At 33.5% G+C, this 287,254-nt stretch overlaps 2 protein-coding genes and 1 non-coding gene across 3 annotated transcripts in view; 2 read left to right on the forward strand and 1 right to left on the reverse strand.

The window, feature by feature from the left end:
* Positions 1 to 13,861: 13,861 nt before the first annotated feature.
* LOC149412416 (uncharacterized) lies at positions 13,862 to 172,878 on the reverse strand. Its single transcript, XM_089646016.1, has 11 exons — positions 172,723 to 172,878; positions 128,684 to 129,510; positions 36,180 to 36,349; positions 32,867 to 33,024; positions 32,182 to 32,357; positions 30,359 to 30,530; positions 29,708 to 29,939; positions 27,346 to 27,584; positions 25,424 to 26,603; positions 23,856 to 23,980; positions 13,862 to 19,073 (listed from the first exon to the last, which is right to left on the reverse strand). The coding sequence occupies exons 2-11, from the start codon at positions 129,499 to 129,501 to the stop codon at positions 18,954 to 18,956; spliced, it is 3,390 nt and encodes a 1,129-aa protein (XP_089502142.1). The 5' UTR covers positions 129,502 to 129,510; positions 172,723 to 172,878; the 3' UTR covers positions 13,862 to 18,953.
* On the forward strand, positions 43,586 to 43,658 carry TRNAS-AGA (transfer RNA serine (anticodon AGA)). The gene has a single exon. It is a non-coding gene; the product is annotated as a tRNA-Ser (tRNA).
* An 11,800-nt stretch (positions 172,879 to 184,678) lies between the features above and the next one.
* Best2 (bestrophin 2) overlaps positions 184,679 to 287,254 on the forward strand; it is a 146,297-nt gene continuing 43,721 nt past the window's right edge. The window contains exons 1-3 of the mRNA XM_089646100.1: positions 184,679 to 185,056; positions 241,794 to 241,904; positions 251,457 to 251,628. Of these exons, the coding sequence (XP_089502226.1) occupies positions 184,986 to 185,056; positions 241,794 to 241,904; positions 251,457 to 251,628 (354 nt within the window). The 5' untranslated portion in view covers positions 184,679 to 184,985. The remainder of the gene's footprint in view (positions 185,057 to 241,793; positions 241,905 to 251,456; positions 251,629 to 287,254) is intronic.

Raw genomic sequence — 287,254 nt, forward strand, 5'->3', positions numbered from 1 at the left:
TGCAGGTATACATTTGAATTATTACGTTATGTTAACATATGTTTTGGATATATTTTATAAAAGAATATCATTGACTTAATATAATTTAATTGTAGTTGAAATATCCCGAAAACTGTAAATAACTTTGGAAGACATTGATTTTGTGACAACATACACACATCATAATATTATGGGTGTTTGTATAATTCGTAACCGTAATGCACTTATTCCAAATTAGTTAGGCAAAAACATGTTTCACAATTGTAAATACAATCATGTCACTATCTCGCGCATGCCTTTATAAAATCTGTACTGAAAGTATCTACACAATATCACCTACTTGTCACATCCGAATAGTTACCCTCGAATAGTCACCAATCACCACCCGTTTGTGCACAGATTAACAGAGTCCTTTGTCTTTGTCCTTTATTCCTCTCCTCGGTATCTATCAATTAACTAAGCACCCCTTTCTCTGACATACGTTTCTATGCTGCTGGTATTCCAACTTTACTTAGTACTGGAACTGGGTACTGGCTTCCGTAGGAAGGCCTTGACCAAATGCATTACTGTCCTGATCCAACCGAATCAAAGCAGTAGGAAATGTAGGCATGCTCCATAAAACTTTCAATTAATCGCTGGACTGACTCGAGAACAAGATACACCTCGTTTCCAAAATGTTTAGATGGCAATCCGCTATCAATGACAGAGCTCCCTGTGCTTAAATTACTTAAATGTCTGTGTACGTTTCGAAAAAAAGGTATCCTATCCTCAGTATTCTAATTTGCATTATATGAATTCGCATTCATTGTCATTTTAAATATATGTATGTACGCATGTATGTATATATATATATATACACATATATATGTATGTATATATATATATGTATAATATAGCTAGGATATTAGTCATGATGGAAGTGGTCGACAGGTGGACTGTACTTGTACTGTTCCTTGTTTTATACGTCTGACTCCCCCGCGCTCGCCGCCTGCCGCAGCGCCACTCCCCGCCACCCGGTCTCCCGCACACCGAAACTCAGTCTACCTAGAGCGACCTCTTCCGTGTGACAAACACGAAATTCTAAACTGATATTTAATATAAATGAAGCATAAAATGTAAGAAAATATGCATAGGTCAATAAATATTATGTGAAATATTTTAGATAGGCATACGTAGAAGAAACAAATATATTACTATCCTAAAATAAATATAATATACACACACAGACACACATATTATAATTATTATGTATTCATACTTATGTGCGTATAAATAATGATTCAATTTAGATCATTACTTATATAGACATAAATATAATGATTAGTGTCCTAGTGGCTAGGTAAATGTAAATCATTTTAAAGAGACCATTGCTTGTGTGGTGGTGTTCTGGATCGAAAAATTATTTATTTCATAATAATTTTGTTTTTGTTAGGAGAATGAAGAATGAAACAAAAAAACATAAAAAGAACATTGTCAAATTACACCGCGAGTCTAAATTTAAACGGAATTAATAAACGTCACTACACACCCAGCATCTTTGGGCAAGACAATTTTTGCGGGGTGAGAGGGGACTACACTTCTTTGAGATTTTAAAAACTATCGGTATACACAAATACATTCAAACGTGCCCTCTTTAAAATGATTTGACTGAACCTATTCATATATTGAGAAATTGTAAGACATTTTTCTGAAAAATTATCCTAGAAAAAAGAACTCAAATGATTTTTAAAAAAACTTCATATTGATTCCTAACTTTGCTAAAAATTGTTGATTTCCTTAAGGTCCTAGTCTCAAAACATGAAGTAGGTGCTTGAGAAGGAAATGTGAATGCATGCAAGGTGATTGATTGATTCCAACCACCACAGTGCAGGGAAGATGGCACTCCTGGGACTAGTCTAGAGTACAAGCACTCCACACCAATAGAGGCCTAACCCCCTCCTGCCGTGGTTTCCTTTCCATTCTATTCCCAACCAAATCTTAAGGCTGTTCTCAGCATATTGCTCAACACGAGTCTACCTGATTCCTCTTTATTATTGCCTGTGTTTGTGATACCTAAATATAAATATCATTGATTGCCATTCATAATGGGAGATTTGTGTCTGAAATAAGATTATGATGGCATTTTTTTGTACGGCAAAATAAAGAGAACAGATAAGACCGATATATATTATTGTAACTCGTAAATAGATTTATCGAGTTCCAAATGAATTTGGTACTAGAAAAAAATTGAAGTATGTTAATTTAGGCTCTATAAATAAATATTTAAAAAAATAAACAGAATAACAGTTTAATTATATAAGAAACCATAGAGAGCAATATTAAATTACTTAAAAGCACTTTTAATATTACGGAATGGTCAATAGTAATAATTTAATTTCCTTTACTAGACCATATCTCATCCTAAAGCTTCCACTGTCTCAACTGTCTGAGAAGCATCCTCCGCACCCGAATCGCAACTTAATATAAAATTCTCTTAACTGACTAATGGCACTGCATCAGGCATTTCTACTCATTTCATGGGGATTCGAAAGCTGACCATACCTCATCTTTAAGTTTCCACTATCTCCACTGTCTGAGAAGTATCCTCCGCACCTGAATCGCAACTAAATATAAAATTCTCTTAACCGACTAATGGCACTGCATTCGACTTTTCCACTCCTTTTACGGGGATTTAAAATCTGACTATATCTCATCCATAAGCTTCCACTCTCTAAGAAGCACACTGCCGCGGTAAGTAAAAAACACAGTGTCTTCGTTTACTCTCAAGACATTATGTTTTTACTTATCGCAGCAACATACCCGCTTCAGAATTGTAACTTAATATAACATTCTCCTAACCTACTGGTTCTCTACTTCTTTCACACATCTTCGAATGCCGACCTTATCTCATCCTTAAGCTTCCACTATCTCAGAAGCATCACCCGCGCCCGAATCGTTACTTAATATAACATCCTTGTAACTGGCTAACGTCACTGCATTCGACTGCTCTACTTCTTTCACATGGATTCGAAAGCCGATCTTATCTCATCCTTAAGCTTTCACTGTCTCAGAAGCACACGAATTGCAACTTAACATCCTTTTAACTGGCTAACGGCACTGCATTCGGCTTCTCTACTCCTTTCGATGGGATTCGAAAGCTGTCTATAAGCTGACGTTGTTGAAGAGCACCTTTGGATATTCTTACATAAAATGGTGTACGTTATATACCCACTATATCTACTGAGAGGAATTGAACCTCTAGAATTAATATTTAACAGCAATTAAAGTTCAGTCATTTGTTCCCCAATGTTCAATCAATAATAATTGAGAAGTCACATAAAATAAATTAGATAATGCAATTGCGATAATATGTTATTCTAGGAAACGTTTATTCCATGTTTCATATATTATAAATAACAATGTGGAAAAGTGCTCAAGTGTCAATTCATTATTGCTTATACAGAAAGATTAGTAATAAATTTTTTAAACGGTGCTTATATTCATAATGGAAGATATGAAAAAGCAAAAATGTATTTGCTCCCAGCAGCAAACTCTCAGCCGGCACGCTCTCATACCGTTGTAGTCCTCACTTCTTCACATTAACTAAACCCACACTTCCCATGTTATTCAAACCTCGCACTATCGTTACATAATATTTTATTTTATGGGCAAATTCCTAAAGAATCAAAAACCAGCTAAAAACCAATTTCCTAAGGCTTGGTGCAAATCGTTATTAGGAATATTGTCTGTGTTTGAAGTTAGCCCCAGTAAGTTATGCCGGTCAATATCCTAATTGCACAAGTGCAGATACTGTGGAAGTATATATGTATTATGTAGTTACCCTCTTTCTGTAGAATGAGTACAGTCATCAGTCGTGCTGTGCGGTTAATAAACTTGTTATAATACTTACAAGGAGAATCTACTCAAATTAAGTGTCACAAACAAACAATAACATTCTATAGAAAAGTAGGAAGCTAGAAATAGCATTTCGTGTAACATTAACCTAAACCATTCTTTCTTTTTTCGATCTTGTTTTTGAAATCTGTACACTTTGATATTCACTTTATTAAGTATGTCTTCTGATGTAACTTAGAAACCGTAATTTTAAATAATATGTCATTGTCAATTGGATAGAGTGACATTATTAGTAATTAGTTTGTTTAAATATATGAGTTAATCATTTATGTCACTATAATATTGTACAAATTTTAACACCAGAAACATCTCTCCGATGTTGAAACTTTATATTCTAAATGATCAATAATGGTCAGAGTCATAAATGTTAGAAATAATATGCTAAGAAAAGTTGCGGGCTGCTTGACCTACTTGGATTCAAATAAAATATGCCTTCTTGTTCACCTAACGACTAACAGAAAACAAATCACATTTTTTTATAAAATAAAATTATACAGGAATCTTTTGTCAGTGAACATACTTATATTATTATGATTATGTTAAATGTTTGCTAGAATACAAACCAGACAAAATACAAGACACTTTTTTTAAATGTAAATATAATATAGAGCTGGGAATATAAAATAAGTGAAGAAATCAGTACTGTGCACCATTCAGTGGTAAGTTTATTTGTTTAGCTGCCAGCATTCCGACACTACTGGACTCGACGTGGATGGATAAAGTGGGTGGCTTCATGTTGGTATAAGGATGGCGCGGCGTAAGGAGAGATAAGAACAGAACTAACATGTACTCATCTTATTAGCGTTATATCCTTTCTTAGAGTTTCTCCGATTCTTCCAAGATATTATATATGTATAGCATGTTAAGAATTAAGGCACAACAACTCAAACACAGACATGTTTAATGACATTTGTAATGGTGGTTCAAGTGGGACAAGATCAATGGGTGCTTATTGATAACACATTTAAATATTCTAAATTCATCTAGCATTACAACAAGCATACCAGTGACACTATGACAATTGTAATTAATGTTATAAAATAATATGAGATGAAACAATTCATTAAAAACTATAGGAACATGATAAAATAATAAGAGTTAAAATATACCATATTACATAATACTTCTGGTCTTTTATTTGCCCACCTATTTGACATCACATTGAATCGCACAAAATTGAAGAACTGAATCTGGAAAATAATAAAAACCACTTTATTATTACCTACATATTTTATTTTACATAATATGTGAATTTTGTCAGTTACGTATCTCTTGACAAAGGAGTTATTAATGTATAAAAAATATTAGAATAATTTAATAAATATAATTAAATTTTTAATTTATAAATATATGGCTAAATCCAATCCAAGCAACGTTTTGATTCATAACTTTAATCTTTAAATATACTGATACTGATATAATAATATTATAATTAATGATTTTTGAAGCTCATCAATCTCCATGATGAGTGCTTTACCATTAATAATATTTGTTTACATACCAAGTGGCATGTTTGTCAGGACGACTGGAAAATTGTTCCATCTTCTTCCTGAATTTCGAATATGGCTAATTTTATGGATTTACAAAATATCTCGGCTTCTTTTATCATGCTGATATCCAAATCTTTGAATCCAACCATATTCCAAATATTTTCTTTCTGAGAACTAAAATTAGTGGCCAATTGAGCCATGTTGTAGGCTAGTTGTGGATTGGACTCAATTTTGAAGTTTTAAGATTAAGGACGGGTTGTTTCGGAGAATTTGAACAATTCATCAAATTTCAACGTTCATTTTCAAGTTCTGTTTTTATTTCAGTTATGTCAAGCAACTAGCCTATAATGATATAATAACAGAACTGGAATAGGACTTTCACAGAACCCGAACAGAAATACAGCAATAATTTCTGCTACAGAAATAATTTCCCATTGCTTATCCTGCTTTTTCAATTGGTGTAATACCTCACAAGGGTGTCCCTATCTGCACAATGCAAAGACAGAGCAACTATACCGCAACCCGGTTGTTGGGCAGGCAAGGAAAGGGAATATTTTTACTAAAAAAATAAATGATTATCACATGGGACATAAATAGATTTGGCAAGTGGTCTACGGAGCCAGAGGCGGATTTGCAGTCTTGGCCGCCCTAGGCCCTAAGGCCCCAGACCATGTAGCCGCCCCTTTCTCAGTAAGGTACCCATCATATTGACCAGGAGTATCCAAACTTTTCAGTAAGTTCCTAGGGTCAAAACCGTTTTAATTTTCCTGCCATTATCATTCATGGTTCATGGGGTGAGATTTGTCCAGGTCTTGGCGGCGGATACGTCTGCCCACCTGCTGCGTGGCGGGCCGGATCGAGAGAGACTGGGTGAGGGAGGCCTTTTGACCTTTCCAGCCGGACTATCTTGACCCATCGCCTTGCACCGCAGTTGGAGGGATGTATTCATACGTATGTCACTCCTGGACACACTAATCCCCAGATTCCTACCCACCCCTCATACATTTTCCTTTTCAGAACTTCTTATCTTGTCACGATTGGCCGCCCCTAATATCTGGCCGCCCTAGGCCCGGGCTTACATAGGCCTAAGGGCAAATCCGCCTCTGTACGGAGCAAAAAAGTTTGGGAACCTCTGCTCTAGATATTTCGGGCTTTTTGTAGGGGGATATTTTGTCATCACCTTAGCCACAGACGACCACAGATAAAACGGTCGTACTGGCCAGACAGGTAAATATATCATAGACCATATATAAACCACTCATATAGATAGTGAAATATCAAGGACATTTAAAACAAATTCCGACCATAGACAATATATCTGCACTCAGCGAATATCGTTCATTCATTAGCCCAAAATAATAATATTTTAAAAATAAAAATATCGGAATGCAGAAAAAGGAACATGAAAAACCAATTGCTATGCACATATTCAAATATATTTTTTTTTATTTTCAAAAAGACAATGGATAGTAAATCAAAACAGGGTCAGTACAACCGATGTATTGAGTATTGATTTATCATTGAAGTAGAAGATAATACTAATAAATCTAAACAAAACATGAAACAGAACAAGTCACAGAAAAATAAAAAGTAACAGTCTCAACTGGGAATCGAACCCAGGATTTCTGTCTTACTGCGACAACTTAATAGAATTTAATTTGACCCTGTACAAAAATACAAGAATATGTTGAAAAGAAGGTGTTGAAAGATATTTATTATGATGTTGAGTATGTAATAAAAAAAAAATAGACGCAGGGCCGGCCCTATGCGGGCGCAATTGAAGCAGTCCGCTCCGGGCGCCGAATTTCCGAATAATTTTAATAATAATATCAACTTGTCTGTTTTGTAAATAAAATATATTCATATTCGTAATATAAATATAATAATATATGGTTTTTTATAAAACTATTAAATAAACAACATATTATTATATTCATATTACGAATATTATTTTACTAATATTTTATTTATTATTTATAATTTTATAAACTTCGGTATATTTTAGCAATAAAACTTGTTAAAAAAAATAATTATTCAAGAGCAAATCAAAATCTAGACAGCTGACATTTAATGATGTTTAAGCGCTTGTTATGTCAGCGAATTTTCTCAAAATGTCAAAATGTCTTCATTTTTTTGTCTCTAGAGGGCGGTAGTTGTACAACTTACAGTTGTAGTTGTTCGGAAACTCGTGGTATAACTTGTGAATGAATCTATCTTTCATTTAAATTCAATTTTGGGTTATGACTTTTTTTATTTGAGCTTTCGTTTTCGAGAAAATCGAAGGTGGATTTTTTTTGGTAAATTTCAAGATTTTATATTTGATAGAATATCTATACATATTAATAACATCATTAATAATATTGACCTCGAGAAATAAAAGAAAATTTATGTTTTTATTTATATATTTGTTAAATTACTGTGTTACATGTCGTCGCATTAATTCGTAGAATGCGTAACTCCCAAATGTAAAATTTTACAGAAGGCACAAAAAACCTCGTAGTGAAAAAAAAATGAAAGACGGCTTATTCTTTTTATTTATGTTTCGAACATATAATATATTTGGAAATTTATTTTCAATCATTAAACTTTTGTAAGTTAAGGCTTTCTATTTCAAATCGGAGTTAGGAAGTTTACATAAAAACCGAGAATGGAGATACGCATTTTACAAAAGATACATACTTTTCTGCGAACAGTTTTATGAACAACCTAGCGGAAAATTTGGGAGATAGGAATTTTACATTTACAAAATAAAACACAACAATGTATGTGTATGTCGAGACAGTCTATTTAGATGCATTTTAATGATTTTAATGATGCGGAAGGTTATCGTTAAAGGAGTGGTAATCCTTTTCTAATGTCTGTTTTAAGTCTTGTAAATGCGGGTACTTTTCCTTCCTTAAGGGATTAAATCTGACTCTCAAGTGAAATCTTCAAACTCTGGAGATCATTACAGATTCGGCGACGGTTTTGTGCTGGGTGAGATCTACACTGACCGGGAGTAGTCGTGTCAGAGCTTATCGTTAAGTGACGCTTGGAGTTGATGAAGGAGATTGTAGAAGAATTTGATCTGACATTGTCGATCACCCTTGTTGTCCTGTAGAAATAAAACTGATGTACTTACTAGGATTTGCAAGACCCGGGCAAAGAGTAACCATGACAGGAAACGTTGTGAAAGAGACTCCTCAGAGTGTGAAGATAGGTGGGAGAGACTAGAAAGTGGAACTGGTGAGCAAACATGTGCTTTAAGCGTAGAAACTCTTCATGCTCAGCATCACTTTGGAGTAAAGTGAACGCTTCATCTTGCCCGGCTGGTCGATCCCGAGGCGAGAAGAAAGGACGTCGATAGATGCGTGCGTTCCTGCGTACAATGCAGGACAATTGACCCTCCACCATCATCTTATTAATTAAAAAAGCTTTTTTTTGTCTGTTTAATCTAAAGATAAAAATAAAAAACCGTAATAAACTTGTTTACTCCTTATATTAATACCCCTTACCATGTAAGGTCGGAACGGTGAAAAACTTGACTTGTTATCACTTAAAAGGCCGATTTTATCAAACCAACAATGATCTGGCGTGAGATGGTAATTTTTGGTTTTATCACCAAACGCGCCATATGAAAATACGTTCACTCTCACAATTTAGTCAGAGGGCGTAAAGACAATGAATTCTCACACACACTTGCAAAAAGAGCGCGCCAGTCAACATCACAACGTTCGTGATATCCGTTAGGAACAGGAATGCATATTGAATGTTGTATTTTACGCGTTTCAGAGAATTTGACACTTAAAAAAAATACATTGCGACAAATTTACATGAAAAAAGAGAATTTGTGAGTACATACTTACTGTTTTTGTAGCTTCCTTATATTATTTCAATGCTTCAAGTGAGTTGGTATTCAACTTTTAGACCCATTAATGAAACATTTTGATGGCATTTCCGAAATATATAAACCGTCAAACACGGAGCGAATAGTTTCACCGCCGTTAACGGGAGATTCTATCCCAGAATAAGTAAAAAAACTGGGAAATGTGTCGAAAATTTGGTGCAAGATGAAGTATTTATTTAATTGTTAATATCCACAGATATTAACAATATTTTCCCTTTACACACGAGTTTTAGACTCTTGTAAAGGTAAACATGTTAATTTTTATTGAAATATGTTCTTACTATGTAAATTTAAACATTATACTGTATTTTATAAAATAAATAAAAATATTAAAAAAAAAAAAAAAAAATCATAACGATAATAAGAGGCAGTACTTAGATGTGCGTATTATATACATATTTTAAATTAAAAATATTGTATAAAATCGTTATTAATGCGATAATCATAGATCGAAGTTTTAAAAGTTGGTTGTATGGTGTATCAATGTTTTTATCTTTTATGGTTGAATGTCTACACCAACTACAAAAAAAAAATTCGAAGACTGAAAAATAATAGTAAATTAATTTGTAACAAAAAATATGAAGTCTGAGAATGACGTACTAAAGGTATTATTAAGCCGTTTTCCAGCAAATCACCATTCTGCATTATAACCAACTCTTAATACAGGTTAGGAAATAAAATTCTTTGGTTATTTTAAATACATCCTTTAATCAACTTTGATGACATTACGAAATAGTTATTTGAAGAAATAGCAGCATGTTTTAATAACAGAAGATTCATATTCTGTTAATGAACTTTACACAGAAATAACATTAAAGCTTGCCACATAAAATAACTATCAATTAATACAACATATGTAAGTAATAAGTCTTTTTTTCCTTTAATAATCAAATAATCTTAAATAATCGATTTACTGAGTACATTATTACATTTACAATAAAATATTAATGTTTCTAAATGCACATGCACTTTTAAATATCTCTTTCGAGATGCCAATTTATTTTTTAGACTTAAAAAAATTACTTTATCAATATTTTCATGTAAGCAATACTTGTTAGCATAACTTAGTTGTAAAAAACATTAAAACCTATTTTATAACACACCCAGTCCAATGGAATGGTAAAAACAGTGAATATTAATTAGGATTTAGTTTAAAAATATGTCATACATTTTAAAGATGGCATAATTTTGTATATATTTTTTAGATGTTTTTTATACAAATAAGTAGGTAACAAAATTATAGACTAAAGATTTATTCATAAAAAAACAATGTTTTGTTTTTACAATGGTTTAAACTGAGATCATCAGGTATTTGAGTAATTTAACTAATATAAAAGATTTGAACATACACAAAAATTAGTATGAAAAAATATTATAAAAAGAATTACGTAATAATAAACAACGAAACAGCTCTTCATCCGGGAAGCCTGAGAAAACATTGCAGTTTTTAGTTAAGGGTAGTTTACACCCACTTGTGTAGAAGTTCAAGGGAAGTTTATCAGTGGCGGTCTGTGACTTTTTCAGTGATCTAGAGTGACAATAATTAACATAATTAATTTCATATTTTTCAATCTTACCACTCTGCTCACTTAAAAGTCATGGTCCGCTACTGCAATTTATTCTCATTAATGTAATAGTTAGTTAGTTACACTGCCACGATTCTTTTTTGCCTATTAAAAAGTGGGCTCAATTCTTACTTGATTTTCTCAATTATTTCGAGACACATTCCTGAGAAGAATAGGTGCAAGTTATGGAAATGTTAAATTTCAGAGGAAAAATCAACTTTAGGTCCTTAGATGTCTTAAAAATTAAGAATGCACATAGCATAGTATTATAAAGTGGTTAAATGATAAAACAACACAATGACAATGCAACCCAGCTTTAAAGTGATATAAAGTCATAAAAAGCGATGAAAAAAACTTACCTACAAACCTAACCTAAGTAACCCATTTAACATTTTGTTTCATCACTTTTCATGACTACATAACTTTTTAAAGGTGGGTTATCTGGTCACCTTATATAGTATTTTTGTATGTTGGTTGTTTGCTAGACCAAATGGGACAAAAACTAATGTTGTTCATAGAAAAAGGACAATCCCTAAAATTACAAACATATTTAGTGGTTCAATGTAGTGCCTGTTTTTTCGCTCTGAAAAGGACATTCAGTATTCCAGGAGAAAGGGTTTTCAATTTTTCCACACAACTTTCAAGTTTTGTAAATAATCATCAATTTCATGGTTACAATTTGGATTAGTCTTTTAAAAAAATAGTAACATTATTTAAATAATTCAATGTCATCCATCAAAAAATAATATCAATTAGGAATTTTTGTGTTATGATTCTGCAAGTATTGCTTGGTATGTTTACTGACATTGGCATGTCAAATGTCATATTTTGGTTTTTTGTTATTATTGGCAGACCAACTGACAGTATAAATGCGTTCATGCAGTCCTACTATAAAAGATTGGCGAACATTCTATAGAGGCTGTCAACTGAGCACGGCTCTAAAAAAGATTTTTTTTTTTTTTTCATCTTTTCATGGGGCATGCGCAATACACAAATAAAAAGTTCTATAGATTATAGTCTTTATAGTTATCATATCTTAAGTCTCGCGGAATCATTTTATGCGGGCCTCCCCACCCATGAAAACGCGTCCATCAACTGTCTCGCAAAGTACGATGAAAATATAATAACTACCTTTAAAAAATCCAAACAAATCCTCCGTAAACTTTAAATCCACACATATTGCAGCCATGTTACCTTCCAAAAATATTTTACAAAAACAACCAAAATTAAATTAAAATATCCTACAACCAATATTTAAAATCATGATGAAAGAGAAAGGGGCCTTTTTGGCCGGGAGTTCTGCATGCCAATATTTCATAAGTCATAAGTCTTTATAGTAGAACTGTATGAATGCATTCTAACTGTCCGATAAACTGTGATGCGTTATGTGCTACCTGTAAGTAAATTAATTTAAAAAGTTCCAAAATGCCCTTGTGTGCGATGAGAAAGTGTTTTAATTTCTTGGCAAACACTAGTAAAAGCCAAGGAATAACATTTCATGTTTAAATACAAACATATTTTCGATTATTATAAATAATATAGCAGTTTCCCTTCCTTACTTTTTTTATTAAATCGCTTATAAAGGCCAGTACAAGGATTGCATTATTCATGCTGTAGATGCCAAATTCGAAAACTAATGTTGTTGTGGTGTAAGCGGTACTTGGTGTAGAAATAATTTGTTGGGTACCACTTCTACCAGTTCTGATGAGATTCTTTAAGATGAAAAACTTCCACAAAGTTGTGGAATGATAACAAGGTCCACTAAGTAAAAAATTAATTCGCACCCCCTTTTTGAGCCAAGTACATAAATTATAACAAAAAAGCAATGACAACCTGTAAGTAACTTTAATTTTTGCTTGAAGAATAATTTGGTACTAGAAAAGTTGTTTCACTTTAAAATTACATTGTATGGATAATTGGCAAACCATTCCTACCTACCTGTCTACTGTTAGATATCCAGCCAGATCACCAACATTGTACTATAAATAAAATATTATAGATGCTAGCTTTAAAGATACAGTTTTATACTAAACTTAAAATATATTCAGCAGACACATTAGTTTTGACAAAACTTGAACAACTTTCATTGAGACAATCGGGAGATAACATAATTCATACATATTAACATTTACACATTCAGACGAGCTAAGTCAGAATGTTACAACAATATAAATAGATAAGTACATATTAAAGTCTTATGCAAAAGTTGATAAGTGTACTTAGTGTTACATACATAAGATCCTTCATAAAAAACTATTTAGCGAGACATTATCATTACCATATCTTGCCCATTTTAAGAGAAAATACATTTTTACTATAATGTTCATTTTATTGTTATTTAATACAGTTTAATGGCCCTTTTAAATCACTTTCCGTGCATTAATGATATATGTCACAATATGTATCATTAATGCACGAAATATTTTATACCTTGTTAAAAGAGATATATCATTAATGCACTTCATTATTTGAACATAGATCACTAATGAGGGCGAAATGTCAGTTATTAAAATTGTATTCTTCATTGGTATGTTTCGGAGACTATGAATTATTAATAAGCAGGTCATTCGAGAGTCAAAGCATACTTTCGAAATGCTTGCATACTGGAAATGGTTCAGTAGGTATTGTATTTACTTGTATTATTGTATATGTCAAAATTAATATGTAGGAACTTATATACAAAACTGTAAGTCAGAGGAAAATAGTTTGTAGATGATCCTAGCTACACAAAACTCATTAACACATTACTTATTAAGTCAGTGTTTACATAATATTTGGTACAGAAAAATTTGTAATTCAATGGTGGTGGCTATGGAAAAAGTTTTTAAAAACACAAGCATAACTACTATGAACAAGTTTATTCATGATACAGTGGTACCTCGACATACGAGTTTAATTCGTTACGCAAACTTTCTCGAATCTTGAATTACTCGTATATTGATGCAGATTTCCCCATACAAAACAATTAGACTACCATTAATCTGTTCCAACCCCCAAAATGTCACCCCAGTTATTTTTGTTACGTGGTTTTGAATAATAAAAACGTATTTATAAATGACAAATATTTATTGTACAAAAACAAAAAAGAGAATGTAAATAAATAAATTATATATCCTTACTGGTCTTTGCCTTTTTCGCTACATTTTTCTCGCTTTCACCTGTAGGCCGTTTAGAAAAAAACATGTCCAAGGAGGTTTGTTTCTTCCTCCCTCTCAGAATGTTCCGGAAACTCGTATCTCGAATTTCGCTCGTAACTAAAAGCGAAAAATCACTCGCTCGCCGACTCGTATCTCGAAAAACTCGTATGTTGGGGCACTCGTATGTCGAGGTACCACTGTATTATTATTTACCCACTCGAGCGAATTTTGGCATATTATGGCAAGTTTTCTTAACATCTTGAACGATTGCTTGCCACAATGTGCCCAATTTATCTACCTTTATTGAACTAAATAAAGAATAAATCGAGATTAATTTTAATGATAATTGAAGACAGTGATTGTATCTTTTTAATGTAATGACAGTTAATTGTGGTAATGTATTAAATATCCTAATTTAGCGCATTCAATTTCGACAGTCCGTGAACCAAAATTCTATAAGATATTTTTTCAAACAAAACTTTTGAACGGCTGAAAGAGTAAAAATTGATTTTCTAACATATATTTGGATCTGTGATTATAAATCAGGCCGTAGACAACACAGAAAAACAAAGAAATGGAAAATATCCAATTTTGACTCGAATATGTACCTCACACTGCAATCTCAAAGGAACTTATGCCCAGAATGTGCGCGTTTATAAAGTTTACGATTTCTTTATATATCTTAAAAATATGGGATGAATGAAAAATATAGGTGGATTCATTGGCTATATATGTAGCATTATAAACAATTTATGTCTCTATATTAAAATTCAAGGAATGAATATTTTTATGTGGCCGGGAAAGTGCAAAATTGAACGTTCAGAAACCACGGTTGCACAACTTGTTTTTCAATTATTAACGCAATCACTTGAGTGGATAATACTACTTACAGGTCCCAACCGAAGGGAATAAGAATCCAAAAACTCAACATAGGCCGGCAAAATACAATCATACTTCATTATATACATAATGTATTTCTATCAGTTGACGGATTCTCAAGACCGTGACTATAATATATGTATCTGAAGACTAATCACATAATAATATATTTAATAATTTAAATATCAATACATTTTAAAGCAAGCAAACTTATACTCAAACAAAAATAAGTAATGAATATGCATTATTCAAAAAAGAGAAAATCATTAAATAAACTAATAGCTTTGATGAGGTAATCAAATGATAATCACATTATATGAGCAGGTCACATGATAGTAAAATTATTAGAGGTACACTATTATCCCTGTACAATGAATTAAGAAAGATGGATATGTACATAATATAATAGAATATACAGAGATGTGCAAAATGGGTACCCAAAACCATTTGAAATGCAAAATGGAAATGGGTCAAAACTTTTCCATTTGAAAATGCAAAATGGTTTTTAGAAAAGCATTTCAAATGCAAAATGCAAAATACCTATTTTCAAAATGCATTAAAAATGCAAAATGGTTTCTCAGGTCAAACAATTAAAATAATTATAGAATTTTTAAACAATTTTGTCATTTAATAATGGATATCAATGTAGAACAAACATATTACATGATGGTAAATCCAAAAACACCACGACTACAGATTATGAAACCACAAAAAATTTTCGGGGTATCTACTAATGTTGCCAACGTAAAAACATAGAAACTGCTATCTAACATTTAATATTACAGCGTCGGCTATGTTCAGTATTTGAATCAGTATTTTTTGTAATGGTATCACTCAATTGCTAGGGCTCCTACCAGGGAGCAACTTGACAAATGTAAATTATCTCTCATAGCGAGGTTGAGGACTGACTGATATTTGGGGCTTAGGAAAAAAAGATGAGTGGAGAAAGTAGGAAGAATGTTGCAAAAAAGCATTTGAAATGGAAAATGCATTGAGAAAAGCATTTAAAATGCAAAATGCAAAATGGTTTTTAAAAAAGCATTTAAAATGCAAAATGGAAAATACCCATTTTGCATTTTGCATTTCCATTTGAAATGGATTTATTTGAAATAAAGCACATCTCTGAGAATATATAATAATATCGTTGGTTAAGAGCGACAAGTAACTAACATTTTCTCCAAAGTGAGTTTTTAACAATCAAGGGTTCTTTACAATATCCTGTATCGTGAAACCATTTGAAAAAAATGGTGAATGAATGACATGGATATGGTATAGAACACTTGATGATGAAAAATTCTATTTGGCAAAAATGTTGTCACTTCGTCACTCTTAACTCTTGGAGTGCCAACGCTAAATATTTTAACCTTCTGCCAGCTGATTTTATTTTCCTATTAACCTATTTGTTTTTTGCAAAATTATGTTTTTGTAAATTGCACCATCTTATGAGATAAGGTGTTCATATATTTGTAAAAATAGTATTTATAATCTACAGTAAGTAGTTTCCCAAAAATAGAGAAATGATTTTTTTAATTGATTATATGGATACAGCGGTACTCAAGAGGTTAACCGACGATACAATGTTTGAATAATAGGTGAGTGGCATTATATAAATTTAATGATGCAACTTTTAAGCTTATAATATATACACATTACAACATTACAAAACCCATTGAGTAAAATACATTTTTTTAAATACCCATTGAATGCACATTTTCTTTTCACTAACTCAATTCCGAGACAATTTATTGTTAAAAAGTTTAATAGATCATTTTATAAATCAAAGTTTTATTGATGTTTAAGAAAGTTTAAAACAAAAACAAAAGAATATTACAAAAGTTTAACAACATTAAAAACTATCAATTATTACAGTAAACTGTCAAATGAGTCACTTGCATGAATTTACAATTGGATTAAAAATTGAGGGAATAGATTTTTCTGCTGAGAATATAAAAATCCTACAATAATGTTTTTTCTTTATATCAAAAAAATTAAAAAGTCGGTTACCCGCCCCGAGTATTGATTATTACCCACCAGGCGATAGCCCATCTTTAAAAGGATTACGCATTTTTTTTTAAAAGCTGTAGTTCTTAAGACAATTAAAACATTTGAAAGAGTACGTCATTGAAACCATTCTGAATAGAAATAAAAATCATGCAAGTGGCCCATTATGGAAAAACGATTCAACGCATTTCATACAACATTTCACAAAGTCAGAAGGCACACATTTGTACCTTTTACAATTTATGAAATTAAAATTGCAAGGAATTAATAAGTAAATATGCATGTATTGAATAGATTGATTTATGTCTTTTTGATAGTACGTTTGAAGTTATTCATCCTTGGTAAGTAAAAACACAGTTTTTTACTTGAGAGGTTCAAGGAAGGTACTGTATATTTACTTACCACAGCAGCATTACTGATATAGTGGCAACTTCGATTTGTGCTAAGCGGTACTAGTATTTGATTAACTGATGAAATTTCAGAACATGGTATTCTTTCAATTAGAACCCCAACAAAGCAATATCACCAATCAATCAGCAAGCATCAAAAGAGATAACTTCCCATTGTGTCAGTTTAAATAAAATACACCGTGTAGTTAGCTGCCATTCACAATAGAATTCAGATAAAATTTGAATATTTTTCAAAGGAGACAAAAATAAAAGACGCTTTGGCAGGTAGTAGGTATGTACTAGATTCATGTGTCACATTCAGCACCATGTATCCACCACCACTTTAAGACTAGGAAGATTCTGAGAACGTTCCACACTATTTTAACTCTCTCAGAAATAACACATACATTTCACTTCTTTCAAAACTAAAAAAATATGAAAAAAACAATTAATATATATAATTTATATTAATATTAGAGTAATATCGCCAGTTCGACATTTCAGAATAAATCTAAAAGTAATGTCAATTTGTACTCCTCTCGGGTAAAGGATAAGATCTAAACATTATTCAACCATGAGAACAAATACTGAAGACGTGGTTTAGGTACCACTTATTAAAATACATTTCGATCTTAAGACGATGCCATACGTAGTAATGCAAAATCATGTGTTTTTGGTTTGAAATTTGGTCGCCTAGAAATGTTTCAGATGCTTTAATTAAATACTGCGAGTAGAATACATCTTGGCCTTTGAAATAATCGAGTATTTTTTAGACAAGTCTTTTTATAAGCCCAGAAAAAAATAATGTAAAGGCCTATGAAAACTGCTTTAAAGTTCAAAATCTCCTACTTACGAACCCATTTTCGGTTATGATTTTATTGTATAATGTGGCAAATTAAGTTATTTATAAAATGATCGAAAAAAAATTAAATATTTATGCCTGAACATCCACAAAATAAAATAAAAGGCACTTTTGGGCCATGTTTTTTTCTTGCATAAATCAAAACAGGCGGATGGTGTTAAGCAGGAATTTAAACCTTATCGCCACTTACTAAGGGTTCTTATTGATAGCGGCTCAATTTAAAATATTACACGACGTAGTGCATCGCCTTAAGATAAATCATAAATTTACTAAGTATAAATTATTCAAGTCTCATTAGCACGTCAATTTGAGTAGTGACATACTAAATACAAATAATATGTAATATAAATTATAACAATGATCAATTAATTCTTACACTTAAAAAATTATGTCTCTTAGGATATAACATAGAATGCAAACAATCCGATTTTAATTTGAGTTTGAGGTCTTTATCAGTAGGAACAGATGGAATATCTGATTTGGTGCAATAATTCAATCATTCGGGCATCGACATTAAGTCTACTCCAGAAGTTGCATTACATTAGTCAGTTTACCCATTATCAAAAAATATATTTTTTTAATTTCAACAGCAGCTGTCTTAAAAACAGTTTTGAAATATCATTTGATGTTAGTCGCAGGTAATGTATTGTAACTCTCCGTAATTAAGGAATGATTTTTCCACCATCTTATTAAGGCATATTTACTATGGTCCAAATTCAATAGAAAGATAAAGCAATGTATTTATAAATCTATGAATATATTGCACAGTATTATATATTACTTAATAATATTGTAGGTCGGTTTCGAGTTAATACTTTTAAAAAGTTGTAAGTGTAATCAGATCAGCAGTGGGCTGTTAGTAGTTGGGTTACTAGTTGTCTAAGCATGGCGCAGGAGAGGGCTCGTCGTCCGTGGGGGATCCATCACTCAGCCGGTTCCGGTGGTCCAACTGGATGGACTCTAGCAGTTCCTTGTGTGCCTGGTGCTCCATCTGGAAACATACATTCACTATTTAATAACTGTACATACAATCACTAACTATAGAGATGCAGTGCGGAAATTAATTACATGTATAAGATTATGTAAATAAACTGGTGTAAACTTAAGAGTGGGTTATAGGGCAGAATGGTGATTTGCTGGAAAACGGCTCTCTAAAACGGCTTAATACTACCTTTCGTATGTCATTCTCAGACTTCATATTCTTTGTTACCAATTAATGGACTATTATTTTTCAGTCTGCCTATTTTTTTTTGTAGTTGTTGTAGGCATTCGACCATAAGAAATAAAAACATTGATACACCATACAACCCACTTTTAAAACTTGGATCTATGATTATCGCGTTAATAACGGCTTTACACAATATTTTTAATTTAAAATATGTATATAATACACACATCTGTAGAAGTACGGCCTCTTATTATCGTTATGCTATCTGTGGATATTAACAATTAAATAAATACTTCATCTTGCACCAAATTTTCGACACATTTCACAGTTTTTTACTTATTCCGGGATGGAAGCCCCCGGTGATGGCGGTGAAACTATAGGCTCCCTGTTTTACGGCGTATATATTTCGAAAATGCCATGAAAATGTTTCATTAATGGGTCTAAAAGTAGAATACCGACTCACTTAAAGAATTGCAATAATCTAAGGAAGCTACAAAAACAGTAAGTACTCACAAATTCTCTTTTTTCATGTAAATTTGACGAATTGTATTTTTTCAAGTGTCATATTTTTTAAAAGGCGTAAAATACAACATTTAATATACGTTCCTTTTCCTAACGGTTAGCACTAACGTCATGTTGTTTACTGGCGGCATCTTTATGCAAGTGTGTGTGAGAGATTTCATTGTCTTTACGCGCTCTGACTAAGTGGGAGAGTGAATGTTTTTTCATAGGGCACGTTTGGTAACTAAACCAAAAATTACCATCTCACGCCAGATCATTTGTTGGTTCGGTAAAATTGGACGTTTTAAGTGAAAACAAGTCAAGTTTTTCACTGTTCCTACCTTACATGGTAAGGGGTATTAATATAAGGAGTGTTAACACGTTGAACGCCATTGTGGAAATGAAGAAACATTACCATTTTAAATTTGAAAAAAAAATACTCAGATGGCATCGGCGACCATCAAAACGTATTCCTTTTTTTTTTTTACCAAAATTTTCCATGAAAATCAAGAAAATTAACTGCGGTCACCGCTGACCGTCATGGCACTATGGGAGAAAAATGACGATTTTCGTTATGAGGAGTAAACAAGTTTATTACCGTTTTTTATTTTTATCTTTAGATTAAGCAGATAAAAAAATCTTTTTAAGGAAATTAACAATACCATCGCTTTTCTGCGTATAAACACGTAACCATTCACACATTGTCAAATCAAAGATATTCTATCTATGTGTTGTGTTGTAAAGTTCCAAACAATAATATTATTTTTCTCTTTGTAGATCAATATTATGATTTATCCATGGCAGCCGGAAAAAATACTCCAAACAAGGTATGCTTCAAGTAACAAATAAATGAAAAAAGATTATTGTTTAGTTATACTAAATAACACAGAATAATTTAACAAATATATAAATAAAAAAATAAAATTTCTTTTATTTCTCGAGGTCAATTTATTAATGATGTTATTAATATGTATAGATATTCTATCAAATATAAAATTAAGAAATTTACCAAATAAATCCACATTCGATTTTCTCGAAAACGAAAGCTCAAATAAAAAAAGTCATAACCCAAAATTGACAATAAATGAAAGGTTATTCACAAGTTATCCCTTTATAGGACAACTTTTTTTTAAACGATACGCCCTTAATGGTTTTATTTATGTATTCTATATTCATTTTGATGAACAGAAAAAAACTTTTTTTTGCTTAGCTTTTTTGAAATTTTCGATTTTCCAGCGGGTTTTTTTCTGACCGGTGTCCATTTAAAAAAAATGATGTAAAATTATTGTTTTCATTACAAAACGACAGGTTGGTAAGGAAAAATGTACTTTTATTTATTTGCGTTACAGGGGAATAACTGCTTTGATAATTTTATAGAGAAACTGACCAGGACGCGATTTTCGTAAATTTACTCAACATGTGCGAACTTCGGGCGGTTGGTTCGATTCAAGACCTCTGTGCGTTACCAAAGAATGATTACAACCCAAGGGCTTATAACTTGTAAACATAAAGAAATATAAACCTTAATGTTGCAGGTCTCAAAACTATCCGTTTTTAGCTTATGACCTATAAAGGGTTTTACCGTTTATACCACGAGTTTCCGAACACCGTGTAAAACAAACTATATGTATCGGAAATGTTCCTCAACACTAATGACAACAGCAAGTGAATGATGAAACATTTATAAAAAATGTCAAATTAAATGCTTTACCAAAATAGTAGGTTCTGCAAATAAGTCATACCTTTTTACTAAGTTGTTTGTTTTACTTAACCTTTTAAATGCCAGTAGGTAGAAGTGTAGCTGTGCACAGCAGGCCGTGAATTTTTAATCAAAATAAATCATTTTTAAATCTTATTTTTATAAATTAAAAACATTACACCTTGAAAGGATATTTAAATAACTTACCAAATTTATTCAATATTCGACGTTTTTGCTTCCCTTCACTTAGATAAACATATTTAAAAAAATACAGGACATATGTTTGATACAGAGGCTCAAAGAAGAGCGAGAAAACTCGCTATTTTTCTATGGCTGGCAGCAGGCCCAGCTGGGCACGGCCAAGAATGCGAGATATCTCGCTCTTGGCACAGAAGCGGTTAATATTTCACATTCGGATTATACGTTCATTGCTTTGCGACAAACGCACATGTGACGTTATATTTTAACAAGTTCATTAATGTACAACTACCGCCCTCTAGTGACAAAAAAATGAAGACATTTTTGACAGTTTGCGAAATTTCGCTATCGTATAACAAGCGCTTAAGCGAATGTTAATGCCCAGCGAAATTTCTCAACTGTCAAAATGTTATTTGTTGCTAGATAGAGGTAATATTGCATTAATGAACTTATGAAAATAGAACATCAAACATACGTTCATCAAGTGTTACTATAGCAATGAATGTATAGAATTGGAAATCGGAAATATTAAGTAAAACAAATAACTTAGTAAAAAAGTATGACATATTTGCAGAACCTACTATTTTAGTTAGATTTTTAATTGGATTGAACAACTAATTTAGGGCGGCTATCTTAGAAGGCCTTCCCTCCAGGCCGAAATAATTTTAGCCTCTCGACAAAATGTTTATTTTTTCATAAATTATAGTACCTATGCATTGCCATTAAAAAATAAAATAATTTTTTTTTATATTAAAAAATAAATTTGTACCAGTGGAATGCAGATGGGTCTCTGGGGAACATGCAGGCATTCTAATTTGTACCAACCAGTAGAATGCAGATTTGTCTCTTGAGAACATGCAAGCATTCTAATATTTGTATTAACCATTGAAATACAGATGGGTCTCTGTAGAACATGCAACCATTCAAATATTTTCTTTTTTAGAATAATTTGCAATGCGATTTTAACCTTAATGTTTCGAAAAATGTATGAAAAAAAAAATGAAGGCTAATAAAACTTTAGATTTCACTTTTGATTTTTATGAATGGCAACTCTTTGAAGGCTTTAACCGCTTAATGCTTTTGAACGAATCACGCTCGTGCCCTATATGGGTTTCAATTTCTGCTAGCCGAGTGACGCTCGCCGGTTTCGACTCGCAGCGATCTATTTTTAGCAAACACGAGTAAGGCTCGTCAAAGTTAGCGATGTATTTTACGCAATTTGAATTTACCTGCAGATTACGTCAGAGATCGGTTGTGTTTTTGAGCTGCTTATTTCGTTTTTACTAAATTGTTTTCATAGTTTCGTGTATGTATGAATGCATCGTTTTATTAAACCTGATTTTTTTTTAAACACTTTTTATAAAAACACCCTAGCATTAAGTGGTTAAAATATTTTTCTGTTTTATGCTATGGCCTTCAACAGGTTAACCCTTTGCAACCGGCAAAAATTTTTCAAATTGTGATGGGCCACATTGTTAAAGCTCTTAGTTATGATCCCATACGGCTGGGCGACTTACTGGTTGAAACATGTGCGCTTGAAGGTACCCTATATAAGCAGCTCCCGCACGTTCAATCGACACCGGTTCCGTTCACAAAAACATATTTATTTTCTGTCTTCAAACACAAACTCACGCTCATGTGAAGCCGGTTGTAAAGGGATATATAATACAACACAAAAAGTAATGTTATTTACACTACATCAATACATTCAGGACAAGTTCGCACAACAATTAATTCAGTTGCTTGGTTCAATTTCATTCAAAATACTTTGAATGGTATGGGTTAAAGCAGAAATTTGAAAGGTACTTCTTGATATAATTTTGCACACTTACACGCATAATATTACTAAAACAGAAACTATATGTACTGCATATTATGTACTACTATGTGCGAATAATCAACATTGAAATTTGATGAATTGTTGAAATTCTGTAAAACAACCCATCCTTAGTTGAAAGAAAATGCATAATTTTGAAATTATTCATAACATGTAATTTCCGAATTTATTATTTAATTATTATTTATTAAGTTGATTTTGCAACAAGCGGATTAAGATTAGTTGATCGCGAAAACCTTTTCTTATAATCTTTCTTTTTCTTTGAGGATCAGCTGATGTTCATGAAAAGTCATACTGTATGTCTAGTTATAAGTAAATACAATAACTATAACAATGCCTAAACAAAAACAAACAAAAAAAAGAAACTTACAATAATGTCAGTGATTGTGGTTTGTGGCATGTTTTCAAACTGGGTGAGTTCGTGTACTGTTCCATCGATCAGCGTAATACTGGACTCCAGGGCTGCCAGCGAGCGCGGCACCAGTGTGTCCAAATCTGGAAAAATTAAAATAATGTTTGAAATGAAACACTGAGGTTGGATTGTTTCAAACTCTCGTCATATTATTTTATGACCATTAAATCGACGATCAAGCCATTTTGAATGCGCGACGAGCATAAAAACATGACCGTTATGCTTGACAGCTGATTACAATTTGATCAAAAGATCTGACGATTTGATGTTCATCAAATGTGATGAGTCTGAAACACACCAACCTGGGTCATTCCTTCATTCTTCCCTTGTCAAAATTATTCATTCAACATTCAAGCATAAAGATTGTTCCTTGGCAAGACTAGAAGCAGTTCCACTTAACCTACTACAGTTACGCATGTACATGTGCTACGCACATATGTATGTGCTAATAAAATATGGCTCCAGCACTAGGCTTTCGATTTAGCGGCTGTATGTGGCAAATTTAGCAGGTAAGTGAACCAAAAAATAGTTTGAATCATGAGTTCAAATATTCTTATTTGTTTAGTTACATGAAACAATTTGAAAACAATGATGATGTTACAATATGGTAGTAAGTGTGTGAGCGGCGCTGGGGTGACGCATGATTTTTTGTTACGCCTCACTGTTCATAATATTGCATCATCCTGCATCGAATTGATGCATCCTGCATCGAATTATTTATTTAATATAATTCAGAAAAATTAATTAACCTTTTAAGATAAGAAAAGAATAAATATGAACCCCAAGAAATAAGAGAGTTGCAGCAGCTAAAATGAGTCATAATTGTTAAAAGGAGTGTTTCGTAAGAGTGATATTTTATGTATCAAGAATGTAGTGAATAGGTTAACCACTTCACAATATACAGTTAAAATCACATCATAATTTTATTGTTTTATCACATGAGTTTGATGCTCTCATTTTATTGTTTTCTTTATGTGTTTGATGCTCTCATAACGTGAAATGCACATCTGACATCACATTAGGGAAATCAGTACTAGAATTCTTTGCGTAAATTTGTGTTTTGCAAATTTAAATGCATCACCCACTCCATGGGATAAACTGGAAGGAGGAATTACACTGAAACTAACTGATGTAATAATGAAATATCCATTAAAATATTTATATCAGACAATTTTATAAGCAAAAAAACTTAACGGCCTCCGTGGTAGAGAGGTAAGGATCTCGACTAGCAAGCTGGAGGTCGCAGGTTCAAACCCCGGCATGTTCGTGAAGAGTGGAAGATATTCTCAGTAAGACCACCATTTAGAATTGAAACGTTGCTTGAAATAGCCTTGGATATGTTTGGTGACAGGATCTGAATAGCCAGATTGGTAGGGGAAGTACCCCACCTTCCTCATATATCTCCAACACCTTCAGCCTCACAACATACCACAATTGGGAATGCCATAGTCTCACTGGCTCCAAACGGTTGGGAGCAGTTGGGACTCTTGTGCGGTTTCACATTAAAAAAAAACAAACAAAATTACCTGAATTGGGATCACTCAGCTGTTGAATGTAACAATCCAATCCTTGTTGTGATTGTCTGTCTCGCTGTGTTTTGGTGGGTGCAGAATCAGATTCTGAAGACATGCTAGTTCCCGCTGCAGAACTAGATTGCATTCTGCGTTTGGGGATTGTGTCAAACTCGGTCTCTGCGTTATGTGACCTTTTCAGTTGACCCAAATTGCCCACATAAGATGTAGATTCCAGAGTTTCTGCCAGACAAAAGGTGTGGTCCGCTGGGTCTAAAACATTCAAACTACTCAATAACACATTTGCACTAGACATAGCCTCTGGCTTCATATCGCTGTCTATCAACAAATCCTCACAATCTACTGTTTGCAGATTGTCTTTATCAATTATATTGCCTGTGTTCGGGACAAATATATCCATACCATATACTGAATTGACATAACTATTCAAATCCGGAATCATTTCGGTGATGGCTTTCTCGGAGGTTTGTGCATTTAGTGTCATCATAGGGGTTTGTAACATAATTTCTAAAGTTCTTTGGTTGGGAGCGGGAGGTAAAGTGAAACTTTCTGTGTTTATGTAAATTTGTGGAAAAGTTGGCTTCACATCAGGTGAAAAGGTGTGATACACTTTTGGGCTGGATGTCGGAAGACGTGCATCTTCCACAGATAGTTTTACAGAATTTTCAACTGAATTGACGGCTGTTGTCTGTGGAGATTCTTTATTTACATTTGGGCAATTTTTGTTCAAAATTGTTTCCTTGAGACTGTCGTCACTAGCTAATAAATTTCTTTCTATCAAACTCTCCTTATTAATAATTATTTCTTCTTTCATGACAATTCTTTTTTCAGGTTTAGTTGGAAAGAGTAGTTTGTTTTTGTGTTCCATTAAAATGTTGCGTGAAGCTTTCAGAGCTATCAGTTCGGAAGGAGTGTACATGGATTCGGGTTTGAATCCCGGCTTTACGATGGACCCGCTGTCACTGCCCTTCATCTTGATGGCTTGGCTGATGACAGAGACGCTCTTGGCGATGGAGGACTTGATGGTGCAGGGCTTGGGGGGGATGATGGAGAGGGGTGAGGAAGGGTCGGGGCTGGCAGGGAAGCGCTGGCTGCTAGGCGAGGGGAGGTTGGTGATCAGGTGCATGATGACCTGCTCCAGTTTCTGGGGGTCTTCTACCGTAGATTCACCGCTCTGAAACATGCAAGTAAATAATGAAGATTCCGTATTCCTACCGACATATAACATATTTTAAGTTTCGAGTTGTTAAAAAAATTATGTCTTAATGTCAAATTAATGTCTGAAAATTGTAAAAAACACATCTGGTTCTGTTATTTAACACGAAACAATTTAGTGTTTCTTTAAATGCTACAGATTAACCTTTGGTACGCTGAGATTCTGCGACCGAATACTCTGTAGAGTGCCAGGGTATGTTTTTTGCATGCGGCCCGATGTGCTTCGACTGAGTCTATTTTTGTAAATCTTACTTCTTTTTTACAAAATAATGTTTGTTATAAATTTTAATTTTATATATATATATATAATAGCTTCTTATGTTGAAGAATAGATTTTTTCTCCCTCTTTTTATATAAATAAATAAATCTAAAGATATATGTATTTTGTTTACTTTTGTTATATTTCATAAAGTTAAATAAGTGTCCTTCATACTTATCTATAAAGATAATGACATAAAGAATACCGTTGCAAGTTCGATGCCGCTTCCACAATGGCCGCGCACTTGTTCACAGATAAAATAAATATGTTGCCAAGTCAAAAGGACAGAATAGAATAGTCCTTGCCAAGCGAATAAAATATATTTTAGCATGCTAGGAGCATTTTTTAAGATATAAAATTACACAACAAAAAGCATGTTTTTACCTTACATTCAACAGATAAAATTTTTATTCCAGATAAATATAATGCGTGTTGCACTTACGCTTCCGTATGGGAAGTTTTCATCGATCCCATTGAATATGACGGAGTATTTCTCCTTCATTTTTTCAATCAATTCTCGTCCTTTCTCTTCTGGTATACGACTATTCATACAGACGAAGCTCTGCACGGCATTATCTGAACTGATCTCGAGGTAACCTGTTGTCCTCAAGTATATAAACTCTCCTGTTCGAGACATGAGACGATAGCATGACTCTCCATACTGCTTGCTTCTGTCGTACACTGTGGGAAAAATATAAACATCACATGAACAAACAAAAAAATAGCTGAATGCTAAATGTTTTTGTATGAGCGATCAAAAGTTGAGACACAATTTCACATTGCTATGTTGAAGAAATATGCACTACTACCTTTATAGCGGATATAATAAAAATACTTTGATCGCGGTCCATAAGAAATATTGCAATATTCATAATAGTATTAAGCAATAGGTTTAAAGTGTGTTCCTTATGGAGCGCAATGATGTTGAAAATTTTATAAAGTTTTCCAAACTTCAGCACATTTGATGACGATCAGCATCATCAAGGTCTTGGACAATTATGGCTTTTGATCAAATCGTGATCAGCTGACAAACATAACCGTTATTCTCGACAGCCGGTCAGAATTTGAGAATAGGTTTTCAAGGAGACAATTCAAACATGAAAAATAAAAAATGGCATTGACAGTCAATATAATGGTCATTAAATGTGATAGAGTTTGTAACATTCAAAAACTAAGATGCAGCAAATTGAATTCGCAGAATATTAAACAAAATCGCACGGATATAGTAAAGAATAGCAAGAAGAAAGTACGCAATAATAAACATTTGATCGCTTCACTTATTCATTAAATAATGTTCATTAATGGTGGACATTCACAAACTGCCATCATTAAAGGTAAACTGACATTATTTTAGTAAAAAACGCATGGAAAGCTGTGATGTGAATGACCCACCATAATCTCTACGGACTGATTGTTTAACATAATTTGGAAATTCCTAAACGTTCTGTGAAAGTCCCATTCAAGTACTGTTATTATATCATTATGAGCCAGTTGCTTTGCAGAACTTAAGAAATAACAGAACTTTCAAAGAACTTCAAACATAACTTAGAGATTAGAAGAATTGTTCAAATTCTGTGAGACAACCCGTACTAAGAGAATGAGTTTTTGAGAAAAAAGTATTCAAAAGAGTGGTATTTTCTAACCTCAAAAATTCCCATTTAAAAAAATTGTATCCATAGTATGTATTACAAAAAGTCAAACATTGTCCAAAAAATACATTAATAATTTCAAAATAACCGAATTAAGCAGATTACATATTAATAATAAAAAAAATATTTCATATTTTTATTAATAATTATTAGATTCCTACAAACATCGCCGTACGGTGTACGTCCGTATTCCATTACGCATATTTTTTTATGGACGTAAACGGTACCGCCATAATCTCCAAAAAGTTAAGCACTTTCCATGTTGAATGCCACTCTGTCTCATTTACTTTGAGGTGTTTTAAATTTCATCATATTTCACTTGTTTGCTGCAATAATGATACATACAATTGAAAACTAACAATTTTTCAGGAAACAAGTTTGAACATTTTTAATTATTCTAATAATATTGTGGAGCAATACTGACAATTACTGCTGTCTAGCGGCATCTTTTGGTAGTTCAGGTACTTTGTTCTATTAGTAAAAAGTATAAGCGGAAATGGTTAGTTTTGACCAAATAAGTCAGATATTGATATTTTTATGTATGATTTATGTCATTATTGCAGCAAACAAGCGATCAAATCGATAATCAGCGCCACATGAAACTTTTGAAAATGTTAAAAATTATTTTTTTAAACATTATTTTCTCATCAAATTGTCAGCATGAAAATGTTTTTATGGTTTTTAGCTGTTTGACATTTGGTCAAAAGGCTGAAAACCGCCGAAAATAAGATTTTAACTGGGATCATTCAAATCTTAAAAGTTCAAAATTGCACTGATTGACTATTTGATGGTCATCAAATGGAGTTACAAACACTCTAACATTATATTATATATATATATATGTGTTTGTAAAACGATAGGCCTTGCAAATCAATAAACAGTATTGACATATGTTATTTAATCATAATAAAAGTCAAGCAGACATTCAACATATTATGGTGCGTATACTCATGAGAAAATTTGCACAAGACGAGTCACGAAATCTGGGAAATGAATGAAGCAAATGGTGCGAAACGCCACTTGCGGTTACTTCTTTCCATTCCGATAATTCATGGCTCGGCTTGCGCAAATTTTCTCATGCGTACACGCAGCATTACAGAAGCAGTAGATTATTGTGGTATTTGATAAAATTAGTATATTGAAGTAGTTACTGACTTTGCCGAAGGGCAATTATCACGAATCGCACATCCTCTTTGTGCATGAACGTGAAGGCGGAGACGCCAGATATTTCAGAAGTCAGGTAGCCAGCCACCACGGAGATTCTTTGGTCGCACTGGACTATCCTGCCGTCGATTAGGTGGCGCGTGCGGTACTCCTGCTTGCTGGCCTCTATCAGCCGCTCCGACAAGTAGGTCTGTTTCACTATGTGGATCATGCCAATGAAAACCTGTAAGAGTCAATGCCAACAGTCCTAATTATATAAACCATGTATGACGTGCGCTGCTCATCATATGCAGAAGTCAAAAGAGCCGCACAAGACAGGGAAGAATGGAAGAGGAGAGTAGATAAAATTGCTGTAAACCAATCCCAGGATTGAAACCGGAGAGAGAGAGAGTATGACCATAATACTAATGTGCACATCCGGAAAAAATGCAAGGCTGATGTAAACATAATGAAAAAGATTAAAAAAGGGACGGCTAGATGGTTTGGAGATGTAGAGCGAATGAACAGAGAAAGAAGTGCCGGGAGAATATAAGATGAGTTAATTATAAAAATATTGGAAATCTTAAAAAAAAAATGCAAAGTATTAAAAAACACATAATATTATGTACTATTCAGTATTTAAAGGGGATTAAGGAGTATTACCACATCGTTGCCACTAGGTGAGATGGCTTCATCCCCCCTTGCACGGTGCCGCCGGACAATCTGGCCGGTGCCGGCGCCGCTCGCATTGGCGCGGTCGGCAAATCTCAGCGAGCCGTTGAATCGGCAGACCTCGTATTGGGGCGTCTCGGAACGTTGAACAGCCCGGGCCAATCTGAAAACATCATACTAGACTATTAATACATATCTAGTATCAATAAATAATGCTCAGAATTAATCTATCCATTCTGGAAGTTCTAGATATTCAAAATAGGCTGTCAACTGTTTGTCCACTCGAACCTAGAGAAGTTCGCAGTCACTGGCGAAGTGTTTGGCAGGAGAAGCAGAGGCATCACTTTCAATTTTTAAAATTGAAACATGAGGGGAAATATGTCAAACTCATGTAAATATGTAAACATGATATGTAAGGACAAAATGAATTTTGCTATTATTTCTGAAACCATCAGAATTTTAGTTCCCATTAAATCCATCAGAAGTACTCTATGATGAGGCCACACGGCTAAGCAATTCTCAGTATGCTGCCACCACAACAGTGTTAGTATTGCCCTTTATTCGTATGAGATGTAGCTGAATTTGGTTTACGATTCACTTAGCTTTACTAAAGGTAAGTTTTTAGTAATATGTCTGCATGTATGACATGGTCACGTAAAGGAACACGAGCCTAAGGGCTCAGGGCTCGGGGCTCAGGGCTTGGGGCTATCACGGGCCTGCTCAGACGGTCTAGTGGGAACCAACTCTGTGGGAATCGTCCCCGATACAATGGCAGCGGTAGCGATCAACCACTGCCAACCTTCTGTAAAAACGGGACACACTCACTACTTCTACATCTCTCTGCTCTGCCCGCTCTACTACGCTCAACTTCTGCCTCTACTCGCCCTGTTTCTCTTGTGACTCTCGACTCACCCTGGACCACAGACTACACTATCACCCTTTGGACCAGACCCGGCAGCGTCAAATGAAAGGAGCCTTTCGAGCAAATCAGACCAGCTCTACAGCGGCAACAGAAGCTACACGTTCTTGCTTCACATGTGGTGGAAGGAGCGACATCTGCGGTCTCCGTGGATCGGGACCTTCGGTCTACTTTAGAGGTCTTGTGTGTCTCACCCTGTGTGGCACTTAACTCACGGTTTTAATTTTTATTGCCTACATTTTTGGACCCTTAGGGACAAAATAAATTGGCAAGTTATGGTAATGATTTGTATTCTCGGTTGAAGTCAGGAGCATCTTGGCTAAAATGTATGTCATGTGGCAATTGGGCTTATACGTTTTGCGCTAGTATGCCTAAAAAACATTTTATTTGCGAATTGTGCACGTAGATAATTTTTAAGACGGTCATTTTGTCCATATTTGGGGCACATCATATTATACAAAACATTGTCAGTAACATGTATTTTGTCGATTTAACAAAAAAAAAAATATATATGTATGGTTTTAAAAATAATAAAAAAATAATTTAAGATAAAATTTATTTCTCAAAAATCTTTTTTGAGTACCAAATTGTATATTTGAACAATTGTACCAAAAAAAAAATTACATGTATGTTTTTAAACGTAATAACTTTTTTTTAAAGATGTAACAAAAAAGGAAAATCTTTTTTGAGTACCAAATGTACATAAAAAAAAGCAGCAGTTAGCGGTGTTTTTTTACAATAAAAGGGAAAATTAAACTATACAACTTATTATACAAAAAAAAGATTTTGTACACGGTTTAATTTAACAGATGTTGCCGGCGTAAGGACAATAACATGCACAATTTGAACCTTTTTAAGAAACTTTTGTAAAACGATATTATCTCGGTGAACATACCGAACTTGAAAGTGTCTGGGCTTTTCATTTGCCGTGAAGACGTTGGAGTCCATGTCGGTGATGAGCAGCTGTCCATTGGGTCCCATGGGCGTGGCATGTGGCATCAGGTTTGCTTTCAGCTTCTCCAGGTCCTCCGGATGGCACAGGTTCAGGATATTCATTCCAAGGAGATCGGTCTAAAGCACACATTACCCTTGGTTAAAATGAATTGACAGAATGATTAAATCTATATGAAGGGAAAAACTGTTTGTGGCCTACAGCTTAACCCTTCTAAAATCCCCTTAAATCCCTCGAGATTGAGAATTTAGAAATTTGTCACCGTTAAAGAGGTGGTTTTTCGATGAACCAAATTTAAAATGCCAAAACAAATTCTCCGAAAGGATAGGCCCCCTGCAGCCATTCCCATTTAGTATGTAATATTTTCTCACAGCAAAAACAAACATTATTTGTAAAATGAACAAATTGTAATAATTCACCACTTTGCAAGGGCCATGAGCCTAATTTTATTTGCCCAGTACTATACTCTGCATAGGTAATAGTGTTATATAACCAAAAGTTTTATTTCTCTTTAGACAATGTTATTTGATTTCTTCCTACTATCATCATAATAAGCGAAAAATAATGGAGGGCAAGACATAGGGGAGCCCGTGATGCCTGACCAACTAACAAATCAAAAAGTAGTTACCTGGAGGTGGCCAAGGTAGTGCTCCACATTAGCAGAGATGACGATGATGATCCCGCGGCAGGTGGTGGTCAGCAGACAGCCGCCCATCATGTCGATGAAAGCTTCCGCCAGCTTGGGCTTCATGTTCAAGTGGCAAGGGGACATGGAATTTCCAAAAACTGAAAGTAAAAGATTACACATGTACATGTGGTCCGGAAATTAGTGGTACTGCATGGTAGAATCTACATCATATATTAGACTTTTTTCAACCTTTTTTTCGGCAAACTAAAAGGTTAAAAAACTGGAAATTGAAGCCAGGTCTATGCTAGGACGCATTTAAAAAATATCTGATTGTTTGAACTTCGGACTTACAACTTCAGACTTCCAACTTCGGACTCGATTTGCTCAAAATGGAAACTCAAATTCAAAAATGTTATCCCACAAAATTAACCCAAAATGTGATGTAGATTTACTAGTTCTGCCTTATCGCTAGTTTCCAGATCCATGTACAAGGATTAAGCCTAAATGGAATATTATACTGACTCATTAGCTGGTAGTTACAAAAAATTAGGTTGTTGTAAATTATTTCAGTTGGCAAAGTTAAAATTCACATTCTGATTGTTATGCTTAAGATAAGTTCCTGCTGCACCCAATTTGAACTCAAACAGAAATGCCGTTGCTTGTTTCTTCTTAGTTCAACAGCTTCATCCACACTTAACGTGGCTAGCTAATAAGCCTTTCCCAACTAGCATATAATAAATAGTTTAGCAGTCAAAAGGGCAAAATAAAGTATATGAAATCAATAGTGACTATATTAATATATTCGAACCTCCAATTAATTTTCAACTATTTACTAAGTTATTTGTTACTTGGGTATATATATTCCCAAGCTATATGTGAACGAAGCTATAGATTTCAAAAGTTAGACTAACAAAAATTCATTTTATAATGAAAAAATCGAAATTGTTTACTTCGCAACTTAATACATAATAATAAAATATCAGGTAGATACAACTTGAATTCATAAAAATTATTCTCTCTTTTACCAGAAAAAAGAATAAGCAAATATTTTATATATTGCTGACTATTTTCATTAGAATCATCAAGACAATATAAATAATAAACTTAAATCAAGTACGAGTAGTCAAATAATTAACATTTTAACCATTTTTTTAAGCCCGTATTGCTATTTGCCAAAAGCAGCTAAAGTTAGAAAAGTAGAGCATGTACTACAAAAACAAGAATATTAGTGTATGTATTACATATGTGAAAAAACTAAAGGAACGCTATCGCTTTGTTCAGTCCTGGATAAAAATATAGGGGACAAACGGAGTGTTTGAGTCCCAAACATTCACCATTGCGACAATAATAATAGCGCCACCGAGTGCTGGTTTCCAGACAAAAATTCTTCTTGAAGGTAGATAATGGTATTGGCATGCCACCGTCACATCGGTTGCAAATCGTGCTGCTCCTTTTCACTTTACCTTATCTAGACTTTATACAACCTTGCATATTGTGATCCCTTACAATAAATTAAATGGTTACTAATCTAAGTATACGAAGTTGTTAAATGAATTTATTAATTTTTTTAAAGTTGACTGGTGAAACTGTGACTTAATATTATTAAATAAGATCCTCTGTCCTAATCCGCTTAATTAATTGAGATCCACGTATCTTAGTGAACAACTTGCCGTCAGTTACTTTCTATTTTATACAAACAGGTAATATTCAACACTAACTTTTTAAAAATAATATGTTAGCAGTATTTTTTAATAAAACATTATTTGATAATGTCAGCCTCACTGGGTGTGCTTACAAGTGCTCAGCCCCCCATTTTACATTTTTTTTATATTTGAATAAAATGGAATGTATTGAAATTAAGTTAGATTAAATAAATACTAACAAATAAAATAAAATAAAACAAATTGAAACAAAATAAAATGATAAAGGCAGTGATTAAAAAATATTCAATATGCATGTAACTATTGAGTGCTGTTGTGAATATATATGTTTTCAAAATTTATAATATTTTGTTCTTAATCCATATGTTAATTTTTTTTGTGAAATGATTTTTGCTTCCCTCATTTTTGTGTTGAGCGTAAGATTGTTGAATGCTTTTATTGCCTGGTATTTATGGTGTCTTTGTCCAAAGCTTGTGCTTATCGATGGAGTTTTTATGTTTTGTGTGTACGCTTGTCTAACTTGTCCCCATAACCCCTCAGGCTAATTTGTTCAGTTTTGCGAACAAACAGCTATTGCATGTAGAGTCATTTTATTAGCTTTTGGGAACAGCTCATATGGTTTCATAGAAATCATTGTGTCTTCCGTAAAATATGTATATACATGTTGCACCGGGGGATTTTACGATTAATCCGTTGGCCACGCCATAATGTGGCCACAACGTGTGTGTGCGGGAACAAGCTCCTATAGTGGCACATACTACACTGGCCAACGTGAAAACACCCAATGATTCCAACGGAGGTTGGCAAAACGTGTTGTGTTCAAAGTTCCATAATATTGAATAAGTATAAAGTTACATAATATGCCCTGATGATGGGCACCGTAACGCTGTTCGAAACGTTAGCTAAATAAGGAGGAAGCGCAACACGGCATAGTAACCTAAAATTATTAATGGAATGGACTGTTCTCTTCCATGTCTAAGCCTAGATGTCTAAACTGAAAACTTTTAGTAGCCTTTCACAATGGTTTCTGAAGAAGAATTTGGTAAGACAATGATGATTTTAAAGGAAGTATTTGAATACATATTTCATTCTGCACGACCTACTGCAAAACAACTTAAATGAAGTATATCAATGGACAAAGAATTGGCATCCAAAACTCATCATTGAAAAATGCACTCTCCTATATATTGGAAAAACTAACCCTAAGCTTGCATACAAACATGGAACACCTTTCAAAGCAGTGACGTTAGGACAAGACCTAGGAGTTACCATATCAGAAGACTTGGAGTGGGAACCTCATATTGCTGAGATTGTTAAAAGTGCAAATTCGATAACATATTTAATCAGGAAAGCCTTATATGTAAAAAAACATTTGGGCGACCTCTCCTGCAATATGCTTTCCAAATATGGAGTCCGTATTTTGCAAAACAAACTGTTATTATCAAATTAAAGTTGACTTAGGTTGTGTAGGTATCTATTTGTTGATATAGTAACCAGTTATTTTTTATTGTTCAAGAAAAGACAGAAAAGAGAAAAAATATATAATTGGACTCGACCACCAACGACACAAAGCTCGCCAGCTTGTTGATGGACCCGTTCAGCATAAGTACAAATAGAGACAGTGGAAAGATTAGTTTGTTTGATTGGCTCACCATGCTCTTTTCGCAGGTCGTGCGCTGTCAACCGCAGCACGCCGGTCTTGTCGATCTTGCGCGAGGACTCGGCCACCAGCGGTACAAGGCTCGCCAGCTCGTTGATGGACCCGTTCAGCTTATCCCTGCGCTGCTTCTCCGCTTTATTGCGGGCGTCTCGCGGGTTATCCCTGGAAATAAACAAAAATACCAATTAGTACCTTCACTATTATACTGCATTTATTTCTTAGGCATATTAAAAAAATGGCTTTACTAATAACAAATAATATGAAAAAAATTATGGCTTTAAAAAACATATATTCATACAGATCAACAAACGCTGATTCTGAGTTAATAAATTTTATTATTTATAATTACAAGGAGAATTAATAAATCGTCCTTTAAAATGATTAAAGCTGTGAGACCCTCAAACGCCCTGTGATTGGTCGGCGAGTTCTGACAACTGAAACCGCTACATCACGGGTTGACCAGCTGCGTGCATTATAGACCAGTGTAATTCATCGTAATATTCCGGTAGTCCCAATTTTTTAATATGTTTTATAGACTGGTCCCGTGATGTAAAATCCAAGTTGTCGACCTTGAATCACCTGTGTTAACGCCGCCATCTTGAAAAACCAGCCGAAATCGTGCCATAATCTAGTTTTTCACAAATACCTCGTTTTCAATGAAAATTACGGCTAAATTAATTTAGTAAAACATAAATTTGGTTGTGTACCAAATAATTACAATAAAAATATTTCCGCTTGTTTCAATCTACTTATTTATAATTAATTGTTATTTTTTAACTGACTATGTCCAATTACAACACAGTACAATCATATTAAACAAAGTTAATACAAGAAAAAATTAACAATATATGATAAAAAGAAAGGAGTGTAAGGAGAATATACGATGCAAAATGTGAATGGTAGCAGAAGTCAGGGACGCCCGAGGAAGACATGGCATGACCAAGTAAATCAGATACTTGAGGCCATGTCAAGAGTCAGAATAATAGAAGACTATGTATGAGACGATGTATGAATGTGAATGAGGCAAGGAGTGTGTGCCAAGACCGAGTTGTTTGGCGGTCTGTCCTTTCTGCCAACCCCTGCGGGGAAACGGCGTGATAGCTAATTACAAATTAATCACAGATATGACAAAAATAAGGCACAAAAAAGATAATGTCAAGTCAAGACAAGATTTTTATTTATTTTTTAATTCATGACTTCTGCCACATCAATACAAAATATTACTTGTGTACTGACAAAAATCATAAAAATACAAATCATTTAAAAAAAAAAACATAATTAAAGTTTTGTAATTCGCATTTAGAAAAACATTAATCTTAGTGTGCATGAAAAAATTAAACCGCAACCTTATTCTTGTTTTTCTATTTAATTTCTTTACGGGGCTCTAAAGAAAAACCTCAAGGTATTTTTTTGTGAATATTCAACATTCAAAAATATTTCGTGAAACATGCGGAAGAACGGACGGAAAAAGGTCATGTTTTAATAAAAATATACATTTATTTTTGTTAAAAGATGTGTGTTTATAAAAAAATACACTTCACCTTAACCAAATAAAACTTTACTTGCACACGCCAAGATTTTAACCCGCGACCTCTGGATTCGTAATCGAGAGCCTCATCCTTCAGAAGCGCATACTTTTATGTGAAACATCTTCTGTTTCTCCTAGGGTGGTAAAGACTCTTGCGTAGAAAGCGCTGCAAGACGGGACGACGATCTTGCACCTTCATTCGGCCTGCCTCTTGACCAGTGGTGGCTTGTGACTTTTGGATGTATTAGAGACTAATATTAAAAAAATACATTATAGATGTCGATGTAACCGAAAACGTTTTATTTCGAAAATTTGTAGTTTTCTATTAAGATTTTCAGGAAAACTAAAATTTCCTTAATTTTTTTTACAAAAAACCAAATTTAGAAAAAAAATCGTTTAGGATAGGCAACATCAATAATGTCGATTTCTTTCAACTTAGCACTTTATTCCGCTTAAATATCACGAGCCGCCCTGCTCGTGACTCGTCGGCTCTTTCCGCCCTACCGCCAAAACTCTGTGCTGTAAATTTTTTTCCATTCTCACGAAAATTGTCAACGGATCTATTATAAATGATGATGAATTTTTAATTTGTAATATATTTCTTTGTATATATTTTATTATCAAAAATATTAAGACCTTTACTTTCATTTTTATTTCTTTCCTTTAATAACAATCTATATCGATGTTTCACATCTGACAGGGGTCTCGCCGTGAAGGCCATTTTTTTTTCATCGACAGACGGATTTTCAAACCAATATTGTTTACGTAAAATAAATTTATTGAAATGTACACACGAGCTGTACATAACAAAGCGGCAGTCAGTGTCCAGAAGTCAGAACCAATTGTTTGATAAACAACGAAAGACGCTTTAATTAAAACCAGTATGATAGTAACTTGATCTACAACGGCAAAATAAACAATTTGTGAAAATTTGATTAAACTACGGTTTATACAAATTTTGTGACATTGTCGATAGTTTTTTTCAAACCTATTACGTCACTAACTTGTTTGTTGTGAGGATCGGCTTTTGTTTAGAAACGTGTATAGACGTTGTTTGTCATGAATAAACCAATAATTTTGATTTTAAAACGTTGTGGACATCGCCGGGTTCGTTTTAAATCTAATATAATTTGATATCAAACAATAACATATATCTGCTGTTTTGTATGTATGTGAAATAATAAAAAAATAAACTGTCTATGAATATAAACGTAATAGATGGCTTTGCTAAAACTTATAAGAAAAAAATGTCTAGTTCAGTGTTTTTTAGCCAAGATTTGATGTAGTTTTTAAAAGATTGAACGTTTACACACGTTGCCCTTTTAAAGGTTGTCCATAAAGAATTATACATTTTTGGAGCAATAAAACTAATATGCCTTTGGGCCAACATGGTTTTGCAGTGAGGCACAGCATATTCACAAGCTTTGGCTGGCACGATTTGAGTTTTTAATAAAGTGTAAATTATAATGGTTAATTTAATTGGTTTATTTTTTTAATTTTAAAAATTCGTTTTTATAATAAAACTTATATGTTGAGAATCAGCGTTCGCTGTATGTATATTTTTGTTCGTTGAATACATATTTTTTAATCCATAATATTTTTCAATGGAGTTTCTTATGGATCCTAATGGTTCCTCCTACTACGAGCTGTATCTACTATCGGAATAATCAATATTATGGTACCTACCAGCCTGAAGAAAGTTTGAAAAAAGAATTGTCATTGAGATTTGGACAAATTGTATAATTCCTTTTTTGAAATATTAAAAAAAAATGTTAAGCAAAATATTTATGGTTTATAATTAAAATAGGTGGGTATTTAAGTACCTACTACAAATCTCAGGGGAAATCATGGTTATGATTTACTAAACAAGAGAAAATTAGTAACATACTGCTAATGAGAGATTTGTCATAATTTATCTTTCTGTTGCGAGCGTCGTTTTTGAGAAACTGAGAGATGGTTACAAGGTAGCAATGAATGATATGCCTGTACCGGTTTCCTCGAATAATCATGTTATTGTTCGAAAAATAAAATAAACTAATACTAAGGCTTAAATAATATTGAGGCGGTCTTCTGCGGAATATCAAAATATGTCGACAAAATTTTTCTAAGGAAATCTCCTGATTTTATTTTAGGCTCTCTTCGTGGAGTTGTTTTTCTTGCTTCCGTAGCTCTAAGGCCTGTCGTTCAAAGGAAAATGTGTATTGTTTTATTTGACACGGAACGGTTTTATTTCCAAACGTTTATCGATGATCGGAATATTTACGAAAATCTGTAGCACGAAAATGACGCGAATTCATAAATCCAGCAAGCATCTGTATCTAGGAACAAGTAGTACCACAGTAACTACTATCTAATTCTCTGTCGTCCGAGTGCCTGAACTAAGGTCAATCTTATCTTACTTCTGGTGAAAGTAATTAAACGTGTTCAACTATCTTAAATATTTTTTTGAACAGATGATAATTTGCCTGTCAGGGGTCTAGAAGCCGAAAGGTCGTATACGAATTAGCGTTATCAGTTTTCTTTCACATCGATATGAATTATACTACTACCGGTTGATTATCTTAGTGTGGAAATCGCACAAGAGTCCCAACTGCTTCTAACTTGCTGTCCGGAGCCAGTGGGAATGTGGAATCTGAAATTGGATGGGAAGGTTGAAGTGAGTGAAGAAGGGAAGGGGATGGGGAAGAGGAAGGTTGGTAAGTAGCTGGATATTCAGATCTGATTACTAAATATGGCTAAAGCCATTTAAAAACAACTTTTCGATTCGATACTGAAAGTATCTGCCAATCTGGAGCATGCCGCAAGCATACTATTTTAAATGGATAAATTGCAAAAAAACACAGACTAACCAAATAAAATTTACTTGCGTACGCCGAGATTTGAACCCGCGACCTCCGGATTCGTAGCCAAGGATAATATCAACTCAACCAAGGAGGCCGTAAAATTATATGATAATAACAATAATTGACTATAATACTTTTCAACACGACTGGTTAAGCTCGGAAGGATAACCTAATATTATGATAAATATGTATGCATATTTTCACTCCCGTTGATGAATTTTTTTAATGCGTCTCTATGTTGATCATCGCAAAAGTTGGGTAAACCTCACCTGCATGCCGAGCTGTGATTAAAGTAAATCAATTTAATTTAAAAAATTTACATTGCTCGAGCGATAAGATCGATATTAAAAGCATTAAGTAGATTTTGGGTTCACCCATACCAAGAAACTATATGAGAATGATGTAAAATTGCCTTTTTTAAACCAAAATTATAGGCTTAACCCTTTCTTACACATGTCGGTAAATCATAATTATAGAAACATAAATATTTTCACACCTCCGGAACAAATTTAGCATTCAGATCATGCTCAGACAACAATTCCGCTGAAACGAGTAGTGGATGCGTGTGCTACTGGCGTAGCGTGCTACCAGCACTGTCAGTAGCATGCAACTAACGTCGAACTTAATCGTTATCGACGCGTCGCGTTGTGCGCGCACAATAGCAAAATACTCACGAACGTGTATGCTACGCGCGCAAAACTCGAATCACTTCTAAGTATCTTCCGTGTACGAATGGACTTAAATTTACTAAAAAAACTTGTACCTGGGTACATCATATCAGTGTTGGAAACAATACATAGTCGCGTTTTAAATTTCAAATAGTAACAAGCGCTTTACCTACCAAAGATTAAAACAAGTTCGTTTGTAATTATTCAGGAAGATATTTTGTATCTTAATGGATTCGAATTGAAAATTGTTTTTTTTACCCGTTTGTGATGTTTGGAATACTAACACGCATGTATTTATCTATTTGGTTTAGTCAAAGGTCAACATAAATTCCAGAGCTTATCACCATTGACTCACGAGTGGCTAAGTTATTTATGCCAAGACGCCAGAAATCCCACCTGAGATACATTGAACACTATGTCAGTGAATATGCGTGTTCGGAATGATAAAAATAATGTTTAAAAAATTCAAACATTTTCAACGTACATACTGAAAAGTGTAGCCAAAATTCCACTTACCGGCACATAAAGTGGTTTAGTAAATTTTTATTTTTTATTTAACGGCAATATAAAGTACAGTAAAAAAGATACAATATTAAGTAAAATAAAGATATAAAGTGATGTAGTTTGTTCTCAGTCCTCCTCACTAGGTATTCCTGTTCCGAGGCGGACTGTAGGTTGTTGTATGTGTGTTGATCATGAATTCCTCATCTTCCTATTTGTTGGTTCCCACAACATATAAAATAAATTAAGCAAAAAGTATTTATGTTTGTTGTCTGTAGGTTGCGTTGGGTTACTTCATAATTTTAATAATTTCCTCATCTTCATGTTAAGTTAGCGATAATTTGATTTTTGAAACTTTTCTATATCAATGGTGTTTTTAATTTCAATAGGAAGGGCATTATATAATTTTATAGCATGGAAATAGTGGTTTTTCTGGTCGAAAGATGTATTTAATTTTGGAATGTTCAGTAGATTTGAGGATTTCGTCCTTGTAGTGTAGGTGTGTTGTTCGGCAATGTACTCATATTTTTCTTTAAAATTGAGTAGTGCATTTTTTGAGTACAATTTAATAATGCTGAACACGTTAAATTTTTTTAAATTTTCTTTTGATGGAGTCCTTATGGGTACTTTCAGGATTATTTTTATTATTACTTTTTCTGTTTTAACGAGCTGCTTCATGTGAAGGTTTGAGGCAGATCCCCATCCAATAATGCCATATTCTATGCGTGATTGGCAAAGAGCATAGTAGACTTTATATAGATCATTTTTATTTAGTATATTGCGTACGTTTCTAAAGTAGTACATGAGCTTTGTAAATTTCTTTGTAATGCTATTTATGTGAGTGTCCCATCGAAGATTTTCCGTTAATACTTCAAAAAACCATGGCTCCTAAATATGATATGGAACAAGAAACATAATGGGGAATTAGCACAAGGGTAGAATTTTGCTGAAACATTAATTTGACAAGTCGGAGTTCAGAGAATCTTCAGGAAAGAGAGCATTATTAGCAAACCAAGACTAGAATAAGTGCTAATCAAAAAAGCATATGTTGAACACTTAAATACATAATTTATTCATTAGCATTTTGCGTGACACTACAAAGTAATCAAAAAGCTATTTCACTTCAAACCTAGAACATCAACAAAAAAATTATATATTGAAACAAAACTATTAAAATTAAAAAAATTATATGAATATAATACATGTCTCCTTATTTACAAAATAAATAATAAACTCATACATACAAATACAGAACTCATTAAAACGTCCCAAGTACACATACACTTTACACGGCAACACGATAAAATACATTTAAACACCATAAACACTCATTATGGCAAGCAATCCATTGGTTACGAGGGAAGCAACATATATAATTGCCTCCCAGACGAAATTAAAAATGAAAAAAGTATAGGTACATTTAAAAAAAAATTATTCAGTTTTATGCTCAATCAACAAAATAATGAAAGTGAATAATATCGGTGTGTAATATATATGTTATTTCTAGTTAAATAAGTGAAAATGTAATTTTCTTTTATCTAGAATAAAAAATAAAAAAAACTTATATTTTTATCGCAGTATTCATAAAAAAGAATTAATGATGGGGAAGATTTGGTTCTGAATACGTATACATATTGTTCTAAACAATATTTGTTAGTTATTTTTTTTTTTTGGTAAACTAATGTTTTTAAGACAAGATTTTTTATGCATAGCACAAAGGGTAACAATTATTTTACAAGCAATAATTATTCGCCTGAAACACTCATCCACATTGAAAAATCTCCTGATAAATGTAACAAGCAGTAATTGTTGAATGAAACACTAGTATATATTGAATAATTTCGCGGGTAAGAGATAAGCCGCCATAGCTCAGTGGTCAGAGCTGTCGACCAGAAATCGAAGGGACACGGGTTCGAGTCCCGTTGGCGTCATGTATCTTTTATCAGGAGATTTTTCAATGTGAATGAGTGTTTCAGGCGAATAATTATTGCTTGTAAAATAATATTTGTTAGTCTGAAACACCCACATAAATTGAAAAAAACTTCCAAGGAAAAATAAATACCGCCGACGTGGATCGTACCGGCGATCGTTTACAATAAGCTTACGTAGCATAGTGGCTAGTGCACCCGACCGGCAATCGGAAGGCTGCAGGTTCGATTTCCGTCAGCGGCATTTATTTTTTCTCGTAAGATTTTATTTATATGGATGTTTCAGGCTAATAATTTGTCATTCTTTGTGCTTTGCATAAAAACAAAAATTAAAAAAAAAATATGCATATAGTTGTGATCCTTAATGGGTTGATATACAATTATCGGACAACAATGCCTTTTCCGCCATTTAAGACATTGAGTTTATATACGGAAAAAACGGTATTTTGTTGAAACGATAATAGCATTAATTATGTTGTTTTTTTTTACTTTTTTTATTATTTAATAAATGTTTACATGTTACATTTTTTGTAATTTTTTTAGACTACCATACTAGGCTAATGCCCGTGTTGTGGTAGTTATACATGAAATAATAATAACAATGACATAAAAGAACGAAAAAATACTATTTTATAGAAACATAAGTATGTAAGTATGAATCATACATGAAGTAATAATAAAAATATTAGAAATGTAATTCGAGAGTTGAATACGTTTTCAATGTAGCCGAACTATTATTTAGAGAACCCATCTAAAATAAATATTTTACCACGTGCAAATTGTGATCTTTGGGACAGAACGTTTACAATTTTTTTACAAAAAAAAACATTGAGGAACATTTCTGAAGAAAAAATCAACAATAAAAATAAATATTAGAGTTTATTAATAACTTTGCTTGGATTTATTTTCTTATTAACATTTCCTTTACACAGTGACTTAACTCTGTAACTCTTATTTAAATTTTTATTTTATTTTTTTAATGTTATATAACCCTGTCCGTACAGAATAAATACTATATCGCCACCCGGTTGGTCAACGTTGTTAAAGGAAGGGCTTTAGGAAGGGATTTATTAATAGGGGTCTTGAAAAAGTCGGAACTGTACGAAGGAGGAAAACAGATGCCGGTAGCTACATAGTTCCACATGCGAGCTGACTTACACAAAAACGAGTCGAGAATCTAACTGATCTCATGAAGTCTTTATCCACTGTGAACAGTTGTTAGATTCGTGTCGAATTTCACGTACGTGTGCACAGGGGATCAACGCAGCTAGCTCTTCCGAAAAGGCTCCATTGAAATACCTGCAGAACAGACTCAGAATGCCCATATTGCGTCTCTGCATTGAGATGGCGATTCGTCTATTGAGGAAGAATTGTCAACAGAATCCAACAGAATCAAGTAGGTTTATCAGGTATTTTGGGGCTCCAGCCAAATGTTGCTCTAAAATTGGATACCTACACAATACATAATTTTAATTAAATAAGAAGATAATAATAACAAATCTAAATAAAACATGAAAATGAACAAGACACAGAAAATAAAAATATACCGTTAACGACTAGGAATCGAAATTGAAATATGAAATCGACAAATATGACGTTTAATAATTAGGTCCCAATCATAGACTAGTATAAATACATCAATGATCCAAATAGTAGAGTGATTAAGACGCTGTCCTTGTGAGACAAGAGATCCTAGGTTCGATTCCAAGTTGTGACCGTTATTTTTTTTCTGTGTCTTATTCTGTATCATGTTTCGTTTATATTTTTTTGGTATTATCTTCTTCTTCAATGATATATTACATTAATGGGTATAACCTTCCAAAAAAGTTTAAAAAAAAGTTGTTCCTGAACTTAATTATGTTTACCTGTAAAAAATGGTTGTTGTTATTATTATTATTATGATATTTCAGTCTTATTTATTTAATTCGTCAATGATTTTCTTGAACAATAATAAAACAGGAAAACGATGGTTCACCTTGAATACATAAAATTCATTCATTTTACAATAAAAAGTTCATAATAAAACGTAGCTAGTAATTAGAGAAAGTAATTAAAAGGCTCTCATGCCAAGGGCATTATTGGGAGCCTGAAAGTAAGGATCAAAGTTTACTCTGCAAATTGAAGAATGCAATCAACTAACAATACTGATATTATTCACAACATGACTAGTAAGGTATTTTTCAAAATAAACAATAATAATTAAAGGATTTGCAATGGAATGAAATTGTGAAGATTGAAAATGCTTGTTAAAGGTTTATGAATATTCTTGAAATACCTAACTAGTATTCAACTAGCATTCCTAAATTGCGTCTGTGCACTAGGCGAAAAACTTTAGTGTTCAAAGACCCCGTAGTAAGCGTGAACGGAGAAAATATTTAATAAAACACGACTCGTTTGAAATAAAGCAAATATCTCTCGACAAATGCTTTAGTTGCATTTAAATGATACACTGTGAATTTTTCATGCCTATAACATATTAAATAACAGAACAAACCCTGTTTTAAATGATTTTCGGAGTTTACTTTGCGGTTTTTTTTTATATCGAGGGAAATTCATCTAATTATCGTTTCGGCGTAACAAATGTATAGATATTATCTTTAAAATTAACTTTTTTGAAGTGAAACTTCTTTACGCGCGTTATGCATTTTCGAGGACCGGAGTAAAACCGACTCATGACCGTCACGAAAAACCGTGATCATTTCGCTATAGTAGCCTAGCTAATATTATATACCTAGTTTAGGTCACTCTCCAAACTCAGCTTCGCGGTCTAGAGGCAGAGCGCCCGACTGTCGTCGTGAAGAACCGAGGTTCGATCCCCGCTTTAACTATTTTTTTTTCTTTTTGTGATTTTTTTAATACGTGGAAAAGTGATAAAATGGTCTCGTGCTGCGACTTTGTCAGGCATACATATTAGAAGATATCTACATGATTTGTAATAATGTAGTAAAAAATTATATAAATTTGTTAATTTTAACCGAGAGTCTCCCGAAATGTCTAAATCCATTTAGTGAGACTCTAGACCGGCAGGTGTTCACTCGAGTAATTGGCTAGAAGTAACGGTCGGTACCTATTTGATATTTTGGTCGAAATATAGCTTACAAATCGAGCCGGTAGAGTCGCTCGGTATTTTGATTAATTATTTTTATTTTGAATCATTAAAATTACTAATTAAGGCCGATAACGCGACTAATTACCCTCGCAGACGTGCGTGACAAGTTTTTTTATTAAAAAACACAGCCGTAAGTGAGTTTTTCAAAATTTAGAAATGTTTTTCAAATAGACTCCATACGGGTATGAGACTGTTAAAACACGATAGATCTTTTCCAAAACGGACAAATATGTATACGGAAATATTTTTAAAAACGACAGATATGACTTCACACTGCCGATATATTTTCGATTCGACCCTATATAAAGCGTTAACGAGACGTTATGTGATATTATTCATTTGCCGTGTTTGAAAACGAAAATTGGCGCGGGACAAGTCAATTGAGGAGTACACGTTGTATACGTGGTTCTCGTCGCGCGAGATACCTCTCCTCACGGTCTAGAGGCAGAGCGTTCGACACTTGTTATGCAGGACCCGGGTTCTGATCCCATATTTTTATAACTTTTATTTTTTTTTATCACATGTTACTTATAAATATGTCAATATTAGGAATCTAGCTAAACTTTCATTTGTTAACAACACGCCTATAAATAAATGTATGCTTTTTAAAACTATAATGTACAGCATTCTGAATAATAATAATATGAAATGAAAAGAGAGAGAGAAGAATACTAAAAGTTTCACTTCCGTCGTGCGTAGGCTTGCCACACACTGTATTTTTTTGTAACATTAAAATTTAAAGAGTTAACGAGAAAATTGTTGTACATCGGTAGAAATTGGGTTCGCGGGGACTTAACAATGGATTTTCAATCTGACGTACCGTTCTCTTTGCACTCACTTTTTTACGTAGATTTTTTTACTTTACTTTACCTTTTTACGCCTTACTTTACTTTTTTATTTCAATGCTAATTTTTCCAAGTCCATCTATATCCACTATAATGTATTCAAATTTTTTCTTTGTTGTTGTTGTTGTATTATGACGATTTATTTAATTCCACTCTTATGTTTGCATCGCACGTCTCATGTATGTTAGCTAGCAATAAAAGTATTATTATGTAAATTTTAACACACTAATTTAATTAATACTTGTTTTATGTAAAGGTCTGATGGGCGTAAATACTTCAAAAGGTTTTGCGGTATTGCGCTGCGACATTTAAACATTTCGAAATAAAATAGCATCAATCTTGAAGGAACTCCACGCAATGGGTCCTTAAAGTCACTGAAAGCCCTACAGGCTATCAAGAGAGAAGCAGACATTTCAGAAATATTGGAGAATACTTTAAAAAATAAGACATTCGAAGGGAAAGACGGGTAGGAGAGTGCAAAAAATGGGGCACATAATAGAGGAAATACGATGCTTTAGGAAAAATTTTCAATAAGATATGAGATTATATGAATACATTGAGAATGTAAAATACAGTTACGAAAGTGGAAAAAATAATGTAAAATCAAGTTAATAAAAAAAAAACCGCTATCGTGCAGAAAAAAGAAATAGAAAAAACATAGGTAGAACAACACCATAAAAGTGGTTTAGACACCAGCACGATATCGCTAAGATAATAAGAGATATATAAGAGAATGGCAAAACTTAAATGGAGCTTAAATTAAAACCGAACTGACCACGTAAATGAGATTAATTTTGTTATATGTATAATCCCGGTAAACTCGAGATCGAGGGAGAAGAGGATTAGCAAGAACCATGTCACAGATGGGAGCTGTGATCTAATAACTTGAAGGAGACTTAAATAATGGCACGTCCTGATAACAAGCATAAGATATGTATTCAGCAATCGGTGGTGTAGGGTTAAATAATGATAATAATATACCTAGATACTAGACACTAATAACTATTAATATTTTAATGTTATAAAAATATATGTTTGTATTTTTGAATTATTTATTTTTATTTGAATTTTAACTATATTTTTATTATTACCTCTGCTTAATTTACCTACGGGTAAAAACAGGGGCCAATTATTAAACAATGTTATGCCAATAAGTGTTTTGCCATTTGTGTAAGAAATATCAAATTCAACAATCAACGTAAAAACGCCCAAGGGCCAGGGCTCATAATATGAAAAGCGCAAAGCATAAAGCGGGACAGAAATTTTGAAAATAAGTAGATAAAATAAATAAGATCGACCTGGCTTGGAATGATTCAGTAATCAATTATTATCAATCAGTATTTTGTCTCGTAGGTCGTTGTACTTCCGAGATATAATCACGTCATATGTAGATTGTCCAATGTGTCGATATAATCTCCGATGAATTTGTACCTTGAGATAACCCTTCTTCTTTTCTGGGCGTTTGCTTTTATGAAACTACATTAAATCCAAAGATTCGAAAATGTATGATTAGTTTTCTTCCAGTGAGTTCTTCACTCAATCTAATCACATGTATGGTATTCAAAAACATTGTTTTGCAAACTCTGATGTTCACATCATCCTTTCTTAAGTAATATGCCATCAAAAGTTAAAAATAGTTAATAGGTACCTAATAAGATAGTCAGTGGCTGAGTTGGCATCGCATTTGGGTCCCACCCAGGCGTAGTGTGTTCAATTCATGGGCTGGCTAAGTCCTCCATCACAAAACAAGCAACATTTTCCGCTTACTGTGATGGTAGTAGAAGAATTTCAAATATTTTCGGGTTATTCGTAACCAGGGAATGTTTGTCTTTCTTTAAAGAAAAAAATATATAATTCGCTGTAAAAATATATTATATATTTGTACTGCGTCCTTGAGGTGATTTTTCACAAAGACGACGAAATCATCCAAATATTATTATTATTGTTATTAAAGACATCTACGAGATTCGTCACAATATTTCCGTATAACACTGAATCTATTCAGGTAACATTTTCAACAAGGCATACCATGATAAAAAATCGGTCTACAATTCTATTCACAAAAAGTTTTAAATATTTTTTCCTAGTTTGTAATAGAAGTACATCCGAGGACACCTTTTCCTGTACGTTTGCACATTATTATTCTTGTTCTTTCACGTATAAGTTGAGACGGGTTTTTTCTTGTGTTAACAGCGATAAAATACACCTTTTAAGCAAGGTAACAATTTGTTGTCAGAGCTGCGAAAAATTGATGGAGTTATCAATTTTGCATAAACGTTTTGAGAGTTTGTCAAATTTTCTTAACACGTTTTCGTGAATTATTGAAATAAGTTGAAGTTGCATAATTCGAACAGGACATGCGCAAAGACTATGCGAACAAACTGTCATTTTATCATTAAGTTATTTTTGAAAAAAATGGAGTTATCAAATTTGCACTTTAAGTCATCGATAATACATTCAATCTCAAATCATATCCGAAATAAATGTTAGCTATGCGTACCGAAGCACAACAGAGGCCTGCCTCTAGGAAGGCAGCTTGTTTGTACATTATATTAAAAATGTTTTGTACGACAGTCGTAAAGCCATTTTATAAGGTCTGTCAAATGAAGCAATCAAAAGAACAACACCCCAAACGGGCAGCGCCCATAAATGGACATAAAAAACATTTTAATACACGTGTGTATGTTTTACATGTATTATTATATGTGTGTGCTACGACGGGAACTATATACATAAAAAATGTACATATATAAGTATACATAGTATATGCCCAAAGAAGCGAAACCAGCAGTCAACAACGGAGCGCGCTGCTACCTACCCTGATGTATGGCAGTGAACCATGCAACTGGCAGAGGAAGGATGAAATGAATGCTGTACAAATGAGATTCAAATCACGTGTACTTGATACGCAAATAATGCAAGACTGATGTAAGCGTAATAAGTAAGATTAGGCTTCAAACACATTTTTTACGACTTACATGTTAGAGTGGAAAGTTCATTTGGTTTGGTACAAGAAGGCGAAGATTGAAATTGAGGGGTCGAAGTATAATATTTTAAAAAATGCATTGGTTTTTCCAAATACGGCGTGGAAGATACTATATTACCAGGCATCAAGAATCACCAGATGTAGAGCTAATGTGAAGCTACAATAATTAGAGGCGCTACTGCGTACTAATATCCCGTCGAAACTTGGTCCACTATTAGAACGCGATGAGCGGTGCGCGTAGACCGGATTGGGTAGTTTTAATTTGAGCGTTGGGAGAATTTCATGTCTCATAATAATAATATTACACTTATATAGTGCAGTTTTGTATTATTTCACTTCAAGCGAACAAAAAAATAACACAGGACACGACAATAATAACTAACATGACTAAAATATAAGAAAAAAATAATAATGTACTTGCGATTATAAGAGAAACAACAATAGTTATAGCACAGGACAAAACAAGAACATTAAAACTAAAACAGGAAGCAGTTTATGCTCAGAAATGAGAACATTCTGAGCAGACATTTAACTTAAAAAGGTACAATAAGAAGGAAACCGAAACTAAGCAATTACCGGAGCTTGAGAATACGACTTATTATAAAACATTGAAAAAAAAGTTAAGATTTACGAAAGGTAGGATTTTTCAATTCTAGAGATTAGTACTGAGGGAAAAGAGCGATAATTTGTCCTAGAAATTTCGATTATACGATTACAAAGATCTAGATCTACTGACCTTAGAGTAAGCTGTTTATCGCTTAAGTTTTGTTGGACACATAGTTCCGATGTATGGGCTGGCGCCATTCCTTGCAATGCTTTGAAGGTCATTTACCTTAATTAACCAACCAGATCTTGAACTCTATTCTTTCAGGGCATCGAAACCAGTGAAGGCGATCCCTTAGAAGTGTCCCTCATCTAAATATAACACATCAATGGTCGGGAGCCGATATGGTGTGCTCCGCTGCATTCAAACAGTAAAAGTCCCCCAACGCCGAAAGATTCCGACCCTCCCGACCACCCCCTGGACAGTGGGTCCAATAGACCTGGACAGTGTTACGAGATGCGTGGTTTTTACCATGATTTCGTTGATTTTGGGCCATTTAGACCTCCACCATGACTTAAAAAAACAAGTTTCTTAAGAAACAACGTTTTTTAACGATTACCAATAATATGTTATTTTTAGTAAGATAGATTTTTTAGCATGGGTCGCTTGGAAAAGATCCCGAATTCAGGGAAGTAGTTCTTGAACTTCAGTACAGTATAAGTTCACAGGGTATCTTTATCTAATTATAATCATACGTGTCAATAAATAATATTTATTAAATAAAATGAACATTATTTCACGTAACTTTAATTAGGCAATATAAAAAATTATTACGCTATGGGAGAACCTTGTTTCCGTCATCAACGTATCAGAAAAACATTTTTTTACTAATATTTACTTATGTTTAATAATATAACCATTAAATTTAAAACGGAGTTATAATGAATAAACTTGTGGGCAATACATTTTTTTAAATGTTTTTTATTTGCATAGCATGTCTCTTTCTCAAAATAATTATTTTTTAATTATTCTAAGGTAAATTATAAACCGAAGATTTTAAATAAAGCTTTAAAGATAATTTAATGTACGGATGTTTCCTCATTTAAATTTTCTCAACAAAATGTTTATATAAAACGTGTTTTTTATCCTCAAAACAGGCTTTCTTACACGTGATCACTGGCGGTTCGTGGTCAGTTTCACTAAGGGTCCAGGAATACCAAGAAAATATATTATATTTGTATAACTATTTCATCAAATTTTACGGATTTCTTATATATGTCGACAAACTGGAGAAAGCGCAACACAATATTGCATTAGGGACTTAGACTAAATTAAATTAAACTAATTAATGCAAAATCTGTTTTACTCGTAGATTTACAAATACTATTAAAAGCAAACGGTTACAGAAATGCAGGAACAAGAAAATTAAAAATTTCAAAAATTAACTACTAAAGAAAAATGGGCGGTAATGGCTCGGCCAATCTCGGTGACACTCCAATTCCGGAGGTCACGTGGCGTGAAACATTATCTATCGCGGCGCACAAAGATCATCTTGTTTTGGCTTAGATCATAAGATTTCAATGTCAGTGTTGTTTAGTTTTTTTTTTGTATGAAGTATTTTGTGCTGCTTCTATAAAGCACAGCATGGGAATATCGGGTTGTTCTTTGACCGTATTTTTCAATAGGCCTCTTGCATCCCATTTTTTTATTTTATTTTCCGGTTTAGGCAAATATTCTAAGACATTCTGTATTTTTTTTTTTTTTTTAATCGTATTTTTGAAACCATGGCGATTTTTTGAAAATTTTAATCCGAAAAATCGGACCATTTTTTCATAAACCGGAAAGACGGAACATAATTTATGGGTGCGAAAACAAAATAATTACATAGCCCAAAAACATTTAAAAAAAAAACGACGCATTTCACACGAATGGCAGAGGAGAATAACGAGGCATACCAAAAATATTACATCTCATAAATATTTTTTTCCTTGAACCTTCTTATTGATCATTAATCCTTATTAATTTATTTAAAGTTTTATTCCAGCAGTACTGGGAGGATATTGCAATCTCAGTCTGCCATATTAAATGAGATGACATATAATATAAATATACTTATACACAATATTATAGGATTGATGAATATATACGATTATAATGTTCAGTCACTTAATCCAAATATTTTACAATAAAACCTAATGTACATAAAATTAAATGAATTAAAGGGGAAGGTTTATCAACAATATGAAATATATAAACAAGTATAAAGAAGGTTCTCATAAAATATATTTAGTTGGTCGAAGTACCTATATATTCTATATGTACCAAGGTTGGTTTTTGTTTTTGCAATGAGACTATTTTTAACAGCTGCACATTCTAGTTATATAACATATAACTTGATATTGTACCTCTTGTTTGATACTATCCAAATGTTGCGATTTAAATTATTCTTGTACTCATAAACTCATAATAATATATTATTAAATTTGATTTTGTTAAAATCAGGACCATCACCATTATACTTCTAAGACAGCCGCCACGGAAGGATAATCTGTGCGATTTTCACATCATAACATCTGTCACTTCTGAATAATATCTGTCATGTCAAAACGAAGTACTTCCAATTCTAACGCTGCGTTTTGTTACTGTTTTGTTATTTAATTAAACATGGATTCGTGTAGTAACCGTAGGATCCGAGATCGTAAAAATAATTATAAATATTGTATGGTTCCTTTGTGCCCAAATACTTCGGCGACTACTAAGGAAAAAAGATTTTTCGTTGTACCGCGAATTTCAGCAATTAGAAAACAATGGTGTATTGCAATTCATAGGTCCAGTCAATTGGGTGAACTGTCAAATAAAACCGTACGATATGTCTGTGAAGATCATTTTAATGTAAGTATATTTTTTACAATATTATTGTTTGAACACAATATTTAAAAAATACATATTTTTCTTTGTTGCATGCTTCACGAATAGTTTGCTGTACAGTACAGTAGGTTGAGTAGGTGGGTCTATTACCTAGTGACAACAAGCCTACACACATTACAATATTGTTACACTTTTGCAGGCTATTCTCAAATGAAGATACTTATTATATTTGCATTGTTAAGTTTGTATTGAATAAATACAATGTCTCTTGATAAGTTGTATTTTTATTTTCAGTTAAGCGTGGATGCTCGGAAATGGCCCCAACATCTAAGTAAAAGGGTGCTTTTAAAAAAAGGAACCATTCCTCATAAATTTGAATGTCAAATTGGAGCTGATGGGCGAGATCTACTCAATGTGGTGGATCAGCATCCAAGCTCATCTAAAGGCGGTGAAGTGTTTGTTGCAAGTCTCGAGCCAATGTCTCCTTGCCTGTCTGATGTGGATGAGTCTGTGCCACAACAGATCATCAATCAACCTCAAGACTACGTTGAACTGGAAGTGTCGTTTCCTCTCGAGAAGCCTCAATGCTCTGGACTCCAAATACTTCAACAACATGTGGATGGACCACAAGATACATCAAGCTCCGAAGAAAACTTTCACATGTTGATAGTTGAGAACGCAACTGATTCGAAAGCCATTCAATGCAATTTGAAAAAGAAATTCAAAAGTAAATTGACAAATACAGGAAAAGAACACAGTAGGGGTCCAATCGAGTGTTTAACTACTCGTGACGTAAGTACTTCTCCTGTGAAGCATAATAAAAATACCAAGAATGTACAACTAAAGCATGTCACTCTTCAGCCAGACAGTTCTGCCTCGGAATCGGCATCTGGTTCAGAATACTCCCAACAAGCTACGTCAGATTCGTACGTTGATAGTAGTTCAAATAGTGATTTCAAAAGTCTGTCATTGAAATTAACTCTGCAGCATATTGAAAACAAACCAAAGCTGTATTTAGGAATCCTTAAAGATTTTTATTGGATTGTTAAAACCCTAGCACTCCTTGAAAATATAAACATTTTAAATGTTTTAATCGTTTTAAAAAAAATTAAATTAAACTCTAGTTTCAGCATTTTAGGTGATGAATTTGGCCTTTCTGAGGCTCAAGCTTCAAGAATCTTTAAGCAAAGTTTACCGAAGTTATCTCGTCATCTTGCAGAACTGGTATTTTGGCCTAAGTCAGAAGCAATAGAAGCCTTACTACCAATTCCATTCAGAGCAAGATACAAACATGTCGTATCAATCATAGACTGTTTTGAAATTCAGATAGAGAAGCCATCAAATCCACTGCAGCAGGCACTAACTTGGTCAGAATATAAAAAATGCAATACACTCAAGTACCTAATATCAATCACTCCTGATGGCTTTATTAACTTCATTTCAAAGGGCTTTGGTGGACGTACTACAGATATGATGATTGTGGAAAAGTGCGGCTTCTTGGACAACTTGTCTGAAGGCATGTCGGTAATGGCAGATAGAGGTTTTAAGCAACTAGCTACTATTTTAGAAGGCAAACATTGTCAACTTGTGCGTCCACCAAGTGTTGTTACAGGTGTAAATAGCACTAAAAGAGAGGTGAAGTTATCCAAGCAAATAGCAGCCCTGCGTATACACGTTGAACGTGTAATAAGCCGGCTCAGAGAGTATAATATTCTAAAGCCACATTCTTGTATAGACTTCCATTTGACTCAACAAGTTGACCATATTGTTATGATTGCATGTGGACTCATAAATCTACAAAAACCAATAATTTGATCATATTAGTCTTATTAATATTATTAGTCTTTTAGTGTTTTGTGCTCTACGCTAATGTTTAGTTTAAAATGTTATGTGCGCTTCATTATCATATAAACTTTAACTTGAATATAAATATTCATAATATGTACCAGTGTAATTTTGTTTATCCTTCATGTAATGTATATAGAATAAGTCTAAAGTGTATAATATTATGTAATTATAGCGCCAGTATGTGTTTTTTATAAAAACATATGTTGGAGCTTTTACTTAGAGTTTATAGGCAATGAAGCCACCAAAAGGGATAATATCAAATACTGTAGAATAATTTATGTATAACACCTTCAACTTCTTACATTTACCATACATTCTGATTATGCTATACTAGCGCCTCCTAGCCCCGTGACTTCTGTGGGTTGGTTTTTTTTAATGCATGTTATTTGAAATGTTTTCTTTATTTTACGTTAATAAATTATATAAGTCGAAAATAAAATATTTAGTAACCTACATACGACCTTACTGTTCTTATGCTCACACGTAAAAAGAATATTAAAGCCCGCCATTAGGTTTGTATTGTCCCGAAGAAATGCAACATGCTACACTAGCGCCATCTAGCGGCCAGCGTTACCAGTCAGTGCAAGTACTGACTATAATAATGCTTCCAATATTTTACTGAGAGTGGATTGATTGCTATTCATTCATTACGCCTTACTTTTACATCAAGTTTATATAAATACAGTTGTGTTGTAGCAAAGTGATCATGTTCCACTTTTTAATACATTTCTATTTGTGTTAGAATTTCCACTTTGTAATCATTTTCTTACTTCCAATAATAAATACAAAAAAAATCTATGCGATAATACAATAACATGTGTACGTATTATCAAATAAATACTAGGTATAAATGTAAAAATATGTCTTATGTAAACTTTTTGTTTTTGTTTTTCTGTCACTTTATACAAATACATATTATACTATGGTGGATGGGATGAAAATAATATGATGCTATTGTACATAATCAATATAATCATGTATTATTATGAATAAAGAAGCGAGTGTAGTGCAGTAAATACGTGATTTATTTCAAATAATGTATACCTATACATTTTTTTTAAGTACAGGAAATATAGCTCTGGACCAAAACAGCATGGCTTTATTAATAGCTTCGACACAGAATTCTTCATCGTAATCGATGTGGAAAACATTTATTTTGCCAGATGATTCAAAGTTGGGTTCAGCAACACAAAACACTCCCTTGAATTTGTTCAGTACAAACATTTGTATTTGCATTTGTGCATAATACTTTCTGGCAACAACACCCTCAAAAAAGTAATTTTTCATTGTACTATGTTTGACTGGACACTTGACCTCAACAATATAATCATCAGTGACTGCATCCGGGGAGCCACCGATAATTGGTAATTTGCAACTGATTTTGAAACCACATTCTTTATATTTGTGTCCCAGTTGGTTTGCTAGTACCTTTAACACCAAAGGTTCTAAAAGCCGACCTCGTTGCATAGCCTTTGTGTCTGGAATCTTGGCTGCCCCTAAGATGACTTCAGTCAATGTTCCATCCAATGTTTTGCAGTTAGCTGCCTCGTATAGTTTGGATGCAGTAATTCTGCCATATCGCATTTCGTACCATAACGGGCAGTTAGCCTGCTTTCTTGTTAATGAAAAAACTTCCTCGAAGATATTTGGAGGAATATTTAGATCACATGTAATAAAATTGATGAAATCTGTAGCACTTGTATTGTGCAGGTTTCGTGTTTTCTTAAAAGCAGAAATCATCCTGTGCATGGACAAACAGTCAGTGGGCTTCGGATCCATGTAAAGTTGAGTCAGTTGGCATCGAAGCCCCTCCTTAAGACTCCTTTGGAGTACTGCTGCCAGGAAATCTCCATTACCTTTTTCCACGCTTTTTACTGCGTTCTTGCCAACTTGGGATGCCAGAATGAACTTTTGGGAGGTTCCGACACACGATAACTTTGATTTTCTCCAATAACAGTCGACAGATGTCGACGCTGGTTCTTCACTTCTCCTATGGAGCCATGTTAGAAATGCCAGTGCATGTTTACAGCCACCTGAAAGCAAAATGTTCCAAATATAAATTATTTGTCAACAGGTAGCTGGCAGAGACCCTCGCAATGATTCTGTGTTTGTTACATCACACAAGAGTTTGCTCTTCCCCACATCTCCATAGGGTAGAAGAGTGTAGAGGTTAGAGGAGAGAAACATATTTTACAATATAGCGACATACAGTTCAACTAACCTCTAGAAGCTGCACAGTCTTGACATTCTAAGACTTGTATTTCATCTTCCATCTCATCACACAAAAGTACAACAGAGTATGCTTTTTGGCGGACACGGTGCTCGGGGGTTATTTTTGCTTTCACTGTGCAGATAGGACCTTCTCTTTTTACCTGCACATACCCGATAGCATTATCACCATAACTTTCACGTGCAGACCTTTAAAATATATAATAATAACACGTTGAAAACAAAAGACAGTTGCATATAACTGAATGTTAACAATTGTCTTAATAATAATAATTGATGGAAACATAATATATAAGTACATATTAAATGTTGTCAAAATATATAACATAATATTCGTATATTAGAAGATACAGAAAAAATACTAACCTTTTTGTTTTGACATTTCTAATTTCGCTTCCAATGAAATTCATATTATTACTTAGAAAAGTAGCCATCATAAATGAATCTATGTTCGGCAAATTGTCAGACTGACCCTGAACAAAACCTACTTCAATCATTTCCAAATAATATATGCTTAATTTCTCAACAAAGTTAGCGGACTACAATACAAACAGCCAAACCCCAAACAAGTGTCAATATTCAAATTCACAAGTCGCCGGAAATCAAGGTGTTGCCATATAAAAAAAATAATCAGTGTGGAATTTTACAAAAATTAATTCAATAATATTGGAGACGGAACATTTTCAAGTGGTGACGTCACAAGCCAAAAATAACAGATTTATTTATTTTATTTAAAAAAAACTATACATTTCAAAATTTTTTGAGTAACATTTTCGTAATCTTAGTAGAGAAATCTATCCACTCATTTTTTTCCAAGTCATTAGAAAATCCTTGCAAGTGGCCTATTGCGGAAATTGTAAAGTCAGAATTTTGAAGGCGCTGTTTATAATGTGCTAATATAATTATAATGAACGTTTGTCTCATTTCATGTTTTTAATGAGGGGTTACTGCATAAACGTACTTCAGAGAAAACCGCTACTTCCCCTGAACATTGTTTTTCATTTTGGGATATGGCATCATTGGGCCCAGACGCCTGGTTCTCCTTGACCTCTAGACGGCAGACACCCAGACATTCTGATGTTCCTTACTTTAAGCCAGCGCAGCCTGAGCAGGCTCGCTTGGCGCAACAGCAATTTTCCGCAAAGTAATTTACTGTCTCTTTATTACGACACTTAAAAAGATATCCAGAGATTTTAGCACTTTGTTAATATAACGCGTATAGAGCTGAGCATCGGCTGTTTTGTTGTCTTCCTGTAATAAACTAATATTTACTAGGAATGCTAATAACTCTCATACGTCATATTATTATGACATTCCATCATACTTTGTAGCTAATTGTGCCGAAACACTCGCAAAACCTCTCTGCATTATACATAATATATAATAAATCAATGAACGAAGGCACGGTACCTGAAATATAGAAAAGAGCCTATGTAACACCAATCCACAAAAATGGCGTAAAAAATAATGTTAAAAATTCAGTAAATTAATGGAATATTCAGTAAATTAATGGAAAAAAAATATTTACAAATATCTAAGTCCACAACTCAATCACATCATAACAACAAAGCAACATGGTTGGACAAAAGGCAGAAATGTGGAAAGTAATCTCGTTCTTCTTACTGAATTCAACGTCGATCACACGAGCAACCGCACTCAAGTAGATATCATATATACAGACTTTGCCAAAGCATTTGATAAAATTAATCAAAAATTATTACTAAGAAAACTTTGGTCATTAGGTATACGTGGTAATTTATTTCGTTGGTTTACATCTTATATTTTTTTTATTTTTTTTATAGTGAATACCTCACAAGAGTCCCAACTGCTCCCGTCTGGAGCCAGTGAGACTATGGCATCCCCAATTGGGGGATGTTGTGAGGCTGAAGGTAAGTGGGGAAGGGAAAGAGGAAGGTGGGGAAGTACCTGGCTATTCAGATCTAGTCACTAAACACGGCTAAAGCCATTTGGAGCAACGTTTCAATTCTGAATGGTGGTCTTACACCAGGGCGATACTGGTAGTATCTTCCACTCTGGAACGTGCCGCAAATATACTATATATTATTTTAATTAATTAATTGTGAAATAACACAAATCAATCAAATAAAATTTATTTGCGCACGCCGGGTTCGAACCCGCGACCTTCGGAATGGCAGTCCAATGCGTTACCACTGGACTATGCCGGCCGTCGAACAGGCATACTCAACAGATCACAGGCAGTAGCATAAAAGGCTTTGAATCAGATTTCAATGAAATTACCTCTGGGTTCCAACAGGGTTCTCTTCTCGGACCATTGTTTTACATTTTATATATTAACGATTTGATCAATGTTGTAAAATACTCTGAAATAGAACTATTTTCATGTGTATTCCACAAGACCATTTACCAGTGTGTCCATTTACAATACACATGTAACATTAACTACATATAGATGATACGAAACAATGAAATAAAAAAGAATAGAAATAACAAGTTATATATAGTGATTTTTGGCATTGACATGCCTCTTGAATTCTTCAAGGCTACTATTAAAAATATCGAGTCTTGGAGGCGTTGTTTAACAGCGCCATACCTCGTGTCATGCTATGCCGAGCCAGTACGGCCGTTCTGTCACGTGGGATACATAGCAGATCATGGTGCCGTCCCTGGCTGTAGTTGTTCGGTACGAACAACTTATAGCATTCCAGAAGGTATGGGCTATCTATTAAATTATTAAGAATTTTGTACGCCGTTACTGCAAGGGCCCCAATCCTCCTCGAGTGGAGACTTTGGTAGCGCGATTCGGCAAGCAAATGTTCGTGATGCATGAATCGCGGGTACTCTCCGTGCATTCTCAAATACATGTATCTCAAAAACTTTTTTTGAATCTGTTCTAATTTTACAATGTATTTTTGTTGGTATGGGGCCGATCCAGCAGAGGCGTATTCAATTTTAGACCTTATAATGCAGTTGTACAAAGTCATTATTGCCTCGGGATTGGAAATTTCGGAAATTTAGAAATTTGAAAATTTTCTGATGATGCTAAGCTATACGAGTCAAGAAAAAGTCTAACGATTGTGTCAATTTACAACATGATTTAAACAATATATCCACCTATTGCCAACAAAATGAACTATATCTAAATGTTTTTTTTGTTGTTTGTTTTTGGGGTGTTATGCCGTGTTAACACCCCAAAACAAACAACAAAAATGCTTTTGGCCGTGAAAATCTAAAAACTTACTTATATCTAAATGTTTCAAAATGTCATCACATTGTCTTTTCGAGAAATAAAAATAAAATATTATTTAATTATTCTTTAAACAACAACATTGACACAGTCTCAGATATTCGTGATCTCGGAATAACCCTTGATAGTAAACTACAATATAATCTTCATATGCATCAAATCACAAATAAAGCTGCTAAAATGTTAGGCTTCATCATAAGAAACACAAAACTTTTTAATAGCATCGATATCATTAAGCAACTCTACTTTGCCTATGTACGAAGTCATTTGGAGTTTGCATCAGTTTTTTGGTCTCCATTTTACAAAATCAACAGAAACAAAATCGAAGCAATCCAAAATAAATTACTAAAATATCATGTTACAAGTCATTTGTAAGATTTAATAATTATGCAGAGGCAGCTTCATACTTTAAAATGGATTCACTGAGTATACGGAGGCATCGTAAGGATGCACTATTTCTGTATAAAGTAGTTAACAAAAATATTCAATGCCCAGAGTTGCTAAACAAGATTCCATTCAATGTACCTGCGCGTTCAACACGCTCTTGTGTCCTGTTCAGAGTTGATGAAAGCAAAACGAACTCTAAGCAGAATTCTTGCCTGAACAGACTATGCAATAATTACAATAGCGTATTATACAAGGTTGATATTTTCAGTTGCGAACTTACCAAATACAAGAGGTCTATAAAAGAATATTTCTCTGATGGTTTGTGAATAATGTTTATTTCTCTGTAATGATTTGATTTATACCTACAACCTCTCTCCATGGCTATAAATGTATTGTTTTGTTTTGTATATTTTTTTTAAATTCATATTCCTTTCTCACAAATTTAAATGATTTATTCACAGACATATGTCTATGGATTTATTCCATTTTATGCTGTCTCAGTTAAAGTCACAAGGAAGAAATTTATAATTGATTTTATTTTACTATATAATACTTATGTACAAACTGATTAAATGTAAACTGTCGATTTCCCGAAAATGAATAAATAAATAAAAAATATATAGAATTCATCATTCGAACGTTTTTTATCTCATTTTATTATACTTTTTAAATGAATCTTAGCATGTATAAAACTTTATTTATTTTATTGATACATGATTTAGAGAGTACATGTGGTTTTTTGTGATATTTCACCTTGGCAGTATAAATGAGATCAGAAAGTGGTCCAGAATATCAACTCAAGTTGAGATCTTGTTTTATTTGTATAAGTCTAAATGATATTTGTTTGTCACCAAGCTAGTAAAGAAAATGACTTCTAGCGCAGCCGGTGCACACGGGATTACGTTCTCATCAATAATGGCCTCATGGGTCAACCCTACATTGGCGCGCAGAGAGCAAGTTGCATTCAACTCTTTCAAGATGGCGCAAAATGTTTTTATGGTAGGCGATTTAGAGCTTTCGTTTATATTGTCAAATAACAAATTATTCACCTAAAATATATAATAGTCTCCTAGGATTATATCTACCTTTCGAGTAAGTGAGAATCGCGAGATGTAGCTTACATGGCCAGATATATCAAAGCTTACACCTACTGGCACATACGTAAGTTATGATTTGTGACATAAATAAAAGTTGATATGTTTACGTGCACTCCGCATGTTGATATGTTACATTTGAGTGTGCGACCGCTGTAGGGTTGAAATTGAAACTGATAACTCCGTAATCCACTGAACTCTTTTCCACTTCACTAACGATACCACAATTATTTTATTCAAAATAATACATACTTACCTATATAATCATTCAAATTTGATGGCCACATGACATAATGTTACATAATATTGAGCTGCTGTATAAAAAGCTACAGTGGTTTCAACATATCAACTACCAGTGTACAATTATATAGCAATTTCAAAGTATGAAGTCGAAAATATATTTATATTTTGCTGATGCACAGTGCTCAGTGTTAATGGCCAATAGTTTTCAGCCGATATGTTTTAATCATTATTCGGTTATTTTAATTCGATAAGGACGGGTCTTTCGGAGAATTTGAAAAATTCTTCAAATTTAAACGTTTATTTTCAAGCTCTGTTATTACATCTTTATATGCTAATTGCTTGACAGAACTTGAAAAAATCTTTCACAGACTTTGAGAATTAATTTTTAAATTTGAATAATCGTTCAAATATAATCGCTTAGGACGGGTTGTTTCGGAGAATCTGAACAATTCATCAAATTTCAACGTTCATTTTCAAGTTCCATGAAAGATTTTTTCAAGTTCTGTTTTTATTTCAGTTTTGTCAAGCAACTAGCCTATAATGATATAATAACAGAACTTGAATTGGACTTTCACAGATCCCAGAAATGAACGTTGAAATTTGATGAATTGTTCAAATACTCCGAAACAACCCGTCCTTAATGTCTCCGTCTGACGGTGATTTAAAAGGCACTGATTAATTAAGAGCTCTTAAGAGTGTCTTTTGTTTTTTGACTAAAATTTTTATGATTAAAATTAAATACAACGCTGCCATAAATTATTATAAGCACTTTGTAATAATGAATAGTGTTTACTTATATATCTTTATATCGTAATTTAAGTAAAATATAACCTTAAGAGCGCTATAAGAAGCTATGAAACATTAATTACGTACTTTAATCACGTACGTTGAAATTGTAACATGAAAACTGGTATTTACACATTTGCATACTTGCGTTGAATGCTAACCTATGAAGAAAAACATTACGTAAGTTTTCGCGAGAAGGAGTTTTAAAACCAATGTCTTGTTTACAGGTTTGAATAAGTTTAGTTTTAAAATTTATGTCACAATCAGTGTAAACAAAAACGAGCGCTACGCATGATTCAAAATTCAATCGGGTGGTTTGGTTTTAAGAATTTAAATCGTGGGTACACTGGCAAACAATCTGTTCTAACTAATTATGAGCTATTTTGAGAAAATAAGTCTCGTACCAACTTAAACTTTTTTTCCTCAAATTCAATTGCAGTTTGTACTGGTATAAAAATTAATATAATAGTTTATTTAGGAATATCTATTTACTAAATACATTAAAAAGTTCTGAAAAAAAAACCTGTATAAGTGCTTTTTGTTTGTTAGGTTGGTACATGTTTCAAATTGACTGCTTCATTTTCTTTTCAAAGCACGACATATTTACATTTAAGGGGAAATCAGCTAAAATTTTATTTTTAGTTGTTTGAATTATTGTTTGATTAAATTTTTGAGTACCTACTTAACAAATAATTCATGTTAACATTTCAAAATAATTATGAAAAGCTTTGAACATGATTTAACATTTTATCAAATTAAAAAAAAATACAATAAACCTTATGTGTAGTTTACAGAAGTCATAGAAACGCCTACAACCAAACATAATAAGTTTTCTGCCAAAAATAATTTTGAGCAGATTCATAATCATAGACCTAATATATATATTTCAAATAGATTTTACGTATTGTCCATTACCTATATAAATATTCAATTTGATTCATCGAAATATAAAGTTATTTGAAGTTGGTAAAGATTTAACGTTAAATTTATTTATTAAATTACAGAAATTAAGTTAAAGCCTAAAGAACTTTATAATTCTGCCTTATTAAATCGAGAATACAAATTTGATACTTAACGTTTTTGTCGGTGTACCCACGAAATAATGCTTTTGTAATACCTAACTACTCGAATTGGGTACTCAATCATTTTGGTTAAACTATGTGGTAAAAAGACAACAGCGAGAGCCCGCCACTTCCACTTCAATTCACTTCCGCCACTTGTACTTAGGTGTCCAGTGTTGTCCACAGTCACAGTGGAGGTATTATACGCTATATGCGAATAGATTTTGATGTTAATACCGCACAAGAGTCCCAACTGCTCCCAACCGTTAGGAGCCAGTGAAACTATTGTGAATATGGTAGTGGGGAGGAGGAGATGCGAAATAGGAAGGTGGGGGAGTACCCGGCTAGTCAGATCTGGTCACCAAACACGGCTAAAGCAATTTCAAGCAACTTAATTAATAAATTCGATTCTTAATGTGTGTCTTACATAAGACATATATTTTATTATACTGATATTATCTTCCACTCTGGAACGTGCCGCAAGTATACTACGATTATAAATTATTTTATATATGATAAAACAAGGTTTGTCTGTATGAGCGGTGTGAGGTGTGTTCAAAAAAGGTTTCAAAGAATTAATATTACTGTAATGCGGGTACCGGCGATTTTTTAGAAACACAAAAGTTAGTGAATCGAAATGCGAGGTAATCTACTTTACCGACGCAAAGACAAGTTAGTGTCAAATGAAAAAAGTTGGAGATAAATCGGAAACATTGACTTTGTTAAAAACCCAAAAAAATTATATATTCTGAAAGCTCGATAGTTATCAATTTCATTGTCATTATTTTTATTTATTTTATGGCATTTGAACGACCCCAATTAAACTTCAATTCTCTCCCCATTTTTAGATCAAATTATGGTCTTTTGGGAAGAAGGAAAGAGAAAACGGTTACAATAGTTTTGTGGATTTTAGGATAACCGTTTAAAAAAATGTTTAACTAGGCCGGCAATCCGCGCGAAATGATTCCAATTGAGCACAATATGATTGCAAAGAAACGCTTTCTCGTTAAACGCTTCCACCTTATACGCTTATCAATGCTCTGCCCGTAAACCAATGTAAAGAAAAACTTAATTAAACGCTTTCTCACTAACCACTGGATTGCTTTTGGTAATATAAATGCGCCAATTTAAATGCCTCCGATTGCTTTATTGAAAAAAATTGCAAATTATCTCGTGATCTCAAAGCCTGGAAAAATGAAACCAACGGTAAAATACAGGTTAACTCATTGGCTATATAACATCATAACAAGTTTGTATGACTCCATGTAAAAATTCTATGTTATTTTTTTTTTTAATTTTGGCGAAAAATTAAAAAAATGATCGTCTGGATATCTCGAGCAATCGAGGCAAAATTATTTATTTCGCGTGGTCGCTCCAGTGGCTAAATGGTTATCCGCCCGTCCTCTATTAGCCGCCCGAAAACCGTTCAAAGAAACGCTTCCACCCGCCTGCGATTGGCCGCTCATAAATCGATGCAAAGAAACGGTGATTTATTAAACGCTTTTTCGTCAAACTAATAAAATGTGACCAATAATCATTATCTCTCCGAAAAGGGTTCAATCAATTAAGTTATAAAAAATTACCACAGTGGAAACGAAAAAGCTATTAGTTTGTTCCGCACAACCTTGAGAATAATGGATACACAAGAACAATACATGCTTTTAGAATTATTACTAGTAAGTGAGATCATTCGGGATGATTCATTTTTAATATGTACTTACCTACTTGCAGTCATAGGGAATATTATTGTTTGATATAATATTTCAGTATTTTGTGAAGATTTTTTTACTAACGCGAACTCCGTATTATAATGTTATTGTCATTCTTATTAGTAAAAATCTCAAGAGTGCTGTGTCACGTGTTAAGTATTATCAGAGCCTTGGAGGTTGGCGCCCGGAGTAAACTGCTCCAATTTCGTCCGCACAGGACCGCCACTGAATCAACTGTATCACATTTGAAGAAAAATACTTCATTGCATACTTGTCTTTGTTCATTTCTAAAACTTCCGGTCGGAAAAAAGGTTTTGTTTCCGGTAGCAAGACAAACCATGCAAACCGTCGATTAACAGGTATAGGGGTGGGTGCAATAAGAGGTGTTATTTTATGTACTTAATCCACAATAATTATTTTCAACCTGACCTAACTTAAATTCGGCAGATAGACTCGATATACGAAATAAATCTTGGTACCGTCTAATCAGGATTTGGTTTAAGTGGTAGCGCGGTTTACTCATTTTAGTCAGTTCCTGGGGAGGAGGGTTCAATCCTCAGTCAAACAAAAAAAAAACATTTTTAAAGTTCATATCAGTTAAGAGCCAGTCCCTGGGGAGGATGGTTTGATAAAACTTTTTGCATTAATTTATTATTTAAAAAAAATACTTCGATTAGCAACGTTAACAAATTACAAATAGTCATAAATCAACAATGTAAAATTACACATCCAATGTAGCTGATTAATCGATGTGAAATTTTATTTAATTGGTATCCTTATTTTTATTGCTGATATTATAATCACATAGATTGTGTAAACATGCTAACTACCTGGGAGGTCATTTTAAATAATTACAATAGGTTTACTAATTTATTACCTTTTATTTTACAAGTTACAAAATATTGTGCCAGACAGAGAGAGACACACAAGTATTGTAAAGAAGACCGGAGGTAACGCTCCACCGAGGGTCCATGGTCCTGTGGTCAGCACGTCTGTTACAAATATCACGTTTAATAGTGTATTTTTTATTATCTTTCTTTTCAATGAAGCTGTGATATTTTAAATCCTTTTACAAATTATTTAAATGATCTTCCGGAATGATAAACCAAGTCACAATTGGAATGCGCAACCAACAAAAACATTACCTGAAAATCCACTATCATCAATAGAAAATATTGAAAAATTTTATGCCATACCTTCCACATCTAAAGAAGTCAAACCTTTTAAAGAACAATTTGTATCACATGTTGGAAATGACCCAATTCAGTATTCCGAGTCTTCTACTTATACTACCAAAAATCATTCCCTTAACCCGTTGAAGAAGATTACAATTTTAGAAGACCGAATAATTAAAACAGCTAATTCAGATTTTCTGTGTTCTGTAAAGGTCAAACAATCATTTGAAGAGCTTATGCTGAGATCTATACAAAAAAACAAACCTGCTAAAGTAAAAAAGACGAAAGTTGCACACGGTGCGGAGGTCATACCATATGATGATGTCGTAGAGCGTTTAAAAATAAACTAAATGATTCGAAGAAGAAAAATAGTTCAAGCAAGAAGTCTAACCTAGCCTGGCGTCCGAAACATCTGTCAGCGAATCTGATTGGAAGTCTAGTTCTGAAGATGAATGCGACTATTTCCAAAATCTATTAATGGAAGACGTGGAAGACAATACAAATAACGTACCTTTAGACTTTAGATGATGTTCTGTCTATTGACATTAATGGCATTTTGCAAGAACTGGATGTACAACCAAATTTAAACGTTGAGACAAAAGTTGGTGACTGGATACTTACCAAATTTATAGCGAAGAAAAGCCTCAAACATTATATAGGAAATATTATAAAAAAATATGAATATAAGAAGACAGTCAAATATGTACGAAGGGTTTCACATTTAACCAGAGAAAATCGTAACGTATTTTCATTCCCGAAAGTTGATGATGTATCCGATATTTATAACGCAGATATTATATCTGTTTTGCCAAACCCCTTAACTGGGAGAAGAGGAGAATTTTTTTTCAAAATGTCCTTTAATGGTTTTAATATTCAATAAGGGATTTTGTATGAGATAAATTCTTACCTGTAAAAGAAATGTTATTTTTTAATTTTTTATCATTTTAATGTCGGAAACAACAGGTTCCGCAAAGGCGTTATTATTTCCATATATTGTGTAATTTTTAAAAAATCTAGTAACCAAAATATTAGTTCCTATAAAAACATATTAAGTTCAGTTATTAGTAGTAAATATATATTTTTATAATAAAATTGTTAGTAAATATTGTGAAAAATAATACTAATACATTAAAAAAAAGTTTTTTTTCGTTGCCCCATCACTAGTCATAAAATGTTGCACTTACCCCAATCTGCCAAATAATGTTTGATTTATGATGTATATTCCACTATATTCAATATTTTTAAATGGCGAAATTGTGTGTTTAGTGCGTTTGATTGGATTTGCAATTAAACATTTTTATTCGTTTAGCCAAAAATCAAAATATTGAGGTTAGATCCACTTACCCCGCCTCCGGGGTAAGTGGATCTATCAAGACCTTTTTTTTGAATACATAAAAATCTAATAAAAACAGCAGATTAACTTCTTGCGATAAAACAATTTGATTAAGGAATAGTTAATATTCCTTGTGTAAAAATTTGAATGCGATGGGATAATGCTGTGACGTATGGGATTACTTTAAACTTCATCTATTCATTTTATACAGTGCTCTTACCCCAACTCACCTTATATTAATTATTTTTTTATTTATTTTATATACATAAGTACACACTTGCCACAAGTTACACATCACTACTTATCACTTATCACTTCTTTTATTTTATTATGTATATTAATTAAAAATGACAGCTTCAAAAGTAACATCTACCGAAATATGTCTATATGGCGGTCATCAAATTTTTTATGGATGGTGACCAAATTCCTAATAATATTAATAATACGTCCGATTCCAGTAAAATATTCTGAATATCAACAACTCTGTCCGTTAGAGGCGCTAGTATAGCATATTGACTTAGACATTCCTTTCAATGGCTTTCAGTTTGTATTTTTTATCAATATTGTTAAAAAATGTACCAAAAAGTAGGTTTTGGGTATCCAGTTTATGGATATAATAATTAAAAACAACTAAAACGCTCCCAAGACGTTTTTCAAGATGCCAAAAAACGTTGACAGGTTGGTTGGTCAAATATAAAACGAGTTCTTTAAATACTAAGGTTTATTCAGCAAAACTGTGATTATTCCACGTAGCATTCTGTGTTAATGTTGAAGTAATAAATCATCCTCAATGTTGATGACCATAACACTTTTTTAATAATATATAATAAATATACAGGGTTTTCCAATAAGAGGTGTTATTTTGAATAGCCCGATATTTTGGTAGATGTTACTTTTGAAGCTGTCATTTTTTGACATTTGACAAGTAGAAACTACGCCATCAATAAAAATGGAACGATACACGCTTCAACAACGCATTGAAATTATTAAAATTCGCTTGAGTGAATCAAAAGCAAATCATCTTGAGTGATGAGGCCCATTTCCACCTCAGTGGCTTCGTCAACAAGCGAAATTGTCGCATCTGGGGCTCGGAAAACCCAAGAGTTATTGTTGAAAAGCCTCTCTATCCTCAACGTGTGACTGTTTGGTGCGATTTATGGTCCAGCGGAGTCATTGGACCTTACTTTTCCGAAAATGAGGCTGGAGCAACAGTTACGGTGAATGGATTCCGCTATCGAGAGATGATTAATGATTTTTTATGGCCGGAATTAGATGGTATTGATCTGGACAGCGTTTACTTTCAACAAGACGGCGCTACGTGGCACACAAGCAACGAAACTATTGATCTTTTACGATTGAATATCAAAATAACAATAATAATAAAAATAAATTTTAAAAATGCTTAGAGTATTATCTTTCAAATGTGGACTACATGACCATCTTAGATCATACGACGCACGTCGTGAATACTTTAAGATTAATACACTTAAAATAAGAAGGCAATTTTGACTGACCTAATATGTTTGCATAAAATTATCCACGGCCATCTTGATACCTCATTATGTCTTAGCAATATTGAAATAAATGTCCCCAATTCCGATTGTTTAAGACACCATAGCATTTTTCACCTGCATATTTTGAAAAATAATATCGCCTATTTTAGCCCTCTGACCCAAATGTGTCGACTGTATAATAAGATTGAGTTTGCTGAAGTAGATATTTTTGTTGATAATTTGTATGGATTCAGAAAAAAAAATTGCTATTGTTAAATAATATGTTGCACTGATTATATTATGTATTTACTTGCGTCTCTTACTTTTCTGTAATATTTGTATTTCATATATATTTTTAATATTGAATTTTTATTTTCATTTAGGTATATGAAAATTAATGTGTCTTTGTATGTGTATTTGTATGTTAACTGAGTTTTTACAACTGGATTGTTTTCACGCAAGTGAGATCGTCTGTAAAAACCCAGTATAAATAAATAAATAAAATAAATAAAACAAATAAAATAAATAAAATATATAAAATAAATTAAATAAATAAAATAAATATAATACTAACCGGATTTTCGGCATATTATGCCGAATTTGCAAAACGTCTAAAGTGATCACACCCAAAAATATACCATTTTTGACTCTAATATTATTGAAATCTTTTTATAAAATTTCTCACAATTATATAATTAGGTATTTTTTACATTTCTAAGCCATCAAAAGCACAGTTGACAGCCGCTTTGATATTTTTTTTTAATGTATGAGAAAAAAGCCGTAAGGTAGTATGTGGGTTATATAATTTAGATTGTTCGATTTCTTTCATTTATTAACGTAAAATAAATAATATATTTCACATAAAATGTATAAAATAAAACCAAGGCGCACAACTCATATAACTCGCCACTATAATGCTCTAGTGCAGGGGTCTCCAAACTACGGCCCGCGGGCCGTATCCGGCCCGCCAGTGTCTTCCATCCGGCCCGCGACATCTTATGACCAGTGTTATCAAGGACCCGCGACAGCTAATGGCTAAGACCTTGCTCAGAAGGGGTGAAAACTCCGCGAATTTTTTCGTGCGAATAAATAAATATGCTCGTTGGCGAGGTACTTGGCATCAATACATTGCGTCCACAAGTATCGCGCGAATATATCAAGAGGATTTTTTTGAAAAATCTTTATTTGATTCGCAATGATATCAAGGTCTGAGAAACGAGTATCAAAAATTATCTTCAAAGTTACGTTATCTAAAGCTATATTTTCATCCCTGAAAATTCTATTGTCTACCCCCCCCCCCCCTCTCTAGGACAGAAAATATGGGTGTCTAGAAATTAAAACGGTTTTGGCCCTCCGAACTCACTGGAGTAGTCAATGTGGCCCTCCGGCTGAAAAGTTTGGAGACCCCTGCTCTAGTGTAACAGGCTGCCAACAGAATGTATAGGAAATGTCAGACTAAAGTCAGAAGCCTAGACCAACCTCACACCATGAACCCGGGCACCCCTGCTAAGTTGCAAAACGTAACGAACTACGTGGGATGACCTATGGCAGGAGTGTTGGTTACCCAACAAATAGTTTCCGGGGCGGCGATACCCATACCCGCTTTGCAAATTTAATCACAACATTAGCGTCTAGTATTAAATGTTACTAAAGTTACGTCTATATATGAGTATTATTAAGTGTGTACAACATACTATGTATACTAATTAGTATTTGATTATTATTAGTCGTGGTTGATATCTGTGCAGGGTTCGGGGTGCCAGCCCGCAAGCCCGCCAGCCCAGCGCCAGCCCAGCGCCAGCCCGCTGGCCCTTGAGCCCGCCTCGGGGTAATAATAGAATATCTAGGGGTCGCCTTTCAGGCTTCTTCGTGCGGATTCGCTAGGCAAGTCGGGACATGCGACTTCCTAGAACCCACCCACCGCTAAGGTTTTGAGGAAAGAGCTGAGACGTTACCGGAGCTTGAACCACGCTATAAACAAGCAATATTTTCGTGGCCTATTTCAGCATATCGCTCGATATACATTCCCATTGGTAGTGTATGGCGAGCGATATGCTTAAATAGGCCAAGCCATGGTGCGCATTGTGAGGCTGGAAGTAGTGGGGAGGGGAAGGAGATGTGAAAGAGGAAGGTGGGGGAGTATCTAACCATTCAGATCTGGTCATCAAACACGGCTAAAGCGATTTCAAGCAACATTTCAATTCTGAATGGTAATCTTACACCAGGGCGATACCACTAAAGGAATAAAAAACTTTTACTGTAAAAAACGGTTTAAACGGTTCCAACTCAACACACCTTTAAAAAGTGATATTAAGTCATTAAAATCAATGAAACACGTAAACCTGACCTGCATAACCTATTTATTACATGGATATATGGCATTTGTTTCACCACTTTTCAATACTGTATATCACATTTTTAAGGTTTGTTGAATTGTCATTTTGATGTGTTAACCGAACACTTATCAAAGTATGTTAAATAATGGGAGTAATACTAAGCACTCGAAGCATTATGTAACAAATTATTAATTTATCAGGATTCGGGTATTAGGTATAAATTATTGTAGATTTCCTAATAAGTCTTCTACGACTACATTTCCAGGCACATTAGCAAACTTTAAAAACATTAAACATCATAAAACCACATTTTCATTCAATTCAATATTACGTAAATCGTCTCAAGAACCAGTAAAAAGCTTCATTAAAACATAATTTCAGCTATTGAAAAAGTATATTTTATTCTGCTAGCAATAAAATCAAAAAATCTATTTTCTAACTATAAGATAATTTTTTTAACGTCAGTGGATTTTACCACGCATAAAGAGCAGGGTCAAAACATAAATGTTAAATGGTTATTTGAATGTTAGTCATTTGTAGGTAATTCGTGTGAATGTCTTTACAGCAGGAGAATTATTGATAGTAGAAAAGTGGGAATGCTTTGTGAAACATACCAACGCAGATGCTCCGAAGTACAACCGGTTGAGAGCTTTAAGCACCTGTTGCTTTGGCTTAGATTCTGAACTAGTTCTTGGTTAACTGGGAGTTGGCGCCATCCTATGGTCCTGATATAGGTGTCTTTTGGTTTGAAAACACGGTCATTGTTATGATCCTAGAACCAAGACAAAGTATTGACTAGATATTGACTGAACGTGAAGACTAGGTGATCCGTTGATCCTAGGAATAATCAATGTATTGACTAGATATTGACTGAACATGAAGATTAGGTGATCAGTTGATCCTAGGACCATGACAATGTATTGACTAGATATTGACTGAACGTGAAGACTAGGTGATCCGTTGATCCTAGGACCATTACAATGTATTGACTAGATATTGACTGAACATGAAGATTAGGTGATCAGTTGATCCTAGGACCATGACAATGTATTGACTAGATATTGACTGAACATGAAGATTAGGTGATCAGTTGATCCTAGGACCATGACAATGTATTGACTAGATATTGACTGAACGTGAAGACTAGGTGATCCGTTGATGCTAGGACCATTACAATGTATTGACTAGATATTGACTGAACATGAAGATTAGGTGATCAGTTGATCCTAGGACCATGACAATGTATTGACTAGATCAGGGCTTCCCAAACTTTTTTCAACTGTGACGCCCTTGGGAAGTTGCCATATTTTTGCCACCCCCCCCCCCCCGGTGACTAAAAATCTAAGCCCCCCGCCGCTCATTTGTACCAAGCGTAGTATTTTGAAGCCCCCCCCCCCTGAACGGGTCACGTAGTATGGGTACGTTACCTAATAATAAATTGTCAGAAAAACTCCAAATAGTATCTAATTTTTTTATTTGAAAATAAAGAACACAACATAAAAACAAAAATGGAAGCAAACAAAAAAGATAAAAAAAGCAATTTTTTTTCTTTGTTATTAATGAGAAGAATGTGCTTGCTTTTCTGAGCATAGTTTCTCAAAACGAGGTTGAAGTTTCGAAATCGCCACTCTAGTCTCTGCCTCTAAATTTATTTTTGATCTGTACTTATTCTTTATTACTGCAACTGCAGAGAAACCTGTCTCACACAAGTATGATGTCGCAAACGGTAATAAAACCCTTAACGCTGCAGTGCTGATGGAACGATATTCTCGCTATAAAGATTGCCTCACGACGCCCCTGGGATGATCCCGCGGCGCCCCGGGGCGTCGCGACTCACAGTTAGGGAAGCCCTGGACTAGATATTGACTGAACGTGAAGACTAGGTGGTCCGTTGATCCTAAGACCAAGAAAAATTATTGCAGTCGGAACGTAAAGACTAGGTAATGATCCTAGGACCAAGACAAAGTATTGTAGTTGGAACGTGGAGACTAGATAAATCATATTTATTACCCTTTTATTATAACTAATTAATTTAATTATTATTTAATTATTTAATCTAATTCTACCTTATTTGCACTATAGAAACTTACGTACTTGTATCTCTTGTTTACTTACTTACTTACTCTCTAATGTCATTTCACAATCAAATGCCACATATATTTGTAATTCTTTTTTTTAAATATTTCTACGATTTTAACTGTGACATGTTATCATTGTTTATGTTATATTTATACCGTTGATATTAAATAAATAACAATACCAGGACTCTGGTGGTTTATCAGAATTCCCCTATTCCGAGACTCGGAAATAAATATTCTGATCTGTATTTTATTATTTTTTTTTTCATTTACTTTGTATATTTTCTTAAATTGATCTAATTTTTAAGTATTAACAATGGTTCTGTGATACAAACAACTTGTAAAAAATAATTTAAAAGGCCATTAGGACGTGTAATAAATGAATAAAAATGAAATATTTCTCTGAAATCATAAGATTTGTAAGTAGGTACCTACTTAATTATAAACCGTGGATATTATGTAACGTAAGATGTTTTATTTCAAATATGGAATTATAATATTTGTCCCAAGAAATTTAACAATCAAATGATTTTTTTCCCAAACTTTTTTTAGGCCAGTAGGTATCATAAAATTGATTATTCCGATTTAATACCAGCTACTAGTAGGAACCAAGATCATGCAAAAAAAGGTAGTAAGTCCAACACGGCTGCCATCTTGAATCGGAACCGAAACATAACAAACAAATATAAAGAGAGATGAAATGCTAAATGGTCAACAGTCAATAATATGTAGTCACCTCCTTTGGGTGTTGAACATTTTGTTCGGTAAAACAACTAAATAAACAACCCAGATTAAATAATGTACTTTAGGAATTTATTTCAAGGACACACGCTGCGAGCTGCATGCAAGGAATGCTAAACAAACCAATCATTGCTAATCTCAAAACTTGTCGTACATAAATATTAAATTCCGACACAAAAAACGCATTTTACGATGTTGTATTTTTTATATACATAATTCATTATATTTAATAGTAGTTTGGAAAATATTCTTTTTTTTAATAATAATCATTACCTCACAATATGTCGAAGTTGAAAAAAAATCTATAACTCTAAGATCATAAAAACATGTTTTTTTTGGTGACCTATATTTTCTAATTTAAAACACAAATAAATAAAACATCACATATACGTACTAGATATTTGTTATACCTTTTGATAATGCCTTCAGAGGGCGAAACAGCTGTCACGCGTAATAATAATTACACAGCAGAACTTGTTTAAAAATAAACTGTTTTTATAAACCCAAAAACAATATTATTGAATATATAAAAAATAAAAAAAATAAAATGAAGTTCTACAAATTAAACTTATTAACAATAAATATACCATTTGATTAAAAAAAAAATATAATAATATTAATATCAGTTTGGTTAAGTATTTTGATATCAAATCCAAATGTTAGAGTTGTATGAAGAAGTCGGCGCTCTGTCTGGGTGTACGAAGTTAATTGTAAAAAGTGATGGATCCTAAGACAATGGCATCACTGTAGTGAAGGAAAATTGATACCGTATACCTACTTAAATAAATATTCAGGGCCTTTCGCTGGGCACGACAATAGCATCAATCGTCTAACCCAGTGCTCCGCAACCTTTTCTCACCTACGACACACCAAATTTCTTCCTAGAATCCCGCGGCACACCAAAAGCTAAAATTTATAGATTTCAAATTGATACACAAATTTTACAATAATTTCTTCTTTTTTATTTGCAAAATATACATACATACATATAACTATAACATATTTATTTATACGCAATCTTAATAATTATTATAAAATAATAATAAATTAACGAGCGATAAATTGTTAAATTAACCTGCGCTTGTTTCAATGAACACAAAAGTTTTAAATTATCGAAGGAAGCAAACACTTTGTGGCTTGACATTATTACACAAATGAAAGAATATCTTTGTTTTAAACCACTTTATTAAATTATATTAGTACTGTCCTGATGAAGGTTGAGTTCAACCAAAACCGGTCGACGTATATAAATTTAATAAAGTGGTTTTAAACAAAGATATTCTTTCATATGGTACAAAAGTTTTATATTCGGCTCGATTTTTGACAGCGCAACCCGAAGTTCTTGGTTAAGACCTTTTAAGCATGACGGTTTATAATTTTTAAGTAATACAAGCGTTGAAAAACTTTGCTCACATAAATATGTCGTTGAAAATGGAAGTAGTGTTAAGAATGCTTTGACGGAAATGTGAGGATATTCTTTTTTAACGTAAATCCAGAAAACATCTAATTGATCTTCGGAGAAGTGAAGTCTTAATGTCATGTCATTATTTAAATCTGTAAATTCCACCCGTAGAATTTATTGCATTGGTTGCAAAAGGATTTCGAATCCAATTTTATTGTTCCGTATTAATGGAATAAAAATACTAACCAAATTTCTGCTGAAGCATACTTAAATGTTGTTGCGCCAGATTCACAGTTAATTGTTTGTTTTCAATTGTACTATGGTTGATCCTTTGGTACATTTCCAAACATCCTTTTTGCAACTCTTTCTGCCAAAGTTCGTTATTAAGTTCATTCAAATGCTCGAATATATCAGCCATGTATGCAAGTTTGGCTATCCAGTAATTATCATCGAGGTGCTGATATAGTTAGGGCATATTTTGATTTTAAAAAAACTCACACACCTCGTGACGAAGCTCAAACAATCTAGCCAAAACTTTACCTCGGGATAGCCAACGAATTTCAGTATTAAACAATAAGGATTCATATTCGGCTCCCATTTTTGCACAGAGTATTCCAAAGATTCGCGAGTTTAGGGCTCTTGATTTAATTATGTTTACGATTTTAATGCATTCATTCATCGTGTTCAAAAGTTCCTCCGGTAAATTTTTGACCATCAATGCTTCTCGATGTGTGCAGCAGTGGGTAAATTGTAACGTTGGATTTTTTTTTGTTTTACACAAGAGACAAAACCCTTTTTACTACCCGTCATTGGCGCAGCGCCATCCGTGCAAACAGCAATGCAATTGCTCCATTTAATATTTAATATTTTAAAAAAATCACCGGCTACTTGAAAAAATTCTTCACCGGTAGTTCGCTCTGGAACCTCCTTACAAAGTAAATATTGTTCTTTAATAAAGTCCTCGTCAACGAAAAGTACAATAGCTATCAACTGTGCTTTATGTTTAATATCGGTTGTTTCGTTGATCTGAAGCGCAAATTTTTCAGCCAATAACAGTTTTCTAATCAATGTTTCTAATATATTGTGAATATGTCTTTAACAGTATCTGCAGACAATGAAATATAGACAATATTATGAAAAATATTTTGTCATTGTGTATTAAATACATAATTAAATATTGTAAAATGTCAAATACATTGAATTTGACCGCGGCACACTTGTGTCCGGCTCACGACACACCGGTTGCGGAGCACTGGTATAACCAACCGGCCTTGCCGTAATCAACATAATATAATTTACTTTCTAGAGTGCATCTCTCTGGTGAAAAATCAGCATTCAATATCGAGACATTATTTTAGCTGTGTTTTATGACCAGATTCGAATAGCCAGGTGCTGCCTCAATTTCCCTTTTCCTTATTTCCTTCCCTTACAACAAGCCCCAATTATTGGGGGGAACCATTACACCACTGGCTCTGGGTGACTGGAACTCTTTTACAATAACTTTTACAGACAAACTCATGTCAATCGTTAATGTAATCGCATCGCTACAGTTAAAAAGATTTCAGCCAAACATAGCACAACATCTATATATATATATATTATGTTTCGCAACGTAAACTTTTTATTTCATAAGTACTGTGGTATGCGTAATAATAAAATTGTACAACACCATTGAGTATAAAACGTTATAATTAATTAAATGCAATAATAATTTTAAAAAAAGAAAAACAACAACAGCAAAAGGCAACATTGAATAGTTTCGAGAGGCACCTTATGGCAAGATGATAGGTCAGATAGGTCGTAAAAAGTTTTTATATTTTATTGTAATATTCAAAGGTTAATTAAATTCAATAATAATCTTTAAAAAAGAAAAACAACAACAGCAAAAGGCAACATAGAATAGTTTCGAGAGGCACCTTATGGCAAGATGATAGGTCAGATAGGTCGTAAAATGTTTTTATATTTTATTGTAATATTCAAAGGTCACGAGCCGCCACTGCTTACCAGTTTTTTTATAGATTTAATAACTCGAGATAATAATTGAGCTGGCATATAAACAGTTTTTTAATGTTGTTTTTTTTTAATTTAAAAAAAAAATACAGTTGAAGAATAAATTAAACAATATATAATTAAATATGATTTAAGATTTTTACGGCCAAAAGTATTTTTGTTATTTGTTTTTGGGGTATTATGCCGTGTTGCGCTAACTCCTTCTTTAGCCAACGTTATAATTTAACAACGTTAATAACACATCTGCCCTGATGATGGACACTGCAATGCTGTCCGAAACGTTGGCTAAAGAAGGAGTTAGCGCAACACGGCATAATACCCCAAAAACAAATAACAAAAATATATAATTAGTTAGTACCCAAATAAAATTAGAAATTCACCACGCTATTCATACTTAAGGTATAATCAAATAAATGAAAATCATGGTAAATCATACTTTTTAGCTGCTGCAGATGATTGAATTTTTCTTTTTTAATTTTCATCAGCTCCGAATAAATTGGATTTAACTGATTATATGGATATCAATCGACTTTTTTATCAAACCTCTTTTCTAAAATTGTCCAGTCGTCAAAGTAATTTAGTTTGAAAAATATTTATCCCCACTATTCTCATACCTAAAGGCTTTCACATTAGTGACGATCGGGTCACCTACTATCGATCAGGGACGAATATACCTTAAAAATTGCACTGCAGGTCTTAAAAAAAAATATGCCGAAGATGTTCAACTTCATAAGGTTTCAGTGTAATTCGAGTTGATTTGCAGGCATCTGTGTAGCGGGCAGGATAGAACCTGCGTTCACTGAACGAAGACATGCTGTCGCACTCCAACTGGGTGTGTTCACATTATAAGATCTTTTGTATTACTGTAATTTATTTTTATATGGCTAGACAATGTAGTGTTTCTGTTCTGATAAGTGCATCCATCGCTAAACGCCAAAGCGGCAAATAATACTAGTTTAATAAACTAGTTGGCTGTAATGCCTCCTTCTGCATCTCAAATATACGAGTATAAATTTATTACGAACTCGTATGTTCCGTGTGTTTAAAATCATAATTTTATAGACTGACCATTGAATTTTCATGTCATTAACTGTAAACTGAATAACTTACGTACCTTTTTACGGCAAAAATTATCATTAGTTAACACATATCACTGCAATTTGACTGCCAAAACGGGATTTTAATAGGGTATTGATAGCCGCTGCTACCATGCCAACGATTCTGTTGACTAACTGAGACTCGCGAGGTTTTAATTCCTATTCTCAACGACAATTATTTACGAACTTTTAAACAGACGAATTCCTCGTCTTACGAGCTTTTAATAGGATTTAAAATAATCATTTTTAATATTTTTTTGTAGAAAAAACTTCAACTTAGCCAAAATTTAGACTTACGAAGTAGTAAGGCGACGACGTATTTGCTTTCCAATTAACAAACAGCAGAAAGGTAACAACATCCATCCGTAATGGAATGGAATTTATAAATAAAATATACAAATAGAAATTTAAATACAAACCAACATATTATTATTATTTACAATTTATTGGAAAAGCTATTAAATTTTTTAATAGTTATATAGTTAGCGTAATAAATATTTAAAGGTAGAAGAAGGGCAAAAAAGGGTTACATGTAAATAAAATAACTACATATACCTAGTTAAAAGTTAAAGGACACTCCGTGCTCTAGGCGATATTACCAGACTCAACTGACATTTTAAATTTGTCATTTTAAATCGAATTCTAGACGTATCGACTATTTTCCACAAAAAGTTTAAATTGATTTCAAAGATTGTCATTTCATCTAGTAGTCCAAATTTAAATTTTGAAATAAATGTGTTTTTTTACTATAACAAAGTTATATCGATGGTCGTTGCGCAGATTTGTTAAATTTTCAAACGAATTGTTGTATTGTACAACACATATTTCAAATCTTGTAATCACGGTGTGTTTTTTCGAGAAGTTTAAATATATGTACTCTAAGGACGGGTTGTTTCGGAGAATTTGAACAATTCATCAAATTTCAACGGTCATTTCCAAGTTCGGTGAAAGATTTTTTCAAGATCTGTTTTTATTTTAGTTCTGTCAAGTAACTAGTCTATAATGATATTTTTTTATTTTTTTTTTATTTTAAAAGAAGAACATTCCCGGGGTACGAACAACCTGACAATATTTGAAAATCTCCTACTACCACCACAGAAAGCTGAAAATGTTGCTTGTGTTGTGATGGAGGACTTAGCCGGCCGAGGAATTGAACACACTACGCCTGAGTGGGACCCAAGCGCGATGTCAACTCGGCCACCGACCGGATATAATAACAGAACTTGAATAGGACTTTCACAGAACCCGAAAATGAACGTTGAAATTTGATGAATTGTTCAAATTCTTCGAAACAACCCGTCCTAAGATACTTACAGTTGAATTGCCCCATTGTCATTTACATTTCGGGTTGGGAGTATTGACGTTTATCTGAGTAATATATTGTTTTTAAAAGGGGCATTCTTCTTTACAATTTACATCATCTTTATAAATTTGTAATGTTACACGACAGAAGTATAATGTACGAGGCGTATACAGAAAGTAAGTGTACTGAATTTTTGTAGCTTACATTTTTTTTTATTGAAACATAAAAATTACATGGTTACCGTAGTACATATGTAAGCTATTTTTCGACATAGTCGCCATTCCTCTCAATGCAGGTGGTGAAGCGGGGTAACAACTTTTTGATGCCTTCCTCGAAGTAGTTTCCCGCCAACCCCTTCGTCCACTTCTCCACCTCCCCCTTTACCTCCTCGTCGGTTGAAAACCTTTTTCCACCCATGTACAGCTTCAGGGAGGTAAAGAGATAAAAATCTGAAGGTGCTAGGTCAGGGGAATGCGCGGGGTGGTTTAAGACATCCCATTTAAACGAAGCAAGCAATTCCTTCGTTGCGTTGGCCGTGTGTGGTCTGGCATTGTCGTGCAGCAGGCTTACTCCCTTTGTCAGAATGCCTCTCCTCTTGTTTTGAATCGCCTTCCGCAATTTTTTTAGGGTCTCACAGTATCTTGCAGAGTTGATGGTCTCCCCTTGAGGCAGATATTCAATCAAAATTATGCCTTGACAGTCCCAAAACACGGATGCCATAATTTTCTTGGCTGAAATTGTGGTTTTGAAATTTTTGGCGGAGGGTGAAGAGGTGAGAACCATTTTTAAACTCACGATACTACTTGTACATACTCGTACAATTCATAGCTTTATCACCATATGCAGTTTTCACCCAATTATAAACCTTAAACGGAGGTTTTCCCTTCCAAACGAGATAACGGATGACGCCGCGTATTTCGCACTTGGCGGGAGTTTGGATTGACATTTTTCACGAAACGTGTTGTCGCGTCGACACTTCTCAACGTACTGACCTTGAACCGGTCTCGTTGCGGAGGGGAAGAGTCAGGCTACACGTAAATGTAGCCAACATGTCGAAAATAAAATTCATTCGGTCGTGAAAGCCTCAGTACACTTACTTTCTGGATACGCCTCGTATTTAGTTTTCTGACTTTTAATTATTTAAACAGAAGTTATGATGAATATGTATATGGTGTAGATAATATTGTTTTTACATTTTTCTTTGTGCTATATAAAGCGGTTGTGTGTGTATTTTTATAAGTTCTACCCCATCCTATAATGCCATACTGTAATAGTGATTGGTTTTATGGCGTATGTCATTCTGAGTAAATCTTTATTTAGTATGTGTCTTAGACATCTAAAGATGTATGTTAGATTCCTCACTCTGTATTTGAGTATGTTTATGTGTGTGGACCATTTGAGGCATTGATCTACTGTAATGCCTATAATAATAATATTTGGATGATTTGTATAGCGCCGTTTTTGTGCAATATCACCTCAAGGGCGCTGTGTATGTATTTTATGTCGGTTTTGATTTCTATTACTAAACACAAGTTATTGCAGTTATGTTGTTGTGTATTTGTCCTAGAGTGAATTTTATTATTTGTATTCTTTAGGTGTTTCTTGTATTTTTTTATGTTAAATGGTGTATAATAAGTTAATTTATAGTTATATTAAACCATTTTTTAAAATTTGTTCATATCTGCGTTAACCATGTTGTTGACTTCCGCCCAAGTTTTAGCTTTTACTGGCGATACTGTGTCGTTTGCGTATGAAATAAGTTTTCCATAATTAGATACATTAAATACATCTTTAACATATTGTCTATGGATCGTTCCTCAACGAGTTACTCTTCATACCGCTCAAGCAAAATATATGTTTTATAGTTTAAATATAACATGTTTTAAATAAAATGTAATATCATAAAGTGCGCGATCTCAAACTATAAATAACACAATAATAATAAATTAAAAACACTTTCATAAATCGTATTATCCAGTGATATTTAAATTCCAGATAGTGACAGTTACTAAATTCAAACATACCCACAATACTAAATCAACATGTCGCTCGAAGAACTTAACCAAAAATTCGTGGTAACGATGAATGAATTTGAAAATCGGCTCGATAAAGTCAACAAAAAACCCGGCAACCCGAATTGTGAGCTCACAAGTCTCCGTGGAGACTTCAATGCATTTAAATTGAAAATTACATCGGAGATGACGGCTCTTCAAGAGAGTATTGCGCAACTTGAGCTTCGTGTGGATGCCATCGACGCTGCTTCTAGAAAAAATCTGTTACTTCTACATGGCGTGAAAGAAGATGGACCAGAAGACACGAGATCCCTTGTGACTGCGGGGTTGACCGGCCTAGGGTGCCACGAAGACGCCATCAGGGGTATCGTCTCCACCAGAAGACTTGGTAGCATGAAACCAAATAAGAATCGACCCATTCTTATTGAATTCCAGCGCCAAATCGACCGTCGATCTGTATGGGAGAGGAAGAAAGGGCTGAAAAACTCCTCTCGTCTACTAACTGAATCCCTAACAAAAACACGACAAAAACTCTTTTCCTCTGCACGTTCAATCTTTTCAAACAACAAGTGTTGGACCAGCGACGGCACAATTGTGGTTCTGCTCCCTGATGGCAGCAAGCACGCCATCAGTACCCAAAAGCAGCTGGATGTCGCTGCCGCCCTTGTGACCAAACTATCAGCCAGCACCAGCACCAGCACCAGCACCAACACCGGCTCCAGCGCCAGCACCAACACCAGCACCAGCACCAGCTCATCCAACACCTCATCCATCACACCCGGTCCCCATCCTCAACACGATGGCTCCAAGTCTATTGGCCTGCGCCCCAGAACAAATACTAAAAAATAAGTGTATAAAAAAAATATGTTTATATTCGCAAAGCATTTATTTCTACCAATGAGTTGCTTTCATGCATTATTATCTATTTGGCTAATTAATGGCTAATTGGAAATAATTTTCTCCCAAGGAAATAATAATAAATTGTGTTGGGTAGGCAGATAATTAATTTTATTGCAAAATAACTTATCCAAATGCTACTTCCATAACCACATTAAGTCATTGAGGTATGTATAACCCATTGTAATTAATAACAACTAATTATATTGCATTTGGGTGGGTATTTCGATACTAGGAATTTGGCCTGCTTATTATTCTTATTTCGATAAAATTTTCTTAAACTCATTATATTTTATTATTTATTATCCTGTTTCTTCTATAACACGGGTATTTATCCCTTATGTTCTACACAATCCTATAGTATCAATTGTATATTATTATGCACTTGTGGCCATAATCTATTTACTTACCTCTTTATTATTTACTGTGCGCAATAATTAGAGACACATACCTATATTAATATATCAACAAAATAGTAGTGACTGCACCCACAGACGTGAACTATAGTTCGCGGCGTCTCGGTACCTACATTTCATTTGTAATTTATAATATGATATGAAGATTTTCATTCATATTGTGATGTTATAAATTGAATGCAAATCTATCTTTGTACTCTTTTTAACGCACGTGTACAGTTTTTATTGATACATTTAGCATTAAAATTAAGATTGCCTCTATCTGCTGTGACTTCTTTTTATGATTTGAAGTTTTATATATACCTATACCATTATATATTTTTAAACATATTGTCGCCTCCAATTAACTTCATATATACCTTTGTAATTTGTAATTGCTTTGAAAAATTTATATAGGTATGTGACGTATTGAACACTGCACATACCTACTAGAAATATTATTATATTTCACTATCCATAGAAATAAAAAATAATTTAAAAAATATGTTCATATATAAATGTATATGTACGTATCTCTTACCTGTTTATTATTTACTCAGCGCAACAGAGACACAAAACATATATTAATTTACGTACTTTTATAAATAAGTGAACTCCACCGCGAACTATACACACAAACTTTTAACTTAGCGTCTCGGTACCTACATTTCGTTTACAATATGATATTATGAAGATTTACATTCGTATTGTGATATTATTATGTGAATGTAAGTCTTTCTACTCTATTTTTCATATTATGATGTTATTATATAAATGTAAGTCTATCTTTCAACTCTATTTTACGCACGTAAACAGTTTTTATTGATAAATTTAGTTTGCCTTTATCTGCTCTAACTTTTTTTTTTTTTGATTTGAAGTTTTATATATACCTGTACCATTATAAATTTTTTAATCATATTGTCACCTTCTATTAACTTCATAGATGTCGTTGTAATTTGTAATTGATTTGAAAAAAAAGTATGTAGGTATATGACGTATTGAACTTTGCGTATATTAAAAATATTATAATATTTCACCAATGATTAAAAAATATATAAACATATGTGTGTATGTGTATGTATATGTATAATATTTACGTGTATTTCACAAGTAACTCACGACTAACATATACCAACAATTCACTTAGGTATCTATGATGTAATTTTAGACATGTTTATATATCCTATATATCTTATAAATTAATATTTTGTTTATGCTAAAAATATTTCTTTTAACATACAACCGTACTATTAAGATCATCGCGCACTTCTTGCATTTTTATTTTTATTTAACCTTCCGTTGAATATAGTAATTTATATGTTTTCTTTTTTTAATTAGTTTTTTCTATTTCCTTATATTTTGTTATCTTCTTATATTGTTTATAATCATATGTTTTGTAATTCTATAATTCGTCGTGTAATCGACGTATTATTTATCCACAACCTTACACCATTCCCCCATTCCACTCTCACTCCCCCCCTCTTTCCTAACATGCTCTCCGTACTTGCTGCTCACATTTATATTTCACTATTTCACCAGTTTAGTATAACATCATGCGTGTCCTTCATAAAACTCTGCATTTATTATTTGTTTTTTTATCTCTTATCTTTACCAAAATTATTTACACTTATAGAAAAACTTACATAATTCACGATGATTACTATTATGTATCAAAACTGTAGAGGACTACGCACTAAAACAGACATATTTCACAATAATATTTTATTGAATGACGATTGTTACATATTCGGTATTTCTGAAACTTGGCTAATTAATTCTATTTTAGATCCGGAACTGGCACCAACAGAATTTTACAGCGTTTTCAGACGGGATAGATCAAATAACATTACAATTAATAGCATAAACAACCAAGAAGATTCTCGTCGAGGTGGTGGAGTGATGATCATAACACATAACAATCTTAACGCTTACCCTCGCGAAGAATTGGTCTGCAATGCTGAATGTATCTGGGTAACTATTCCCCCTTCTAACTATACCTCCAAACGTACTATCCATGTAGCCTGTGTTTATCTCCCACAGGGACAAGGGTATGAAACTGCACTCAATTCATTCCTTTGCTTACTTGCTAACGTAAAAGATCAACATCCCGATGACATTTTACTTGTAATTGGAGATTTTAATATGCCCACCGTAACATGGAATATACATAACAATGATTTACACTTGACACCTGAAAACTTGAACACAATTAGTTCCTCACTTGCTGACACAATCCATTATTCTGAATTAAAACAATATAATTACATAAAAAATGCAAATAACAGAATCCTGGATTTAGTTATCTGTAATGAGGAATGCCAAGTATATCGTGCATGCGATCCTCTTGTCAACGAAGACTCGCACCACCCATCACTCAAAATTATGCTAAAAATCGATATACTTCCTATTATTCACGCCCCACCTAAAGAAATTTATCAGTTTACAAAAGCCAATTACGAGCTAATCAACCAACATCTGTCAATGACAGACTGGTCATTTACTCAGGAAAATTCGGATATTGACGTAGTAGTCGATTCTTTCTACAACATTTTAAACAGTACCATCAACCAGTTTGTCCCTAAACGTATCATCAAAAAGAGAAAATTTCCAAACTGGTATTCAGCTTCTCTAATTAAAATCATTAAAGATAAACAAAAACTCCATCAAAATTGGAAATCCAATAATAATCCAGTAGACTACATAGAGTTTTCAATCAAACGTACCCAACAAAAAAAACTTACAGAAGCATTGCTTTATTCAGTACATAAATTCAGTTGAATCTAATATTCTTATAAATAATAAACAACTTTGGAACTATGCTAAAAGCAAAAGTAAAACAAATGGCATCCCACAAATCATGCACCTTAAAGATGAGTCAGGCACCGGTGCTCAACAAGTGTGTCAACTTTTCTCTAAACACTTTCAGTCCACCTACGTTAATGATAAGGACACGAATGATCCCAGTATAGTCGATAGTTTTACCTATATGAATAATCATAACCCGATTGGGAACGTACAAATAAACAATTTTTTGATCAATAAATACCTGAAGAATTTAGACATTAGTAAGGGTGCTGGCAGTGATGGTATATCGCCATACTTTATCTCAAAATGTGCAAAAAATCTTTCATACCCCCTAACTAATATATTTAGAATGTCACTAAAAGCAGGAAAATTTCCTACAAAGTTTAAAGAAGCAACTATAATCCCTATTCATAAAACAGGTTCTAAAAGCAACATTGTAAACTACCGCCCAATCTCAATTCTAACTGTATTTAGTAAACTCTTTGAAAAAATTGTCTACGATCAAATTTATACAACAATTGTTCGCAACATACAAAACCAACAACACGGATTTCTACAAAAAAGATCGGTACTAACAAATTTGGTAAATTTCACGGAATATTTAACGAGCAATATGGACAATAGAAACCAAGTAGATGTAATCTACACTGATTACTCTAAGGCCTTCGATAAAGTAAACCATTTCATTTTAATTAAAAAATTAAGTCAAATAGGCATCCATGGTGATTTACTTCGGTGGCTCACTTCATACCTTCGGTGCAGACTTCAATGTGTATCAGTTGCGGGAACTAAGTCCAGTTTCTTTTCCGTGCCCTCCGGTGTACCTCAAGGTTCTCATTTAGGGCCATTATTATTTAATGTGTATATTTATGATATTCACAAATGTTTTTTACATGCCAATTACCTAGCATATGCAGACGATAAAAAAATCTACTTAGTTATCAAATCAATCGAAGATTGCATTAAACTTCAAGAGGATCTCAATCGTCTTTTTAACTACTGTGAATCAAATAAACTTGTAGTAAATACCTCAAAGTGCAATAAATTATCATTTACACGTAACAAAAATAAAATTTCCTTTGATTATACATTAAACGGGACACAAATCAAAGAAGTAGATTCTATCAGAGACCTTGGGGTAATACTGGATGTGAAATTAAACTTCATTCAACACACTGATGCAATCATCAACAAAGCCAACAAAATGCTAGGATTTATAATACGTTTAACGAAACCTTTCCGCAACCTTAAGACTCTATATTCCCTTTACACAGCGTTCATCCGTCCCCACCTAGAACACTGCACACCGATCTGGACTCCTTTTTACCAAGCCCACATTGAAAGAATCGAAAGAATTCAAAAAAAATTTTTTAAACACATTAATTATAAACAAAACTTACATTTCTCAAATTACGCCGATTCTATTAATTACCACAAATTCAACTCACTTCATACACGACGTTTGGTTTTTGACCAAATTTTATTATTTAAAATTCTTAACAATGGCCTCGACTCACCAGAGCTAATGAATTTAATAAATATTCATATTCCAACAAGATCAACACGGCAATCCCATTTGTTTCATTTACCTACATGTAGAACTAACTTTAGAAAAAATTCACCAATTCCACGTATATGTGCCCAATATAATACTAAATTTCAAAACATAGATATTTTTAGCAATACACTTCACAAATATCGAATAGAAGTAACTCGTACGATCGAAAATTAATACTATAGTATGGAATGTATCCAGAGCATCTCCTATCCTCATCCTAAATTCCTATTCCTCCCCTCCTCACCTAAAATATATATAAATATATATATATATTTTTTTTTTATGCTATAAAACTCCATCTCCAATCAATATTAATATAGGAGACTTTTTTGGCTTGACTGTTTTTAACATGTATATATTTATATTTGTATTTTATGTATAAGCTGTTTGTCTCTTACCTTTACCGATAAATAAATAAAATAAATAAATAATATTATAAATAGCAAAAGGCCTAATACTGTACCTTGAGGTATTGAGAATTCACTATATTCAGAGTCATTAACTTGATCAATTAATTTAACTTATTTAAGTCTTTTACTTAGGTAACTAATTATTCTTGCCAAGACTTTTCCATTTAATGCAATGGATTTAAATTTATTTATAATTTTTTTGTGTGATATACTATCTAAGTATCTATAAGTCTATAAATATGCCTAGACAATTTTCTTTAGAATCTCTTGCGGTATATAGGCAATTCGTAGCGTCTCACAAGCACTGTAGACGATATCGTCTAGAGTCTAGACGATAGCGTCTAGAGCGCTTGTGTTTTTTTAAGTCAAATTGATTGGAATTTTTTTTTCTAAAATTGCCCAGATCTGTTTTTTTACAAATTTTTCATACATCTTTGCTATACATGATAACTAGCTGAAGTGTACCCGGCGTTGCTGGGGGTTATGCTTAGGACTTTTCTGTAAGCCTTTTTTAAGATATACAATCCCGTAATACATTATTTTGTTGTGTCTCATAAGGTTTAGCCAGCGTTTCATCCTTGTTTATGCAATATTTCATGTTGTCTCTCCTGCCCAGTGAGGAAATTTCGGTTTGTTATTAATCTGTAGGCATCGCATTGCTGTGTGTCCGTATTTTATGGTAACACTGCATTAGTGGATTACAGTCTTCCACTTTAATTTGATACAATGCGAGGTCTGATATAAATTCTTCTTGTTTGTAATTTTCTCCAATTTCTTTAAATATATGATATTGTCTTAAATATATGATATGTCTGTTATTTTAAATCTTCGTCGTGTATCCCTTCAATATGACTTTTTATTTCATTTTTTTACTGACGACTTTTTCTTTTTTAAGTTTTATTATGAGTTCCGTTTTTATTTGTTTTTCTCATATTACTGATTCCAATGCCAAGTTTGGATATTTTAATATTCTCGGATATAGTTTCTTGAATGTCTTTGTCGTTGTATGTTTTTATGATAATCGGGTATAATGCCGGTGGATACGGTTTAAACAGTACATACGCTTGCGCTTATGTTTTGTCATAATGATTAATGGTTATTATATCAACCAATTTTTGAAAATAAATTTCACATTTGGTTAGGTCTTATAGTTCTATTATTTTGTATTGGAGTTTCAAACTTTCACTCATTATTAACTCTTTAAGTTTTAATAAGTTATATTCTAAACTTTGTTTTATTTTCGAGTCTTTATATGATTTTAATAATATCAATGGATTCTGCGATGTATATTGTTCGCCCACCCGTCCAGGGCCACGATTCTCGACAAAGTCCCGACCCGGTCGTTGTTCGAGTGGAATGATTTTTTACGTTTGGCGTATGTAAGTATGTACCTTCGACGACATTCAAAAATAAGACCGACGACCAATGTATGTACTTTCGACGGCAATTGCGAGCGGCCTGGATTGGAGAATCGATACCCAGGGAGTGATTTATTATAGGTAAGTTTTTTATTGGGAAAAAGAAAACTGTAAATCGATTGCACCGTAACAATGATACTGGTGAAATATATTATCTAGTAAACGTACTTTTGAGAATTTTAGTTCAAATAAAATCATTAAAATAAATCCGAGCAAATTTTTTGTGATGAAAATCTTTCACTTTGTCCATTTTTTTATAGACTTCTTCAAGTATTTGTATAATTTGCTTTATTTTTTAATAAGTCCAGTAAATATAGCATAAAAAACCGCAATTCCTTGCAAAAAGGTCGGGTAGTTTTGAATTGTTGATATATTGCATAATACAATTGTCAACCCTGAATTATTGTCGCTCATAAAATTGAATGTGCCAGCCAGAAACACAAGGTCAGTATTACCGTTTTATTTATTTATTTATTTAAGGATAAAACACAGATACAGACAGTAATTAAAAGATAATTTTGTAAAACAATAACTGTGAATTTGCCTGCATCTTAACTATTTCTCACAGATTGACTGGTAGATAATAATTTTAAATATTTTTTTACATGTAAATAAAGAAAAAGTATAAAAGAAAATTTTTTTGTGTATAGATAATGCTCAGTGTCAAATAAAAGTGTACAAATATTTTTTATACAAGTTTAGAGATAAATCATAAAAAAGTACTTAAAGAGTATTGTGGTAATAGGTACTACGACCAGGGCGCAGTTCAATATATCACTACATAATTCAAAACTTGGGAAATATGTATTCGCACACAGATGTATGGAATATGTCACTGATACAATATAAACATGAAATAATCAAATCATTGATCTATGATTCAAGTACTTACTTAAGAAGTTTTTTGTTAAATTTATCAAACTACATCGGAAAATTTACTACCATATATCTACCTATATCTTAGCAATTTTTATTTTTTATTTATTTCTATATAATATTTACAGTGTTCACACAATTATTTATATTTGTAAATGATATATTTCAAACTTATAACTATAATATGTTGTGTGTAAGGTAGGTTTGAGAAGGTGAAACTGTATGTGAGTAATATTGTATGTTTCGTGAACACCTCACTAGGAGAACCTGTGCTGAGGTGTTTACGTGGTTTTGTATAGGTGTGACAAGTATTTATGTGTTGTAGAAGAAAGTTTTTATTTTTTATAAGCTTTAATAAATTAAATGTTTGATTCATAGAAGTATTATAAAACATTATAATCTGTAGTATTATTTAGTTATACAAAAAATTCTATTAACTATTAGTACATAGACGGTATCCTCTGGCCCCCATACCTGAGATCCACTCTCGAGAATGCTACGAACTAAGCTAAAGTAAACCAGCCTTAAACAAAACCCAACATCTTTGTGATGATTTGCAGATCATTTCAATGTGAGCAAGAAATGTTAAAAATGACGTAAAAAAGTTTGGTAATTAAAATATATGGTCTTGTGTGACCTCGTAAAGCACATCTGAACAACTTTAGAAGTTAAAACCGGGTTTATTCCAAAGATCGCGGTGAACTGGACATGTGAAATGAATAACAAATGAGAGGATAATGAATCCATTGAGAGATTCGTCTTAACTATGTTTTTTGTTACCTGCGTGGTTTGAGTGTGGTAGAAGGTACAACGGAGCGGTTAACGGTAAGAATTAACATTTAAAATATGAAATAATTAAAAAATATATACATCACATTATTTAATTGTCTATCTCATAAAAATAAGTTCACACTAATTTTATTTTCTGGGAAAACTTAAGCTTGCAAGCTGCTGCCGAAACATATGCAAAATTCACACACATAGGGACTATTAATTGAAGTGAGCATTGAAAATTTACGAGTAGGTATCTAAAGATTTTTTTTTTCAAATAGCTTCAAGCTTTGTAAACTGTGTACCTAATGCCTACTTATTTAATTATCAGCCATGTTACATGAATTCGCCTTGAATCGACACTAATACCCGAACATGAGACGAAAAAAACACAAAGTGGCACAGATGCAGACTGGCGACGTTAATAAATTAGGCGACAGTATTTAAAACCGGTGAGACCTGCCAATCTAACTACCAACAGTCATTGATGTATTATATCTATGAAAAAAGTACCAACCGGCCAGCGTTCAGTCACTGGTTTGCATTATGACTACACCTTGCTGACCTCTGCCTATCGATTGATACTGGTCGCGGTTTGCAGGTAGCCTCTTCTAACATACATACATTCCACACTAGCATTGCTCTACGATCAATAATAAAGGTTGTGCATATTTTTAGACGATGTTTGATGTGAAACATCTTCTGGTGCGCCTTGACGCTCTTCCGCGGAAACGGGACGACGCTCTTCCACGGAAACGGGACGACGCTCTTCTACGGAATCGGGACGACGCTCTTACACGGAACGACGCTCTTACACGGAAACGGGACGACGCTCTTCTACGGAATCGGGACGACGCTCTTCCACGGAACGACGCTCTTACACGGAAACGGGACGACGCTCTTCTACGGAATCGGGACGACGCTCTTACACGGAACGACGCTCTTACACGGAACGACGCTCTTACACGGAACGACGCTTCAAACGGCCAATTTCGATGTCTCATAATATCTGTCAGGAGTCCCGTTACAATCTGTTACGATTTTTCAAAACTTATGTTGTCAAAATATTTTAAATATTATAACAATATATATACGTAACTGAAAGCATTCGGCGTATTAGATAGTAATAATATATACGTACCTGAAACCCTTCGGCGTATTAGATAGTAATAATATATACGTACCTGAAACCCTTCGGCGTATTAGATAGTAATAATATATACGTACCTGAAACCCTTCGGCGTATTAGATAGTAATAATATATACGTACCTGAAACCCTTGGGCGTATTATATAGTAATAATATATACGTACCTGAAACCCTTCGGCGTATTAGATAGTAATAATAAGTTTTACAGCGCCGTTTTTGTGATCATCTCATGGGCAGTGTACAATATGTTTTCCCAAGGCTCTATCCTACTACTAACCAGAGACAATCAATTATAACAACATGAACCCGGAAAGCCCTTGACGGAGCAATTCTTGAACAATTTGAAGCCGCGGGGTGAGGGGAAAGATGTATGAAAAATGTAAAAATCTACTTAATTTTTTTAAAGATATATCCCATTCCTTGTCTCATCAAATATCCAAAAAAATAATAAGCCGTTATAATTGCATTAAAAAATAAAAATAATAATAGTTCATTCAATCTTTGCATTCAAATCAGTTCAAAAGTTAATCTTTTATTTATTTAACACCCAGGGGACTTTTACATGGTTGGTAGTATAATTTTAATTTGACAGATACTTTGAAACATAAAAAAATAAGAATAAAATTACATTTGATAAAAGCTATGCAACAATTCATACAAACACAAGAAACAAAAACAGAAAATTACAGCTATTTGTAGGTTTACATGATGTGTTTAGGAGTATTGTTGAAATAAATGTTTTAAATGATCCACAAAACTTGCCAAGTTGGTATTGAATATGTCAACATCACCCAAGTAATGATTTCCCATGGTGTGAAGTCGTTGTATCGGAGAGTGGGCAATGTAGTTACGCTTATGTGTGCTGCTGTAGAATATTGTATTTTGTCATGTTCTTACTGTGGGTGTATGTATGTTTATAAGTTGCAGGAGTTCACAACAGTCAAATTTAGAGTTAAGTATTTTGAATAAGAACGTTAAATCGTTTATTTTACGTCTATCTTCTAATGTATGTATTTTTAGAGTATTTAATAAGAAATTGTATTTTAAGTCTTCGACAGGGATATTTAATTATATCTTACAAGATGGCTGCCAGACAATTTCTCCTCACCTTCGATTTCGCTTCAAAGCAATTCATACAAAATCGAATGTGCTCTGTCCAGGGCTTTTTAGGTCCAAGTATAACAACTTACGCAGTCTACACATTACATCACTTAATTGTAGGTAAATACGTAAAAATATAAATTAATATCTTGGCCTATTTCAGCATTTCCCTCGCCATACACTACCAAATTACTGAAATAAGCGACGCAAATATAGCGCGCTTATAGCGTTGTCTGTCACAGGCTTTATAACAAGGCAACCAGATTGCATTTATCATCTCACCAGTCAACAACATAAACAAACTATATGTATAATGAGCGTGATTGTGTAAACACATTATGTCTGAATGAAGTAGTCAATTGTTATATTAATACATATTTGTAATAAGCATTAACTTTGTGGCTCGCCATAATTTACAATAAAAAGATATAAATTTGTTTTAGACCACTTTAATTTTAATTACACTCTACCGGTTTGGGAAGCACCCTTCCTTCGTCAGGAGAATATTAAATATATTATATATTATATTCTCCTGACGAAGAAAGGTTGCTTCCGAAACCGATAGAGTGTAACTAAAATTAAAGTGGTCTAAAACAATTTTTTATTGTTATATTAATGATTGATGAGGTGTGATATTATTGCCTTCTCGTATGTACATTCTACATTCCGTGAAGTTAAATGCATCAGCCAACTCTGCGTAGGTATGCATTCAATATAAGATAAGTGAAACGAGTGAGTTCTGATAATATTGTTACATTAAAACAGTGTTGTTCTTATGTAATGTACATAATATTATTGAATGAAGTAAAAAATGTTGATATATGCAAATCTTCAGCATACTTTTCACAGATAGGGAATCTAATTTAGAAGTCCTTTACAACTAAGTAACCGTCACACCGTTTACCGCAGGGGTATGCAGAGAAGATGAACCTACAAAAAAAACTCGGTATTGACACACACTCTTTGCTCCATTCACATTCATACATACTCTTATATTATTCCGATTCTTGACATATTTGGTGTACTTGATCGTGTGATATCTTTATCGGGCACCACCAACTTATTCTACCATTCGCATTAGCTTAATATTATTTCCTTATTTATTTATTTATTTATTTTATTTATTTATTTGGACAAACACAGTACAATAAGATACAGTTAGATATTTTTAGTTATTACATAGTTGTAGTACCTATTACGTATGTCCATAAAATATCATTACGTAATTTCGCCTGAGATTGTTATAAAAGGAAGGAAGTGTGTGGATAGATAATAATAAATTAATTGAAAACAAGAATTATAATAAGCTCACGAATTGTAATTGACTGTTAATACATAGAAGTTTTTAAAAATGATGTGATAATATTTTTGAAATATGTCATGCTAAGAAATTTAATAAGTTAGTTTTGTATGTTAGAAAGAAATCATGAAAGATGTCTAAATGTAGTAATTTTTCGTAATGGGTGTATGTTGTGATTGCGCGAGTAATTACTGAGTTGTTTGCTGCATTGGTATTGTTGGCTTCAATATGAAATAGTGTAGTGTGCCTGGTACGCCTCGTTGGAACATTTAAAACAATGACGGATAGCAATTCGGGACTATCTATTTTATTATTTAGCAGATTATGTAGAAACAACAGGTCTGACAATGTGCGTCTTTTTTGTAAAGTTAACAAATTATTTGTAGTTTTGTTGTATTTCTTGAGTAAATGTTTCGAAAATTTATTCTGTATACTTTCTACTAAATCTATGTATCCCTTCTATTGAGGATTCCATATTGTGGAAGCATACTCCAGTGGACTTCTGACCAATGAACAAAACAAAATTTTCAGAGTCTTACCACTTTTGAAAACTTTGCATATTCTTAATAAGAAACCTAGCATTCTGTAGGATTTTGAAATAATGTGTTCAATGTGCTTGTCAAAAATTAATTTGCTATCTAAGTAGACACCTAGATCTTTACACGTAGACATAGGTTGTAAAGGTTTGTTATTCAAGTTGTATGGATAGATGATTTTGTTTTTATTTCTAGTAAATGTAATCGAGTGAAACTTAGATATGTTTAAGGACAATAAATTTGATTCACAATATACGCACAAATTATAAGATCGCTTTGCAATTCCATACAATCGGGTAAACACTGTATAGCTTTATAAATTTTCATCTCATCCGCGTATAAAACAAAGTAACTATTTTTAAAGCATACGTAAATGTCATTTATATAAATATTAAATAAGAGTGGCCCAAGATGCGACCCCTGGGTCACACCTGAGACGATTTCCACTAAGCAAGATGGTTATATACCTTTATTCGTTCATTCGGTCTACATGCGCAAAACAACTAAGCGTCCATTTCTTAATCTTACTCATTACTAATAATTCACTCAATAAATTGTCAACAAATTGCATTCTTACGGACTTCCCGCATCCCTGTGTACGTGGATTGCTGACTTTTTAAGGGATAGGTCGATTCAGGCGGTTGCTGACGGTTTCACCTCTTCCTCGCACTCCATAAATGCTGGCGTCCCACAGGGATCGGTTCTGTCTCCGACTTTGTTTTTGTTGCACATCAATGACCTTTTGACATGTGCACCGATTCATTGTTACGCGGATGACAGTACAGTTCATGATAGCTTTTTGTTTGACAAGCCCCCAAAGGGCACACAAACTCCAACGGCTCGGAGGGCTTTGAAGCAGAGAATGGACGGTTATCTCGAGAGTATTTCCTCCTGGGGTAAAAATAATCTCGTCGAATTTAATGTTTCAAAGACCCAATCCTGTCTGATTACGTCTAAAAGGGATCCAAATGATAATCTAGTCTCCTTCAACGGAAGCAATCTTCCGAACAGGCCTTCCATTGATATGCTTGGTGTAACTATAAGTGACTAGCTCAGGTACGGGGGCTCCATCGAAGCCAGAGTAAAGTTGGCCTCTCAGAAGCTGGGCGTACTGTACAGGGCCCGCAGATACTTTAATAGTACACAACTGCTCACCCTGTACAAATCGCAAGTGCGCCCTACTGTCGAATTTGGCAGCCATCTCTGGTCTGGAGCCCCAAAATACCTGAAAAAAACCCTTGACTCTGTGCAGAAACGGGCGGTCCGTTTGATAGATTCCCCAATCTTAACAAACGGACTGCAATCTTTAGAGCACAGGCGTCAGGTAGGTATGCTGTCCTTGTTCTATCGGTATTACAATGGAAGATGCTCTGAGGAACTAGCGTCATTGATCCCTTCGGCACCGGATCGTAGTCGGGATACACGCCAAACGCGCGCCCAATATTTGTACACGGTTGACATTTGTCACATGAGAACGGGTCGCTTCTACGATTCGTTCTTAAGTTCAACAGCTCGGCTGTGGAACGAACTGCCGGCCTCTGTGTTTCCTCTCTCCTTCAACATGGGACTCTTCAAGACCCATGTTCACTCCTTCCTCTCCACAAAAAGACCCTCCACACAGCATCCCCAAAGATGACATAGGCCCTGAGGGAAATTATTTTCTTCAGGGCCTCCTGTGTGGAGTAAATATATAAAAAAAAAAAAAAAAATTACGCTTATGCAATAATATTCATTACACGATCCTCAAGATCATATGTGGTTTTACCACACATACGTCTCAGGGATCTCATTTCTAGATGTAAAAAGAAAAAGGTCTTGGTTACAATATGAGGCGGGACGAATAGAGGATTACTCAACGTTTTGTTCTGGCAAATCTCTACTGTACCGTACTTCAACTTAAACTTTAGCCACGACTTGTTCAAGATACCACACGGCAGAACACATGTTCTATAACAGCATAGCATGACGAGAGGAAATGTGCTGTTGGATGAAATTTCTAAAACAGAGTGAATGTTTAATTTCTCTTTTAATAATACTAAAACTTTTTTGTTTCTCCTTTCTTCTAAAATTTTAAAACAGTTAAAAAAAGAAATCTTGCACTGTTTGATTAATCCGTCGTTCAATAATTTAAATAAATAAAACAAGGAAGAGGTCATAGTGGAAAACCGCAGAGCAGTTCCGCTGAGTCGTTCTGGCTCTGGACTGAAGCCTCCGGGATGAAGATTTTGATAATGGTAGCCATCTCCGATAAACAGCCACCGGAAGAATTCGTGTATTACTCAAGCTATCCTAACCTACAAAAGCATCAATAGAGAGAGCATTACTATGGTGATATTATTCGACTTCCAATAGACAAGTTCTACAAGGTGACGAATATTATACACGGTGGCACAAAATGACCTTTATGGTTTGAATTAAAATTTAAGACTTCACTCGTATATATTTCATAATCAATTATACAAATAGGAAATTTTACGGTTTGCAAATGGTGGCCATTTTCTGCTTCGCACATTCCAACACACTTTTCATCACCTTTCGCAAAATTTCAGGTGTTATGTCACAGAATTCATTTGCGAATATTGGTTTTCAGTTGGGGATGGTCGTTGACTTATTGATGTACACTCTTTCAAATAGACCCAAAGAAATCAGTCGGGAGCGATTAAATTCGGCGAACGCGGCGGCCAAAAAAAGAAATCCCTCGTCAAAGAAATGTCCCGTAACAGAGTCCTTGAGTCCCTGACAGAGAGCTCTGCGGCTCTATCCTGTTGGAACCACAGTTTTGTAGACCTGACCTGACCTTTTGGAATAAGAATGTTCCATCTGACAAGCCAGAGCTATGCGATCGTGACCTCTAAAGTAACTTTCTTCAAAGCCCATTATCGCATAACATTGCTGTACACAGAAGGCTGCTATGACAAAACGCGTCAAAGACACGTGGCGAAAATTTATTATTAAAAAAAAAACAAATAAAAAATACTTTCGCGTGAAAATTAATTCCATCCCTAGTTTTTTACTTTCTTCTTTATGGTTTTGGAACCCAATTGACTTTGTTCGATGTGATGTGTCCAGTTGCACTAGTGCCATCTCATCTCTCTTCTTTCCTCCGTGATTCCAACAATACTCTAACACTTCAACCTTCGGTTTCAAAATCTTGATTACTATATTTTATTGTTGTTTGTTGTGTGTTTTTTCTATTGTAATTTTATTTATATTATTTGTTCTTATGTTTAAAAATAATCTGTCATATTAATGTTGTACTACCTACATGTAAAAGCACTCTGGGCGTTAAATAAATAATTATCGTAAATATGCACGCTACTTTCAAAGAATTGACCGTTGGTCTTCAAAATAAAATTGATTCAAAATCATTTTCGTTCGCTGTTCAGTTGTGTACCGTTCCATATTAAATTCTCCAAAAGTTCTGTTAGCAAAATTATGAAATAAAATATATTGAAATAAAAAGTTACAATGAATTTTGCGCCTTCCTGTATATTGATGTTCTGAATGGAAAATTCGTTATTTTTGATTTAGCGGGAGTGTGAAATGTAAGAAACTTGCATTATATTGAAGATAGTTGGATAAATAAACTGGGTACTCTAAGCATTATTATCTAGAATTTTGTAATCTACGCTTGTGCATAATAATTAACGAATGTTATTTTATTAAAATTATGGAATAATATTCAGCGATAACTTAGAGATGACTTTATAACCCAGAAGATAAATAAATACAATTAAAAAAACAAGAAATGGTAACTAATTGAGAGAACGATAGCGAATATATCGATAGAGTTTTTCAAAATAAGATGCAGACAGTAATTTTCCTCTCATTTTAAAAGCCAAGTGTGCAAAATTTCTTCTAAAATCAAAATTCTGCTAAAGGGGGTGGGAAAAGGAGATGGGAGACGTTTTTCTTGTTGGCAGTGACTTTCCTCCTAGTTTGTAGGTCAAGTGTGTAAAATTTCATTAATCTCAGAATAAAACTGTGCATAAATAGATTTGCACAAAAAAGCCCGCCGATACTCTTCTTTATATGTATATACTTACACATATACTAGCTGCCTGGGCTTAACACACCCTTTCCCTTGTTTTGAAGGTCTCGTGTGCAATATTTCATCAATCTCGGAATATAACTGTAGATTTGTATAAAAATCAAATCCACGGCACCCGCCCGGTGTCCACCACAGACACTCAAATAAAATTCATATAAATTATATGTAAAACATATATAGTCAGTATTTAGTTCAAGTAATTTCTGGTATATTTTCACTCCAATCCTTCCAACGTATTTTGCGAACTCGCCTATAAATATATCCACATTTGGAAATCTTCCGTCCTAATGCATTAATTAGTACATGTGTCGATAACATACATAAGAAAATATCAAAACAACATCGAGTTGTTCTTCATCTTAAATTTAGTTTTAGGGCTCAGTTACGACATAAAACCATCGTCCTTATGGAAGCGCATATCAAAAGAAAACAAACAGTAGTTTGTGGCTTGACATTAAATTAAATAAATAAAAAATATCTTAGTGTCAAAACCATATTCGTAATATTATTACATACACTATATCAACTAATTTCGCTTGCACCGAACCTTCAACAGGACATTATAAAATACACTGGTATTTGATGTGATTTTGCACAAAAACGGCGCTGTAAAAATCATCCAAATATTATAACGGCCGTACCGGACTTATTAAATTAAATTATCCTGCAGAAGGTTGGGTGCGTTTTGGTTGAAACCGAAACTAGTTGAAATGTATAAAATGGTTTTAATTTTTTTTATATTAACTCCACACAGGAGGCCCTGAAGAAAATAATTTCCCTCAGGGACTATGTCATCTATGTCAGGCCTATGACATCATATGAAGTTAACAATCATTAAGTAAAATAACACTATTTATCATGATTTATTTTTGGGGTTATGTTGTGTTGCGCCACTTCCCCCTTCAGCTAAAATTTCGCACAGCGTTGCAATGTCCATCGTCAGGGCAGATGTGTAATGGATCAAAATGGATTAACGGATTACAATGTAATGGATCTGCGATTTCACATTAAAATGTACTCTGCGACAATATTACTATTATAACTGACTCTATGTGAAACAATGTAGAATATAGAGCCGGACAGTTCTTGTGATATCGGGTCAGCGCTCAGCAGCTGTTGGCAATGTAGATATATTTACTAGAGGGGCAAGGTCGGTTGAAACCATGACCAATAGACTCATTACGGAATAGCTGTGGCGATTTGACCGCAATCCTTCATATTTCCATTAATACCATGTTAAATTAATAGACCATTCAATTCGGTTGAGCGGTTGAATTAATATGGTTGAGTTGAACGTAAAGTTGAACCGTATGAAGGTACGTTGTATAAGATAAGGGAGCGTGGCTTTCAAGTTGAATGGTTGTACTGCCAGAGCATCCGAGCACCATCCAACTAACATCCGACCACGAAACCTCCCATCAAGTTGAATCGTCTGTAGCATGGTCGAGCGGTTGAACCAACATCACTCGGTCTGCCTAAGGGAACTGTCGTGTATACTTGTTTGTGAGGGTACAGTACACGAATAAAACTAAATAAAATTAAACTTGCTTTTGTGATACTTTTTTATTTTATTTTTTTGTATTTTAGTGTTTCTTTATTAATAAAATTTAAGTGATTACAATTTTTTGTGTTCTTTACAACCATCATTCTCAGCCCGTTTATGGTAGTCATAAAGCTTTGAATTGAAATGTTAAGGCGATGCCATACGTAGTAATGCAAAATCATGTGTTTTTGGTTTGAAAATTTGGTCGCCTAGAAATGTTTCAGATGCTTTAATCAAATACTGCGAGTAGAATACATCTTGGCCTTTGAAATAATCGAGTATTTTTTAGATAAGTCTTTTTATAAACACGGAAAAAATAATGTAAAGGCCTATGAAAATTGCTTTAAAGTTCAAAATCTCCTACTTACGAACCCATTTACGGTGAATGATTTTATTGTATAATGTGGCAAATTAAGTTATTTATAAAATACATCCACAAAATAAAATAAAAGTCACTTTTTGACCATGTTTTTTTCTTGCATCAATCATAACAGGCGGATGGTGTTAAGCGGGAATTTAAACCTTATCGCCATCTACGTAAGGGTTGTTATTGATAGCGGCTCAATTTAAAATATTGCACGACGTAGTACATCGCCTTAAGATGTACAGAAATAACATGTTGTAAAACAAAAAGCAATTAAATAAATACAAAATAAAATATACAAAATTATTTACAATATTGTAAAACAAAATATAATAGGTGTAATAAAACAAAATAAATTAGAAAGAGAAAAAAAGAAAACATATGCAAGGAAAAATAATTCTAGATACATATTTATATATAATTTATTTAGATGTAGATACTTAATTGAATATAAACTAAGAAATATACATAATTATTCACCAATTTTAGTATAAATTCTTGTTTGAATTACGATTTGAAATATTAGAGTGAACAATTATTATTTATTTTTCGGAATAACTTTTTTGAGTAAAGATTTTCGTTTAGAAATCGCTAATATTGTCTTCAATAATTAAATGAACAATTATTGTCACAATATTTTCAACAGTGTTTATATTGTTGATGTGGGAGATAAATGTTAATTTGATGTCAATTATATTATCCCCAGGTCTTTAATTTCTGGTACAGATACTAAGACTTAATTGGTCCTACAGTATGTGAAAATCAATGGGTTTTTCTTCCTATAAAATCTCATGACTTGACACTTTTATACATTAATGGTTAATTTATTTAGGATACACCAATCAGAAAAGCTAATGAGATCAGAAAACCTAAATATTTTAAATATTGTCAATAATTCGGTAAATTTTCATTTAATCTGCGAACATCAAAATAAAGACACGTGTAAATACATTTGTAACGTCATTTATAAATATGTTAAAAAGAATGGGTCCTAGATGTGAGCCCTGGGGCACGCCGTTTGTAGCTTTAAAAGTGTAGGACAGTTGACCTTTGATGTAGACAAAAAGCTCTCGATTAGACAGATAATTTTTAAACCAGGATAGTACGTTACCGGTTATGCCAATTTTCGCCAGTTTGTTAACAAGAATTTACAAACATACATATGTGAAAAAATGGTTACTCTTAGATACATACAGTAAAATATTAAATAATAATTCGTGCTTGAATTTGTTGTAGGACATATGGAATATAATAGTTCTTAATAAAAGATAGAATAATCAAAACCTGTGTTGGCGGCCTCGCGTGAAATTATCCGGGAAATACGGCCGTTGTTCCCAATCCTACTGATTAACAGTTGAGCGGAAATTATGGCTCAACACTACTCAAACGCAACACGGCTCAACACTACGCTCTTCCTCCAAAGGAAATGTGACGACTGAGCGATCAACCGATTTATGGAAGCCAAACTACTGGATTACGCCTGCCTCAGTAAATTAATAATTATAAAAAGTGTGGACAGAGTGAAAAATATTCGCGACGCCAAGACACGATGGCATTAAAGTCAAGCAAACACTTTATTTTTTACATATTACATCGTTTGTTTAAAAAAATATAAAATATCGGTTAATGTAATACAGTATTTAAAAATTAACATTGACAGTCTTTACTGCAAACTGCAAAAGCAGTATAGCAGGTTTAAGTTGTAAACTAAATAAAAAAGTTGTCATTTTAATGTATATGAACTTGGGCAGGGCCACTTAAGATAATCAACCGTAAAGATGTTTGGAAACGGGCGAATTGAACGTTACTGAACAAATCACTTGGCTGATCGGAGCTTGAGATTGATCGTTCGAAAAGTTGAAACAACGGCCGATAGAATCTTACTTTAGTCAGAATGTCTTGTGTTTATGATAAACCGTACAGAAGCTTGTAAGCTAGCAGCAGTAATGCGACATCCCTTCGTGAACTAAAGCTGCAGATACCCTGCATTCCCGAGATAAATGCAGTTGGAGACAGCCATGAGTAATAACCTAACTCTCTCATGAAGAGGTATCATAAAAATTTAACTTGTATTTTCACGATCCACTCTTGAGAATGCTGCGCACTACACTAAGTAAAGCAGCCTTCGATAAAACCCAACATCTTCGTGACTGATTTTCAGATCTTTTCAATGTGAGCAAGAAATGTTAAAAAATGTCGTTAAAAGGTGTTGTATTTAAAATATATGGCCTTGTATGACCTCGTAAAGAACATTTAAACAAGTTTAGAAGTTAAAACCGAATTTATTAGCACATTTTCCAACGATTGCGGTGAACTGACAATGTGAAATGAATAACAGATGAGAGGATAATAAATGCTACGCACTGAGCTACTAATGTCAGTAATAGACAATAAGCGAGATACCAGGAACGAAGCTCTTGTGATCCTTTTGGAGCAGTTAATATGTATTATATATTTATTTTTATTTTTATTAATAATTTTCTTTTGTTACATGCATAAAAATATAATTACAAAAATCATGTATTACAAAAACAAGTATTACATTATTAAAATTATTATAGTATTACAAAAAGCATTTCATTTACAGGTAAAGAAGGTACTATAAAAATAAACAAAGGTAGCTTTAAGATAAGGAAAATAAAATGATACAATGAAATAAAAAATATAATAGTATTCATATATACCAAAAAAAATCCCACATAGGCATCGCCAGTTCGTGGGTATACTTATTTTGTTTAGTGTATTGAAAAGGATGCAACGAATGAAACTGTAAAAAGCAAAAAAAAAATCTTTTAGTAGCATCATATTATGACTTAATATTTTCTTTCTATGAGCTAATTTTTTGCCCACTTTATGATAGTTAACTACTAGAGCGATCGCTAACTTTTGTTTTTTGGTAAAGTAGGAGGCATCCTGCGCGTGCTCCCCAGAGGAGTAACTGACGAAATACGAAACACTTCACGGTTGACACACAATGGTTGTACCAACCAAAATGATTGGTTTATAGGGGGTTTATGGTTTTAAGTTCTATGTCTCACGCAGTCATCGCAGACGGCCGAGTGGGCGCAGTGCGCAGGTCAGTAGTCACATAGTCAGTTGTTTAGTCCAGACAGCGCAACGGCCGTTCGCAACTAGCAAATAAACACTTTTGCAGTCAAAGGTTGTGATGGCAAAGGTTGCTTTTTTCTTCGTTCTGGTGAAATCGATCTTATATTTTCAAATATAGAAATTCTTATTTGATTGGCCTGTCTGGGCCCTAGGAGCGGAAAGGTTAGAATGATTACTGTTAAAGGCGATGCAATGCGAAGTAAGTTTTGCAGTTTTCTTTCCATCCCTGTATTTTTATGCATTTGTTTTGACATGACGTTATAAGCAAAGTGCACCAGTGGCAACATTTGTGCCAATAGAGATTGTCAGTTTTTAGTATTCAAATCAGAAAATTTCGCTATTTAACATATTATAAATAAACCATAAACGTTAATTACAATATAATTAATTATATTAAATTAAAAGTTAAAGGTCAAAGTGTACCTACTCTTAAACCTAAAATCTGTGTTTAAAAAAATTAAGACGAAATTCAACTCAATGTTGAATACAAATTTTAGGACGGGTTGTTACGTAGAATTCAAACAATTCATTTAATTTCAACGTTGATTTTATAGTTCTATTTCTACTTTTAGGTTCTATTCAAGTTCTGTTATTATATCATTACTGACCAGTTGTTTCACAATACTGAAATGATGAAAGAACTTGAAAAAATCAACTTTGAATTTTGATGAATTGTTCAAATTCTGTGAAACAACTCGTCCTTAAAGAACTTGAATAAGATTACTGATTCACGAGAGCGAGAGTTCAAGTAATTTATCGGAGGTTAGCTATCATCAGAGCGTTCTTCACCCTGCAGACTGCAAAAACACTTTACTAAATCTTGTATTGTCCACTCCTGATACAATTGCCCACATCTAATACAATTTCACAATTTTACAATGTTTGACTATTCAATGAAGAACGACGATCCACTTTAAATAATAAACAAGAGCTTCTAGTATATTATATGTCAATGCATTTTAGGTGTATGTCATATTTTGGATTTTAATTACACATGGAATACATAGAGCTATACACATAGAGGCGCTATAGCGTAGTAATATCTCGTTGAAATGTGTACCACTATAAGAACGCGATAAGCGGTGCGCGTAGACCGGATTCGGTAGTTTTAGTTAGAGCGTTGAAGGTAAAAAGTGGAAACTATTTTTTCGCTTCATGTCACATCTAAATATAATACACCAATAATGGAACATGCTTATACCAATTTTTCAGAATACTATACGATTAATTAAAAATAAGAGACATTAATGTAAAGATGTGTAAACGGAGTATTCCTTAGAATTTTTAAATCTTCTATATATATTTTTTAACGTAATATTTAAAAAATGTGTTAAAATATAAATGTCTGTTTTACAAATAAGGTCATTTTCAAAAGGTACTCTTGTGTTTGATAAGGGAGATATATATAGGCACTGTTGAAAACCAGTTGCATTCCCGGAGAGATCAGAATGCATAGCTGAGCAGTTACCTTTTTGTCAATAGAATTTATGTTAAAAAATATGTTAAATTTACCTATTGGCAAATAAATGATTTATTATTATATGTATTAACAAATGGTATTTACTTACTTCTACTATTTGTTAATGCTACTGCTTGTTTTTTGTATATTTTTATTTTATTTTTGACCATTTCTCATTTATTGTACCCTTTCAGATTTTCTGCGTTTCAGATTTTTACTCTACTTTTCGAGTTCGTTCGCGGTCGGAAGGATTCGGGCGGCATTGACAGCCGCCACACCACTATTCCTACTTCCCGCACGGGAACAACATTTAACAATAAAGACTATCTATAAAGCTCAATGAGTTTAACAAGTAATTTGTCAAAATGCATAAGTTTTTGGGGATCTGGTGAGGAGGCACGGAATGAAAGACGTGTCGTGAAGGTCAGAGTGTTTATTTGATGAGTCAGGTAGCCGTGATGAGATGACGTTGGATAGATGTTGTATTCTCCGGATGCAGGCGGTGATGGCAGGTCAAGCGCGGGTCTGTGAGTCGACGCCGGGCGCTGGTGACCGAATTCGCTGACTGTGAGGCACTGGCGATCTTAGCAATCAGTACTCCAGTGCTGACGGGAAGGCCGAAGGTGCGGTGGACCTTGTAGGCGGTTGAACGGGAGCTGAGTAGACCAGTGAGGATGCTGCGTGTCCTCGTGGTGGTCATGGTGCATGGATGAAGCGCTGGTCAGAGACGCTGGAACCAGGGCGCTGTAATCCATGTAGCGTTGGCCAGGGACGGCGATCTGGGCCAAAGCGCTATGATGATGTCCCGATGGAGTCCATGAGCAGAGCCGGGAAGAATGTCCTTCGCGCAAGTGAGGTGCGCGGATTATCACTCGTTGAGCACCTTGTTAACTGATGGCGGATTGATGACTGACTAGATTCTTCATGCTGTCGCTTTTAAAAGGTGAAGAAGCTTCTCGAACAATTTGGTTGCTATGTAGAATTTTCCAAACAAATAAATAAAAAATAAAAGAACATCCAAGAAGCTTGTTTGGAAAAACCGAAACTTCTAGAATTCCGTTCGAATGAAGTAGTGGCTTACCACTACAAGTTCAACATCTTATTAGTTTCGTCCTTTGAGTTCTCCTTTATATTTATTTATAGACCGATTCGCCGTGCCTCCAAAGGGGGTTGTTTGCGAAAATATTTAAGTAGCTGTCTCCACCAGCGATCGTTCCTTAAAATTTTATCCATGGATTTCCCGTAAATTGTCCACGCTTTTCCGGGGCTTTGATATTTTAAAAACTCAAAACATTGAATAATTTAGGTACTCTGCCTGGTAATATTAAATTATTAACCCGAGTGTGGCGCAGTCCTGTTCTAACTAGACCATTTCAACTGTCTGTACATTCGCCTGGGTGATCCGTTTCCGGTTCAAGATGGTGACGTGATGGTGAACACTACCTTTATATCCCGTCAGCGAAGTTTCAACTGCGAGCTGTCGAACCCCAATATTCAATGTTATGGTACCTACCTGCCTGAAGAAAGTTTGAGAAAATAATGAAATTGTCATTAAGATAGTGACATTTCTTTGGTCGAATTGTATATTCGAAAAAAAAAATAATAAGATGAAATGGCACTTAACGAATACCCCAGAAAAATGGCACCTAACGAATATCTAAGAAAAGAAGGAGACAAAATGACACCGAAGGAATACGGAATAAGGAAGGAAACCGCATAGAAAAAAAAGATAAAATGGACCCTAACGAATACCATCGAAAGGAAGAAGATTAAATGATAATTAACGAATACCATAGAAAAGAAGAAGACACTCAAAGAAAGCATAGAAAATAAAATATAAAATGGCACCTAACGAATACCATAGAAAAGGAAGAAGATAAAATGACAATTAACGAATAAGACACTTAAGGAATAGTATAGAAAATAAAAGATAAAATGGCACCTAACGAATACCATAGAAAAGAAGAATGTAAAATGAAAATTAACGAATACCATAGAAAAGCAGAAGACAATCCTCCTTCGATATACCTAATAACATGTTCCACGGAAACTCTTATTCCAGTGATGGGCAACAATTTGTAATTTTTTTAAGGATTATTTTCAATCTATTCTTGTCCCCTCTCAAACTACAAACATTTATACGAATAGTGTAGATATAATCAATAATAATAATATGATATTTTATTTTTTGGAATAACTTAATGAATAAAACCTCAAATTATAATATTTAATTATTGAAAACAATATTAGCGATTCCTAAACGAAAATTTGAAACAGAAACATTAGAAAAAGATACGGTCACATTTAGGACTCGAACCTAGGACCCTCGCTGTGCCGGGGCACCGCTCTAGATGTGACCGTATCCTTTTCTGATTTTCCTGTTTCAAATTTTCGTTAAGGAATCGCTAAATCGCAATAATGAAATATAATAATATGAGTTCAATACATCTGAATTCGTTTTATATGAATACACCATTAGCATTAAAACATCTGAATAATATTGATACGAAAAAAGCGCTGGATGTGATAAATTACATCACTTTTCATATTTAATTGTGCAGAACAACTTTTTATCCCTGTCACATTACTGTTTACACTTTCCTTTGAAGATGACGTATTTCGACTATTTGTTATATCTTACGTTTTGTTACATCTGTTTTGAAGAAGGGGAATAAACACGATATTTAGAATTATAGGCCTAACTTTTTAGTTTACGTAAAAACACAATTATCAACCCCCATCAACACGGTTTTTTCAAGGCAAATCTGTTGAATCGAACTTGGGGCAGTTCAACGATTCTGTTCTTCATTATATGGACACAAATAAACAGACTGTAGGTGAATCATGATATAATAAACTTTAAAAAATTGGTTTATGTGGAAATCTTCTCAGATGGTTCTCATCTTACATTAAAAATAGAAGTCAAGCTGTTGCAATAAAAGGTTACATGTCACAGATAATAAGCATTCCCTCGGGGGTACACCAAAGTTCCCATTTAGGGCCCCTGCTCTTTCATTTGTACTTCAATGACATCAAACAAGTCATCAGTCATTCTGATTTTATTATTTACGCAGATGATATGAAAATATACAAATGCATAAGCTCAGTAAAATAGATTGTCAAAAATCAGAAGAAATTAATATAATTAATGAATATTGCATAGATATTTTTTACACTTGAACTGCTATAGATGGCATACGTAAGATCTTATCTCGAATTTATATATATTTATATACCTTTCGGTATCATTTATAATTATTATCGGTATAATTCATTTTTGAAACATTGTACGGCTTTGAAAATCATCAATGTAAATCTATCACTATTTACAAACTGTTTACTGTTTCTGTATAAGATTGTGAACTGCCTCATTGACTTACCAGCTTTATTAGAAAATATTGCATTTCGTTGCCCTGAACGCAATACCAGATCGAATACCTTATTTTACATACAACAATTCAAATCAAAATAAGCCCAAAACTCTTTACTCAGACGTACCTGCAAAAACGAATTCCCTAATAGATATTGATATTTTCTACTGTACCCATCATATATTTAAAATCAAATTAACCTTACAATGTACTTAAATCAAAATAATTATTTTTGATTGTTCGTCTACCCTTTTCATAAATTTTTCCTTTCATTTAAAATTTTAAATATCTACTTTCTTCCTAACCTTTAACCATAAAATAGATAGTAAATGCAACATAACTGTTTTATTTTATACTCAACATCTCGCATGTATAACTGTACGTTCCCTAAATAAACTCAAATAAAAATAAATAGAAAAGAAGAAGATAAAATGATCTCATACGTATAGCACAGGCATAAAATGGCATCTATCGAATACGAGATCTTGAAAAAATATTATTATTTTGTGCTTATTTAAGATAATATAACATAATAAATGAATATGTGTGGTATCGACGTCCACTTTGTTGAATGTCAACTTTCTAGCCAGCTGACCACCTGCTCCTGCCCGGGTCCGTTAGGTAGGTATTGGTTATGTCTACGTATAGGAATTGGTATATGAATTCGGTATGTGTAATCGGTTTTGCTAAAAACAAGTTTATCAAAACATTTAAATAAAACCAATAAAAACGAACAAAAATGTCTCATTAATGGTGTTGCAATAATAACGTGAATACGTAGATAGGTACGCGTGCTGATGCTGCTTTAAACTGCAGACAACCGTAAAAATAGGCACGTAAAATGTAAATATATTTTAGCATAGGTCATTATTAGGGAACATCAATCTATCTGTAATGTATGGAGTATTGTAGCGGATGAAGGTCGTACACAATAATGATACTTGATCTTGTACTGATATTTATTGGGGAGCTGCTTCAAAAGAGGGACAATCCTAGTATGCATCGCCTTTTATAGCATCTCGCAAGCATGCTATCTCGCTTGCACTTACACACATTCATACAGTCATCACACTATCTATTTATATAAAGAAGAGTATTTTGCACACTTGACTTTCAAAACAAGGGAAACGTCATTGTTTTCACGACATTTCGAAAAACCACCCCACCCCTCTTTCCCATCCCATTTTCCCATAGCCTTTTCCCACCCCCCCAAGGCTGAATTTTGGTACTTCTTGATGATATTTTGCACACTTAATATTCAAAATAAGAAGAAAATTAATGATTTCGAAAAATTATGCGTTAAGCCCGGGAGCGCCGGGAACTAATACCATAACCGTTTTACTTGATTTTTACACGCCCGTTCAAGGTTGGTATGCTAAAGCAACGGAGGTATTGTCTAAAGCCGGCTTCGAGCCTGATTTAAGACCGTTTTAACAATACAAACGTGTTAATATTAATAAGTCAAGTATTTCACTGTTCTGTTCTTACGCACCGCGTAATATTTATACCACATTATTTATTAATCGACATCTTCAACCATCAAGTTTTTTGGTCATTCGAATGATGATTGAAACTAGTTTAATTTAAGGTTTACTTAAAATATGATGGAAACGGACGATATGGTCCTGATGGCACCATCTATAGGGGGACTGCGCATTCTTCTGAAAATCTATGAAGAGTATGCTGAAGAAACAAATATGTTATATAACCCCGCTAAAACGGCTCTATTGGTCATAGGACATGGGGCAAGGCCCGAAAAATATTCCTCCAGCTACCTTGAACGGTGTGAACTTGAAGGTGACCGAAGGAACATACCTTGGACACATAATCACCAGTAGTCTGATGGACGATGATGATATCGATAGACAAAGGCGAGCTCTCAGCGTTAAAGCAAACATGCTCAGCAGAAGATTTCGTCTTTGCAGTACCGCAGTAAAAAGGACGCTCTTCCTTTCCTTCTGCGCAACGTTGTACACGTGCGAACTATGGGCAAAATACAAAAAGAGTAGTATAGAAAGACTACGGGTCCAATACAACAACGCCTTCCGCACAATGTTTTGTCTCCCCAGACACTGCAGCGCTTCCCGTATGTTCACGGAGGGGCGAGTTCCCGGATACGCAGCCCTTATTAGATCCAGGGTGGCAGGAATGAGGGAAAGGATAAGAAGCTCTGGAAATATCCTCACAATGGAAGCCCGCCTCACTCCATCCTCCAGCATTGACGCACACTGGAGAAAAATACTAGCGCCTAATATAGTCACGGCTCCCTAAAGGCTTCAACTTTCTATTATTCTATTATTTTATCATTTTATTCTATTTTATTTTCAATTTATTCTGTTTTCTTTTCTTTGTATTTCTGTTCTATCTTTTTGTTTTTGATTATATATTTTGTTGTATCTCTATATGGAATGTGTGGGACTGCACTAACCTCCCCACATACCGGAATAAACACTTTATTATTATTATTATTATTAAAATACGCATTTTTCTCCAAACGACAAAACGTTATAAAAAACCAGACGTCTTAAGCGTCGTTATAATCAAAATGTTAAAATCAAATCAAAATCAATTTAATTCGTGTTTTAAAGAAATCAAATTTCACTTCGACGTTAGGCTCTGATTTCCCTTTTTTAAAATGCCTACAAAAAAAAAGCAGGAATTTTATTTATGCCAATTATAGCCAAATATAATAGGAACGTTAGGGTGCGTATAAACAGAACGAAATATTTCCGCGAGCCGACCACGAATTACGGGAAAGGAACAAATTCGTTCCGTTGTATGATTCGCGGCTCGGCTCGCGGATATATTTCGTCCTGTAAGTTTTTAGATTCTCACGGCCAAAAGCATTTTTGTTGTTTGTTTTTGGGGTGTTATGCCGTGTTGCGCTAACTCCTTCTTTAGCCGACGTTTCGGACAGCGTTGCAGTGTCCATCATCAGGGCAGATCCGGTAGATCACACATCTTCGGATCTACCGGATCTGCCCTGATGATGGACACTGCAACGCTATCCGAAACGTCGGCTAAAGAAGGAGTTAGCGCAACACGGCATAACACCCCAAAAACAAACAACAAAAATATTTCGTCCTGTTTATACCCAGCATAATATATGCATTATGAGAATCAAAGTTATTGTATGACTACCTATAAAGTCAAACCCTGAAAAAAAGGTTATAAAAAACCGTAAATCCAATATTCACTTAGAACATTTGACTAAAATGTGATTCTAATTTTCAACATCCAAACAATATTTATGCCAAATCAGAAACATTTGAAATAAAGTACAAGATCAGTCGGCAATTATTTTCGGTACAGTAAGGAACTCCAGTCAATTTATTTGTATTTTGTTTAATATTCAGCTTCTAATGTAAATAACAGTATTTTAATGGTTTTTTTATAAATGTTGTTTTCATAGTTTAAATTATTTTCGAAGATTGAATAATCAAGTCAAACGTGCCTCGGTCAAGGCCGCCTAGAATACAGATGTGTTCGCGCGATGGATTTTGAAGTATGACGTCATTAAGTCAGTGCCATCGAGCAACGACAGTTTACAAATAGCGGCGACTGTTGTTGATATTCGTTACTGGTGTGTGTGTGTTGTTTTACAGCAAGCATATTAAATAAACAGCGATTTATTTAAAACAATAAACTTCAATAAACGATAGCTCTGACTTCATAATTTGGTATGCACGACCAGTATTCTTTTCGGCCTTAACCTCGGTTTTGTGAATAACAGTAATGTCATTCCCACACGGGTCGGTAACAAAATCAAAATTAAATAATCACCAAGAATTTAAAAAAAGGAATACTTTCGAAATAATTGGTACACAATAGTGGTGACCTGGGGCTCTATTCCTGAATCGAGGGCGCTCGTAATCGCCGTCGAAAGTACGTACGTTGGTCGTCGTTGCTATTCCCGAAATTGGTCGAAGGTACATACTTCGACGCCAAACGTCAAAAGTCATTCCACACGACAACTACTGGGTATAACCAGTAGAAACAGGGCAGCGAGTGGTAGATTGTTGGCGTTTCTATGGAATTGGCTGTCAAAATCTAGTCTAGCTGTCAATTTTTGTTTTACCGCGCGGATTCCGCAAATGTAAAAGTGGGTGAAAATTTCCCACTTACTAAGTCTTTATCGGAGCTTACAAGCTCAATTAAGAGTTGCTTTTGGCAATTTGTAATATGTCCCGCAGCCATTTCTGTTTTGAATAACGAATAACTGTTGTCTGTTTGACAGTCACACCATAGAAATCCCAAAAACATCAGGAACATAGACAATATTCACAGGGGTGCCTATATAATCATCTCTTCTACCAACTTCGACCGTTCGACGCTCAAGAATACGTAAAATTGAAACATTCGAAAAAGTTAGTGGCGACGACTAGTAGTTTTTCACTCGAAGACGGCGCATACGAAAACGATTGATCGTTTAACTCCAGAATCGCAGGCCTGTGTACGAGTCCACGCAGCGCAACATCGTGCGACGATGACCACACTCTTAATGGACGCCGGTGACCGACCCGTGAGATAGCGGCCTATGTTTTTAAGAACTCGCCGACCAATCAGATTTAAAACCTCTAATTATTTTCATCGTTTTTACGTAACGATTTATTAATTCTAAGTAAACATTATACATACGCACATAATAAAATTTATATATTCAGAATCAGCTTTTTGATATACCTGTTAGAATATACAGGGTGTATCGGCACGTACCCGACAAACTTTAACTAGCTATTCCTCAGCATATTTGGAGTAAAAAATCTTATGTGCACTTTGCTGTCTGGTATCGTTTTTTTTTTAATAAAAAATTTATTATTCATATTTTCACCACATGTCACCACTGTTTTATGCTTTGTCAAAGTTTGAAAACCCATCTGGCAATATTTTATTCGAATTCCGTTGAATAATGTACGTGTGTACCTATATTGGCGCGCTTTTACAATCACAACGAAATGGCACGGCACCATTCGTCTCAGTTTTAGCTATTATTATTTAGTGTGTGCGAAAGAGCGAAGACGCTTTTCGACATGCTTGCTTATAACAGCTGTTGAACACGAAAAGCAATGCCAATGACAGTGATGTAGTGTGGAAATTTTTGTTTTTTTTTGTTTTTAATTGAAAAAAAAATGCTACCGAACTGCAAAGTGCCCATAACATTTTTTACACCAAATGTGCTGGTTAAAGTTTGTCGGATTAGTGCCGATACACCCTGTATTTCAACTTTAATTGTCATATTTTTTTAACATTCACAGGTAGAAATTGAATACAAACCTATATATTTACATAATAGCAATTAAACACTATATTTATTATAATTAAAAAAAAAACATGTTGGTAACAACTTTACAGAGTAGGTATATAAAGTCGTTTTCAAATATTTTTTCATCAAAATTATTTTTTATTGGAGCTCTTTATTATAATTTTTTGGCGTAGATTTGGCACTTATTATTTGCCTTATCCGTTTTGCGTGGTAACCATTCCGCCCTAATGCATCGGATTACTCATCTGTCCTGATGATGAACACTGTAATGCTATTCGAGACGTTGACTAAAGTAGGAGGTAGCGCAATACTACACAATACCCCAAAAATAAATCACCATAATACTTTTGGTCGTGAAAGTTTCAAATCATTTTTGAAAACTCAATTAAAAATTTAAATATAAAATAAGATTTATTTAGAAACTAGCTTTACCTCGCCACGAGTTGCTGAGGCTCAATCTATCTGTTACATCCAACAGATAGGCTGTTTTTTTGATGGACGATGATGATATCGATAGACAAAGGCGAGCTCTCAGCGTTAAAGCAAACATGCTCAGTAGAAGATTTCGCCTTTGCAGTACGGCAGTAAAATGAACGCTCTTCCTTTCCTTCTGCGCAACGTTGTACACGTGCGAACTATGGTCAAAATACAAAAAGAGTAGTATAGAAAGACTACGGGTCCAATACAACAACGCCTTCCGCACAATGTTTTGTCTCCCCAGATACTGCAGCGCTTCCCGTATGTTCACGGAGGGGCGAGTTCCCGGATATGCAGCCCTTATTAGATCCAGGGTGGCAGGAATGAGGGAAAGGATAAGAAGCTCTGGAAATATCGTCACTATGGAAGCCCGCCTCACTCCATCCTCCAGCATTAACGCACACTGGATAAAAATACTAGCGCCTAATATAGTCACGGCTCCCTAAAGGCTTCAACTTTCTATTATTCTATTTATTTTATCATTTTATTCTATTTTATTTTCAATTTATTCTGTTTTCTTTTCTTTGTTTTTCTGTTCTATCATTTTGTTTTTGATTATATATTTTTTTTGTATCTCTATATGGAATAGATGGGACTGCACTAACTTCCCCACATACCGGAATAAACACTTTTATTATCATATTATTATTTTTTTAAGAATGTTTATCCAACAGATTACGCTGTTTTTCAAAAAAGCAGGTTTTTACCTTATATCTATATAATGTCTTAATATATAAAAATGACGTGTCACCGTGTTCGTACACGCTAATCTCCGAAACCGCCAACCGATTTCAATGAAATTTTGTGAATGTATATGGTCCGTTCCAGCTTTAAATATAAGAATAGTGTTGGACCCGATAGGTGTCGAGATCTAAAAAAATTATAATCAAATAATTTTTTTTTCAGATTTCTCATCCAGAAATACAAACAACAACAAACTTTAACTTCTATACATCTGCGGCAAGACATCTTCTTATATTATAAAATGCATTCCAAAAGGTTGAGTTAAATTCTAACTGATTTTTAATCTTAAGGCGATGCACTACGTCGTGTAATATTTTAAATTGAGCCGCTATCAATAACATCAATGGATAGATGGCGATAAGGTTTAAATTCCCGCTTAACACCATCCGCCTGTTTTGATTTATGCAAGAAAAAAACATGGCCAAAAAATGCCTTTTATTTTATTTTGTGGATGTTCAGGCATAAATATTTAATTATTTTTCGATCTTTTTTTAAATAACTTAATTTGCCACATTATACAATAAAATCATAACAAAAAATGGGTTCGTAAATAGGAGATTTTGAACTTTAAAGCAGTTTTCATGGGCCTTTACATTATTTTTTTCTGGGCTTATAAAAAGATTTATCTAAAAAATACTCGATTATTTCAAAGGCCAAGATGTATTCTACTCGCAGTATTTAATTAAAGCATCTGAAACATTTCTAGGCGACCAAATTTTCAAACCAAAAACAGATGATTTTGCATTACTACGTGTGGCATCGCTTTAATATTCACAAATTCGGCATGCGGATGTTTGTGCTCGCGAAACGCGAAAATTAGTTGACCGATATCGTTGAAAATGTCAAAGTTAGTTGTTATTAGTGCCGGGAGTGTTTAGAGATGTTTAAATGGTAGAAGAAGTCGGGAACACCCGACTGCACCGTAATGAGATAAGAAAGTCGGGAACACCCGACTGCACCGTAATGAGATAAGAAAGTCGGGAACACCCGACTGCACCGTAATGAGATAAGAAAGTCGGGAACACCCGACTGCACCGTAATGAGATAAGAAAGTCGGGAACACCCGACTGCACCGTAATGAGATAAGAAAGTCGGGAACACCCGACTGCACCGTAATGAGATAAGAAAGTCGGGAACACCCGACTGCACCGTAATGAGATAAGAAAGTCGGGAACACCCGACTGCACCGTAATGAGATAAGAAAGTCGGGAACACCCGACTGCACCGTAATGAGATAAGAAAGTCGGGAACACCCGACTGCACCATAATGAGATAAGAAAGTCGAACTAATGTAGTTTTTTTAACTGTAACGTGTTCTATTACACGTAAATGAACTGTAAATCAAATCCACAAAAAACGACAATGTAAAGCTCATTCTATTGGTTTTCAAAAATCACGGGAAAGGTGGAATGAAGAAACAGCCTACCTTGAATTCCCAAGAATCCCGGCAATAGGGCTCTCGAAAAACTTGCACTGTTCACGGGGTGAAATTTCCTCCAAAACGAAATAATCTTTAATATGATTTTGATATTTGCAAACAGAGCACAAAGCATATGAATAATACGCCAAGGACACGACGATTGCACCTTCTTGCTACACGACACGAATTCGAATGTTGCACTTGCGACAATTTACAATGCAACAAATCATCTTCTTCTTTCCAAGTGTGGGTAAGGCTGTTTTTAAGGAAAGAAATGGATAGTAGGTATATGATGGGGAAAATGGTAGATATTATCCAAAACTGTTTCAATACTAAACATTAACAGTAACAAAGTGGTATACAGTAGTGAATGGTGGAATAAGTCGGAGGCGCCCAAGAAATACATTAGCAATAGCGAAGCATTAAGGGGGATCAACTAGTAGTTAAATAAAAAACACACGCATATTACCAACTATACTCACACTTACAATACAAATATATGCACTTACATATATGTTAATATATATTACTACTACTATTATTTTTTTTTACATATTTATTATGAATATTCAATTTACAAAAACCATTAAAATTTTATGAATATTCAATTTAACAAAACCAAAAAAATAAAAAAAAACAAAAATTAAAACTTATAAAAAATAAAAACTTTCTTCTACAACTATAATATCTACAGTATAAATAATTATGTGAACACTGTAAATATTATATAGAAATAAAAAATAAAAAAATATTCTAAAGAAACGTTGTGTCAAAATTTCAAAGCAATCGGTGAAGAACTTTTGGATATTTAAGATTTTGAACAAATGAACATTTACATTTTTATCTATATTAGAAACAATGCTCAAAAGTTGAAAGATTTGCTTTATTACCTATATATAAATAATACATTACTATCAAGATAAAAATAATAAGGAAACCACCTTATCAAGAATAACTTATTTAAATTTCAAAAATTAAAAAATCCCGACCTTGGTGAATGTACAGAGTGTCCGGAGCTAAAGTGCCCAAAACTTTGGGGGGTGATTCTACACAATAGTACATATTAATAGTAAAAAAGAAAAAAACTTTTTAAGGTAGTTTTCAGGGTCAAAAGTTGTTTGCATTGAGAAAATAATATTATTCTAGCGAAAAATATTTTTTTATGAAAAAAAACTACGGAATTTCGAAAAACTTTTTTTTTACTTCAATCATCATGTAGAATCACGAATATAATTCACTTCACTAGAAGACATTATTAGGGTGGGAAATATTCAATATATTTAAAATATTGAAAACATTTTAGTTATTGTTATAGACTGTTATCGTGAGATTGGTACATTTAACCAGGTCATGTATGTAATTTCGTTTACCAGGTATGTAATTTCGTAACAGACTAATTTCGTGAGATTAGTACATTTGACCAGGTATATGACAGTTGGTTCCATGATAATTCAACACAGTGACAATTCAACACACCTTTAAAGTGATATAAAGTAATGACTTTATATTACTTTTCTAATGAGAAACGATGAAAAAAATTTAAACCTAACCTACTTAATCCAGTTAATAAAGTTTTTGTTTCATCACTTTCCATGACTTTATATAACTTTTTAAAGATGTGATGAATTATCATTTTGATGATTTATCCGGTCACCACGACAGTATGTAATTTTTCATAATATTTTTTCGTTTTCTCACTTGTATAATTGACTGAGATTAAAACACCCTAAATAAGATGAAATTATTAAAGTTGTCGTTTTCATCAATCAAACGGGGTGGTCGCTCAGTTAAAAATTAGCTAAAAGCATGATCTCGAAATATTAGCTCACCGGAATTTTCATAGCTAACCCATTCTTCGCCAAACGTGAAATTGAGTGCGATAAATATATAACTTAATTTACAATATTATGAGATAAAAAGGTAAACAACATAGTTTTATGCGTGTAAAATTTAACGATAAATAATTTTTTAGTTACATACATAAAAATAGTAGTAAGTAGTAATAGTTTGGTAATGATGAATTTCTATGTAAAATTTTGTTAAAGCGCACGAATTTATTTAAAAAAAAATGTTGTTTATCAACAAATATCGTTATCACGTGAGTTTATTTGAAAACTGTTTAAATAGGAAGGAAAAATGACATTTTTATTTCCTAGACCACGAATTTAAAACATTAGATATTTTCTCGATAAAATATTAGAAAGTAAGAACTAACCAGTGCATATAGCCAATGTAAACGAATAAGGAGTGAGAACAAAAAACTGATTAGGTTATACATAGGTAAATATGTATATTTTAAAACGTAAATAGACTTACCTAGTTTTTTCGACGGTAGCCTCTATCGTGTTCTGAATCTGCAGTGAGTCCGTCAGTTTTCCGCGCACCAAATTGGCATTTGACTGCACGGATGCCTTCGCGGGTCTAAACTTGGCCTCCATGGGCTGCATGGGATCCAAGTGCAGCACATTCTCGATACGCTTCATATTATTGCGAGGAGGAAGTAATTTATTCTCCATGGACTGCGTTACGTTCGTTTGCCTGGCATTCCCACACATCGGACGGGCGATCATCTCCGTCGGAAGGTTCCTCGCAGGTGTCATACCGTGACCCATCTGCTTAGTGTTATTAGCCAGCCCAAGCTCTACGTCTATGTGGCTCGTTCTCTCGTAAGAACCCGGCATGTTGGCCATGCTACGCTTGTTGTGGTCAGGTAGCATCATTAAATTATTCGCCGACAGCGTGGAGTGATCAACGAATTTCACATTCCTGTCGTTTGATCGATTGCCATTCGGTCGCATGTTGTTGTCCACAGGCCGGCCAGCAATGTGAATTAGTTGCTTTTCGGAGTTCACCAGACGAAAGGCCGTCGGAAGGTTGGGGTCTTGAGTCAGCCTTACGCAATTTTCTAATGTTCTCTCATTGACGTTGCCATCGCTTGTGGGTGGCATTTGGTCGTTATATTGCCAACCGCGGTTATCGACTGACCCCGTGTGTTGCATTCCCGCGATGGAATAGCCCCTCGTATTTCCTATGAACCGCATGTTTTGCATGGGATTCATGGCATCTTTGGCGTGCTTCACTCCTACGAGAGTGTTGTATATGTTGCTGTTCCAAGGGTGGTCATAGTTGTCATCTATTCGATACTGGTTTTCCATATTTGGTTGAATGTTTTGGTCCACCAACGTGTTGTTGAATATGTGCCTCTTATCCATGGGATTGCCTTCCGGGCGAACAGGGTGGTGCGGGCCTACGGGGCTTGGGGAACCCTGCGACCAACCTCGCATCATCTTTACAATATTTAGATTAAAATTAACTGAATACAACCATGTCAACTGTCACATACACACGACAAAAGTTATCGTCACCTGATACGTAGATACTTTGATAACACTATTTAGGTCATACAAACAAAAGTTTTCGCGACTTTATTAATAAAGATAATAACAGTTTATAAATGTATTATACAACTAATTTCACTATCGAAGCGAAATATTCAGCAATGTCATAAAGAGCGTCAAATCCACTAGAGTAGTAACTACTTTACTAAACTTCGTTCTCGCGCAAGACATTTACTAATTTAAAAGATTTTTTTACCTAATAATAGCGGGGTTATCGCCTGTCATCTCACGGGCAGTGAGTCTACGCTGTACATTTCACTGATATTTTAAATTCATCAACAAAGATACATGTTTGTACGAAACCAGCGTGACGGACAATCCAAATGTTTGTGTTACGAAGGCAGAATTTATTTCGATACAATTTAATTTTATTCGATACAAACACTTGATGCGCTTTTGTTTACGTTTGTTGAAAGCCACAGGTTGTTTGACTTTGATAATCGGCAGTGACACTTGGAAGGCGAACTGACATAATTTTGCCGCGTGTTTTTGAGATGTTATGTTTGCATGAACGACAGTGTGAGTGTGTGTGTTCGTACTTATCGCGGTCGAGTGGGTATATGCGGGAGGCGCGGGGCGGCCGGTCCGGGCGACTCTCAGCGCAGAACTAACCTGTAACCGTAACCTAAAGTGAAGTAAGGAAAGTTTGTCCGGAGGACGGAGTGTCTATGAGGCGCGCGCCTCCTGGCTGCACGGGTCGCCTCCCCCCGACCCGCGTCATCAACCGGTGATGATATGCCCAAAAAATATTTTTCCCAGAATTTCGAATCAATGAATTTACCTAGATTTCACAAGATTTTGGGGTACCAACTTCGCTCGTTTAAATATTGTCGTGACTGGGGGAAGGGGGGGTGGGGGGTAATGAAACAAATACGCTAAAATAAATGGTTTATGATTATTGACTTGAACTTTTTTTTTATATCTCTTGTCAATGTTAATATTTTTTATATAATCAAACATTTATGAAATTAGATCTTGTAGGGATTCTCTTTAATTTTTTTTTCCCTTGTAGGAAAATTTCCCTAGACACATTCCCCATATCACCGATCAAGTGCTAAAATTTTATTTCCAAAAATATTATGTACCTACCTAATTTTTCATGTTTAACCAGTTTATAAATAGGTTAGCCATAATCAAAAGTTATCAAGCAATTTGTAGAGGTACGAAGAATATTGAAATTCGTATAAATAAATAATTGAAATTCGGGAAAACAACGTAGGTCAGGGCCGGCACAGTACCCGCGCAATTGGAGCAGTCGTCTCCGGGCGTCGACTTGTCAAGGGACCAAGGAGCCCAGGAGCCAAGGCGCTGACAATACCTAACACCTAATACGGTTTTTTTTAATACAGGGCTCTTGAGGTTGTTACTAGCGCCAGGCGCCGTTTCGCTCACCCCTATTTCATATTAAGTTACAAATCCTATTTCATATTAAATTAAATATATTTGTAATGGATGTCTCCATCTGGAATTGAATTGAGGGGCTAGATTGTACATTGTAAAATAATAATAATAAAACAAACGGTTAAACGTATTATAGATCGGAAATAGGCAATGAATAATGCCGACAAAATCTACCTAGATTCAAAAGAAAACAAACCCGATTGATTTGATCAGAATATTACGACCCATTACGTAGTTAATTCGATTATTTTGTGATAAGAATGTTGTGTCTGTCAGTTTAGGTCAACATCAAGTTAATATCTCGATTATGCGATTCAACAATTCTATTGTTTATGTCTCTGAGACACACTGTCCCGTAGTCTATGGAGCAATCTAATTTTATTTTTTTTTTAAAGATTTATTAATTTTAAGAGCTTGTAGGTTATTCAGACGAAGCCCCTATTCCATTTATATGCAGTAAATGAATTTTAGAAAAAAATAACAGGTTTTGGCTACAACAACATCTATAATGCCATTTTTTGTAGTATTAGCGCTCTAGTGCAACAGGGGGTGCCCGGGTTCATGTGGTGAGGATTGTCCGGGTATTGGTTGTGGAGGCGTCTGCCAACCAATGGCGAGAGTGGTTGAGCCTTTAGACCTTTCTCTCGGAATATCGCCTCGCGCCGCAGTGAGAGGCATGGATTCATACCTCCGTCACTTCTAGACATACTGACCCCCAGATTCCCACCCACCCCTCATGCCCTTTTCCTTCCCAAAACTTCCTATCCTTCCTTCCTAAACAGACTCCGCACGCAGCTTCTCCAAATATGACACACCCCCTGTGAGGAATCATTTTCTTCGGGTTGTTTCGATGGTCTGGACGAAATATTGAATGTAATTGGAATGTCTCCCGAGCACTTAATAGTCAGCTTGGCTAGGTCCGGACGTCCGGAAGACCCGTTGATCTACGACCCTCCATTCGCATTGGGGATTGTGCAAAGTGTAGGTACCGGACCACTACCACTAAGTAGAAATTTCCACACACCCCATTTCAAAATAATAAGTTTTAATTATTTTTTAACGAATTTTCTCAAGTTTGAGAGAAAAGGGAAAACTGAAAATTTGTTTGCGATCAGAGAAGAAAATATATATATATGTGGACGGCGAAGAAACGACAGTCACACGATGTCATGTAAAAATGTGTAAAAAAGGTCACTCATGTCATGGCTTTCAATACAGGGTGTATCGGCAAGCACCCGACAAACTTTAACCAGCTATTCCTCAGCACATTTGGAGTAAAAAATGTTCTGGGCGCTTTACTGTCTGGTAAAATTTTTTTTCCATAAAAAACAAAAAATAAATAAAAAATCCACACTCCGTCACTGTCATTTGCATTGTTTCTCGTGTTCAACAGCTGTTATTAGCGAGTGTGTCAAAAAGTGTCCTCGCTCTTTCGTACACAATAAATAATAATAGTTAAAAATGTGACGAATGGTTCCGTGCCATTTCGTTGTGATTGTAAAAGCGCGCCAACGTAGGTACGTACGTACATTATTCAACGAAACTCGAACAAAATATTGCCAGACGGGTTTTCAAACTTTGACAAAGGATAAAACATTGGTGACACGTGGTGAAAATATGAATAATAATTTTTTAATTAAAAAAAATTTTACCGGACAGCAAAGTGCATATAAGATTTTTTACTCCAAATATGCTAAGGAATAGCTGGTTAAAGTTTGTCGGGTACGTGCCGATACACCCTGTATATTGAAGAAAAATATTGTGTACCTTTACTATATCCAAGTGGGTTCCGAAGCAAAGAAAATTCTGACACGTTATAAATGGAAGCAAAATTGTGTTTAGTAGTTCTGGTGATATACTAGCATAATAGAAATGCTGCATGAATCAAATTATCAGCAGTAAAACTGAAAATGTAGGTAAATCAATCCTTTTGACTTCCTTTCTCAACTCATTTCGTTTCAGTCTCGCAATATTCCCAGAATGAAAGTGCTATATTCTAACTGGTTCTGAGGAGTGGAAATCTCGCTATTTGCTATAGTTGATTTAACCCCAGCATGCCGGGTAGGGTCTGACAGACCAAGGGCATTTTAAAACAGAAAAAAACGTCCATTGCAATAGCTGCCGCTGATGAGTCATGCTAGCATTGTATGAAGTGAAGTCAATTGTCGCATAATTGAAGCATATGTCGTCACTATACGAAGTAGTTCTTTGTAAGTACGTATCATTGTTTTTATTTTGTTTTCTTTAAGCAGTGTTAATTGTTATCTTTAAATGTTTATTTGCAATATTCACTTTATCTTTGGGACTTAAAGAAAATAATAATTCGAAATAAATGGTTAAGTTTAATTCACTTACAATTCGGTCACCGATTTTTTTAACATGTCATTGTTGATTGACAACGACCTCATTGATATACAACATAGATCTACAACATGTCCTAACACAAGACAAGTATGTATGTCTCTTTTTCAGTAATCACATTTGTTTGGAATGCTCAATATTCTCCTGTCAAAAAAGTGCCATTTTCCAAGCGAAAAATTCTAACGAAGCTTAATCACAAATATTATTTTCCAAAGGTATTTATTGAAAAAATGGTACCTATTTTAAGCAAGTTTTAAGCTTTATATATTTGTTAGATAAAAAAATAGAGGGTTTGTTTTTGGCTCATTGTGAATAAAGGAGATATTTCTGAAATGTTCTACATAAATTAATAAAAAGAGAAAAAAAATTGTGTGCAATTACAAAAAAGGTAAAGTACCACCCCACAGACCTTACCAGGCATCAGGCATAACAAGTGGTATAATTTCATCAGGTATGCGAAGGGATAATAATAATAGAAGATGGCAAACCAAAACCGCCACGTGTAACCCACTTAGGTCCTATCCAACACAGGATCTTACAATGTCAATCAGGGGCGGATTCGGATTGATTAATTTATGAGAAAATCGTGTGCAATGCGGCATAGATCGAGTGTCCGCGAATATTCCAAACGATCAGCTGAAAAATTATAAGTAGCCGATGTGTCAAAATTCGTATGCAAATCGCTCACAAGTCAACATATCGACAGCGTATGTGAGGATTAAACGGTGAAATAGGTGAGTTGTTCGATTCGTATTACAGCAAACACATTTTCAACTGAGGCAGCGTGACTATTTCTTTCCTAAATTATTGTGTCGACACTGAATGAGAATACCAATTACTAAACAAAGCTCTAGCGAGGATAAAATCCATACGTGGTGAAAAATCTTTTATTATTTGGACTGCTTTACTTTTGAATCGACGACTACCGGGTCCAATGGAAGGACATACAGCTTGTCGACAAAGTTCGTAATTTTTTAACAATCACGCAATTTATTAATTTTTCGCAAGTATGAGAAAATCAAATATTGCATAAATATAATATTTGTGTTATTAGTAAAACAGACATAGCAATGAAGAAACGTACCATCCACATACATAAGCTCACATTTCACCACAACCTCAAATATGGTATGGTAGAATTTTGATTGAAAGGGTAAGAAAGGAAACAAAGGATAAAATATGGGATGTGCAAGGTGCTTTTATGAGTGGAAGGGGGTGCATGGACCAGCGTATGCTCACCGAGAAGTTTCTGGCAAAAAACCAGAAACTTTTCTGTGCCTTTGTAGATCTACAAAAAGCATACGACCGAGTCGACAGGAAAAAGCTATGGAAGGTGTTGTCCAAGTATGGAGTGAATGCGAATCTGACTCAGGCAATTGCGTCTCTATATGAGGGAAGCGTTGCATGCGTTAGGGTGAACGGTGGTTTTACGGGGTGGTTTGATATCACGAAAGGTGTTAAACAAGGCTGCGTAATGTCACCGTGGTTATTCAATCTATACATGGATAATTCTATGCAAGAATTGAAAGAGGCGGGATTGGGCGCGAATTTGAGTAATTTTAAAGTATGTTGCCTGTTGTATGCTGATTATGCGGTGCTGATTGCTAATAGTATGGATGATCTGCAGTCTCTTGTGTCTAGGATGAACGAAGTATGCGTGAAGAATGAGTTAATGATGAATGTAAGTAAGTCTAAAGTAATGGTGTTTGAAAGAGAAAGTACGAAAACAGTGTGCAATATAGTTGTGAATGAGGAATACTTGGAGCAGGTGGATGAATTTGTGTATTTAGGAAGCATGTTTACGAGAGATGGGAAGGCTGACAGAGATATTGAAAGAAGAGTAAATGCAGGTAACTCCATTAATGGAGGACGGAACGCAGTTGGCGCTAACAAAAAATTGTTCAAAGAAGCGAAGTTAGCAGTCCACAATGGAGTGCTGGTACCTACCCTGATGTATGGAAGTGAGGCATGGAACTGGCAAAGAAAGGATGAAAGTAGATTGAATGCTGTTGAAATGAGATTCCTTAGGCGTATGTGTGGTAAAACCATGTATGATCGTGTGAGGAATGTGGATATCCGCCAAGAGTGCAAGGCTGATGTAAGCGTAATGAGTAAGATCAAGAAAGGGACGCTTAGATGGTTTGGGCATGTAGAGCGAATGAGCGAAGAAAGGAGTGTAAGGAGAATATACGATGCAAATGTGAATGGTAGCAGAAGTCGGGGACGCCCGAGGAAGACATGGCACGACCAAGTGAATCAGAGTCGGGCCATGTCAAGAGTCAGAACAGTAGAAGAGTATGTATGAGACGATGTATGAATGTGAATGAGGCAAGGAGTGTGTGCCAAGACCGAGTTGTTTGGCGGTCCGTCCTCTCTGCCTACCCCTGCGGGGAAACGGCGTGATGGTTAGTTAGTTAGTTCTCAAATAACACATCTGCCCTGATGATGGACACTGCAATGTTGTCCGAGACGTTGGCTATAGAAGTAGTTAGCACAACACGGCATAACACCCCAAAAACAAATAACAAAAATGTTTTTGCCTTATTTGACACTTCGGTCAAATCCTACAAGTCATCCCTGGCCTAATTACTTAATATGAAGAATCCACCCGGAAATTGTAAATAAGACGAAAAAATAAAGAATTGCGTGGGTAAGAAAAGTGAGTCCCAAAAATAAATATAATTACTAAATTATTGTATTAATACCGTCGAAAAAATGAGCAAATAACATAATGATGTTTGAACTCCCACCGTTTAATAACACAATTACCTATTTCAGGAATTTGAATACAATTCATTAAAAGTATTTTCATATTAAATATGTATATTCCAATTTCGTTATTCCATAAAGATTTAATTTAAGTAATTTATCGACTATCGTGGGATAATTTTTTCGAAATGGTTAATTTCATAATGAAAAAATGGTCGATGGACTCACCTAAAGCTCGAACAGTTGCTGCTGGGCGAGTCCTCCCCTCCCTTGAAGTCCTTGCAGGCCGAGCTCTCCTCCAACCTGGCACCAGAAGCTGTCACCCAATTTTCTATTTTCTCCCCCTGCACCAAGGTCACAGAGTCCATGGAATTGTCACTGCCGTTGGTCACAAAGGAGCAACTGTCATTACTGTTTTCAGTGTCCCACTCAGACTTGTACTCCTTGTTCTGCTCGGCTTTCAAAGATCTAATCACCCCGACACCGCCCCGGCTGTAGTGTTGCACTATGATGGAGCCTTTACTCTTCACGATTACCGGTTGGGACGGGAGAAGTGGAGAGTGAAGCATGGGACCAGGGTTTGAAGGTTGGCTTGTAATTTGTGATGCTGTTGTCTGTTGTGCAAGTGATGAACATGTGGTATGATTAAGTGATGATGTTGTTGGTTGATTAAGTGATGATGTTGTTTGTTGATTGAGTGATGAAGATGTGGTTTGATTAAGTGATGATGTTGTTGATTGTTTAAGTGATGATGTTGTTTGTTGATTGAGTGATGAAGATGTGGTTTGATTGAGTGATGATGTTGTTGGTTGATTGAGTGATGATGTTGTTTGTTGATTGAGTGATGAAGATGTTGTGGTTCTATTGGTGAGTGGGGACGCTTTAGAAGGAGGCAGGGTGATGACCGATTCCAGGCGCGGCGCTCTCTGCTCGTGTGCAGGCCCGATTACCGGAACAGCCTTCATGATCACTTGGCTCACCGGGGAGAGAGTGGTGCCTATTATCACCGTCATGGGCTCGTCGTCCGCCATATTTGATTCTTCCATTGTACAAATCTGTAAAAAATATATTTATTATAAAAAAAATACCTACATCAATTACATTACACAGACTTAAATAATAACAAGTAGGTACATTTGTGAAATAATTATTAATTTACTGTAAATTAGTTGTGCAAAAATTTTTTTCTTATTAAAAAAAAACAATTTCTTATCAATAAGATTTGTTACTAGGTAGGTACTTAAATAAAGATCAATTATTTAGTGTAACTTTTTTATTAAAAATTACGAATTACACAATTTGTCAATTAACTCAATGATAATTATTTTTTCATTTTATTCAGGTAGGTACCAGAACAATTGAAAAGTCTTGACTTCATCAAGAACAATATATCATCACTTCTGCCTGATGGTAGGCACTGCGAGGATACCCAAAGCATCAGGTCAAGAATACGTCTCTGACATATTCTTTGAGAAGGTAGGACTATTTCCGCTTTGCCGTAAAAAAAAATAAATTATTCTGAACGCATCCAGAAACTAAAAACTATTTTTGAAAGGTGATGAAATACGATTCCATATTTAGTTATTAGAAACATAATATAAGACAAAATGTAATACAAAATAAATATAAAATATATATAATTTTTAAAAGATTTAAAATTTGTATGCGAACTTAAAAAGGTTTTAAATGACTCACCATACGCGTCTAAACACTGAACAAATATTACTAACAAATGTATTATAAACATTATTCATGTATGATTTTAAAAAATAAAAAATAAAGTTTTTCATTTTTTCTTGAACTGCGGTCGAAACTTTTTGTTTAAAGAGATTTAGATACATTTTAGTTTTTATGTGGCTTCTAGATTTGAATATAAAGCGTGGCGTTTTTTCTTTCTAACACATAGATATATTAGATCATATTTCTAACCATGACACTAAGGGAGACAAAACAATTTCTGAGATTCATGTGACCTGTTTCCAGAAGCGAACAAATTAGCATGAGGGGTTAATGTTACGGAAAGAAGTCTGTGCCTCGTGCCTTCCTGAAAGTGGTTATCTTCATCAATCATGTGGGAAAATAATAAATAAATTATAATCTAATGAAACACAAATTAATCCAAAGATAGACTTAAAACTAGTCAACAACAAACCAATTTCAAAGTTAAATATGTATGTTATTTGTTTCGTCATTGAATAAAATGTTACTTATGACCGGGACTTTTGAACGAAGCCTGCAATAAGTGGAGCACGCAAAATTTGATTATATATAATATATTATACCAACCAAAAATTTATTAGATACCATTGAAATTAAATGCAAAAAAATTATTTATTTTGTCCGTTTGGGTGCCAATCGTCGATTTTCGTCGATGCGTGTTTTAACGAAGATTGCCGATCGTCGATTTCCGTCGATTGCGTCAGTCGTGTTCTGATTCTCGCGTACGTCTGTACGTAAAATTCTCATTTTTTTCGAAACGCCTGGACTTCGGGATCCTCCTCCGCGTGATTCTTTAATAAACCAATATTCTTTAATAAAACACCGAAAAAATCATCGAAATCCTTGAAAATTCAAAGAATTTAGTTTTAAAAATATATATAGTTTCATAAAAAATAATGTTTTTTTGGTGGCATTTTACAAGCAACTGTAAGATTTTTTTTGGCACTCAAACGGTTAATAATAAATATCCACATATTTTTTTATCCAGATTTTTTTTTTTTTTTTTTTTTTATATTTTTTTTTATTTTATAAAATACAGTATAATGTTTAAATTTACATAGTAAGAACATATTTCAATAAAAATTAACATGTTTACCTTTACAAGAGTCTAAAACTCGTGTGTAAAGGGAAAATAATAAAAACTTAACATACATAGGTATGTAAATAGAAGAAAAAAAGAATCATAAAAACATATAAAGTGAAGAGATTTTAGTTTTTTTATACAATAATTTATAAAATAATATAGTGAGATATCATCGTCATTCTAATTCGTTAAATTATTTATTGTAGTGAAGTTAATTTTATTTTTAAATTTATTAAAGTCCGGTTCTAATCTCATCTCAGTCGTTAATTTATTAAACCATACCACTCCAGTGTACGTGTAATAGTGTTGTGCAAAACTGGTATGCATTAATGGAGTCCATAAGCGACCCATTGTATTTTGCCTATTGCTCTCGACACGAACCATGGCATGGTGTGACTTCTTATACAGATCTTTGTGAATTTGAAGTAGCGTATTTTTCGTATATGTATTTTTTAGTGATGGGACTTGAAAATCTTGGAAAAGTTGTAAGGTTGGGTAGTCTGATGGTTTTTTTATAAAAATTTTTATTAACAGCCTTTGAGTGATTTCCAGCGGTAAAAGTGATGATTTGTAAGCTCCCCCCCACGCAACGATACCATACTGTATTATTGAATGGGCTAGAGCGTAGTAAATATTTTTAAGAATTTTTAAGTTAAGTATATTTCTTAGACTAATAAATATGTAAATGAGTTTTCTTAATCTATTTATGATATTGTTTATGTGAGTTTTCCACTTAAGTTGACTATCTATTATTACACCTAAATATTTAATTTCATTTTTATTTCCTATGGATAAACAGTCATTATTTTGGCAAGTAGATTTTTTTGATATGCATTTTTTTGAATGTATTTTAATATTTAATGTAATAAAAGGGTTTATTTTGTTTAAACTAAAAATTATATAATATGTTTTTTCAATATTTAATGTTAATAAGTTTTTATCAAACCATTCTTTTAACGTATTGATATCATTGTTAGCAATTATTTCAAGTTCATTCAATGAATTCGCTTGAAATATAATTGCAGTATCATCTGCATATGAAATGAGTTTTCCTGTTAATGGTAATTTAAAGATATTATTAACATATAATATGAATAGAAGAGGGCCCAATATGGTGCCTTGTGGTATTCCAAAGTCACTTGTGTTCGGTTCACTGAGAGTGTTATTTATTTTTACATATTGACTTCTAGAGTTCAGGAAACTTTCTATCCACATTTTGGCATTATCTATAATTCCTATTTTGTTAAGCTTGTAGAGTAATTTTTTGTGACTTATGCTGTCGAAGGCTTTCTTTAGGTCTATGAATATTGCAAGAGATTTTTTGCCTTTGTCTAGTGCTTGATGTATTTTTGTTGTTAAATCTATGATTGCGTCCTGTGTGCTTATTTTTTCGCGAAATCCAAATTGTTGGTCACTCAATATATTATTAGTTTCAATAAATTTTAGCAGTTGCTTTTTTGCTACCTTTTCAAAAATTTTTGAGATATTTGATAATACTGATATAGGTCGGTAGTTATTAATTTCTTTAGTATCACCTGATTTAAAAATCGGTGAAATAATAGTTTTTTTGTAAATAGATGGAAAGATTCCTTTTTTAAGACTATTATTTATGATATGTGTAATAGGTTTTTTCAAAAAGTTAAGATTTTTTTTCAGAATTTCAACGGTTATCCCATCAAAACCTGGTGCGGACTCAGTTTTTAGGTTTTGTATTATAACAACAGTTTCTTGTTCGGTTATCGTTTCGAATGTTTTTACCGTTTTATTTAATGAAGCTACTGGAATTCCTGATGTGGTGGTATTATCTATGTTGTTAGTTATTTCGTTTGCGAGATTTTTTCCGACATTTGAAAAAAAATTATTGAAAGCATTCGCACATAGTTTTGGGTTATCAGAAACTTGCATCATATTATTGTTAATGTGCAGCTTTAAAATGTCACTTGTCTTTCTTTTTTTATCAATTATTTCATTTATTGTTTTCCAAATTTTTTTACCACTGTTACCTGAATTTAACATCTTTTGTTTGTAGAATTCTTCTTTGGTCATTTTAATTAGTGCCGTTAGTTTATTTCTGTATTTTTTAAAGTGTAAAATAATCGAATTATTTAGTGGGAATTTTTTTGTAAGTTTAAATAATTTTTCTTTTTCTCTAATGGAAACCACTAGACCATGGGTAATCCATGGTTTAATTTTTTTGAATTTTTTTTTATATATTTTTTTGTGTATTTCACAGCTTGAATCTTTTATATGCTTTTGTAAGGTGTCATGAAATTTTAAAGCACTATTATTTACATCTTCTGTGCAGAGTATAGATTCCCATGTTTCGTGAGACAGTTTTTCATGAAGTATTTGTTGGTTTATCGATATTTTAGGCATGTTAGATTTATTACTATTATTGATGAAAGAAACATAAATAAAGGAACAAAAGTATACTTTAAACCCTGATAAGGAAGTATAAAAAATATATATTAATACATTTATGGCCTTAAATGTGCCAAAAGTATCTATAGTAGATGAAATATATCGATGGCCTAGCGCACACACGTGTAAGTGTAGTTTGAATTAAAAACAATTACTTGTTTTATAAAGCCTTTATCAAGATTAATTACTTTGTAAATAGATGTTTCGTGTGAAATTAACCTTTCTGGTTTTATCTAAAGTGGATAAAAAGCGGAAATTCACTTTAAATTGGTGGTTTACATCTTATAATCAACCTGGAGTATTCTTGTAAATTGAATTTTCGAAAAGTCTTAACAATCGATATTATTAATAATGATGATTGCTTAAGTGAATTCAATTAATTAATTTTTATTTTTCATCAATTAGTTTATTTTTCGATGGTCGAGTGTGATGATAACTTTTATAAAAAATAATGTTATTTTTTTTTATATTAACTCCACACAAAAGGCCCTGAAGAAAATAATATCCCTCAGGGCCTATGTCATCTTTGGGGATGCTGTGTGGAGGGTATTTTTGTGGAGAGGAAGGAGTGAACATGGGTCTTGAAGAGTCCCAAGTTGTAGGAGGGAGGAAACACAGAGGCCGGCAGCTCGTTCCACAGCCGAGCTGTTGAACCTAAGAACGAATCATGTGACAAATGTCAACCGTGTACAAATGTTGGGCGCGCGTTTGACGTGTATCCCGACTACGCACCGGTGTCGAAGGGATCAATGACGCTAGTTCCTCAGAGCATCTTCCATTGTAATACCGATAGAACAAGGACAGCATACCTACCTGACGCCTGTGCTCTAAAGATTGCAGTCCGTTTGTCAAGATTGGGGAATCTATCAAACGGACCGCCCGTTTCTGCACAGAGTCAAGGGTTTTTTTCAGGTATTTTGGGGCTCCGGACCAGGATGGCTGCCAAATTCGACAGTAGGGCGCACTTGCGATTTGTACAGGGTCATCAGTTGTGTACTATTAAAGTATCTGCGGGCCCTGTACAGTACGCCCAGCTTCTGAGAGGCCAACTTTACTCTGGCTTCGATGGAGCCCCCGTACCTGAGCTTGTCACCTGTAGTTACACCAAGCATATCAATGGAAGGCCTGTTCGGAAGATTGCTTCCGTTGAAGGAGACTAGATTATAATTTGGATCCCTTTTAGACGTAATCGGACAGGATTGGGTTTTTGAAACATTAAATTCGACGAGATTATTTTTACCCCAGGAGGAAATACTCTCGAGATAACCGTCCATTCTCTGCTTCAAAGCCCTCCGAGCCGTTGAGCAGGGTACTCACCAAGAGCGTAGCATGTAACGTAACTATATCAATCTGCAAGTGGGTACGGCTCGTCCACGATAACCGCGTATCCAGCTACGAGCTCCCGGATCCGCTTTTAGTGCTCGCAGTGAAACCGTCGTCGGCGGGTCGCTGCGAGCACACTGCGCTCCACCCGCGAGCGGCTCGCAGTAGGCTCGTGCCTACGTACTCACTTGATACAGTATCAGATACGTTACATGTTACACGGTTAGGTGAGTACCCTGCTTTGGAGTTTGTGTGCCCTTTGGGGGCTTGTCAAACAAAAAGCTATCATGAACTGTACTGTCATCCGCGAAACAATGAATCGGTGCGCATGTTAAAAGGTCATTGATGTGCAACAAAAACAAAGACGGAGACAGAACCGATCCCTGTGGGACGCCAGCATTTATGGAGTGCGAGGAAGAGGTAAAACCGTCAGCAACCGCCTGAATCAACCTATCCCTTAAAAAGTCAGCAATCCACGTACACAGGGATGCGGGAAGTCCGTAAGAAGGCAATTTGTTGACAAGTCCTCGGTGCCAGACCCGGTCAAAGGCCTTGGATATGTCTAGTTCGACCGTTGGGGTCTCACCGTGACGTTCTAGGCACCGCCCCCAAACATGCGTCACATACGCGAGAAGATCACCGCACGAGCGGTTCCGCCGGAATCGGTGTTGACGGTCGTTGATAATTTTGTTCTTCTCGAGGTATGTGAGCAGTTTGTCGTTGATCACACGTTCCATCACTTTGGACAGAACTGATGTGATCGCTATGGGGCGGTAGTTGGCCGGGTTGGAGCGGTCACCTTTCTTGGGAATAGGGTGAATGACCACTTTTTTCCAACCAGAGGGCACAGTGCCACACTTCAGGGACATTTGAAGAGCTTTGTCAAAACTGGAACTATTTCCGCAGCACACCTCTGCAATACCAGGGCAGGTATTCCATCAGGTCCACTAGCTTTGTTAACATCGAGCCCCCGTATAACGTGGAGTACATCCCGATGCCGGATCCTCAGCTTTTTCATACAGAAGCCGCAGTGAGGAACCGACGGCGGAACAGCACCTCCGTCATCGAGGGTCGAGTTTTCCGCAAACATTTTCCCTAATAGCTATCATGAACCTTTTAGCCTTTATTTTATTTTTTAGCCTCATTAGCCTTTTCGGTGGCGGTGTTTGCTAGTGAACCGTCAGGTCTGGCAAGAGGTGACAAACTGGGTTTGCGAAAATTCCGACCTATTGAGCCCGCAAGCGACCAGAATGCTCTGCTGCCATGCGGACAGGCAGCCAGCTTTTTGCTGATCTGCGGGTCGTTTTCGAATTTTGACCTATTAATGATTCTCTTGCATTGCTTTGCCGATTTGTTGTATGCTGATCTGCTTTCGGGCGTTCAAGATGTGTTGTAGGCTCGGTAAGCCGCGTTTTTTCGTCGAACTGCTTCGGAGCATTGTCGACTGAACCACGGCTTTGAGCCCACACCAGTTTCTTTAGTAGTCGATTGTATGAAGCCATCCATCGCCGATTTGATGACTTCACCAATCTCCTGAGCACATCTTGAAGGGTCCGAAGTCCGAAAACAAACAGCTGACCACGGAAAAGCGTTGAAATGGGCCCGCATACCGAACCAATCTGCTGACCTATAGTGCCACACTTTTCTCCTCAGCCTCTCATTGGTTGGTCTGAGGTTAACGGGGATTGATGTCGTCACTAGGCAGTGATCGGATGATCCCAGAGGCGCTGTGACGTCAATCTTATAACCGTGTGGCACAGTAGTTAATAATAGGTCTAACAGATTGGAGCGGTGAGTCTGGACATCAGGAACCCTTGTAGGCTCCTGAACCAATTGCTCCAATCCGTAGCAAATGGCAAAGGATTCCGCCTGTCGGCCAGCCGAGTCCGTTGGGCCTGAAAACTTCAACCATGGTTCGTTATGAACATTGAAGTCCCCCAGAACAATAAACTCGGCCGAAGGGTAGCGGGGCAAGAGATCATCAATAGTATCGCTCAAATGTTTGAAGAGTTCGGAAGTGTCTGATTCGCTATTTTTTTTTTTTTATAGCGAATACCTCACAAGAGTCCCAACTGCTCCCGTCTGGAGCCAGTGAGACTATGGCATCCCCAATTGGGGGATGTTGTGAGGCTGAAGGTAAGTGGGGAAGGGAAAGAGGAAGGTGGGGAAGTACCTGGCTATTCAGATCTAGTCACTAAACACGGCTAAAGCCATTTGGAGCAACGTTTCAATTCTGAATGGTGGTCTTACACCAGGGCGATACTGGTAGTATCTTCCACTCTGGAACGTGCCGCAAATATACTATATATTATTTTAATTAATTAATTGTGAAATAACACAAATTAATCAAATAAAATTTATTTGCGCACGCCGGGTTCTATGGTTCGGTGAGCGGTATAAACATGCGTAGAATCTTGCCGTACTGGCAAGATTGACGCGCACCCACATTACGTTTAATCTGGAGTTTTCCAGACTCAATAGTCGTACACAGTTGACGTCAGCTCGACTATAGAGGCAGACTCCTCCTTTGAGTCGGAACTTGCTTGCAAAAGATGGTGATGAACAGAATTTAAATTAGTGTGCAGACCGCGAATGTTGGCAAAATTTACCAACAGTTTTGGCCCGCACCGGGGACGCCTGCTACTCGCCGCTGTAACGATGTTAAGTTTGTTTTTATGTATATTCATGATTTTAAATTTTTTTTAAGGGTATGAGGTGAAAGGAAGGTCTGGAAAGGAAAGGTATAAGGGGTGGGTAGGAATCTGGGGTTCAGGCTGTCCAGGAGTGATGAGCGTTTGTTTCCAGCCCACCCACTGCGGTGCTAGGCGATAGGCTGGGAGAGTCCGGCTGGAGAGGGCATCCAATGCGCCCCAAACGCTGCTGCTGGGTCCCCTCCGGTCACGAACCGGCACAACAGCAGTGGCGGGGTTTTTTCACTCGCTGATGGGGCAGCCCACCCTTAGTCGTGAGCCTGAGGGTCGGGCCCCTGTACTATCGAGCGGCCCGGACAGCGGTAACCGGTTGTAAAGTATTGTATTCAGTTAACAATACAACAATAAATAGTGTATACCACGATATTTGCTCTACCGATAAAATCATAAAATCTATATTTAAAACCGTCATATTGAAAATTAAATGTATTGGAGGTGATTCCTTGGGTCACATTTAGTGTACAAACTTCAAACTTGGTTATAATTCATTAATTCTACAGCGATTACAAGTGTCTTAATTTTCGATCAAGTGACATTTGACAGTGACAGTTCAATCCAGTGTTTATCTGTGCTAAGAACTGTGACTGCTTATAGCAAAACTTTTACTGCCTATTACAAATAACGTAAAATAACAGTGAAACATCATCAACATATCATACATCATCAACATGAATAATACCTGTCAAAAATGTTCCGAACCAACACTTTCAGACGAGTCTATTTTTGTGTGCGTAACCTGCAAGGAGACATTCCATCTGCAATGTGGAGGTGTGACGGAAAGTACCTACCGTCGCCTCTCTAAGGAGCGGCGTGCCCTCATAAAATGTAAACAATGCATTTGTGTCACACCGACTGTCAAACCCAGTGGCAGTTCACTTATTGATAGTGAACTACTCGCCAAACTACTCGAACAAAACACGCAAATTCTTGCCACTCTAGCGGGGATGAGCAAGCAATATGAGGACATTCTTCTTCGCGTCCACGAGCTTGAGGACACTAATAACAAGCTTGAGAAAAAGAACACCGGCCTCGAAGCAAGAATTGAAGTATTAGAAAACCAAATGGAGCAAATAGACAGGCTAAATAGGTCTAAAAACGCTGAAATCAGGGGGATCCCGGAAAATAATGGGGAAAACTTAAATAACCTCATATTCAACATCCAAAAAACTACTAATTCAAACGTGGAAATGAACAGGATTGACGCAGCTTACCGCATCTCCCAAAAAATACATAAAGACCAATGTAGGCCCATAATCATATCATTTAAAACCAGTATTGACCGTGATGTTTTCCTGTCAGACATAAAAAAGTTCAACAAACAAGCTAACAATAGAGAGGAAAAACTCAACACCACCCTCGTCGGAATTGCAGGACCTCGCTCTCACATATACGTCTCGGAACACCTGACGTTTCGTGCGAAACACTTGTGGTTCCTTGCACGTAAGGCTACACGGGAAAACTTATATAAATTCGCCTGGACCCGTGGAGGGCAAGTGTACGTCCGTAGAGATATTGGAACACCAGTCATTATTATCAATGACAAAAACAAACACATCTTATCTCACACACCCAATAACTTGTAAAAGAACTGTAACTATTGTATTTATGTTGATAAAATATTTTTTACTTTACTCAAAATTCATTAACATCACTATTTTAACTATTAATCTCAACCTATTATATGAAACAGAAGGGCACAGGTATATGGTTACAGGGGAATTTAAATTATTTAATTTGTATTTCTCTAGTTTTCTTTTATCTCTTTACCCAAACACTACATTTAGTTTTAGCATTAACCAATATAAATCTTGTACTATGTATCTTCAATTCATAGTTACACTATATGCCTGCTATAATTATGTAAAATACTTACAACAACTAAATCCCTATAACACCTGTGTACTTTACATGCTTATGCTTATGTTTTATTTTCTCTATATACTTATGTTCTATATGCTTTATATGCTTATTCTTTATATGCTCGTGATATATACTCGCAACAACTATATGCATACTCTGTATACTTATGCCAATGTTATGCATACTTTTCACGCTTATGTTAAATATCCGCAACAACCAAATCCATATATCACTGGTATACTTTATAGGCTTATGTTTTATTTTCTTTATATGCTTATGTTTTTTAATCTCTTTAAGCTCATGTTTTATTTTCTCTTTATGCTTATATTTTATATTATTTATATGCTTATGTTATGTATTATTTATATGCTCATGTTATACATTCGCAACAGATATAAGTACACTTTATTCACTAATAGACACGATACCGATATAATTATAATAACGGAGCGTAATTCTTTTAATTTAATTTTTCATAGTTTTGGCAAGCTTATGGATGTTTGTGCTATCAATTGCTCTAAATGAATTAAAATTAATTTTCAATGGATGATTTTATAGCTAGCCAAATAGAAAATTTCTACAAAATCCATGAATACGAATGTGCAAGCACAGAGACATGTAATGAATTTTTCCCACACAAATTTAACGGATTATTCATATTACACCAAAATATTCGTAGTATGTTTCAAAATTTTGATGAATTTATTATTAAAATCAATAATCTAATATTACAACCAGACTGTATAATATTAACAGAGACATTTACAAATGATGAGTCACCAGCTTTTCAGCTTCCTAACTATACATACATCCCAACTAAAATAAATATCAATAAAAATAGTGGAATCGCAATATTCGTTCACACCAAATTCAGTATTGTCACGACTTTAGAACACCCAATATTACTGACTAACTGTATTCAAATCGAAATTAAACTCGATAAATATATTTATCACATAATTGCCATTTACAGAACACACGAATCAAATATCTCACATTTTATAACTCAACTGAAAAATATATTACTACCGCTTAAAAATAAAACCTGTTTTATCGCGGGTGATTTTAATATTAACATTAACGAAAAATCAGAAAATATTTTCAAAAATGAGTTCCTAAATTGTATGACTGAATTAGATTTTAAATCATGCATAAACAAAAATACTAGAGAAATGCACGGACAAAAATCGTCTTGCTTAGATCATATTTGGATAAACATAAAATTACAAAACCTATATAAAATCAAAACAATGATTTGGCAAACGAATATTACTGACCACCACACTTGCTTATTATTGTATGATAATGAAATAAAATCACAAATTAAGGCTCCAATTACTATTAAAAAAACCACAAATATTGCCACTTTAGAGAAAAAATTGAAAGCAGAAACTTGGTGTACGATACTACAATCTAACGATGTCGAACAATGCTCAAATATGTTTGAAAAACAAATTATGGATCATATTGAAACCTCCACAACAGAGGTCTCATTATACACGAATTCAAAATTCAGACGTATAAAACCTTGGATCACTTGTGGCCTAATAAAATCTATCAGAGAAAAAGAAAGGCTATATAAAAATACAATTAAAAATCCACACGATGAAAATGCTAAGATAGTTCTCAAAAAATATAGAAATAAATTAACAGCTTTAATTAAAAAAAGTAAAGACGACTACTTTAAAAAAATAATCTCTACTTCAGAAAACAATCTAAAAGTTATTTGGAAAACGGTAAATTATGCAATTGAAAATAAGAAAAAAAATAATTCTATAAAATATTTAAAACATGAAAATAATATCATAGATGTATCCAAAGACCCAAAACTAACAGCAAACATTTTTAATTCTTATTTCTCTAAAGTAGGAAACAATCTCGCTGATAAAATCACTAAATCTGTACACACACCAAAAACTATAACAACTAATACCCAAAAACAAAATACACTATCCACTTTTAAAAAAACTACCGAAACTGAAATACAACTTGTAATAGAAAGCATGAAAGACGGATCCTCTCCAGGTTTCGACCACATTTCTGTAAAAATTCTTAAAGAAATGAAAATGTATCTACTGAAACCACTAAACCACCTTATCAATCTCAGTCTGACTAAAGGCATATTCCCAACAAATTATAAAAAATCTATAATATCCCCTATCTTTAAAACCGGCGACCCGCAAAATGTTTCAAATTATCGACCGATATCACTAATATCGAATATAGCAAAAATATTTGAAAAGATTGTGAAAAAAGGGTTGTTGATTTTCTAGAAAACAATAAAATATTACATTCCAATCAATTCGGATTCTTAAAAACAAAAAGCACACAAGATGCAATAGCAAATGTAACATCATTTATATACTCTGCACTTGATGAAGGAAATAAATGCGCAGGAATATTCATAGACCTAAGAAAAGCATTCGATAGTATCTCACACGCAAAGCTTATCAAAAAACTGAAATTAAATAACATCAATGATAAAGCCGTCCAATGGATAGAAAGTTATTTGAACAATCGTGCACAATTTGTTAAAATAAATGACCAAACTAGCGACCAAGAAACATCAAATTTTGGTATCCCACAGGGCACCGTGCTTGGACCAATATTGTTCATTTTGTATGTAAACGACATATTTATTCAACCATTGCATGGCCAAATTATCTCTTACGCTGATGATACAGTCCTTATAATAAAAGAAAAAACTTGGGAAAAAATTAATCTAAAAGCTACAGAAGACATAAATAATCTAAAAATATGGTTTGACAATAACCTCTTGTCGTTAAATAGTGATAAAACATATGTCATTCCTTTCGAAATTAACACTAACATTGTACCTCCAAATCTTCAAATATTCTTACATAATCATTCTCTCGCACAACACGATACTAATCACTGCCAACAAAAATGTTCACTTCTGAAAATAGCGGATAAAATTACATATCTTGGAATAATCATAGATAAAAACCTAAAATGGAAAGATCACATCGACCATACAATAAAAAGAGTTAGGAAGTTAATTCATATATTCTTACGGATACGAAACTTTTTATCAACGAAAAACCTATACTCAATATACTACGCATTAGTACAGTCTATTCTTCAGTATGCCATTATCAGTTGGGGAGCAGCTTACAAAACTAATCTGACCCCCATAGAAATTGTTCAAAAACTAATAATAAAAATTATACTAAAAAAACCTCCAGACTTCCCAACCGACAGCATATTCGAAGAATTCAAAGTTCCAACATTTAAAAACTTATTTATAAAAAATTCAATTATACAAATTATAAAAGAAAAAGATAAATACGCATTCATAACTGAAAATCGTACTAGACTTAAACATGTATTTGTGTGCCCCAAATTAAACACTTCTTTTGCACAACACCATTATACTCACCAAGGAAAATTCTTTTTCAATAACCTACCAATAGAAATCAGAAGCATTAGGAACAAAATTCAATTGTTGAACTCCATCAAAAAGTATTTTAGAGAATGTCACACTAAAAATCTTACTTGTTTTTCTTCTTACTGAATACATTTATGTTTACATATTTTAGTTAACGGGTCTGATTGCCATGTGTCTATATTACCTACACATACATATATATTGAAATACATGATTATAGTAAATAGTAATTGTAATTATATGAAATGTATTAACTGTATTAACTGCATTGTATTAACTGTACACGTGACTTTATTTGTACATAATATGTGAAATGTTAACTCTTCTTCCATCCACAAGCTAAGGCTTTTAATGGAAGACCAGTAAAATTATAATATATTATGTTGTTTATTGCATTAATAAAAAAAAAAAAAAAAAAAAAAAGGGTCTCCCTCAACCAGCATCTCCCAACCGGCACGCCACGCAGAAGGTGGGCCGACGCACCCGCCACCAAGACCTGGGCAAACCTTAACCCATGAACCCGGGCACCCCTGCTAAGTCACCAAACGTAGCGAACCACTTGGGGTGACCTGTGGCAGAGGTGTTGGTCATCCAATAAATGGTTCCCAGGGCGGCGGTACCCATTCCCGCCTACCAAAACATCCTACCGCATACCAAGTTATACTATTATTCACAATTTAATTTATAGTCGTTATATAAAAGCCCAAAAGGTCTTCATATTCATAAATAAATAATATGCATGAACTGATGGAACACAAGTATACTTTGTAATCTAATCACGGAACCATTGGTTCTGAAACCTGTTTATACGAGTATTTATTATAATTAAATATTATTTATCTTTAGGTGTATTTTTTACATACTTTTGACACAAGTCTAACAATCCATCAATACTATGACAACACGGAACTTTTTTTTTTTTTTTTTTTTTTTTATAGTGAATACCTCACAAGAGTCCCAACTGCTCCCGTCTGGAGCCAGTGAGACTATGGCATCCCCAATTGGGGGGTGTTGTGAGGCTGAAGGTAAGTGGGGAAGGGAAAGAGGAAGGTGGGGAAGTACCTGGCTATTCAGATCTAGTCACTAAACACGGCTAAAGCCATTTGGAGCAACGTTTCAATTCTGAATGGTGGTCTTACACCAGGGCGATACTGGTAGTATCTTCCACTCTGGAACGTGCCGCAAATATAATATATATTATTTTAATTAATTAATTGTGAAATAACACAAATTAATCAAATAAAATTTATTTGCGCACGCCGGGTTCGAACCCGCGACCTTCGGAATGGCAGTCCAATGCGTTACCACTGGACTATGCCGGCCGTCTAACTCGAATCGACAACAATAACAGATTATAGTTATTAAATTTAAAAAAAAACACACAATTTATAGTTAACAGCTAATAATAAGCCCTGTTTCCAAAGCTTTGAAAAAGATTTCCACCAAAAATTTTCTTAGCATATAATGTAGAATTCTGCTTTCGAAAATTACTACTAGAACACCGTTTATTATTAAAAAAATGCACTTGGACCATTGTGCTTTTGAAAACTTACATTAATTTTCCTGTGAGCCATCTACGACCGAAGAGCAAGCAATTTTTGTCAACATATTTTATTTTATGAGTAGTAGGTCTCATGTTATTATAATGAGTCTTCCATGAGCCATACCACGAATTTCGACAAACTAACACATTCTCAAAATAGTGTACTCTCCTTCTTCTTAGTATTATTATTATTTAAATCGATTGTTTTTTGTTTTTGTTTTATGAATCACACCACCACCAGGATACCCTACATGAGATATAATGTATTTTTCTTTAATCTATCAAGCTCATCCATTTTTAACACAATTAGTGAGTTTATATTATGTAATCCCATTCTTACAGAAAAACTATATCTAACCAATATAAAACATATTTTCATCCAGCTTACTTATGTTGTAATTAGTATATATAACATCACTAGTGCTCTACTTATAACCAATAATTTTTTTTTTTTTGTAACTTTTAACAAAAAGAAATTGAAGTATATTTACTTTAAATATTTCCATCAATATACTAACTATTCTAATTATTGCTCTCCTAGCTCTATCATAAAAACAACTAAAATATGTATTAAATATCTTATCTTACAGCTAAACCATTCTGAAACACACACAATTACTACCATCCTTATTCCAATCTCAAGTATTTTAATATCTTTTGAGAATCAAGTATATAATCTAATTATCACTACTTTCCTGGCAACTTTTTATATAAGTCATAGCAATAATAATTATATGTGTACTCAATATAAATTCTTCCACTCCGAACTAGATTCCTCTGCTTCTATCATAATAACCTTAAAAAATGTCTTATTTCATATTGTATTGCTCAATATTATCACCATACAAAAAAATAAGAAAACAATTTTTGTCATAAAAAATGAGTGATATAGTGAATAAACAACTATGTACAAGTAGGCATGTGTATATGTGTGTATGTATGTATGCATACATATATATATATATATATGTGTATGTATGTATGTATACATATATATTTGTATATCTTTGTATGAATATGTATGCATCTATAAATATGAATAAGTGTGTGTGTGGATGTATGCGTGTACACGCGTATTTACGCGCTCATACATGCATGTACACTTACACAACCAGAAAAGAGAGTTATGTATTTAATCTTTTCCTGCATAATAGCATGTCTTAGACTTCTAAATTTTTTATTTTTCTTTTATTTTTATTTCTTCTTTATTCTTTTTATTTTCCTTTTTTTTTGTCTTCTGCTTTCTACTTTAATATTTTTATATTTTCTATTTCCATTATAATTCATTCTAATATAATCTTTCATACTTTAAACATGTATAAATATTTAATTCATATGTTAACACTAGACCTCACATACTAACTATATACCATTGGTCGCCACGAGACAGGCAGTCGCCTAGTGTGGTGATTTAATGTATCACATGTAAGAAAATGTATTATTGTATTATCATGTATTCTATAAATAAAAATAAATAAATAAATGCTATGAAACAATTGTTAAGCATGTTAACAAAATTAGATTTTTGCACAACATAACATAATAAATACAACGATAAAAGGGTGCACTTAAAAAAGCGTAATGAATCTATTAAAAACATTCCAATAAACCGAATATTATTTTGGAAGGAGTGTCAAAACGTATCATTTGAACAATACTTATTACCAGGTCTGCATTCTGGGAATGGGCGAATTTTAGAGATAATTATTTGCCGACATAATATTTACGTTTCACGGGTCACGGCTAGGTACACGATACACGCAGTAAAGACATCCAATTTGCCATTAGCCATTTCAAATAAACATAATAAATTGCTGACTGTGCGTCTGGATGAAGAATTATTCTGAATTAACCTCATCTGAGATTACGTATACCATAAAGTGAAATGACTCAATCATCAATAATTTGCAAATATTTTAAACTGTTTATCACAGAAATCTAAAATTAGACATAATGCAGTGTGATTTTTCGATTAGCATCCGAATTCAAGTGGTCATTAAATTAATGAGGTAAAATATTTCGACATTAGACACATATCAACTGCTATAAGGCAGAACTTTCAATTGCTACGATTACTTTATTTCTTTAAAAGTATTTTTATTTATTATTCTGGGAAAACTGTACAAGGCATAGGTAGACATCATTAGGTTTATTATAAAAACAGATTCTAAACAAACTGAACAAGCCGTACAGTTCAAAAAAATGGTATAAAAACACATTCTGTGAAAACTGACCAAGCCTTAAAGCAATAAGCATGTTATAAAAACATGTGTTGGTAAAATTGAACAAGCCATACAGCTCATTATGCGTGGTATAAATACATATATTGGTAAAACTGAACAAGTCATACAGCTCATTGAGCGTGGTGTAAAAACATGTTTTGATACAACTGAACAAGCCATACAGCTCATTAAACGTGGTTTAAAAAACATGTTTTGGTAAATCTGAACAAGCCATACAGCTCATTAAGCGTTGTGTAAAAACAAGTTTTGGTATAAAGAAACGAGCCATACAGCTCATCATTATGCGTGGTATAAAAACATGTTTTTTTAAAACTGAACAAGCCATACAGATCATTAAGCGTGGTGTAAAACATGTTTTGATACAACTGAACAAGCCATACAGCTGATTAAACGTGGTTTAAAAAACATGTTTTGGTAAAATTGAACAAGCCATACAGCTCATTAAGCGTTTTGTAAAAACAAGTTTTGGTATAAAGAAACGAGCCATACAGCTCATCATTATGCATGGTATAAAAACATGTTTTTTTAAAACTGAACAAGCCATACAGCTCATTAAGCGTGGTGTAAAACATGTTTTGATACAACTGAACAAGCCATACAGCTCATTAAACGTGGTTTAAAAAACATGTTTTGGTAAAACTGAACAAGCCATACAGCTCATTAAGCGTTGTGTAAAAACAAGTTTTGGTATAAAGAAACGAGCCATACAGCTCATCATTATGCGTGGTATAAAAACATGTTTTTTTAAAACTGAACAAGCCATACAGATCATTAAGCGTGGTGTAAAACATGTTTTGATACAACTGAACAAGCCATACAGCTGATTAAACGTGGTTTAAAAAACATGTTTTGGTAAAATTGAACAAGCCATACAGCTCATTAAGCGTTGTGGAAAAACAAGTTTTGGTATAAAGAAACGAGCCATACAGCTCATCATTATGCGTGGTATAAAAACATGTTTTTGTAAAACTGAACAAGCCATACAGCTCATTAAGCGTGGTGTAAAACATGTTTTGATACAACTGAACAAGCCATACAGCTCATTAAACGTGGTTTAATAAACATGTTTTGGTAAAACTGAACAAGCCATACAGCTCATTAAGCGTTGTGTAAAAACAAGTTTTGGTATAAAGAAACGAGCCATACAGCTCATCATTATGCGTGGTATAAAAACATGTTTTTTTAAAACTGAACAAGCCATACAGATCATTAAGCGTGGTGTAAAACATGTTTTGATACAACTGAACAAGCCATACAGCTGATTAAACGTGGTTTAAAAAACATGTTTTGGTAAAATTGAACAAGCCATACAGCTCATTAAGCGTTGTGTAAAAACAAGTTTTGGTATAAAGAAACGAGCCATACAGCTCATCATTATGCGTGGTATAAAAACATGTTTTTGTAAAACTGAACAAGCCATACAGCTCATTAAGCGTGGTGTAAAACATGTTTTGATACAACTGAACAAGCCATACAGCTCATTAAACGTGGTTTAAAAAACATGTTTTGGTAAAACTGAACAAGCCATACAGCTCATTAAGCGTTGTGTAAAAACAAGTTTTGATATAACGAAACGAGCCATACAGCTCATTTAGCATGGTATAAAACGCATATATTATATAAATTAATTTAATCAAGGTTATTGTTAATTCATCAAATACGTTACAATACTCATTTTAATAAAATTATTATAGTAAAAATGAGTATTGCTAGTTTATTGAGAATTTCTCCATTGCTGGCCGTGTACGTGTATATATCAATTCATTCGTTATGGGCCTGCAATCACGCTTTTAACCAGATTACGAATAATTTAACGAGACTCTTAATAAATTAGTAATACTCATTTTTCTCCGTGCGATAATATTCTTTACCGTTGGGATGTAGAGAGTAATTATGATTTTTAAGTAGCTGACGCAGAGTGTAAATGTCCTTCGATTTGTTTCTTTTCTAGATAGTAGAGAAACAGGATCGACTCTCCGAATAAGGGGTTTCAATGAAAAAGTTCGTAAGTCACTAATAATGATCTTGTTTTGCGAAAGTTTGTTGGTTATTTTTTTCCAGCACAGACGGGAGGGGGGGAGCGGGAAAATAGTCGAGTGAAATGCGGATTAATCAGCCGAGCAGGGGGTCGCGCGTGTCCTTTCAAGCTCTCAACGTTTGCTTCCTTCCCGCAATATCAAACAGAAGACGTTATCTACTTTTGTCAAATCCACCAATCCATTGACGTGGATTAAACGTACCTTTAATACGGATTATGTATACGTGGGAAGTTGATAGGTACATCATCCTCGCCAACGCAATTCAGTGTCGCCTGGACACTGACGGCCAAGATCTTGTTAAAATGTTCGGAATGTATTTATTTACGTACTTAACATTTTTAATCACTGTTACTATAGCACTCAAATATACCATTCAACACCCGAATGTTTATGATATCATCATCGCGAACGCAATGCCGCCTGTATAAAGGCCCAGACACTGACAGACATGGTGGCCGCCGATCTTATTAAAAATTAGAATGTTTAATTAATAATAATAACAACCTACTCTTCGGATCGGCGGTACCACGCGCCGCTTCAGGCCATGCAGAGAAAAGTCTCACAATGGACTGCGCTGTATACCGTTACCTTATTTTCGGACTTTTCTGCGCGGCGGCCTGCAGTGGCGCGTGATACCGTCGTTCCGAAGTGTATGTGTGGCAGAGACTAGTGTGTTTATTCCTGAATATGGAAGGTTTGTGCTAACACCCACATTCCCATAAAGCTAAGTCAATAATAGACATACACATAAAAAGGAAGATTATTTATTGGAATACATGTTTTTAAAATTATTTCTTTGCTTATACATTCTTACTTTTTGCGTGTTGGTATATTATTGTACCTACATAGAACCAAAAAAGACATTAATGATCTATAGCATTTCAGATTGACGGGGCTAATAACTTTCTAAAGTACGCTCCGATGCTGGAATCTGGAGTTGTTTATACTCTCCCTTAAACCTACCACTCGGGCTCTTATGAGGGCTCCAAAACCTGGCACCCCTCCGTGAGCTTGTCGGAAGCACTGCAATATATGCGAAGGCAGAACATCATACGGGAGGCGTTGTTAAATTGCACGCGTACCCTTTCCATGTTTTTATTTGCTCATTATTTTTTGATCATTGTACATTGTAACATTGTAAAGCCAATACGCTACCAGACAAGACTTTTTTTACGTGACTGCTATTTGTTTAGTCAAGTTTTTCCCATTGAACAAAGTGGACAAATGTGTATCATCATCGCCAATGCAATTCAAGCAATGCCACCTACATAAGGTCAAGCACTGGCAACCAACATGGCCGTGGATCTTGTTCAAGAATAATTTAATGCCCAAGTCCAGCAACAAAGGCACCGGCTTTAGAACAGAACTTTTTTTTGTGTTATCTATTTTAATAAAAATCATAAAGATCTTCGTTTTCCACTCTTAGCGGATATTGGACAGAGACGTTGATGCCGACAGTTGAAAACGACTGACACTGCAATCCAAAATAGCCGCACAGGCTTAACGGCAAAAATAAAACCACGAAATCATCAGTCATGAGGTTTACATTCTGCCAGAAATATGTTGCATTCATGCATTCTTTCTATGGGCGAGTTTTAATTTGTCGCTACCTGACTACTGTACAATTAACTAAAGATTACTCACAGATAAGTGACTTAATATCCCCCAATTAAGCAAGATGCCAAGCTTTTATTTTTTATAAATATTTATTTATGAACGCCTTGAAGGCTTTTACGTGGATACCTAATAATACAGAACATAACACAATTAGAGTATAAAGGAAGTAAGCAAACATAATATAAGTGTATTTGAAATAAAATAATAAATTAGTTTTTAACCACGATGCTCGTGCTAAACAAAACCGGTCGGTCTTGAATTATTAATTAAACAAATTTCGTGGTTATAAAAGAAGTTATTGTTTAATTTCATTAAAATATCATCTTTCCACCTAAGAATTTAGTTACAGCGACTTCAATTATTAGAAAAACACGAAAAGTTTGTTTCGAAGCATGTGTAGCGGTAGCTACTAGAAGGTTCGGGTTCGTTGATACGTGCAACCGGCATCGCATTATAACCTATTGGTAAAATATTGAATGTTCGGCGCATCTACTACGTAATCTCTGTAATCTGTATAAGCGGCTACGTCAAAGTCTAAGTCAGTCAGTAATTAGCAGCTAGTGTCTTACAAGTTAGAACTCCCCGAGCCATTCGTCTCCTTATCACATCCGCAAACATGTTTAAAACAGCAAATATTTATCACGCCCGATTGAGGGTTTCACAGAATACAACAAAATAATAAAAAAAACGGTAAAAATGCGCTCAAGAACAAAATCTTAAACCTATAAATATTGAAATAGTATCACTGATTTTTAGTTTGGACACAGTGTCGTAACGTTAAACATCAATGAACAATACTTATTACCAAGTCGGTGTAGACTTTGAAATAGACGAATTTTCGAAGTAATTATTTGCTAACATTATAAAGTCTGTTGTGTAGCACGGGTAGGTAAACGCAACGTAATAAGGCTCGTTAACTCCAGTGGGTCCAATCTACCATTTGCTAGGAGATACACTAAATCGCCCACCGTGGGTCTTGACGATACATCGGTTGAGTAGGTTCAATAATGAGAAATGTGTAATTAATATCTGCGATTGGAATATAGTACAATAGACAGTTAATAAAATATATATAATTTATTTTTATACGATTTATTTTGCATAAAATCACAAGTTATAGGTTGCATATACCAAGTCAAGTCGTGAAAATCGTAAAAGCTTATAATTTTTAAAAAATATGCTGTACTTTCTCAATTTTTAGTTAATTCATTTTATAAATAGAGCCCAGATAGTCGAATTATACTCTAGATGCATTAATATAAAATCTTTCATAATCTTGAAATTAAAACCTATACATTTCAAGTCTAGGTACCTATACATTGTTAGTTATTTAATCTATATGAAGAACAAAACTTTGTTTAGTGTTAAAATTATACCAAGGTCCTTAATTTTATCAATTCCTTTTAAGTTAAATGTTTAGATGATATATTGATACATCGGGATTTTCGATTCGGACAAAAGTTAACGTTTGACATCTTTCAATATTGAGGAATAATTCATCACTCTTGCAGCCTGACAAGATTTAAGCAATGCGTAACATTTATTGAGATTAGAAATATTTTTGTGAACTTTAAGAACATCAGCAAATTAATAAGAGTATTACAACTCCATAAAAAACGGTAGGTACATCGTTGATAAACAAGTAAAACAATACTGGTACCAAATATAACGTTTGTGGAACCACGCCGAATATTTCAAACTTGTGTGAAATGTCTGAATCGAGTTTAACTGATATTTTTCTATTGTATAGCGGAATTTAGAACCATCTCAAAATATTTTCAGTTATTCCAAGGGTACTTAATTTATTTCAGACGAAGATGAATAAGTGAACGTTACTTATTTTATTAAAAATTGTAAATTTTATCTCTCAGGAACAAATTACCGACAGCGTCCATCACCGGGTAATAATTTTGTTATTATTTTTATTATCGACGACTCGATGGCTATAAATAATGTCGACATAAGAGCTTTCTCACAGTGTGTATGGAAAAAATAGTTTCAGTCACGTAGATTACGAAACCATGAAGTACGGCATCTTGCTCTGTTTCGTCTTCCATCAATCTTTCCCTGGATTATCAATTGGGTGATGTAGAATTTGTCTTTCTCATAATACAAACAAATTGAACGAGTTTTCTTATTTTTTATGCTAACACAAATTCACAATATTTCTTTCGCTGAAGAATTTCTATATTAGTTACCTTCTCAATTTCCCCTGATCCACCGTCAAAACTTTAATGCCGTACTGAAAAAAGAGAAAAGATAATACATTTTCATCTACATTGAAGTACTCGAGTGTAAAATTCTTAATAACCTTATATCCAACTATCCGTTGAATCAAAATTACAACCCTCCGTGAATCAGCTTAAATAGTCGATTTGTTAGAACCCTCATGGTCTAAAAAGTTTTGATTTGCGTCCTGGAATGTCTAATGACAAAATGCATTTGCAGCTGCACATGCACATAATCTGCCAAGTGGCAACTTTGTGTGTAGAGGGATAAACACTTGTTTGAATCGAAAGGGACATTGATTTAGTGAAAAAAGTTGAGAATCAAAAATACGCCCACAATTATGTGCGCATAAAGGGACACAGAGAAATCTCATTAATAACATAATAAAGGCATCATGTCCAGGATAAGTGCCCCTTAAGGACCTATTGTTGGTACCTACATTGTTATTCAACGCTTGTCAAACTAAACGTCAAAATTACATTGTATTTTTGTGTTTCAACAAAATAATTTCTAGAGGCCTAAGGCTCGTACAAACGCGACGTTTTGAGAACACGTTTCTGACAGCTTCGAGATACCAGACATACATTACGTGCTCATAACCAAACTCACATTTTGATTATTTTCCTAGTAATGCCAAAGAATTATCACTAATTAACTCGCTCAAAGGCAGGCACCTCTTGTAACCACGTCGCACCCCCTCAAACAAACTTTCGCAAATCAAAATATGTCAAACTGGAAAAATGAACTTAGTAGTTTTGCATCTTAAATACGCATAGGGTAAGTTTGGGTAATATGGCCTGGTCTCTGTCTCCGAAACGTGGCAATGTAGCGTGTGGATTATCCCCGGTATTTAATTACCTCACGCCCCACATATCCTCAGCACATCTTTGCGATCTATTTTTACAACTTTCGAAGCAATTTGGTTTTGAGCATCAGTACTTAATTGCAATACGTATCAAAATTTCAACTTTAACAGTTAAGAAATCCTTATTTAATGGTTTTGACATATCATTTTTTATGAATTTTTGTATTACTTCAAGGTTTGAGCAGGTTTGTTGGTAGTAGGTAGGTTTGAGGGTAATAGTAATGTGGCCACAACGGGTGGGCCAATATGGCCTGGTAGTCGTAGTAGCTAGTATTACCTTCGTACTATTTTGACATTACATACAAAAAACATCAGATTATGGCTCCCAAAGTACAAGATTCTAAGTTAAAACGCAAAACAAAGACCAAAAAATCAATGAGAAAGGTCATTGAAGATGGTAAGAAGCAAGAAAGGTTACAGGGTACCTTTAACAACTCTGGGTTGTTTAAAGAAGTTCCAGCTGAATGCGGGAAGTTAGGAAGAAAATCGACTTAGCCCTTTGAGTTCGAAAAACTACTTGGCAACAACCCGTTGGCAATGGAAACAAATTTATTTGGCTTGGTAAGAAAAATATCACATTGCAGTAAAAAATGAAATCGCACATTAATTTGGTTCTCGTACGTCCCCCCAGCCTTCGACTTATATTCAGCAGAGACAGACATATTGTAATGGCAAATAATTGTAAAGTTATTTGATTAAATTTCAATGACGGGACAGACCGGTCCATTTTTTCATGATTTTTTAGGGTTTCAAATAAAATTGTTGCTCTCTGATTAATATAATTAACTTTTATTGATACAAATTAATGCCTGATTAGATTGTTTACTAAAAAAATGGTAAATTTCGTAAACAACGTCTTAAATGAATGAAAATGGTTTTTATGTGTTTTATATAATTTGACTAGAATTTGGTGACCGGATAACTCATCAAAATGACAATTCAACACACCTATAAAAAGTGTATTAAAGTTACGAAAAGTGATAAAACAAAAACTAGGTTAAATAGGTTACATATGTATTAACTTTGAGTTACTTTATATCACCTTTTGAAGGTGTGTTGAATTGTCGTTTTGTGTCAATTATCATAAACCACGAAAAATAACGTTACCTAATGTTTGGGGCTTTAAATAACTATAATAAGAGAATTCAAACCGCAAAACGAGTGTGTGTGAAAACACTTTAAAGTATTCTATGTTATTTCAACGCCCATAGGGCTTTTACGTATAATAATGTATATCTTTATTTTTTTTTAGTTATACAGATTTCATAAAAAAACAGTGTTAGAAAAATATAGGTTACATAATAAAATATCAGTGTTAACAAAATATAGGTTACGTAAAATATAAGAGTTTAAAAAATGTAGGTATGATAAGAGTACAAATAAGTGAGACAAAAAAAAGAAAATCTGCCAAAATCCTCCAAATCAACGATAATGATAATGAGAATATATAATAAGAAGGTATTAGTTGATAATAAGATTTTACGTTTAAAGTTTGCCAGGTTCAAATTATTTTCAAATACATTTATATCGTTTAAGTATTGGTTACCAAGACTGTGTAAACGTTGTATTGGAGAATGAAAACTATAGTTTTAATGAGATGCTGTTCGTGTAGATGCTGTATGTGTAGATTTATTAAATGCAGGAGTATCACCATTGTGACAAATTTTGAGTTGTGACAGTTTTGTTGAGGAGGTGCGGTCGCGTTTACCGTGTTTTGGTAATTTATGTGAGAACTATCTAATATGTGGTTGACTTAATTCGTGGTAACACATGTTAAAATATGTAGACATCGGCGATGAAAAATGTGCAAAATAGTAGATAATAAGAGGGAAGCATATTTTCGGTATGACTCAACGTAATTCGCGGTAACGCGTGTAAAAACATACAGACAGGCGAAAGTAAGCAAAATAGTATATATTATATAAAGAGGAAAGTATATTTCCTGCATGACTTAAGGTAATAAGCCGTAAAACGTGTTAAAATATACAGACATAGGCGATGAAAATGTGCAAAATAGTAGATATAAAGAAGAAAGTATATTTTGACGAAAAGTTTGATCATATCCTATTTTTTTAAATCCGAATAGTGTCTTTAACTTGTCTGAGCTTGCCAATTTTATAAAATCCACATACCGTCGAGGCAATCGATTTTTTATTTTTTTTTTGCTGCTACGCGACTATCCTTAGAAAAAGTTCCCCAATTCCCCGTATATTGCGCAGTATAACAACTTTCATAATATCGAACCGAATGTATCGGGAGCATCTTCTATCCTTATCCTTATCCTATATTCCTCTTCCTCTACTCTTACCTTCATATTAATTGAAGAAAGAATAATTCATATTACTTTAAAGGTAAAATAAAACTCCTATCTCTAATCAACTTTAGTATAAGAGACTTTTGTGGCCATATTTAACCATTTATATTATATATATATATATATATATATATCCTCCAAATCAACGATAATGATAATGAGAATATATAATATAGAATATAATATATAATATATATATATATATATATATATATATGTGTATTATAAAAGCTGTTTATTTCTTACAAATAAATAAATTACACTGTACAAGCAGAATTGTTTGGAGATGTTAGGCCAGTACAGTTCAGCGCCCTTGAGGTGATTTCTCACGAAAACGGCGCTATATAAATTAGCCAAATATTATTATTAATATTACAATACATTGCATGGTTGAAATTCTAAACACGAACAAGATCCCATTTACAATGACTAATCGAAATTCACTATATCAAACAGTTTCGAACTCGTTCGGATGGATAATAGTAATAAACCGAAAGCATAGTCTGTTATCTATCAAGTCCTAATAAAATGACAACTTAAAGGGCATATATATATATAATTGGAGAGCCAACATGCTCACAAGGAGATTCAACAGGTGCAATCCTTCGGTGAAGAAGCAACTATTCCGGAAGTACTGCATAATTTGTGTTGTTAATGTTATAATTTGTATACTTTTTTTTATTTTATTTTTATTTATTAACCAATATACCTACACATGATACATAATATAAAACAAACAAACATTGACGGGTTACGAATAACCTGACAATATTTGAAAATCTCCTACTACCACCACAGCAAGCGGAAAATGTTGCTTATGTTAAGATGGAGCCAACCGAGGAATTGAACACACTACGCCAGGGTGGGCCCCAAAGGCGATGCCAACTCAGCCACTGACCGTTCCTATATTCATTTTTTTTTATCTCGTTGTAATTTATCTATAATATGCGTGTTTTTTATATAACAGAGAGATTATTGTACTCACAGCTCTGTTCAGCTGAATTGAACAAACATTATTATTACTATAAATAAACATTATTGTTTTTTGTATTTCTTTGGCATTCACTATGTAACAATTTCTAGACATTTTTTTGTTTTTAATGAGTTTTATTAATTCACAATGTAGTTAATGACACGGACGTGTCGAAACCGGTCGCTAATTTTATAAAAATTTATACGTAACAAATGTACATTGTGAATTAATAAAACTCATTAAAAACAAAAAAACATTATTGTCTCTACAAAGATGTGGAATTGTCAATTGAGGAGCCGAATGCGATAACAACTTACACGACGTGTCGCCGTTTTGATATTTCCAATCACCTCTTTATCTGCTGTTATGTAGGTTTTACGCAGATGGAGTTACGCAAAAGTTTGAACACTTCTTGCAAGTTATAAATTAGTGAATACTAAGCATTTGAACGCGTTTTTCTAAAAACTATACTTTTTATCGTAAGTTGTTATCACTAATGATTGCAGTACCTAACTGAAAATAGCTAGTGGATATAGAAATATCATGAAAATATGTAACCCTTCGTCACAGACAAAAGTTGACTAAACAAGAAAATAATGCATCAATAGGTTACCTTAAATATGTTGGCAAGGAATTATCGGAAAAATAACTCGAAATCGAAAAAAATGACTAGTTATTTTTTAAAAATTGTCATAGAACTTACTAAAAAAACCTACCCAACCTTGAAAGTCGCTGAAAATCCTCCAGTCTATCCAAAACCTAATTCCCCAGCACAGGATCTCCTAGTGAGGAAGTACTAAGAAAATATTCTACAATTTTACATTTATATTCATACTAGCTTACGTGTACCCGGCGTTGCTTGGTGACTTATTAATGGTTTGGGGTAAGCATTTGAGGTTGTGAGGCCGTTTTAAGATATACATTTTCGTAGTATTGTTGATGTATCTCCATAGACATATGAATATTAGTAGACCTGCCCTAAGTGATTAAAAGCGTATTATCCCCACTCCCCATACCGGTTCCATTGAGCCGGCTAGGCTCGCGTATGGCCTCAAGTGAAATATGAAAACGTGACGTCATCATTCTTGTGCGAACTATGGTCGAGGCATCATCGGTTCATTTTACGAAATAACACGGCAAAATGTTGACTTGTGATATGAAAACTTGTAAAAATAGATGTGAAAAAGAGAATAAACCCAATTGTCGTATTACATTCCATATATAAGCATTATTTTACTTTATTTTAAGCATATTCACATCGTATAATATGAATCAGTTGTTACTATCACATCGAGAAACGTCTGGACGCGAAACACAAAGCTGGTTGGTTGCTGGGAAGTAAATTATGAACATTTATAAAAGTGACTTAACTAAATACTTAAACGAAATATTCGACTCTTAAAATAGAACCGAATTTTTTTGCCGAATTTGGACTTCGCAAATTTGTTCATAACGTGGCGAGTAATTTGCGCTCCCATGTAAAAACGTCTATTCATTCAAAAGCAGATTTTACTTTTAAGAAGTAAATGGTGATATTATAATGCGAGATGCCTATTTACTGTCAGATTGATTTATTGACGAATCACAGTCAGCCTTACGTCCTTCGTTCTTCAACAGTTGATTTTACCCCTCGCCATTATCTTCTCGTCTATTAATTCCTATGTCTGTGATAATATTGTAATTTAGTTCTGCAAGTATTTTTGGTTTTTGTTATTGTTACAGCTGTTTTGGCTTTCAAGGCCATTTTCAACATGTTTTAAAATTATAAGTTTGTATTGACACAAACATTGCTTCATTCACGTTCATACATCCAAGGCGTCGGCTTGATAAAATGGAACACCGTTCATTTTCTGTTTAATGTACGAGTACCTGACAAAGAGAGTTTTACAGCTATCAATGATAAATAAATAAAAAAATATATATTCTAAAAACTTCAATTAAAACATCCTGTTGATAGGTAGATTGTTACCTGTGCTTCTTATAAAATATACATATAACAGAAAGAGAGACCAAAAAGCATCAACTTATCAAAAATACTATTTCTGTCGTGGGTCTATGTACAATTGTAACTGTAGTTCAATTAACTCAGATTTTTTTTTTAATTTTAGTGTCCTACGGATAGTATAATATTTCAACACAAACATTCACATGTCATTTTCAAAATGACATATTGAAACCGATGCATCTAGAATTCAGACAATCGATAAAGTACCTACGTTCCTACGTATAATATAATACTTCTTTAACAGAAAATTATTTGAATTGTTTATTTCGTTTTTTAACATTTATTTAGGTAAAAAGTTAATTTACATAATTAAAGTCAGATTTTTTTTTTTCAAAGATCTGCACTTTTTAGCTAAAATGTAGTTATCAATCCTACAATCATAATATCCCGTGATACTTCACGAGTCCGCACTAGTACAATACAATTCAACACGATCCCGAAAAATATAATGAGATAATGTCTTGAATTACCCACGGCCACTTTTAACATCAGTAAAATAATAAATTTCAATAATGGTATTAAAAATTCTCCTACCTTTGTCAAAATTCTGTTCAGTAATAACAAAGTCAAAATGTACAAAGGGAATAACATAAAAGGAACAGATGGTTTTCTGAATGTTTTCTAAAAGAACAAGATTCTTTGAAACTCACGGCTCTTTAACGTCGGGTTTAACCCTCTCAGTCCCAGAATATTAAAAAAAAATCAAGTGCGAAAAATCAAATGCACCTTTAAAAAAAACACAGCTTTGTTACATAAATTATCTTATGTTGCATAATTTGTATATATTACATTGTTGTAGCCATTATAACCTAGATCTATTGTGAAAAGCAGTGATGATCAACCTTTTTAACCGGAGGGCCAATTAATCAATTTTCAATTAGATCTAGTGCCGCAGGGAGTAGGTTACGTACATAGTTAACTTTTCAGTAGTCGTGGGTTACTCCAATTTATTTATATTTTGTAAAAATGTAATTTTCTAAGGAAACGACCAAAGAACGCAAAAGCAAGGCAAAAATTTAGAATTCAAAATTTATTTAGAGGCCTAGCCAATAAATGCTGTCGATTTTTATTATTCTGAAATATTAAAAATACTTATATTGCAATACTGGGCGGATGATTCAAAACAGACAGACACAAGTGTGTCGCGAAAGCCGTTAATCTTTTGTAATAAGAAATTTTAAAATGTTCTTTTATTACTTCTGTTTTCAAAACAAATATTTGGAAGCGTACCTACCCCTAATAAAAGATCCCATGCAAAATATCAGGCTAGCCAGTGGCAAAATCTACACTAGGTTGAAATCAACTAGTTTGATTGTTATCGTTAAAAATAAACAAAAAAAATTCGGGAAAATAAAACAAAATTTAGTTAAGAAAATTTATCTTTTCTGTAAAACGGAAACTTTTAAAATGTTACAAAAAGGTGAAAAACATTCAGCATTTAAGGGCAAACCACGAAAAATTTTAAGAATATGTGTTTAAAAAAAACTAATTATTTTGAGCGACTGATTCTAAATTTGACGAAAGACTAAGTTTTCCGCTAAACCCTTTTACAAAACAACATAAACGGTGGAAAATATTTTATAAACAAGAATGACCGCTGTAAAATGTTGATATTCGGAAAAAATGTAAGGCGTAAGCGTATTAAATAAGAATAAGAAAGGGACGCTTAGATGGTTTGTTCGGAGGATATATAAGTGGCGAAAGTGAAATGTAGAAGAAATCGAAATACGGTACGAATCAAATACAAAAGTGAATACGTGTAAAGGGTAAGAATAACATTTATGTATGTATGCGGTGGCGGTTACGTGCCAGGTCGGTGTGTTGCCCATGGTGGAGGTAAACAGTGTAAACACGCCACCCGACGCGGCCTGTGCAGTATGTTTCTAGACAACACCCAACGCCACGCGTCAGTCATTCGAGAACTGTCACAGAGCATATACGGAATTTATGCCAATTTAATATTATTTTTTCATTTATTTAGCGTAATGACCGACGAACCATTAATTGAGTTAGTAAAACGACATCCTGTTCTATATAACATGAGTTTAGCTATATACAGGGATCATACTGTGAGAAATAATGCATGGGAAGAAAGTAACCCATAAAAAAACCCCTTATTCAAAATACATATGAAATCTTTCATTATCTTGAAGTAAGTCTGGATACAGAGTATGATATTCACCACACATACTTCTCTTTTGATTTATTTCATGAACCCAGTAACGCCTAGTTATTCTCTTTTTCTTGAGTCGTTTAAGTATCATATATGTACCCATAATTTGAATCAAATCTTCTTCAAAGTCTTCATCTGACTCGTTATTTATTAAATCCATTGTACAAAACCATTCACTTCCACTGCTGTTAGCTAACTGTATTCAGAAATTGCTAGTATGTCGTGGCGTCGCGTGTTGGTAATGTGCACGGTGCATATCGGGTGTCGAGACGTGGCGTCGCGTCGCGTTTTAATAATGTGTTTCCTCCTTTATTCACAAGTCCATCTGATTCGCTGGGTCAATGTCCCAAGTTGGCATCTTCTGTCCCTATGCGCGCCATAGATTAAACGAGATGGCACTATGTCTTTCGTCGAAGTAAAAATTAGGTACCAAGGAAAGCTTAGGGGCGCTTGGGTCATGGCCGGGGGGGAGACAGCACGATGAATATTATATGTTTTAAAGAGATGGTGACATAAACATATGTCGGTTTTTCATTTTACACGTTTGTCGTGTGTGGAACATTGGTTGTTTTTCAATTGCTTCGCACCCAGTATCTTTGGATACTGCGGACGGGCGTTTCAAACTCTTATTTTATTTACTGAATGTTGTGCACGGTGACCGGATAAATCATCGCAATGATAATTCATCACATCTTTAAAAAGTTATATAAAGTCATGGAAAGTGATGAAACAAAAACCGTCTTGCAGATCTAGAGCAAGTGAAGCTCTCCGACAGCTTGGAAATGGCGGGCGTGGAATTGCGGCCGGGAGAACAAGCCTCGGAAGCAGTACTTCGAGTAGCCAACTCACTGGGACTGCCCTTGCAACCACAAGATATACGCATGGTGACCAGGACTCAAGATCGAAGACAAAACACCCCAGACAAACTCCACATCACCTTCTATAATCAAAATACAAGGGAATCTATGCTCTCAAAAAAAAATGCGGCCAAAACCATAGACTCAAATTCTCCCATTTTCATCAGCGAGGTGCTCTCACCGTACTTTAAGGAACTTCTGTGGAAAACTAAGCAGACGGCTAAAGAAACCCACTACCAATACGTGTGGTTTAAATCAAATAAATTACTTGTCCGCAAAGCAACTGGCGATAAAATCTTCCAAATAAAACACGAAAATGACCTAAAAAAAATGGGGAAACAAACTTAGACGACTTATCCACCTAAAGTAAATTAAATACATTGCTAATAATTTAATATGGCCGAATTACTAAATACTATCCACTCAACTAGCACTCACTCACATTATTCAACCAATAATACAAAACTATGCGTTTCTATATTTAGCACCCCAGGCACCCTTACTCTATTAAACCAAAACATAAGATCCCTTAACAAAAACTACGACGAACTAGACATACTCTTGTCTTCCTTTAAAATAGACTTCAATATTATTATACTAACAGAATGCTGGATCCCAACCTCTTTTACTGTAAAACACAAAAATAACTACTCCTCATATTTCACAACAAAATACCAAAACCAAAATGATGGAGTTGTCGTTTACATAAAAGATAATCTTAACGTATCTGTCTCAGAATTCACCCTAGAAAACTCAAATTGTTTACAAATAATCGCTGACCCAGATACGTGCATACTCGCTATTTACAGATCACCTTCATCACACAACATTACGCCCTTTCTAACAGCTCTCGACACTCATATAAAAAAAATTACCCACTTCAAAAACATCATCGTAACTGGTGACCTCAACATAAATATACTTCCACAAGGCCATCCCCAGAATATCGAATACCAACTGATGCTCCTGGAACATGGCATAATAAGCGCCATCAACACTCCAACCAGAGTTACCAGAGACTCGGAATCATGCTTAGACCACATAATGATCAAATCCAAAAACAAATTCTGTAGCGTAGTATTCGAATCCACAATCACAGACCACTACACAACAATGATAGGACTGACCACACATACATTGAACCCAACAATTCAAAACAATATCACAAAATTTGAAACTGACTACGTGAACCTAAAAAAATGCCTAGAAAAACAAACTTGGGAACACCTTAAAAAAATTAACAACACTGAAGAAGCCTGGAATTACTTAATAACATACCTACAAACGCTCATCACTCAAAACACCACAAAAACATTCAAATCTTTCACGCACCGCAAAATAAGACTAAAAAAATGGATTACTCAAAGCATAATAAATTGCATTAAAAAACGTGATAAACTACACAAACAAGTCACACGCAACCCAAATTATACTTTTCTGAACTCTTTCTATAAAAGGTACAGAAATACTTGTTCTCTAATTATACGAAAAGCCAAAGAATTATATTACAGAAACAAACTGATTACTGCTAACTTTGACCCGAAAAGCGTTTGGTCTATTCTGAGGGAAAGTACAAATACACAAAAAAACAAAGATGATGAAATAAAAAAAATACTTATCAACGACGAAGAAGTCGACTTCCACAAAAATCCTACACTTATCCTTAATTACATAAACAGACATTACACAAATATCGGAGCAAGCCTAGCCGAAAATATAAAACAAAAGTCGTCTAGTAACGATAATCAAGAACCTCAAAAAATTCCGACTCAGTGCAAACACAAAAATAGTGTCAGTCTTTTCACATTACATAGAGTAACTCTGGAAGACACCAAAAAATTAATACATTCCCTAAAGAATAACACAACATCAGGTCCTGACGGAATAGACTCTAAAACAATAATAACACTAAGCGAACAACTACTTACTCCACTAACATACGTTATTAATCTTAGCCTGAAAGAAGGAATTTTTCCGAGCATCCTAAAAAAGGGTCTGGTTATTCCTATTCATAAATCAGGACCTAAAAATAATGTAAACAACTTCAGACCCATTACACTATTAAACACGTTGTCAAAAATTCTTGAAAAAGCAATAAAAGAACAGCTGCAACATTATCTGGAAAACATGCAAATACTCTCAGTTAACCAACACGGCTTTAGAAAAAATAGAAATACGGAAAACGCAATTGCCACTGTAACCGAGTTTATTACACATAATTTAGATGCCAAAAAAAAAGTAATTTCAATCTATTTGGACTTATCTAAAGCCTTCGATACAATTTCGCACAAACAACTTTTCAAGAAGCTAAAAAACATTGGCATTAATGGAGTAGAATTGGAATTAATGAAAAGTTTCATGTCTGACAGAACACAACAAGTCAAAATTGACAACAAGACAAGTGAACCACTTTTAATCACGTACGGAGTCCCACAGGGGAGTGTACTTGGCCCACTAATATTCCTCATATACATTAACGAATTATGTGACATTGAAATTGATGGTAAAATCGTGACCTTCGCTGACGATACAGTTCTTCTGTGTCAAGCAGCCACATGGAAAGATTTATTCACAACAGCTGAAAAAAGTCTGTCAATTGTCATAAAATGGCTAAACAGAAATACTCTTACCGTTAACACAATCAAAACAAAATACATCACACATAGTATAACACAAAGAGGTCAACCTCCTTCTAACTTGAACTTGTTTTTGCATGACTGTAAACAAACATCATCCTATTGCCTATGCGAACACATCGAAAGGGTAAAACAAATAAAATACCTAGGAGTTATTATTGATACACACTTACAATGGACTGAACACATTAATTTTATCACTAATAAACTAAAACGAGTCTTGCACCTAATAAAATCCATCAAAAACATTTTTCCACTAACAATACTCAGATCAATATATTTTGCACTGTGTCAATCCATTGCCACTTATGGAATATTAGCTTGGGGCAGCGCTACAAACATAACAATTGACCCAATTCAAAAAGTTCAGAAGGCAATAATAAAACTCATACTGCAAGTACCATTCTACACAGACTCAAACAAAATTTTCAAAACTCTAGACGTCATGTCAATAAGACAACTTTACGCCAAAACTGCTCTCCTACATCTCATCCATAATAATCTTCATATTACAAATCAACCAAAAGCCATAATAAAAACCAGGTCATCAACAAATAAAACACTGAACATTCCGATAACACACACCACACACGGACAAAGACACTTTCAATACTACGCAACCAAACTTTTTAACAGTATGCCCATTACTTTGAAACAACTAATGACTACAAATACATCTACAAACTTTCTCAAAAAACATATCGTAGGCTGGATAAAGAATAAAGATATTCACTTTATTCAAAAGATTATAATTCCAAACCAAACATAACCAAAATATGATAAATAAAATTAAATATTATACACGTTCTTTAAGAATTATCCAAAAATTACATACACGCACATATATATGTGTGTTTTCATGTTTCAATCTGTCTGTGAAAAAAAAAAAAAAATAAATAACTTTCTACTACAACACATAAATACCTGTCACACTTAATCACAAACACGTAAACACCTCAGCACAGGTTCTCCTAGTGAGGTGTTCACGTAACATACAATATCAACCACACACAGTTTTACCTACATCAACCTATGTTCTTTATTTTTTATACCTATTTTTCTGTACTTTTTTCTCTGTACTACAATATAAACCACTGTAAAAAATTGTAAAATGTGTATTCAAGAATAGACATAAATAAATAAATAAAAACTTTATTAACTGGGTTAAGTAGGTTTGGTTAGGTTAGGTTAGGTTAAAAAAAAATTCATCGTTTCTAATGATTTATATCACTTTTTAAAAGTGTGTTGATTATACTATATTAACATAATATGTATTTAAAGTCGCGGACTTACAAATTGATATGGATGATAATGTATGGGCATTTTTCACAATATCAAATATATCAAATTTTTTTCAAATGACCTACCACGACTGGATCCCTAGAGCCGCCTCTGTATATATATAAATATAGTATGTATGCTTGGAAATGTATATGTCTACTCCTGCGGTTAGATGGTTAGTTAGTTTTAAACGTTAACAATTTTCGCCGATAACAATATGCACCTACAAAGGTATACCTCTATATAAATATAACGTTAAAATAAAAATGTGTAGAACATGTGTATGAAAATAAGTGTGGCTCGGCCTCTGGAATTTTTCGTAAATATGGATAGTTCGGCCCTGCGGGATTAAAGGGGTTAAGATACGGACTCGTTGGCCCTGTTTTTATAAACTTTTATTAAGCTCAGCGAAAAAAAAATTAATGAATGAACAATAAAGGGGTGCGTGAAAAAACCAAACCGGATTCAGTTCATGTTTTTTATGTCCAGACCATTGTCACATCTATGGACAAAGGCGTTAAGGGCTATAATCGTTTAGGGTAATCTGTTACTTCAGCGGGTGAATTCAGTTCATGGGTTTAGTCAAGTCATTATCGCATCTATGGATAGGGGCGTTAAGGACTGTAATCATTTGCGAGTATCTGGGCCAGCTTTAGAAAGAGATGAAGTCATAAGGTCGAATGAAAGAGGTCCTTTATTAGGGTAGGGCTGGTAAGATGTGTTAAGGGGAATAAAATAATGTATAATTGCGCGAATACATTTGCGAGCCAAAACTCGATTCGAGCCTCGAATTATGAGAAAGGAACGAAACAACAGCAAATGGCGCGAAACGCGTCTTCGGTTGCTTCGTTAATTTCACAAATTCGAAGCACGGCTCGCAAATCTATACGCAGCATAATATATCAATTACAATTCTAGTGTGAACGTGAACGATTCGTGTTAACACATTATGGACACGGCCATTGAAACATAAAAACGGAAATAAAAAAATAGAAAGACTCAAAAGCTGAACAAAACTAGAACAAAATTTGAATTTACTCGAAGAAGAGCTTTGGAAAACAGAAAAAACTTAATACTAAGAAACATTTACCAATCTAAAAAAAATCTTAAAATTTACTTAAACTTAAAAGCAAGTTCTAACAGCAAAAAAGAGTTCACAAGAAAAAGGGTTCTCTACAATAATCTCATAAAAAATCAACAAAAGCTAAAGAAATTTGTAACAAGATCTGGAAAGACATCAAATTAAACCCAGTCGGGGAGTCGGCGATGTGTGAATTCGAAGCGTTGCAGGCCATTGAACATGTGGTCAAACGATGCCTGTTGTATTGATTCCCCGGCGGGGTCGATGAGGTCCACAGAGCGACGCCTGAGGCCCTAGACTGGCTCACTAAACTAGATGTTTTCCTCTGACCCTAAAAACCCTATAAAACTAGCTAAAAATAAGAAGAAATGGTTTACGAAAATCTAATAAAGAACAAAGCATCATATCGTGTCAAACAGAAGAATAAGCGAGCACTCTTACTGAAGAAATAATAATAAAAACTTAATTATGACTCAGAAGTTAAAGAAATTAAAAGGAGAAGACCCAAATTAATAAATAAATGACTTAAATCAAACCATCCACGTATACTATCGAAAATAAAGAAAATAAAATAAATTTCATAACTGAAATAAAATATAAGCTGCTCAAGGAATATCAATGTAATTCTCAGGATCAAGAAAATGAAAATACAGTGAATCTACACAAAAATATTAATGAAAAGCAATACAAACTAAAATTGAAAAACTACTTCTCAAACTACATCGGAAAGCTAAACATTCAGTACCAAAGCGTTTAAATAGAGGACTATGCCCATTAACCCAGTGTAACTCCAGATGCCTTCATCGATAATCCATCGATATGCCATCACTGCATGGGTGATAACATTTACGCTAAGTGCCCTGCAAGAAAAAAACGCCGGTTTGTGCAAACTACACATCACAGAATAAGAAATATGGCGAACAAAATAAAAGACCACAAAGCTTTTAGCAACTCATGTCCCTACAAAAATAAAATTCTCAAAATAGCAAGAGACTATAAATTAAAATGGAAGATTTCTTAAATAATTAACTAGAAAATTATGTTGACGAAAAAATATTTGACAGTTTTAAAGAATACTGAATTCACCAAAAAGATCTATATTAATTCTAGACATGAATGGAACAAAGATGATTTTTTAACAACAATTAGTAATGATTTTGACAAGCCGGCGTGCATTGTGTTAACAGAAACTCATTCAAGTAGTGAAGTATACTATATACCAAGGCTGCCCAACCCCAGGCCCGCGGGCCACAATGTGGCCCGCGAACGAATTACAAGTGGCCCGCGTGAAACATTTTCGAAAATCCCGCCAATCCGCCAATTTGAAAAAGTGTCGCGGGCCTGCGGTAAAACAAACAATGCAGCTTGCGCGCGGTCACCAGTGTTGCCAACGACGGCGATTTATCGCTATTTAGGCTTACTTTTGAAACAAAAATACACCGGTTTTCGCCATAATATTTTTTGCGTCGAAATGGAATCCTGTAGCCACCCCCCCCATGGAATTCGAAAAATTGCTGTGGGGTATCACATATGATGTTTGGGTGTGCGGAATTTCGCCCAACTGCTAAAAAGGTTGGGCAGCCTTGCTATATACCTTTGATATAAAAAATATTTTTCAAAGACAAACTGATAGTGGCATCTCTGTTTGTACAATAATTGTGACCTAATTTATTTTCACAAATATCAGGGATATAAATAATATAAACTCTAGTTATCGACCATTACGTGACTTTGCTAAATTATAATTCAATAATACCTCAGGTGATAAATCAACATAGAAATAAAATTACTTAAAAAAATAAAAAATATATCTACATAGTACATATATTTACATTACCAACAATTATATACAAATTGCTTAGTTTTTATAACTGCCTTAATTTTTTTTTTATTACGTCGCATTATTCTATCTCTTAAGGCGATGCCATACGTAGTAATGCAAAATCATGTGTTTTTGGTTTGAAAATTTGGTCGCCTAGAAATGTTTCAGATGCTTTAATTAAATACTGCGAGTAGAATACATCTTGGCCTTTGAAAGAATCGAGTATTTTTTAGATAATTCTTTTTATAAGCCCAGAGAAAAATAATGTAAAGGCCTATGAAAACTGCTTTAAAGTTCAAAATCTCCTACTTACGAACCCATTTTCGGGTATGATTTTATTGTATAATGTGGCAAATTAAGTTATTTATAAGATGATCGAAAAAAAAAATTATTCCTGAACATCCACAAAATAAAATAAAAGGCACTTTTTGACCATGTTTTTTTCTTGCATAAATCAAAACAGGCGGATGGTGTTAAGCGGGAATTTAAACCTTATCGTCATCTACGTAAGGGTTGTTATTGATAGCGGCTCAATTTAAAATATTACACGACGTAGTGCATCGCCTTAATATTTCATTTAAATTCACACGATTTCAATACAGTACATTTTCATTTACATACATAATTTATATGTAAATGAAAATTGAGGGCCTCAGCACTCATTTAGGCTGACGTTACCAAATCATATTTTATAAAAACCGTTGACCTGTCAGTGGCTGAGTTAGCATCGCGTTTGGTTCCCACCCAGGAGTTGTCCGTTCAATTCCTCGGCTGGCTAAGTCCTCCATCACAAGTTTTTGAGATATCTTTAGCTTTAGGCATATTTTTTAGATCAGGATATTCGTTACCCGGGATTGTTTGTGTTTCTTTAAAAAAAAATATAAACAAATAAAATTTTAAAAACTAAGACGAAACTGTTGTTATTACCAAATCTTTGAAAAATAGACTGTCATCTGAATTATTGTTTAAGAATTATTGCAAAACCCCTCACTCACCATCCGATTTGCAGGACAGTAAGTTGACTGCCAACCGAATTATTATTATTATTCCGATGCAACGTCCCGACAAAGGGAAGTTTTACTTACTCGCCATCCGATTTGAAAAAAAAACCAACATGCTGTCCAGCAAGTTATCCTGCAAATCGGATCGTGAGTAGAGACTATTTATTGCATCTGTGGCCAAAATACCCATAAAACAATGATCAATGATTTTAAACGAAATGGTAAAACAAATATCATGTAGGTACTGCTAAGTATTTTTATTTATTTTTCTTTTAGATTATAAAATATTAGCCATTGAAGAAAAGGTTAATATTTACATAACCGCTGCACTTTATTATTATTATTTAAATAAGCACAGATTATAAAAATGATACCTCGTTTCAACTTAATTACTACAACATACAACTATTTACGTCGGGAGAGATGGCAAAAGATGTATTAAATTCATTTTTATTCAATGTTAAAAAATTTACCTTTCAAAACTATCCCTTTGCAGCCATTTTGGAATTTTCAGTATTTTTATTTTTTATTTTTTTTTTATTTATTTATTAATTTATCAAAAGAAAGTACATATTACATATTGGATGCTTTGCCTGTCCAACTAGGAAAGTTTCCCGTTCTAGGACAGACAAAAAGACATGTTTAGTTCATATTATTACTGAAATGTACATAATTACATAACAAAAACCAAAAAAAAGTTTCATTTTTCTCTGAAATTAAGTTGTGTAATAAAGAAAATGTATATAATAAATATAAGTTAATCTGGTAGCATATATTATAATCGGATTTACCGAATTAACCTGGTAACATAAAATATTAAAATTTACAGAGTATGAGGTAAGCGTTGTAACTAGAATGTGTAATAAATTATGTGCATGATTGTTTTCACTGAATTAAAACATGAATTCAGAACAAATTATATTATACGGCAATACGAATATATACCGCGCTCATTTCTTGAACTACTGCTAAAATGTAAAAACAATAACTATATATATAGATAGAAATATAAACTATGAAACTATGAGTATGGATTAACGTTTGTGAAAGTTTCGTTTCAATCTGTATACGCATAAATGACTTAATTGACCCAAACTAAGAAACTAATAACTGTGTACGTAAGTAGTTGTTTCTTGTTGTAATTGTAGAATTGCAGTTATTTTCCATAAATTGTTTAGTACGGAGGTACAAACGGAGGTACGGAGTTAGCCTCAGCACGGGCAAGCCACCCAGTGAGGCCTACATTACTGGAAAACTTATAATGTAAAAAGTATTGTACCAAATGAAAAAAAAAAAAAAAAACAAATAAGGAAAAATAATTAAAAAGCGTTGGGTCGATTTTTTAAATTATATAAAAAATTGGGTTCCAACATAATTAGGTATCACCAAATTATGGTCAATGGACCATAAATTTTTTATTTCATATCCTGTCTCAGCAGAGATGTGCTTTATTTCAAATAAATCCATTTCAAATGGAAATGCAAAATGCAAAATGGGCATTTTCCATTTTGCATTTTAAATGCTTTTCTAAAAACCATTTTGCATTTTAAATGCTTTTCTCAATGCATTTTCCATTTTAAATGCTTTTTTGCAACATTCTTCCTACTATCTCCACTCATCTTTTTTTCATAAGCCTCAAATATCAGTCGGTCCTCAACTTCGCTATGAGAGATAATTTACATTTGTCAAGTTGCTCCCTGGTAGGAGCCCTGGCAATTGAGTGACACCATTACAAAAAATACTGAACATGGGGGTCATGACGCTGTAATATTAAATGTTAGATAGTGGTTTCTATGTTTTTACGGTGGCAACATTAGTCCCGCGCAAATTTTTTGTGGTTTCATAATCTGTAGTCGTGGTGTTTTTGGATTTACCATCATGTAATATGTTTGTTCTACATTGATGTCCATTATTAAATGACAAAATTGTTTAAAAATTCTATAATTGACCTGAGAAACCATTTTGCATTTTCAATGCATTTTGAAAATAGGTATTTTGCATTTTGCATTTGATATGCTTTCTAAAAACCATTTTGCATTTTCAAATGGAAAAGTTTTGACCCATTTCCATTTTGCATTTCAAATGGTTTTGGGTACCCATTTCGCACATCTCTGTGTCTCAGTAGAGGTAAAGTCACAAGGAGGAAATCCATAATTGGTTTCATTTTGGCTATACATATAAGACTTATGTACAAACTGAAATAAAAGTAAACTGTCGAATTCCCGAAAAATTAATAAATAAATAAAAATTAACAAATAAATACTGAACCGCGAGCCTGTTTTACGTGAATGACTTATTACGTATTATAGAATAAGATAAAAATAGACCGAATATAATAATAATAGTGTCCGTCCTTACAATAAGCTCGACGAGCGAAGGCAGAGCAGTTTTGATCCCATTGTCCTAGGGCCTAGAGGTCAAATGGGAATCAACATAATATAGTCAAGCAGATACAACAGCAGGCACACTCTCAAACTCCATTACAATTGTAGATCTTACGACGAATTATGAATTATTCAAGCTCCATGTACGCATTGTTTACGTCGGGTACTCAGTTTTCTCTCTTACTTGGTGCCGGTATATCAGTAGCTCTTTATGCTCGCTAAGACAAATATTTACGTCCGTCAAGTTGCTCTCTGGTAAGAGCCATGCCAAGATAAGCCGAGTGATAACATTACTAAAAAATGCTGATATATCGGGCCACACACTACTTATATAATATATAATGTTGCAGTACACGCTAATAAGTAGCAATCGTACACATATGTTATATTAAGGCCCTCACACCAGGGCGAAAATCATGGTACATAATGAGAAAGGTTTCTATGATTGTCTGCGAGGGTGAATGACCCTGAATTTAGACATACCCGTGATGAAACATAATAATGAAATAACACAATATACTCACAACACAATTACTAAAGTAATAAGCAGAAAGTTATACACGCAGTGTAGGTATTATTCAATCATATAAGACACATTATTTCATCAAAGTAAAGTATGTATTGTAGTGAAGTTCGCCTTTAGTTAAGCTAGCCTAGACAAGAATTAGGATATTTACCTTTGAAGCGAACAGCTATCAATCCTCAACGACGCACACGGTTATGTTAACCGATGGAACACATCTCAAAGGAACTGTTTTAATTCACGAAAGCACACTCTTTTCAATAAACAACCCGAGAGAACCTCACAGATACGCGAAAACAATAACGTTTGCTGCCATCTTGTACCGGCCGTGTATTTATTTGTTGACACTTGCACGCGCCATCTATGGAACGAAAACTGCGGCTGGAAGCTTTCAGTTTCTGTTCAAAGGTGAAGTAAGGGATAGATAGGATAAGTTTTATGAAATAGATGAAACTGGACACACACGGCGGCGCAGCCATTCAGCGTTGCCAGGTCTAGGGAAATTTCCCTAGATCTAGGGGAGAAAAAAAAATTCTAGGGAAAAGGGAAATTTTCACGAAATCAGCACAAATCTAGGGAAATTTCGTACTATTTGGCAAAAAAAAATTTTACATGACAATATTATTGGGATTGCCAGTGAACATAAATGTATTTTCATTTTTTATTTTTGGGATTTCCAGGAATCTTAAATAATGTTGATGTACATAAATGAAGAATGTTATTTTTAACACTGACAACTCAAAATTATATTTATGTTCCTAAAAATATTAAAACCGGGGACTTCTTAAAAGTTTCAGATTACGACTTTGTATATGATCATTACAATAAGAAATTATCTTCTCTCAGCTTTTCACTTTTGGCTTTCCACTTTCGGCAATTTCACACAGGTACAGGTTTTTTCTCGCCAAATATTTCCACTGTCATTTCACTTCTGTTCTTCTAAATCATCTCAAGTGCCAAACTGATAAACTTCAGTCTTCAACCATACTAATAATTCAAAGCTCCCTTGAGGTAATATTTCACTGAAACGGCGCTACACAAATAATTCATTATTCCAAATCTTCTTCTTCCTTGCTATAATCTAAATTAAAATCTTCGGCGAATGACTAGAAGTCATAATCACAGAAGCCAATATCAATGAATACAGCCCATCGATGCCTGAATCTGCAAAACGTACATTTCCAAAGTTTGGAGGTGTTTTTTCACAAAAACAGCGCCTTACAAATTATCCAAATATTATTATCATTAAAATATGTTATTTGACAAATTATTACTGGCGTTGTAATCTTCTACTTACCCGGTAAAACACAAAATTTCAGATTAAGGCATCGCTATGTTATGTATTGCTATATAAGAAAGAGAATAAATAAAAAACAGTGACTACGCACTGGTATATATGTGGCGTATTTGGGTATCGTGTATTTTTATTACTACAAATAATAAATAAAAGTTATCAACAAAAACCAAGTACTTTTTTTCAAAGCTCCCCCCCCCCCCTCCGGACGGACAGACGTTTTTAACTTTAACTTGCCAAGGTGGTACCCCCGGAATCTAGGGAAATCTAGGGAAATTTCGACTCCCAATCTAGGGAAATATTGCAATCTGGACCTGGCAACGCTGCAGCCATTATTTGGCTTATTGGTTCACGACACGGTCCAAATTGGGGGACACACACAACCGAGCCGAGCCGGGTCAGTTTGACATATGTCACTATAATATAATAAGACTTTTTTTATTGTGTTTATTTCTTGCTAGAGCAATCCCGATGAGTTACAGAACTCATTTTAGGACAGGAGGAAACTTACAATTCATATGTAAGAGGTAGTAGGTACAATTTTACAACGGTATTTTGATATCAAATATAAGTTTCACATTCAATACAGCATAAAAATTAAAATAATGACACGTTAAGTAGAACAAACAACAATAGAAAACAAGTACAGAAAGAAAAAAGAAAAAAAACATGCATAAGATACAACAAAAAATGACAACACAGTTACATATTTCATTTTTAAATGTAGTTAAAAAATATTCTTTCAAAGCATTGCTTTGCAATTTTTTATTATGGTGGATGTGTTTGTACATATCTGGAAGCGAATTATATAGTGTATAGGCAATATAGTTCAGTGATTTTAACCCATATTTTGTAGTGTGTGTTTGAGGAATGCGGATTTTATTGTTATTTCGAGTATTGTGGTTGTGGATGTCTTGATTGTAAAGTGGCTTGATGTTGGTGTGAGTTGATTTTTGGGTAATTTGTAGGATGGTGCTTGTGATTTCATATTTAGGAAGGATTGTAATTGGAAGGATACCAGAAAACGAATAGATGTCAAAAATTTTTTTTCAAAACATTTTTTAAAAACAATTTTTTCAAAACAATTTTAAAACAATTTTTTTCAAAACGTTTTTTCAAAACAATTTTTTCAAAACAATTTTAAATTTCAAAACATGAGAACTAAAATGGGTTCATAAATCAGGTTTTTTTTCAACAAAGGTTTATTTAAAATGAATTAGCTATAAAACAATAACATACTTAGGTATTTTTTTTTTACAAAACTTATTTAAGTCGTTCATTGATTAAGAACTAAAAAATAGGTTTTTTTCAATTATTATGAAAGTTTTACTGAAATGAAATGAGTAAATTCTGAATGAACATTCCCACTGAATTGAACGGCAGAGCCGGGGTGCTAATGGCGTAGGGATTTGTCAAGTTGGCTTGTTGTCTGGGCAATGTGAATTTTGAACTCGCCGAAAATAAAGCAGAGTTTGCTGAGCCACGTCGAGCCATCTGAATTTCTCTACAAGATTAGTTTTGGCTAGGCGCGTGGTCATTTGGCTTGCTTTGTCGTGTGTGTCTAGCTTTAAAATTTGAACGTTCCCGGAGTAAAAGTTGCAAGCATTCGAATTTTTTATTTGTGTGTGAATAATATCGCCGGCTTTAACTTCACCATTTTTGGGGAAGTAATACGTTTCATTGCGATATCATTCGTAGAAGTTTTATCAGTATTATTAAAAGTTCACAGCAAGAATTTGAGGAGAAGTAGGTACACAACACAAAAATAAAATTTTCTTGCACAAATTTTTCTATAACAAACTAATATTATTATTAGGTACAATGGCCTACAATACCAAGATTTTTTTTTTTAAATCCGGAATGTTTTGCTATAGTTATCAATGAATTCTTTGAAAAAAAAATTGTTTTCATGAAAGGATTATCATAAGTCTTATTCTGATCGGTGACCGGACAACTCATCAAAAATTGATATAAAGTCATTAAAAGTTATGAAACAAAAACAAGGACAAATAGGTAAGGTTAAAGATTAGTTTTTTCATCGCTTATAATGACTTTACATCACTTTTTAAAGGTTCGTTGAATTGTCATTGTGTTGTGTAATCGTGGAACCGCGGAACGTCACCTGATGTTCGTGATGTCTATGAGTCGTGTGTTGCTATCTTTAAGTTATGGACAACTGTTTTTTTCAAAATTAGCAGTAAGTAATTTTAATGAATATAAAAAAACATCCTTGTATTCTATTGAAATGTTGCAAAAGCACGCCTTACAGCAAATCTGACTTTAGGAGCTAGTGACATCTATGAGAATTATTTTAAATCATAATGGTCTGTTTGCTTCCTAGAGAATTAGCGATTATGAAATGAATCGCGAGATGGCTCATTGGCTTCGGTTCAAATGAATTGAATATTTATTTGAAGGTCACAATCAATAAATATAATTTGCTATTTTATAAACAGAAGACAGACATAATACATGCCCTGGTTCAAGTTGAAACCAAAACAGAACAGTGATAAAACAACGTATAGCTAAGCTACGGTAGGTTAGGTAGGGAAAGTTAGGTTAGATCAGTCGTTATTTTATCACCTTTCAACACATTTGTCATCGCTCGTCTTCAATGTTCCTTTTTGTCATAAAACCGGTTTGACATAATTTTTTTATTATTTTTTATATTTTTATTTATTCAGTGAATTTTATGAATTACAATTTTTGTGTACTTAATAACTCCCACACTAGGCTTATGCCCGCGTTGTGGTGGTCATTATGTTATAAATTACAATAAAACCATATGTTGTAGTAAGAAAAAATAAAACATAATGTAGAAGAAAAAAAAAATAAACATATTTAAGGAAAATATAAAACAAAATATATGTTTTTTATACATGCACACATACATACATACACATATATAGATGCTCAGATATATATACATATACATACATACATAGGACATACATACATGCATACATAAATACATTCATATATATATAATATCATAATATCATACTATAATATATAATATCATAACTTTAAAAAAATATTGAGTTATATAAATAGAGACTTATTCCATGAAAAAAACGGTGTAAAATATTGTTCCCGTGCTTAACTAGGAATAGTGGTGAGATTAACTTTACCTCTTTTTTTACCAACTTCCCCCTCGGCCCTCCCCCTTCACCAAAACTGATGTTGTTCAATCTCCCTTTTATATGTTTCCTATGCACCGAATTCATTAGTTATTTTTTTAATTTTATAAAACCTGGAGGAAGGTTCAGATTGTAGCGAAACCGGTTTGCCCCATATTGAATTATTCTCCCAATAAGTAGGGTGCAATTTTTTTTTTATCGAAATAGATTTTTTGTTTTCATTAATTTTTTTTTGATAAAAGTCAAGTAAAATTTTCTTCATTTCAAAATGTTCAATGAGCTTCACCAAAAGTAAAAGTAAAAGGATAAACTGAGCCTACTTCTGGCACACATACACGCCCACAACACATTTCTATCAGTCTATTTCTTCATTGCTAATGACGAAATGCATAAATCTCATTGAACCCCCCCTTGTTAGTAAATATTCCATTCAAAAGTAAATTACCACAACGTGTTATGAAACTGCAATCGGAATAGGATAAATGTGACGGGAGCAGTTGGGACTCTTGTGAGGTATTCACTATAAAAAAAATAAAAAAAATGTAGGTAGGTACCTAGCTACCTGAAGAAAACTGATAATAGTATTGAAAGCTTTAATTTAATCTGCCTTGCTGCTCCAAACCATGCAGAAAATCACGCTTGGCAACCACCTCTGGACTGGAGCCCCGAATACTCGAAAAGTCTTTTTGTTTCCTCCCTCCCACCTTAGACCCAGCTTCACTCTTTCTTTTTTTAAATCACTTTCTAAACATCCCCAAAAACGTCATCGGCCACCTGAGTGGGTATTAACCTAAAATGGAACTATCATTTCTAACAAATTTGTTTAATATAAAATATAAACCTCTTAGGAAGATCGCCATAATCGTATTGCAGTCTGTCTTCTCTGCTTGCTCCAAAGGAAAACGTAGCGTTTCTAAGTGAGATCATTGCACAACACTAACATAAATATTATCGATTAAATTTAGCTGATTGTATAGGATTAAAGGATTTCTTACAGTAGTCGGAATTTTATTATTCATTATTAATCATAACAGAAGTATTTTATGTCAAGGATGATCTTTTGCTGACAATGCCAAAAAGATTGATTGATCGAAAAACCAATAAATATTGCTATCTAAGAAGATCAACACAGTTTTTTAGGCAACCAGGGTTTTTAGGTCAGTTCAACGGAATTTTTACGTACGATTTAATTCAATTCAGCAGTTTTTGTGTAATTTTCTGTTAATCCTACTTATGATGGTGATTTTACTATTATTTCTAATACTGATACTACGTTCCGTTTTCTTTACATCTAAGCACCACATATATTATCCATTCATGCTAATTTGTTTGCTTTTGAGAATAACTCATATATTATGATCTAAAGGAAATAGTTGTATCTCCCTTACTCTTGTGGTGAGAAATATGACATATGTCATATCATCCTTGTGTGTTCTTATAAATTAATTAATTTATTAATTAAGAAAACTAAACAGATCCTTCTACACTTGTCAATGCCTAACGTTAGCACGATAGCTCTGGACCCTCTGGTCGCGGTGTATAACCGAAGTTGACCGATCAAAAAGAGAAATAATTTATCTTTTACGTTTGATATTGCTGTGTTTAGCCACCCAACCTTCATCCTACCCACCTCCTTCCACTCTAAACTTACTTCAACCGTTCACTACATTCGCCAAATTAGGGTAATTGTTCATAGAATAAATCTTCTTAAAAACGCAGTTGGGACTTTTTTTGACCTTAAATGTCAACAAATGAATGGTTTTATTTTTTTTTGGGGTTTGTATGATGTGTTGCACTACTTCCTTTTTTAGTCAACGTTTCACATAGCATTACAATGTCCATCATGAGGGCAAATGTACACTGTGATGCTGTCCAAAACGTTGGCTAAAGAAAGAGGAAGCTCAACACGGTATAATATCCCAAAAACAAGTCACTTTAATACTTTTGTCCGTGAAAATCTCAAAATCATATCTAATGAAAGGTTGTTTGAATCGAACTAACCAGCCATCATTCACTGGAGAGATAGGCATTTAGGATATATCGCTCTACAAATCTGTCTTGGCAAACACACCTTGCATCATTCACACTCTCCTGTTTCTGTCTCTTGACATGACCCAACTCAAATACGTATTTGATTCACTTTGTCGTGCTATGTTTTCCTTAGACGACCGTGACTCAAGAATTGTATTCGCTTTGAATTTTTGAATTACATCCACTTTTTTCACAGAACATCGGCTTAAATTTATTTATAGATAAAACAAGTGTTCTCTGAATTATATTTTTTCCACTAGCAGATAATTTGTTTGTTATTATCCTTAAGCTTCTCAGAATATAAAACGGCATCTAATCTGCCAGGGTTGGACGTAACCTTTTTCCCAAATTTGGGTATTTCCATTCAAGAACATCAAATATCTTTACTCTTTCATTACAAAGGAATTCACTTTTTAAAATTGGGTAATAACATAACGGTTATCAAAATTTTAGTGAGAACACACTACCGTACCTAAAGACTCGACTATTGCCGTCTCATTTTAACACCACTTAAATGAGCCCGATTTATTATTACGACTGACTTTTTTTTTTCTTGTTTATTCCAGATCTCGGGGAGGGTGGTGCAATCCCACGAGCTCCATATTATACACAGAATATATCAAGTAAATATAAAAAATATTGTAAGATAATACATACACAGTAAGCGAAAACAAAAGACAATAATAAAAATAATAATACAACAACATATTGAGACTAAAGTTTTTTTAAAAAGAAAAAATAATTTATTATATCAGTGAATCGAAGCAAGGGAAATACTGTATGACAGCAATTCACTCCCTAGTTGTTGTTGTAATATTTATATTCATTGAGTTTTTTTCTTGTACAGGAAATCAGTTTCATCGGCCGTTCAAGAGTGTGTAAAAAAACTAATAAATCATTATGACACGAATTTTTATTGGTATACCCTGACATTTTACTGCGAAATTAAAATAAACCTATTTTTGTCTCTGACAAAATATTAAAGAAGAACAAAATTAATAATCAATATTGTTCTTAGTTTTGTAAATCACGTCAGTGAACGCGGAAGTTGATTTTCTTTCAATATCGTTAAATTATGGACAGACGGACAATATATCTTAAATAACATTGAATATGAATTCTCTACAAATAATATGATGAAGAAACTGCAGACGATGGATTTAATCTGTAAATACATATGGGCGTGGCTTATTTCACGATATATTTCACCATAGAAGAAACTTACTGATATGGAATATTGTTGGTGTATTAAAATCTCTTCAAATTAAAAACGGGACTGCAGGCCTTTAATTAATGAATTTACAGGTTTCCTAATAAGCTATCAGTAAATCAAGAATGTGTTATGGCGATATTTTAAAACATGTTCATAGAAATTCAAAAATTTTCGCATTTCGTCATTGTGTACAAACGTAGATGCAGGAACACGTGTTCCGATATATTATGAATATACTATTTGATTAGGACCACCATTCAGAATGGAAACGTTGCTTGAAATGGCTTTGGCCGTGATCGGTGACCAGATCTGAATAGACAGGTACTTCCTCACCTTCCTCTACCCCATCTTATTACCCTCCCCCCTGCTTTCAGCCTCACTATATATCCCAATTGAGGTGCTACATTCTCACTAACTCCAGACGGTTGGGAGCAGTTGGTACTCTTGTAGGTTTTATATAAAAGTACTTAAGCTAGTGGACAATTATTAACATTTTTTTGTTCTAAGAATTGTTTTGTTTGAAAAACTTTATAGGAGGTTTCTTAGATTATCATGAATAACCCCAATCCTTCGAGGTACGAAACACGGTATATAATTCGTCTGGGCGTGGCCTAGAGCCTATGTTATACTCCTTGATCTGCTAGCCGAGCGACATAATTTATCTTTCCCCTTCTTTTGCTGTACTTTCCCCCTCTCCCCCCCACCGCACTTATTGCTTCCGTTTGTAACGAGAACATAACATAATCTATACTATACCCGCCCATTTATATTTACATATTATATTCCTCGTGTGTAACTAACATAAGAACTATTTGTTTCGCTACATTAGGCGCACTGTGAAACAAAGCTACCAAAAACGGACAAAAAGATTTTCCTTAGTATTTAAAAAAAGAAATATAGTATGTGTAGGTAGATTTATAGTATTGAATGTAATGTATTTTTATTAAATAAATGCAAGATAAGGGAAATAAATTTTAAAAAAAGCTAATGGTAATTCAAATAAGCCTGCCTGTGTGTGGGCAATACTGAGAAACTAAATGTAAAATGAAAAACTTGCAATGTGAAAATTAAAAACAAAAGCGATAATGCCCTTAAATTTTAAAATAACGGTGAAAAGAAAAAAAAAAGATAATTTTTACTATGTGTAGCATATTCACTTATTCCTAAATTTCCGTGGTAAACTTGTTTCCAAACTTTCAGAATAATTTCTTTTCAAGGGGATGCAATACTGGTTTCACAATGTCCGTTTAGTGACATCTTTATAATAAATGGTATCTGGAGACTTTTGTAGGACCACGAGATAATATATATATACCAAGGAATAGGTAAGTAGGAAATGGACCCAGGTTCGGATTTTAATGGCAACCTATTTTAGAGGTGTGTTAAAAATGTTTTTAAACAATCCATTTAAATGGATTGTTGGCTGGATGATTCAGTGGTTCTTCAATCCGCAGAACCCAAGGTTGCGTGGTTACTCTCGGTGTGTTAAATCAGAATTCGAATATTTTAAATTTCGTTTTATTTTAACAAACTCACGTTACAATAACTTTATGAACAAAAGTACGGTGCGTGCATTAGAGGAGATTTAAGGCTAAACCGGCGGCGGAAACTTCTGGAAAGAGAATGAATTAATTGCCGCGCAAAGCGCCTGGCGTCGGGATTGTAATTTATTTATTTATTAACGCCCTTAGATTAACGCCCTTATTAACGCCTTTAAGATTTTACAAAAATAGGTAACAGGTAATACAGTTGTGTGAGGTACAGAGTTTACAATAAATAATGATTTATGATTATATTAAGGTAAATTAAAATTAATAGTGTGGATTAAAGAAAGCAAAATAGATTTAAAGAAACATAGAAATATAAAAATAAAAGTGTATTCACTACGGAATCGTGAATTCATACATCTCAGTAAAGCTTTTTTTTTAAATGATATCGTTTGTCTACAATATTCCCAAATTTATTGCGAAAATGATGTAGTCTATTTATAGGTGTATGGGCTTCATAGTTGGTTTTAAAATTGTCACAGAAAAATGTTGTACTTTGCCTCTTATTTTTGGTCGGTACCTACGTAAAATTTTATTTTTTCGAGAATTTCAGGGTTGTCAATGTAATTATTAATAATTTTATTTAATAGTATAAGGTCAGAGAAGATCCGCCTATCTGACAGCGTTATTAAGTTAAGTTGTTTCATCAAAAGGACATAGCCACTATTTTGAATTGAAATATTCAGTTTAAAGTTATTAAATCTTAGACATTTGTGCTGTACCCTTTCAATATTCTCAGAATGCGTTTTATACAATGGGGACCAAATAGGCGAATTATACTCTACCTGACTTCTTACTAAAGAAGTGTACAATATTTTCAAACATTCAAGTGCCTTGAAATCACTCGCCGTTCTGCATATGAAACCAAGCATTTTTATAGCTCTGTAAGTTATATGCAGAGTAAATTTTAATTTTTCATCAAATATAACACCAAGTCCCTGATCTGAGCGACTGACGTCAACAGTACATTATTAAAAGAGTATTCATAAGTAACATGACTTCGAATTTAACGAGAACGAATAACTTGGCACTTTTGAATATTAAGAAATAATGAGTTGATCATACACCAATGATACAATTTATCCAAATTAGATTGTAAAATATGGCAATCCTCTATACTACGTATCATTCTATATATTTTAAAATCATCAGCTAAGAGCAGAACTTGTACATCTTTAAATACACTAACAATGTCATTTATAAAAAAACAAAAAACAGAATCGGTCCGAGGTGAGATCCTTTGGGAACCCCACTTGTGGCTTCGAAGATGTAAGATTCTACAGAATTTATTTTAACACAAAGTTTTCTTTTACTAAGATAACTGTTGATCCAGATCAATAAGGTTCCTTTAATGCCCAAAAGACTAAGTTTATGCACAAGAATATGTCTCCTAACTTTATCAAAAGCTTTGGAAAAATCAGTGTATATCGAATCCACCTGATGCTTGAGGACAAGGGAATTAGATAATTCTCATAAATAATTAAGTAACTTAAAGTGTTTCTACCTGTGATAAAGCCATGCTGATTGGTAACGATTATATTATTGATTTGTTTTGTAATGACATCTGGGACTAATGATTCAAAGAGTTTGGGAATAGCGGACAATATGCAAATAGGTCTGTAGTTTGATACATCATACAATTACTTATAAAATTTGTGTATTTGTTTTTTACTGTGGATTATAACTTTTAATTCTTTTGAAAACCATATGGGATAAAGTGAAGAATGATATAATATAATGATACCATTCTCACATAAATATAGGGAAAGAAAAATTATTATCATTTTCGGGAGATGTAAACTCCCTATAATTTATCCTACATACCTCCCCTCTAGCTTAATATTAGGTCACACACAAAAAAGAACAAGTATTATATTTACATGATACAGGTAAGGAACAATAATAATCCAGCGGCCGTAATAAATATTCAATTACAATTCCACTATCTGGTCCACATACTATAATGCACATCAAATAAAAACTGAGAGAGTTCAGTTCAGAGTTTAAGGTTCATCAATTTCAAACTATCCATACCCATTGACAAAATAAATTATGTGAATTTAATAAAACTAATGGATTTAACCGACTTATGTTTCAGCAGAAACACGAGCGATGTGGTACTTTTATTCAAATTAGTTGGAATGATGCACCTGATTTAACTAACGTTCCGAGTGCTAAATCGCAAGACTTCCTTGGTTGTTCTTTGTTCATTAATCTAAAGCCAACTATTTTATTAATTCCACAGTCGAATGGCTACATAGGCTTCGACATAAATTCAGTTCAGTTGATATTTTCATTTATTCCAAAAAAAAATTTAAATCTGAAATTATTTTATTACATACTCTAAAACTTTTTTATATAAATATTTTGCTAATAATTTATTTTTTATTGTTTTGTTATTTACTCCACGCGGGTATTAATACCCTTTTCTTTCTTCCCTCTTTTTTGGTATTTGTTGTTATTGTGTATTACGTTAATTCATTTTGTCCTATCACATTTTTATATTCTTTTGATGCTGTACTTATGCATCATAAAAAATATTATTATTATGTTACTTTTAATGCACTTTGTCATGTAATCAATTTAATGTAAAAACTCGACAGGAGTAAATGAATAAATATTACATTTTAATTCCTGAGAAATACACCAATCTAAGATATTCAAAAGCAATACTCGCGCCTTTTTAATTAATATTTACAACATCACATCATGCAGGTAATTATTATTAAAGGGTCTCAGCCCCTTAAAAAACATAATTTTGTTCGTGATTTTCCGAGCATTTTCCGACCGGATTTTCTTTCGGGTGTGGCACTGTGCACCGAGCCCCCCCCACACCCCGCCGCCCCGCACCGCGGTCGCTCAGCCGCACTTCTCAGCGGGCCCCGTCAGTCACACTACTGACTACTAGTCTCCGTCAGGCACGCGAGTCAGTCCGAGCCCGAACCACTACACTAGCCAGTCCACCAGTCCGGTCAGTCGACCGTCGTTCCTACTCCGCGCGCCGCGTCCGTCGGCCTGTCCCCTTCCCCGAATCTGTGCAACTATGTGAACTGTTCCCTCTTTTACTATTTATTCGCTAAATGGCGGAGGGTCGCTGCTACTATTGTGTATTGTAGCCATTGTGTTGTTTAGTTATATTGTTGTTGAGCTGCACCGTCCGTTCTTTCTTTATAAAAGTTTTAAAAAGTTATAATGACTGTTTCGTACGCCGGCGAAGTGCCAAATGGGAGTAGTTTCGGATGTTTTTGGAGAATTCTGTGCAAGTAAGTTAACCCTCTTCTAATCATCATAAAAAAATAACGAACGTACCTGTAGAATACTCTGCGTTGTAAACAATTAATCAATGCATTCACTTCATGCAATCGATTCCGTTTAAGATTTATTTGGTAATTATGGCCTAATCAAATTCATTTTTTTTAATTTTTAACAGTTTTTTTAATTGCGAATCATTGAATCAGAAACGAGATTAATTATCTCCAAACAACATCAAGTATGTATTAGTAAAAATTTATTTTCGAATTGGCAGTAAACAACCGAACTCCTTGTTGAGTATATTTTTCAAAACACCCATATTGAATTTATAATATTGATTATACGCGCCACTTTTCTCTTTAATTATAATTGTCAAATTATACAGAGTGGCAATTCCAACAAAGCAAGCGACGTCTGAATATTGTCACAAAAGAATTGCATTATATTTGCCGCTCCAACAGCTGTTCACATTCAACTGTTGGACATTCTTCCCGCGGCCCGAGGAGGTTTCCCTCTTTTTATATTGCGATCGTTGAGCTTCCCGAGGTAGATGACTCCGTCAATATCTGATTCAATAGACGTAACATATCCACCAACAGTCCAGTCTCATCTCTTGCTGCAAACATACAGCGTTCGAGGCATAAATAAATCTCACGATTTCAATAAAGGTATGCTATAGTTTAACTGACGTTATAAGTAATACGAAACGATTGACTTTTTTCGAATGTGTAAGATATAAAATATCAATAATCACGCCAATCCAGTCCAAAATAATATAACTTAAAATAATATCCTTTCTACTTGTGTGAGCCGTTGTTATTGTTATTATTATTTCGTGTTTGAGGGTATTGAGTACTTTTCATTAACACTCTTATTAGGTATATACATATTATATCCATATAATGTGAATTATATTACTGTATAACTACTGTACTTTCCAAAAAAATGACATGGTGACAAGCATTACCGGTGATGATGACTAATTCACACAAAAAACATCATTAAATTTGAGGATAACTTGTATTCGTTCGGAAGAAAACCTCGCTGAAATTCAGTGCTTTATATTTAATCCGTTTTTATTTCTATTTATTATGCTACGCTTGTAAAATTTATCCAGATATCATTTCGGTTTGTGGATATTTTACCAATGACTAAGAAATATAATATATAAAATTTGTTTTTATGTTTTGAAATAACGTGCGGAAACTTTTGGTATATTTTGTGACGTGGATAATCTGCATAAAGCCTTCGTTGAACCATTCGACAAAATTAATGGTAAATGGGAAAAAGTTGGTGTTGGTACAGTACATGATGTAAAAATACGAATTATTTGAAGAATGTTAGCGGGCTTCTTCATCAGTATTTCCAGTATACTTATAGGATACGTACGCAAGCGGTGCGTAGTTTCTATAGCTTCTCGATATTTTCGAGTTACTTTTTTATTAATAACATCTATATATGGATAGTTCTCACGTAATTGAGAACATCTGTAAAAACCCAGTAAATAAATTAATAAATAAATTAATAAATAAAAACTATGTTATTATTTTCGTTAAGCAAATCCTTTGAAAAAGTCCAACGAATTATTGATTTTTGTTTTTATTCAGGCACAATAATAGCATTACCAAGCCTTGATCATAAATAGTGTAAGATTCTACAAATTCGTCGTCACTTGACTCACTTGTCGGTACGATAAAAACGGGACGGTAAAACAGAAATCTGCAATACCGACAGTTCAATGCCTATAGATATACTGAAATCTGCAGACCCGTGTGCGAGTCCATGCAGCAAGACATCGCGCAACATTACACGCATTTTTGCTGAACCCTGATTATCTCGGTTCCTTAACGACCCATCAGGGAGCCGGCTAAATGAGGTCGTTTGTTGGTTAGGTCAGGTTAGGATCAGGAACTTTCTAAATATTAGTATCAAATCGTCTTATAATTAGGTTGAAGAAGTTTCACATTCGAACGCCGGATATGAAGAAGGATAAATTCGATATTGGAAGATTATTGGATATATTTAATGATGCTGACACTTTTTAGTTAGTATTAAGTCGTTAAATACCTACAAAAGATTCTAATAAGATTCAGTACTGAATTTATTAAAAGCTTATTAATAATTTATATAATAAATCTATTACAAATATTCATTAATGCTGATACTATCAATTTCGAATAATATTTTTATGAAAACATTATTTTAATGAAATTTCGGCGGCAATGCCAGCACTTATAGCATGATGTTCAATTGATTTTTTGGTATTTGTGTTTAAATATTATATTCGTTCCTTTTCTATTAGTATGGCGGACTTTTAAAAATGCACCAATGAAACTCAAGGTCTAGCTTTAATTCGATAAATTTATTTTAATATAAAGTAATTAGGCATATAAATTTAATGATCTGTCAATGTGCCCTAATTTTAAGCAAAATTGGCAAAATGATCAAGTGGTTTTTTGAGTGAAATAATCGCTTTGTAAATTGTCATATTTATTGAATGAAACAAAAATGTAGTTAAAGATAGTTGCCAATAAAACTATGCGTTTAGAAAATGAAGATAATGTGGTTAGTTCTTAGTCGAAGTATGGTGTAGTTACATATGACCAAAGGGGATAGGGTCGGATCAAAGCCTAGGAAACGCTGAAATCCTGGGTTCTCTACCTAAAAGCGTCCGAATATTTTTCTGATTTTTCTATTTTCTTTCGTTTGAGAGTCGCTTATTTTGTCATAAAGTATTGAAAAATTGTAATTAAAAACAAATTCTGTGTTTAATATGAATAAATTACTTTCGCAAATATCACCTAAATCTCTTGATTCAACGTTGGTTAAGATAACGATTGCAGTACTGCTTTACCACACATATAATATTTTATTTATACTAATATATTAGATATTTTAAAATTCCGCCCTCCAAAGTGCGTCTTCGGGCTACTTTTAAACACAAATACAAATAATGTATTCAACGCGAACAGAAATGTTTAGTTGAATCACCCTATCTCTAATCTATTATTTTGAAACTGCATAAATTTGATTGCGCTGTAAGGACTGATCATAAATCACCGTTCATTTCCTTTACTGTCTGAGCTAGTGCACCATAGTGAAAGTTGACGTTTTTTTTATGAAACTAGTTCCTAAAATTAGATTTACAGTTTTGAGAAAGTTTCTGCGTTAGAATTGAAAGGTTTCGCCTAAGTAATAATACTGCAGTTTTCACATAGTTTTCTGATCCACTGTTGCACGTTGTTTTTAACGCGTGGCATATAAAAAGCCTCAGAATAGCAGAACAATGAGTGAATTAAAATTGAAGACTGCTTGAAAAAAATTCGTTCTTGTTCCGTCAATATTGTGCGCCGATTTAAGTGAAATCACCACAGCAATCGGCGTTTTTATTGTGTTTTGTACACGGCTAACGAGATTTGTATTAGTATCCCTTATATCACGTAAATAATAGTTATTACTTTTTATTAATTGCTTTGTTTGGTAAACATTTTCGATAGTTAAAACATAATTCTATTGCAAAATAAATTGCTGTAGATTTCATAGCTGTGGTATTCGCTTGCGCTTATCGCATATCGTTTTCCACGTCTATACTCGACGCTAAGAGAAGAAACGTTTCATACCTACCTTTTGTTGCTCATCATAAAATCGTATAGCTATAAAAAATTACGGGATATTATGATTTTAGGTAACGTTAGCTAAAAAAGCAAACCCTTACTGTACCTTATACTGTCAGAATTCTTGACGCATCAGTTCGCTATAACCCGTCCACTGTCCTACTCCTTTCTTCTTCTTTTTTGTACCTACTTCTAAAGGAGGTTGAGTATCATCATAATTTATACCCCATAGTCCGGAACTGCCCTAGTACTAGACCAGTAACGTTTATTAAAAAGTATCTTCGCCTGCTACGTTTTCCATCAATCTTCCCCTGGATTACCAATTAGCTGAAATTGTATTGTTTATTCCTCACAATATGACGAATATATTTGAAGTTAATCATTAGTTAGTTTTATTTAACTAGTTGACAATACTTTCACAATATATATAATTTCTTCTAAAACTTTCACAATGTATATACAAATAATAATTTCACAATACTTTGTCATTCGACGAAAAAACACCTCAATTGGTGACTCCATCAGACCAAGATATTTTTCGATGTGCCTATTCGTATTTTTAATATTTATTTTCAAAAAAATCATTAATTTTCTTTCATCAACACCAATTAGCAAATGTTCCGCTTAATTTGTAAATCGCGCGTCAAATAAACTGAAGTTCATCACCAACACGGAAAAAATAGTATATATAACGGTTCCATGATAAATCAACACAATGACAATTGAAAAATCTTTTAAAATGTGATATAAAATCATTAGAAACGATGAAAAAAAATTTAAACCTAACCTAACCTACTTAACCCAGTTAATACAGTTTTTGTTTCATCACTTAACATGACTTTATATAACTTTTTAAAGATGTGATGAATTATCATTTTGATGAATTATACGGTCACCATAATATTTCATCTACGGGGATTCGTTTTTACGTATTGTATCTCTACCTGGAAGCAAACAAGCATTATTCATGTCAAGTAACGAGTATTACATAACATTATGTTTCATGTCATGATTTACTGTTACAGGTAAAGACAAACTAGCAATATTTTAAAGAAGTTAACTGTATGATAGTATAAAATGATACACTTGATTAGGTTTCCAGTCACCCATTCGTTGAAATAATCATCCACTGTGGACGAAAAGCCGGTAGGGAAATTACTTTCATATCGCGATCAGTCATTTTTAAGAGCGTATAAATTCCTGCTAAAAGTGGTTCAAATCATGAAACGGTTTCCACACATAAGCTCTTCTATAACCCGATTAGGAGGAAACGCCGAGCGGAGATCAGTAAAAAAAAGTAGTGAGCGGTGTTGTAACTTAGTCGCTTGATTATCGTGAAACAACCTGTTTGTGGCTGAAGTTCTGAAGAACAAACGATGCTATTTATGTACGAGAGGTTGCCAGTTCGATTCCGGCCTGTGGCAATGTCTAACAGCACCACTCGAGCCACTGTAATAGAATACATATAATAATATACTGACTGTAGCAGCCCACACCAACCTGCTCAATTTCTATATACTTACTGTGTCTCTGTGTACACTTGCCAGTACCGAGAACGTACGTAGGTATTATTCATGTTATGTGAGTTTATTGGAAGAGATAAGACACATGGTATGTGTGATAGGCATACAATGGTGTTCCAAGTTTTATATACGAGGAAGAAGAGAGTTAAGACGATTGATACATTTGTAAGATATATTACATTAAAAAATACACAGATTATGGAATTTGTAATTTTGAATCTCAAACATATATATTAATATTTATAATATCAGCAAGATATCTAAAAATATTAAAGTCCCAAAATTGAAAACTAGGCGTATTAAAAATACCTACATGTATCAAGAAATTAAACTTGAAAATATTCATAAATTTCAGCGTAAATTATAAAATTTCCGTCAAGTACATTAAGTCAGTTATTATTATTATATTAGAAAATTATTTTTCATCTGTTTATTTACTATATAACTATACTATATTTCACATTATTTTGTTTTCTGAGTTTAAATTCCCTCACCAAACACAAGAGCCTTATTTTTTCTGTTGCAAAAAATCAATTATGATTGTTTACTTTATATACTGTAACATATAATGATATTTGTATATTTATTATTAAAAAATGTAGGTGCATAATAATTTTGACTGAATAATGAGCAATACTGTTTTTAGAAACCTTCTAAGTAACTTCTGTTCACTAGGTATAGGTACCAGCTTGGCACAAATCAAACTAAAAAATATTGGTCTAATTGAGTGTTTTTTTGTTGTAAATAATGTTCTTTCAATGTTTTTTTTTACTTATGGCGGTGTCGGGAGCAAGATGTATCTAAGTTATTTATTGAGGGTAAATTAATAAAACCTTAGTTAAATATGCCATGGTCGAGACTCTCGACTCGAGAGTAACAAGTAGCAAGCCCCTAGAATGGCCGTGTCAAGGGTCTTAATAATCTACCAACGTGAGATGCGGTACCTGCACAAGTATGAGGAAGCAATCGTTACGTGACAGATACAAATAATTGCGCATGTTATCTTCTGTTATTATTCTCAAACAGTAGAATAGAGCCGTTATTTTTTATCAGTTAAAAATTAATAACGGTAAAATATATTTGCATGTTCAACTGATAAAGAATGTTATGACTTTAAACATTTGGATGATTAATTGATTGTTAATAGACAGTAGATAAGGAACGAGCTCCTTGGCGTTTGCGCCTCTCTGCCAGAGAAACTTACAATATCACCTTAGTGAGAGCTAAAATTCAATGACGAAATATTTTTAGTCAAAATATTCCAATCTGACTCTCGTTCTTTGTCATTACTTTACAATGAAATTAATGGCTCTTTAAAATAACCAAAGCCATCGCATTGCTCCATAGCTCACGATAAAAAATGTGGCATTGGCGTATACACTATAGACACGCGAGATTTTGTTAATTTTATGACGCCAGCTCACCGTTCGAGATATTTTACTACATCAGAGAAATTTATTGTCAATCAACATGACGATAGTTTGAATCACCCAGACCTTAGACTTCTGCTATAAAGTTAACTAGTTTTGCTGTGGCTCAGTGCAGATAGAGAATCAATAGCGCATTTTGCTTTTACATCAAAAAGATGGCCCTATTTTAACATGTTTATATAAGTATATAAAAACAAACTCATATTCGAATGCAAGGTTGTGTAAAAAGTCAAAAAATATTAAATATATATTAACTAGATTTCTAGAAGTTTAATCATTAGATGAATTATTGATAATGCATGTTCTTGCTGGGTACAACTTGTTAAATAAGTAGGTAACTACCATATCATCGACATCAAGTATTTGTTTTACGACCAGTGCCGACACAAACATGATTGTATATACATTATCCCCGTCTGACTCATTCAAATCACGTAAAAGTATTAAACACAGTTTGAACGATTTTATTACATTCGACTGGCAGTGGCGTGCGGTCCATAAAGTCTGAAAAATACTAAAAGTTAAAAATAAAGTTTTTTTAAATCTCCTAGAAATCTCTGATCAAAACGATTTTTTCCGATTAATTTATGAATATTTTTATGTCACCATCGTTCTACATTTTGAATTGTTTCTATTTGACAAATTTATGATGTCAGTTGCAAACTGAATTAGGCAATACTTCCAAATCAAAGACTTCCTCAAACTATTTTTTTTTGAGGGATACACACTCAAATCACATACATACGTCTCCATATTGCTTGTTTGTCAAATCCCTCCACTAAAGGTTTTTTTTTTTTAACTACACAACTACCGATAGGCTAACGGATAACATGAAAAATGATTTTTGTGTTGTCGCTATCATTCTGTGGAGGAAAAAATTATTCACAAATTTTCGAAAGAAGTAAAATATAACCTATAATTTTCGAATTACATTTTTATGAACGTGTTTTTAAAACTTTTTTCTATTTTTTTTTCAATTGATTGTGTTTTCTGTGTATTTCCTTCTAATTATGTCGTAGGGTTGCAATTACGTTTATATTGCCATTTGTCTAATTTAATTGTTTCGGGCAATGTTTTTGAAAATGGTGACAGAATAAAAAATACGTTATAAAACTACACACAGCCTACGTTTTGTTGTAGAGCAATGGACTCCACTGAGTAGCAGATACGCAGTTATGTAGGTTCCCGCTAAGATATTAGTATGTGCTGCTGGCCGCTTCCAGGCTTAGCATTTTCCCGAAAAGGAATAAGACAAGTTAATATCTGTTCGTCAATGTCCTCTTTTTTGAATATTGTGTTTTGGCAATCTTTCTCTCCGTTACGTTAACACTCTCCGCACAGGAATACCCACGGCAAATTATTTTGCTTAGGACCTAAGTCATCTTTGGGGTGTTTTTTTTGTTGAAGGAGGAAGGAAGACATCGGCTGGAAAATCATTTCATAACCGAGCTGTTGAACTCAACGAGTCGTGGAAACGTCCCGTTTTCATGTGTCAAATGTAATGTCAACTGTTGACGAATATTTTCATTGACGAGATAAACCTATGTAAGTGTGTTTTGAGCATGTCAAAACTATTTTATGTCAACCGTCCACGAATATTGTCACTGATGACTTAAACCAAAAATATAAATTAAAAGTAATTTTTAACTAATCAAACTACCTATATTCATAATGTTTATATTTGTATCCCCTTACAATTTGTGCAGCTGAGAAACAATTCCTCTACATCAAGGGCTGGTTATCGGTTGTGTAGGGTTTGAAACGCGTTTATTAGTATAGCCCAAAATCTTTCATTATATTGTTTACACTTTATACGTAATAACTATACTGTATTGGTCATCATTAAACAGGCAGTTGGCTAGTATGGTGATTCAATGTATCAATGTCTTATAAATTTCAATTAAATATCAATGTGATTTAAATATATGACATTATAATTATATGTGAAAATCGTTTAAAAGCCCAGGAGTTGAAAGGTTTTGTGCAAATTTGCAACATCAGATTTCTATCGAATCGGTAGAGATCACATTTCTTGGGATCATCTTTTCAGCGGCCTAATAAAAACGCAATATTTTTATGACCCTTGAATTTTATTATATGTTTTCTGTTTCCATTAGTATAATTTATTTCTAGTCTGATATACAGACAGTAACAATTTATAAGTGTAATGTCTGGGATTACTGTGTGAATATGATCACTTGGCATTAAATATAGGTACTTGAGTATGGAAGTCTTAAATCAATGCTTGTTTCGTTCAAGCTAAAAGAGAATTTTATCATCGTGGATAATTTATTATAATAATAGTCTTACTTGGAGTTATTCTGCCGGGTACTAGAGATACAAGTGAGCTCCCAACCCGTGCATCGGTTATCCTCGGCTGCAGTCGTAACCATTCGTTCCCAATAGTGAAAGCACCGCCATCTATGATTAACTCTCAAAACTATCTTAACTGGATATGTATATCTAGTCAAAATAACAATACTACAATAAGTCAGTGCAGTATCTTAAAGGGCGCTTTATAAATTAATCTGTTAAATCTATTATTATATTGTTTCACTACATAAAACCGCAAGAGTTAAATGATACTGGATGTGTAATTCATTGAGTTGGCTTGACGTACTTTTTGTGGTTGAGGTCTTAATGGACATGTAAAAAAGCCGATTAATATTCTAAAATACTTACTAAACAGCTCTTCATTACGTGCTTCCCATTTTAAAGGGATAATAATAGTGTCCAGCTTACTAATAGCTGTTAAAATGTTAATAGTTGCTAAGTGTCTAACATCTACCTGCGATCGCTTGAGAAATTCGGTCAGGTGAACATTCCGGAAACTGTTTTAATAGCCAACTGAAAATACAAAGTGTTGGCACTGAGTAAATAGATTAGAAGTTTCATAAATACTTTTCTAAAAACTGAAATTTCTAAAGTGATGTACTAATTTTTTCTTGTTATATTTACGAATAATCCGAATACCAAGACCCAACTTTCCAGAACCATTTTATCCCCAATTTATTTAAATTTATTATGTTGTGAACCTGATGGAAATTGAGCAGGGAAGATGATGGGAAAGAAGGAGTTTAAAAAAAAGCTCCTGGCTATTCAGGTCCTGTCAAAAAATGTCTAAAGCCATTTCAAACAACATTTTAACTATGAATTATGATATTTGCGCGAGTATCTGCCATTTTTGATGCTATAAAAAGTTGATCCCTCATTTTGTAGGTGCCAATTTTTCCACTGGTTTCTGTAGTTGAAACCCTAAAAATATTTTGGTATTTCAGCTCAGTCGTCGTAAAATTAGCACATTTTTTCTATTACGTGTAATTTCCTGGTCAACGACACTTTTTCAATTCGCAACTTTAAAACTGTAAAAATGGGACATGTTTTTTTTAACAATTTTCGCTCGCAATTCTCGCAAACTTAACAAATTCCTCAACTACGAGTACATAGTTTAGCAACAGAAATATAAAATTTTTATTTTTATAAAATGAAATCGACATTTTATATAAACATACCTACGTGACAAATACCTAAAAAAAATTATGCAAAACATTATTTCTAATGTATTTTTTATTTATTTTAATCAATTGTAACCTTTTGTAACGTAAGTTATTATTTCACGCAGCCATTGTTTATTACTAACCCTTTTGTAAAATAAGTTAATGTAGGTACCGAAGTAAATAAAAAGTAATAAATAAAAATTGTTCCGAAATGATGAGGGATGTGAAACAAAACACAGTTTTATACGTAGGTGTACCGTGATATTATGCATTAGTTAGTTTACGCCACGCTGCAGCCCGTGGCATTGAATGTATGAACAGAAAGTTCCCATCCTGTTACTGGCAACCGATGAATCGCTTCAGCTCAGCTGTGCGGAAATCATTAGATCGACAATGGCTTCGTTTAGGAATTGACCGCTGGCAATTGCTTTTAAATCAATTTTCAGAATATACGAACGAAAATTATAATATTATTAATTGAGACGTCAATAGAAAAAGTTAACTAATTAGATAGATGTTAATTAGGTAACGGTCAACCAATTAATGAATTAACCAATTAATGACCCGTAGAACAATGTTGATGTCTTATAAATAAACAATTATTTGAAATTTTACACAACAGTTAACAAGTTTGTTTTTTTGTTAGCTCCACACTGGAGACAACCAGGAAAAAAATCTCCCCACGGCCTATTTCATCTTTGGGGATATTGTGTTAAGGATCTATTTAGGAAAGGAAGGGAGAAATTTCACTGCGGCGCAAGGCGAAGCTCGAAGAGAGTCCTGATGGAGAGGTCAGAAGGGCTCCTTCAACCAGTCTTGCAGCTGGTGATGCTAAGACCTGGACTAACCTCACCCCAAGACCCCAGACACCCCTGCTAAGCCATTAAACCTAGCTCATTAACCACTTGAGGTGGCCTGTGACGGAGGTGTTGTTTATTCAATAAATGGTTCCAGGGCGGCGGTACTCATACCCGCCTACCGAATTCATTTTACGATACATAAACGGTTGTTCATCAGTTGTGTAAAATAGAAAAAAAACACGTTTATTAGTAAGGCTGTAAGTATCGTCCTGGTGAAATAGCACAATTCTGAATCTTTTATGCTGCATATAAACATGAGAAAAAACTCGCGATCCGAGTCACAGATTACAGGAAAGAAACGAAGCAACCACATGCGACGTTAAGGCCCATTTGCGGTTGCTTCAATTCTTTCTTGTAAGTCGTGATTCAGCTCGACTGTTCGGCTCGCGTTTTTATGTAGTATTGTTAACTTTTGATACTGACATGATGTTAAAGGATTATTTTCACTTGCGATGAAGAGAAAACGACAAAAATGCATTGTTAAAAATAAAGCATTGCGAGTAATACTAAAGAGCAACAGATACGCCGATAATAATGAGAAACTTGACAACTTGTGTCCCCATCATAAAATTGTTACTTGTCAAATAATGGAGGACCTGGGTTGCAAAGAGTTGAACCTGTAACAGTTGAATGCGATCCCGACGCTTTGGACAACTAGGCTACAAGCCAGTCATATTTTTTAGCTTGGTTGCTAATCAACTACATTTCAAAGCAAATTTATAATATCGGTAATTTTGCATCTACTTAGATCAAAACCAACATAATAGTGTATTGTGTGCTCAGAGCGATTAAAGTTGGTATCTACCGAGAGAGATAATTAGTGGGAGCCATTGTTCCCAATCCTGTTTGCATGCGGTCAGATTTCTAAAAAGTACCTATGACCCGGTACAGGTGGCTGATTTTTCCGCCGTCCTTAGCAAAAAGGCAGTCCAGTTAGAATGTGACTATTACTAGAGTTATTATTAGATTGCTGAATAAAAGAAAAATACAAACCAAAAGAAATTCCTTAATATAAAGTTTATCACACTGAGTTGTCGTTTATGTTTTGGAAAATTAAAAATCACAGTTGAAGAGCCTAACTTTGCAGAAGGAAATAGCTTATTAATAAAAATAAGAAATTATATAAATATTGTGGCATTATACCGTTCACATTCTTTCAGAAAAATCTCGATTTATTTAAACTCCTTAAATGCAGTATTCTCAGAAGTACATGACGTTCAAAATGTTATAAAGGCCCAAAAAGTGCTATTCTCAACACGGTAAAATGCCTGCATAGACCACACTAGGGTAAGATCTCGTAAAAGAAGCAATGCTATTATAGATCATTTCCCCGTAATGCTGGCTTTAGATATGAAAATTCTTAGAGAAAATATAAAATGCCGAATAAAGCGTCGTTCCGTGCAGAACCGACGTCCCGTCTTGCTTCGCAAGAATCGGTTATACCCCTTTAAAAGATTTTTAGTATAAAAAAACTCCGTTTTAGAAAATATAGGTTGGCGACACAATCGAATGCAAAGTCAACCATTTTAAGCTGTATGTACCCTATCCCCTGCGGCCCGCGAACAAATTTATAATGAATATATCAGAACTCCGGATTAAAATGTTGATCATCACTGCTGTAGTATGTAGGCAGGCAGGTACATACAATGACGAGGATGTTTCCCGGATCTACACCGCTCCACCGAATGCTTTGTTCCGACCATCCCACAGCGGTCACAACACTAAACTTGCAGCCTGAAACAAACAAACCAACAACGATGAACAATCCAAGCCCGGATTTTCCATTGATGCTGGATTAAGCCAAGGCTGTTTTGCCGTCGCCCGCGCCGCTTTATGCGAGAGACTCGCTTGAGGAAAGAATCACAATCGGCTGTGACTAAACGCGTTTGCGAATGGTGCACACACCCGGGCTATCGTTCGGTACCCAATCACCAGTAGTTATTGTGTATTACTTGCACTAGCCACTCGCAAAACACTTTTTATTGAACATTTAGAACACATGTTAAACCTTATTTTTTACCGTTAATCGATAGAAACTTCTAATGGCTAAAGCTCATGATGGAAATAAAATCGTTGGCTAAAAAATTTCATGATGCCAGACCTCATAGTATGCGAGTTTTATCGACTTTAGGCATCTCACGAAAATACGCTCTTGAGATGGCTACCATATTGGCCTATGAAGTGGTAATTGATATTTTCGTTTAGGATTCTCCTCTTCTGTCAAGTAGCAGTATCAGATCAGAAATGGAAGCCATGTCAAGAGCTATGTATCAACGCGTTGTTACCAATCTTAGTTCAAGATAAGAGCAGTGTCAGTAGCGCGAAGGGCGGCATCTCGCAAGATAACCTATGCTAAATAATTTTTTAGATCAGTACTCCTATACTATAAATACTCCTTTTTTACACCCGGTATTTTCCTCCTTATACCTTGAAACTGCTGGCTGTATTAAAGATGTTGAGCCATGGCTAAACCACTTTTGGAGATTCCACAGCCAAGGTGTTCACCTTCTGCTAGTTATTTTAACATGGTAAGCTGGAATGATTGCATATCTCTTAAAAATTGTTGTTCTATATAGTTTTATTTTATATAGTTTTACTGTACAATGCTGCATTTTCAGAAAGTTTGAAACGAAAAAACGCTGAAATAGTATTTTGATTTCTCCCCTGATTTTCACTGAAAGCTGGCATTTTTTTTTAGTTGTTAACCCAACACAAACATCTTCTGTTATTTCTGTCTTATATTATCTTTGAAGTTTGCCCCGACTGCAGACACAGGCAAAAAAGAGTATATTTTACAATTGCAATCTCCAGCCTTGCAATTTTCTTTCGAGAGTGATTGGCAAACGTATCGCGCGGTACGAGCATTTCAGAGCGGCGTTTGAAGAGAACAATATTGGAAGTGTAGCTGAAATAAGAGAAAGTTGTATGTCACCTCTCAGACAATAAACTCCGACAGCATTTCCATACAGTCTGGAGAATTCCAAGATGACTCGTACGAAGCCACGTCACGGCATTCTGTTGATAAATGCATACATATTCTCAATCATTACGCAACAGTCGGTATTATAAACACTAACCCGTTAACCCAAACGCAATGCTCGGCGTTGATACGCGAGTAGACAATTTGGATAGAGCATGGACGGTGAGAATTAAATTAGTACCTACCTCTGCTCTTAGTAACATGACATTTTTAAAGAGCAAAGTACTTATATGTATGTAAATTAATGTGTTGACGTAGTACGTGTGTAAATGTAGGTTCATTTTCAATAACGGAACGGCTAAAAAAACTGAAATTTGAATTTGGGGCGAAACCAAACTTTAACATATTTTATTAATCAAGTATTTAAAATATCGAGTACGGATGTGTGCTATTTAATTTATATGTGTTTTAAATTCAGGGCATCATAGATAACAATTTTGATTTTTTGTGAGAAACAAATTAGCACATAAGTTCCGTACTAGATATTTGCCATACATTTTGATTAATAAACATATTTTTCAGTTTGGTGAGTATTTTGACATAAAATCCAAATTTTAGTTTTCCTCTTATTGTTTTACTATAGGAACGTTCACAAGACTCACAATGAATTCCGAATGATGAAGAATGGATAATAGCTGACACTTTAGCCTTCGTTAATAAAGATAGATGAAGTATTTTTAAGATACGTGACTATGAATGGTGTTCTCCCAAAAGCGACATTTTCCCCCTACAAATAAATGCGGAAAAACTATTTTTGCAATATTTTATTTGAATCAAATAGTTTTTGTTTGTTTTGCTAGGATTTGGACGTGTGAATTTGAATTTATTGCTTGTCTTACATGACTCGTTAAAAGAAACATTAATTTTTTTAGTACTTCTCTCTTCTGGGCGTTAGTTAGGTACAAGACATGTAATATGTGCAGTTAATACTTGAAGTAGTTTCACGAATCTCAATTGGCACTTTAAAAAAAAATATATATTTATTTATTCCTCGAAAGGCTTAAGGTTATATAAACATAGAAATGGTTAAAATAAGAGTAGGTAGGTAGAAAGAAACTTAGTAAATTAATATTACATAAATAGCTGTCGAAATACATGTTAAAGAATTACATCAGATACATTCAGAACCAATTATTTTTCTTTGATTACAGGACGAGAGGTTTTTAACCCTTAAATGCATGATTTAAAATTTTTCTGTAAAAAAATATATTTTGTAGATATTTACATGCATATGCAAAGAAATATAAAGATTTTTTTTGTAATTTTTTAATGATATTTGATTAAAAAAAAATTGTTGCAGATTTACAACACCATGTATTTAATAAAAAAATAATATGAACAATTTACGTATGAAAAAAAAATTAAAAACCTAAAAAAAATTCTCAAAACTAATAAGTGTATCGGAAAAATACGAGTTATTACATATAAGTATTGTATTATTGTATCTACTTACCTAAGAAAATCAAAATAATAACAGCAAAACCAAACTGTAATTCTAACCTCCAACCAATTTTCGAGAATCTTCACTTTGTTAAAGAAAAAGTGACATTTGACATTCGCGAAAGAAAAAAAAGGTGATGCCACTCGATAAAATATATTACCGTGAACTTGATAATTCTAAAACGGCATGCATTAAGTATACACCAAAGAGTTAAAGGTGGTTTGAACGGTATGTTTCAGTTTTGCAACAGTATGCATTTAAGGGTTTATGTAGAAAAGGTCTGTATCGGGTATTGGCAGTTCGGTGCAAATTCTCTAGTGGTGAGTAGATATTAGTTTAAGAAGCTATAGGAAAGCTGTTGGTAATGCAGGGATCTTGAATAAATACAAAAGTAACCTCAAGGTCGAGGCCCAATGACGGGAAATAATGGGAAACGCGAAAATCGGTACCTAATAAAAGTCCCTGAATTGATAACTCATTGAGAGAGAGTTAGTGAATACTGTTAGTTGGTTTTACTGCCGCGGTGGCGCCAATAGAATCTTACTGCAACAATCCTGAATTAATACCATCACAATGACGGTTCAGCGACCCTGTGTCTGCGCGCAAGAAGCGATCAGGTGAGCTGTGCGACTCGAGCAGAATCTTCTTTCATCTGATATGATGATACGCCTGTGAACGTATTACGTAAATGATAATATTATATTACTTAACATACTTTATTACATTCTTTTGCATTCAAATCACTGACAACTACATATTAATATATTTATATCCACATACTACATAGTAGTACTTTTAATGAAAATTTGATTTCTATTTTCCTATTTCAAAATAAAAACAAATTCGATGTAATTTACTTAACTCTTCAAGCCTCAGCCTCAACCTTAAATAAATATTATATATAGGAGTATTTCTTAATGTGTTCGAAAACTAAAAAAACTGTTTGGAAAGGTAATGATTACCCTCTTTATTATGAATGAACATATTATACTTTTTGAAATATTAAAATTTTGAATTCAAAAATTTAAAAAAAGCTCATATATTTTTTGTAACTAAAATCACTGATAACGAAAACATTTATAAAAACGTTATTGTCACCTGACTTTTTTGTCGTTAAATATAAAAATAATAAATACAAATTTTACGAAGTCTCGTAAGTTTTTTCAAATTGCGATCGCTTACGATTGGTTTCATAAAGGTGCAAATTTAATTATTTAATGCTTAAGGCGATGCCATACGTAGTAATGCAAAATCATGTGTTTTTGGTTTGAAAATTTTGTCTCCTAGAAATGTTTCAGATGCTTTAATTAAATACTGCGAGTAGAATACACCTTTGCCTTTGAAATAATCGAGTATTTTTTAGATAAGTCTTTTTATAAGCCTTGAAAAAAATAATGTATAAGACCTATGAAAACTGCCTTAAAGTTCAAAATCTCCTACTTACGAACCCATTCGGTTATGATTTTATTGTGTAATGTGGCAAATTAATTTATTTATAAAATGATCGAAAAAAATAAATATTGATGCCTGAACATCCACAAAATAAAATAAAAGGCACTTTTTGGCCATGTTTTTTTCTTGCATAAATCAAAACAGGCGGATGGTGTTAAGCGGGAATTTAAACATTATCGCCATCTACGTAAGGGGTGTTATTGATTGCGGCTAGATTTAAAATATTACACGACGTAGTGCATCGCCTTAACTTCTAAATTTGAATTAAAGCCTGGCTTTTCTTTTTCTAACACCGCTTAGATCATATTTTTAACTCCTAGTATAACAGTAAGAAAGAAAACGATTTCTGTGAGACCATATGAGTTGTTCCCTAAAGCGAACAAATTAGCCTGAATGGTTAAGCACTGAGTAATTTTCCACATTTCTCGGTGTTAAAATATTTATAATCAATTATTTTCCCTTATTTTACAAAAAAATAATGTTTTTGAACAAATCTTTCTTTTTTTTAAAATGTAGTTTTTAATATAATATTTTCAATTTGCTGTTATCAAATAGAAACCAAAAAGATTTTTTTCTTCTCAGTTTGTAGATTGGTACTTTTTTCGCTTATTAATTTTTTTATTATTTTTTTTTTATTCTTCATTACAAGCACCCACTAAACTGCCAATTCAGTTTTTCAGCGATAACACGATTGTTAGGTAGATATTCTAATGAGTTCGCATTGCTTAATACAATTAAAATACAGATAATGAAATTCAATAAACCATGACATGTCATGATTCTGTTTGACGGCAACCATTGACCACCAAATCGCATTTATAGAGTGGAAGATACTCTCAGTGTCGCCCTGATGTTAGACCACCATTCAGAATTGAAACATTGCTTTAAATGGTTTTAGCCGTATTTGGTATCAAGTTCTGAGTAGCCAGATACTTCCCCACCTCCCTCTTGCCCATCTCCTTCCCCTCCACACTACCTTTTTATTTTATTTTATTTTATTAGGAACATTAACAGGTTTATAACATAACATGCATAGAGAGAGAGAAAAAATAAGTAAAAGAATTAGGTTACAACCCAATAACCAATGTTCACATCATGCAATAAAGATAAAGAAGGTTAAAAAGCAATAAAAAACAAAGAAAACAAAGAAAGGTTAAAACAAAGAAATGTTAAAAACAAGGAAATAATAAGAGAAAATGTATATATATATATACACGTATAAACACATACATACATATATATATACATACACATGCATATACACATATAAATACATACGTACACACATAAATATACATAGTTGCATACATACATACGCATACATACATGCATACATACACACATGTACATTTGATATTAAATACAAATAATATGTAAGAGTGATAATGAATAAATGATGAATATAATGTATTAAATTTAGAAAAGGGTTAATTCACAATTAATTCACAACATACCCCAATTGGGGATGCCATAGTCTCACTGACTCCTGATGGTTGCGAGCAGTCGGGAATCTTGTGCGGTTTCACATTAAACAAATATGTAAAAGTTATTCTGACAAAACAAAAAAATTGCCGTATTATAATAATATTTTTAGTCATACTGAATTTTTGAAGTGTGGTGACGTAATAAACACATTTGTTTGATCCCTCTATCCATTTTGTATAAACATCTTGATTCTGTGTTTATTTTTATAAAGTAAGCAAATAACCGATTGCTGCGCATTAACGAAGAGTGAAAAACACGTGATTACAGCCGAGCCAAGCTACAAGCTTGGTGCTTGCTTCCTCAGATTGTTAAGTTGCTATTTTTACCTCGGAAACGCTGTCTGCTAAATGTAAGCTAATTATTGCATTGTCTTCCGATTGATTGGTTTCTTGGTCCTTGAGGGACAAGTATGAAATTATGTGGTAGAGGAAGACAGAAAAAAGTTTACTTATAGTTCCCGTGAGCACATAGGCCATCGGCCTATTGTTCTGTCTCCCGTTTTACCTCATTTCTTTAACAGGAAACCGGTCCCTTTTATAAAGTTCACCAGGGTTGTCATTGGATATGTGGCTATGTCTTCTGGTTCCACAATGTAACTTCCCAGGTCTCATCTCTCCTCTCCACTCCTTCTTGGTTCCCTGAAGGCCGCACGAGGGAGTTTTTGAATGGTCCAAATTATCTTTTATGTCCAGCGAGTATCTAGGGAAATAGAAGGTCTACTTCAGAAGAGCCCCACTGACACTGTTCCTCAGGTCATTCAGCCTGAGCACGATAGCTCATACCTTGGCTTAGGATGGCTATTGCAGGTCGTGTTTCCACTCCCTGAGCGATGGTTCGCCACACTCACTTAGGTTAAGTCAATAGGCAAGTAAGACTATCATACCACAGTTTACAATGAGTTAGTGGAGAGGAGAAGGAGTTTTGAAGAATTTCTTCAACTCAATCAACATCTCAACTTCCAGACCTGAGGACGCGAATATTATATGTAGTTGCCGGTGGGTTTATCTATTTGAATAATGTTAAACAATATCTATCAATAAACAATATATAATAACCTATCTATCATTTTTTTGTTTAACTTTTAAACATAAACAACTACCGAACACATAGGTAGGTACCTATCTTAAAAAGTTACAATCAGTATAATTTATATACCTAGTAGATAGGTAAGTAGGTACTTACTTACTGATAGCATTTTTTCTCTGTTTGTAATGTTATACAGGTGTCCGAGGAAAGTGCACAAAATTTAACGGGAAGTGATTCTATATTACGGTAGAAGTAAAAATAAAAATAACTGTTTTTGAAATTCCGTTGTTTTTTTTCCTATTTAAAAATCTTTTTCCGTAGAAGAATATTATTTTCTCCATTTAAACAATTCAACTTTTGGACCTAAAAACTATCTTCAAACGTTGAAATTTAGAAAACTTTTTCTTATAATATTTACAATATTTGAAAATCTCCTGAAATATGTTGTTTGTGCCACAATGGAAGACTTAGCCAGCCTAGGAATTGAACTCACGACGCCTGGGTACAAACCAGATGCGATGCCAACTAAACCACTAACCGGTTATATCATCAATAACTAAATAAAAAAGTGAAATATTTTACAATGATCTCTTACCAAATATAATATTTATAATAATAAGTCAATAACATCACTATTACATGTAATAAAAATAATAAAATCTACATCACAGTGATATATGACAGGTATATAAAATGATGTATTTTCTATTAGTCAACCACTATGTGTGAAAAAAAATGTTCTTTGATTTATTTTAAGACAATATTTGAATGGGAGTTTGTAGTGTAGATATTACATGCTTAAAATAAGGAATTCCATTAATTAAAAAAAAATGTTTTGAAGTTCACCGTAAAACCTGAACCCGCCAAAACGATCGAAATCTGACGGATTACGCGTGACGTCATATGCACTTATGTTTTGTCAGTTAACAGTAAGGTAGATCTCACTCGGGTCCGTATGGAATCAACAAATCCCAAATTAAATATTTAACAAGATTTACAGAAAGCATGTGTACTGTTGAAATAATTTGTGTTTAATAAACAGCGCAACTTTGCACAAAATTATCATCATTTTAACGCACGCGGCCGGCTGACCCTTAACAGTGTAAGTTCTATCAGAACCGGCCGACCAATCACAGAGCGTTTAAGTCTCTTGCAAATTTACATATTCAGAATCAGCGTTTGTTGATCTATAAATCTATATGAATATTTATAAAATTTTTACCCAAGTTCATTATTTAATTCACATATGTAGAAACAATAAATAGATTTACAATACTTATAATAATAGATGCAGAATAATAAACTGAAGAACAGTAGCCAAGTAGATACAGATGTCTAGGTACTAATAAGAGAGGTGTCTCAGAATTATTATGTCAGTTGACTCAATGATCCACGCTTGTTGAGTATTTGTCGTCATATCATGTATAACTTATTTGTAATGTTCAACGCTTCATGGATTAATACGACGGATCATCCTAAGATCTGCATAAGAGGACAGGAATACACTACAGTGTGTGATGCTGCAGAAGCGGATTTTAAACTAAATATCCTATCACTCATTAAAAATAAACATTTTTCACTTTGTGGTTGCCAATAATAAAAGTAATAAAAAAGTGAAGTACCTCCTGCCTACATAAAGATTATTGGATTTTTTTACGTTTATCAAAAGTTCCATGTTCCATCAAAAAAATGATTTTTTATTGCCCTGGCAAACTTTCAACACTATTTATAGAACTATTTTTTATATATATTATTTTAAATGAATCCATGAAATTTTTATTAAATTTGTAAAAGTTTGTTTATAATTAAGTTCTGTGGTGTTATAATTTAATATTACTTATAAAGGCATATCAAACTGTGGGGAAGCCATTTACAGACGATACATTCATAATATTTCCTTTTGAAAAAATAATAATTACACAGCAGTTTTATAAATTGAATAATAATATATTATTAAATATATAAACAAAAACTTAAATATGTTTTTCTTATTGAAAAAAATTAAGTGATCTAAAAAGCCCAAAATAGATGCGTTGACTAAAAAATTGTTTTTATTTGTAAAATACTTATGTGGTATTTAATTGAGATGTACCTACAAGACATCGATACATTGAATTGACGTACAAATATTGCGAGAAACCCTTCATAACCCTTCAAGGGATGGTCCAACGCTCTGAAAACAACCCGCTTGCACGGCGTGGACCGTGCTCTTTATAGGTCATGTTAAGACTTACGGAATTCAATACTTCGTTTGGGTCAACCCATCAGGCGATTTTGATTGATTTTGGAAAAAAACAGCTATTTTCCGTCAATACCGGTGTCATTTTGTTTGCTTTATACAGGGTGTATCGGCACGTACCCGACAAACTTTAACCAGCTATTCCTTAGCGCATTTGGAGTAAAAAATGTTATGGGCACTTTGCTGTCTGGTAACATTTTTTTTTAATAAAAAAATTACTTTTCATATTTTCACCACATGTCACCAATGTTTTATCCTTTGTCAAAGTTTGAAAACCCGCCTGGCAATATTTTGTTCGAGTTTCGTTGAATAATGTACGTACGTTAACAAAATTACTTTTCATATTTTCACCACATGTCACCAATGTTTTATCCTTTGTCAAAGTTTGAAAACCCGCCTGGCAATATTTTGTTCGAGTTTCGTTGAATAATGTACGTACGTACCATAACATTGGCGCGTTTTTACAATCACAACGAAATGGCACGGCACCATTCGTCTCATTTTTAACTATAATTATTTAGTGTGTACGAAAGGGCGAGGACACTTTTTGACACACTTGCTAATAACAGCTGTTGAACACGAGAAACAATTCCAATGACAGTGACGGAGTGTGGATTTTTTTTTTTTCAATTTAAAAATAATGTTACCGGACATCAAAGTGCCCATAACATTTTTTACTCCAAATGTGCTAAGGAATAGCTGGTTAAAGTTTGTCTTGTACGTGCCGATACACCCTGTATAGTCTAATAGAAATCGTTGTGTCTCCCTTACTACCATGGTGATAAATATGATTTAAACGGTGTTAGAAGAAACAACATCACGCTTTATATTTAATTCAAGAGGTTAACTATAAAATAATTGAAATGTATACCTCCATGAAACCAAAAGTTCCGACCGCAATTTAGAAAAAAAGAGATTTATCAATGATTTTATTAATTATTTTGATGTGAAACGAAAAAAAATTGAGGTTATTTTTATTTATTACATTACTTTAGATACATGTAAATAGCACACATGATAAAATAATAATATTGCAATGACTGCATAGGTATATTAAAATAAGTACAAGTGTTATTTTAAATTGTAGGTCGATATTAGTTCCTAGCTAGGCAGATCGCCCGTTCTAAGAAACCAAATGCTGTAAAAAATGCTAAAAATTTATTCTGTAAAATTAAAGTGTTGTTGTTTTTGTTTATTATCCAAATTGAATAAATATTAAGTTTTTACTAAATGAGCCATTAAAAGGTAACTATGTAAAATTTTATGTAACATTTTAATAGTTTTTCAGACTCCACCCTCCCCAAGCCAATCAACCATGTAGTTATTATTGAACCGATGAATGATATTTTGTATGTTAAATATTTAATTCTTTGGGGATTTTATTATATAATTTTGGTCTCAGGTATGTATACGACTTTTGGTACTTTGCCGTATTGCTCCCTGGGACCACGAGATCCTTTCGGGTGTGACTTCTTGTGATATACACGGTGTCCGGAAACTCGTAGTACAAGCGGGAAACTGGAGAATCTACACCACATGGGGAACCCAAATAAACATAAAGTTTTTTGATTTGAGCATTTTCACAAAAAAAAAAAAAAAACCAAAAAAATATATTTTTCGGCTATTTTAGGGTTAAAGTTTTTTCTGGTGTTTAGGGTTGAACAACAGATGTTTTAACCCTGCAGAGCAGAAATATTTTATGATTACACCGGATTAAATGAAGGGTGATTTCAAAATAATGCTTCAAATCCGAGTTTCTTCATTTGTTTTACTTTCAAATAGTTTTAATTAGTTGGGTACTTCGATCTTCAGTAATAATTTATAAGAATTTGATTAAAAAAAAAAAAAAAATTTTTTTTAAAAAATCAACTTCTAACTCGATTTACTCGATAACGAAAGCTCAAATCAAAAAAAAATATTCTACAAAATCGACTCCAAATGTGATGTAGATTCACCAGTTTCCCGCTTGTACTACGAGTTTCCGGACACCCTGTATTTATGGACAATTTTATCAAGATTTTCTAGATTTTTGTGTACGTAAATAAAAACCCATTTTATGTAATTTTGACGAACACCAAGTAAATCAAATTTTATGTAGAGCTGATCGCTAGAGTATCTATAGGGTTTAAGCAAAATGACTCTAACAACGGATTTCTGGGCCTTCACAAAAGGATCTAAAACAATTCTACCTGACGCTACCTAACCAATGCAACCATACGTTAAGATGGGGTTGCACAAACCAAGTTGTTGTTTAATTATATTTCGTAATGCAAATAATGTGTGTATCAATTTTCTTCTCCTTATTGAAAGGTTTTCGATGTGATGTTTCCACTTAAGATTATTATCTATAATAATACCTAGGAGAATCAATGTTTATAATATATTTGTCTGATAAAAGGTTTGTTTTAGTTGTTGTCATCAGTAAGTTTAGTTGGTGTTTAGACAGAAAAACATAAGGTGAACCCTGTCTATTTCAAAAATTATATTTTTATTTCTAATAATAAAATTAAAAAGCGTATTTCATCACCTTTCAAAAACAGAAGTTCAGAAATATTCCTTAATTCGGATTTTATTGCAAAAATGAAATACAAACAAATTCTCCAACCATTTGAAAAAGTCTTTAAGAAATGTAACGGTCAAAAACAATAGTCAGACTATTATTAGCCACCATCCGCTGGTAGACGAAAACTTCTCCAAGCAAGTGCCACTTTTCTCTGAGCTATGTTGTGTAAGTGAATCATAGTAACCTACTTGTGTGTGCTACAACCTCAAGTTATCACCTTTATACATTATATCTGATTCATCAGTCTGCCATAATAAAAAGCAAGCGCTAATTAACAATTACAAAGAATAATTATGAGTGTATTTATGCTAATTTGGCACGTCGGATAAGAGGGCAGATTATGAACCGATGCAATAAAATTATCTGTGAGATAAAAGAAGAAGAATAAGGTCGTGTTTAATTAAGATGACTACTAAAAGAACAGAAGCTACGACAGATGAGTAATGATTTGCTTTTAATATTTAATCTTTCAACACTATTGTACGTGACTGGTACGAGTGCAGTACCGCAGAGTTTTTCAGGGCTGTAGTTTGAAAGGGTAAATACTGCCCATCTGCCCTAGGAGAAGTAATCAGAAAAAATAATCATCATTACAACTTGGCCAAGTTGATTAATTTTCGAGTTAAACAAATATTATTGAATATACTTGCCACACGAGTATTATAAATTATAATTCTGCTGTAGGGGAATTGGCTAATTTCTACCGTTTGAGTCAACGTTTAGAACAAACTGGCATAGTCAAGAGGAATACCTCAAAAGCAACAAACAATATACAGCTGGAGATTTTAACTAAAATTATAGACCTCTGAGTTATATTTGTTGAAAAACTACAATTTGTGCACCACATAAATCACGTTACAACGAATGGTTTGAAAATTAATTGATTTTTGCTGAAGACCATTAAATTATTTTTTCTCTCAAATGTTCAATAATATTATTCTTCAATTTATAAACAAGTTTTGCTGTGTACACAGCAGAACTTGTTTATAAATAAACTGTTTTTTGTAAATTGAATAATAATATTATTGAATATATAAAAGAAATATTCAAAACTAAAATGTAGTTCTACAAATTAAACTTGATAATGATAAGTAAAAACCAAACACTGTAATAATTGTTTCAATAGTTCATAGCCAATTAGAGTATAATTCCGTTATTTGGCCACGTTCGATCATAAAATTTTCATAAAAAATGTCGAAATACTTATTATTAACTTTAAGTTGATATTCGCTAAGAACAAATTTAAATACCTTAAAATTCAAACACGTGAGTATCTACGAAAATAAGCGACTTCTGTTCCTTTTTGAAATTGTAAATCCCGACTTGATTGGAAAAAAATGTAACCTTTTTTATTCTACCTAATGTAAAAATCCTATGTGGGTACAAAAGAATAATTAATTTGTTTAATAAAGCCGTCACGGGAACTGGCAAATGTGAAACATCGAAATTGATAAGTATTGAAGGAAGTGAAAATGAAAGTAAACAATACTTTATATTTTTGATATTAAAACAATTATTTTTTATTATTAAAATAAATATACAACATATTAAAACCTATTTAACAAATTATTTTTTTTGAATAGATTCCATTGCCTATTTTATGTTTACATAGTTTTTACCCCTTTCATATAATCCCGGCCTCTTTAAGACTCGCATTAATAAATCCCTTCCTGCAGCCCCTTCCTTAATCACTTGTGATAAGTCACATAAAACAAAAAAAAATATATCCATATATATACCGCACAGAGTTTTGACGGCCGGTCAAAATGTAGCGTCGTTCCATGTAAGATATTCGTCCCGTCTTACGACGCATGGAATGCAAGAGTCGGTTTTATCCCCCTAGGTGCGCCAAACGATGCGATGTTAAACATCAAACAAATTTGAAAAAAAAAACAATTTTTCGCATTGAAAGCAAGTTCAGTGCGGACCTGGATATTGTTGCCTAGTTTCTATATTGTATACCTCCTTTCCCGGAAAATCCATCCATCACGTTGCATATCACACGAGAGTAATTGAGTGGATAATTGAATCGCAAATCTTGATCTGCTATTTCCATCTGCTGTGTGCTAATAATGAGCTTTGTTACGTACCCAGGTAATGTCGTCGTACGATAATTAAAATACGCTGATATCAATGAAGAAATAACATATTATTATAATAACATATTATATAACCGTTATTTGCATTAGAATATTCTATTATTTCCTGCAATGACTGACGACCAGATCTTCTAGTGTTCTATTTCGAAAATACTTGTACTTGTATGTATCTTTCTATAAATTAATGTAAATATAAAAAACTATTGAATGTTTATCTTACTGTACATTCTGGTTGCTCTCTATTATAATAAAAAAATTTATATCATAAATTAGTATAAAAATATAACATTAATGAATTATAAAATTATTAATAAAAATGTTAAAAAAAGAATCCTGCATTTCGATTATAAATATCTTGGAGTACAATTTTGTAATTTATTACCAGAAGGAATAAATAATATAAATAACAATTTAAAAGATTTTAAGATTTTATTTCCTCCATAAAAAACACACTGAGAATATAAACTGAATAATATACTTAACACATAAATAACAATAATAAAATAACACACACAACCTCACCTTCATTATGAGGATAGGTACACACATATAAGAAGTATACATTATTACTACTGAAAGACTACTTGTCGATGACCATGTATTTTATCAACTTGTGGTGGTAATCACGCATACACGCTTGGACATACACGCATTTCTCTGAAATCGGACGATATTACAGCAGTTAATATACGAAATAAATGTCGGTATGATACAATTTGGATTAGGATCTGGCTAAGGCGTTAGTGGTATTGATTCCAGTCCTCGGGGAGGAAGGTACAATCATCAGTCAAACCATTTTTTCTTTGAAATTGTCTACCAGGCAGCCCAAGCAATTCCACTACTGGGTCGAAAATTGAAAATAGACGTATTATACTAAAAACTATATTTTTTACCGTTTGATTTTTTTTCGGAACCCTTGATTCAGAAGTATTTGTTTAGATAATACATTTAAAATCGCCATGTTTTGTAACCAAGTCAGTTCAGGTACATACCGCCATTTTTTCCTTTTCTTTCACCATTTTATATCATCTTAGTTTTACTGGCGCCATGGGTCTCTTGTGCGATATTAAAATAAAGAATGAATAACCTTATTTTTTTTAGATTATCTTCTAATAACTCCGATTAAATGATCTCACGCTATTGATAATACATAGTGTTATGAAAGCACGGAGTCAACAAAACATAGCCTATGTCAAATTTTTCAATGGCTTCAGAGGAATAATAAACGGAGATAAAAAATTTTAATTCCCATGCCTAAAAAAATATGTTTTTTCATTTCAAAAGACATTTTTTTCCCATCTATATAAAGGAATTCACTGTGAGCACTCACAGTGATCATGAAGTTTTACTCTCTGAGACGCACTACCATAGTCTCCAGTCTAGAAAGAGTAGGGCCCTTGCAGTAGCAGTGTTCAAAACGATGCATAATTTTATATATAGTACATACCTGTTGGAATGCCACAAGTGGCAGAACAGACATTGAGCATTGGCGCAGTACACGTCTCTTGATACCTTCAGCAAAAACCTCGAAGGTTTCAAAAGACATGTGAATAATGTTTCTTAATTTATGTCATACTTTTTATTTCGTCTGTACCTATTACGCTTAAGAGGCCACTCATTTTAATGATGCATAACACATCGTTTTTTTTTTACCAGTTGTTCATGTTTATTTATAATAAATTTACGCTATCTGTAATGGACACATACGTTTCAAACAAGCAACCTCTTCTCATTTGGATGGCTTTGGCTTATGCTTTATTTATCCAACATTATAATGATTTTATCGCACTGTCCATCCTGAGGTAAATTATTATACTAAATTTACGCTATCTGTAATGGACACACGCCTGTAAAAAATTAAGTAACCTCTTCTCATCTGGATGGCTTTGGCTTATGCTTTATTTATCAAACATTATAATGATTTAATCACACAGTCCATCCTGAATTAAATTATTCACTAAATTTACGCTATCTGTAATGGACACACGCCTATAAAAAAAACAAGCAACCTCTTCCTTTAAATTTATTATTAAATTATAAGTCAATTATTATTATCTAATTTGTCAAATAAATTTATTAAAGTAGAATAGTTACTATGACTTAAATTGTTTACATAATTATAAATTCAATAATTTATCAGCCCTGAACTTATACGTGATTTCTTTCCATATACCTAGCAAACCAACTGTGACAACTCCAACACAGAATCACAATTATATACTCCCGTCCTCCGTGTATAAAATTTGGGTAATGTTTATAAAGATGTTGTTGACATATTTAATATATAAATCTAAAAAAATATAAACAGATCTTAATAGAATTTATACCGGAAAGCAGGAAAACAATTTTAATAAGACAAACAAGGTCTGTTTCGACTTATTTATTGTAATGTGTACTCCCAATCCACTATTATTCCTTCTTGCATGGTTTATTTTGTTTTGCGTTATGTTACGTTCACTTATATGTTCTTTGTGTTAATAAATAATTAACATGTAAAAGCCCAGTCGCAAAATATATGAATATTACAAAAAAATGTTAGGAAATAAAAATAAAATAAATGTATTTTTTAATGTGAAACCACCTAAGACTACCAACTACAAGTGGAGAGGATATGGGAAAGAGTAAGGTGGGGAAGTATCTGGCTATTCAGATCTGGTCATCAAACACGTCCAAAGCCATTTCAAGCAACGTTTCAATTCTGAATGGTGGTCTTACACCAGCGCAATACTGAGAGTATCTTCCACTCTGAAAAGTGCAGCAAATATACTTTATATTATTTTACATGAGTCTATTGTGAAATTACACAAATTAATCAAATAAACTTTACTTGCACACGCGGGGATTTGAACCCGCGATCTCCACTTTGCGAGTCGAGAGCCTTACTCCTTGACCACGGAGGACTTATATAGGTAGCTACACCTATTAATTTTATTAAAAAAAACCGATACCCTGCGTAGGATTCACTTATCATATACACTTTAAAGTATCGTCATTGCAACACATGCAATAATGAATAATTACTACTGAAACGGTATTTCATGCGACGAACATTTACGCGATGGTTTATTATGTCATCCCACCCGCATTTTCAGAACTAATTGAACATCGAGAGACGACCATTAACTGTCTATAGAGTTAGAGAGCTAATTCATCCTGTAGCCGCCTATCATTGTGACGTTATTATATCTGAATATCAGAACATAACGGTGGCGTTTTCATGATAAAAAAGAACGCCGAAGAAAAGTTACGAAAAATAACAAAACAACTAAACTAACCTTAACCTAAGGCTCTAATAACGGGGGTTTGCTCGACGTTCATATTTTAATTATTTCTGATGACCATATTTATTTATTTATTTCACGCCTATTAAGGCGTATATTACATACATATATATATAAAAAATATTTACGAAATTATACACGAAAATAGTGCAGGAAACGACTATTTCAAATAATTGCAAAAACAATAAAGTCAAAATATCACTGAACTTGATCTACACAGTATGCAGGCACAAAACATAAATAATCCAAAATAATTTTTTTGCTTCAGTTGACAAAATTATTGTGCTAGTCAAATTAAATACCTTTATTAAATTATTCCACTACTTGATGAAAAAAACTTCAATAGGGTATGCTTATATATTGAAATTGATGTAGGTACTAAATATATCAACAACATCGTAGTATTTGTTTCCTAGCTGTTGAATCCGTCGCATAGGAGTGTGATATTGGGACGTTGATATAGAATTGCTAAAATAATATAGTAGGTACTGTCTTGTAACCGACCTGCTTGGAGTATGAAAAGATATTACATATAATAAATCAGGGGTAGCAAACATTGAATTAATGATTTTATACAAACAGGTTAGATTGGAAATAATTCTACGATCAGATAATTTTATTAAATTTAATGAACAAAGTACGTTATCGTAATTAAGGTTTTCTCTAGGAATGCTCATTTTAAAATAAAAAAACATATCTTAAAAATTTATTTTGTATTCTTTCAATTGCATGTGAATGAAACAAAGCAAAATAACAATTGTTTCTAGAGGGATCGCTACGGGTGTATGTTATTTATATTAAGATTTATAAAAACTGGACCTTACCACATAAATATTTTATGTAAAACGGTTTGTAAGTTTTATAAAACGTTTTTCTAACCCTTATAAAATGTGGTTAGCACAAGATTTTATTTTCTAGACGATGAATTAGTAAATTCCCGAGGGATCCCTCTAGAGACATTTGAGATTTTAGTAATACGGTCATTAGAAATAATTAAAACAAAACCACGGATACATCGATTTTCTAGGCTCTGTAGGGCAAAGTCGACCGTAGGTCCGTCCATTGCGCCGGGCTGCGCGCCGAATATGGTTTTTACACTACTTTATCACTTATGTCGTTAAGATTCCCACTTTATTTAAGAGATTTGCTAGGGAAAATTATTTACTCAAACTAACTTAATTTAACCATACCCATTTTTCATCATGTTCTGTTTTTTCACTTTTATGTTTCATCCGTTTACCAATTGTGGCATAGCTACATCGCTGGAACACCAAACTATCGCAAAGGCTAAGCACACAAAGTGGAAATAGGTTCACAGCTATTCGGGCTAGATATAAAATTGATACATTTCTTTTTTCAAATCAAAATCAAATCAAATCAAAAATTATTTATTGTAAAATAAAAATTACAAAAGGTGTAGCTTATGGGTAGACCTTATTTCTTTCAGCTAACCACATTGGATTTTCAACATCTTAAGGTAGTTTACGGGTAGAAAATTTTAGTTGTTTGTGTGGAAAAAATAATAATCATCATAGTAAATCTCAAGATAGACCAAAAATTGAATTTGGGAGCCACCTCTGGACTGGAGCCTCACGATATTTGATAAAACCCACTTGATTATGTGCAAAGGAGGGCGATCCTTCCGATTTACAATCCATTTGTAACAGTCTCTAATGTACAGACGCAATGTGGGCATGCTGTGTTTGTTCTACAAGTATTTTAATGAAGCCTGCTCCAAGGAGCTAGCAGTATTGATCCCCGGTGCACCGGTGAACGTGCGCCGGTGCACACGAGCGAAACACCCTTTCCCAGTAGTTAATGTTGGCTTCATGAGAACGGGCCGCTTCTTCGACTCGATTTTGGGTAGGACGGCTCGTATGTGTAACGAGCAACCGGCATTTCGGAAATCAGGGTCTCTTCAAGACCCGTATTTATAAATCCCTTCCTACAGTCCCTACCTTAACCCGCCTCACAACGCTCCCAACCGGGAGACGACATAGCTACCCTGCATTTACACTTTGCAGACAGGGATGCTCTTGTGAGGTGTAACAAAAAAAAAATTAAAAAGTAGTAGGTCTTATGGTTCTATCTCTGGTTATCGTCAGTTGGATTTTTATTATTAGAGTCATCGTGGAAAAGATTTCTAAATTAATAAAAACATATTACATATATATTCACTGCTCAAATTCAAACGTGGCATCATGTCAATAATTTAAACTATTCAATGCCCATACATACAGACACACACACATACACACAAACACTCACACATACATTACACACGTCGCACACACACCTATAAACTACACAAGTCACCTGGTAAGGAATAAACATACCATTTAGCAGACATTACAAGGAAACATATCATAGGTACACCATGAAGTATCTTATTCCTGTTTATTGTTTCATCTCTGTAAATCATGTACTGTTTGTTTCTATAATATAAAATAAAATAAAATATATTTTTGTCAATATTTAATATGAACAGTGAATAAAAGTTATCGGTGCTTGTCATTCATAGATGCTTGTGGTAACTGTGTGTCAAATGTTATTTATGTTTATTAAAAATATTATTAGATATGAATGCTTGTCAGAGGTTATAGATGCTGTCAATAATTATTAATATCGTTTGCCAATATTAAATCAATGTTTTGAATAATTTTCAATGACATTGGAGGTAGATAATAAACAACTTTATTAACATATTAAACACTTCTGTTACGCGACCTTGCTTATTATATGAATATACCTAATATTATTTATAAATATATATGAATTTGGAATAAATAAATAACACTTAGATACCTGCTTAGACGAGGAGTGTTATTTCACCGTTATATGTACACATGCCACATACGTAATTATATGAATTGACTTATCCAGAAAAATGACAAGCATTTATTATAACAAGACAATACACTTCACATTTATAAAGTAATAATAGTGGTACCAGTACTGTAACAACATGTTAGAATGTCTATTCGAAGAATTGGTATGATCTGATATAAAGTTTCTTGAAACCATTCCAATAAGACTACTGAATACACGTTTAGACGCAGGATTATTCCCATTATCCTTAATCGAAAATTCTTGGAAATTGAACTACCCATCAACACATTCTTAAATACGTTCAATATTGTGGATTACCTTACTCATACTTCCAAGCAGTGAAGAGAAGATAAACAGATAGATATGTATTGTAGGCGCGTTTGGGTGCAGAAGTAAGATCATTTTTTAGTAATTTGATGAAATAGGTCATCAATTTTCAAATATAAAAATTCATTCTGGAACAGATAATAATATCTTTGTCCGGTTTAAAACAGGACTGCAGGCCCTTAACGAATGTGTTGATTAAATTAAACTTGTTAAATTTTTAGTAAAATAAATATGGATTATCGCGATGTCGAAACAAGTAATAAAAATTTTAAAGCTAAAAGTTTAACATGAAGCTGGCTGAAATGCTGTTTTTAATGGTATTACTAATAATTTGTAGAGATTTTTAATAAATCAGCAATACTGATTTTCTCCGTGTAGTACAGTCGATCGATAAAGCATGAACACAAATACAGAAGGTACAAATAACCGTTGACTTGCAATAAATTAATAACACTTAGTCGTTGTAAAATGTTAGTTGTTGGTTGGCGATTATCATGTTCAGGAACGAAAATAAGTTACCAACTTTAACGGTAAAATCTTTATCGATTGATTACAATTTTTTCTGTTTTCGAGTATGTCGAAATTTTAGGACAAATTTAAAAAAAAATCCAGTAGATAATGCGTCAAAACGCGAACCCGTTTACAAAGTTTTGTATTGAAAAAATAAAAAAAGTAAAATTAAAAAAATTCTACTTATTCGATGTAGATTCCGCAGCTTCCGTCTTCTGTTACTAGTTTCCGGACACCGTGTATATCCCCTTTTATTTTTATTTTCTTTAAGCTCTGTCCCCCAACAGTCCCAACTACATAATATGCCGCTTGCATGCAAATTAGATGTTTCGAGTCAATGGTGCTTTCGTTTGGGGCACGCAACACGTTGAAGATTCCATCGTGACGTCACCAACATGCGACCTTGAACCTGCGTTGGTCATGCCCGTCGTGCCGGTGTCTCAGAACGGTGATGCAGTTTAAGAAAATTAAACAAGTTACCTACGCGCACCTACTTGCTGACGGACGTGCACTGGGACTACTATCGACGATGGCAACACAATAAATACCACAGATGTGAAGGAGTCAAAACGGACAAAGAGAAGAGAATATTTTAATCGAAGAATTCATTAAAAATATACATTATATGATAAAATATCTGAGGAAATCTGAATAGTTTGTTCCCTATTCAATAATACACCGAGTGGTAGATACTCTCAATATCTGGTGAAGGACCACCTTCTCCTAACCGTCTGGAGCCATCCCCGGTTGTAATATGTTGTGAGGGTAAGGGTAGTGAGGAAAAGGTAAGAAGGGAAAGATCCTGACTAAACTGGCCAATAATTACGGCTAAAGCCGTTTCAAGCAACGTTTCCATTCTGAATTGTGTTCTCTAACCATGGCGCTACTGAAAGTATCTACTGGGTTTTCCAATAAGAGGTGTTATTTTGATATTCATTCGTAAAAGATCATTGGTTTCGTTGCTTGTGTGGCACGTTGAATGTAAACGTTTTCCAGATCAATACCATCCAATTCCGGCCATAAAAAATCATTAATCATCTCTCGATAGCGCAATCCATTCACCGTAACTGTTGCTCCAGCCTCATTTTCGAAATAGTAAGGTCCAATGACCATAGAGAGGCTTTTCAACAATAACTCTTGGGTTTTCTGAGCCCCAGATGCGACAATTTTGCTTGTTGACGAAGCCACCGAGGTGGAAATGGGCCTCATCACTCAATATGATTTGCATTTGATTCACTCAAGTGAATTTTAATAATTTCAACGCGTTGTTGAAGCGTGTATCGTTCCATTTGTATTAATGACGTAGTTTCTACTTGTCAAATGTCAAAAAATGACAGCTTCAAAAGTAGCATCTACCGAAATAACGGGCTATTCAAAATAACACTTCTTATTGGAAAACCCTGTACGACTCTCGAACGCAAATATATTATTTTTTAATAAACAATTGTGAAATAACCCAAGTTTATCAAATAAAATTTACTTGGGCACGCCGGGATTTGAACCCACAATCTCCGCATTCGTAGCCATCTGTCAGGATCGTGGCCACTAAACCGAGGAGAACGTGTGGAATTCATATACAAATATTGATTTATTGATCACACGAACTTAAGTAGGTACATATTATTTATTTCTAATGTACATTTACTTACACGAAAGTTATTGACAGTCATTGTAAAATATGTAAATAAAATAAAAATTACAAAATTAAATAAGTTAACAAGAAAAACCATAACACAATAGTACAAAGTTATTAAAATAAAGAAAAACCTATTATCCAGTGATCTCATTAATATAAGTACTGCTAAAATGTTAAATCAGTACAGATTTATATTTCGATAGAAGCATATTAAAAACGTATTTTTGATGTGTAAAACCGGCTCTTGCGTAGCAAGCGTGGCAAGACGGAACGACGCTTCACTCAGCCGGTCCGTGACTTGTTGGCTTTTTCCGCTCGGCCGCCAAAACTCTGTGCGCTTTATTTTCTACTATTATCAGTAAAATTGGTAATGGATCTACTCTAAATGATATTTGTAATGTTATACTAATCATGAAAGAATTATTTTATTATAAAAAACGTGGCCTTTTTACTTCCTTCAATGAGAAATTGTTTCACAAACATATATATTCAATATTGTATATAAAATATATATATAACGAGTTGTTTTAAAAATTCAGAATCCTGACGGCTTTTCGCAATTCCGCATTCTTTCTGCAGCATTTGAAAATAAAAGTTTTGCGAGGATCTTGAAGGACCTTTTAATTTTAATTATATTTATAACTGGTTAAGTCACCTCGATTAAAACATGCGGCCGTCCTAGGTTTACAATAAATTATTTTAATACACACTAGTTCATGTTTTTCTCGGCGTTCTGATTTATAAATATAAAATATTTATGGTCAAATAAGCGGATTTACAAATCATATATTTATTGTACATGAAAAAAAAGTGTCCATAACTGAAAGCGATGACACTATGTATGTGGGTACTGACTTTTAAACAGTAAAACGAAGTATTACCTCGTTTCTTTGATTGTTTGATTGATAAGTTGAAATGCCACAGAATTCTATCAATGTAGCCAACATGTCTTCCATTGATTAAATAGGTAAACAGTATGCTTGGTGTAACTCGTGACCAGCTCACTCCCGGAGGGTCCATCGATGCCAGAAGCTTGGTGTTCTGTACAGAGTCCGCAGATACTTTAATAGTACGCAACTGCTGACCCTGTTCAAATCGCAAGTGTGCTCCACTGTTGAATTTGGCAGTCATCTCTTGTTTAAAATACCTGAAAAAAATCCTTGACTTCGGCACCGGTGCATGGTTGGGAAACAAACCAAACGCGTAAGTACACGGTTGACATTTGCCACTAGTGAACTGGTCGCTTCTTAATCTTAATCGTACTCTACGACTCGTTGTTGAGTTCAACAGCCCGGCTGCGGCTGTGGAACAATTTGAGACACTCTCTTCAAGACCCATTTGCATTCTTTCTTCTCCGCAAAAAGGCTCTCTACACAGAATTCCCATAGATGATATTGGCTCTGAGGGAAATTATATTTTATTATGGAATTAATTAAAAAAAAAAATGCTATCAGTGTCTTCTCACCTGACACCTGATTTCACCATACATACGCCTCAGTGATTTTATTTCTATTGCATTCATGACATGTTGGTCCTTTCACTGTCCGTTCCATGACTACCATGTTTTAAATTCTATAGAATCTAATTATGTGTTTTTTTAATTGAGTCAAATTTACTAATACTTCAGTAACAAAAAAAACATGTTTTTTACTTTAGTAAGATGTATTTAATTTGTTTAAATTTAACTGATGATTGAATCTTCCTCCTCATGGACTGGCTCTTGACTGCTGTGAACTTCTAAAATGACTATTAATTTTTTTTTTTTTTTTTTTTTTTTTTATATATACAATAATATTATTATTGGGTTTATAAAAACAGTTTATATTTAAACAAGTTCTGCTGAGTAATTATTATTACCAACAATAAATTAATAAATAAATTAATAAAATAAATTAATTTAACAATAAATTCTATCAACAAAACGACGGATTACCAATGGGATCGCCCCTCAGTCCACTTCTTGCAGAAATATTCATGGATTACATTGAAAAACAAATTTTAAATTCAATCTTTAGCAAACACATCATTTACTATGTTCGTTATGTTGACGACATTTTGGTCTGTTGGAAAGGCACCAACAGACAATTAGATCTTTTTGTCACATTTGCTAACTCCATCAACCGTAAAATCTGCTTTACGGTTGAAAGAGAGTGTAATAATAAAATAAATTTTTTAGATCTAACAATCGGTAGAGAAAATAATAAACATACGTTCGAAATTTTTCGTAAGCCTACGTTTACAGATACGACCATTAATTATAAATCTTTACATCCATGGTCACATAAATTATCTGCCTACCACTCAATGGTACATAGGCTTACTAACATCCCACTCGACAAGAAAGCATACGAGAAGGAAAAAAATACAATCCTAACTATTGCTAAAAATAATGGCTTCAAGGGTAGAGACATCGAAAAAATAATTAATAATAATAAACACAAAAATAACCTTAAATTAATTTACCCAGCGACTAATAATAAGACGAATAATAAATTCGGGTGTTTAGAATTCATCGGACAGACATCTAATAAAATTGCCAAAGTCCTCAAAAAATGTGGCTTAGATATTGCCTTCCGCACAAATAACAACTTAGGATCATCTCTTAAAAACTCAAAAAGTAAGGTACTCAAATTACAAAATAGTGGCATTTATAAACTCCAGTGTGACGAATGCAACGCTGTTTATGTTGGACAAACGGGTCGGTCCTTTAACACTAGGTTCAAAGAACATATAAGATCTTTTAAAAATAATAATAAAATGCAATCTCAATTTGCCAAACATCTCCTAGATGAAAATCACTCAATTAATGATAATAATAAACCAACTCCGTTACACGTACAAAATAAAGGCCGTAAACTGAATCTTTTAGAGCAGTTAGAAATTAACAAAAATTCTAATAATCCGAAAGCTATTCTAATTAATGAACAAACCAATATAATTCGTTCACCCCTACTAGATATCTTCAAACCTAGTGCAAATACGAGTGCACATTGAAGTACTTAATTACACTATTAAAATAACCCTATGAGTCATCGTTTGGGAATAACTAACATTAAGACATTCAGTCAAATTTAAACATTACACTAATTGGGGAAACTTTACTAGGGTAATAACCATCAATAATTTCTAACATTTTTACACAGAAATCAATTAAGAAATCAGTAATTTAAATTAAAATACCTACATAGAAATAATATAAATGTATCGTCTGTAAGTGGGCTACCCACAGTTTTATAATGCCTTTAGAGGGCGAAACAGCTGTCACGCGTAATAATAATTACTCAGCAGAACTTGTTTAAATATAAACTGTTTTTATAAACCCAATAATAATATTATTGTATATATAAAAAAATAAAAAAATAAAATGGAGTTCTACAAATTAAACTTAATAACAATAAATTAAATTTATGTTTTGGTCATTTGATACTGAATATAATGAAAACGAAGAGCACACAAAACAACCAGCACCAAAAAATTCAGGCGAAAGGACGACTCCTCCAGCGCAGTGGCTAGCGCCTTGCATATTGACTGAGAAAAGAGTACTAAAAACTAAGCCCCCGCAAAATTAGTTTGGTTTCTTTTGGGTGCCCCGTCGTCTATCATTGAAGTAGAAGATAATATTTACAAACCTAAACGAAACACGATATGAACTATGAAATGTAAACAATATAATAAATAAAACATGAAATTAATTTTATACTCGTATTACATTGATGGGTATTACCTTCAACAAAATTAAAAAAAGGTTGTTCCCGAATGTTATAAGTATTTTATATCAATTAATGAGAATACCTAAACCATCGCCAGTTTTTTTTTAGTTTTTCAAACTATCAACATTTTCCAACAGAGGGTGTGATTAATAATAATTATGGTACTATTCGCAAGGAGGTTGGTTAGCGACTGACTTGCTATTGCAAGTTTTTTAATGTTGTTTTCGTGTGTTGATGTCGCAATGGTTGGCCCTATAACCGTACAAAATTAGGTTATCCATTTAACACTAAGAAAAGGTCCCAATTTTTACTAAGAAAAGCATTAAAATAAAGCACACCTATCCATAACTCCTCGTCCAATTTGCTTCTAGACTACTCAAAAGATACAAGCTCTCCGCGTCTTGCGTTCACTATAACTTCATCTTTTGGCGTCGCAGTTGGCTAGAATTATTGACTATTTCAATACATAAGTCAATCTATTAAAGCAAAATTTGTGCGGGTGCATTGAAAATTTGAAAATGATAATATCTCGAAATGATTTTCGAGATAATACTAAATCATTCGTGTAACTACAGACCCTTTCGTGGTTATAATATATAAAGTATAATATATATAAGTAGGTAGCGAGCAAAATAAATTATTCCAATCGAAAATTCCAAAAATCTGAGAACGATATGATAGTGACGTCTATAGATATTTTAGTAATGTATGGCTCAAAGCATGCCTTCTGCATAATTTTAAAATTGGCTTAATTCCATGCGTTGCGTATATAATGGAAAATGTTAATTTGGGGACAGTTACTTTGAGCCTGTCCCCAAACTTTTCAAACGTCCCCGAAGTATAGGCTCGCTCGAAAAACTGTCCTCATTTCATGGTCCCCACACATATATATACTATCCCGGAATTTTACAGCTTGGAAGACTGTTTAGAGTCACACAGACTTTTGGTCAAATTTATATTCACAGTCTCGCTCCTACTTTCTTAATCTTGTTCTCATATATTTGTTGGATTTTGTCTTCCACAGTGTCCCTCAACACCTCCGATCACTTTAGAGCAATTTGTCGTTTTTTACAAGGTTGCTAATTTTGATTTCTCAACTCTTTCAGCTCTATTTGTATGATGGAGACATCCAACAAATGTTGAGCAGGAATCACAGAACCACTTTTCAAAGGCATATTTTTTTATTTATATTTTGCCTTGATAGTCTGCGCTTCGGCGAAAAACCGTGGCAAAACCCGAAACTGGTTTTATTAAAAAAAGTGGTCTTTTCATGACATTACATGAAAGTCATTATGATCTTATATTGTGCTGAATCGAAGCAATGTACATAATTTAACTGTATTTTTTAAAAAACGGTTCATATCTTGCCAGATACCCTACTGTTTCCGTTTCTTCTTCTTCTACTCTTTTTCCTTTCGCCCTTAAAACTACCAAACATGGAGTGTTCTACATTCTAGCCCTGTTTGATGTTCGTCTCGTGCAAATTCATAAATCTAGCAAAGTGATGCGGCGAACCTATCGACAGCAATACTAAAATGTTTCCATCTCATTGGCTATTCACGGCGCGGCCAGCCCGACCCGGAGTAACGGCTGTTTCGCCTTGACACGCAAAGCACAACACTAATCGCTTGTCGAGGTGTGACTGCGAAGGCATTGTCTTCGCTATTATTTAGTTCAGAGAAAAGTTTATGCAATGTTTTGCACATAAAATATTTTGCATACCTGTTATTTAAAATGTTATTACCGTATGTAATAATTGCTTATTCATGTTGCAACATGTGTTTTGATTGATAAATTTCCGTTAAATACTTAGAAATGGATTGCTACACTCTAAGTAACAAGTGTGTATCTAATGGTATGGGGTTTGCATGGGTTTCAAAGTGTCAACACGACATAATCGGAGAATCTATGCCATTCGCTATTGAGAAAAGAGTCGCAATAGGAGAAAACGAAAAAGATATAAAGAATTTAAAGAGCTAAAGCCTCTAGTACCACGATACTATTTTCAATTTTGATTGATAGATAAGACCAAGATCAATGGGTATAAGAAATATGTTTTATCCATTCAAACATCAATTATAAAATATACTATGTAAAGTGCCGGAAAGATTCTTCTGTGTGATAAATAATAAATAAATAAAAACTTTTTATATTTACCGAAATGAACTTCTTGTAGAACACTAGGAAGAAAGGTGATTTAAACTGATTTTATTTCACGTACATTTTAGCTGCCGTTTCTAAGGTGTTGGACTGAATTTTGAAGTTATTGGAATATGCTATAACTCCTTTTTATCCAAATCTCGAGCAAAGCCGGTTTGAAAAATCCATCTATCATAATACGAGTTGTAAATTTCGTTCTTATTTTTATTGTCACCAACCTAATCTCTTTAAAAAAAATTTAATAATTCATTGTATTTTTAGATTGCCGCAACTCCAACATGGAATCAGAATACATTTATATTTATTCACGAACCAGGCAGAACTCGTTCTAGATTCTGAAACATAAATTGTTACAGATTATTATGAGCGATCTGTTCAGCCTTCGGTTGGTTGACACACTTCATAGATTCGCTTATAAATATTTATAAAAACGTCCACACTACTCTACACCCTTCTGAATAAATCAGGCCACGAAATAACCAAAGACCGCTCTACAAATAGGTAAGGCCACGGCTCATTAGGTACTCTCAATAACTCAACAGGCGCAAGAGAAGCGACCTGACAGAGGAGTTAAATGAAGAAATCTACTGAAGAGTAATATTAATAGCCTTCAAAATATATATTCATAAATATAAAAAAAAAGTTTCTCTTGTATTAATTCTTATTTTTTGATCAATCAATACAACTTTGAGACGTCCCGAGATGCTAATTTACTTGAAATAATAATTTTACAAAGCTTTAAAATCTTAAATTAAAAAAATATTATTTTGCCATGAACACGTGACTAACTATCTAACCAACTAACCATCACGCTGTTTCCCCGCAGGGGTAGGCAGGGAAGACGGACCGCTAAACAACTCGGTCATCGAACACACTTCTTGCCTCATTCACATTCATACATACTCTTCTATTTTTCTGACTCTTGACATGGCCCGATTCAAGTATCTGATTTACTTGATTGTCTTTCATGTCTTCCTCGGGCGTCCCCGACTTCTGCTACCATTCGCATTTGCATCATATATCCTCCTTACACTCCTTTCTTCGCTCATTTGCTCTACATGCTCAAACCATCTAAGCGTCTTTTTATTAATCTTACTCATTACGCTTACATCAGCCTTGCACTCTATGCGGATATCCACATTCATGGTTTTACCACACATAAGCCTCAGGAATCTCATTTCAACAGCATTCAATCTATTTTCATCCTTTTATTGCCAGTTACAGGCCTCACTTCCGAACGTCACATGAGGGTAGGTACCAACACTCCATTGTGGACTGCTAACTTCGCTTCTTTGGACAATTTTTTGTTAGCGCCTACTGTGTTCAGTCCTCCATTAATGGAGTTACCTGCATTTACGTGCATTTACACAAATACTAGCGTTTAAGTTAGTTAGTAAATATATGTTGGAATTTCATCAGGAGTTAATTAAGGCGATGGCATACGTAGTAATGCAAAATCATGTGTTTTTGGTTTGAAAATTTGATCGCCTAGAAATGTTTCAGATGCTTTAATTAAATACTGCGAGTAGAATACATCTTGGCCTTTGAAATAATCGAGTATTTTTTAGATAAGTCTTTTTATAAGCACAGAAAAAAATAATGTGAAGGCCTATGAAAACTGCTAAGTTCAAAATCTCCTACTTACGAACCCATTTTTGGTTATGATTTTATTGTATAATGTGGAAAATTAAGTTATTTATAAAATGATCGAAAAAAATTAAATATTTATTCCTGAACATCCACAAAATAAAATAAAAGGCACTTTTTGGCCATGTTTTTTTCTTGCATAAATCAAAACAGGCGGATGGTTAAGCGGGAATTTATACCTTACCGCCATCTAAGTAAGGGTTGTTATTGATAGCGGCTCAATTTAAAATATTACACGACGTAGTGCATCGCCTTACATAACACTTCTCAACATTCCGGTTTCCCGGTTCCACTCTGACGTCACAGTTATAGCTTGGAACATCATCAGACAGGGATATCGACAACTGACGTGGGTATGTGGTGTCATGTGACGCTCATTCCCTGATACCTTTTTAACTATAATTTAAGTTAGTGGGGAATATTTATTGCAAAAAAAGTTGTAGTTGTGAATTTGATTATAATTAAATAACCAACTCTCCTCGCTCCGCCCTGAAGTTGCAGTTATGTACCGCCTAAGACGTCATCGAACAGGTATATTGATAACTGATGCGGTTATGTGACGTCTTGTTATGCTAAATTTTAAAGTGACATATACCTCATCAAAATGGGCCGCTTTTATCAGTTTAGATAAAAATATGAAATAATTAATAAAAAATATTACAGTTATTTGAAGTCAGTAACAATAATAGATTATTTCTTCAATTAACATAACTTCGCGTAAGCGTAATGCAGAACTGTTTACCTTGCGACAAATGCAGTTTAACCTTCAGTGTGCCAAGAAGTTTAGAGTGGATTTCTGACGTGGCGGATTTGCTGGTAGTTCACTAAACTTGCGCCGATTTCTTACTTTAAAAAATGCTTCTGGCATACTCAAATATGTTATATTTGCTTGGCAAGATAATAACTCAAATAAAAAAATAAAATGGAGTTCTACAAATTAAACTTAATAACAATAAATAATAACTCAATATTATTTCGTCACTTACAAACATGTTTTTTTTATATGTATAGGGTTTTCCAATAAGAGGTGTTATTTTGATATTCAATCGTAAAAGATCAATGGTTTCGTTGCTACTGTGGCACGTATCGCCGTCTTGTTGAAAGTAAACGTTGTTCAGATCAATACCATCCAATTCCGGCTATAAGAAATGATTAATCATCTCTCGATAGCGCAATCCATTCACCGTAACTGTTGCTTCAGCCTCGTTTTCGAAAAAGTAAGGTCCAATGACTCCGCCGAACCACAAACCGCACCAAACAGTCACACGTTGAGGATAGAGAGGCTTTTCAACAATAACTCTTGGGTTTTCCGAGCCCCAGTTGCGACAATTTTGCTTGTTGACGAAGCCACCGAGGTGGAGATGGGCCTCATCACTAAAGATGATTTGCATTTGATTCACTCAAGTGAATTTTAATCATTTCAATGCGTTGTTGAAGCGTGTATCGTTCCATTTAAAAATGACAGCTTCAAAAGTAACATCTGCCAAAATAGCGGGCTATTCAAAATAACACCTCTTATTGGAAAACCATATAAAATGCGTCTCGCTAGAAGTGTTAAATGTCATAATTCCGATTTAAAGACGTAACGCTGTATTTATTTACAGGAAAAAACTAAAAATTATTATTTTTATTGTGAAGAGTGCTTATTTAGCTGGAATATTCTCGTATTTCTTCAATATAGAGGTATAATATTTTTTAGTAAGATTAGGAAAAAATATTTAACTGAACATAAGTAGCTATCCTGAGGAAACTACATACGATACATAAATACAATTTATATAAACCCATTATCTGATAAGACCGTACGATTTATAAAAAAACATCATTTGTACAAAAACCAAGTACGTTATAACGAATATAGCGTCAGCCGGCGCACGACGGACAACTCGGCATTTTACCCTGGCACATTTTATTTGTTTGTATGTTTTTATTAAGTTATAAAAAAATTACAGTTTTGTAGCTAGTATAAACCTTTTAACAACATATTTCTATGACATTAAGGACACTTTACAATACATATAAAACTTATTCTTTATAGTATTTAGGCTAACCCACGAAAAGCAGCAAGGCTTTTAGCTTCTTTAATATCTGTTGTTCATTAAACATCATCCTTTAAAATAGAGATTATTTTGGGTTGCCGACAAATTTGTTTTTGGAAGTCTAAAATCTCCATAGTTTCTCGTGGGGTAGACATTTGCATTCTTAAACATGTTATTTTTTAGCTTAAATATAAATATTAAGGTATGGCAAATTATTCGCTGTCTCACACCTTACATTCCTAGCTTTTTCTGCATAATAATTACCTTGGAATACCTACTACAATTATTTGAATTATTTGCAATTTCTTTATCTGTGTTTGATTTCATTAGGGCAGTATTATATCACGGGAGACTGGCGTTCGAAGGGTTAAGGTTTAAATGTGCTAAATCAATGATCTGTTTTTATATAAGACAGACGGTCTTCCAGTCTCCAGTGGTAGTAACAACCGCAGGATTGACCGACGCTGTGTTCCACGAAGGCTACTGACTATTCACTGCTCGTGGAACTTGTTTTGTATAATACTCATATAATGTATAGAAAATGATATTCTCTTACCTAATCACAACTCACACCTCTCCCAGGTCAAACAAAGGTCAGGTATTTTTGAATAGAGTTTGCAATTGCAGTTATGCTCGTGGCTTGAACATAATTACAAATTTTTTATTTTTTTACCGCAAGAGGAATTCATATACACATACATGATGAATATACCTACATATTAAAAAACAATATACATATATATGATGTATATTATGTTTAAGCCCCCGCATACCCAATTTCTACAGATTTATAATAAGTTTCTCGTTAACTCTTAAGTTTTTAAGTTCTAAAAAAATAAATGTTATTTTTGAAGATTATATATTCACATTTTTTATGCCGAAATGTTAATTAAATGAAATTAATCGCAAAGTAAGCTCCGAAAATGATTTTAAAAATAATGTTATTTAATATGTTATAGGCATGAAAAAATTCCATGTGAAAAAAAGCATTTGTCGAGAGATTTTAGGTCTATTTCAAACGATGTGTTTTATTACATATTTTCGCACAATTTTTATCGTTTTTTTTTTAATATTAGCGCGCTCCCTCTAACATTCGTATTTACATTCCTCCCTTTCAAATCATCTTTAAACGCTTTTTTTTAAATTTTTTTATATTAACTCCACACAGGAGGCCCTGAAGAAAATAATTTCCCTCAGGGCCTATGTCATCTTTGGGGATGCTGTGTGGAGGGTCTTTTTGTGGAGAGGAAGGAGTGAACATGGGTCTTGAAGAGTCCCATGTTGTAGGAGGGAGGAAACACAGAGGCCGGCAGTTCGTTCCACAGCCGAGCTGTTGAACTTAAGAACGAATCGTAATCGTAATCGCTTACTACGGGGCCTTAATACCTACGTTGATGGTGAATGTTTTTTTCTTTATTCAGTGTTTCTTTGGATATTATAATGATTGCGTATGTTAAGACTACCATGTTAGGCACATGCCCGTGTTGTGGTGGTTGATTATAATAAATTGAAATAATAAATCAAGTGTGAAATATAGAAGAAATTAAAATGAGTATAAAAAGTATATAATTTAGAAGAAAATAAGGAGTTTATAGTTTTAGATAATATATGTAGTACAATTTAAAAATAATAAATTCAATTTACGAAATTAAAAAATTAATATGTGCGAGTTTGTGTTTATCTGAAAATAATTTGAAATAATATATCGAAAGATTGAAATATAATATAAATTAAAAATAATAAAAAAGTATAGAATATAAGATATGGTGAAAGGCAAAGAATGTAAAGAAAAAAAATATGTAAAAAGTTATTAAAATTATATACATATAGCATCAAAAAGAGTTTGAATTTTATTGAATTCATTATATCTCCACCTATGGTGCATGTTCATTGCGCAATAGTGTTTAGCTAGCATAGGATATAAAACCTAGGTACTCGCTACTAGCACAAGTGTCATTTCTGCTGCTGATTATAACCAACCTCCGATAATCATGGCTAATAACAAAAATATAAAACAAATTTTTTATTAATATTTATATACATAAAAATGTAAATGTTCGTTTGTTTAAAAACTTAAATCTCCGAAAGTTCTTCACCTTTGAAATTTTAACACAAAGTTGCGTTCTATTATTTATTATTTATTTATTTATTTAACGCCCAGAGGGCTTTTACATGGTTGGTAGTATAATTTTAATTTGACAGAAACTTTGAAACATAAAAAATAAGAATAAAATTACATTTGATAAAAGCTATGCAACAAGTCATACAAACACAAGAAACAAAAACAGAAAATTACAGCTATTTGTAGGTTTACATGATGTGTTTAGGAGTATTGTTGAAATAAATGTTTTAAATGATCCACAAAACTTGCCAAGTTGGTATTGAATATGTCAACATCACCCAAGTAATGATTTCCCATGGTGTGAAGTCGTTGTATCGGAGAGTGGGCAATGTAGTTACGCTTATGTGTGCTTCTGTAGAATATTGTATTTTGTCGTGTTGTTACTGTGGGTGTGTGTATGTTTATAAGTTGCAGGAGTTCACAACAGTCGAATTTAGAGTTGAGTATTTTAATTAAGAACGTTAAATCGTTTATATTACGTCTATCTTCTAATGTATGTATTTTTAGAGTATTTAATAAGAAATTGAATTTTAAGTCTTCGACAGGGATATTAAATTTAAAATTTATAAAACATAGAATTTTTTTTGTATTCGCTAAATGTTGTTAATGTTTTGTAAGATTCTTGTTCTAATACGATTTTGTTTTTATATACCTATATTATATGGATATCACCTGTGACAGGTTAAAACATGTTTTTTTTAAACAGCGCCTTCTGTTGGATGTAAAAGCAACACGCGCCATTGTTTTTCTTTCTGCACCATGAAGAAGGACTCTTTGGTTATTTTCTTTACTTATTGATTTGCACAGACAGAATGAGCCACAACAACGCCGGGTATAGCTAGTTAATAATAATAAGATGCCTTATAACTGTGTTCCAACAGTAACGGACGTAAATATGCACTGTACACATCGGAGTGAACATATTTATATTCCGCATAGTGTAGCGAAACTTTTACTTTCAGAACTACAAATCAAAATGCTTTATTAAGTTTTTAATTAATTATCAGACTCTCATTCACAGTGTTTTCATGAATGAACGCGATCAGTATGTTAAAATGCTTCGCTAAGCGACAAGAAAATTAACATATATTAAATTCTGTGTTATTATAGGTGAATACTGCACAAGAGTGACAACTGTCTAAAACCAGTAGGACAATGGCATCTCCTTTGGGTTATATTGTGAGGCTGAAGAATGTGAGAGGGGAAAAAAAAGGACAAATTTTTCACATTTGAAGTCAAATAACATGTCTGAAACATGCTGTATGCAAGCAATGGCTAACTCTGGCTGCAATACCTATAATACAAGTTCTGTGACAAACAAACACTTTTCCTCGATTAGAAAACATTATTTTTGTGGATGAATGAAAAATAGAACGCGCATACGTATATATTGAGAAAAAAAATTATTTGGTTTCTATATTCGTACGAATAATGGAAATGTTATTGGAATGCGAATACAAATCTACGAAACACAGATTGCCACGAAATAGCTTGTCGATAAAGCCAAAACGAGAGTTTGCATATCTTTTTAGCTAAAAATACAACAATAACAATATAAAAGAATTGGCTCTGGTCTGAACTTTATGGCAATTCACCCTAAATCCTAATTTGGGCTAAAACATTATTTGTACCAGGCTCCACTTCTATTTAATAGCCTTCCAGATCACATTAAATCGTCAAATTCCTTGTGTACATTAAAAAAGAATGTTAAATTATTTCTGCCATCCGAGGATTTCCAACATATTCTTTTATCTTTGTCCTTTTAAATTGTGGCATAATATTTTGAATACGTTTATTTTTTCATCCTTTTCTTTTTATAATGTAAATTATTTTTCTCTCTTTCTTTCTTCTCCGTTTATAAAAATAATAGTTTATTATAATTTTTCTTGCAATTAAATATCAAGGTATATCATGGTCACCCTACATGTTTACAACATTCCAATTCGTAGAAACGTCAATGTAACAATATTGTTATCTTAATATATAATCTTTGTGTTATTTTTTTTTTATTTTGTAAAATTATTAAGCTCAACACAGGCTTGTCCTAGTGAGGTTAAAAATTCTAACCTAAAAAAAATATACAATGTAAAGAAACGATAAATAATATATAAATAAAAATATTTTCTTATTATGATTTTTGTTGTCGTACAATAGTTATAAAGACAATGAATTCTATTTTGGGATCACCTTTATTATATTTTTTAACGTAAAATAATACTTTGTAGCTGCGAAGCTACTAATTTTTGTTTTGTTTAGAGCTAAGTGAAACTTAATTACTTACTTGCAATAAAAACAGTAATTTTAATCTGCGATTTTAAACACTAAAATTGTGGAGGAGAAAAACTAATGCTAGAAAAAACCCGAGGAGGGTGAATAATAATGACTATATAGAAAGTACCTGGCTATTCGGGTTTGTCACTAAACATAGTAAAATGAATTTCAGACAACATTTTGTTTCTGAATTGTGGTCTCTTGATAGGATGATATTCCGAATATCTTTTATGCCGGGAACACACGAGGACACGCGCGTTACGAGCAAGTTATCGCTAAATTTCAGGTCTTTTATGTAATGATGTATTTTAGTGTTCATTTACGCGAAATTTTAAAGCCAAAATACGAGATTCAAGCGTCGCCGAGAACACAAATTGTCCTACTGTCTTGTCTAAACGCGTTTACACGCGTAGAAGGTGTAAATCACTATTCTGCGGATTGCCCGTAACTATCTCTGGGACAATTTTTTGGTTCATTGCCCTGTCCTCCAAACTTAACTCCAGCCCTTTACCCCTCCAAACTCAAAACGTTCACACTAGAACATGGGTCCGAAGCTGGAACAAGATAGGATTGTCTTGTATTGAATTTTATGAATACAATAAATCTGTGGATTTGTATTAACAATGTTTCACGAAGGCTTATTGCCATGAAGCAATTGATTCCAAGCATCACAGTTAAGTGATAAAATGTTTATTTAATAGTATTTGTCCATTAATAATATTGATTAGTTTGTTAGAAAAAATGTAAGTACGAACTACGCATATCAAGTTGGTCAAAAGTTGTATCCAGTTACATTTTCGGTTTTCAAGGTCCATTTATAATTCGAGATTTATCTAACATGCAGGTGTCTACCCGGCTAACCGGTTCTTTGTAATTAAAAAAAAAAAATTTCTCTCTCGAAACTAAGACGATTTAAACTAAGGCAAAGTTTAAGTGTATCCAAGTACGCTGGGATGATTACGGCTATACCTTGCGTATCAATGCTTCGTATCCAATTAATGTATCCTTCTTATTTTGGTTCAATCTAGACAGGTATCATTCTGGATATGAATTAATCGAAATAATAATATGTTGGTATTATTCGAAAAATGTAGGCATCATTGGAGATATGTATCATTCGAGGTGGGTGTCATTCGATATAATATTCATAATATGTAGGTATCATTCTCAGTATGTGCTAATCGAGGTATGTATCATTCTAGGTTCCTATACATATTATGTATCAGAATAAATTAGTATTTTTAAAATCGAAACCAGATTTCTTTTTTTATTAAACAACTTGAATAAAACAAAACTCATAAAGTACTCATTATCTTAACAAATCTCAAAAAATACTAATTTCGGTTTTGATTTTGTCCGTAACTCCAGTTCAATGAACTCTGGAAAATAGCTCATTAAATTAAGTCAATACACATCTTTATAAGAAAGTAAATATTTTGGGGTGTGTGATTATATATTGAATGAAAAAACACACTTTATAATGCACCACTTTTAATGAATTGGTAAATGAATACCAACCAGGTTTAGGTTATTGTAAGCTTCGTCAGGGCTTACAAATTAACTAATTAATATCATATTAATAATAATAATATTATTATCCGAACGATTAGTCATAATAGACCCGATATAGTTTTACATGACAAAATTTAAAAAATAAATAATATTTCATTGAAGTCGCTATTCCAAATTCCTGTAATATTTAAAAATCTGTTAATGAAAAAATAAGAAAATACACAGATTTAGGGAATGAGATAAAAAGAATTCAGCATTCTCAGACTATAAAAATATTACCATTCGTTATTTCGGCTACTGGCATCCAGGCGTCAGGTAGGTATGCTGTCCTTGTTCTATCGGTATTACAATGGAAGATGCTCTGAGGAACTAGCGTCATTGATCCCTTCGGCACCGGTGCGTAGTCGGGATACACGTCAAACGCGCGCCCAACATTTGTACACGGTTGACATTTGTCACATGAGAACGGGTCACTTCTACGATTCGTTCTTAAGTTCAACAGCTCGGCTGTGGAATGAACTGCCGGCCTCTGTGTTTCCTCCCTCCTACAACATGGGACTCTTCAAGACCCATGTTCGCTCCTTCCTCTCCACAAAAAGACCCTCCACACAGCATCCCCAAAGATGACATAGGCCCTGAGGGAAATTATTTTCTTCAGGGCCTCCTGTGTGGAGATAATATAAAAAAAAAATCAAAATAATTATATTTAAAAATGCAAAAATCAGTCATTTTAAATACATGTACGATAACAAAAGATTTTTTAAATATTTATGTTGAGGGATCAGTAGGATTTATAGGCCCTGTTAGGAGTTCTACCGAGCCGAACCCTCTGATATAAAAATATCTGGAGTCGGTGAATTATTTTCCCATTTGATCTCTAGTGAGTTGACGTGTTGTTCTTGTATTGTTTTGTATTTATTTTGCTTATATACTGCACTTGCATAATGTTAATTGATTAGATGATTATTTGTGGAAAAGTGAGTGGAAGGGTTTAGTTTTTCCTATGGGGAAGATTTAACCCGGACAATCGAAAAAGATAATAATAACCAATTAGTTAATACGTAAGCCCTGACGAAGCTTGAGATAAGCGAATGGTTAATATGATAATCGAATGAGCGATGGTTGGCTATCATTTATTCAATAAAAGTATATTAAAAGTGTATTTTTTACTACAAGAAATATCTATTGTTTATCTGATCTCGTTTTAGAGTCAACGCTCACGGTCGAACAGATTTTAGAGCAGATACGTGCAACATAAACAAGATCTACCCATGATTTTACCTTTAAATAAAAAATCTCGCTTTTAAAAAAATATTTGCTCGCAGGTAGCCCCGAAAGAGATCCTAAATAACATATCACGAAACTATCACGTGCCTTAAAATACCACGAAAATATATTATGTATGTGTCCAAAAATCTACAGAAATCGAGGAAGTCATTTGTTTTGACGCCGTTGAATGAAGTGTTCATTTTTTATGCTGATCGACTGTCTGTCTTTCGTGGCGTGCATTTAATTTTCCGATGCGTAATTGTATGACAAACAGTTGGAATTTTCACGATCGCGTTCGCTACCGAAAATTCCCCGAATCGCTCTGTGAACTGGTAACATTTCGTTGCAAGGCACATTTGTTGTTTACCTCGTTACGGATCGTCTTACCATCTGATTCAACGAAACTAATGTACCGTGTACCACCACTAAGAAAGAAAACACATGAGCGAACTAAATCTATTGCTTTTCTTTATAATATTTGTGTGTTGGTAATAATTCTGATATTACTCCGTCATCGTTGGTATTGTAATGCTTTATTTTAAGAGTTTGATGGAAAATAAAACAGCGGCGTGGTTCGAAAGTGTGTAGAATGAAGTAATGAAGCCAGAATGAAGAGAGATTTTTTTGTTTCTTTATCATCCGAGCTAAGTTTAGATATGTGATAAAAAATGTAGAGGTTTGGCAGGTAGCTTGTGGGCAAGCACTCGAAAATAATAATATTGTGTGATGAATGGGAAATCAAATGGCTTCTTGTTAATGCCAAATCACTATTATGAATACCAAAAAATATGCTTTAGATAAATTGAAGGTTTTCCTATCGCTTCGCTTGAGTATAATACAAATAAAGCAATACTACAAAAAAAAATTTTTTTTCAATAGAAATGTATGAACACATAAAGGAAACAACTTTAAAAAAATGCAGTATTATAGCTTGATTGACTTTTATGCTTTCTTATAAAATTATTTACAAAATAAATGAATAACAGTTTTTTGCTTGAAATCGAACGTTTCTAGACTCCGTTTGTCAAGCGATTTTAGTGCCTATTACCTACAATATAAGGTATACCAAGAATATACACATTTTTGGCTTGTAGCTTCCTCTTAAAGGCTCTGGCAAACAAGCAAGTTGTTAAGGCGATTTCTTGCTAGCAAGGTATTGCCAAAAATATTGATTGTATATTGCCTTGACTTGCCGATGAGATCGCTCGTCCACAGATATTAAAATATTGCTGGGTCAAATCTATCCCGAAGCGTGGCTGTCCCGGGCTATGTAACCAGCCTTTTTTTATTTCAGGCTCGGCTCATTATCAACAATATTGTAATTTCCACCTTAAAAAGACATGCAGTTTTCATGTACACTAGAATTCACAAACCAAAACTATATAATAAACATTTCGTAACCTCGAGTAACGCCGGGTATTTTGTTTCTTGTATTACTTCTTTCGGCTAAAGGGTTTTAAAGAGTGCCCATCTGATGATTACTCACGTGTGTGCGGTCAAATATTAATGTTCCGACCCTGAAAATGAGAGCCACTTAGACTGTTTGTGTAAATACTTAACTGTTAATACAGAGTCAATAGGCAAACACTGTTTATTAGGATTCTTCGTTTCATTTTTTACTGGAGTTTATTTGATGGTTTAAAAAGTATAAATAAAGAAGCATGTTTGTGTGTTACCTACATCAAAACCTGGTGGATTGCATAATATCTGAATGGTAAAATAATATTCTGTCTTCTAAATTTCTTGTTTTCCGCCATTTCAATTAACTTCTTCCAATTCTTTTCACCCCAATAATTAGTTAAGGGGTCCCTTTTTACATATCGTCGTTGCACTTGCAAGAACGGCTATGTGAGTTTTACCGTGAGGGGAAGCAAAGAACTTCAGTTTTTTTTCATTCAAATACTTCAACAAAATGTTATTTTTTTATTTTTTATTCGTTCACAACAAAAGGATGGGTTGTTTCACAGAATTTGAACAATTCATGAAATTTCAAGTTTTCCAAAGGTTTTATTGAAGTTTTGTTATTATATCATTATTGGCCAGCTGTTTCACTTAAATGAAATAGTAACAGAACTTGAATATAACGTTCACAGAACTTGAAATTTGATAAATTGTTCAAATTCTGTGAAACAACCCGTCCTAAATAATTTACTTGTTTATTGAAAGCCGCATTTCAATGCTTCTGATTTTCACATAAAATTGACAATGATAATGAATTAAATTATGAATAGTAGTGTGTATTAAACAAACCATATTTTTAAAGTACTTCAAGGAAAATAGAAGGTTTAAAAACATTATTTTTAGGTAGAGTAGAAGATGCTGTCAGTATCGCCCTTGTGAAAGGTGAACATACCAAATGTATAATTGATAATCGCTTGAAATGGCTTTAGCAGTGTTTGATGACCAGATCTAAAGAACCGAGTACTCCCGCCACTAGACACAACATACCCCAATTGAGGGTTCCATAGTCTGACTTTCTCTCGACGCCGAAGGTTAGGAGCAGTTAGGACTATTGTGCGTTTTTTTTTTCAGGCTGGATTGAGGAGTAATTAGATGGTATTACTTTACATTTTGTTTTTAAGTGTAATCCCAATAGTTAATTATATATAGCTGGTCAGCTTCGGGCTTTTCCTTACCTTTCACGCCATGTAATGTTGTAAATATTGGAGGCGCAAACATTTTCTCCAGTATAGAGTGAACACTGTCCACTTTCATCATTTTGGATGTTTCCTAGCCATTTTTAAATCTTTCTGTTTTCTTCTGCTCTTACGTGTTAGCCTTCACAGTACTACACATAACCGGTGAGATCTTCAAAAAGATGAAATATGTAGCACACATCGAATCTGAAAAGCCCTGGAAATTTATACAACAAATAAACAACATGCTTTGTCTGTGTAAACAATGTACATATATACGTACTAGGTATACGCCAATTATACGTTAAAACACTACTAAACTACATTTTTGACAAAAAAAAAATTTCAACACAAAATAACACTAACAAACCAGTTAGGCAAGCGTACGAAGAAAATATAAAAACTCCGACATTAAATTCAAGCTTTGGACAAAGACACTACCAATACCATGCTATAAAAGCTTTCAACAGTGTAAAACTTGAAATTAAAATTGAGGAAGATAAAAATAAATTCACACACAAAATTACAAAATGGATTAAAGAACAAAAAAGACAATTTTACCAAAATTTCATAGCATAAAATAAAAATAAAACCTACACGTAACACACAAAACCAATATAAACACACATCACTCATAAACATATATTATATTTTAAATGTATTATTTTCTCTTTAAATGTATTATGTAGATTATATTTTCATATTATAAAATGAAGGCCTCAGCACGGGCAAGCCACCCAGTGAGGCCAACATTACTGGAAAACTTTTAAATGTAAAAAATAATGTACCAAATAAAATAAAATAAAAATATCTTTCCATGAACTATTTGATGGCTAGTAAGGTTTTAACATTCAGTTTTTTTTTAGCTCTACCTCTGCGTGGTGATTATGAATAATAAATTTTGAACACTAAAAAGTAATATTTTACACAATTTTAAAATTTTAAATGTGTTGTGTGTTTTAAATTGTTTGCATCGAATTGATGGCGAAAATCCTACCTTATTCCCCGATTGATGATTTGACGTCTGAACATAATAGTACAACATAAAAACCAATAAATTGAAGTTAATAGATAATAATACTTATGAATATAGTTGTTAGCCTTGATGAATGGGATTTATCTTCCAACATAAACAACAGCCATGGCAAATGATCTTTGAAAGTCAAATAATATTGTACGTACCTTGTCTGCTTCGTTAGTACCATCAAACATGGGAATGTAAATATCTAGAGACATCGTCTAATTATTTAAAGTATTTTGATATTTGTAATATTACTACGCCGTAATTAAAATACGTATCTTATTATTATCCAACACATGTAAATGAAGAAGAATATCTCGATACGATGTTGAGGAAACATGTTTTACCGAATGGTATTGATTTTTTATTGTGCTCTAACCTGTGGAACACCAGACAGTTTTTGAGGGAAATCAAAAATGGAATCCAAAATAAACTTTAAAGTGTTCAAGTGCAAACGGTTCTGTTAAAAAAAATTATATAGTAAACAGGTTTAAATTGCTAGGGCGAAATTCCAATGCCAACGGTTTGTCGGCGGGAAAAAATTCTTGGCACTGGTGCACGAACGATTTTCCAAAGGTTAAGCCCCGCATACCCAATTCTACCGATTTATAACAAGTTTCTAGTTAACTCTTTAAGTTTTTATGTTCCAAAAACGTCATTTTTCAAGATAATATCTTTACATTTGTTATGCCGAAACGTCAATTTTACAAAATTCCCTCGATAGAAAAAAATCGCAAAGTAAACTCTGAAACTTATTAAAATCTTTAAATGCAACAAGTGTTTTAATTCAATTCAAACGAGTGGTGTTATATTAAATATTTTCTCAATTTTCACTTAACTATTATCGTTTTTTTAATATTAGCGCGCTCTCTCTAACATTCTTATTTACAAATCTCCCTTTCAAACTATCTTTGAACGCTTACTACGGTGCTTTAACAGATTTAAGCTACATCTTTATCATCATTATCACATTGTAGTTGAGGTGCAGTATTGTGATTGATGAATTTGGCGTGGGTCAGACTCCAACTTATCCACTGGCAGTTTGTCTATAATGTCCGACTAACGGGCATTGGACTACCACGGTATCTTCGTTTGTTGTAGGTGGTCATTCTTCTTAGGCAGTATTTGAGATGTTCGCGAGACGAGTGCATGCAAGGTTCTTAATACACGTATTATTGTGGTTAAAAAAATCATTGTATTCAGTACAAGAACGTTAATTAATGCGTTTTCAAGACAGCGCAGAAGGATTCTGCGAGACCATGTATTTATTTAGGAGAGGAACTTCCGAATCACAATGTACCTATTTTGGAATTTTCAATGTACCTATTTAGAAATATTTTGTAAATAATTGTTTTAGGCATGTCGAGAATTCTATTCTTTCAGTTGCGATGTCCGCTGAGTGATTTTTAAATAATTTAAAGTAACATATTATGTGACTCACTCATTGACCCTATCAATACCTACTCCTCTTTTTCTTTTCCGTAAATTATATTTGTTGACGAAGCTTTAACGGGAAAAAATTTCTTTACCAAATTAATTTCTCTAACTTTTGTGTATGTTTGTTTGCAGATGGCGTGGAAGTGTCTACAAACTAGTATGGCGGGAGCTGTTAGCATACTTAGCTTTATATTACACTATTAACATTGTCTACAGATACGCCCTAAATGAAAATCAACAAAGGTAAATATATTTATTTATTACTCTTCGATATATTTTAAAAGACACTAAACATTTGATACTAACCCCATATCGACCACTAATCATCTGTTATCCAAATCTTTCAACTTTGAACTGTACTCGAAAACTAAAGCTCCAATCAAAAAAGTATTTCACAAAATTAACTCCAAGTTTTATGTAGATTCACCAGTTTTCCGATAGAACCACTAGTTTTCCGACACCATTGGAACTACAAAATTCATTAAGAATAAATATTGTAATTTTATTTTAAATTATTTATACATAAATAGTACTTGCGTACACAAGTTAAATTTGATATTTAGCATCAACCCACGATTTAATTCGCAAAAACTCACTGTATTTTAAATATTAAAATGTAGTAGAAGAAGGAATGTAATATAAAAAAGAGAAAAAACAGTAAAAATACAAATAATATTTTAATACTCTAGGCATTCAATTAATTTAATCCAACATTAGTTACCCAGTTTACGAGTAAATGATTGATTTTCCAAGGAAGGGATTAATACATAGTCAATGGGTTGGCTCAGATATTACCTTAGTGATAGAACACAGCACGTAAAAAATTAATAAATAGGTAAGCAATAGTAAATCAATATCTTTTGGAGTCCCACAAGGTATTGTGCTCGGGCCAATATTATTTCTAATTTATATTAACGCAGTCTAAAAATTCCAGGTGACATTGTTAGTTTCGCAGATGACACTGCCTTAATATTTGAGGTTAAAACTAGGAGTGAAACTTTTGAAAAATGTAATACAGGTTTAAGAACAGTTAATAGTTATCTGAATTAAAATATTCTAACTTTAAATACACAAAAAACCAAATATATCACGTTTTAGCATTTCTTTAAAAAATCAGCATTACTTGATTATTCATAATTGTGACATCACATCAATAACGTAACATAACATCGTATACCTAGGCTTAAAAATAGTTAGCGTCATAATAGGCGTAATTATCATGTCGAAATAATATAAGGAGATTTAAATTTTAAAATTTAACTAATCATCACGCCGTTTCCTCGCAGGGGTAGGCAGAGAGGACGGACCGCCAAACAACTCTGTCTTGGCACACACTCCATGTCTCATTCACTTTCATAAATCGTCTCATACATACTTTATAGGAGACTTTACCATATTTTTAAAGATCTCGGACGTGTACTAGACAAGGAAAAATTAAAAACAGGTTATTTTGCTATAATTCAGTGTGTACTTTCGTATAATATAGTGTGCTGGGGTTCCTGCCAAAGACTGTAATAGAACCACTTAATGTTGCCCAAAAACTGATTCTCAAAGTTATGTACAAGAAAAATTCAGATATCCTACAAAGTTACTTTTTAAGGAATGTAATATCATGAATTTAAAACAAGTATTTATCACACAAACGCATTGCACAAAAGGTTGCAACAAATTCGTACTACGAGAATTGGATCTGGTCTGAAATTTATGGCAATTCACACTAAATCTTCAATTGGGCAAATACATTATTTGTACCAGGCTCTACTTCTATTTAATATCCTACCAGAACACATTACGTCGTCAAATTCCTTGTATACTAAAAATAATGTTAAATTATTTCTGCTAGTCGATGATTGCCAGCATTTGTACAATTAATGGCATAATATGTTGTACACGTATATGTATATTTTCATCTTTTTCCTTTTATAATGTAATTTTTTTTCCTTCTCTCCTTTCTAAAATAATAGTATATTATATTTTTTTTGCAATCAAAAATCAATTTATATCATGTTCAACCTACATGTTGACTACATTATACTGTAATGAATTTGCTGAAATTCGATTAATAGGTACCCAATTCGTAGAAACGTTAATGTAACAATATTTTTCTGTAAGTATGTAATCTTTGCGTTAATTTTATTATTTTGTAAAATTATTAACCTCAACACAGGCTTGTCCTAGTGAGGTTAAAAATTCTATCGTAAAAAATATAGAAAGTAGAGAAACAATAAACAACAATCATATTTGAAAAATAATTATTAATCTAATAATGTTTTCTTAAGAAACATAGATGCATAAAATGATCTTTCCTTAACTGAGCGAATGACTCAACTCATAAAAAATATAATACCATGAAAATAGTAATACGTTTATTTTAAATCTTTGTATACTGGTTTCGAACCATTTCCGCAAAAAAATCCTCTGGAAAGTGCACTTCTGTTGGTTCCAGTGTAACGATAACAAATTCGGTTCGTGCGTATATTGTGTATCAAAATTATTGACAAGTTATATTGAGTATGAATTATATGTACCGATTAAAGCATACCTCACCTCAAAATTATTAACAAGCTATATTGTGTATGGAGTATAGGTAACAATAAAAGCATACCTCTCCACTTAATTATTAACAAGTTATATTGTGTATGAATTATAAGTACCAATAAAAGCATACCTCACCTCAAAATTATTATCAAATTATATTGTGTATGAATTATAGGCACCGATAAAGCATACCTCACCTTAAAATTATTAACAAGTTATATTGTGTATGAATTATAGGTACCGATAAAATCATACCTCACCTCAAAATTATTAACAAGCTATATTGTGTATGGAGTATAGGTACCAATAAAAGCATACCTCTCCTCAAAATTATTAACAAGTTATATTGTGTATGAATTATAGGTACCAATAAAAGCATACCTCACCTCAAAATTATTAACAAGTAGGGGAGACCTGTACAAAACCGTATACCGGGGTAAAACCGTATTTCTCTATAAAAGCTTTATTTCTTTAAATATTCCCGCCACGCATTCCGCCCATGTTAAGCCCCCAAATCAACCCAAGTCAGCAGAAACTTGTCAAAACAAGCCTGCCTGCTGGCGAGATAATACGCTTATTAAGTTTTTCGGTGATCTGATCTAATTTTACGGTTATTGAAATAATTAATAGTGAAGTTTATATCATTTGCAGGTGAGTGACATATCACATACTATAATTATATATATTTTAAATTTGATTAAGTAAAACATTTGGGTGATTTTCGTTAAAAGTTTAACATTTGTGAAAGAATGTCTGAATAGAAATTTCTCGGGCACAACCGTACGGGGTAAAACCGGCCAGTATACGATTTTGACCAGGAGTATTTTCGTTGAAGCATTTTTTTATTTGTTTACAGACGTTATCATCGTGCCTCGTAATTACCAAAGAAAAACTACAAGCCAAGACTAGAATACGGAAAAAATTAGGAAAGCCATTAAGAGTGTCATCCCAGGAACTATGGGTTACCTAAAAGCATCAAAAATCTACGGAGTGCCGAAATTACTCGTTGATCACGTTCTTACCATGGAACGTCGCCTATTAGGGATAACTTACAAAGATATTCCAAGCTTAGCATTCGAGTTGGCGGAATCCAACAAAATAGTGCATAATTTCAACAAAACTGAGAAACTGTATATATGGTATACGGTTTTACCCACCCCCCGGGGCAAAACCGGAAAAATTAGAGGTTTTGTTTTTTTTTTTTAAATATATTTACGAATAAGATTTTCGTAAATTTTTCTATTATGTTTTGTTCCTTATTAAATTTATTAATAAAAATAATTACTATCAACCTTATCTTATTTTTAATTACTGAACTACAGAGCTTCTGCCTTAGCTATACGGTTTTGGACAGGTCTCCCCTAATATTGTGTATGGAGTATAGGTATCGATAAAGCATACCTCACCTCAAAATTATTATCAAATTACATTGTGTATGAATTATAGGCACCGATAAAGCATACCTCACCTTAAAATTATTAACAAGTTATATTGTGTATGAATTATAGGTACCTCACCTCAAAATTATTAACAAGTAATACTGTGTATGGAGTGTAGGTACCGATAAAAGCATACCTCACCTCAAAATTATTAACAAGTAATATTGTGTATGGAGTATAGGTACCGATAAAAGCTTACCTCAACTCAAAATTATTAACAAGTTATGGTGCATACCCTTTCCAGTAGCACTCAGAAATAAGTTACCACCTACCGTTTTAACCGAACATTTCCCAACTTGGCCCATCTTTGCCCAGCAGTCAATCATTAAGTAATTCCAAACAGTAACTGTAAAAGAGATAGTTATAAATAAAAGATAAAAGAGGTACATAATCGAGCGTAACAAATGTATTATTTTACACAAATGAAAGAATATCTTTGTTTTAAACCACTTTATTACATTTATAGACGTCGACCGGTTTCGGTTGAACTCAACCTTCATCAGGACAGTACAAATATAAACTATTTGATATATTTGTACTGTCCTGATGAAGGTTGAGTTCAACCGAAACCGGTCGACGTCTATAAATGTAATAAAGTGGTTTAAAACAAAGATATTCTTTCATTTGTGTAATAATGTCAAGCCACAAAGTGTTTGCTTCCTTCGATAATGTATTATTTTAGCCCTTACCAGCAAAATTAACATTTTACAACCGTACTCGTGGCTTTTTTGTGACGAGGATCCGTGGGGGAGAGTAATTTCGTCGGAATTTAATGGACATTATTTAATATCTAAAAACATAGTAAATGGATTTTTTAAATGCAGCAAATTTTAACTTCTCTACATATGTAGAAGGCGGTCTGTGACAGCACAACGTCTTATATTATAAAACGCATTCCAAATGGTTGAGTTAAATTCTAACTAACTGGTTAGTGCTCGCAACACTCGAAAAGTAGTCGACTGATACCGCTGAAAGTTTGTTGTTATTAGTTCCAGGAGTGTTTAGAGATGTTTAAACTGTAGAAGAAATATAGGACGCTCAAGGAATACTAAACTCAATATCTCTGCACCGTAATGAAATACGGAGTCGAATAAAAGTCGATGTAATGTAGTTTTTTAAGGCGATGCACTACGTCGGGTAATATTTTGAATCGAGCCACTATCAATAACACACCTTACGTAGATGGCGATAAGGCTTAAGGCTTAAGGTGATAACTCACAAAAGCGGCGCTATAAAAATTGTCCAATTATTATTATTTTATTATTATTATCCACCTGTTTTGATTTATGCAAGAAAAAAACATGGCCAAAAAGTGCTCTTTATTTTATTTTGTGGATGTTTAAGCACAAATATTTGAATGTTTTTCTATCATTTTATAAATAACTTAATTTGCCACAATAATGGAACAAAACTATAACGGAAAATGGGTTCGTAAGTAGGAGATTTTGAACTTTAAAGCAGTTTTCATGGGCCTTACACATTATTTTTTCTGGGCTTATAAAGAGACTTATCTAAAAAAATACTCGATTATTTCAAAGGCCAAGATGTATTCTACTCGCAGTATTTAATTAAAGCATCTGAAACATTTCTAGGCGACCAAATTTTCAAACCAAAAACACATGATTTTGCATTACTACGTAGTGCATCGCCTTAACAGAAACATTGTGGTGTACAGTAGTGACTGTGGAAGAAGTTGGAGGCGTCCAAGAAAAATATTAGCAATAACGAAGCAATGCGGGATCCAATAGTATTTTATATATCTTTCCATGAACTATTTTATGTTTCCTGTAGTAAGGTTTCCACATACACGGTTACTGTATAATTTTTTTACCGCGTTTTGTATTAAGGTTGGTAGACGATAAAACAATATAAATGCAAAAAGAGGTAAGTGCTCTATATTTTTAGGCGATATTATATCTTCAAGGTAGGTGAGTGCCTTTCGGTTGATATCGCCCTATTGTGTGTTGTGTTATTTGTCGCTCAGTTTGCACAAGTGCTCCAGCAGCTGTTGGCTGTATTCTGTTAATAGCTTCATCCAGACTGTCCACACAACGCACGTGAGCCTTTACCAAACTAAAGCAAATTAATGAATAAAAATTAATAAATGGAATAAAGTATATGAAATATACTAATAAAGTATACGATAATATATTATACTAGCACGCGTTGACCGAGTTATATACTGAGTTTTTCGAAAACAGACATAGAAAGTAATTTTAAAAAGCAAAACATTTCATCAAGAAAAATCAAAATTCTGCTTTAAGGGATAGGAAATGTGGATAGGGTCATTTTTAGAAATCTCGTGTATAGTCTCCTTCCTCTTATTTCGAAGATTAAGTGTGCAAAATTTCATCATTCTCTGTATGAAACTATAGATTTGTATAAAAAGCAGAGTCACCTACCCACAAACACTTTACATTATATATAAATAAGATTAGTTGAAGTCTCCGGCGTTGCCCGGAAATCTGATGTAGACAGTGAATTTCCTTTTGTTTTGAAGGACAAGTATGCAAAATTTCATCAGCCTCAAAAAATACTGTAGATTTGTATTAAAATCAAATCCACGCCGCCCGCCCGCCACAGACACTCTTCTTTACATAAACAGATTTGTACGTTTTCATTAATGTTAAGGCGATGCACTACGTCGTGTAATATTGTAAATTGAGCCGCTATCAATAACAACCCTTACGTAGATGGCGATGAGGTTTAAATTCCCGCTTAACACCATCCGCCTGTTTTGATTAATGCAAGAAAAAAACATGGCCAAAAAGTGCCTTTTATTTTATTTTGTGGATGTTCAGGCATAAATATTTAATTTTTTTCGATCATTTTATAAATAACATAATTTTCCACATTATACAATAAAATCATAACCGAAAATGGGTTCGTAAGTAGGAGATTTTGAACTTTAAAGCAGTTTTCATAGGCCTATACATGATTTTTTTCTGGGCTTATGAAAAGACTTATCTAAAAAATACTCGATTATTTCAAAGGCCAAGATGTATTTTACTCGCAGTATTTAATTAAAGCATCTGAAACATTTTTAGGCGACCTAATTTTCATACCAAAAACACATGATTTTGCATTACTACGTATGGCATCGCCTTAATGTTAAACTACTGCTCGATGCTTATTTAGCTCACATGTCGTACGCCTCTTGGAGACTGGACGAAGCTAGTGAGGAAGGGATGAGTACTGAGGAATGAGGTGAGGCGAGTCTCTTTGAAGCCGCATAATGTCACTACCGTTGTTCAGTTTCTAGCATTTTTTATACATTTTTTTTATCTGACCTTATTTCAACTTGCCACCGTCTTGATATACTTGCGGTGATTGCCCAACGCTCTTCACCTTTTGAAACGGCATTTTGTATAGTAATTATTTTTTCAATGCTTGGGTTTGAATGTAGAGTTTATACATCTCGAAAAACTCTGTACATATTTATTTGTACAACAGATACGCACTTCATAACACTGACGTTGAATGTTGATTTTCACAAAACTGTTTCTTTATTGATCGCACCATAGTTTCCGTGAAGTTTTTTCTAAATTGTTTGTCAATAGAAAGTTTTGTTTTTACACAAGTGCTAATTTTCATTATGCTTTTCAACTTGTTAGTGAGTTCCTAAAGTTCATGATAAAGTGAATCAGTGGGGTATCTGGCACGATAGATCGATAAAATCCCATATCAATACGATATTGACGAAATCCGTCATCTATAGTCAGTTAGCGATATTTGCGAGTACGGTCAGAATATAATTAGGATAGTCGGCTGCTTTTAGCGTGGCCTCCAAGGTGTCAGATAAGCTGTCAAAATGCATATTCAACCTTTGGATAATGTCGTTCGTTATGCAAAATAACAGGCATATTAATGAATGGAGTTGAATCAAATAAGCTTTTAGAATTGAAATAAAATCGTTTACATGATACATGGACTTAATCTATGACCCGATCAATTGATTGGGTTTCAGCATGGACAAACAAAAGTCGTTATTGGTGACTAAAGACCTCATGAACTAATCAATTCCCTCTTTAGGGTTAAAAAGAACATACGGACTGCCAATGTATATTAAAGGTAATATTTCAATTCGACATTGTCAATCGATTAGTATTTTTAATGTTTAATAATTGTTGTCATCGTTATATTTCGTGTCACTATCGGTTGGGGTATTGACGGCGCAATCGTGCTTGGGGTATTGATATAAAACCAGCCGAAGTTAAGTCTATAGCTGCGATATGTTTTATTTATTTATTTATTTTATTTATTAATCTTAAGTTAGCTCACATCTTCGTGTGTGCTAATAGTTTTATAAACATATAAACATGTACATTGTTTGGCAATAGAAAGTTATATAATTAATTTATTAATTTATTGTTTAATTTATCTATTTGATCATGCTTGAGGATGAAGTTCATCCTTCTATCCATCCTCCCCGCCTACCCCTACTACAAATGGCGTGATGATTAGTTAGTTAGTTGGTCAGTGTTAGAGCTATCCATGAGCTGAAGAAACTGCGTTTTGGATATTTTACTTTCTAAAAGCCCTCAAGAGCGTGAACCAGAGCCAGTGAGACTCTAGGATGCTCAACCTGTAGTATATTGAAAAGCTGGAGAAAGCGGGGAAGGTATGGGGATGGAAAAAGAGGAAGGTGAAAGTTGGAAAGAATCAGATTATTCATATGAGGTCATCAAAAACGACCATAGTCATTGGAAGCAACATCTTCTTTATTTTGTATATATATTCAATAATATTATTATTCAATTTATAAAAACAATTCATTCATAAACAAGTTCTACTGTGTAATTATTCTACTGTGTAGTGATAGTGTATTCTTTTATGTATTCAATAATAATATCAATTGATAAAAACAGTTTTTTTATAAACAATTGTAATTATTATTACGCTGTTTCGCCTTTTGAAGGCATTATGAAAACTGTCTTGGTAATGCAGTTTGATAATGCCTTCATGAGGCAAAACAGCGTAATAATAATTACAATTGTTTATAAAAAAACTGTTTTTATCAATTGATATTATTATTGAATACATAAAAGAAAAAAATAAACAAATATAGTTCTTTAAATTAAATTAGAAAAAAATAAATAAAGAAGTAACATTGTACAAATTTAGAATGGTGGTCTTTCACAAAGGCCAGAAAATAACGCCAGAATGTTAACGAAGTAAGTGCACAAATTGGACAGACCTGCGGTAGAATTCGCCCAATCTAATCTCTAAAATAAGTGGGAATCTTAACGACGTAAGTGATGAAAAAAGAATTTTCGTTGCCCTTCTGAACGAACCTACGGTCGACTTTGCCATAGCAAGCCTAGACAAACGATCTTTTAGTGGGGTTTATTTTAATAATTTCTGATGAACGTATTACTAAAATTTCTAATATTTCTAGATAGATACCTCGGGTTACTAATTTATCATCTAGAAAAATGCAATCTGGTTAATTAACTAAGGTTAATTATTAAGGTCCTGTTTTTATTAATCTTAAATCTAATCGAGTTCTCACCGCTTAAAATATCAAAGAATACTTTGTATGCAAGCAGTAGATAACCTATTTTGGACGCCTAGCTCTTCTAGAATGAGTAGATGGGTTTACCTTGCTAACCGTGGAACCCTGTGCATTATTCTTACACAATTTTCGATAGCGACTATTCGTTCACTTTCGCTGGCACTAAGTCTCTAAGTTACATACCGTACAGAAAATTTGGTAAAATAGCGCCCGGACCACTCTCACCCTTGTGGTACACCCTGTTTTGTTGCCTCCTTCGCCACTTTTAACATCTATCTCTCTCAAATTAATTAATGATTTCAGGATATTCGAGAGGATCAGACAGTACTTTGGTGCGCAGAGTGAGAGCATTCCAATGTCTTTCGTGCTCGGCTTCTACGTGAGCCTCATCGTGAAGCGGTGGTGGGAGCAATACCGCCTGCTGCCGTGGCCCGACACGCTGGCGCTGTTCATCAGCGCGGGCATCCCCGGAGCGGTGAGTGACAATACAACCACTCTGCAATCACACTGTAACCACTCGGCCACCACACAGCAACCACACTACAACCACACTATAACATACTGCTATCAATGTCAAAAGAATTCAAGCCCTAGTTGATTCTCTTTATATTTCACATTGTCATTTGTTCATCAACGCCACTTTTTGTCATTTGCCACTTTAAAACTGTCCCCGTCACCGCCGACTCTCGGTCCATCAGAGTTTGGTCAAATTTAAAGTTGGATTATTTGATCTATGTACCCACTACACAGGCTCGTTCATGTTCGATTGTTTTACGATCATTCGAACATGTGTCAACGTGTGTACATTCTCGCTCGATGCTTTCAAGTTTCAAGGACCGTAATTCTTGATGCCTGACAGCAATTTTCGATTTGACTGATCGTCTTTGTGATATATCTATGGCGTCTTATGTCGAGCTGCTCGAGCTTGTGGATGCAACGACGAGCATGGGTCTTGATTCTCGACGGCAACATGTTCGATCGAGCCAAACCGTCGAGCATGAACATACGTGTGCACGAGTACATAACTTCAGCAACATTTGACCATATGATGGAGGCCTTGAGAATCGGCTGTTATAATCATACATTATTTGACCAGTCAGTGGCTGAGTTTTCATCACGTTTGGGTCCCACCCTGACGTCGTGCATTTAATTCCGCGAGTCAGGTTTTTGTAACCCGGAAATATTTGTCTTTCATTAAAAAAAATATAAATTTGAGAAGGCAAATATAAAAATAAAATAAAACAAAGCAACTGGCATTTTGACTGATTTTATGACAATTTCAAATACGAAGGCAGTTTGAACACCAGGCCTTGAAAAATGCACGCTGTGTTATTACATGGAATTTGTAAGTAATAATATAATTAATTATACATGGACCATTCCGTAGGTCACATGTTTCTGCAAAAACCCAACGGAAACCATGTAACTATTTATTTCTTATACTCACTATACCTACATTTATTTTACTTAGGTCATAATAATATCTGCTGTGACGTTAGCAAGCATGGCGTTTTACATAATATTATATACCTACTATGTGTGTAATGTATACAGAGCTGGAGATTTTATTTCATATGTTGTCTATTCTTTGCTACACTTAGACGCGGTTGTTTCACTCTGGTATAGCTAAATCGGCCGATTAGCCGAAATCTCACATTTTAACTCAAATTAAATATTTGACCTAATTTCCAAAATTTTTAGTGGATCAATTCCTGATATGCAAAAAGATCTCAACTACCGCTTTAGCTTTACGAAGATTGAGACAACCCGTCCAGTTTTTAATAAGAGCAATCTCTTGTTATTGTATCTACTCTATGAAAATACATTTATTCACTGTAAAATAATGTTAAGGCAATAATTATAGTCATTTCAATGTGCTGCGGATATTTGTTTTTGCGTTATAATGGCGATTTTTTTGGATGCATCGTGTTATGATACATACCGACTAATTATTATGTCTCCTCCGAACAACTTCAAGGTTAATAATATTCGGTGGAATCAACCTAACGTTTTAATAAGTATGTGTGTGTGTTTTTTTTTTATTCTGATATTAATCACTGACAAAAATATGGTCTCTTAAAAAAAGTTGCAGTTCTTGGCAGCTAGCTAAATGGCCGCTTACATGAAATGCAAGAATTGATAGATAGTAATTTTTATCGTTTTTTTCTGAGCAGTAGCAATTTGTCGTAAATAATATCCACATAAACCGAAATCTAATGTTTTTTCGGAAACCAGGATATCATTATTTTTAGTCGTTTGAACAGCTATAATTTATTTATTGCATCTCACCAAAATTAACCTCACGAGGACTAAGCTTGTATCGAGGTTAATAATTTACATTTGAGTGAAGCAAACATAGAGTAATCACAAACGTGAATTAATTATGTAATATAAATGTAATTAATTATATAACTTTACTATATTTATTTATGTAATATAAATATAATTAATTATATAACTTTAATATAATTAACTATCTAATTTAAATATAATTAATTATGTAATTTAAATATTATTAATTATGCAATTTAAATATAATTAATTATGTAATTTAAATAAAACTAATTATATAATTTAAATAACTTTAATTATATAATTAAAATAAAATAAATTTATCATTTAAATACAATTAATTATGCTATTTAAATATAATAAATTATGTAATTTAAATATGATTAAATGTTGTAATTTATTTATAATTAATTATGTTATTTAAATATAATTAATTACGTAATTTAAATATAATTAATTATGTAATTTAAACATAATTAATTATTTAGTTTAAATAAAATTAATATTATTTTTTTAAATAGTATGAACTTAATATAATAAACTATGTAATTTAAATATAATTAATTATGTTATTTAAATATCTTCTGAATTACTCTTCGAATCGACCTGGTGGAAGGGCACAGTTCAAAATAAAATAGTTGCACGTTGCTTGAAATGATTTTAGCCATGTTTGGTGACCAGATGTAGAACAAGGTACTTGCCCAACTCTCCATTCTCAATCTCCTTTCCTTCCCTGCTCTGTTCAGCTTCATAAATACACTAATTAGGATTTCCCTAGTTCCTCTGGCTCCTGGCAGTTCGGACATATACATTAAACTAGTAATATTTTGAACATGGTTTGTGATCAAAGAAATAATTAAATTTATTTATTTATTTTATTTTAATTGTACGTTTCCGATAATTATAACCAATAATAAACTTACATTTAAAATGATTAGTGAAAAATTTTGATAAATTGACGCTTATTACGACGTATTCTGAAATCACTAGTCCGTCCATTTTGAAATGTAAATGTATTAAAAAAATCTTTTTTTTGTTTTCTTGTAAAAAATCTGTCAAATATAACAAAAATTATTCACACTGGTCAAGAGCTAAAAAAATGTATTTTTTTTTTATTTATAAAAAATTTAAGTTAACATGATTAAAATATAATACACAAATGAAAAAAATATCTTTGTTTTAAACCACTTTATTACATTTATAGACGCCGACCGGTTTCGGTTGAACTCAACCTTCATCAGGACAGTACAAATATAAACTAAAATATAATACAGAGGAAGATTATTAAGTAAACAATAAAGAAAGAGAAAGTATATAAATGTGAGGGAGAGAGCATCAGGGCAGCGGAGTAGGTAGTGGGGTTGGGGAGGGGTGGGGATTACCCAGGGAGAAAGGAAACATCTTTAAAATAGGGCTTTTAGTGAGTTCTATCTGTTTGTTTAAAATTGGGTAATTATTTTTATTTTTACTTGCTTTTGAGATTTCCAATGATTCTAGATTATTGAGACGTATTCCTATTTTATTTTTATGTAGTATTTGAACTCCTGTCGTTCTATTAAATGTATGATTAGTGTTAATTAGGTGTTCGGCGAATTCTGAAAAACCGGTATTTTTTAAACACCTGACATGTTCTTTTACTCGAATATTTACATTACGCGCGGTTTTACCAATATATATTGCCGGGCAATCGTTGCAATTAAGTTTGTAGATCCCAGAGTAGCTAAACGTATCTTCTTTATCTTTACAATTATTTAAAAATTTGGCTAAGTTATTATTAGTATAGAAGGCCGGCCTAATTTCTGATGGAAGTTTAGATGTGCAAAGGGAAGAGAATTTACTTATGAACAAAATTCTACACCATTGGGTAGTTAAATTATTATTATTAATAGTTGGTAGAGCATTATATAGAAATTTATTTGTTGCGATTCGGCGAAGTTTTTTTGAAAGGATTTTATCAATAAGATCAGATTGATAACCGTTGTTATTAGCTATTTGTTTTATTGTAAGGAGTTCGTTAGAAAAATTATTATTAGATAATGGGATGGTGACTAGCCGGTGGATCATGCTGTGAAAGGAGGAATGTTTATGTGAGATAGGGTGATTGGAGGTATTATGGATTACGGTGTCAGTAAATGTAGGTTTTCTAAAAATGTTGAAGTTAATTCTATTTTTAACGATAGACAAAGAAAGATCTAGAAAGTTTAAGCTGGAATTTATGCCCATCTCTAATGTGAACTGGATTTGTGAGTGGAAGGAATTAAGGAGTGTCAGGAAAGTGTTTAACTGGCGCTCTGTGCCTGTCCAAATACAAAAAATGTCATCCACATAACGTTTCCACAAGAGAATATTTTTTAATAATGGGGAATTACATGCAAATATTTTATTTTCTATATTATCCATAAAGATATCAGCTAGTACAGGGCTAGTAGGAGCGCCCATTGGTAGACCAGATCGTTGTTGGAAAACAACATCATTAAATTTAAAGTAATTTTGGTTTAAACACAGGTTAAAAAGGCGAGTAAGATCGTTAGAGAAGTCATTAGGTAAATTGGAACTATTTAGTAAGTTAGCTATTAAAGATTTACATTTTATTATAGGTATATTAGGGAACAAATTGACAACATCAAAAGAAATAAGTTTAGAATTAGCTGGGAGTACTAGATCCTTCAAATCGTTCAAAAATTTTACGACCGCGTAAAAAATCTTTCGTCCACACAGTTTCACCCACAGGAGATGTCTCTCTTGGCAAAGGGATTGAAATACAACCTTCACTATACCAAACGTGACTATAATGACGCCATTGAAAATGTTGCAGTAGATGTCGAAACCGCGCTACATAAGGCTCCAAGTACTTTCCTATACAAAAGTGCAGAAAGGCTAAAGGATTTGATACCCACAAATCTCCCTTCTTTTAATTCGGAATCCCTCCACGCAAGAGCTGTTCGAAATAAGTTAAAGAATGATAACCTAGTGATAACAAGGGCAGATAAAGGCAATACTGTAATAATTATGCCCAGAGCAGAATATAACTGCAAAATTGAAGACTTTTTAAATAATGATGCTTTTGAAATATTGCCTTCAGACCCCACTAATAAATTCCAACAAAATGTGAAAAATGCTTTAAAAGACTGTAAAAACCCAATATTCGTGGATTCATCATATGATCAAGTTAAATTTCAGACTAAAAATCCTAAAATACCTAGACTATATGGATTCCTAAAAATTCATAAACACAATAGCCCCATTAGACCCGTTGTTTCCTGCTGTAATTCCCCTACTTTTAAATTAGCCTCATTTGTAACCAATGTATTCAATAATGCCAATGTGTTTTTCCCCAAATACACAATTAAGAACTCTATGGAACTAGTGAACGATTTGAAGGATCTAGTACTCCCAGCTAATTCTAAACTTATTTCTTTTGATGTTGTCAATTTGTTCCCTAATATACCTATAATAAAATGTAAATCTTTAATAGCTAACTTACTAAATAGTTCCAATTTACCTAATGACTTCTCTAACGATCTTACTCGCCTTTTTAACCTGTGTTTAAACCAAAATTACTTTAAATTTAATGATGTTGTTTTCCAACAACGATCTGGTCTACCAATGGGCGCTCCTACTAGCCCTGTACTAGCTGATATCTTTATGGATAATATAGAAAATAAAATATTTGCATGTAATTCCCCATTATTAAAAAATATTCTCTTGTGGAAACGTTATGTGGATGACATTTTTTGTATTTGGACAGGCACAGAGCGCCAGTTAAACACTTTCCTGACACTCCTTAATTCCTTCCACTCACAAATCCAGTTCACATTAGAGATGGGCATAAATACCAGCTTAAACTTTCTAGATCTTTCTTTGTCTATCGTTAAAAATAGAATTAACTTCAACATTTTTAGAAAACCTACATTTACTGACACCGTAATCCATAATACCTCCAATCACCCTATCTCACATAAACATTCCTCCTTTCACAGCATGATCCACCGGCTAGTCACCATCCCATTATCTAATAATAATTTTTCTAACAAACTCCTTACAATAAAACAAATAGCTAATAACAACGGTTATCAATCTGATCTTATTGATAAAATCCTTTCAAAAAAACTTCGCCGAATCGCAACAAATAAATTTCTATATAATGCTCTACCAACTATTAATAATAATAATTTAACTACCCAATGGCGTAGAATTTTGTTCATAAGTAAATTCTCTTCCCTTTGCACATCTAAACTTCCATCAGAAATTAGGCCGGCCTTCTATACTAATAATAACTTAGCCAAATTTTTAAATAATTGTAAAGATAAAGAAGATACGTTTAGCCACTCTGGGATCTACAAACTTAATTGCAACGATTGCCCGGCAATATATGTTGGTAAAACCGCGCGTAATGTAAATATTCGAGTAAAAGAACATGTCAGGTGTTTAAAAAATACCGGTTTTTCAGAATTCGCCGAACTAACACTAATCATACATTTAATAGAACGACAGGAGTTCAAATACTACATAAAAAAAATAAAATAAAATAAAATAGGAATACGTCTCAATAATCTAGAATCATTGGAAATCTCAAAAGCAAGTAAAAATAAAAATAATTACCCAATTTTAAACAAACAGATAGAACTCACTAAAAGCCCTATTTTAAAGATGTTTCCTTTCTCCCTGGGTAATCCCCACCCCTCCCCAACCCCACTACCTACTCCGCTGCCCTGATGCTCTCTCCCTCACATTTATATACTTTCTCTTTCTTTATTGTTTACTTAATAATCTTCCTCTGTATTATATTTTAGTTTATATTTGTACTGTCCTGATGAAGGTTGAGTTCAACCGAAACCGGTCGACGTCTATAAATGTAATAAAGTGGTTTAAAACAAAGATATTTTTTTCATTTGTGTAATAATGTCAAGCCACAAAGTGTTTGCTTCCTTCGATAATTTAAAATATAATAAGTTAAAAATTTTAGCAAGATGCTCACAATTTATTTAGTGTGTGTCTATCTTAAAATTAATTTATCAATTAATCAACGCTACTACGTTTCTAGCTTCGAGAATAATCGTTTCCGCGAAGTATAAAAACTTCTGTAACTTTTGAATCACCGGCCTTATTATTATCGAGATGATTGTTGGTCACAAAAAACGCCAAAGTACTTACCTGGCTACTTACGTTTGATTGGATGGTTACCTAACCGTCCCCGAACTGGTTTCGTTTGATCAGATGTTCGATGATGGCAATAAAGATAATTTCTGCGTTTCGAAATATTATTTCTATCGTTTGAAGACGTGACAACGCTTGAAAATATAATACAATGGTACATAATATGTATATTTTAGTTTTTTTTCAGGGATTTTAAAGAATACATAGGTATTTCTTCCTCTGTCTGTTTCTGAGCGCTTCCGATAGGGCACCCACTTGGTCATAATTTTTTGCTTGCTATTATCTCGCATTCTATCTACACGACCATTGTAGTATTTGTGACCTACAAAATCTTATGACCTACTGTAAGATCCATTTTCTAGTTCAAATATTTTCACCGTTAAAAGACAGCACCATATATAAGGGCTATTGGTTTCTTCTCCAGGATGCTTTGGCGTCCAGCTTTGGACATAAGCATCTTCAATATTTATAGATTTGCCGATCATTGGATTCTCAAGCATTCGAAGCCAGCAGTTCTTTTAAGATCGTTAGTACATTTCATCTGTAAACGACCTCTGTTTCACTTTCCCAAACAATAAAGCCATTTGATGATGCTGTGGTTCCAACGGTCATCTCGTGCCACATGCCTAGTGATTTCCACTTTTATAGATAATAACTAGGAGAAAATCCAAGTGTGTAGATAAGCGGTGATTTTTTCAATGTTATCGTTTGCGGGAATATATATATGTTAAACAATTTTTAATACGATTAAAATACATAACGAGATATTTTTGTTCTGTAAAAGTTAGATATCTATATCGAAAAAAAGGCACGGCGCGTTAAGATAATTTTCTCCGTTAGATATCTATGGCTTTATGTCGCTAGTGTTTATATAGGTATAACGCCTTATCATTTATTCTGCTTGGACTTTATTTTGTGACAGCATAAATCTAGTATTTATTTCCTGAAAACTGTTTCTACCTTGACAGTCTCTCCGTAAAAAAGAAGTTAAGTGTTAATTAAAAACCAACTACAAGCATGTCCATAATCATCAGATCTATTTTTTTAATGTTCGTGCCACGTATGGCAATAATTATAAGTATTTCCTCCGTACATTTTCTATCCGTATTTTTTGTAATGGGCAATTAAATGTCATGTATGGTTTGATCCACGTGTAACTAATCTAGCAAAGCAAATCTCTATTGCACGCAAGCTACCTACATTAATAATTATGAATTAAATGATTTTATTTATGATTAGTAACTTGTTGATAATTTTTAATTTATTTTTTAAATAACTTAATCTTAAAGTTGTGATATTTATTCATTGAAGACTCTCTTAAGATGTGAAACAGAAAAATCAGAAAAATTTTCTTCTATATTAATCCTACATCTAGTTAGCTAATAAAATATGCACAGAGAATGTGATCCTTTTAAAAAATTGACAGCATGCCAATTTCCTGATAAAATTTTAGTCATTCAGAATATATCGAAAATAAGTATTCTTTTCCTAATAGATATCATAATGGAATGCGACAATATCAGTAAGTCAATATCAATATTTTTATGAACACGTGTTCCGCCTTCCTCATAAAAAAATTGCTTTTGACTTATACTTTGTTAGGAACTCTTTCAATTCATTCGTTATCGTTATAATTCATTCCTTTACATGCGTGAAGAAAGTGAAGATAATATTGGTAGCTCTCAGTCGTAGTATGATACATTTAAATATGAGAGAAGGGGATAGGGTTGAACTAGCTCAGTGGTAGAGCAAAGCTCCGACAAGGCTGATGTCCTGGGTTCAGTTCGTAGATGCGACCGAATCTTTTTCTGATTTTTCTTTTTTCATTCGTTTGAGAGTCGTTAATATTGTCTTCAATGATTGCTAATAATTATTTTACTAAGATATCGATAGTTATTTTTACAAGTTGCCAACCCGTCTCATACGCAGTGTTAAAAATAAGAAAGGGTAATGAAATAGTCAATAATCATCACCAAAAGATCAATATTTTTCTAAGCGGCTCACAGAATAATATGGAATTAAATTTATTGTAGCTAGCTAATTTGCTACGTTCTAAGCCCCCTATCCCGCGATAATACCTTTATTAGACTTAGGCTTCATTGTAAATTAAGATATATATTTTAAAACATTATTTGATAATGTCGGCCTCACTGGGTCCTTTCCCCATTGAAGGATTTAACAACAATCAATAAAAAGATAATATGAAATAATAACTTGAAATATGGTTATGTATAATAATGTGTGTATTTTTGATGGTATTGTGTATGTATAATCAATTATTTTACGTTATTATATAACTTATCTTTGTTTCGTAGTAATAAAAAGCACATTTCCTGAATAAGATAAATAAAGTGGTTTTATCACATTTAGCGCTCTCAAGATGAATTTGCACAAAAATACGCGCTATACAAATCATTCAAATGTTATTATTATAAAGGGTTCGTAACCAAGATCACTAGATATATCGTTAAGCCTCCGGCTTTTCAAATTTCTACCGATTTATAATACATTTTTCTTCAACACTTTAAGTTCCTAAATAATATAGATGTTTTTTTTAAAGATAATATCTATGCATTTGTAGAACCGAAACGGTAATTAAGTTATTTTGTTCTATTATTTAAAATGTTATGGGAATGAAAAAAATCACAGCGTATCTTTGTCGAGAGATGTTTGCTCTATTGTAAACAAGTCTTATTTTGTATATTTTCGCTTAATTTGTCTCGTTTTTTTCTATTAGCGCGCTCCCTCTAATGTTCAAATTTGCATTTCTCCTTTTAAACCATATTCTTCTTATTTTTGAATGCTTACTACGGAGCCTTGATAAAAAATTAAAATTAAAAATATTTTCTCTGTAATTTTGAAAATGTGCTATGTATATTATGAACGTTGTTTTCATTCCTACAAAACCAACATTAATTACACATTTTATTACAGATAGTTTAGAGTAGGTACTTAAGGCGATGCACTACGTCGTGTAATATTTTAAATTCAGCCGCTATCAATAACAATCCTTACGCAGATGGCGATAAGGTTTAAATTCCCGCTTAACACCATCCGCCTGTTTTGATTTATGCAAGAATAAAACATGGCCATAAAGTGCATTTTATATTATTTTGTGGATGTTCAGGCATAAATATTTAATTTTTTATCGATCATTTTATAAATAACTTAATTTGCCACATTATACAGTAAAATCATAACCGAAAATGGGTTCGTAAGTAGGAGATTTTGAACTTTAAAGCAGTTTTCATAGGCCTTATACATTATTTTTTTCTAGGCTTATAAAAAGACTTATCTAAAAAATACTCGATTATTTTAAAGGTCAAGATATTTTCTACTCAGAGTATTTAATTAAAGCATCTGAAACATTTGTAGGTGATCAAATTTTCAAACCAAAAACACATGATTTTGCATTAAGGCGACACAAGACTCAAAAGATTTACGGGAGATATAATATATGTATATTTTTAGAGCGATTCCTACAAAGTTATTTATATTTCAGATTAATAAAAACAATTCCTAAAAATTAAAATATTTTATTTAAAACGGTTTGAAATTTTATACGTTTTTCAACCATAAAATTAGCGGTGAGCCCAGGATTTTATTTTTGTAGACAATGAATTAGTAACTTCCCAAGGGATTTCTCTAGAAACATTTAAGATTTTAGTAATTCGATCACCAAAAATAAAATAAACCCTTGCTAAGGCAAATTCAACCGTAGGTCTATCCAATACACCAGGGCCGCGCGTCGCATATTTGTGTGCATAGCTACTTCACTTACATCGTTAAGATTCCAACTTTATTTTAGAGTATTGTCTCGTCTTAACCATAAACACGTTATCGATGTATTTTAGTATTATTTAATATGTTGCTAATTTTACTTGCAAATTTACATACATAGAGAAGTTTATCAATTTTATCACGTGTATACATTACGGATGTATTATTTATATACATTGTACTTAATACAGAAACCCAGTTTAAATTTCCGTGTGAAAGTCGCTTCCCGTCATATTTTTCCGAAAACAAGTTTGCTTTCGATGGATCTAAAAGTAAATTGATAACAGGAATGCATTTGGTATTTTGATTAAAACTTCGTTTAATTCAAATTATAATCTGATTTACTTACATATGTTTCAATTTAAGAGGCGGGTTTGGGTTCCGCCGACCCGGGAAGTTTTTTTCATTTATTAATAAAATCATTTATTAGATAAGCAACACCTCTCTACGTTTGGTGTTTTAGCAGAGGTCCCGGATTCATTAAATGAGGTATGTTCAGCATGCGGCTGCCCACCAGCTGTGTGGTGTGCCAGATCTAGAGAGGATGGTTTGGGGAGACCATTTGATCTATCTAACTGCAGTGGGAGATATATATATATATATATATATATATATATATATATATATATATATATATATATATATATATATATATATATTTGATATTTTTCTTTTGTTACATGCATAAAAATATAATTACAAAAATCAAGTATTACAAAAACAAGTATTACATTATTAAAATTATTATAGTATTACAAAAAGCATTTCATTCACAGGTAAAGAAGGTACTATAAAAAATAAAAAAGGTAGCTTTAAGATAATAAAAATAAAATAAAAAATAATAAAATAATAATTTATAAAGATGCAAAAGTCGGTCATTTTGAATACATGTAGGATAACAAAAGATTTTTTAAATATTTATTTTGAGGGATCAGTAGGATTTATAGGCCCTGTTAGAAGTTCTACCGAGCCGAACCCTCTGATATGAAAATATCTGGAGACGGTGAATTTTTTTTCCCATTTGATAACTGGTGAGTTGACGTGTTGTTGTTCTTGTATTGTTTTGTATTTATTTTACTTATATAATGCACTTACATAGTGTTGATTGACTAGCTGATCATTTGTGAAAAAGTGAGTGGAAGGGTTTAGTTTTTCCTATGGGGAAGATTTAACCCGGACAACAAAATCGGAAGCAAAAAAAAAAGAAATAATAATAATAAAAAGAATAATAATAAAATAGAGAGAACTGCTTAGATTAATAAAAATCAGGAAAATTTCATATCTGGGTCATGTACTTCGAGGGGAGAAGTATCACTTGCTCCAGTTAATATTGAAAGGCAAAATAGAGGGTCGCAGAGGGCCTGGTAGTAGACAAATGTCTTGGCTGCGAAATATACGAGAGTGGACCGGCATTAGAAGTGTGGAGGAGCTATTCCGGGCAGCGCAAGACAAAGAGACATTTTCTAGAGTGATCGCCAACGTCGGGGGGACCTGATACGGCACATAAAGAAGAAGAAGAATAAAATAATAAATATTCATGGGTCTGTCGCTCCTGGCCACTAGATTCCTACCCAGCCCTCATACATTTTAACTTCACAGAACTTCTTCTCCTTCCTTTCCTTAAGAATGGTATCTCCACACAGCATCCCAAAAGATGAAATAGGCCCTGAGAGGATTTATTTACCTCAGGGCCTCCTGTATAGGGTTAATGTAAAAAAATCTAATATACTGCTAGTATGTAAGTCTATTTTTAATCTTTGTTGTGTTTGTTTTAATAGGCTTCATGCTTGTTCGGTAATAATTACAAATTATTTTATAAGTAACAATAAATTATTGTGCTAAATTTAACAAATTTTTACACAATATATTATTGTTATATGGGTTAGATCTATCTTACTAGAAAGAAATGCAAAAACTACCCATAAATATTGAAAACCAGCTGCATTCCGCTCGAAATCTGGAATGTTAATGGACTCAATATAATCAAAGAAAATAAGATGTATAAATATGTAACAATCTATTGTCAAATAAAGGTTTTAATATGATTTTAAAAATTATGGTTAGTATTTGAAAGAATTATAAATACAACCAATTGCATATCCGTAGTTGGTTGTAATTTTGGTATAATTAAAAAATGGAAAACAGTCAATTGTTGATTTCCCAAAGATTAATTATTGTTAATAAAATCATAAATTCTTTGCCCTCTTTTCCAACCCGCCACTCATGGTTACATTCAGTTCGCCATTCTTCCATGGTCATCATAGGCGAGGAAAATGTGATGTTCCGTCTTCTCAATCTACGAATCTACCCATGATTATTAATTAGTTAATTTATTCATTTAATTAGGGCGCCATATCATTACGAGTGGCTGCCGGACACCTCAGCGGACGATATTAATGAAGCCGGGCGGAAATATAGAAATTGATGAAGGCTGTGTGAAGTGTGAACATATCGGAGTTGAGTGACGGGGAGAGGTGCGTGTTGGTAGTCGATACTGCTAGAAGGTATATTCTTCAATCCCCTCACAAAATACACTGTTAGTCATCCTCATTGAAGAAGAAGATCATACTAACGATTCTAAACGAAACACGAAATACCGGTCGATCGGAACCCATTTATTAAACGTCACATTTGTCGATCTCATATTTCAAATTTAGAATTAGCAACTAATTTTCTCCATATTTTTAGGCAGCTACCTTTTTAAATGATAACAAAGTTTCTAATGAAATTGGTTTGTAACCTAGATAGTGTCTCGGATCATATTCGATTTTTATTCATATGAAAAACCTATTGACTTTTTCAAGTCTAAATAAATTTTCAGGAATAACTTTTTCTTTTAACTTATTTTGTTTTAATTAATTTCCTGAAAATTATATCCATTTAGTTCAGGTTAAGTTCATTGTGTTAAAAATAATTCAGTTGTTCAGAAAGGGGTTCTAGGACAATACAGTGAGTGGAAGTACGCGGAAGACGATAGAGACGTCTTAGAAAGATATGGCACGTTCAAGTGTATCAAATGATTATCCATCAGATAGGTAGGTACCTGGGTACTAGTAAGGGGTTCGCCTAATATGTTTTACCTAATTTCACTCTGAAAACGTATAACTTCTTCCTTTTTGTAGATATCAAAAAACATTTTTTTTCTCTTATGCTCATCTCACTAGGGAATTTCTGTGTCGAGATGAACAGCTTTACAATTATATTCAATCAAATAAGTAAATAACGTAACACATGCTCCTAAGGCTCCTAATGTGATCTACGAGTATAGCAGGATCCACGACATGGGCAATCCAAAATCACTACTCTCAGCCAGTATGGAATTTTTTACCATTTTCTTGAATAGATTCATCGAACCTATAGTTTTTTTTTAATATATTTTCACCGAGCATATTATAAAGCAACGAAGCTCTATAAGAAAAACTCTTTTGTACAAAGGATGTTCTGGTATTCACGGCTGATACAAAGAACCCAATCTAGTGTTGCGCACTTGTTGTAATCTTTTGGCAGTATCGATGTTGTTGAAAAAATTACATAGAGCCTGTTTTATGTACAACTGCCTTATCGACATATTTTTAATTTCACTATCCGAACCGAACCGTGACGAATACAAAAAAAATTTCTTATACATTTTATTTTATTAATTTTAGTGCAACATTTAAAGGCAAGTGCTATGTTTTCATAACAGTTTTGATATATTGCATTTTTATCAACAACAACAATAATTGGATAAGACCTCGTTGTATGGTAAGTTATTTGTCGATATAACAGATCAAATGTAACGTAGATACAGGATTATATGTCAAGACAAAGTTATGTTGCAATTCGTCATCGCTGCCCCCCGCGTGGAAACGGCGAGATGGTTAGTTAACTTATTAATTAAAGACATAACTCTTGTCAAGTAATCACGGTGAAGCGGCGTTCTCAGAAATTAGCGCTTAGACTGGTGATTGCTTTGATGAAATGTGCCATTATGAGTCGCATTGCTTATTCAATAATGCATTATATTTGCTTTGCATTGGGTGATGCGATGACTCTTTATAACAGCTCTGCAATTCCATGGAAAACCAATAAAACGGTGCTTCGGAAATCCCTCGAAGAGCCAATATAGATTTAATTCGATTAGGTCCCAAACGAACAGAAGTGTTCTTATTGCTTGCGCATACAAGACGTCATCCAAAAGTACCTATCTAACAGTTCAAACATGAGTTTTCTAAAGGAAAATTTCTTTATGATTCGAGATCTTATTTAAATAGCAAGAAATCTTGAAAACAGCATTTTTAATAATTTCACAAAAAAAAATTAATTATTTCTTTTTTTAGTATTTTTTATAGTTATGAATTATAATTTAATCAGTTTGATAAATATTAACTACACGCGTATTGTGAAACATATTTAAAGTTTAATCCAAGTAGGAATATAATATTTTTAAATATACGAATATTAATTGTTACTGAAACATTTTTGCATGGTACCTACGTGATATAAGTGAACGATTTTTCCTTGTTTGCGTATTTTGTATTTCCTGTAGCGTATCCGAGTATTTAAAAATATATGAATATTTTATTTTTAAATTCCTTTACGCCATACCATTGTTTATCTTTGGTGAAAATACATATATTGTAGATACATTGTGATAGAAAGCAATGAATTTCAGCTCTTTTAAAATATTTCTTACCTGAGTAAGATAGCAACATATTGATGCGCCCTAGAATTAATGATTTAATTAGATCAGAAAGTTTCTCGTTGAGTTATACAAAAGTATATTTTCGTCATGTAATTGAGCAATAGATCTGATCTTTTGTATTGCCAATAAAAAGACAAGTGTGTTTAATTATGTACTAACATATTAAATTATAAATTTGTACCGAGAAATACAGATAAATAATGATATCACGTTTGCATCAAACACAAAAGTGATGGATCGTCCTCACTGCCAAAGAACAGGCGTTGAAAAGATTTTAAAAAAGTACCACAATGGCTTTGCAGATGGCAATTTATCAAAGTGGTAATGACGTCACAGTTGTTATGATAACAAACATCGACTAGGGTACCCTTAATTAGTAAGTTTTTTTTACGAATTTTCAAATACAGAATGAATTTGATTAGTGATTTTATACCTGAATTTTTTTTCTTTGTTTTTTTTTCTTCTTTTGATGGGTGCTTTGTTCACATTCACGTGGATGATACTCTTCTTATTCTGTTATGTTTATAATATTATTGCAGCTCGGTACAATGATTAGCCGCTTGCAAATCAAGACATTAATCAGTTAATTATTGTTAAACTTGTTTTATTGACAACACATAATATTAATGTCAACATGTTTTGAATAAATGGCGAGTATAAATGTTTATGTTCGTATTCATACAAGTTACGATGATTTTTATTGAATCGAATAGGTGTAATAGGAATAATATTCTTGCTTTGCAATTCAACAATGGTGTGAACCCATCGGAATTATAGTTATACATATATTATGGGCCTTCGGTGTTGGACAATGTACGAGTAAATTAAGGAAAATTTATAGATAAAATGTATTTTCAGCGTTCGAATACCTATCTCGTTTAAATTTTTTTACACTACGTGAAAAAAATACAAAACTAAAATATTCTGTGAAGTATGTTACTAATTTGAATAATTGGGAGTATATATGTACTTACCGACATTATTTGTGCATCTCACAAGTGGCGGCTCGTGACTTTTGGGAGTCATAGAGTGCTAATATTAAAATGAAATGGCATTATTGACGTTGTTGTAGAAGAATTTTTTTTTCCAAAATTCGATTTTTTGTATGAATATTTTCAGGAAAACGGAAATTTCCTGAACATCTTCATTTAAAAAATACAGTTTAAAAAAAAAAGCCATTTATTTAATATTAGCACTCTACTACACCCAAAAGTCACTAGCCGCCACTTGTGAGATGCACAACTAATGTTGGTAAGTACATATTATATACTCGCAATTATTGAAATTAGTAACATAATTCACAGAAAATTTTAGTTTTGTATTTTTTTTCACGTAGTATAAAAAATTTAAACGTGATAGGTATACGAACGCTTAAAATACATTTTATCTATAAATTTTCCTTAATTTTCTCGTACATTGTCCAAGACCGGAGGCCCATAATATATGTAAAACTTTAATTCCGATGGGTTCACACCACTGTTGAATTGCGAAGCAAGAATATTATAAAAATTAACGATAAAATAAAATGTTGTTATTACATTGGATTACAACAAAAACTCTTCGCTTGAAAAACCCAATTATGTGATCGGAAAACGGTATAAATCTGAAAAAACTCATTGCTCACCTCTGCTAGTATGATTGATTACAGTAGCTAAAACCAAAAATGTGTTTTTGCTATATTCAACAATAACCCTGTGTACCTATGTAAATATTTAGTTGAATCGTGAAAATATTTTACAAAATGAAAAGTCTACATCAATAGTTCCTAGATCATCAATTCCGCTTACGCCAACTGACAAGTGCTTTTCGAAATATATGAACCTAAAAAAGCAACATAAACATTTTTAAAAATTATAATACATCTATTTTTATTAATTTGGGTTGACTGACGATTGAACTTTCCTCATATAGGACCGGTTGTTGCTGTGAACTTTTATTTTTTTCTGTTTTTTTTTTCTGAGGATTGAGCCTTCCTCCCCATGGACTGGAATCAACCGCTTTAACAACTGAGCCGAACCGCGATTGGGTATATTTACAAACCATTTACAAAGAATTGCGTATATGTCCTCTTGTGTACGCGTGATTGCCACATTTGCCACAACGAGTCTATATGCCGAGTTTTAACTCGATCGCATGTCGGGAAGAGGGCTAATTTCCACTTCCAAGTTTTCTAATCATTCATTTATGAATACAAAAGTGACATTAAAATAGATGTTCTTAAAAAAATGAATACAACTGCAAGATTTTTTTATTTAAAACGACGATAACGTCCACATGGGTTTATTTGCGACGAAGCGAGGATATAACACTAATCTCATTATTTTTATTATTTACACTACGAGCAACTCAACAGAACTGGATCCGTACCAGTAACGTTATTTTCGAAGATATGATGTGTGTCATCAGCTGTCAAATTTTCACTGGATTATCAGTTAGGCTACATTGTATTTGTCGCTCCTTTACCTTGTATATATATCCCACCTTTCCAGGGCATTTTGAAGCCATAAATACGCGTTTTCGTTATCTTAAAAATTCTTTGTGAGTGCACCATTACATAACGAAAACAAGCAAATTACCAATTTCACAAGTAAACAGTAGGTACCTAGTACCTACCTATCTAAATTTACGTCATTGGAAACATACTACTTTACTGCTACTTTCTGCTCCGAATCGGCTCGGGTGCCAAGGTACGAGGGTTTGCCAACACTGGACTGACCGACGGGAACCACTCCCCGAGATTGCCATTTAGCCAGAAAATTTTATCTATGCGCCTATTTACTCAAATTTCAAGACGTATATATCTTCCTTAATCTCCAAAATGACCCTAATTCGTATGTGTGCATAGATACCCAACGAAAACAGTCCCAAACAACTGGTGATAAACTCTAATAGTAAATGTTGGTGTTAGACAGAAACCTAAGGCAAAGGAAACATTCTTCATCTCTATTATATTCCTTTTTATGAGACAAAATTCAGTTGATGTGGTCGAGGTGCCAGAAGAGCAGAAGTGACGAGGTTCAAGGCCGACAGTGGGCCGACCGGCTGACCAGTGGCCAGTGACCAGTGACCGTGGCTCAGGTTGAATTATTTGTCCAGGGAGTCAGCTGGTAGTTTGACATACATGTATACTTGTGCATGTACAAATATATCTGCTACCTGTTGTTGGTGGTGGGTCGGTAGGCAATGACTTCCACTGCCGGCAAACAAACGTTACGCTGACAGCGCGCAGCGGTGATTCACGCGTCCATCGATTGACAGTTAGGTGTGCCGGTTTTGTCACGTTCGCTTTACATTTTATATATTTACCTACTCTTTAACTGTCCGGCTATGCCAGTGATATCGATTCTTGAATATAGAAAAATCATTGATTTTCATATTAATTTTAAATTCAACATTTTATTTGGTCTAGATATAGATTATGATGAAAAAAACTGACCGTTTTTAATTTTTTTGTGAAAGTTATTAACGAATAATCTTATATTAACAGACATTGTATAATGTATGTTAATTTAACACACAGTCGTTAATTCAATATGGAATCATTGAATGGGGGGGGGGTCATACAACTATATTGTAACCCCGATCAAAGTGGTCCAGAAGCTAATCATCGAAGTAATTCTAAAAAAAACATCCATATCCAATCCATCCAATCCAATCCATCCAACAGAAACGCTATTCGCAGATTTCGGGATATCTTCAAGAAAAATGAAATTATCCAAAATTTACAAAGATAATATCATCAAAAACTTTGAAACCCACCTTTCAAAAAGATATCAATACAACATCAAAATACCAAAATTTAATACAAAACAAATGCAAAACAACTATGTATATCTATTTATAAATAAAGTATTTCAACAACCTTCCGATGGAAATAAAGAAATTAATAGATATCAACAAACTGAAACTAAAACTAAAGTTAAACTTCTCAGGAATAATTAACTAAATAATTGCCTGATTTTCCCTTTCTTTATATTTATTATCAGTCTATATTCATCTCTACTTTATTTAAATGTTTCTAATTACTCCCTTAATTGCTTAATATTTAGTATGTAACAGAATCCTATACATGTACACCTACACATATGGATAATTATAATTAGTGTAAATCGCTCACCAAGCACAACAACCAGTTTCTTCTTTAGTGAGATTGCGATTGTAAATATATGTTGTACCCATATGAAATTTATTTAACACTACTGTACAAATTTATCTAAATATATATATTTTTTTAAATAATGCAAATATAAAACTATGCCAATTATTAACTTTTCTCCGTTAGGTTTATAAATAGCGATTAAAAATGAAAATGTCCAATGTTGTGAGTATTTTTTTAAGCTTTACCAAATATATTGATGTCCACACGCTAAACCTAAGTAGGTGAATGCTCTAACGGGAGATATTTTTTTCCTTTTAATTACTCTCGCCACAACATCAACGCCCCGTGATATTTTGACATACTGAAAATTTTCCACTCGTTCATTAAGCAATTTGGCTGTGGAATGCATTGACGGCTTCTGTTTATCCTTTCTCCTTGGTTTCTTTAGTATTCAGATTCTCTTCTTCTGTTCCTTAGTTTTTTCTTATTTGACCCTCGACAAAGCATCTCCAATAATATGTTCTAAGTTTTTCTAGGGCAGGGTCTCCTAGATAACAATTATTCGTAAAGTTAATAAATATTTATATTGAAAAATATAAAACAGAAATATTTTCAATTTCGCGGTAGGTTTAGAAAACTGTGCAGCTTGATATTATGAAAGTTATCATGATAGCAGGAAGTAGCCCCCAATGGTAAAACATCTAACTTGTTGTATTTATCAGTCGGTGCTTTCATAAAATTTCACTGAACACCAAATACCACACTAGTTAATCCTTGGATGAACACAGAATTGTACAATCATACATACACGTGTACATTGAGAACTGAGCCTTGTGAGCATTGTCCGACACACACATAATGATTATGTAGATGGGTCATGTACGACAGCTCGGTGACATTTTTTCTCCGACGGCCAATTCAGAATTCGTAATGCGGTCCTCACGCGAGGAGCGAATTACTTAACGAAATTATGAAATAACAATTTTTGTTATTTTATTGCAGAGGTTCTTAATCTTTTGGAATCTGGAATCTACTACCAACTTTTCAAGTACCTATATTTTTCTTCAGCGCCACTCTCCCCAAATTTTACTAGGCCTAATGAAAAACCAACAAAGCCGTAATGAAAGACATATCGTGGTGGGCACAGAATGTAAAGGCCTTTATGCCACTCCACGCCCCCGGTGCCTTTCATTTCCTTTTGACCGATGCAGCAGATCATGGTTGGGGCGCTCAGGTAGACGATACTCAGATTGCAGGAAATTGGACCAGGGAACAGCAGGGTTGGCACAGCAACTTAAAAGAGATGTTTGCTATACTAAATGCCTTAAAATACCAGAACAAAGTTTGGAGAAGTTCTACAGTTCTGATACAGTCAGACAACAGTTCTCGCTTATTTGAGGAACGAAGAAGGGACGAAATCCTTAGTTTTTCCTTCATCTGACTTTTCAGATTTTATCTCTAGTAGACAAATACAAAATCACCCTACAAGTTCACTATTTACCAGGTCGGTACAATGGCCTTGCGGACCACTTGTCCCGAGGAACTCGTCTTCCGGAATGACACCTTCTATCTCCTGCAACAGAACAGATATTTCACAAATGGGGCAGACCCATCGTGGACCAGTTTGCCTCTTCGACAGCTCATGTAGTAGAGCAATATGTATCCATAAACGTACAAAGATGTTTCCCGTTCGGAGAGACCTACATCTCACAAACAAAGGCTGAATTATCTAAAGCACGAGTTTCCAATATTTTGAACAAAGGAATCCTAAAGAGCGCTATGGATATTGGCGAAACATCAATTGGAAAAAAAACGTATCCACCCATTCAAAAATAAATATGAAATAAGAACAGTACTTAAGCGCAGGAAATTTGTTAGATTTTTATATAATCAGTCCCAATTTTTCTGAGCCAATGGAACTATGATATCCCCAATTGAAGTGCGTTGCGAAAGTGGAAGAGTGGCAGATGAATATTTCTTTCGGCAACTTCGCATTATGCCTATAATTTAATTTAATAAAAATCCGTAAATATAACCCGACAATCCCAGTGACGATATCATTTTTTCAACTTGTTACAAAAAAGAAGATAATAGAGCATTAATTTATTTTGAACATATAAAAATATTCACTAATGTACCATAGCGCCGCAAGCGAATTTTTTAATATCATCTTTCTTTTCCATGGTCATTTTCCTGAGCCTATGGGATCATAGTGTCCCCATTGTCCCCAATCGAGGTTTGTTATGGGACTCAAGGGTAGTGCAATGTAAATTACAACATTTTAATGAAGCTGCAGTAGCTCTCGAATCCCTCAGTCATTATGAAATAATATATACAGGTATTTCTATCTGGATTTATAACGCATTTTCTTTCGTGGGATGTACACAGGAACAACTTTGAAATAATCAACAGTTTTTATTATTCTTTCAATATGGTAACAAAGGATAACATTAAGGTATCTTAAGTGTAAAAAACAAGATGTATAAACGACGCCAAATTGTTCCATATTTTGTTCATACAAAAGCTCTGATGAGTTGTGTAATTGGCCCCTTCCAGCGATACGTATTCCACGTACATACCAGTACTACGTATTGTAATGCCGATGTTTCGCCCTCCGCTGCATAATATACCCGGTGTTCGAGCGGCCGCGGCTGACCGATATAGCGGGTTCAGACATTTCAATATTAGTTGATCAACTCGACAGTTGTGACAAGTGTGAACCTTCTTTCAACAAATTCGATAAAGTTTTTAGCTACAAATCTTGTCATTTAATAAAAGTTTATGAACTTAAATTGAAATGTCTATTAATACCGATACTGCTGATATCCGCTAATACCGATACTGCTTGCGCTCGTGGCTTTTGGCTCATATCGCCCACTCCGTATCGCCGATATCAATCGCCGCCAATTTCTAATTTGCTTTCGTTTGGCCACCGGAGCGAGACGTGGTTCGGTCGTTATTATTTGACCGTTTGTTGGTTAAATACCTTTTCATGTCGCCATTCGGTTCTTCAGGTATAAATACTTTCTCGCTATTAGGATGTAGGTATTAATACATTAATCATTCTATCACTGGCGTGATGTCGGTAGGCAAATAATTAGATAGATTGTTGATTGGTCATTATGCAGGAATTAATCGGTGAATGTAAATTTAGATATCTACAGGAAATCAGTAAGAATTCAAACGTTGCTTGAAATGGCTTAAGTCTTATATAATATGTTTATTAGCGGTTAGAAACATGGTATGAATAATGATCACTTCTAACTTGTATTCCTCATTCCCATTCTCACTCACCTTCCTACCTTCTTTAGCGTGACAGCATATCACAAACAGGGTACCTTTGCCACAGTTCCACAAGTCCCGGGTAGCTACCAAATTATTTTTTTCTAAATCGATTCTTCAACTGTGACCAGCTGCTGACCCTTTACAAGTCTTAAATCCGCCCAACTATTGAATTTGGGAGCCACCTTTGGGCTGGTGCCCCAAAATACTTAATAAACCTGCTTGAATCTGTGCAAAGGAGAGCGATCCGTCTGATTGACAATCCGTTGTTAACAGACCGATTGCCTTCTCTAATTCATAGACGCAATGTAGGCATGCTGTGTCTGTTCTACAGGTATTTCAATGGAGCCTGCTCCAAGGAGCTAGGAGCATTGATTCCTGATGCACCGGTGCACGTGCGTGAAACTCGACGGACACGAGCTGAACACCCGTTCACGGTTGTCGTTGGCTTCATGAGAACGGGCCGTTTTTATGACCGTTTTTGTGTAATTCGGCTCGTATGTGGAACGAGCTACCGGCATCTGTTTTTCTTTCCTCATATAATCCGAGCCTCTTCAAGGCCCGCATTAACAAATCCCTTCCTACAGCCCCTACCTTATTCCGCCTCACAACGCCGCCCAACCTGGTGGTGACATAGTTCCCCTGTCTGTACACTGCACAGGCAGGGACACTCTTGTGAGGTGTCACATAAAAAAAATAAAAAAAATGTTTACCGACGATATTTGGACACCTTTTGATCAATTATAAGGATAAATAAAATAATTTAAGCCATTCTGACATCTACAAGCTGAAATATAATGATTACATAGCATTTAACGTAGGTAAAACTGCAAGAAATGTTCAAATGACAGTGGTTGAACACGTGAGGTGCCTAAATAGTGTAGGTTTTTCAGAATTCGCAACACACCTAATCGACAAAGATAAATCCTCGGGTATAGATGAGCTGCACAGAAGTAAGATAGGTTTACGTTTGAACAATCAAGAAGCTCTGGAAATAAAAAATCTATAACCAAATAAGACCAATTTACTAAAAAACCATTAGACTTGTCAAATAGTTCCATTTTACGCAAATTCCCCTGCCCTCCAACTACTTTCACCCTTTCCTCCCCCTCGCCCCACTAACGTTGATGATCTTACCTATAAATACACTATATCTCTGTTATTGATTTAATATGTTTTTATATAACTCTGATGAAGGTTCAGGGTGAACCGAAACCGGTTGGTTTAATATATTTCAAATATATAAAATAAAGTGGTATCAAAAACAAAGTTATTTTTTTCGAATTATGTATATTCATAAAGTGTTTGCTGCATGTGAAAATTTATAAATATAATGCATGTACATTGTACATTGCCCGCAACACTGGACAATATCACTTCTCAGACGGGCAGTAATAATCGTTAGTATTTTTACAATCTCATGTAATTTCTTTTTACTTTCAACCAAGCCGCGATATAGTATCGTTAAAAAAATTAAATCAATCATTGTCCATTTTCTACTGTGTCGGTTTCAGCTTGATGCGAACGGTAACCGTGCAACTAAGGACATTGAAAATTCAACAAATTTTAATTAACTCTTGAAAAGTAATATAAAGTCAAGAAAGTGAAGAAAAAGGTTGCGTTAGGTTAAGTTTACAGGCTTTTCATCATCACTTTCAATAACTTTACATTACTTTTCAAAAGTGTGTTGAATTGCCATGGAACCGCTGACGTATGCCCGGTATTATAAAGGGTTTGGGGTATTGTTTTGATGTTGTGAATTCTAGAAGAATACGTGGACAACTTGGAACAATTTTAAGGTGGAAATATTATTATTTTATTAGGGTATCCTTGACCTCTTCAATCATTCACTTCCAAGTGATACATTCTCTTTTCACCTCTTTCTTCGTTTATTACTTACGTCTTATTTTACCACAAATAATTATTTGATTCCTGTCTTCCTCGGGCATCCACGACTTTGTTTATTATTTACTTCATTTAGTATCATGATATCCACATTGTTACTGTAAAAAAACTGAAATAATGCGTTAAGCGTCCTCGAGTTTTTCTATCATTCAAACCACATTCTAAACACTCCTGGCACTAATAAGAACAAACTTTGAAAGTTTTATCGCAATCTGATCAATGGTAAAGGAAGACGTACGGGAGAAACAAAGAAACATTAATTATATATATATTTATAAATAGATAGATAATAAGAGATCCGAGTACATACGAATTTGCGGTTGCTTCGTTCCTTTCGCATACTTTGTGGTTTAGTTCAGCAGTTCGGCTCATAAGCCGAATTAGCATAAGTAGTAGGCTAAGTAAATCGAATCGGGCGGTGTGAGAAAGTACAATAATTCAAAAAGGTATTTAGCATTTCAAGGAATACATATGAACGACCATAGATACCAAGAAAATTTACAAGTACTACCTCCGACCTCAACAAAGGGCAAAATAAATCTTATTTCAGAAAGCAACTAGAAATAAACCCGTCACTCCGTGCTGAAAGTATAATAACTTTGCCGCCATTGGGCTTGTAAAAGACTATCGTTTCTTTTGTCCATATCTTAGTCAGTATTACACGCATTCCTCTAATAGATCACTAAGGTAACAAAATATCTTCAAGAAATCGTACGTCGAGGAAAATAATAATAACACTTGTTGAATGTATGCAGGTTGTACTTATGCATGATTGTATGTAATATATTTAATGGTCCAGACACTTTTTAGTTTCATTGGAACAAACGTAACTCATAAGAAATAATTACTGTAACTTTGTACTTTTAAACTTTGTTTACGATTGTGGGAACGATTCAGATGAGCAATAAAGTATGTGTCAAAAATGTTTAGTTAATTAACAATTTTATATGTGAAATTTGTAATTCTTTTGTTTAAATTTTTGACAGGTTTTTAAGTTATTTTTCAAGTTTACTGAAGGTGATCATTAGAAAGGTAAATTTCTGATCGCCTCTAATACGGTCAATTTTTGTTTTAGGCAAATATAATATAAATCCTGCAATTATAATATCCCTTATTTATCCCTTAACGGGTCTGAGCTAGAGACTAAAAGAAATACGTTAAGAACCATCTACTCCAATACACATCAATATCGTATATCAAGATCTTACTACATAACTATGCTATCAAATCTTTTCAATCAATATTAATTTAATCTAATTCTACCTTATTTGCACTATAGAAACTTATGTACTTGTATCTCTTGTTTACTTACTTACTTACTCTCTAATGTCATTTCACAATCAAATGCCACATATATTTGTAATTCTTTTTTAAAAATATTTCTACGATTTTAACTGTGACATGTTATCATTGTTTATGGTATATTTATACCGTTGATATTAAATAAATAAATTAATAACTATTTATAATATTTTTTTATATATAAGGGGCCGTTCAAGTATTACGTAAGCAGATTTATTACAATTATTTACCCCCTCTTCCCCCTTGTCACCAAAAGTAAGCAAAGCTCTTACCCCTCCCCCTCCCATGCTTACGTAAAAATTGGTACCTTTATGCATTTTTCTGTTAATGTATTCTGTTTTTTAAGCGAGTACCTAAACGTATTAATTATTTGTGGGAATCCCCGAATATGTATTCGGTTTTCAAAACATGGACAATGTGTGGGTTGCCAATGTGTAAAAAAAGTAACTACTGCTGAGCAGTGCTGACGTAATCACTATCTTGACCCCCCCCACCCCCCCCATGTCATCAAAAATAAGCAAAGCAAAGACCCCCCTGCCCCCCTATAGTGCTTACATAATATTTGAACGGCCCCTAACCTTCATTATATGGGAATCAACAAATCTTTTACAGATTTTCTGGTTCGTAAATATACGAGATACCACATCGAATCATTTTTTATAGGTTAAGTTGGAAAATAAGGGTGCACAGCGCATAGGTATCACTTATTTCAGACAGTGGAATTTATAATTTTTGGCACCGGGTGGGATAAAGATTGCAGATTGCTATAGATCTACCATTGAGAGATCCATTGGAATTCCGTTTACTAATAAATACATCATTTATAAAAGGTTTCAAGTTATCAGCGGTTCGGTTTTGCCACATGCCACTGGCAGGGTTATAATTAAAAATCAATTCCGACTGGCAATATTATAATTACTAAATAATGTACGTCGATCAATGCATGTCATATTAATTACAGTCGATGTTACCGGTCACATTACTCTTGAACCACATAATTCAATGCTGGCGATTAGTTTTACCAAATACGCTACCACCATTCACCATTGACATAGCTCTTACTAGAGACTGCTTTAAGGACTTCTCAAGAAAAACACGCAATTTTTTTTTCATTTTAATTTAACTCCACGAGTCTTGCAATGTATTTTTCAAGCGAACTGTCAAAATGCGTACAGCGAAAGAAATATTTTTGCATTACATTTGATTCCAGATAAATTCGGTGTATTTAAAACAATCCTATTTTTAAAAGCAGATGAAAGACTCTTTCAGATTTTAGTTTTATAAAATATTTAAAAAAAAATTGAAAAAAAACAAAGTTGTATTTTTTTTCAACCACTTACCAATGTTTTTTTTCGTAAATTTACCACATTACATGAAACTGAAAGAACATATTAAATTAGATAAAGATAAAATAAAATAAAGTCACTTCACTTTTTTTCGCTTTATATAAAAATATTAATTGAATAATTTGCAAACCTTGACAAATGTTTTTCAAATGCTTAACATTATTTCATAGAATTATTTCAAAAACTTTTACATTAAAATAATTAGTGTGGTGTTGTCTCTTTCTAAGACTGTTTCCACAGTAATACACAATGAGATATCATAACTTTCGTAAGTGCGTGTCAGACTGGGAGAAATATTTCCCAAAAAGACTGCGGGTGTTTGATGGTGGTTATTTACGGAGCCGGTAACACATCATAAATAATTACATCGATGGTTTTATGACGAAATGCAGTCCGGCTCCATTCATCAGCTTAATTCGCCAGCGGTCGGCCTCGGGAGAAAATACCCATTATTTTCAACGAAGCTAAAGGTCTCATCTTTGTTTGGCAGCGCTAATTGTCAGTTATTGCCAATCTGCTTCGGGACCTTGGGACATCGGCGGACACGCACGTGAATAATGCGAACTGTTTTTGCGACAATCCTCTCGCTCTTGACTTACGCAACGGCTTCGCGTGACGCACTTAACGGAGATGAAGATGAAGGTGGTCCGGATATTTACAAAAGGAAAAAAGTTTTTTTAATACATTCTAATTTAAAACACGTCTTCGCAGTTTTTTTCCTCCTTGTATTGTCGTTCACTCAGAGTGATTTCACGCAAAAAATAACTTTCTTCAAAGTACCTTAATCCAAAAACTAACTAAATAATAAACAAAAGTTCGTTTTGTGACATACCGTATACGGGATTGTGTATGTGGGTTACATTTAACCTCCCTTGTAATATTATGTGGCTCAAGAAAAGCCGTGGCACCATTATTGCATCTATTTAGAATCATTTCCGATTTAACCTGTTTGACAAGACAGTACCTACCATATTATTGTAGCAATTCTATATCAACGTCCCAATATCACACTCCTATGCGACGGATTCAACAGCTAGGAAACAAATACTACGATGTTGTTGATATATTTAGTACATCAATTTCATTATATAAGCATACCTTATTGAAGTTTTTTCATCAAGTAGGGGAATATTTTGATAAAGCTATTTAAATTGACAGTATTACAGTATTTTGCACGTTAACAGTATTTTGTCGGCTGAAACAAATAAAATTATTTTAGTATTTTATATTAATATTTTGTACCTACATACTGTGTGGATCAAATTCAACAATATATTTTTTATTTATGTGTTTTAAACAGTCATTTCCTGCAGTATTATACTATAGTATAATTTCTTAAATATTGTTATATATGTATGTAAAAGCCTTAATAGGCGTAAAATAAAAATAAATAAATAAATATTATGTTCAAAATAGCAACTTATTCAATTCACATTTCTGACGTTTTGGAGTGACATTGTGAGCTTTACCATCGATGAACCGAATAGTTTAAAAAATCTAATACACTACGACAGTGTTTGTCATGATTTATGATGTTATTATTAAAAAAAATCATTCATTCATTTGATAAAAAAGCTAAAGTAGAAATAAAAAGTGATCTTGTTTATTGATTACGTAACTTAAAAAAAATATACAATGTAAAAAATAAGATTTATCACCAAAATTTACTGATGAAATAAAAAAAAAATACAGTGTGTGGCAAGCCTACGCACGACGGAAGTGAAACTTTTAGTATTCTTCTCTCTCTCTTTTCATTTCATTCTCTCTTTTTTTCTGTCTATTGACATATTTATAAGTAGCATGTAAAAAAAAAATTAAAAGTTATAAAAATATGGGATTCGAACCCGGGTCCTGCATAACGAGTGTCGAACGCTCTGCCTCTAGACCGCGAGGAGATGTATCTCGCGCGACGAGAACCGCGTCTACAACGTGTACTCCTCAATTGACTTGTCCCGCGTAAATTTTCGTTTTCAAACACGGCAAATGAATAATATCACATAACGTCTCGTTAACGCTTTATATAGGGTCGAATCGAAGATATATCGGCAGTGTGAAGTCATATCTGTCGTTTTTCAAAATATATCCGTATATTTGTCCGTTTTGGAAAATATCTATCGTGTTTTAACAGTCTCATACCCGTATGGAGTCTGAATTTGAAAAACATTTTAAATTTTGAAAAACTCACTTTCGGCTGTGTTTTTTACTAAAAAAACTTGTCACGCACGTCTGCGAGGGTAATTAGTCGCGTTATCGGCCTTGATTAGTAATTTTAATGATTCAAAATAAAAATAATTAATTAAAATACCGAGCGACTCTACCTGCTCGATTTGTAAGCTATGTTTCGACCAAAATATCATATAGTCAAAATATCTAAAAGTCGCAGCACGAGAGCATTTTATCACTTTTCCTCGTATTAAAAAAATCACAAAAAGAAAAAAAAAATAGTCAAAGCGGGGATCGAACCTCGGTTCTTCACGACGAAAGTCGGGCGCTCTGCCTCTAGACCGCGAAGCTGAGTTCGGAGAGTGACCTAAACTAGGTATATAATATTAGCTAGGCTCCTATAGCGAAATGATCACGGTTTTTCGTGACGGTCATGAGTCGGTTTTACTCCGGTCCTCGAAATTGCATGACGCGCGTAAAGAAGTTTCACTTCAAAAACTGCAACTCAGCAAACCCTGTGTGTGAATTTGAAAGTACCTAAGTAAGCAAATGTCATCAAAATATTAATTTTCAATTATTGTGTACCTACGAATAAAAACTCACTAGCAACCTTTATTATTCACCACATTGTAACGCTCATTATTGGGACCAACTGAACGCTATTCCAGGAAACAATTCCAATTTTTCAAGCAGTAAATAACTGTGACACATTTTTTATCTGACACAGTTTCGTGGGGTTGAGTTAGTAGATGTAGATATGGAGTATAAACCGCGCCGTATGGTCTGCCGTGTCTTTGCCATTGCGATGAATCAACTTCTATACTGTAATAATTCCTATCACCATTCATTTTTAGCGCTATACCCATATGCGGAAGGTATTATTCAGATCATTATAATGTGTTATGGGGCAGATTACAGGTTTCTGACTTCAAATGTTTTATTTTATTTGGATCACGTTGTACAGGTACCTGAAATTTAAAATTAATTCCAATCACGAATATTCGACACTACCTCTCCAGCGACTAACAACTGAACCAAATCGGGATCAGGTGGGACCGACATCATTTTGTATATTAACTGCTGTAATTAAATGTTATCAAATTTAGGAGAAATGCGTATATGTCCGGTTGTTTAGGCGTGATTGCAACAAAAATTTGATAGAATGTTTCGTCATCAATAACGAGTCAATTTGCCGAGTTTCAGCTCGATCGGATGGCCAAGATTCCAAGATTTGCATCAATTCATTCACGAAAACAAAATAGAAATTCAAAAACACGTATTTGAAAAAAGGTATTTTTCCCAACTGTTTGAATCCCAATTTCTCCGTCTAGAGGCAATGAGAAGTACCTGGCTATTCAGATTTGGTCGTCAAACACGACTAAAGCCATTTCGATCAAAGGTTGCGATTCTGAATGGCAATCTTTTACCAGGGCGATATTGACAGTATCTACCACTCTGTGAAATTTTAATGGACAGAAAGGAACGCGAAATTGAAAAAAATACGTTCATTTATATAATTAGAAAGGCGATTTTGGCCGATAGTGACGGCCTACAGCTGTACAAGTCAACAAGCATATACGTACTGGAACAACCTTGAAATGATAACACAAGGCTGTATTTGCATTTCCGCAATCAAGGTGAATAATAATATCGAGATATTTTAATGATATTCTATGGTAGTTAATTTCTAACACAATTTTCCATAAACGAATAAATTTTGTAATCTCTGCAGTACAATCGATTATTTACCTTGATTAAAACAATAATGTTTGACGAAAGTGCATAATTACATTCGTACATAACCACCTATGTTTTTACCATCTTATATAATTTTTAATTGATTGTTGGTTTTCAAAATATTTGCTGCTCCCAATTTCAATATAGTTCAACGGTCTTCCAAAGTTTTTTTTATTTTAGTCCCCAGCGTTGCCCGGGCTTTACTCGAAGTTTTTAGAAATCGGATGTAGACTGTAATTTTCCACTTATTTTGAATGTCAAAATTTCATCAAGAAGTATCAAAATGCGAATGGGAAAGGGTGATGGGTGTGGTTTATCAAAATCTCACAATGACATCTATCTTCCTCTTATTTCACACATAATCTAAGATAAAAGTAATTCAACAAGCTAATAAATAACAACAACTATTGATTGATAGTGATGGCTAGTATATAGTATTTCTACTTATGAACCATGTTTTCAGCATATATCTGAATATATTTACAATATACAATTTTTTATGTTATTTGTCAACATGATGAACATTTTGGGCATGTTATATTCTAGGGTTCGCTGTCCGATTTATTGCTATATTTTGGAACAAGCATGCCTTTATTCTTTGTGAACATAGTGTTGTGTTCATGTTCCAATTTATTTTTATATTCAGAGTCAAATATATGCCGAATCAATATTTTGTCCCATAGTAAGCCTTGCACAGGCAAGATATTTAATTTTCGATACGACAATGAAATGTTACGTCTCTGTGAAAAAATATTTTTCGAAACTTGTAATTTAACCACAGATTTTTTTACTGACTGTAGGTAATTTAAATTAGTTTTGCAAGAATGTCCCCAAGTATTTAATTAAAGTATATAAGTTATCCCATATCGTAGAGTAGATTCAGCGAGTACAGGTTTTAAAAATATTCACAGGAACGAAACAAATACTAGATCTAGATTATAAAGTTATTATTCCAAGTAGATTTTTTTCTAGTAGAAAGTAAATAAATAGTATTTTCCATTGCTCAGTAGACCAATTTCGCTAATATCTCTGTTTCATCAGTGCCGTATGGCGACGATTTTTTTAAAATTATCGAATTTTTTTTTTCATGTTAATAACCTTATATATAAATGCAATGGTAAGCGTAATAGTTACTAACAAAAAAAATTGAAGTCAAAAGGGCAAACGAAATCAATTGTCACCGTAATAATATTTTGGCCCTTTGGCTGAATGTTCAACTATTGCTTGAAATTGCTCGCACTTGTCTAGGTCACGCATCGTACGTCTCTGTAAGTCAAGACGGAGCTAATAATGATGATTGTGTTGTGTTAAATGCAACGATGTTTTGAGTCTCCTTTTGATTGATATGGCTATGATAACATGAATAACACAATTTTATACACAAATGTCATCGAAATCAAACAAACAAGTGTAAAAGAGATACTCTACGAGTAACACAGATACTAAGTGTAACATTACTTTGTGATTACCAAGGATAATTAATGTTGGAAATTATATAGGAATGACAAGAAGGTACTCTTACAAATCCACTAATACTTTGGTAAAAATAGATTATGCTCGATTACAAATACAGGGGAAAGGAAATGAAAGAGAAATACACAAGATAAAATACAACACGACAAGAATTACGTAGTATTTTCGTTTTTAAATGTTTAAAAAAATAATCTTTTAAAGCCTGACGTTGAATTTTTTATATATGATGGCTGTTTTTATTCATTTTCATTTGCTTCATTCTTATAATTTCAATTTTATTCTCTTGTTTTCTGCTTTATTCTTATAATCTCTACTTCACTCCTATGATTTCTATTTCATTCTTATAATTTCCATACCATTTTTTAAATATCTACTTCACTCCAATTTTCTACTTCATTCTTATAACTTCTGCCTTATTCATTATTATTATTATTTTCATTTCATACTTATATTATTTACGACGTTTTTTTTCTTTTAATAAGGCTCTTAGATTAAATTAGATTTATTGTTTTCGTCGGTCAGTTTCAGTTGGACAGATTGTATTTATCTGAATGGTACGTATTGTAAAATATACATTTTAAATTAATAGTGTAGATAAATAGATGGAGCCTAACATGGAAATCATATGTATACTGTATACCTGTTGTCGGCGTGCAACCGAGCGTGCATATCCATTCCACAGACCAGCACGCCTACCACGTGACATGCCGTGACATACCATGACATACAAGCATACAAATGTACAAGTGGATACATACATATCATAATATTATGCAAATAGTTTAAGGTATTCCCCTTCTTAAAAACAAATGTGTTCATAAAAAGGTGGCATCAACAATCAAATACGGCATATGTAAAAAAATTAAATTTTCTCCACTTTTCGGTTAAAACTCATCTGATCACCGATAAAATAGGATAACTATATATAACCTTAACTTTTTTTGTTGTTCTTTATTCAGTAAAGTTTATACATTACAGTAAACGGGTAAATTTTTGGCCACCACACTAGGCACATGCCCGTGTTGTAGTGGTCAATTTTATGTTAAGTATAATAATACAAATTAAAAATAAGTTGAATGAAAACAAAATAATATAAAAATAAAATAAAATAATTTATACATCTAAAACAAGTATGAAGTATAAAGGAATTAAAAATAATGCAAAATATCTACATAAGTTTAAGATATATGAATATAAAAAATAGGTGTGGAAAACAGAAAAATTTAAAATAATATAAAAAGTATATCAAAGAAAATACGTATTATTGAATTAAAAATAATACAAGGAGCATGTATCAAAAAAAAAGAAAAAATACAAGTACATTTGTGTAATTAAAATAGAATTAAAAGTGTAGTAAAAATACAAGTACATTAAGTACAAGTGTATTTCTAAAAAAGAATACAAATACAATATAAAATCAAATAAAGTACTATTTGGTAAGAAAGTAGGGATAAGTTATATCTTGATGAGCGATTTGCATGTGTGTGTTATGGTAACATAGGTGTATAGATTATATATCGGCAATTTTTGTGTAAATCCACGTTTGAGCTACGGCTAAGGATATGTACACAAATGTGGAATTATTGTCACAATATTTTTCGTAATAAATACTAGAGTATAAGAAACATATCAGTGGTGGTAAATATATATTTTTTTTAATGATGAATATGAAAAAGAAATATATTGTTTAGTAATATACAAGTTATTTAAATTATTTACTGGTGATATAGGTTCATATATTATGTTCCTTAAAGAAATTTCGCCCCTTTTCAGATATCCATTTATGCACACCGGTTGCAAAGTGAGTAAGTGTTTTTGATGTTTTGATGTCGTTTTTTAACGTGTTGAATATTTTAGGTGCGATGTATGAGTATTGCCTTTGTGAAAAAGTGGTTTTTGTTACAGGAATTATGCATTTTCCGTGCTTTGAGTAGCGTGTATGTATGTCCGTTTGTGTAGAGTTTATCAATCCATTTTTTCAGATATGGATAAGAGCTATCTTGATATACAGTTGGCGAATATCAAGGGCTGTGAGTTTCTTGAAGAGTGGCTCTGATGGATGAGAGGGGGAACATTTGAAGATGACCCTTAGCAAAAGTTTTTGAACGGTCACTAGAGGGTAGAGGATGGATGCTGCACAACCTCCCCATCCTATAATGCCATACGTTGCTATCGATTGAAATAGAGCAAAATATACAGTTCTTAGAGTGTTTATATCAAGGATTGATCGTAGAGAATAAAAAATATGGCATAACTTACGGAGTCTCTTCGTTATGGAGTTAATATGGGCCTCCCAGCGTAATTGGTTATCTATAATGACTCCTAGGTATTTTATTTCATTTGATGGTTTAAGATTTGGGCATGAGCAGCAATTATTGGGTGATAGTGGAGATGTGTTTAGATTTTGTGAGCAAGTGTGAATGATTAATTTGGGAAGGTTTTCTGGGAGTGTGAATTTACGGATTGAAAAGTGTATGCATTGTGTTTTTTGTACATTTAGGGTGAGGAGGTTGGAGTCTAGCCATTTTTTAATTTTGTTAATACCATAATTTGCCTTCTCTATTGATGTCTTCCATGTTTTGCTAGTGAATATGATAACCGTATCATCAGCAAAAGATATTATATTGCCATCAATGTCCAGTTTCAATAGTGAGTTCATATATATGAGAAATAGGAGCAGACCTAGAACACTTCCTTGGGGCACACCGTAGGAGATAGATAGACATTTACTTCTATATGCTCGGTTAGAGTGAATAACAGTTGTTTGCGATCTTTGTGTAAGGTAGCCTTTAAACCAATTTAGGGCAGTACCTTCTATCCCAATCTGTTGCAGTTTTTTTAGGAGAATGTGATGTGAAATAGTATCAAAGGCTTTAGATAA

The sequence above is a fragment of the Hesperophylax consimilis genome, chromosome 23 (genome assembly GCF_061612785.1).
Source record: "Hesperophylax consimilis isolate HC1 chromosome 23, BYU_Hcon_1.0, whole genome shotgun sequence".
Classification (NCBI taxonomy): Eukaryota; Metazoa; Arthropoda; class Insecta; order Trichoptera; family Limnephilidae; genus Hesperophylax; species Hesperophylax consimilis.

Coding starts and splice junctions, on each gene's coding strand:
- LOC149412416 (XM_089646016.1), bottom strand. CDS start 129,501: ATGGAAGAATCAAATATGGCGGACGACGAGCCCATGACGGTGATAATA. Junction 32,358..32,866: donor ACTACCTTGGCCACCTCCAG/GTAACTACTTTT, acceptor TGTGTGCTTTAG/ACCGATCTCCTTGGAATGAA. Junction 27,585..29,707: donor GATAATTGCCCTTCGGCAAA/GTCAGTAACTAC, acceptor TTTTTCCCACAG/TGTACGACAGAAGCAAGCAG.